This window comes from Rhinichthys klamathensis, unplaced genomic scaffold (genome assembly GCF_029890125.1).
Source record: "Rhinichthys klamathensis goyatoka isolate OS25496 unplaced genomic scaffold, OSU_Roscu_1.1 h1tg000430l_1, whole genome shotgun sequence".
Taxonomy (NCBI): Eukaryota; Metazoa; Chordata; class Actinopteri; order Cypriniformes; family Leuciscidae; genus Rhinichthys; species Rhinichthys klamathensis.
In genome coordinates this window covers 140-245835 of record NW_026606926.1, presented here as the reverse complement: position 1 = coordinate 245835, position 245696 = coordinate 140, and the positions used below count along the sequence as shown (strand labels likewise).

General features: G+C 40.0%; 1 protein-coding gene across 8 annotated transcripts; it reads right to left on the bottom strand.

Annotated features, from left to right (window-relative positions):
* Positions 1-44723: 44723 nt before the first annotated feature.
* On the bottom strand, positions 44724-243651 carry sox5 (SRY-box transcription factor 5). Of its 8 annotated transcripts, none has more exons than XM_056235812.1 (17): positions 243508-243651; positions 205390-205460; positions 159927-159986; positions 106741-106939; positions 100914-101148; positions 82778-82864; positions 79337-79509; positions 77902-77970; positions 69279-69405; positions 66931-67016; positions 60302-60451; positions 56045-56216; positions 53110-53282; positions 50186-50288; positions 49476-49652; positions 48003-48219; positions 44724-47709 (listed from the first exon to the last, which is right to left on the bottom strand). In XM_056235812.1, exons 4-17 carry the CDS (start codon positions 106936-106938, stop codon positions 47421-47423), a joined length of 2256 nt encoding a protein of 751 aa, XP_056091787.1. In that variant the 5' UTR covers position 106939; positions 159927-159986; positions 205390-205460; positions 243508-243651; the 3' UTR covers positions 44724-47420. The 8 variants fall into 8 exon arrangements, with proteins under 8 accessions (XP_056091787.1, XP_056091788.1, XP_056091789.1 ...); XM_056235813.1 differs by lacking the exon at positions 243508-243651 and adding an exon at positions 213216-213283; XM_056235814.1 differs by lacking the exon at positions 205390-205460.
* Positions 243652-245696: the final 2045 nt, after the last annotated feature.

Genomic DNA, 245696 nt, shown 5'->3' with positions numbered 1-245696 from the left:
TCATTGTTTAATGGAAGCTCTTGTCCAGGCTAATGTGTGTGTCTTCACAATGAGATGACTTTAATAGGCTGCAAGGCTGATCCGATGTTTTGAGGGTATTAATGAAGACGGTTTTGTTTATGGCCAGCAGCATTTATAGACATCACAAAATGGCTGGGTCAATGCTAAGTCATATTATCGTTCATGAATACTGAAAATCATTTAGGCAGGCAAGACACCACAGGTGAATTAGAGTAAAACATTTTACTTGAGATCACCATACTTACTCACTTGATTTATCACAGTATTAATACAACTGTTTCTCAAATGTATCGTTTATATATGAAGACAAGACATAATCTTATTAAATATGCACACATTTGCATGCATTTCCAGATCAGAAATTGGCCAGGTTCTACATTCTTGTTTCATTTTAAGACATAGTAAAGTTTTTTACTCCATCAATAAGTAAATACTATAAACAAAATTAATTTGATTTATTTTTTTAACTAAAAAGTTTTGTGTGCTATTGAAGGGGAGATTTCTGGCTCTTCCTGGCATGAGAAAAAATCCACTCAAGACTACAGACACAGTTAGATAAAGTGTAATAAAATATAAAATGTGTATTTTGGGTGTTTTCTTTAGACTTAAAGAAGACAAAATGGCCCAAAATCTCAAAATTGACCGGTGCAAAAAAAAAAAAAAAAAAAAAACAATGGTTTTGCCTGTAGTGTTTTGCCTTAAAACAGTATAACAGTTAAGTGTAAAGGCTTAAAACAAAAAAGTGTAAAGGCTTTCTGTAATCATTCACTTACCCTCATGTCAACATAATATATTATTTATTAATATATATATATAGGCCTATACATACAACGGTATGTTTTTTTTTCTTCCATACAATGAAAGCCAACAAACCCCATTTTTGGACCCCATTACTTGCACTGTATGGAAAAGGAAACAGTCTGAGACATTTTTAAAAGACCCTCTAGTCTTTAGGCAGGCTACAGGTTTGGAACAACATGATGGTGAGTAAATAATAACAGAAATTTCATTTTTTGTGTGAACTGTCCCTTAAAATGAATATGGTTTGATCCTATCCAGGTGCATTTGGACATTCTTTTCAAACCACTCTGTTAGAGTTATCCGTGATATGATATGTTCCCATTATAGAGGAGCAATTGTTGAAATAGATTCAGATTCAACTAAATAAGCCATTGTGTGATGAAAGATTGCAGGAGAAACATCTGTCAACAGCAGGCCGCTGCACTGTTTGTCTACAGATGTGGAACAGTTCCAGCTCAGATTTACAACAAAGAATGCATGCAATAGGCGGCGTAATGGCCAGATCAAAGCCTCAAATTGAGGAGCTAAAGATCGAGAATCAGATTAACGACTCTCGCACAATACCGACAGCTGTTCGTAACGCGGGGAGCTAAAGATATTCCCTCAGATTAACAGCGATGACAATGCCAGCAGCTGCTGCTAGAGCGGATAATAACAATAGACTAAAAAGATGGAGAAAAACATGTGCTATCATGACAAAGGGGTTGACAGACTCAAACGCTTTACATCCCACAATCCCCGAGGATCAAACGGGCTTTGTATCAGAGCTCCGCTCGGCACTTAACTCTACGAGAGGGCTCCAAAACTAATCTCGTCTTTTTTTTTTCACTGAGCAAATCCTGACTGTGATAGTGTTGTTACAGGCCTGCTGTCTGCGGAACAAAAATGATGGTGTGAACGCAATTGTCAGCGCTCAAAACAGGAGCAAATCAGCCTCTGACAATGTCAGTGTTCCGTTAAGCACTCTCGACAATGGGAGGCTGCCTGTGTGGCCCGCATAAAGTCTCCATTGATAGAATTACTGTCATCATTAATGGTTACGTCAATTCATAACACACTCGCATTGTAGGCCTACTGTACAGAACATACGAAGCATTACGAACACGATATGTGTAGCGCTTGATAGACTTGGCCAAGTCTTTTCATTTCTGTAACGTCATCAGACCAACTTGTTTTCTTCAATTGTCTTCTACACTGGAAAAAAAAAAATTGGTGTAGGGTTTACTGGACATTCCATAGACAAAATGATTTTTATACTGTACAAACTGTATATTCTATCCCCTAAACCTAATCACAACCCTCACAGAAAACTTTCTGCATTTTTACATTTAAAAAACAACAACATTTACTATGATTTACAAGTTGTTTTCCTCATGGTGACATTTAGGACCACACACTTTCCAGTCTGAGACACTTTCTATCCCTAAATCTATAACCCTCACAAAAGCCTTTTGTCGTTTTTATATTTTCATTAAAATATAAACTATTTCTGACTAGTCTTTTCTTCCCTATTGTGACGTATATCTGAGTGAAACTGCTTTTTGAACAAGGAAAATATGTAGGGCAAGACTTGATTTTGTTCATCTGGAATCAATTGAATGGTTGTGGTTTGCTATAGCTGTGATGTCATGTGAGTGTCCCGCCCTCGCATCATCAGAGAAGATAATTGTTTTGATTTCATGGTGACACATCATGTATCCCAATTAAGTAATTTTATTAGATATAGGTTATTTCAGATTTTACTGTCCTTCTGTAGGATAATCTGACCCACACACACTATAATGTGAGACAAATATCACTTTTTCCCGACACTCCACCTCCAAATGCTCCGTATTCATGATTGCACACCAGAAATCATGTGTTCGACCGTCAGTTTCCTAATGTTCCTAATGACATTACCTTTGGGGTCAGAGGTCATCAGAGACTGGTCTATGAGGTGATGATAATGTTGTGCAGTGGGTCATTGATTATGATCAAGCATGCTTCCCATCAGCTTCTTACTAAGGCTCAATTTGAAAACATTTGATTGTGTGTTTTTTTGCTGTTTGTGTATTTTCAACTCTAGAGAAGCCTGGAGTCATTTGTATTGCTGTCTGTAAAGGGCATGTTTTTTGTTGTTGATGATGATTAATCTTTGTCTAAAATCAGCATACCTTTCAAATTCAGAAATGTAGGGTAAAACTGTATGATATAGAATGCTATTACATGACTTAATTTAAAAGCAGACTATAGCTTATAAATCTAATAATGTAATGGATGCCAAAGAATGTGTCTCTGCGCCACAAGAAATGTCCAACAGATGGCAGCAGTGTGCTTTCCATGGCCAATAGTTAAAAGGGCCTCTTTATAAACTGTACATGAGATTATAAAAATGCTCTGTGTTATATGACTTTCAGCTACAGTAACTGCAAGATCTGCAGTTCCTTATGTCTTATTAGTCATGTTGAACTGAACATCTGGATAGCAGTAGAACTAAGGTGAGTTTCTTCTATATAATGATGATAGTGCAAAAATAAAATCTATATGAGTGTGTTTTAAAGTAAAACATATAAGCAGTTGACATGACAGTATCCTGCAGTGTGTAGTGCAGATTACTTCTTTTGTTCATGCAGTTTTTAAGACCTCGTAAAATTGAGAAAATAAATGCAATATTGGTCATTTTAATACTTTAAATATCATTTATAATTTATAACTATATACACTGTGATATAAAAATATCAACCCTATGATATTTGTCAATTGCTTTTCAGTTTTTTCATTCTTTTGGAGGTAATTAAAATACTATCCAAGCTTTTAATTATTTTGTAAAAGACTGTACTAAATGATGGGGTAAACACTTGAGAACATGTTGAATATCTGTATATTTACATAAACCAATTTTATAATTAAAATGTATTAATCAAACTGTTTTGAATCATTTTTGCATTTAATCAAATGGTTGTAAACGGGAGATTATCATGCATACCTTTTATCTGTTATTCAGAATGTGTTTTCATACTCTTATGGAAAATATCATTTATGACATTTTCATAATAATATATAATTAAGCCATATAAAAGGGACATATTTGCATTTTCCTCACTCCATGTATTTTAACACATTAAATGAAGAATGAAGTCATTCTTCTAGCAGAGAAACACTGCTTTATTATTACAGCGGTGTGTTTAGTCTCTGTAGGTGAAAGTGACGGAGCTTTTCGGAGGTGTTACAGTACGGCCTGTGTGCTTCACGAGTCAGTGGGACAATAGGTCATCTGTGCCCCACACAAGAGGGCGGAGACGCCATTGCCAGGGAGACTAAAGCTCCTCACCTGATTGGCTAAATTGGGGTTTTGAATCGTTTACTTTGGACCGACTCTGTTTGTAGGATTTTGTTCTCAATTAAATGTGGAATGCAGAGTTTTTTGGGGGGAGCCTGTGTGTATATGTGCCCTTTCTTTTTATTCATAGGCAAATATAAAGGTCTCTTTAAAGAGGTCTGAGTGAGGGAGAGTGATGTCACCTAATCCGAAGTTAGCATGTATGAAACTGCCTTTTTAGTGCTCGGATTAGGGATGTCAAAGTGTTTTTGCTATATACACTAGAGCCACTTTATCACGTTTCAAATCTTAGAACAACATTGAGGTTTTTTTTCTTTTTTTCTTCCTCAGATCAAACTAAAACTTTAGAAATGCAGGATGCCTATTCGTGTACTATTGAAGTAGAGTTTGTGCGGGTTTGAACATAAAAAAGTGCATTTAACGCAGGGGACATATAAGCTTTAATGAACCTACATTAGAACAAACACTCCTCCACAACTTTGAAATGTGTCTCTCCAGCCTTCAGACGCATGAACATAAAAGGCTGACCAATCTTAAACGACACAAAGGCAAGCTTTATTCTGAGCATATAAATCAGGCTGATCTAAAATAATTAATATGTCCTTGAGAAAAACAAAGGGCCCTCACAAAGCGAGAGAGACGGAGCTATAGAGATAGGAAAGATGGGTGATAATTGTTTTCAAGTCCTAGGCTATCTGTAAACGAGTTTGTTGTGCTGAAAACACTGTGTTTCCTGTCTTTTATTCAGCTCCCAGTTTTTTATTTTATTTCTTTCTATTCCTTGCCTTTGTTTCTTGTCATCCCAGCTCTCATATTTAGAGCTCTCCCTGGCTTTCATGAAGCTCCCACTGCAAATTCTTTTGTGTACCAGGCTTTTAACATCTTTGCCCGGCTATTTATTTCGTCTCTCTGCTTTCACCCCAGACTTTGAATCTGTGCAACAGAAGACATTTTACCTCCGCTTTTATTGGTGATTAGGCGATGTCCTCCCTCACCCCCGTGACCCCTGTGAGATGCATCAGGATCACAGAGTAAACAAGCATAGAAGGGCCTCAGTGCAGCACGCATAGAGATGGTTTGTGCTCACTATTTCTTCCCATGTCTCCGTGCAAATATTCTGAAATGAAACAATCTGCAGTTTTTGCTGTAACATCAAAGGGAAAGTTCCCATATCAAATGCTTTTTCATGAAGATGTATACACACACACACACACACACACATACATATATATATATATATATATATATATAATTGACATACATCGAATTAATAGATATTAACTGTGCCAGTCAAATGTTTAGATTCACTTGACTAATTTTATGTTTCTCATGACCTGTAAAACTTTCTCATATAACTGTTTATACTTAAATGGTTCACATTGTTTGTTGATTAATCTGAATCGATTTTACGAAGTACAATTTTAATTCCTTTAATACATATATAGAAAGAAAGGCAAGGGCCCAGCATATATGTGCATTCCTTTAATGGATCACTACGACTACACTGTTAAAAAAAAAAAAAAAAAAAAAAAAAGTAGCTGCCTTAAATTTTTAAGTACAATCAACTTGGATGTTTAAGTAATTTCAACTTAAATTACATTAAACTGACTTTAAAAATGAGTTGAATCTTGCATCAAAAACAAGTTGAAAATTGCTTAACTTATTTTGATGGGTTGTCAATATTTATTAATCATATATTTTTTTACAGTGATGATAATTATGATGAAGAAGAAATATAAGTTGTTTTATTTGTGTATTTGGTCACATTATAACTTGCACACTTACATTTGTTTTATTTAATATTTTCAATGACTTGACTATTATTTTAAAACATGCATGTGAACCAAAAATGAGTACTTCTTTTAACTTCATTCGTAAGGCCAAAAATATCAATGTAGGACTGCTGTAATTGTCACAAAAGGAAAGAAGCCATTTGAAAAAAGAGTAACAAAGCTCCATTAGACCAGCAATCCTTTTTTTGAAATATAACACAGTTTTCATCCCCGCAGAGCCATAAATAAGTGCTCGCAGTAGTTATGTGGTGTGAAAAGATGGCCAAGCGGTCAAAAGAAAACAGGTGACTGCTTGACAACCTTCCACAAGAGACTGGCACATTTCTCTTTTAAAAATAACCAAGGTTGCTTTTTGCGGTCAACATTTCAATTGAAGCCAAGGCGTCCTCCCAAGTTTTTTAAATGCGGAGTCTGGGATGTGTTGCAAATCGTTTACAAAATGTTTCAGTGATCCAGGGTTCGCCATTAGTCTCAGTAAGGTCATGTGAGCTCTCATGTGGCCGGTCCTTCGGTTCCCCACCCCCACAATACACTCGTATTTTCCACAAAGTAGACTCAGGGGAACGAGGCTTCCCCAGACGCATCTCCAAACTTCACTCATTCTGTCAGATGAGTGCTGGTTATACATAGCCCTATTTGCATTGCAAGTTTCATTAAATCCCGGAGTGTCATTACAGTTCATATTCTTAATTATATCACAATTATCCCTCAGGGAACTTTGTGGAGGCCACTTCTCCCCACGATCTGTCCATATGGTGTTTAATTAAAAGTTTTCTTAAAGAGTAAATTGCATTCAATTCAATTAAAACTGTAATGTCATAGCCAAATAATGGGCTCAGCCAGTGAGGAGGAAAAAGGAATATCATTTCGCAATATTTGCAGCGAAAAAGTGCAGATCTTGCCCCCCCCCCCTTCTCTTTCTTTAAAAAAAAAAAAAGAAAGAGAAAGAAAGAAAGAAAAGAAAAAAAAAATCCCGGAACAAAATATGCAAGAGGCAAATATCACTAAAAACCTCCTACATGTTATCAGGCCTCAGGCACTGCACATTAACATTGCTGGAGCTATTTCTAGATTCCACTCTTGGATTTCATACCATGACAAATGAAGCGTTGGAGTTTGGAATTCCTATTTATCTGCAACGAACAGAGGCACCTCTTTGGGGGAGAAGAATGGAGGGTTTAAGAGCGAGAGACAAAAAAAATCCATTTTGCAGGATAAATAAAAAAATAAAAAAATAGATTGCGTTGTGTTTTGGAAGGTAAACCGGCGTGATTGCGTCTGGTGAGAGGGCGGCACGGTGCCGATGTCAAAACATTTCTATCGGGACAGCAATGCCAGACTGTTCTCTATGCACTGAGTTTAATAATGTGAGGGCAGATACAGTCCTGAGGGCAGAGTGGGTGACCACAGAACATCTTTAAATGGGGGGAATTACAGATTGTTTTTAAGAACACACGGCTCTAAACAACCATCTGCTGGGACTGAGGTGTCATCCTTTTTTTTTAATTTGTAAAAACCTCTAAATCGTCATGGAAAGTAGAAGATAAGTTCTCGTCTCCCTCCTCCTCTCTGCCGTTCTCTCATTTCTGAACAGTGGAGGCCCCTGAAGCATAAACAAAGCCCAGTGTATTTCCTCTGTGAGTGGAGGGAAATGGACTGCAGAATGTTGGCTCCCCGTGGCCCCGTGCTGACGGACCGCAGCCCTGTGTTTTCCCCCTCTGCCCACACGGCACACATGGGGCCAAAGACAGACCCTCACACACGAGCCGCTGCCACATCACTCCCACATCAATGGATTCAAGAGGCATAATCAGTTTCTGGGATCACGTGACCTGCATTGTTGATGTCAGCACACTGATCCGGGCATGTTATCTTAAAACTTTACAAAGCCATGCATAGACATGCTCACAAATTCACAGCGAAAGTAAAGAAAATTATATTTAATTCTATTTTGCATTGTTTAACGTAATGCGCGTTTATTACAATAAATAATAAACCCCCCCCCCCCCCCCCCCCATTATAAAATCAATAGCATTCTGAGTGAAAAGTAGAATTTTATAATGTCTATTTGGTATTTGGGTTGTCCCTCATTTACATGAATGACATCAGCACTTGAGCTGCATGAACTCCACAAGATTATGTGAAACCTAATGATCATGTTCTCCAGGATGATTTGAGATGATCTAAAGATGAACATCTGACTGTAAGTACAACAAAGTCGCATGATCAAAGTAAAAAAATAAATAAAAATGCTTATTTCATTACACTGTAAAAAGTGATCAGTTGACTTAACTCAAAAAAAGTGAGGAAACCCCTAAAAAATTAAGTAAATAAACTTCATGCATAATTGAAAAAAATAAGTTATGTGGAATTGTCAAGTTCACATAGCTTAATGTTTTTGAATAACACGTGTAATTAATTACGATTTCCTCACTTTTTTAAGTTGTCAACTGATCACTTTTTATAATGTAATGACCTAGAAATTGTTCAGAATCTGAAACATTTCTTACTCATTTTAAGTCAAAATATTTATTTTTATTTTTTACAGTCCTAAAGCTCTGTCTTTAATTCCAGGTTTAAATTAGATTTTGAATCTCAGATTTTCCCTACGGTCTTATGTATAATAATATTTTTTTTTAAATATATAATTTGCTTACTCTAATAAATGATTAATTATTGATTTTATTAATTTATTTACTAACAGCTAATTCACACCTTCACCACAGTTGTGACTGATAGTTACGAATCAGGATTTCTAATCCAAAAGGTTGTCGGTTCAGCACCAGTTGGGTTGATGCAGGGATGTCGCTCTAAATGTAGCTGCTGCTGTAGGTCTTATATGCAAATAAAGTACAAGTGACGGGGTGGTATGTGTTTGGGCCTGTGTGACAGAATCCCATCTCTGCAGCATCCTGTCCAGTTGTTTCCCAACCCTGTTCCTGGAGGCACACCAACAGTTCACATTTTGTCTCCCCTATTTCTCTGGTCTTGGAGTCTCTAACAAACTGATGAGTTGAATCAGGTGTGTTTGATTAGGAAGAGTTTGAAAATGTGTAGTGTTGGTGTGCCTCCAGGAACAGGGTTGGGAAACACTGGCCTGCAGGAGCACATACTCATCTATAACCGTATCCTGCAATTTCAAAATGGGAATCAATTACTCTTTGGTTTCGAAAAATGTCAGTTGTTCTTGACCTTTGACAACCCATTGTCCACAACAAAATTCGAAATCCCCATCAAATTTCCAGTTGTTTGTGATTTACTGGATTTTTTAAAATATTTTAGAGTTTGGAATAATTAGAAAAATGTATGTTCATAAAATGTATTAAAAATGCTAAAATTGTATTAATTTACATGACTGTTCCAGGTCTTGAAATCACATGTTTAAAAATAGGCTTCCTCATATATCCAGAGTTTCCTGAGAGGGGTTTTTGAGGGGGTGAATTAAATAACAAATATCTTGATTTTTAGTAGTTGCAATTTATTTCAATCAATGCTTGTTTTGTCTTATTTTAGGTCGTCTTGAGGCCCCCTAATGGGCCCCTGGCCTCCTGAGAACCACTGATTTAGCTTCATGATGTATTTCATATTACTTGATCTTTTTCCCCCCATAAAAGTTCTCATCCATTTTGAATGTTATTGTAATTTATACAATTCATGAATTACAAAATTTGTTGGCTAAAACAATCGTTTTATATTTTTATGTTGCAGATTTAGTTTTTCCATTAATTTTGTATCATAATTCTCTTATAGATTGCATTTTTTGCTGACAAGCTTCTTAATGCTCAGTGACAACTTACCCATGTGACAACATGCCCCACTTTTACCTAATAATATCTAGAAACTGCTGAGAAATATTCACTGGAGTAATTTACGTTCTCACTGGACTGAACGTTTATTTCATACTCAATTTCAGTGATCACCTGTGACCTGACACATTCACATTTAGGCTATCTATCCATTGCATTCAGTCTTCAGACGTCCTGATAATTGCTTCAAGGCTACATAAAGACTCATTTTAAGGTTCTTATCGAGTCCTCCCTATTGCCGCAGCACTAAGCTAAACAAGGCAGCCAAAGGCTCTTGAGATCCTAACATGTCACCGAACTTCTCATCTCCACGTAGGCTACTTTGCAAGCGAGCGATAACAGAGAGCTCGCGGGCACTATGATGAGGGGGGCGCGCGAGCGGTTGCGCGCAGATGTCTGCGAGCGCGGTCCACCCTTGAACTCCTCCGAAACTCGGAGAGGGACACATTCTTTACTTTTAATTGAGTGTCAAAAGTGGTCCACAGATTAACTCGGCTCCCATCACACAGATAAAGCAATGCTTCATTATTTGTTGGTATTTACGGAGTGTCATCGCTTCCCACTGGATGAAGGGATTAGAGTCCGAAAGCTAGCGGCTTAGCGTGACGCCGAGAACCCTTCCCAAAAAGCCATACGGAAGAACTCCACGTCCACCCCTCGCAAAAACAATCACAGAGATTCTCCACCCCTGATGACATCCCTTTCAACAGCCTCTTAGGGAGAGAAAGTTAAGGAAAGTGTATTTCACAGCGGGCATCAAATGAAGCCGAAGGGAAGATGAATATAATGGAACTGAAGATACGTTGAGAAACGGTGAGAACAGTTTCATGACATTAATGGAGAAACATTAATCAGGATCTGTTTCCTTGAGTTTTAAAAAAGTGAAGGTCACACTTTAGATTAGGGTGGTTACATCCTCACTAACTAACTATTAACTATGACTTTTGCCTCAATAAACTCCTAATTGCTGCTTATTAATAGGCTAGTTAGTTGTTGCGTTTAGGTATTGGGTAGGAATAAAGTAGAATAAGGCATTAATATGTGCTTTATAAGCCAATATTCTAGTAATATACATGCTAATAAGCAACTAGTTAATATTGAGAGTTGGACCCTAAACTAAAGTGTTACCAAAATGAAATATGTATTAAAAAAAAGAAAAGAAAAAGAAGCAGACCTCAAATTAATTGAATGAATAAATAAATAAACTCAGATATTCTCAGATATTTGGAGCCTACAAAAAAAAAAAAAAAATGTCTCTGTATTTTTTCCACTTCTACAACAGTCCAAGTAAGCAAATACTTTAAGAGTTTTGCACTGAATAAAGGAATACTCATTGACCTCTGATCTATGAGGCCCCAGTTAAAATAAATAGCCTTTGCTCTCTCTACTTTTCTGTATCAATCAATGAGGCATTAAGCTTTTTTTTCTCAGTCTTCCTTGTTTTTCTCAGGTGATTTTACTTCCAAATTAACTGCAGTGCTTTCAAAACAAAATAAGTCCGACCCAGATCAAAATTAAATGTGTTATGTGAAAAGAATGTGCTTCATTATACAGTGAAATTGAACTGTTTTTTGAAAATTAAGAGTCAGTTTCAATCGCTATGCTAATTGTTTTGAGAGCACTGACCTTAGTTTGGAGATTCAGTGGCCCTAAAAATTTGGACATTTAAAATGCATGAAATGTCTTTGAATTAAAACATAACAACTAAAAGAAGAAGAAAAAAAACAAACAAGTGGAATCCGTAAGCAAATGATGCTAGAGATTTACTCAGAGCTAATTTCACTTAATTGTGATTTTTTTTATAAAAATGTAACCACCAGAATGTTTAAATAATATGAACAGTATCACTAAGTCAGCCTCTGACAGTATAAATTAAAACCTAACAAAGATTTTTTGTTGCTATATTTCGTTAAAATAAATGCCACTTGGTCTCTAAATAGGCCAGTTAGAAGAAACTAATTCTTGATTTTTCCTTCATAGAATTGTCTCTGTGCCTCTTTCCTTGTTTTCCTGTACATTAGTATTTTTTTATCTCTCCTCTCCATCCTACAGTCTCCGCTTGCGTCTTCTTCACTCCATCTTTCTCTCGACGTTTCAGCATCTCTCTCTCTCTCTCTCTCGGCTGCTCTGTACTGCCAGTTTTGCTGACAGACAGCCATGTTCCGATGGCATCTGCCTGCTGCTCTACAGCTTGTGTGTGTGATCATCTGTCTCCAGCTTCTCAACTCTTCATCTCCTCTTCTTAGCGGGCCTCTTCTGAGCGCGTGCAGCTTGTGTGCCAGCTCCCAGCCTCCGTTAACTCCTATACCATCTTATGTACTGCCAAAGCAGATTGTGTTTGGAGGGCAAGCAATTAAGGGGTAGAAAAAAAAAACCTATAATGTAATTTTGGCTGCAATATTTACAGAAATGGTAAAGCTTAAGCGCAGAAACATGACAAAGTCAACACCGTGGAGAATAATGATTTAGAGCCCAGATTTAGAGGGAAGGGAGGCTGGCACATTCCTAATTACACAAGGCCAAATGTCAAGCCTGCTTGCTGTCAACGCATTTCGGTACCGTTTATTCTCCCGCCGCTTTTTTTTTTTTTCAAGCAATTTCAGCCATGTTTTATGAATCTCATTATAAGTCATTAAACTCTACTACACATTTCATGGGCTCTTCTCTTCGAGGCCTGGATGAGATGGAGTTTTTTTTTCCCCTTCGACGGGTGCCTGCGAGCGCCCGTGTCCGTTTAATGGAATGAGGAAGGGCGAGAAATGACCACCATTAATTCACCTCTGCTCAGGGGCACTGAGGCAGCAAACAGCGGTAAATGAATTAAGACACTCCACAACAAGACGTTTAGCCTGGAAGACGTGAAATTTCTCACTGTAATATCGCACTCAGAGCGTAATTCAGTGTGTAATATCATCAAGCCCTCATGCTCTCCTCTCGGGAACGATCACCTGGGACCTCGATTACTGAGAGATAATTAAATAAACCTGTGGGGCTTTTTTCCTCTTGTAAGAACTAAAACATTCTGCTTTGGTCATACGTGCGCTTTCGCTCTCCACCAAAATGATCTTCTTGCCTGGTATGTGCTCTTCTTTCTTTTCTCTCTGGTTCAGAGTTTGTAGGGAATTACTTTCACCGACAGACATTTGACTACCAGCATAAAGTCAAAGGTCGAGAACCGCTCACTTACACAGCAAAAGACCATCTGACTAACATATAAAGCGACCAATTATGTTTTTCACGTTTTAAGGCGGGTTTATTTGAAAAGGTAACACTTTACAATAGAGTTAAAGAGATAGTTCACCCAAAAATGAAAATTCCGTCATCATTTACTCTCCCTCAAGTTGTTCCAAACCTGTATGAATTTAATTCTGAACACAGAAGAAGATATTTTGAAGAATGTCAGTAACCAAACAGCTGACAGCACCCATTAACTTCCATTTTCCATACTATGGAGTCTGTGGGGCCTTCATACAGGTGTGGAACAACTTGAGGGTGGGTAAATGATGTCAGAATTTTCCAACACATTCTCATCCTTTGACGTCATATAGGTGACACCATATGACATTTCGTCGAAATCTTACGCACATGGCATCCTTTAGCGTCAATATAACACGCAATGTTATGGGTAGGTTTTGGTCTGGCGTAGGGTTACGGTTATGACGCCTTGGGTTCTGCGTCTCATATTGACACTAAAGGATGCCATGTGCGTCGGATTTAGACGAGCGTCACCTGTATGACGCCTTGGGTTCTGCGTCTCATATTGACGCTAAAGGATGCCATGTGCGTAAGATTTCGGCGAAATGTCAAAAGCGTCTCATGTATGACGCCTTGAGATGAGAACGGGCTGGAACTTTCATATTTGGGTGAACTATCCCTTTAAGTTTGTTAGTGTTAGATAATGCATTGGGTTTCAGTTACTTACAAAGAACAACACAGCAGTCATTAATAGGGTAGTGTAAATTTCTACATACTAATAGATTTTTAACATTTCAGATTGATAAATTAAATGTCATGATTCTGCCCTCGTGTCCTTGATTTTCTCTAGTCTTGAGGCAGGATCATGACAGAATCATGTTTTGTGTGCAAGCACATGGTCTTGTGTTTTGAGCCATGTGCTTGTGTTGTCTCGTTACGTTACCCCGCCCCCTTGTTATCCTCGTCTCGTCATTATTGTCTAGTCAGCTTCACCTGTCTTTGTCATTAGTGTTCCCCTATTTCATCCCCTTGTGTTTGCTGTCCTGTGCCGGTTCATTGTGTCACATTTTGTGAGAGTCTACCTGTGAGTACCTTGTCTTTGGAGAATGTCTTGATCTTGTATTTGCTGTTTTATAGTATAGTGTTTGTCTAGTGTTATCTAGTTTAGTTATCCCTCGTTTGTATTGCCTCTGTTTTGCCCCCTCGTGGGCTTTATTTTCCCCTGTTTTTCTGTTATAATAAACGTTGTGTAATTGTCTACCGTCTGCGCTTGGGTTCTTCTGCTATCATCATAACATTAAATACAGTATATTATACTCTCTCTATATATATACAATATATTTACCATTTATATCTAACACACAAACATACATTATTTATAAATTTTATAAAGAAATTATAAAATAATTTAACAATATATACATAATAAAATAAATTAAATTAGAAAAAATATTCAAATAATGGTACAGTAATCTTTGTTCACAGTTGTACAAAATATACTATAAAAATAGAGGAAAATATTTAACAATTATTAAATATATTGTTTTTAATCAACGTTTAAATATTTAAAATTAAATTTTAATAGTATGATCAGTAGATCTATTTTTATGTATTAAGAATTTATTTGAAATTTTACATATGTTTTAATATATTTTAATATATTTATAGCGATTAGAAATTATATCCATCTAAAATTAAGGACTAATTTCACAGAATCTACTGAATTTACAGGTGTGCTTGTATAAAGCTAAATATACAGGTGTGCTAGTCGATATATAGTTTTCTTAAAGTCTTTCATGCTGCTAACCTTGCAAATTCTTCCTCAAAACTATTAATTGTATCAAACCAGAACCTTTGTAATATTTCGTTTCAGGAGGACTCAGACCACTAGTGTGCTCTGGAAAAGTAAGAAAGATCAGACAATTTGAACTGAACAAGTGATTTCACCTGACTGACTGACTGTGTGCCTCAGAAAAGTTGGGAATAACCCCTCATCTTCTGTGCTTATGTGTGTAAGGATATGAGAGTTCGTGTGTGTGCACTGCACGTATGTCGTGTGTGTGTGTGTGTGTGTGACTAGGCCGTGCGGGGGCCTGTGCTTTGGCAGTGGCTGGGTGTTAGCAGCGCTGCAGATGGTGAGCGCTCAGCACTGAAGGTGAGAGGAGTGAAAGTGAGTGTGTATGTCTGTATGTGTGTGTGAGAGAGAGGGAAAGGTTGGCGAGGTGCACGTTGCCAGAGAGAGCAAGGAGGCGTCGGCGGCGCGTGATATTGATGCCGCGCTGTCACCTCGAACCCCGCCGGCACCCTGTGACTTGGCAAGGGGAAAAACTAGGCCTGTGTGGGCGCGAGACACAACGATCCACTCTGTTTGCGTGTGTGTGCGCGTGCTTGTGTGAGTGAGTGTCAAAATCACTTTTCACCTGTCTCCTGTGTGCGATTTGCCCCAAAAGGGGAAAAAACTCTAAAAACAACGCCTTTTATCAAAGTATTGAGCCTTTGCCCGGAAACCTATTTCGAGTACCAATTCACTGTATTAACGTCAGGCACATCAACACTGAGCAGAATCAAGAAAAGACATGGTGCTGAATGATATCATACTGCGGGGATATTGTTTACTTGATGTGAAGCAATTCACCAATCATTTGCCTGTCAAAAATGAAGTTTGTCCAGAAGTCGAGATGAAAGATGTTTAAAAGTTAATTTGGCCTTACAGCTGGAGTCAGTCGACGACCTCACAAGGGTGACTGGTCTGGACGGTGAGCACTGTGGGTGACGCAGGTATGTGTGATCTCAACTAAGAATGTATTGAAGTTGACTAGCCACCACGTTACCTGACCTTGAACGCTTGCTTAGGCATCATTTTTTATGGTTACAAGCACCACATTTGAAAGAGACCAGAATAAAGAGTAAACTAAGAATGACGATAGAAAACAGACTTTCAGGAGTTCAATGTCCTTCAAAATAAGAGCCAATGAAATTGAAAACATTTTAAATGTTGGTCTTGATAGCCAATCATCAAAGGGCTTAAAATTTAGGGGGAAGTGACCCTAGTGGCCCCGGTATACTCACGGCAAAGTTATTTTTCATTCTTAGCTTAAGGGTAAAACGTTTGAAATACCTTATAAACTGTTAGCGAAATTCCTAGCACTGCCCATGCTAATTAGAGGACCGTTTAGGTGAATATGTAAATATGTACTACATGCACACAACAAAAATTACAGCAGTGAGAAAACTCGGCACTCCAGACAAGTCATGTTGCATTTAGTTATATAGCACTTTATATAATAGATTGCTTTAAAGCTTTACAGTATTAAACATGAAAAATCAGTGTCAGTGTCAATTTCAATTAGATTTACAACTTCAATTTCTACTATAAAGCAGCTCTCCAGTGTGTTCACGTTTTTACTCGCAAACGAAACGTCTGACCTTGATTGACTGAACAGAAGAAATGAACTGGAGAAGATTGCCACATCACCGCCACTGGTTTTCCTATGGGCTAATTTAAAATGTAGTTTGAGTCATTTCTCATCAAATATTGTTTGCCATGTCGGATTCTTGGAAACTTCAGAAGCCCTCCTAAGAGTTTTCTAGGTTCTGGTAACAAAACTGGCTGAGTATTGATTAACAATCAAAATGCTATGATTTTAAAGCAATATTATGGATTTTATATCTGTAGTGAGCACAAGACACTGGCTGAGTGATGGTTACAAATATTGATGCAACAGAGAGAATGAATAAAACTGTTGATCTTCATATTAAATTAATATATTTAAGACTCGTCTTGAGCCTAAATAAGATTATTATAATGCTTCGGGCAATGAGGATTGTCTCATTGACCCCTATTGTTCCTAATAAGCCCACTAAGCTAAGAACTCTGTAAACCTTTTAAACGGCTTTAACTTAATTAATTGTGCTCGAAACATCATTTTAATTAATAAACTTTAACCACTTAGATGATTTTCATTGTGGGGACAAAATGGACACACTGGGAAAAATAATTGTATAGTCCACTCTAAAAAATAATGGTTCTTTAGATCGTTCCATGAAGAACATTTAACATCCATGGAACCTTTCCATTGATAAAAAAGGTTCTTTAGATGATTAAAATGTTCTTTACACTAAAAAAAAGGTTATTTTAAGAACTCTTCACTGAAAGGTTCTTTGGGGAACCCATAATTGTTCCTCTGTAGCATCTTCCCTTTTGGAACATCTATTTTTAAAGATTTGTCCAGTGTGATCAGCTGTTCTTTAATTATTTAGGTTGACAAATAAAACAGATTCCTTCGAGTTTATTGGCTCAGGTGGAGCATGTGTACTAGTCAAGACATGCTCCGCCTACTCTTACACACCTAAGCACTGTGATTGGACACACAAGATGAAAAAACTTCTCGCACGCTTCTCTCACTCCGGGTGCAGTGAGGAGTTCTAACAGCGCTTGACACCCGGCTCCACCTCTCTCACACTGGGACGGATGGTGTGGGAAACCCCCACAGGGCTCCAGTGAACACACACACACACACACACACAGGCCCTGCGTGTATGACACTAAGCCAGGCAGTGGAAAAGTCTTCACCTCTTTAACACAGGCTGGCAGGTGAAGCTAAGCTCTCCACTGCTACCCTGCTAGAGAAGCCAGCCTGCCAGCATGGCCTCCAATCAGGACTGTCAGAATAATAACAGGTTTTTCGCTCAGGGGATGCACTCGGTTGCACCCTGATAAACATACACTGTGAGATCTAGACAGTCTGCGGCTCTGCGCACAAATGCAAAGATGGACATGTTGAGAAGATAGGGCTACTGTCTATGATCTGCTCACGACCTATATAGGGAGCTGCCTTTTAAAGCAGTGTCAAGACTGTAACAAAAGCTCATTAGGGACTGATTAGAAGACGGCAAACTCCACATAACAGACAAAGAGCGCTCTGCACCGGAGACTCGATTCGTGATGAGTTTGATGTTAGCATGTTGCTAAGTAACAGCTTGATACTCTAATTAGTATAAGACAACATTGGGTAAAATAATCTATATTTTAAATTGAAAGCCAATCAGCTAATCTTCAATATGTTTGCCCTGAAACATTTGTTTTGGATTAATCTATTTTTAGTTTGTACACCCCCAAAAAATGCTGTTTTATAAGAGAAGTCTCAGACAATTTTGTGACTGGAAGGATTTGGTTTACGGCATTCTCATTCATTTCTATGGTATACACAAACAGCGATGGGCTGTAATGTGATTGGTTATCAAGGCACATGATCCAAGTTGGCCATTACTCTTTTGCAAATGGTAGAGCTCTGGACATTGCTATCTCCCAATAATAAGACCATCTCTGTTGATACTCAATCATATAAAAACATAATACAAACAGATATTGGACAAAAATAGAAATGAATAATGCACATACTGTAAAATAAATGGTAAATGCAACCATGAGTTTACAATCAACATTCACTTTTTCCACCATCTTGAATGCAATGTAAGTCGTTTATAAAAGCATCTGCCAGATCCATAAATGTAAGTTACCTTTTGAAACTGTCTTTGCATCGGGGACACGTGCATATTGACTTAAGGTACTGCCTAGACGGCTCACTCAATGGATCTTAGTGTAAACAGTGTGCAAACACTACAAAATGTAGCAGTTTAGTGTGTCAGGCAAACTTTAAACAAATAAGCTCAGTTCTGCACATGAAATTACACTAATGCGAGCGGCATGTAAAAGAATACAGATGTTTCAGCAGACAGAGACAGAGACAGTTGTGTTTGACGATGAATGGGAAAGTGGATGCCAAGCACAGGGTACATGGCCCTGAGGTTACAGGCTGCTTGGAGAAGGTGTCAGGTAGCCTACGTTTCTCACACACGCACACACGTGCTGCGCAGCCGGATAACAAATCACTGCCGGAAGGAGGTCTGTGAAGCTCCTCGGCTTCCCTAATAACATTTTAGGAGATGCTTAAGCTGGTAAATTAGCGAATCTGGACCGCAGAGATATTATTTATGCTTGTCTGCAGTGGAGAATAAGGAGGCTTGATGGGTAAATTGTGTTTAATTCTTGGAAAGGGCCGTTTTTCTCCACCACAGCATGATACGAGATTAATCCCTTGACAACCTTTGCGACGCACTTCAAATCGCTCGCAAATGTCAGCGATGCAGATTTGCAGTGGGAGAAATGCAGATGGAAGGAGCTCCGTCCACACAAATGCAAAACAATCTGATGTGATCTTATGTTCCTATGCATCATCCATGCATACATATATCACATGCAATGCACTTAGAGATGTCTAAAACGAAAAATAGAAGCATTTTCAGACTTTGGACCCCATTGTAGGCTACATCTTAAATATTTCAAAATCAGAAAAATAGACAAATTAGACAAAAGTGTCGCTAAATTCCATTTTTCCATTTCATTAAACTTACCCTTCCGATGCTGCATGTTTGATTAGCTGGATATAATTCGAGGGCGATTCTATACTATGATTTTGTCTGCATTATTAACGTTCAGATACTTTAATTATGAAGGGCAATCTCTGCCCTTGTCAAAAACAGTCTCGAACTGCTTTCCATTTGAAACAGGTTGTCAGAAACATGGAAATAATCTTATCCCGACACGGCAGGGGCGTTCCTTCGCTTACCCTTGTGTCTTTGGCAAAAGGGGATCCCCTATGCGCAAGGGCCTCTGCTCTGCCACCCCTCCCTCGTCTGTATTCAGCGCCTCAAGACATGGCTCACAGGTTGTGTGTGTGTGTATGAGAGAGAGAGAGAGACGCCTCTTGGTCCCAAGTCAAAGCCCGGAGCATCTGGATCACTTTCAGGGGACAGAATCTCCGCATGACCTGAGGAACCAGAGACATTCCAACTGTCAACACACATCCATCCTCTCCCCCCTTTCTCTCCATTAATTCTCTCATTCTCTCTTTCCCCTGCGTATGTTTTTCATCTCGAGCCGCTCCACAGCTGGGAGCTCTAGAGGGGAGCTGAACACAGACAGTAATTAGACTGTAAACACTTCCGGATATCAGAGGACTTTAAAGGGTCGAAAATCACCAAAACTAAGAATCTGAAACAAAAGGCACTGACTTCTGTTTGTTTTCTTTCTTTTCTTTGAAAGAAAGAAAAAAAACATTAAAATGTGACAGAGTTGAACACCAAAATAAATACATCCTCAAAACAAAGTTCTAATGTTGCAATATAAACCGAGAATTCAAAACAGAAAATGACAAGGCGGCTGTTTCCACGGAACAAGTAATATCTGATAATTACTGTTATTTGCAATATTTCAGACACACCAATTATGTCTGTCTAGATTTTTTTTGCATTTCTACTCTCAAAATAGCTGTATATGGACAGTGTGTATAAAAGACAGGCATAATTTTAATCATTAAAAATAATGCTTAGAGCTATTCTCCTCTTTTTTATTTCTTAATGTGTAGTTGGCTTTTTTAAAGTAAAAATGTACACATACAAGGAAAAACATTTATAGGTATTACAGCTTTATAATGTACAGTATGAACAATTAATATTCATTTTGAGATTTTCTAAAGATTACATTTAACAGTGTTATTAAACTATCATTGTTTTTAGAGATATACATTAATCGAATGTTAGATGACGGTAAAAATATGTGTTTCTCCCTACAATTAAATATCCAATATCGACCAATAAATATTCATAAATAAAATATCGTTTTAAAATTAATATTGACATGTTACAGATATTCTGTATACTTAATGGGTTGACAGGAGTGAAATACATTTTCTAACAGAGATTTCTCAGCTTCAAGAGTCTGGTCCCTGCAAAGACAATCATGTCATGATCCTTTCTTCCATATAAGAGCATTCAAACTTAATTCTCCTTTTCCAAATTCTTCAAGTTCATTTAATGTGACCTGTGATCTTTTATCAGAGCTGGAGTCTGGCTCGGCTCCTCGAACACATCTCTCAAACAATACAAGCATTCATGATGTTCTCAATGCAATCCCATTTCTTGTCAAAACAGGGGGAAAAATAGCGGGTTTGACTTGCATTTTTGGCTTAGAAGATATTTCTTTAAAAACATCATAATCCATAAGCCTATGAAACATGCAGGAATACTCTGTCCATGTGAGTATCTGCTCTCTCTGTCCATGACCTTGAAAAATAAAACTATGATTTGACTGTTTCACGCTTAATTCACCGAATTCTCTTGAGATATCAAATAATATTCAAGACAAAACCAACATTCCCCATGTCTGTGTGTACTGTGGCTCACTCAGGCAGTCAGGCACAGTAGTTTGTGGTGAACAGTGTCCCCTTGCTCTTATTAAAGGACTAACCGCAGGACTAACAGACACCGCTGGATGACCCCACATCTGTTCGACAGGCCCGCTCTGTGCGAACAACGCTCGGCGCTCAACAATTACACAACCCTGGGATTTATCTGGCCACGGTTAAATCCATGTCGCTCAAAATAACGTGTGTTCTCAATGCACTGTAATCCCCGGACACTGGCGCAAATCCTGTCGATCTCGTGGTCTCTGATGTCTTGTCTGACCCTTCTCATCTCACATGGCAAAGGCAACTAATGTGTCCCTCATGCAAATAACATTATGGATGTAAAAAACACCTACCCTTTCATCCCTGATGGACTTATTCTCCACGCCAGATGCTCCAACTTTGAAAGAATCAGTCATAATTGAAGCAGAGACATGCGATGGTTTTAGATCTTCTAGCCAACATGAAATCAAAATTTATCCTATTTACTCCCTTAATGCATGTTCCTGGTATTATTATGAGTAATTCATTGGTGCATGTTGTTCTAAAGAAAAAACTTTGCAATCTTTCATCAAAATGTACAACTTTCTTTTCTGCTGACTTCTCTTAAGCCTTATTAGATAATGTTAATTCATATATTTAGGCTTCATTTTACATCATTTTGCATTTGGTTTGGCTATGTAGGACCTTTTTCACAAACGGAATCAGTTCTGATGGTAAAATAGTCATATATGTTCTTGTTTAATATCCTGTTCACATGAAGCACATCATGGATGTAAAAAGGGTTGTGAACAGCAATTCACACTGACTTTTTTTTGTCAAACTAGGGTCCTGAGACCCCTGAATGGGTGCAAGGGGGTCCACATGAGCTTCCATGATTAATTTAAAAGTACATGTTGCTCTGTCAAAGTTTAGTTAACTTAATATTTATCACTACTGATTTTTATTTTGTAACTGTTTCCACGTTCTAAACACTGGTTGGAAATTCTGAGTTTAATCACAATTAAGTATTGTTTGGTTACAAATCATTTTAAATTATAAATGTTTCTCTGCAGGTTTCTATTATAATTGGTGGGAAAAAGATACAAAGTTATGTTTTATTACTTATTACATTTTGATTTGGTTTCAGTGCACATAGGCAACATAAAACCCAATTATTTAACTGTGGAAATCTACTGATAGGTCTTGAAAATACACATGAAAATATATAACGGCCTTTATGTTTCAGGAAAGGCATCCCTCAATAAAAAGTTCTTAATATGTGGGGATCCATGACATCATAAAAATTTAAAACACCTGATTTACAGGAGCATCAGGTCTATGTTTAGAAAATGTACCATTATTAATATTATTACTAAAGCACATACATCATGAACGCATTTATGCAATTATAAGGCTTTGAGGCTGTAAACCTTTACTTCTGAACGAGGGCACGTCTAAGAAGAAAAGTGAATATTAAACAAATTTCAGCTACAAAGTCAACAGCTGGCAATAGCGGTCACCACACTGAGGGCATGAGCAATGCTGCCCCAGAACATGCCAGTGGGGCCTCTCTCATTCTGGCAAATCAAAAAACAAATATTTGCCAGAAAAAAAAAAAAACAAACTCAAAAGTCTTCAAGCACAGAGCAAATGGTGACCGGGGCAAATTAAAGATGCGCTTCAGTGCACTGTCAGTGAAAGGGCAAATATGAGAGGGGGAAGGAGGTGCCTTTCTTTGGCTAGTGTGACAATTCCACATCCTGAAGAGGTCAGCAGTGGGCTTTTGGAGTCAAGGGGATTTATGGAGGTACAGGACAGAGCTGCATCAAGGGAAGTCCAGTAGTCTTTTTTCCCCCTTTCCAATTAGGCTATGGCATATATCTGAGTGAAACGGCTTCTCGAACAAGTAAAAAATGCGATTTTGTTGTGTAACTTGATTTTGTTTATCTGGAATTGATTGGATCGCTGTGGTTTGCTATAGCTGCGATCTCATGTGAGTGACAGACATATGTGACAGATTGTCCTGCCCTTGCGTCGTTGAACGTCATCAGAAAAGAAATGTTGTTACAAGATTAACAAGGGAGGGCACATCAATTAAAAAAATAAAATAAGCATATGCGATAAATAATTTCTAATAGGCTAAATACTGCAATATTCCTTTAAAAATAAGAATTCTTGGCGATTAACAGCACTTGGACTTTCTGGAAATGTCATCGTTTTGCCAGTAGGTGGCGATAATGGACTGAGTCACTGAATCATTAACTCAAACAATTCATTCAAAACACTGATTCATTCAGGAATGATACGCCACCACTGCATGTTGTTCGGAGACTCGCGACGGTTGATTGTGACCTAAATTTGCAAACTGGCAAAACTGTAAGTCACTCAATATTAACTTATTGCTTAATGAGGTATTAAAGCAATAGCCTACCACACGATAAAGAGTGCCGTTGGTGTGTATAATGTCCTTTACGTAGCACGAGACACTGGCCAACTTTACACCCGTGCTAATATTCGGAGCGACAGGACATTTGCTCGTGTGAAATTGCTTAATATTGCTGTCCTGCCATTGAAGGCAACGGGAATGCTAACTGATATATTTCTACAGGAATTCTAGACCTCATTAAGCTGCAGGTATAGCTGTCAGTCTGGCTGGAGTGGGAGAGACTATACACAGATGAGCGGTGGCAAGAAGATGCGTAAGTATGCACTTATGTGTGAGAGAGTAGGACGTCACGTTAGTCATTTCTTATCGTGTTCTTTTGTCCAGTTCCTCAACGAAAAAAACATAGAGTGTACATAGAGTGTGAAGTTTTAACGTCACGTCTTACCACGTGATGATTGCGTCGTTAACCTATTTAGGATGCACACTCATGTTGGGGTCTCTAGAGACCCCAGAGGCCCAGACAATAAAATGTTTTTATTTTATTTAACCTTCATAATGTATTTAAAAACAAAAACAAATTTAATATCGCTCACTTTATTAATGTTTTTACTCTACATGTGTGTATTGTTTGGTCTGCCATCAACTGGAGAACAAACACTTAAAATTAAAATAACCTGAAATTTCAACTTCAGGCAGTAGATGGCTTAAAGGTACACTGTGTAGTTTAAGTATTTTATTAGCTAAAATCAATGTATTTATTCATAAATATGTCCTCATTGGTGTAAAATTACCTCTGCCAATGATCTGACTTATCCTCGTAAGCGAAGAATTTCTTATCTTTAATTACATGGGAGGGGTAAGTCCATGGAAGCTTCCATGTCGTTCCGCCATCTTGAAAAACTATAATGGCAGAGAGGGACAAAAAGCACTAGCCTACCTAAACTCGTTTCCATTCAGAGCCAGCGTCACGTGACTGAAACCAGCTGAAACGGACAAGGAGATCAGTGAGAGGGACTTGTCACTGCCCCGGCAAATTTGAAAGGCTGCAGTGCACGGTACTTCATAATGCAGGATCAAACTTATGCCGAGCCACAGGAGAAGGAATCCTCGTCGCCAAAAAAGCAAAAAATTTCATTTAAAAGGAAACGTGACCAGCGAATTCAAAAACTGAGGGTAAATATCGGGATAGCTTTTCCCAGGTGGAAAGAGCTAATGAAGGAGAAAGACTTTGAAAGGGACGCTGAAGTTGCCTGCTTTCTTCTCGACAGGTACGTCAATGTTACGGTCTAATGGTGCGTTCACGTGCTATGGTAATTATGGTAAATACCAAAAGCCGACATGGAAAATGCACATGAACACCCCCTCATGTGGTATTTTCCACTGGGCAACTCGTAGAATATTTGATGCACGAGTTGCCGAGATGAGATTACCTTTGACCTTTTCAAAATGGCGGAGAGCAACGCAAGAGTTGTGAATGGTAAAAATATGTACTATTCATGATCTAGAAAATATACAGCATATTATTTACCGTTTGAGTTTTGATAAATCATTATCTTGCTGTAGCAGATGACTTAAGCAATCTAAAATAGTTTTTAGCTAAATAACAGGTCTGGATCTCCATCTTTTTACCACATTACGACAACAAAAGCACTTGAACGCAACACACTGGTAAATACCAGTTCACAAGTGGAAAATATCATATTTTCCATAGCACGGGAACGCACCATTAGTTACAAGCTTTTTTTCATTGCTTGGTTGTGTAATTCATTATATAGGCAGTAGGGGTGGGAATCTTTGGTCACCTCACGATCCGATTCCGATTCTGGGAGTCACGATCCGATTCCAGAACGATTCTTTATCTACCTTTCCCCCCCTTATTAATTCATTAGTTTACATAAGTAATTAAGTAGGCTACTTTTTAAAAAATAATTACAAATTAATTTGTTTTTATTATTAAAACAGTTGTATGTTAAGAATTTTAAACTAGTATAACTAATATAACAAATAATAAAGAGGAGCATAGAAAAATATAACAAACAACAAACAAAAAGTGCTTTCAGTAGCCTAGATTATTTGAACGTTTTCCATTCAAGAACTGTGAGTGATTTTTCTTATTCTTTACTGTTGTTTTTTACTATGACATCATAGACTGCGGGAGATCTATTAAGCTGCATTCACGCACGCATCTCTTTTGAAATAAAAGAAGTAATGCGGTGTGTCCTGTCCGTTTAATTCCCTTAAGACATAACTGGCTGTGTTTACGTTAATTTTGCACAAGTACATTAAACCACTACGCGGAGTCGCACAGCCGCATGCGCGAGCAGTCTCACAAACAAAGCGCGCGTCAGCATTTGAAATTGAAAGCAGCCTTCTGTTAGTGAGGTTAATATTTTAAATATACAAGTCCACTGCATTCCAAACCACATAAATGACGAATTCGTAGAGCATTTGTAAGGAAAATACCGACGGGCGAGACAGCACACTTCAAGTGTAACATCAAAGAAAGCGCGCGTCTCTCACAGCGTATCCTGTGCAATGAAGCCTGTGAATGTAATTCGCTTCAACCTTTCCGAACTTTATGAAAGATTATTTTACGGAAGGTTCGAGTGGTGTATGTGTGTGAGGAATTGGAAGCAAGCAGAATACGGCTGTTTCTAAAGCAAACTCAACGTCATCGCACATCTGGTTAAAAACTAAGCTCAGAATTGATTCTGGAATTCTCAGAATCGACCCAGAATCGTTGGAGAGAGAATGGCGATGCATCGATGGATCGATTTTTTTCTCCCACCCCTAATAGGCAGCATAACAGTAGAACATGTATAGTTAAACTCGATGAAGTGCTATTGGAAGACATGTTGTCAAAGCTTCTTGGTACATAACGGCTACCGTAGTTGCAACACGCATTTAAAAAAGCAAGGCGCTAGAGAGCACTATTCGTTTGAATGCAAAATATAATTTCACCGCTAGATGGGAGAAATTCCTACACAGTGTAAGCATTACTCAATGGCTCATTTGCCATTTCCTCATTGGTATACATATTTTCACAAGTTATTTTTATTAGACATTCTAAAATAATTATTATAACAATAAAAATTACTTTTTAAAGTTTAGCATTTTTTTGTACTGAAGTATTATTTTGCGCAATTATAACATTATTACAGTCAAACCTGAACATAGTGTTTTATGTGTGTATGTTGTGTGTGTTTGCATTTGTTCTCCATCGTGGATTTGTTGAGGTATCGGCCCTTCATTTTGTGTGTTTTCTCTGCATTGTAAGTAACTGAATTTGTTTTGACAAGTTATGTCTTCTGGCAAGACGCAGGAATTCATTCATCGGTGCATTGTGTATTTTCTAGCCGTTGAGCGAACTTCAGTTGTACACTCGTTATTGTGGGATTGAATGAGTGCACTCGATAACGTCCACTATGATTTTGGACACCACTACAAATGGCAGTGCCCAATTAAGGTTGTAGGGGGCAATTTTGGACTCTGTGAGGGTGGTGTTTTTTGGTGTGAGGGTGAGACAACAGCTGTTTCTCAATATGTGTTCTTGTCTTTACTTGTGTTCTTGTGGACTTGTGAAACATCATAAGTTGCTGACCAAGTACTGTTCAAATTCAAAGTTCACATATAGCCAAGAACAGTTCAGATCCTGGATGTGTTCTTGATCCGCACCTTTTATCAAGGATGCATTGAGAGGTGACTTGTGCGGACTTGAGACAGTTAGGTATCCCAGAATGCATTTCACACTAACCAGCAAGCGTCAATAGGAAATATTGAAACGGAATATTGAATAGACGGCAGGGTTTTATTTTAGCGCACCTCCTCTCCATCCCTTGCTCATAGCAGACTGACGGTTGGAGGGGAGTGGTTAAAGATAGATATTCTACCCAAGCCGTCAAACTGACATCATCAGAGAAGGAACGCCATTCCAGAATGGAAGCAAATTTTTTGATTTTGATTAAAGATTACCACGACAAACAATTTTTTTTAATGTGTATTAACTTGCACGGATTAATTGTTCTCCACAAGACTGTAATGTGCGCTAACAAAGTAAATGGGTTCAATTTTGATTTTCATGACGACTTTAAAATTTAATGGCCAAATGTATCTTTATAAAAGTTTAAAATGTTGTTGCAGAATATATAAATATTGTTCATATATTTAGATATTGATTATTAATCGCTCAAACCCCGTCGGTCTTGCACGTTTGCCATGTTAGTAGTTTTTTAAACACTTTCTATTAGTGTTTGTTGTTCTGAACTGAATCTTCCTCCAAAGAGTTACGCTGGTTTTCTATTGTTATTTATTTAAAGCTAAAATATGTAATTTTTTCGCCTCAAGGGGTCGCTAACCTCTTACAATAACAAAGGTGTAGATTGATGACACAGTAAATGAGCGTGGAATCATGAAACTTGTCATCATGCCAATGGATCTAACGTTAACCCTCTGGGGTCGGCTATCGTGCCGGCGATACCAGCTCGTTTTTTTTTCTTATCAGTGCAAAAGAGACTCAAAATACTCTGTTGATTTTGATCTTACATATAAGTGTTACACATCATTCAAAACTGTTAAAATGTCTTCTTTTATTTGTGTACACTCATAATAAAAACAAAATGTTACGTTTCTCGTAAAATAAAGAAAATAAACATGATGCGCGTTCTGCCGTCTCTCTAAATGTGAAGTTCATTCTGAAACGCGACAGAAAATGACCTGTAACTCGGCGAATGTTTTTCACACAGACTTGAAACGTATGTTTTTACAAAGCTTGGAGTCTCTATTTTTTAAGGATGTAAATTATATCAAAAACATATATACTCTAAGTAATCCGTATGAAAGCAACGACATGTACAGTTTCTCAAACGCTTCCTAATTAACTCTAATGTGACCACACCCACGCGTGCTCGAGCGATTCACATGCAAATGATCCATGTGGAGGAATGCAAAACTGTTAACGCCCTCTTCACCTCGGAACAAATAAGAGACTTCAGTAACTTTTCATCGAGTTTGGAAGACTGTGTTTGTGCTGTGCTGTTTACCTTGGATTTACCTCAGAAGAATTAGAAGAACGTGATTTGAAGATGAGAAAGATTTTTGAGGTAAGACATTCACTCATAATAGTAAGCATGTTTTTGTTATATAAACTTTACATTATAGCAACTAGTCAAACTGGTGCCATACTAAAATGTACGTTAAGAAATGAGATTGGAGTAAAAATGAAGCCTAATGCTACATTTATATACTGTACATGTGCAAAACGCACCAAACATTAGGCTTCATGTTTTTTCTCCAATCTCATTTCATAACATCATAACGAATGGAAACATTTGAAGTAACATATGTTAATCCATATATTTTTCTCTAGTGTAGTGTTTCTGCAGTGTTAATTTTTAACGATTTATAAGCCGCCAGCTATAGGCTATTGTTATTATTTTATGCAGCCATATGCCTACAAGGCACAACATACCTGGTGTTAATTTTATATATATATATATATATATATATATATATATATATATATATATATATATATATATATATATATATATATATATATATAGTACATTTTTACATTTTAACCAGAAAAATCTAAAATGTATTTCCAAAATCGTGCCTTCTATAGTTTATCTTGATATCAGCATGTTCACAGTTGTTTCAGTTTTTTATTTATTTATTTATTTTTTACAGGGACCAGATGCCCCACTGATACGCGTCCTTCTGACTTAAACATTCACATGAGACATGAACATGGTAAAATGAAAAATCAAACACCTTGGAGATGACAGGTATGTACTATGTTTCAGGAATGGCACAAAGGTGTGTGACTGTTCAAGTTGATTAAAGCTGCTGTCCGTAACTTTAAGTTAAAAATAATCCAAAATAATTATATTAAAAAAAAACATATTCTGCCAATGGTCAAAACTATCTGCTTGCCATAGCTAGATTCAAAACGGTTAGCTTGTAATAATGATTTTAATTCCAGTGGTACTGGTGGGTTTCCGCGGGAAATTCGAGCATGTCTTTGCGTCATTACGTCACACCCGTACACATAAAGAAGGAGTTTCGGCTAGCCGGCTATACTGCGCGTGACGAGATGTTTAGATGTATAGGCTTTTCTCGCAGCACTTTACATGATTAAACTTATGGCATCCAGAAAGATCCAAACAACAATCATCAGTGTCAACTGGAGATTCAGCAGTTATAAAACCCAAAAAGACTTCGTACTTCGGATTTAAGGTGGCTAGAGAAAGAGAAAGAAACCGTCTCATGCGAACACAAGGATTTAAACATCGGCGGGGCTTTTGAAAAGTGCGTGAACTCCGTGTTTTGAAGGGGTTCAAAACGGAAGAAGAGACGGCCTTTTTCTGCTGAACAAGTAAGACATTTCAATAGTTCAATCGTGTAACAGTACGTTTTCTTAATTCACACAGTTATGGAGTTTCCTTTGTTGTGCCTTTCTCGTTTTGCTATTATGGAGAATATGAATTCTGAACTACACAGGTAACCATAAAACACATTAAATTTAACATTAGTCACGCAATGCTGATGTTGTTAACATGAACAATTTGAGAACAAAGTAGGCTATAATTTGCACGGTTGCTGTAAATCGCGTTGATTAAATCTAACGAAGCTTATCATGTCGAATGCTTTTTCCCCCTTAGTTGGTCAGAACAAAAATGGATTTTACTTACTTGTTCAGAAGATATTTTCTTATGAATGTATGTTGGTCAAACTTTCAAAAAGTGAATCTGTGATTCTGTATGACAGTATCCACACAGCGCTGTGACTGACAGCAGCACTCGCCTCAAAGCACTGTGTTCATCCGCGCTGTTTCATGCCGATTTACAACCCACGTAAAGATGATAATTCCGCGAATCACTGCAGTTACAGATTTCGAACAGAGAGATGGCGACAAAGAGGAAAAGCTACGGACTGCAGCTTTAAGTGTGTTCAATGATATGCTTTTTTGTCCTTTGTTGTGTATCTTTGGATTCTGTTGTGTTGTAAATAAATCCAAACAATCAAAAAGCCATTCTTTTTTAAATTCACTCCTCATTCTTCCTCATAATGATAGGGCCTGATAGCACCTAATAGGGCCATTATGGAAGGGTCTTTGTCTTTCTCAGATGTGAAACATTCAATATTAATGGGTGGTTCACGCCTCTTCACATAAAGCTTTCTTACACAAAACATGTCTTAGAAATTTTAAATCAATATATTGTTTTATCTGAATGAGTATGGAGGATGATTTTCACATAGTTTTGGAGCAAATATTCTAGGCTACGTGATACAATTTTCAAAAGTCTTGTGAAGAAATTATCAGTATGGGTTTCATGACCTTATTTCAGTGACAATTTTTTTTTTCACAAACCACGCATAAACATCATTATCTTAAAACTCCAAACTTTTACATGCATGCTGCTGACATATTATTGTAGCAGAGTTTGTTCTGAATACAGTGTAATAAGACTGTATCAATGAAAATGTCACAAGTAACAGAAATAAGCTCAAATGTCAGACCATGTCAGAACACCTCCAGGGCCCAGAAAACATCTCAGACCCCAGAGGGTTAAACATACAGTAGATGGACATTAACTGTTTTGGCTGAGTCTTGCATCACTTAAGTAGTTCATCTGTACTTCAAACATACTTGCATTTCTCTATTCCACTGCCTTGCGTCTCGCATTTTTAAACGCGAAAATGTGTTCTGTGTGAATCACCTCTCATCTAGTGACAATGACAAGAGTGATATCCAGGACTGCAGCCTTGCTTTTAATCACACATTTGTTTATTCTGATGAGTGGCCGACTGCCCCCCCTTCCTTTGTGCGTTAACATGCAGCACTGTTCCCGTAAGCTTTTAGAGATTTGTTTATTTGTGTTGCGGCTCGTTTTGCAGCTTGCGAGTGACCCCACCCAGTTTTCACAAGAGCTCCTGACAGCAGGCCTGCTTAGCAGCTCCCCTCTCAATTAACATACTATTAGCATAATATTAGCATGTGTGGATTCGGGTGTTAATGGCTGGAGAAAAATGCTTCAAAAATCAATTTGATAAATTACAAATGGAGGCCAGCGGGTGCAAACGGTCTCCTCACATACCGCTTAGTCAAGCTGTTCTCTGGATAAAGCACAAACACAGTCAAACTGGTGGTACAAAATGTTAAGCGCTGTATCAAGAACTTTTAAAACTGCTGAAATTTGAGAGTTTTTTTTTATCATATTTGTGCGAAAATTACACGAACAAACAGAATCAACAGCACAAAGAGCTTTTCGTAACTCTGAGCTTATATAGTTTCGTGTATGCAGTCATTTTCTCTTGCAGTATAAAGTCTGGCCCCTATTCTGGCTTAATCTTTTAGCCTAGGAAAAGACATTTTGACATAGTAAAATGACCAAGCAGAGTTTGTGTTTACTTGTCATGATCATGTTGGTGTGGGACACCATAATAAAGCAACATTCAATAAATTTAAATAATGCAGCAATCTTTATTAAAGGGGTCCTATTATGCATTTTTCACATTTTCTTTACTGTATAACATCACAACATTTATTTCCATTAAGAGGTGCATCAGTTTTTGGTCAAGATCTTGTATTGACAATGCAAGAGTCCAACACTCTGTAAAGTCCTCCAGCACATCCCAAAGACTTTCAATGAATTTAAGGTCTGTACTCAAAGGTGCGAATTCATGTGTGAAAATGATTATTCATGCTCCCTCCCAACCAGTCTTTCACAATTTGAGCCTGATGAATCTTGACATTTGTCATCCTGGAATATGACCATGATGTGTCTTCCTACATGATTGTTTAAGAGATGAAAAGCTACAAACTCCATCAATTAGGGTTAGAAGAACTGTTGCCAAACATATAACATGCTAGAAACATAATCACTGAATCATAGACTCTTAAAGTCCATGTAAAGTCAAAATTAAGTATGTGTTCTGAGTTTGTCACACCACAGAAAAATGTGTTATTAGCCACCCAGCCAAATTTGAATGATAAAAAAAGCAGCCAAGTAAATAAAATAAGCTATCAAAATATTATTCTCAAGTATTCTCTGCTCAAACGCTGGTAGGCCGTGAGACAGAGGGTTGATTGGTACCATTTTGAGGGATTAAACCGCATGGTGATTTTTGTGTAGGTATATGACCCTGTATTTGAAAAATGTGTGATAGCATTAGATTCAAGGTAGTTTTTGGTTACGGAGGACGATTTTCAAACATATGTCAAGAAAAAGGATAAATGAATTTATCTTTAAATAAATTTAAAATTTAATAAATTTTTTATAAAATTTTATAATTTTTTTTTATACATTTTGTTTTAATAAATTTTGTAAATTATAAAAGGATAAATTTCTCTCTCTTGTAGTCACTGAACACCTTACCTTGAGGTAGGATGATATAAGTGTTGATTTCTAATGAAAGCTACCATGGATCGGATGCTATCACACATTTTCCAACACTAGAGATGTGTACCTTCATGAAAATCAAAAAGAAATTTAATCCCTCAAAATGGTACCGGTAGCCCAAATTTGGGGTCCCGTCTCATGGCCTATGGGGGCGTGTCTGCTGGCTGCGCTGAAACCACGCCCACTTGCGGGAAACCAGCCGACGGTGATATTAGGCGATACTGCTTTCAGGACGGGAGATAGTCGGTTCGGCCCCATTCACCAGTAACAGCGGATTATCAGTGAAATCCCAGTTCCTTATGAGAGTTTATAAAAATATCCTGTGTAAAATGATCACTACAGAGGTGGGTGTTGGTGGTGATCCTCAGCTCTCCATCAAGGTGGCTCTTCACAAAATTAATCCACCTCTTCTTAATATGGTAATTTTTCGGAAATTTTCGGAAGGACACCGATCTGTTTTGTAAGTGATCCCATCCACGTAATACGCATTTCCGTGACGAAGGCATAGCTAACTACTAGCAAACTGTAGGCTGTCGTAACTAATAGTACTACTGACAGATCACGATTGAGAGGCGAACTGATGCGAATGTGCTCTATTGTTAGGGGAGGGGGCAGCCTCAGTGGTTACAGTGCGTCATCGACAGTAGGGGAGGGGCCAGCCTCAGTGGTTACAGTGCGTCATCGACAGTAGGGACGGGGCCAGGAGCTCAGTGGCTCCAGTGCGTCATCGACAGTAGGGGCGGGGCCAGGAGCTCAGTGGCTCCAGTGCGTCATCGACAGTAGGGGCGGGGCCAGGAGCTCAGTGGCTCCAGTGCGTCATCGACAGTAGGGACGGGGCCAGGAGCTCAGTGGCTCCAGTGCGTCATCGACAGTAGGGATGGGGCCAGGAGCTCAGTGGCTCCAGTGCGTCATCGACAGTAGGGACGGGGCCAGGAGCTCAGTGGCTCCAGTGCGTCATCGACAGTAGGGGCGGGGCCAGGAGCTCAGTGGCTCCAGTGCGTCATCGACAGTAGGGACGGGGCCAGGAGCTCAGTGGCTCCAGTGCGTCATCGACAGTAGGGGCGGGGCCAGGAGCTCAGTGGCTCCAGTGCGTCATCGACAGTAGGGGCGGGGCCAGGAGCTCAGTGGCTCCAGTGCGTCATCGACAGTAGGGACGGGGCCAGGAGCTCAGTGGCTCCAGTGCGTCATCGACAGTAGGGACGGGGCCAGGAGCTCAGTGGCTCCAGTGCGTCATCGACAGTAGGGACGGGGCCAGGAGCTCAGTGGCTCCAGTGCGTCATCGACAGTAGGGGCGGGGCCAGGAGCTCAGTGGCTCCAGTGCGTCATCGACAGTAGGGGCGGGGCCAGAAGCTCAGTGGCTCCAGTGCGTCATCGACAGTAGGGACGGGGCCAGGAGCTCAGTGGCTCCAGTGCGTCATCGACAGTAGGGACGGGGCCAGGAGCTCAGTGGCTCCAGTGCGTCATCGACAGTAGGGGCGGGGCCAGGAGCTCAGTGGCTCCAGTGCGTCATCGACAGTAGGGACGGGGCCAGGAGCTCAGTGGCTCCAGTGCGTCATCGACAGTAGGGGCGGGGCCAGGAGCTCAGTGGCTCCAGTGCGTCATCGACAGTAGGGACGGGGCCAGGAGCTCAGTGGCTCCAGTGCGTCATCGACAGTAGGGGCGGGGCCAGGAGCTCAGTGGCTCCAGTGCGTCATCGACAGTAGGGACAGGGCCAGTGCCCGGTTGCATAAAGCACCTTAAGTGTAATTTTCCCTTAAAGTCGCCCTTATGTTTCCCTTAAACCTAAGGGTGTTGCAGAAAAATACCCTTAAGTGTTACTTAACGTTTTTTTTAAGTGAAACGTCATAAACACTTAGAATTTCCCTTAAATGCTGTTTTTTCACTTAAGTAATCGTTAAGTGTTGCATAAAACCCCTTAACGGTAATTTCCCTAAGTATAACTTAAGGTTTGGAAATCGTAACCTTAAGAGTAACGCGGACAAAAATAAGACGACATGGCTGAATTTATGAAACCAGCTGAAGATCATAGGGAATAGGAAGAACCCTTTGGACCAATTTAGCCATGAAAAATTGTTGCAAGAATGCCGATTTGATCGCCGCGCAATATTTGACATCGCTATCAAACTAGACGGCTGTCTGTCTGTCATTACACGCGACTCGCATGTAAACTATCACAACGTTAAGTCAGTGCGCGCACGGAGAGTGTGTGGCCGACAAAAAATTTACAGGAGAACGAGCTGATTCTGTGTTTTAAAAGGAATCATGACAGAAGAAAACAGGTATGCTATGGAAATATACTCAGCTGTATTTCGAGACACAGAGCCAGAAGTGCATTCACAAAACCTAAACAAATGCCAAAGCATGAGACGCGGTGTTGCGTGATAGCGTCACTGGACTGACACGTGATATTCCGACATGTTAGTGTTTTGCGTATCTATGGCAACAACAGACTTTTATAACGTGAATCCAGGATCGCTGTCGTGAAACACTTAAATGTTTCCCTTACCTAAGAGAACCGTTTAAGAGATTATATGCAACACCCTTAAGTTGTTCTCTTAGGTAAGGGTAAATCGCCCCTTAAGTATCATACTTAAGGGAAAAACTTAAGGTGCTTTATGCAACCGGGCACTGGAGCTCAGTGGCTCCAGTGCGTCATCGACAGTAGGGGCGGGGCCAGGAGCTCAGTGGCTCCAGTGCGTCATCGACAGTAGGGACGGGGCCAGGAGCTCAGTGGCTCCAGTGCGTCATCGACAATAGGGGCGGGGCCAGGAGCTCAGTGGCTCCAGTGCGTCATCGACAGTAGGGGCGGGGCCAGGAGCTCAGTGGCTCCAGTGCGTCATCGGCAGTAGGGACGGGGCCAGGAGCTCAGTGGCTCCAGTGCGTCATCGACAGTAGGGACGGGGCCAGGAGCTCAGTGGCTCCAGTGCGTCATCGACAATAGGGGCGGGGCTAGGAGCTCAGTGGCTCCAGTGCGTCATCGACAGTAGGGACGGGGCCAGGAGCTCAGTGGCTCCAGTGCGTCATCGACAGTAGGGGCGGGGCCAGGAGCTCAGTGGCTCCAGTGCGTCATCGACAGTAGGGACGGGGCCAGGAGCTCAGTGGCTCCAGTGCGTCATCGACAGTAGGGGCGGGGCCAGGAGCTCAGTGGCTCCAGTGCGTCATCGACAGTAGGGACGGGGCCAGGAGCTCAGTGGCTCCAGTGCGTCATCGACAGTAGGGGCGGGGCCAGGAGCTCAGTGGCTCCAGTGCGTCATCGACAGTAGGGACGGGGCCAGGAGCTCAGTGGCTCCAGTGCGTCATCGACAGTAGGGGCGGGGCCAGGAGCTCAGTGGCTCCAGTGCGTCATCGACAGTAGGGACGGGGCCAGGAGCTCAGTGGCTCCAGTGCGTCATCGACAGTAGGGGCGGGGCCAGGAGCTCAGTGGCTCCAGTGCGTCATCGACAGTAGGGACGGGGCCAGGAGCTCAGTGGCTCCAGTGCGTCATCGACAGTAGGGGCGGGGCCAGGAGCTCAGTGGCTCCAGTGCGTCATCGACAGTAGGGACGGGGCCAGGAGCTCAGTGGCTCCAGTGCGTCATCGACAGTAGGGGCGGGGCCAGGAGCTCAGTGGCTCCAGTGCGTCATCGACAGTAGGGGCGGGGCCAGGAGCTCAGTGGCTCCAGTGCATCATCGACAGTAGGGACGGGGCCAGGAGCTCAGTGGCTCCAGTGCGTCATCGACAGTAGGGGCGGGGCCAGGAGCTCAGAGGCTCCAGTGCGTCATCGACAGTAGGGACGGGGCCAGGAGCTCAGTGGCTCCAGTGCGTCATCGACAGTAGGGGCGGGGCCAGGAGCTCAGTGGCTCCAGTGCGTCATCGACAGTAGGGACGGGGCCAGGAGCTCAGTGGCTCCAGTGCGTCATCGACAGTAGGGACGGGGCCAGGAGCTCAGTGGCTCAAGTGCGTCATCGAGCCACCGTTTTAGCCCCGCCCAAAAAATCCTGAACACAGCAATGGTGAAAAATTGTTTAACGGTCTAACTCCCGTGAGACAGAGGTTTTTTTTTTAGACTTGCCTTTACAGGGACTTTCAGCATTTGCCTATTTCAATCCAAATAGTGTACAGTCCATGAAGTGTATTTTTAATATAATTTGTTTGGAGTTTTATAGGCTGTGATACTATGGACTGTGGGTGTGCCATCTCAGGCTGAGACTATCTGACATAAGACCTGAGATAAGAACTGGCAAATTCACAAAACAGAGAGATGCAAGGCAGTCAGACGTCTCTCAAAGACAAAATATGATTTCATATGAATGAACATTAATGGGGGGTGGAGTAGGCCAGCTGTTGATGAAGTCACTGAATGAGAACAAACGTAATGTGTCGTCTGTAAGGGGAAATATGTGTCAGAACTGATTGGACAGCAGCCTTAGGCTGTGCTGTTCCTCTCAATGCCATGCCTGTCTCTCACCTACTGCTAAACTGAAGCAAAACAGCAGAATAAACCATATACAGCTGTGCTTGCAGGTCTAGCAATCCCCAGACCACACACACACTGAATTCTCAATCTTTGACAGGCTAAGAAAGAAAACATTTTCATACACATTGTTCATATAAAGGTGCACTCAGTAATTTTTTCCTTATTAAAAACTCTTTCTTTTACACAAAGAAATTAATATTACTAAAATTAATTAATAATACTAAAAAATAGAATATAAAATCACATTCACTCACATGAGATGTCCAGTCTTATCAGTAGCCTAATTAAAGCTGTTTTATTTTACACCAGGGGTCTTCAACCTCTTTGTGAGCGTGGGTTACCTCAATGGATAAAATAATCTAGAGGGCTACTTTTGTTATACTCAAAAATATTTATTATAAATATAACACGGTGGTGCTTTTTTACTTTACTTTTAATCACCATCATATGTAAAATAATAAAATTACCTTGATATCCTGTTCTGACAAGGATTTAAAAATTATTTTTTTATTCAACACAAATTGTAAATTTTATAATTTTCACTCTTCTCACTGGATCACACAGCTCTGTTTAATAATGGTCTCGTGATCGACATCAGCCCACACTTGAACGCAGCTGCTTTGGGCACGCTCGCTGTTTATTGGGCCGAGCTGATAAATGCTCCGCGCTGTGCAGTTCAAACAAGCTCCGTTACGCTTTTGGAGCGTTTGCCATTTGATGTTTCTCATATGCAACGCAAATGACAGCGTGTAATCAAAGAGGGTTGGGTAACTTTGTAGTAGCAGCAGCGCGAAAAAGGTAGCAAAACAACAACCACCTCAACATGGGCTGGTTTGCAATACAGATGTTGTCTTATTTACAACATGACAATGTGTAGCCGTCGCCCTGGACTACTGCATCTAATGAGGCAACGGCAGAAACATAGGAGGCTGGTATGTGTGGCTTAAGCCCCGTTCAGACTACAAGCGACTTTGTCGCTGCATGTCGCCAGTGGCTGGCGATGAGGTCGCTAGTGGGAGTTCCCACTACTGGTTGCCTTTATGAATGACATCCAATGATGTGGAGAAGGATCATACGCGCTCCGCTCCTATTGGTTGTCGCTCCCGAAAGTCGCTCTCCATTTGCATAAAGTTAAACAGATCTCAACTTTGTCGCGTCGCCAGACACGCCCCATCCGGTCACCAACGGTCGCTGTCGCACGTGTCGCCGGAAATCGCCAGCTCCCCATTGAAATGAATGGTATCGTGTCGCTTTGTCGCTTGTAGTGTGAACGGGGCTTTAAAGCTGCGTTCACACTACACATGACACGATACCATTCATTTTCAATGGTGAGCGGGCGACTTCCGGCGACCGTTGGCGACTGGATGGGGCGTGTCTGACGACGCGACAAAGTTGAGATCTGTTTAACTTTATGCAAATGCAGAGCAACTTTCGGTAGCGACAACCAATAGGAGTGAAGTCAGTGGAGCGCGTTACTCTTCAGTGCTGAGTCTGACCCATAGATATAAACACTAGATGTCGCCTTGGCTACGGCAGTTCATTGGAACGAATGCGTCAATAGAGCCGCCATCTTGAAACAGGGGAACCCCTCATCAGCGTCAATGTAGGAAAAGGTCTAACGGAAATAAAATCACCATAAATCGTCATGAATGCGATTTTCTAGTTGTTTTGGTTCGTTCCAACGGTCAGACATGCATTTATTATAGAGTCCAGAGAAATTTAAAAAAAATTACAAAATTTCACAATCTTGTGAAATGTAATCCCTTGCTGTCTGGTTTTTAGATTTCGTTCGTGTAAACATCCATACGCAGCACAAAAGTCCGGCATCATCCATGAATTCAGCGTTACCTAGCTACTTCCTATAACAAGACACCTGTTCCAAGATGGCGGCGGTTTTGACGCATGTTTAGAACCGCAAAGCGACATCTAGTGTTTATATCTATGAGTCTGACCGAGGCAAGTTGAACGAGAAGGTCGTTTTTTGCAGTCAGAAACTGTCCTATTATTTATGATATATCTCCGTGTACATACAGTGGTATTCACCGTACTGACTCCGCGCCTGAATGGTTTCGGGAACCCAGATAGACCGGTATTTGCCCGTTTTCTGCAGTTAAATAGCCGCGATGGCAAAGAGCACTCACTATTTCTCATTCATCTTTAATATTATGCATTTTATGTACTGATTCCATTTATATTTAGACTTTTCCTTCCGAAATATTTGTTTGTAGCGGCAAGAAAACGTATTTGTTGTCTAACATAGAGTAACATCCGTGAATGTCACTCACAAACATTACTAGGCAACCAGTAGTGGGAACGCCCTCCAGCGCAGCCACTGGCGACCTGCAGCCACAAAGTCGCTTGTAGTGTGAACGCAGCTTTATTCTGCGCTGTCGCCTCCGCCATTTTCAAAACATGATGTATATATTGTCATTTTCTTTTCGACCAGCACTTTGCAACAACACAAACTTGTTTCCATAGCAACTTTCAGCATGTTTCCTATAACAACGTCTGGTGTTTAAGTTTTATGTGGCGTGAGAAAGTCACATAAACCACGCAAAATCCGATCGGAGCAGTCAGACTGAAACGGATTTCCAGAAATGCGATTAGAATAGGATTTCAATCCACATGTGAATGTAGCTCGAAACAGATTTGTGGTTTTTGGCCGTTCACACTTGCTATATCTGATCGGGTTTCAATCGGATATGCACAAAAATCGGATTTGGACTGACAGGTCTTTTGGGAAGTCGACAGTTGGACATATTCTATCTAAAATGATTTTAAACAGCACTTTAATAAATAATTTATTATTATTATACATTAATATTAATAGAGAAATGATGCAATATTAGTACTTTAAAAAATGTGGCATATTGTATGGCCATATATAAAAAAAGTGGTTTAGTGGTAGAAGTGTTTAAAATGATGAAAAACCTTTAAAAATTTGGATTTTTTTTAATTCGTCTGTTACTCCAATGTTCAGAAACATACAAATACAGCCTCAAACATACAATGAGGGTAAAAAAGGGGAAAAGAAATACAATCATGTCATGCAGGAAAGCAAATATACATAGTAGGGGGAATCAGGAGAGGTTATTAACATCTGCATAAAGTAATTTGACTTTTGATGTGTATCACAAGTGAGTTTCTTGAGTGGGAGTAATGCAGATATTTGAGAACAGGTGTTTAGCATGAGTCTCAAACATCCGATAGATAACAGATACAATTCCAAAGAGAAACAAAATGGCAAGATCTTGTAAGCAGTTATGTATTTTGGTCCAAAAAGGGATGTTTTTATCACAATACCAAAAGCAGTGAAGAAATGTGGTGAACATTTACAGAACCTAAATTTCATACTCTACCTCAACTACTACCTTCACTACTGTTCAAAAGTTTGGGGTAGGATAAAAAAAAATGAAAGGATTTAGAAAGGATGCATTAAACTGATAAAAAAATGACAGTGAATATCAAAAGATTTGTAATTTCAAATAATTGCTGTTCTTTTAAACTTCTCATTCATCAAAAATTTTTCCACAAAAATATTAAGCAGCACAACTGTTTTCAACACAATAAGAAATGTTTCTTAAGCATCTTCTTTGGCTGCTGAAAATTCAGCTTTGCTATCACAAAAATAAATTACATTTTACAATATATGAAAATAGACAGGTTATTTGAAATTGTAACATTTCACAAAATTAAAATTTTTGTTCAATTAAATGCAGCCTTGTTGAGCATAAGAGACTTCAAAAACATAAAAAATGTTTTACCAACCCCAAACTTTTGAAGGGTAATGTCATGTAGTTTATTTGTTTAGGTTTTTGTCATATTTGAGTGGGTATGTAGTTGTGTATGGTGGTTGGTGATTTTGTTTGGTTAGGCTTATATTTAGTGCTTAACCTGTTGTCTAACATTTGCTCTGGTGGCAGTCATAAGTATTTGGCCCCTGTGATGTTGAATGGCATGCGTGTTAACATTTCGCCTTTGTAGTGCAAGTGCAGATGCGTTTGGCTTTGGTCGCGCTAAGGTGTCTTTTGCGTACACATTTGTCTGTCATTGGTAATGTGTGTGTGATTGTGTGTGTGTTGGAGTTCTGAGTACTCTCTAATCCCCCCTCTTCATGAATACATTAGCGGAGTGTCTTAAACTCAGCTTAGCTGGCGGCTCTGGAGGCACATCACATCCTATTACCTACTTTAAATCATTAATGTGACATCGTTTTCACTCAATCTCCAAACACCCACGCTTCAAATCTGCACATTTCACTGAGCTGTCGCAGAAGCTCTGGAACTCACACACACACACACACACACACACACACACAGACATATGCATCATGTACGCAGACATGGTAACTGTAAAAATACATAAGCTAGCATGAGCTTACATACATGTAAAAACAGTAAATACACACTCTGAATTATGCAAATTACTTCCCTCAGATGATGTTGTTGCCTTATGAAAGCATCTTGCCCTCTTTTTTTTCCCGACACTCAGCAAAGACTGATATGTAGACAGCAGGAAAGATACCTCAACGAATCAAGATGTTTCTTTTCTGTACTTTGCCTCATACTGAGCGCGCACACTCTTACAAAACACTCTATTCAGTATTAGCTACAGGCAAAAAATCAAATATTTACAGTGCCAGGAGCTACGCTACTTCACTTAAAGACTTAAAGACTCAATTTTCCAGCCCACTTTCCACTGTGTTTATACGAAAATTTGGAGTACTTAACTCCCTCTCAGACAAACACTCAAGACAGCAGCAGAGACCCACCAGAGAGGAAACTCATTACAGGGCCAGAAAAGACAAGAGCTCTGAACCCACCAGCTTTTACAAAAGCATTAACATTAACTATCACATTTCATTACATAAAGTTTGTGATTTCCGAAAGATAACCTTACCTTCATCCATTTTCCTTTCAGTTGTTTCCATTCCACCATGCGTGTTGTGGTTAATTAGATCATTAGTTTCATTGGATGTGAGATCCATTATGCTCTCTACATCTGGCCTTCTGATTGGTGGTAAAATTGGGTTTCCTGCTTTTGAATAACATACTATAAGTACCCTAGTAAAACTACTATTAAAAGTTAGATGTGGCTTTTTAAGCAGCCTTGATTTGGGAAGCTTTTCATTTATTTTCTCCAGAGGCATTTCAGACATTTCTCTTCAGAGTTAGAAGCCATGAAACTAAGTCAAATAGATTCACAGCATTATAAGACTTGATTTGAAGCAAAAAAGTGTTTGAAAATGGGAAAAAAGACATTTCCTTTTTTATAAGGGAATGAACTTTGCCATCCCATTAAGCAGTGACATATTAGAATCAGAAATGATAGTACAACAACAATATAAAAATAAAAAGCATATTGGAAAACGTTCAAGACTCAATAATGCCTGTATAATCATAATGCCACTTTCTACCCATAGTGGGTAATGTAGTAATTTACTTAAAAAAAAAAAAAAAAGTTTTTTTGTGGAGAAAATTAATACGATTTTTGAGGGCAGCACCAGAACCTTGTTATTTTGACTAAAATCTAATCCAGACATACATCCACATAAAAGTGGTATTTTTATTGCTCTGGATGCTGTAATTGTATGATAACACTGGGCAATTTTTTGATTTGTGTCACAAATATTATTTCTAATTGAAATGAGTGCTTTAGAAAGTCTGGTATGAAAGTATTTTCAAATGATGGAACATCTTTGACCACCTACTTGAGGGGGAGTGATCAAGACAAACCCTTAAGATTTGTTAACAATATTGTTTAATTCATGAACACTCTTCTACAAATATTTGTAATCTCAGCAGGTGTCCAGTGTGACGTAGATCATTCCAGACTCATGCAGTGACGTTCAGCGCTGGGAGTTCCCTTTGTTTGGCCTAAAAATCTTGGGATTGCTTCATATGTTGGCACATGTATAAGAGTAGACAGATTATTTAGTGTGCAGTGTGGTGTTTTTTTTGGCAGTTCTGGACTGTCATCTAACAGTGCTAGAGTTTAATTATGGAGTTGGTGAGTTGGAGTAGGGCAGAAAAAGAAGCCACAGACACAGTAGAGATACAGAACACGTTGCTGTTTTTATTTGAGCCTTGACTGGCAGTAATACTGAAAAACGTCAACTTAGAACAGATGGTGGTAACCCACAGCTTGCTTTTTTTTCTTTTTTCCATAAGAGTACAGTAACTCTTGCTTTTATTGTGGCATGAATAACATCAATAAAAGAGAAAGAAATATACAACTTATATTACACTGTGTTATGAACAAAATATAAATCTATAACTCTATGCTATATTTACATAATTATCTTTCTTGATTTTCAAGTTGAAATGGTAAGTTAAGTACTTTTTGTTTGTTGTCATTTAACATTGTTTTGAGCTCCACACGTGACTTTGATTGTCTTATCAATTATTGTTCGTAATACAGGCCATCATCAGAGTATGTGTTCACAGACCATGCCGAAAAAGAATTAGTGACCTTGTATGTTAAACCTCCAGCATACGTGTCCCTATCGATTGATATGATTGTGGGAATTACTTGCAAGTGAAAGCATGGTCACACCAGATGGCAGCTATTCTGCGATTGTGACTTTCGTTATCTGACAAGGTGTGATTGTGATGTCACTATAGTGAGCTTGATTGACAGATGGAGACAGTGTGGAGCTAAAACAATTCTGGAGATAAAAACATCTAATATGGCCGTTCAGTGGAGCTTCACTGGAATCAGATCACCATTTTAGAAAGGTCATGTCTTCTGATTAAAAGGAATAGTCACCTGCCACTATGTCTTTTAAAACCTGTTTCACTTTTTTTTTCTTTTGTGAAACACAAAAGATGTTTAGCAGAATGTCCAAGCCGCTCTTTTGCAGTGGTGACCATGGTGTTCAAGCAAGATTTTCAGTGAATAAGGACTTCAAGTCGGTTTCTTTTACAAAGATATTATATGGCTTCAGCAGACTAAGGAATATAGTACAGTTTTATGTACCACTTTTTATGGTGATTTTTCTTTTTCTTTTCAGAGCCCCTGGTCCCCATCTACTCTCATTGTTTGGAAGAGAGCAGCTCGGAGCATCTGCTAAACGTCTCCTATTGTGTTCTACAGAAGTAAGTCATACAGGTTTTTGGCAAAATTTCATTTTTGGGCTGAACCATCCTTTCAAGGGTTAGTTGTTGTGTACTGTAACCCTGAACTGTAATTTGACACGATAGGTAAACAAATGTATTCATCTAAACCAATGATGTTCCAATGAAACATAAGGGAGAGGATGACAAATATCAGTAAACAAGATCCACGCGCTCTTTCTGTTCAATAACAATTGGGGTATAATATAGCTGTTTTCTTTATCTTCAGTAAAAGTAAAAGAGAATTAACAGATAGGAAACTTCACATTATACATAAACCATTACAAATAAAAATATCATGTTCTTCTTATTATGTTCGTCTCCGAGTGTCCAGAGTCCTAGTGCTTTAAGAAATGTGTTTGGAGTTCATGAATGATGCACGGAGGAGAAAAAGAAAATGAAAAAAAGAGAAATGTCTCTTTTCCTTCATATCAGCAGTTCACCGTGACCACTTTTTCAGAGATATACCAGCGTCAGAACAAGGATTAATTCAACAAAAAAAACGAGAACAAATAAAAAAAGGAAAACAAAAAACAGAATATTGAACATAATAATTAGATCTAAATACCTACCCAGCTAAATATAATGCTTTATCAAGCGCAGTTTCCATACGATCATAAAAAAAAAACCAACTGGAGGAAAATAATAAATTATACTGTACATAACTTACTAAACTTAGGAAATGCTGCCTATTCTTATAATTAATGTTAATAATATTATTACACTAGAGGCAGTTTTAATGAAAATAAAATACAGTATTTGCAAATACGAACTAAAACATTGACATGCAGAGTCTGAAACGGCTCCTCCCAACCTCGACAGCAGAGTGACGTTGACATGGAGGCAGAACATAAATACAAACAACAGAGCAGACGGGACTGGACCTCTTCGAACCGAATAGACTAGACAAAGACAAGCACGCAAAATGCGATCGGTCATCACTTGGCTAGCGCTGCAGGTGTCAGAGTACCTCAAGTAAAAATCTCAAGTAGGCCAGAAAAGTCTTAATATGTTTTTAGTTCTATGTGTGAAATCGTAATATATATTTTGATATGTGTTTGCGAGTTGACAGCTTTTGGGTAGATGTTTAATGGTTGGAGTCTGGCTGCTGTTCACCTAACAGCTTGTGTCTCTCTCTCATCCAGCTGCCCGCTTATGCCCACACCAGGCCAGAGAGAGGCTGGCAGAGTAGTTACAGTTAGGGCAGCCGTCAATCAAACGCTGTCTTCGTGCCAAAAGCAGCCACACAGGTGCAGTAAGATGGAGTGGGTCAGTCAGAGCCACACAGAGAGTGGATGACTGATGGCACGGCTCGGAGACTCCTCTGCACTGATAAACGGAGTGATAGATGGAAAAAAGTGTGGGAATTAAAGCGAAGAGAGAGACAACACAAACCCCTGCGGAGGAGGAGAGATGTGAGATATATTAAGGGGCGCTGATTGAAACGCACACTCGTGCTTGTCTTGTGCGGAGATCCCTGGTTTCTCTCAGAGCTGTCCTTTGAAAACAGAGTGCTGAGCACTGGGGCTTGTGGGAACTCTATTCTCCTCCTTCAATACGCCATTCAGGCACAGACTCTTCTCTAGAGAGCTTTTCTCTCCGCATCCCCTCTTTTCCTTTCGGAATGAGGAGCAATGTTCCCTGTACCCAGATATGACAAAAACAGGTTGTTCAGGGAGACAAAGAGAAGGACAGGAAAAAAATGAAAGGGCAAAAAAGAAAGAAGGTAAGATAGGAGGAAAAAGCGAACAAACAAATGAACAAGGAATGATCGGATGTAAAGAAAAATAAAGAAATTATAAATGCAGTGTAATTATTAAATGTTTGGTTTCCTTCCTCAAGGATCTGGCAGCTAGCATGAATCGTACGTATTGAATATTATAGGTTTTTTTGTTGTTAATGTTCACATGACCAGCACATCAACTGTCTACATGTACTAAAAATTAACTTAAAACCTAGCAAAAGGCGCATTCATCCACAAACATAAAGAAATGTGCACGCGTACAATAATTCTGCTCGAGGCTTCACTCTCCATGTCAGCTGTTCACCAAACACAAAGTTTGTGCTATCTCATAAAGTTTGTCTCCACACATGAGAGACGTCAACATCCAAAGTTCCCACAGAAGAGGAGAAAGGAACAGTAAAAGCGTGTCAAGAGGAAAAGATGTGAGGAAGGAGGGATTGTCTGTCATCCAGCGGTGTCCAAACTCCTGAGTGAAGGGACGCGAATCCTCCCTTCCCATCCTTTCGTCCAAAAGAAAAGACATCTTTGAGTGAGAGCACATGGGCGTGAGGATGATAGAAAGAGATTCAGCTAACAGCACGCCGAAGAGAAAAAAAAAAAAGGAAATGTTTGTCATTTTACTCCTGTCAGGTGCTTTACGGTGAAGAGGAAAATAAATGTCTTTTTTCTCTATTAAAACTGTAGCACAAAAACAACAAAATCACATTCACAAGCCACTTGTTGGCACTGTGTACCTGAGTGAGAATATTATAGAACCAAGAAAAAAAAAGCGGTTTAAAAGTGTCTCTTTAGAAACAAACAGGTCCACCATTTTAAAGTGTCTATGACGGGTCGACTGACAGGTCCTTAGTAATAAATGTCTTGATAACAAACCGGTCAAGCGTCATTTTTCCTATGTAGTCATAGCTTACTCGTGATTCAATAAGAACTTGCCGCAGTACGTTCGCTCAGCGGGAGTCAGGGCAAGTGTTACACTTCATTCACAAGACCCTCCTTTTCATGTAACAGTCATTTTGATTGACAGGTCCTGTGCTTTGCTGTGGATATCAGGCTTGGCTCTGGAGGAGTCCTGATTGGACGGTGTATGGGGGCGGAATGAAGTTTGCTTGCGTGAGATGTCAAGTGACAGGTGAGATGGCTGTGATTGGCAGGTTTACTGAGTGATGTGATTCTCACTGTCACTGCCATAGTCATCGTCTTCGTAGTCAAAGTCATCGTAGGCGTCGCCGTTGCCGTCATCCATTCGGAGCTCCTCCTCCTTCACACGAGGCCCCTCCCCTTTGTGTGTGCGGTATGAGGGCTGGCTGGTGGGCGGGACTGGTTCGGGGCTACTTGACATGCTCGAGTGCTCAGAGGGCAACTGTGGAGAGGGCATTCCCGCCATAGAGAGCGCACCCGGGTACACTACGCCCGCTGAGGACAAGGGTAACTGGGTCTGCTGCCTGTAGTACAATAAACACACAACCTGTTAGTGGGGCCTGGGTGAAAACCCTAGTCTGATTGTTGTATATAGTGAAATAATGAAAAAGTGAGGGGTTGAAAAATTTGACTGTTTGGTGATGTCACCCAAAAGGAAAGTCGTTTCATAGGTGGTGCATGTGCACGGTTCATGAATTCACTGATGAATCGTTAACAGTAAGATCAGGAATGTGTTACACAAAATTGATCAGGGTCAATTTGATTCCATGTTGACTTGAAAAGAATACATTAGTAAAACTTATTTAATGAAACTCACCCTACGGTGAAGTACTGGCGCATCTCCTGTCTGCGGTTGCGCATGATGGCCTTATATTCACCAATGCGCAATTTCTTTCCATCCACCAGGCAGGTGCGTTTGGGCCGTGGTTTGTATTTGTAGTCTGGGTATTTCTCTAGGTGCTGCTTACTAAGACGGGCCTGTTCTTCATAGTATGGCTGCTTTTCCAGGTTGGTCATGGCCTTCCAACGAGAACCTGCAAGAAAAACAAGGTGTTCAGAGAACCTCACATGCATGCATAGTTATGATTCAGACAGAAAGTCAGGGATAGCTGCTACAAACAAACATTTTTTAATGGTTGCATTTTTGAGCTTCCCTATGCAAATGTCCCCTAAAGAAAACGTACTAGAGCAAAGTCAGGTGAACTCAAACAGCCAAATTATACAGGGCTTTTTAAGACAGAGTAGTTGACTAATCATTCAGGCAACCCAGTAACGATTCGATTTTTAAAATATGTAATTTTGCACATCTCTAATACACTCACACTTTAGTATGGTTTTTAACTGCCTATCGGTGAGCCTTAAAAACGGGTACTTTGCACCAAGAGAGGGTTTTTGTTTGGTCTAATGAGTACCTTTGAGTGGAACTGATGTCAGACAGAGAAGAATAGAGTGTGCTCTTTGCCCTCCAAAGCGCGCACACACACGACATTATTCCAGGTGACAGCGGGTTAAGTGGGCCACTAACACACTCCATCTAATTATCAGAGCTCAACAGGCGTACCTGTGGCCTGTGTCTCTCTTTCTCATTAACGGAGGCATGTGAACACATACACATTTACACACTGGGGCACACGCCACTGTCCCAAAAACTGCAGTAAATGTGTGTTCAGGGTGTTATGCATGCGTGTATGTGAGTCTGTGTTGAATTTACACAGTCCTACTGTATGTTTAATGGGGAAAAGCTGTCACCACTGGCCCTGACATGCACCCAGTGCTGTAAAGGGGGAACTCCTTCTGTTAACAATTGAGAGAGCGGGGCCTTATTAAAACCAGATTTTCCGGCGTTATAAAACGCTTAGGAGCTCTTTAAAATGTCAAACACAATCCCAGAGGTCTGGAGAAAATGTCAGACAGACTGGAGAGCTGGTTTAATGCATAATGAATTATATCATCATTGTTGGAGTCGGCCCTCTAGAGCGATTCATTAGGCGGTGGTTACACAATGCAGTGCGGGAGAGGGCTGTGTGTGTGTGTGTTGAGGAGGAAGAACAGAGGGGATTCTCTGTCGCGGGCTGCATAGTTCTTCCCGAAGGAGCCAGCCTTTAAACCCCACCCACATTTAATGTACCCACAAATCTCAGCCAATAAGGGAATACAGTGTATGGTGAATCAAAGTTGGATGAAAAATAAATCTTCAGTCAAAAACTGCGCAGCTGAAAACAAGAGACGGAGCTAGTAAACTTGAAGTGGTTAGATAAGTGGTTGGAGAGATTTAGTGGCACTGTCTCACCGAGAATCTTGCTGATGTTTGAGTTATGCATGTCAGGGAAGGCCTGAAGGATCTTCCTCCTCTCGTCTTTAGCCCAGACCATAAAGGCGTTCATGGGCCTCTTGATGTGCGGTTCGCTGCTGCCGCCACGCCCTCGAGCCTCCCTGAAGATCCGGGAGTCCGACACACTCGGGCTTCCTGGAGAAGGAACGCGGGTGGACAAACATGCTCATATGTACAATGCACATAAAATAAGATATAAATGTTGGCTGTGATTAATTGAAAAAAAACAAAAAAATAAAAAAATAAAAAAAACAGGTAGCATCATCCACCAAGATTACAATTAAGATTATAGGGAAGTAAATAGGGTCCATTTTTATTTCACTTTACTTTAATATGTCTTTAAAGTCACAATGTTACAGAAGTAGTGACACATGTTATTCTGTATGACGTATATTCAGGTGCATCCAAAAGAAAAAAAATTAGGACAGGGTGGGGTTTATGCAGACAAAATAATTGAAGTCCTGCATATGTCACCAGAGAGGAAACGTTTCACCAGAAGATTGAGCTACATTAATTGTATTATTAAAAAATATGGTAAAAAAAAAAACATGCATGGATGAATTGAAACATAAAATCCATTTCATGCCAACTTTAAACTGAACTTTTTGATTACACAATAACATAAATTGAGAGAGGAATTTATGATGGGTGTAAAAAAAAGATCTTACCATCTGAATCTCCACTGATGCCAAAGTCCATCATTGCGTGAGTGAACTTGCTCTCTTCAGACTGTTTTAAATGCTGGCTTAGGCTCTCAAGAGCAGCTTTATCCTGTACACACAATATACAAACCAATCCATTTAAATTCATTCTTGACAAATTAACAGATGAAATTTGCATAAACACAGATGAACTGATGAATCAAGTGCATGGAAAGAGAATCAGAAGAAAAAAAAATTAAAATGGGAGTTAATGTTTATCCATCAAATATGAGTAGTCTGGATGCCACCTGCAATCTATTTACACTTATTCTTCCCCTCTCTTTCTCACTCTATCTCGGTCTCTCTCGCTTAGCCCTGAGGTCAATGCATTAGAGAGCACGAGCGCTCTAGAGATGAGAGCGGGGCTGGACCGCACAGCCTCCTGGGTATTTATTACACCCAATAAAAAGAGATTTACTATGCATTTACATGGCTAATGTAGCTGGGCTGCATATTTCAACACAACACCCCCTGCTCTCTCTAAACATGCACCCCCCCCCACGGAGCTGCATCTGGGGCTTAATTAGTCAATTAGACTCCATCCTGAATCCACGCTACGTTTAAAACACACTCGCAGACAGAGTCCTCACCATTAGAGAGTGACCTGGGCCTTCTGCGACTCTGTAATGAAATGCATTACACCATTTTGCAGCCATCGAGATTTAATTGTTCAGACTGAGTTAGTGAGTGGGGTTTAAATGAATGTGTAATGGAGAGAGAATCTCTCCCCAGAGAGACAAAGAGAGAGACTGAGAGAGATGATCAGGTTTGATAATGTGACAACATACAAACTTCAGCTTTATACACAAGAAGGTTTGTAATATTGGGAAAAGCTATCCGTTAACACTCCTGTTCATCTCAACTGCAAGAATAATTACTATTTTAAGAGCCCTCAAAAAATAAATTGGTAAAAAAAAAATCTACTACACTATAATGAAATATTAGCCTTGTATACGTATGTTGCTTGCACAATTTATATTTTGACAGAATACATAGTTAATTTTGATTGGCTGTCAATGGAGAAAGATGCTTTTAAGCTGGAGTAGTTACAACATGTACCATAACTGGGCCTAAACCTTGCTTGGATCGACGCTAAAACTCTTTCATCTCATAGGCGATTGACCTTGCTCATCTCCCACAATCCATTTATCTTAGTGTGACACAAAAGGGTTTAGGAACAACGCAGGGTTTGACCGCACCATGTGTTCCTGGGGAATAAGTTCAAAGAGCGCAGCGCACTCTCTCAGAGAGTTGAGGTTAATACATAGAGGGACAGTAATTGTCTAAAATCAGGAGATAATGGGCTGAAGAGGAAAACAAACATCAGATGGGCTGGCTGATGTGGACCTCAGTCACGTAACAGAAAAAAAATGTGCCACTTTACCATGTGGCATTTCAGCACAAACCACCGCAATACAGTTTAAAGATTTAAAACATTTAGTTAAGAGGCTTTTAGTCTATGTCCATTATCTTTAAAGCCAACTATATGCTAGTGTACTTCTAAAGACAAAAATACACATTTAAAAATTACATTACTTACTTATTTCTGTTCTAAGGAAATGGACAAAAAATATTGATGAACCATCCTGCACTACAGATTTTTGTCTAATCAGATACTCTCTAGAATGAGTATGCCCAGCCCCTAACTCCCCTGCAAAGAAAGGTCCTTTAATGAATTGAAATTTCCTTTTTAAATCTGAAATTGATCAGATACAGGAGAAAGAACTTTGCTTGCAACAACATCACTCAGATGAACTCCAACATCCACTTTTCTTTAAGACTGAGATCATTGATAATACTCTTTCTTGACGTGTGCTGCCCTCACATTGACCACAACCAATCCGCCCTTTTCTCAGCATTTGAATGTGTGGCGTCAAAAATAATCCCTCTGTACTGAAAACGTGTGCAAAAGTGCAGCGTGGATGACAGTTATGTGTGTGTGTGTGAGAATGTAAAGCTGTGGTCAGGGTAAAGTGCAGCTGATCTGTGGTAAATCATAATAAGGATAGAGTGCTTGGGAGATGTGGATTATTCCTAATGCACCTTCATTAACCTAGTAACAATCAGCACAGCCACTAAGCCTACCCAAGGGAAGAAGAAAAAAAAAAACGTCAGTGCAGTGTTAGCATGTGGGTGCTACACTGAAGTTGAGATCAACGGACCCATAAACGTGCTTTTGTTAAGCATTTACCTACTGTGTATTTGGAGATGTTGATACGAGTTTACACACAAAGGTTTATGAAATAAACCAAATCTCTGTGTGGCGGAGAAAATCAGGAAGCAAGGACACCTGTGTATATACAAGCGTCTTCCTCTGCTGGTGTGCACAATCACATCATTAGAGGTGGACGAGGCAAAAGTGTCCATAATTTAATGCTTGTTTACTGACAAACTCTGCTTTTTGAAGCATTTGTATGCAAATTCCACAGAAAGCGAGTGTTTTTTATTATCTGCGGTCGAAGGCGTTTCCTGTGCTGTGGCTCGTGGACCAGCTGACTCCAGTGTGTTTAGCAAACAAGCCCAATTTAGCCGTGTAGCCGAGGAGTCACTCCAGTCACTTCACATTAGCATCAGCTACGCCATTAAAATTAGCGTCCTGTTCACTGCGCCCTGCCTGCCCTCAGCCTGCCTCCCAGACGTCGCCATCGTGTACAACAAAAGAGCTTTCAGATCTTAGTCACCTCTACTCCCCCTCTTCACAAGAACAGCTTTGGGAAATCACTTTGTTCAGAGATAAACACTTCTGTTGTAATTAACGCATCTGTTTGTGAATTAAACTTCATTTGCACTTTTCATTGGTGATGAGCAAGATAGGGGTCTGCAGACTTTTTTTCAGTCGCAAGCTAGAAGATTGAGTGAGTGTGTAAATGCAAGACTAGAGTAAAACAAACCTTTTCTGAGCGTCCATTGTTGAGGCTCAGGCTGTTGACTGCCGCTACTTTGGCGTCCAGCACCTGCTGCTCTCTCTTTAGCTGCTCCTTCATCTGTCTGGCCTCCTGGAAAGCTTTGGTCACGGCCTCATGGTCGTTCAGGTAGCCGCCGGAGGTGATAGACGACAGCAGGTCTGAAAGAATGACAGGTGTGAGGGAGACAGATCAAAGGCGTATGACTAAGACAACAGACAGGTAAAGCATAAATGTGTCTTGATATAAAGCAGTCGTTTCCAAATGGTTCCTGTATTTACCAAATCGAAAAATGTTACCCTAATTTTGCATATTGTTGGGCACAAGTATTTCATTATATTGTCAATTTCAATGTTTGATTTGGAACATTTTTGGTACTTGCCTGACATAAAACATTTTTGGTTTAATGTATCGACTTAAAGTGAAGTCACCCAACACTAAAACACTGCTGGCACTCCGGGCATCACACATTAGCACCGAGCGTGCTGTGAGGTCACCTATCAGCATTTGTGTTAATATTACCATACACACACACACTGACCATTTGACTGTCACCTCTGTGACTCAGCCTGCCTATGGCACAACTAGCTCTTAACATTCACTCAAAGCAAACAGAAAAAAAGAAGTGTGGAAGATAAATATTGACTTCTCAGGCATATGAGCGGTTAGTTCAAGCAGCTAACATTAGGGTCTGTCAGCTACTTTAAACATGAAGTGCTAGAATAATGAAAACTGGTTGGAGATCAGTGTTTGTCTAATGCCTGTGTACATAACATGATCATGTGAAGCTGAAAATAAAATCTCTATTCTAATTTACAGCAGAAGCTGTCATCAGATACCTGTCGCTGACGCACACACTCAGACACAAGCTCTGTTCTGAAACCCAGTGAGCTTGCCTCGCTGTCTATTGCCTAAATTGTTTTTCTGTGCCTGTTGCAATGCATTTTGTGATTGCTTTTCTCGAATTAAAGTGTTTACATTTTGCCTTTGCCTTAAAAAAGTTGCCTCTGTAGGCAGCCCACTAGCTTTTGGACAGAGCAACACTCTCTTTCACACAGACGAAGGATAAGAAATCCAGTTGAAAACAGATGCTGAAGCCTGATGAAAATCTCACAAATCCGCATTTTTACATTCAGAGATTTGCTAAAAAGTGCCATTTGTCTCATATCTCTCTCTGTCTACCATTCTGTAGGCTTTTATTCAGACCAAAGCTCATGGAAATCTTAAAAGTGGGAAAAAAAAAACCCAGTAGAGATTACTTATATTAAAGCCATAAGCAGTCTAATTTGGCCCATTCCGCAACATCTGCCTCCGAGCATATCAAAGATGTTTCCAACCATCTTTTCATGGCTATTATTTGTATTATTCTCAGCAGCTTAACCGCCCAAGCCGTTAGCTGCATCTGTTGGCTAGTGCATGTGTGTGTGTGTGTGTGTGGTGGAGCATTATCTCACCAGGATAGATCTAACAAAGACCTGTGCTAGATTATGAGTATTTATCTGGCCTAATCCGGTCGCTAATGCTGGATAGGATGGATTAAATGCTTTCATTTGAAATGATGGAGGAGAGAACTCTTTTTTAAAAAGTCATATCTCTGGAATCTGCTAAAATGGTCACAAGTCAAAGGATGAGTGGAAGCCTGCACACTTCCTGACAGTCAATTTAATTGGGGGTCAAAAAAATGTCTGAGGTGTTAATTAAGAGCACCGACCCCACTAAAGAGAGATGGTTATGAGATGTACTTGCATTTAAAATGACTTATTTAAAGTAGAGATGTATATCAGTTTAATAACCCAAAAAATAAACAGTATATCACACTTTACATTACAGTGACCTGGAAAGTAGAACTTTCTTTTCGGCCTCTGAGAAAAAGCAAGGGAGAGTGATGGCCTTAGAGGACACAGCATTTGACAGCCCTTGTTGTGTTTCTGTGCTGACAGTGACACAAAAAGAAAGGGACACATGGGGTCGGGCATGCTGGAAAGTCTCAGGACAGATGTCACTTAACAAGGTCAAAAAGATGAGAGAGGTGGAGAACATGGATGATGGAAAGATGAGAGAATTGCACAAAAAAAGTCGTCCAAAGATCAGGCAAGTTTAAATATAAATACTCATCCAGGTAAACACACATACACCTCGGAACAGCATGTTAAGTGGGGCTCCGAATACGTCTTTGACATATTTACAATACTTCCTGACCCCTTAAAGATGTGCACCAGATGGAATAATCAAGGGACATACGGCACTCTCAATCTCTAGATCTAAAAGAGCCTCTCACTACGACATGTTCTAAAGGATTTCAGTGAAAACTTTACTTCCTAATCCATTTTTCAGAACAAAAAACATCTGGGCAGCAAATCCACTAATCTGCTATTAAATCCCAGGATTTGTTGAAAAACACAGCGATTACAGGGAAGTAGTCTGAAATGGCTAACTGTTGTAAAGGGAGTGATGCATGGGGAGGGGAGAATATTGCTTTATTGTGTTATTAATGTATGTTGTTTGTGCTGTGGGTGGTAACAGAGTTGTATAAGAGGCTTGTCTAATCTCAGCGCCTGTCAGAAAGGCTTGTGTTGCTCTATTCAGCACCTCTAAACAACAGAAATAAACGCCGCTAAACCTTCCCATCCGCTGTCTCCCTCTCTTTCGCTTCCAAACACAGCTGCTTAACAAGCTCTCCCCCTCCATTTAGACTAATAAATGTTTGACAATGTGCCCTTCAGGCAAAATTTAATTCTGCAAACCTAAAAATGTAACATCAATTACCGTCTCATACAAGAGTCTGTGCCAGCAAAAAAACATATCCTGGGAGTAGGAAATGCTCTTGAGAGATACATTCAGGGCAATATGTAATAACATTAAGCCGGTTATACTGCCATTTATGTGTTTATTGAATTGCAGTGAACTGTGGAGGTGCGGGTACCTATGGAGCTGAGTCTGGACGGCGGTCCTCCGATGCTGGAGTGGGCGCTGTGCTTCAGGGACCCGGGGCCCAGCTTCAGGGTGGGGACCTGTGGGGAAGCGGGGGAGGTGGGTGACTTGCTCTCGGATGCCTTAGGCTTGGACGACAGATTCAAGGGCTGAGCGCCCTCGTCCTGCAAAAAAGCAACACGTTTGGCCCGGTGTGATTTTTCTCCTCAGAGACTTGGGACCCAATCAAAACTCCCAGCAGGGGGTCAAATCAGCTGACTGCATGCCGAAAAAGGACGTTTTCAGCAAATGCGGCCAGACCACAAGGAAAGGTAAAAGTAATTGTGGTTGCGCAGGCCAGTTGAAAAACTTGCCGATATTGGATTGACTTTGCGCACTGCCATGGCGTAATCAACATGCAGCACACCCATGCTCAATCAAACAAGAGAACAGGGACAAAGCGAGCATACCATGTAAAGAAACATGCTTAGGTGAGAAGATTCACACACATTTACCAAACATGTTGCGCATTGAGAAGAAAACAAAGCACATACAAGCATACACACATACACAGAATGGCCAAGTATTCTATAAATATAAGCATGATTATTTGACACACATTATGGCTTCAAATATGTTCACAGATGTCAATTAGGCTCAATTAGATAATAATCAAATAACCCTGAATAACCCTTTTGTGATGGTGGACATCTATCCATACAGTGCAAATGAATGCTACCAAGATATCAACCATGCTGACATCATAATCACATCAGAGAAGGCACCATAAGGGGTAATTAGATCTCAGAATGACAGATGCTGCCCCGTACACAGCATCAGAACATTGCAACGAAGGCCTAAACTTGCCATCAAGACCTTTCTTTTCTTAACAGCTTCATAGCTCAATACCAGAACTACATCAGAAGTTTGCGCACTCAGGCAATTCTCCAGGATCAAATGACCTTGCCAGCCCTCGTCTAAGCCATAGCTGTCGATCATCTTCGCCTGGCAGAGGGACTCTCAGGTCACTATTGGGCTCCCACTGCAGTGGGATCTCATATGTGCTAACATGGGGATTGCAGCTTCTGTACCAACACCTGTTTCTAGAGCCTTCCCATCTCTGATGAATGGCCAGAAACAAAAGCACTTGCAGCAGCCATAGAGGACCACCACATCTCACAGAGCTACAGTGTCTCTCCTGGTCTTGCCTCCGCAGTAGTACGAGCAGACATTCGCTGTTTCAAAGGCAGTAGGCAGCGAGTCAGCAAGCTAGGTTTTGGAACAGAGCTTCTGAGGTCTGGAGAGCTTGATTAAGACCTTTCCCTCACCGCCCGTGCTGTGATGGGCCGTAACAGGATTGTCCTCATTAGCGCTGTTCTCAATGGAAGGGGAACCAGTGGGATGTGGACTCCATCATAAGGGAGGCACACAAAAGACCCTACTCAATGAGAACACTAAGACGTGATTGAGGAGAATACTGTATCATGACCCATATTGTGTCGGGTGTGTAGCGACGCTGCATTGAAGAGGAAAACTGAATATTTATGACAGATAATGCCTGCCTCCCGCCCCGATGGTGGATTGTTCTTCGAGAAGCAAATCCTTGGGTGGGATGTTAGCCAAAGAGAAGGAAGCTGGTGAGAGGAGAACTAATGAAGACTGGCAAAGCTGTGTAAGAGAAGGAAGGCTAGCTTTAAGATCTGTCATACATGTTATAATAGGGAATAAGCTTAAATCTCATCTAAAATGACATATTTTTAAAAAAAATATTTTCAAATTTAAATTATTTTAAGTTTTAATCGCTGTATACATACACACACACACACACACACACACACACACACACACACACACACACACATATATATATATATATATATATATATATATATATATATTAGGGCTGTCAGTTAAACGCATTATTAACGGCGTTAACGCAAACCCATTTTAACGGCGTCAATTAACAGTCTTTTTGGCCTAGCAAACTTTGTAGTTTTTTTCACATGCTTTTGCACCAGGATGCGGCATGCGCTATGAAACCCATTCATTTCAATGCCTTGTGCCGCGCGAGGACGTTTTGTTGCTTCGTCGACCAAAGCGCAAGCGGATCTAGCTAGACCGGAAACAAAACAACAGGCACGCCACACACACTTGTTTAGGCTTGCGAGCCGGCCAAATAGTAGGTTAACGTTACCGTTTTGAGTAGATGACGAGCGCGAGACGCCGAAATGGATGCCAATAAGATTCTGAATGGAAAGTTTACTTTTAAAAAGTTGCCAAATGGCATTGACAAGACCAAAGTGATCTGTGTGTTTTGTCGTTGTGAACTGAGCTATCATCATCGCAGCACGTCCAGTCTGAAATACCACTTGATGGCCAAGCACACACACACAGCTGATGCTAATTCTCCGCCCCCTCGACAATATCAGGACCTTGTCAGTATTTCTTTCACCCTTTTATTGATGGACAGTGTTACATTGTGTGAGAGATTATTTGCTCCAAGTGAGGAATGTTAGTGTGAAATTGAACACAGTATATGCCAATGTTGTTTTCAATAAAAAACATTTGCACAAAGCAAGCCGATCCACTTTTCCATGTTGATAAGAGCATTAAAATGAGAAAAATAATGGTACAAAAAGAAATCAAGAGACATTTAGAATAGATAAAAATGTGCGATTAATTGCGATTAATCACGAGTTAACTAAGACATTAATGCGATTAATCACGATTAAATATTTTAATCGTTTGACAGCACTAATATATATATAAAACATTGCTTGCACAATGTCTTACTGTCCACCAAGTAGTTGTGTGATCTCTTTTGAATTTTGCATGAATGTATACATCCTTCAAATATCCTGCTGATAGTACAGTCTACTTTAGAGACTGTAAAGAAACCAGAGACACTCCCACGAGATAGAAGTGTTCAAGCCCATTGTGACCAACACATGGCCAGCACCTTCAGGAGGAATCTCAAAGCCAACTGTGGCAGCACTGAGCTTGAGTGAAGGAATAGTGTGGATGTGTAAATCTGAGTAGGTCACAGAGTGAAAACCGTGATATGAGTCTGTGATGCACCTGAGTTGTGAGGCCTCCCCCAGGGTAAAGCACTTAAGCTCTGTACGCCTCAGTCCAACCAGCTGTCCGACACACGCCACACATCTCAAAATGAGAGGAAGAGTGGCAACTACCCCAGGGCAGCAAGCTTGAAATATACATGCCTTCCCCTTCATGATGGCAAAAAGCTTGCAGACATGGAGAGAACAAAGGAGAGACCCATGATTGAGGGAAGATTTGAAGAGAGAAAGAGGAGGCAGAGAAGGAGAAAGGGAGGGCTCTGAATCAACTTTTAGATACTTGACGGGGAATATGAGAGAGAAAGATATATTTAAGAAAAATATCATTTTCTCATGTCTCAGTGGCTGCGGAGGCCTAGCAGGTGCAGGTGGCACTGCCAATTATCTGTATTATCCCGATCCCTCTTCTTTATCTCCATGTATTTGGTCATGTGACAACAAAGGACCACATGTTTGAGGAAAACGGCCTTCATTAGCCTTTGACACAATGAGCTGCAGGAGGCCAGACACAGTCGATGGCGACCGCCAAAGCTTCACTGAGATTGACGGAGGGAAACGTATCCTGAGCTCTTCCTCTTATGCAACAGGCATGTGGTTGAGCTCCAGGTCTGTTCTCTTCCCTCTCCAAATAGGCATCGGGCTCAGCCGTGGCTCAAGGCCGGAGTGAGAGCGGGCAACAGGCCTTCACACATGTGTATCCAGCCCTGGCCGCCCCACGGTCCAGCTATTGTACTGCTGAGCGGGACAGAATGGGCTTGCAGGGGTGTCCGGGCGTCTAGAATGACCAGCCCAGCAGGAGGGATGAGAGGCCAGACAGGCTGCTTTTATTTCTGCCCTGCCTGATATTCACGGAGCTTTATTCCGCTCCGATAGCTCTGGCCTCCTGTTGCCACACTGGCCAAAGGGAAAGATACCTGTTATGAGACTTATACTCTATCAGAAAAAGGCACAAAGCAGTGGTGGTAGCTAGACCTTGGGTTCAAGGACCAAGGACCTTCAGAAGCTGGCATAAAAAAGCACTTGAAATGCAACAATGTAGTGAGGCATGGCGAATTGAGGGCATTGTGCCAGCTTGCAAGAGTTATGGGTTTTCAACCTAAAGAACATCAAAACCAGTACATAAAAAGACTATTAGCTCTGGATGGAAAATGTACACAGGTGTTCCAGCCGAATTTGCATCCACAAACACATACCTTGGGCTTTGGTGGTGGGGTGCTTCTGTTTTTCTCGCTCTGGCCGCTGGTGGGCGAGTGTGTTCCGGTTGCCAGGTTGGCCTGAGGCACTGTGCTGTGTTTGGCCCCCGGAGACACCTGCATGGCAGCTAACTGAGCTGCATACAACTGCTGCAAAGAGACAGAGAGAGAGAGAGAGAGAAGGGACAGAAGAGTGGATGAAGAAGAGAGAAAGGTCCATGAATAAATGAATACACAGAACGCACAAAAAAACAAAACAGGCTAAAAAGCTGGTTTGGCCATTAGTGGAGAGGGCTGATGGTTGTTTATGTGTGAGGGGACAGAGCTGTCACTTTATGTTCCACCATCCGGCCTCAAGGGGCTACGCTAACAGCTAGCAGACGCCTGAGTGAGACATGTCCCCGCCAAGGTGCATCCTGGGAAAAAACGCACTCACCATAAGGGTCATATTCACTAAGGAAAGAAAAGACTGAAAAAGGGCCTCTCAAGGTGAAAAACTGGTGGATGTGTTTATGTAAAGAGAGAAGTTGTGAATTTCTCTGCCACTGAGAGTGGAAACAAATGCCGGACCCCCTATTGATTCTTTTACTCTTGCTTAAGAATGCACACCAGGACAGAAGGACCCATGAGAAAACACTCTTAAAACTCAAAAAACACATCTGCCAGCATGATTCAATGAAATGCAGCATACTGCCATTTGACAGAATAAATCAAAATTTTGCTCCTTTTTATTTCTATCGTTTCAAATGTATTAAATGACAGATTGATATATTGGCTGATCTTTTGTGATTAAAGTAACCATGAACACTTGGCCAATAGTTTCATCAGTAAAAAAATATATCAGCTTCATTAACAGTAAATGAACATTTTGAACATGTCAACATTTTTTAAATCAAACATAGTAAAATAAATTAGCAGTATATAAAAGCTTGTACAAGCAGTACATTTAAGTATTTAAATATAAGTATTTAAGTTCGTTTCCTAATTATATTGTATTTATTTCTAACACTTAAATACTATGAATACTATAAATAATTGCGTTATGTATATCTACATGCATATATCAATATTATATTGGCTATATCAGTTCTCTAGATATTGTCATCTGCATAACCAATGGAACAAACCTGTATCAGTCAACCACAAGCAATAACATCTCCCAACTGTTAAATGCGGAGCTCAGGGATGTGCTCTTCTACACAGTGTATTTGTGGACCAGAGCAAATGTTTCTGCGGTAACAGGCAGACAGTACAGTGGCTGGACATTGCGTAAAACAGATTCCCGGAATGGGAATTTGGGCAATTCCTGCAACAAGTACGTTTGTGCAGCTTTCATGTGCAATTTTGAGGACTTTGAGAAAAGCAAAGAATGAATTTAAGAGAGGGAGCTTTTTATTGTATTTGTGGGAAAATATGAGGAACCAAATCTGTGTTTACAGTAGCTGCAGAGACGGGCTGTTTTTTAAATTGTATTTTTCTCTTTAAGGTTTGGAAGGCAATGGCTGTTTGTGAGTAAAACTTCCGTCCTTCTGTTCGTCTCTGGCTGCCAGCCACCAGCAGGAAACAAAGACTGGTTTATGCAAATGTTCATGGCAGTTCTATCTCTCTCTTTCTCTCTCGCTCTCTCTCAACCTCAACAGCACATTCTCCACAATCTTCTGTCGGCTGTATCTGCTAGAATTAAATATTTCTATCAGATGAGAACACAGAGATTAACGCACCATCATGCTGAGACATATCTCCACACAGAACATCTCTATCCACTCACACGGGCTTTTATCTGCCTAAATTTGCACCGCAGAGAGCTAATAAAGTTAATAAGTACAGATTTTTTTTGTTTAAAAAGGTACACTGCTATATTAACTGTATGCATAAAAGTAGAGGTGCACTGAATAAAAAAAAATTCTCTGGTATATATTTAATTATATTTATGCTATTGCCAACCGATATGATGACCAATATTAAATCTACACTATTTTGCCTGTTTCAAACAAAATGGCACTAGTTACGGCTGATAAAAATATGATCACTGATATATTGTGCATCCCTAATAAAAGTACCTACTGTATACACTGCTATTTGTAATATTTGATTCTGATCGGCTTTCCACAGCTAAACTGTACAATCGACTGTTGTACTATGAAATTCATTTAATGTAGCTCTTGTGTCACTCTTTTTTCTAACATAAAATAATTTCAGCTCAAATCTATACTTTATGTGGTAAGTAATGAGCGGGATATTGTGTATATACAGCACCTCAACGCACACACACATTTCTCTTGGATTTTTTGATCAGGAGGTGACCTCAGTGTGTGAGCTGTAGTCCACACAGGGGAGCAGGACATGAAATAAAGCTCTTGTTGGTCATTTCTGTTCAATTACTCCCACCATGGCCCCTGGTTGTGTGTGTGTCTGAGCGTGACATACGGCCCCTGTCGGAGCTTGCCCTGTCTGTGTGTGTGTGTGCGTGAGAGGGCGAGATGCTCTGTGTCCGGTCCACTGCATCAGACTGCTTTATTTTCTTTCTGAATTGAGTTCTATTACAGGGCCAGCTCTTGTCAGTCACAACCACTAGACCGACACACACTTCCCTTCCAACAGGGGCTGCCACTGAACACGCTCAAAGCGCTGCCACCCCGCCGTCAACGTGAGCAAACAGGAAGTGACAGCACAATGCCCCTCGAGTGCCCACGGGCTCACGTATGCACACGCAGCGAGAATGGGGGATGAAGGGGTGGCTGATCTCAAAAGTGGGGATGTAACAGAGGAATTTAAATGTCAGCCTTACACAAACACACACACAGAGGTGCTGAATGGGGGAGGGTGTATATCTGTGAGGGATTTGATAGGACTCTTGACTCCTTCAGTCAAGCTGCGTCCTTTTGAACTGTTAAAGCTTCTCCCCTTGCTTCTCTCACTCTCTCTCTCTTTGCTAATCCCCACAGGAGTCTTAGGCCAGCTCTAATTCTCTAACCACAAGTCTGTGTGTGTGTGTGTGTGTGTGTTTAAGGCAACAAAGGTAAGAAAACGCATACCGCCAACACAGAAGGCGAACACACAAGAAAGATCCTAATGCCAGTCGGTAATGCTGCAGGCCTGTCTGATCTAGTGGGTCAAATGTGACTCCATTAAGCAGTGTGTGTGTGTGTGTTTCTACGTGTCTATATGCAGGATGACGAGAGGAGATAGATTGGCATTTGCGCTTTAACTCGTAAGGCTGATTGGAGAGTATTAGTGTTGGTGACACATGTTTTAACAAAGCCACCACCCCATCCTCGCTAAGTCCCCGTCCCCTCCCTGAGCACAGGACGACGGGCTGCTGTCAGCGCTATCCAGCGGAGTGAATCTGTGTGTCTTTATGTGGCTGAGCAGACATCTCTCGCTCTCCAGTAATCCCCTGCTTTACTCAGATTATGAGCTTCTTTTCCCATCTTGCTTTGTTGTCAAAATGGAAGCAGTTCGGAGTGATCCTCTAAGCTATTGTCATTTTGGTCACCGCTGGCTATTGTGCGTCTCATGCTTTTTCCATTGTAGTCAATTCTTCCTATTCTTGTTATTTTTTTTGCGCTAAACTAAACACTGGCTGTCGAATTTGTGCTATTTTGATTAGTGCGCCAGGCAGGATGAACTTTGACATGAGTTGCGTCTGACTGAAGCCGCTGCCAAGAAATCTCCCTCTTCAGTGTCAATTAGAGCTAAAAGCTTGTGTTTACAAAAAATACAAAAGCTAAATGAAAATCTATTGTGAGGTGGGATAATTTTTTTCTTTTCTGCTTAATTATTTTTTTTCGGATTGTCAAGGAAGAGACTCAGTACTCTGTCCAGGTTTTAGGTCCGCTAGTGGGAAGCTTTGAGGCAAAATAACATTCTCATTGTGTGATACACTGGGAATGTTATGTAAGCTTATTATGTTGTGGAGCAGATAGGGCAAGCTGGACAGGATCAATCCAGCCATGCTATCTATTAACAGTGTCACTGACCTCATCGTCCTCGGACAATGCCACCAGATCACTATCTGAAAGGAATTCACAGCGCTTATCATCGTGCGTACACATGCAAGTGGCGTCAAAAAAATAAATCACTGGGGGTTTGAACTACAAATGGAAATGCATGTACTATTTTTTACGGCTGATATAAGGCATTAAATACAGTCTCCCTTCTCGCTTTCTCTCTCTCGTTCTCCTGTGTGCTGCAGTAATCCGGTGCAATATGGTCCAACATCTGCCTCTACATATGATGGCTGACCTCCTCCATTGACCCACTTTATACCTCTTCAGTATGCCGCTCACAGCTCATACCGTTCTATTACTCCCCTCCTTTTCTTATTTTTCTCTTTATCTCTCTCTCTCCACTTTCCAACAAAGTCATAGTCACTGTCCCTCAGCTTCTGTGTGTGTGGTTTTGGTGGGTTACGCAGGTTAATTTAGCTGGTTATGGAATATTAGGCCAGTGTGAACTGTGGCCGCAGTTGTGAAAAGTGGTTTTGTGGCCAGGTTTAAAGACTGCTGCAGTGACTAATGGCAAACACCTTTAAGATAGTGACCCCTAGTGCAATGACTCCCTCTCACTCACACATGCACACACACTTAGAGGACTTGTTTAATGGCCGGTGTGTAGGTGAGCAGTCTCATACAGCTGTGACTTCATCCGTCTGGGATCTACAAGTCTGTTTGTGTGTTGAAATATAACTTGAAGAGAATTGTTATACAAAATTTATTTCTCTGAAAACTTTGGACATGCACACTACACAGGACGCAAGCGCCTAATTACAATGTGTTCAAATTAAAGTTACAATAATGCGCTACAAATTACAATCAGCAAAGCTGTCTACACTTCTGCACCGCAACTTCATACACTTTATTTTCCTGTTGAAAATGTATTGTACTTATATATAGAAACACACTTAAATAAGCATTCCTCTAGTTCAGTAGAGCATGGTGCTAGCAATGCAAAGGTCTTGGGTGTGATTCCCAGGGAATGCATAAACTGATCAAATCTATACCATAAATGCAATGTATGTCGCTTTGAATAAAAGCATCGGTCAAATGCATAAATGTAAATAGTAGGTCTTCTGCCTACTAAATTAAATCATCATTAGATTTCTATATGTATTATACAAACAACAACAACAACAACAAAAAAATCACATTTTAAATATAGTATAGTTGAGAGGACATAAAGTGCATTGAGAAGAGGGGCAAGGAATTGCAAGCCAGATTCAGCACATCAGGTTGAGTGCACAAACTACTAAACCACGGCTTGTGGAGTGACCAAGGCAAATATTTTGGGCCTCTCATCGTGTTGTGGGGTCTGAAGATGAGACGCGCAAATGCGCAGATTGTCCCAGAGGAAATCCAACGTGCTTCTGTCTGAGACATCTGTATTTAGGTTAGCCTTAGTAAATCATTTTCTTTGTGACAAAGCCCTAATCTCTCTCTCTCTCTCTCTCTCTCTCTCTCTCTCTCTCTCTCTCTCTCTCTGAGTGTGTGTGTTGCAAGGGAGATTTGAGGATGGAATGAGAGAACAGTGGCATTGGAAGTTGTTGTTGTTTTTTCTCCAGTTGTTTTTCTGGTAAAATCCAATTGCGGCTGACAAAGCTGTTCAATCTGGGATTTTTTTGTATCTTAACACGAAGGAACATATGGAGACAAGCTCAGAAGCTGATAAAATCAGACAGGACAAGATTCTTGCAGTAAGCCAGTCATACGGAGAACAGAGGGGTGAGTGCACAGACACAGAGGGTTTTAAAAAAAACAGAAAAAAATATCCTGTTTTATTACCTGTTATCCAGAGGGCACCTGGGAATACCACCTGTTTCTGTGTGAGTGTGTATGTGTGAGAGCCATTTATACCTCTTGCATATGCTTAAACTGTGATACAGATGTGCAGGTGCATATCCTTACATTTGTGCACGTAAGTGCAATGCCCTGTTAAAATTCACTCTAATGTGCATCTAATGTTTGGCTAATGGTGGCAGGGTGAATTTGGCCTCTTAGGCAGTCACTTTAATTGGTAAGAGGTAAAAGAGAGGAAGGGCCGGACCCGTGTGGGTCCCCAGGTAAATGCATCTCAAACAGCCAGGCTCTTAACCTGGTGCCAAGGGAATCAGAGGCAGTCCGTTAATACTTTTCTTCTCCTTCCAGAGACCAAACTAGGGAGGAAAAGGAAAAAGGACAGACGTGGAGACGCATGTTTACTGCATTTTCAGTTTCAGAGCAGCACAGTGAGGCTGCATTAGGGTTTGACTCTATTCAGACAGCCCATAATATCTTTTTGTGTTTGCTCTCTGTTCAGTGTCCCTCTGTGCTCTGTCCCCCTTAAAACAGTTTCTATGGTACCCTTCGCTCCACAGTGAACAATATCAGCACCCCAGAGCCAGCAGTGCGGCATTCTCTTTCTGGGCTCTGGCCCCTCACAAAGGCCCATTTCTATGGCAACTTGCAGTTGGCATGAGGAAAAGAGTTGGGTAGAACAGTGGGCATTGTTGTTCTCTATCGGGATCACAAAACAAAAAAGGGGGGAAAAAAACTAGGGAAGAAAAAGAGATTTTGTTTGAGAGGTTGGGAAAAATGGACTGAATCTCCACAGCAAAAGGACACACACAAACAAATCCACAAGATGGACGTTACCTGCAGCTGAAGAGGGCCGAGGCCAGGCGTTGCCGCAGCAGCGGCTGCCATAGTTGTGGGGATCAGCTGTAGAGGGTAAGGGTCACCTGAGGAAAAGAGCATTATGGGTATGTCAGATGCTTTAGATTTTTTTTTTCACACATCACCCATCCCTTTCGTCTTCCAACACTTCTGCACAGGGTCTGGGCCCCATCCCCCTCTCCTCTCCTTCGATGGCGCGACAGATTCACTGCTTTCTCTTCTGTCGGTAAAGACCTCCATTGTGAAGTCCCCCCCTCCATTCTAATGAAAGGCTGATTGTGTGGCTGCAGCTCTAATACCCCGAGCACAATAGCAGTTGAAGGCTAAGGCATGATAAGGAGAGGACGGTAATTAACGAGGTAACGTCAGCGCCCCGTCTCCTCGGGCCCCGCACAAGAGCCTCTACGTTGGAGAGATGAATCAGAACACGTGGAGTGAATAGCGAGAGTTATTAGCGTCCACCTGCAGATATGGGATTTATAATTACATGACCGGGAGGTAAAGGTCAGTCCAGTTCGGCTAGAGGAGGTAGGGGGGTTATTAGCGTTGCGCTGAAAAGGCCTGTGACATGAGAAACCACGAGTGTGCTCTCAAATCGGTTCTGCAGTTTTTTGAGTGCAAAGCATGATGAACAATGGAATGATGTCGGCCAAAAACCAAAAAAGGAGGAGAGGTTGGATACAAGCGCTCTGAGGAAGAACAGAGGAGAGAAAGTCTCAATGTCCAGATAGATGGCCTTTGAAATATATCATATAAAAGTGACACCATCATTCTGTTATTCTAAAAGAATCAGCGATTTATGGAGTGCATGTCTGGTCATGTTTTGAAGCCAGCATAAATGTGCCCTTCGCCTATGATATCCCGCCATTCTGTGCATGCAGTAAGGCAGAATTGGAATGGCATCTGATGGAAGTAAATTAATAAATGTAATTTTTTTATTAAAAAGACACATTATCGCTTTAGTACAACTGAAATGAAATTTTTAATGTGCACGTAAATGCACTTGTTGATAAGGCAGCAGCCTTCACATTTGGATACAGCCCGGGACTCTAGAGTATCTGTTAAAGGGGTTTGTAGAGGAAGTCGGACCTTGTCTCAGTAAGCAATAAACCAGACGCTCCTATCAGTCAGTCCAAAACATTTTTCCCATACACTTACACCCCACCCCCACCCCAAAAAAATAAAATGCTCATCTGCTTAGTTAAAGATTGCCCTGGACCCAATTCAAGGATGTATTCTGGGGAGATGTGTGTGTTTTGTCTTTTTTTCTTGTCTTTCTCTCAGTCCCTAAACAAATACAAATATTCCAGCTATTTTATGTCTCTCCTGGGTACAGCTGTAACAAAAGAGCAAAACTAAGAAAAGCAAACATGTTGCTGTTGGCGAGAAGGCAGTATCTTCAGACTGACTGGAAGAGCTCCGTGGCCTGGCTCCGGGGAGCAATGGGTGGGAACCAGCGTCCCCTTAGTCCAGACCCTGCGACCAGAGGGATTTCATCCCCCTTTTTTTCCTTTCCGGTTTTGAGGGTTCAAACGACGGCTTCCTCCCCCGTGAGCAAGCACTGTAATGGTAACTAAATGACATGCGTAATTGAAATTTTGGGCAGGGTTTGATGGTGCTGCTGGCTGTAATTGAAATAGAGGGTTTATGGTTAGGAGGGAGGGAGGCCGTTGGGAGGAGGAAGAGGGTGGGGGGACTTGTTTGGGAAACTGTGAAGCGCAGTGGGCGGAGCTGGAGATGCGTACCGGTCCGTCTCACAAGGGAGATGTGCGTTTATGAGTGTGCGAGTGTGTGATCTATGCAATGTTTGTGTGCACGCGTACAGTTGAAGAGGAGTCGGAGGCGTGTGCGAGGCGTACTGGACGCGTGTTCTGGCGGCCACTCGTGTTAATATGAAGAAACCTGGGGCAGGTCACTCTACCCCCCCGTGAGAGCGCGAGCGTTCTGCTGCTGCGCTGCTGGCACTTGCCGCCTCGTTTCTCGCGGTAAACAACACATTGCTTCACAGTTGGACTGCTACGGCCAAAAACACAAACCCCAGAGGAAGTTTTCTTTTTTTTCCTGTTCCTACTTTTGAACAAGAAATACAGAGACACAAAAGCAAGCGAGTTTGTCTAGTCTGAGAGTCTGTCATGTGCGGGAGATGATGGGCATCAGTGGTGTTGGCTGATCTTAATAACACACCAGACAGGAAGGAGATGCTGCCCAACATTGGGTTGAAGACTCCGCTTTCAGCAATCTGGTTTGAAATCTCTAGTGTGAACAATAAACTAGACTGAAGTCTTTAATTTAACAACCCATCACTGAAATGCTGCTTTAATACTCACTGCAGCCCGGTTTGTAGTTGAACCCTGGAGGAAGTAGAAATCCTTGTTGTGCTGCAGCGGCCGCCAGAGTTCTCTGATCTGGAGGAAACACAGGTATCATCAGCGGAGGCAACTGACCCTGGACCTGCTGAAGAGATAGAGAGAGACAACAATTATGTTGTTAGTCATGAACAAAGAGTCTTGCCATAATACTGTAGGTCAACTATGAAGAAATCTTTTCAACCAAAGTCCTAGCCTCAGCTTTAAACCGCCCACAGTTTGATCACTGACCATCTGAGGCCATTTTGGACATAAATTGGTCCAAATCTATTGGATATTTTCTTCACCTACATGGATTATAAAGGCAGGATAAGGATAAGGAATGAGTGAGGAATAAGTGGATGAGGAATAAGTGGATAAGGAATAAGCTGCAAGGTAGACCACACTTTGGCGACCTACACACTGCAGCTAAATTCGGTTGTCAATTCACCTTTTAGTGCTCAATCCGTTTCAGTACACACACAGTTTAGTAATTTACGGGAATGACAAACACATTCTACAACCAAATTAACTCATGAAAGTTAAGTAGTAGTGACAACCGCATTAACAAAAATTATGCACAGTCTGAACGGAATCAAACTGAACAACTAGTTGTTAATGACGTCAATGAGAGATATGAGAGATGACAGACGAGAGATACATCTCCGATGCAGTTTCGGGAGAGATTTATGTGTTGCATACACACGGAATGATAATTTAGGGGACTCAGTCCCACATTTAATTGAGGTTGTCACTCCTGAAACTTAACAGTGTGTACCTTTATGTCTGGCTACACTATGCACCTCTCTAGCCAGTTTATTACTCGGGTGATTTCAAATACTGTGCTTGTCCAGCAACTGTCACCTGAGGACAAGTGAGATATGGAAGGGTGGCTTTTGGGATAGTTGGTCCTCTTGACTTATTGTCACATAAAGGAGATTCTTCACGATCTGGCAACAGCTGGCCTCCATTTCTGCAGAGCACCATGCTCGGCACCTCGCCACACCACTTCACAAGGTTTCCAGGATTAAAAAAGGGAGGAAAGAGGAAAAAAAAAAACAAGCCAGAGACTTTGGCAAAGGGAGAGTCTTGAGACACACAGGCCCAAATAAGAAGAGGACAGATGGTTCCACTGACGAGAAAAACACAAAGGCTCCAAAAGTGACAATCCTCTATATATGAAAGTGACATGCTCTAAGAGTAAAGGAGGCAGTTTATCACAGTCGCATTTTAAGATAAACAGAGGTTAAACTTTTATTTTTCTCCCCTTCTATCTCTTAAGTCTCAGTAGCATGTCTGAGGGTTTTTGAATTCCAACCACTGAGCAATCATTCCTTCATTTTGGTTAACCACAAACAGCAGGCCTTCTGTTCCCAGATCAGGAGGCAGTGGCGTTTTATAGTTGCGTTACGACAGGACCTCCCACGGGCTGGTGCAGCTCTAACTTCCAGTCCTAATTGGACATATGCTCCTCTGGTTTTGCCTGCGTCTTCTCAGTGTGAGCTAAGGCTCTGTGGACACAATAGCATGTGCTAGCCAACGCGCATGCGTGTGTTTGTTCTCCAGTGGTTTTGAGCATGGAGTGTTTTTGTGGCAAATTACAATCACACGCTCTTCTCTTAAACGCATAGACATGTAAGCAAGTGTGTGTGGGAGCATATGGAATTAAAGGCTCGTGGATCTCCTCAAAGCGTTCGAACACACCGTCATGCTGTTCTCTATTCAATCAACGTAGTAAATAGCATTACCCACGCAGAGTAGGTGAGGCTGATATTGACATTTTCAGGCCAGTTAATGCAGTTTGATGCATCCAGTTGACATGTATCATGAAGTAGAGAACAAAAGGACTGTACTTTACAGTTTCTTTCAAAGGAGATTTAAATTTGAAGGCATTGAACAGTTAGCATCGCTTGCAAAACGTCTCTTGCATTGGCTGGGGACAGGAACACATGACGTTGAAACAAAGTGGACTCAGGGTTAGGGAGAATATTCTTGAACTGGAACAACGTGCCTCAACTGTAGGGATTGGATTGGTCCCCGCTAAACTAGTAATAGTTTAGGGAAAACCTTGTTTGAGGGGCTGCAACACCCCATCACACCCAAACACAAATAAAGGACTTCCCTTATTGTCTTTGTCATGACTCACTATTAAAACTGTTGAATATTCCAGAAAACTTATGACAAAAGTGTCAACTCCAGCTGCAAGCTCTATAAAGGTTTATTAATCAGACAACAGCTGGCGGTGGAATTTCATTCTGGCTCTTTGAACTCTCTGGTAGGAAGAATGGCTTACTTGAAAAGTTTTTAAAAACTTTGAGAAAGCAGAAGAGTCTGTCAGATAATTGGGTCGGAAATGGGTTTCAGAACCGACATCTAAAAACAATATGATACTTCTGGTTTTCAAATGAAACAAAAATACTCTCTTGTGAATGGTCCTATTGACCAGCTCCACAATAAAGACAGTTAAGATAAATTATGTGTTTGTTTTATTTGTACTATTTAACTATTTATAAATTGATAATATAAATATAAACCTACAGCAAATACAACTAGAATCTTAAAACCCCTCTAATTACCCATTCGAAAAATAGATGGCGGACAAGGAAAAAAGGATAACAAGAGCGTGGCTAACTTTGCAACTTTCTTAGTTTATAAGAAAAGAGCGAGATATTGAGAGTGAAAGAGCAAGGAAAAAATGTTGAAAGAAACAAATGGAAAGGGAAAAAGTGGAAAGTTGGCACAAAACTGAGTCAGAGCCTCTCGCCAGGCGGCACAGCTTGAACCTAAAGCTTTTTGAACATAATGAAGATGTGCAGATAATTAACATATGCAGTGTGAACAGGTTTGCTGGCACGGAGGAGAGAAAAACTCTAAGGTAGAGCTATTATTAGGGAGTAATTTGCTCTAAGAAGTAAATGAGTGAAACAATAGCTGCCAGCATTGACAATATGGCACACATCTGAGAATGTGTGCAAGAACGGTGGTTAAGAACGAGTCCCACCGCTAAAATCTGTTTCCAGCCATATGCTCCGGCAATTAAAGGCAGGCCTCAGTGACCTCGCACTGAAGAGGGGACACATAGCCATATAACTAATAATTAATTTGCGCTTGGATAGCAGCGTTAGCACACACGCACTATACTTGCAGACTGGCACTTAATATTAGCCCCGTGGACGTGGGCATAGGCCATTAACTTTTACAGAGTGCCTGCGACGACTGCCAGTCTGGTGCAGGCATCAGTGCGACAGGACTGTCCCTGGTGAATAAGATTGAGATTGCGCACACGCTCAAACAAACACGTGCAGACAGTCAGCTTTTGCATTGTACTTCCTGCTTCTTTTTATTAAGTGTGTTGGCTTATTATATACCTGGCTAAACATTGATGGCTAAAAAAGGAAGCTGCCAATGTTATCTCACATTCACGAGAGTGTTACTTCACAACAATTGTGAGGCGTCACCTTAGGGTGTGTTATCAGGGACCTAATAGAGCGCAACAGTTACTGTCTCTGCTGTTTCAGCAGCTTTGGTGTTTTAAAAAAATTTTTTTTTGTATTGTTCCAATTAATTTCCTCCATTGGGATTTCAGCCAAACCAACAAACTCTGAGATGAGTGACAACATTATAATCTTAAGTTTTTAAATACCTTTTTTACAAATTAGAGTAAAAGACAAGTGTCTTTTACGAGGCAATGAATTATGCATGCCATGAAGCACTTCAATCCAAAAACTTGGAAATATTGAATTATAATGATGATTGATTATAATGATTGATTATATTTATAAATGTACAATATTTTGAAAGTTCCTTTTTGCAAATAATTCTTGCAATAAAGTTACCTGAGGATGTTGGGAGTGTACTTCATACTTCACTTCTTTTTCGCTGTTCTCTTTTCCATGGTAACAACAACTTATCTGATAGCTGATAGGATTATGGGCAGTGCTTTTATAGACCAGGAATTTTGGAATTAAACATGATTTATTTTTTAATCAAGCTAAAAATCACACTGACTTGTGGCCACACAATCATATTATTAATCTCGCCTCTCACACTAGGTTTATCGTTATACATTACCCTTAAAAATCAAATACTCAATGGAAAATAATTACAGTCGGAAACAGCCTGTTGCGCTATATAAGGGGGAAACGGGTGGGGTTTGAAGTCTAGACCAATAAAGAGTTGCTTCAAGGTCACATGGCTTCACCCCTAATGCTTGATCTCTCTTCTCCATGCCTGATCGCGGTTTCCAGACAAACGTGGCATTTTCAAACCCCACCAAAACAACAACCCTGCTCTTTCCAATCACTAACGCATGTCCATTTTCTCACTTATGTTCTTCGTTCTTTTTTTTCAAGTATGCCTCTCATTTTTTTCCAGCGAACGGTCCTTTTCCGTGAGCCAAGGGCACCTTTGGCTGATTAGCGGCTAATGAAATTGAGTGGCGAGCCTGTGTCTGCACAGCCAGCCTTTTATTAGGCCCCCATTAGGTGTGAGTGCAGGAGGTGCGTCAGCCGCCCGCTGTAGGTGGGCATAACGCAGGGCCCATCTGCTCCTCTGCCTGTGTGTCCTTCCTCAAATAGCTCCCATTAGCTGCCAACCACCGGGCTGAGAGAAGCCTTCCCCACACACTCAAACACATGAAGACACGCATACACGGGCACACACCAGGCTGTTATATGCTTCTCAGGGCCAGTCGCTTAGGTAACACACAGTTGTTCTGTGGTTGGAGAGGAAGTAGAGGTGGAAATGGACACGTATAACACTTTGTATCTGTTAATTTCTCTCCTTTCGGCTTCCTTGTTGAGCACATAGCACTTTGGAGAATTTTCTCTGCATGCCTACTTTTAAGGTTGAACTTCCTTCATCATTCTCCGTCTTGTTCAATGTCCTGTTGATCCTGTGGCAATCCTTTACTTACAAATAAGAGTTGAATGAGCATGTTAGACAAATCTGTCTGGCACATTATTCTCCCTGTCTCTCCCTCGCTGTTTTCTAGGGAAACTGAACAGGTATACAATCCGAATATGCACACAGACACAAATATTCCTTATTTTCTGTCCACTGCTGCTTCCTGGGGAGGTATACAGGGTTACCTTTTCTTCATATGTGTCTAATTAAGTCCAATCATCTGCTGTAAAACTTATACCATGTCAAAATGTCATTGTAAAGCTGGAGTCAAAGTCTACTTACAGATGGCACAAGAACTTACGAACGTAACTTTTAGGATAAACAACTGATAGTGCTAATTGAGCAGAAATGACATCACTTTAAGAACTCTGAAATGCCACCTGAAATATCCTTAATAATAAAAAGCGAGTGCTCATATCAATCGGGAACATGTGTTGGGAGAATCCCCCCGATCCCCATCATCATCATCCGCAGTGCTGCGCAAAGCCCAGTTCACACAACCAGTGCGGCCACTTCATGCAGGAAAAACACCAATTACATTCATTTAGGTATAATGAGACAAATTAAACAATTACACAGCCAATTGGGTTAGCTGCTCCTGTACACAGGACCTGGTCTAACTGTGATGAGCTAACGCTCATGTTGTTTTTTGTTCCTCCTCAACCGTTTTCTTTTTAACTCTCATTCCGTGGGAAAATGAATTTACTATCTCAAGGAGGCACTGACGCATGGCAAATGAGTCTGATTGAGTTATGAAGCAATCATGCCGTGTTTGACATGTATAAGGTACTGCCATGGAAGCTCTTTATTAGGTTAGATTTCCTGAAATGTAGGTTGACTCTAATATGTGTTTTATAAGCAGCCTGTCGTATTTCTGTCGCCACCGTGTCTAAAGACTTAAACTAGTTAGTTAGCTAAAACATGCGACAGCAGTGCTCGTTTCGTTATCTGTGGCTAATGCCTTTGTGCTAAATGACTGTCGTTCTACGTCAAATTAGTCTGCAAAAAAAAAGCTCATCATGGGAGGTCTGGCTACTTGCGTTAACTGCCACTTTGACAGCGGAGGAGCCTCATCCCAGCCCCTGCGCTGGGTAGCGGAAATTTTCTAACACCAGCGCGATGCCCCGCAGAGCCGGAGTAGGTTTGCTGAAAGGAGGCTGCTAATGAGAGAAAAGCGAACAGACAGCGGGAAAGTGTTAAGAGTACAGCGGAGCTCAGGAGGAGGTTGTACCAGTGGGCAGCTCCCAGTCACAGCGCCCACAGGCCTTTCTCAACATTAAACCTCTCGTTAAGCATGGAAATGCATTATATGTATCCTGCATTTCATGCCTCATGCTTCTCGGCAGGAGGATTCTTTCATCCAAAAGAGCCTGTCTTCCTGGTTTGATAACCGTCAGGGGTCCTGAGTTGAGACACAGCTTTAATAAGAATGAAAGAGTGTGTATGCATGTTACCCCCAAGAGCCTAAAGAAGTGGCCCCACACTGTGAGGTATATACGTGTTAACTGTGTGTGCATATTTCAGGAGAGAACTAACTCTTCAAGGAGTTTTAAATGTGCTACAGGAACAGACTTTGGTTGAAAAGTCCATGTAGGTTCTACAGGAATTTCGCTGTAAAGTCAAAGTGAAACAGCATTAGCAATCCATTTGACTTAAGTTTTACTTCAGTAAAACTGATTATTTGACGAGGATAAGGATTGAATTGCAAAAAAAAATATGATGTCAAAGTGAAGTCAAAGAGAAGATGATAAGCCAAAAAGGAGAATTATATAAAAAAAATTGTTGTTTCCAATGACAAGTATTGAATAATTGTTCAAAGTAAGATCAGGAAAGGTAAATAGGGTCAATTGTATTGTATTAAAAAGGTAAATAGGGTCAATATTTATTTCGTGTTGACTTTAAACCTTATTTTCCTTCTTTTGGACATGGAATCTGTCTCTTGACCTCAGTAACGTCATGTAATAAACTCTAAATGTACTCTAAAAGTTCAGGACTGCTATATTTGTCTCTGACGCATGCGTTTGCTCAGAGTATGTTAGCGGCCTTTGTGTTAGACACAAGTCAAATGTGTGTTTTTCAGGAGGTGATTTAGGGCTAATATATGATTGGCCCATAACAAGGGTCTCCTCCTCTCGCCCCCCTCCTCCGCCTCCGTGTTGACTGTGAGAAACTATTGTTCCACTAGGCTGAATGGAGAAGTGCTTGTTTGGGAAAAGGTTGCAAAGTCATGGGAAAAAGAAGCTTTGTTTCTGTGAGCGACGAGCGGGGCTAGAAAAACCCAAGCGGACGTGTTTTGGGGACTGACGCACACATAGCTGCTACTAACACACATAAGGACATGAGCTGATGCGGATTTTGAAATAGACACAGATAAGTCTCACATCCACATGTTCAGGCTAAGCTGTGTAGTATGAACATACTACACACAAGCAAACACAGCTGCAACACACACACAGGCACTAAAAGAGAATGGCAGGGGTCCAGCGGACGGCAGTGATCTCTCTCTCTCTCTCTCTCTCTCTCTCTCTCTCTCTCTCTCTCTCTCTCTCTCTCTCTCTCTCTCTCTCTCTCTCTCTCTCTGTGTGTGTGTGTGTGTGTGTGAATAGTCTCAGTGTGATGTGGCTTCCTGGCCAAAACTGCCGGAGTCCCTCTCAAGGCTAAGTCTCATTTTATCAACCAAATTAGAATCATCTCATCTCCTCTTGCACACAAAGCCTTTATTCGCTTCACACCTGCACACACAAAGCAGGCCAGTGTCTCTCTGCCCCATGTATAAGTCAGCTGGGACAAACCCATCAAATAGTGTCTCTGTTTAGTTTTCCACATGCTTCTTTACCAGCCATCAGGACATTACCTACACATTTATTTAAAAGATCATATGATCATACCAACAAGTTGATTTGCATGAGCTGATATGATTGAATACACACTCTTTTCCAAAACATACAGCGCTGCTTGTCCACTACCTATATAGGTAGCATATTAACCAAAATGGAGCCTGTTAAGTGATTTGAAAATGCTCTTCATAGGCAGCTACTTTGAGGACCACACAAATAGCTAGCAGCTGACATGCTATAACCTAAAAGCTTTGTTCAAAATCTTTGAAAAACATTCATTCACAGACTGTCTATGTTATTCGAAGTGCATGGGAGAATTGTTTCCAAATGTTAACATTGCTAAGCTAACTGCATGATAATCTATAAAAATATGCAGCATGCACACATTTGGGGGAACAGTCTTTTCTTAATTAGTGTTTTTTTAATTATTTTTTTTAATATTAGACCTTTTTTGTGAAAGTTTCAAATAAATATAATTATATTTATAATCAACGTTTCTTAAATCCTTCAGTAATCTTGGACAAATTTTTTCACCTGAGCTTATCATAATGCATTCTGGATTGAGAGGTGTTGCTTCCTACCCTTTGGACCAACCTTCGTCTTCATTTGTGTAGCTACATTTTGATTGCTCTAGAAAAAGGACTATGAGAATGGACTCTGGATACCAGTGCTGATGCATGTCTGTGATTGGGAGGTTGATTGCTGATTGGTGGACTAGAATGTTTGATTGTCACGAAACCCCGCGGCCATGGTGACAAGTGACACGCACTGCGACATCTCACAAACATAACTGTTCAAAAGCATAAACGCGAAACATATATACAAGTCTACAAGTGGACATGCACATATATATAAAGACTCACCTGGATCTGTTGCTGCAGGAGGTTGATTTTGTGTTGTTGCTGCAGAAGTTGCTGCTGTTGTCGTGCAATCTGCGGATAGAACATGTCAAACTGTCACATACGTCAAACTCTTTTCCAACAAGAGAGGACATTATTTGTTCAGAGGGGGGGTCACATGCATGTAAGGTGACTGTAAACTGTGTTTGAAGCTCTTGAGTATGCTTTTGTATTTCATACATATTTACCAAGGAGTGGCGCCCAGTCCTGGAGCGTTGTGTGTGTGTGTGTGTACAGGGGTGTGTTAGTGTATGTGTTAATACAGATCTGTTTTCTTTTGTAAAACTGAGCTCCCCAGAAGCAACTATGCACACAACAAAGCTAAAGCACACACTTCTATATGCAAACACCTTTGGTCTCCTGCCTGCGTGCTGGAGGGGACCTAAACACTACACACATACTTATAGGGGGAAGGAGACACAGAAGGTTTCTTTGTGAATGTGGTTCAAAGTAAAGAACGTTAGAATGTTAGTTACACACCCATACCTCTCCTCCTCCACATTCACTCACTGATAGCACTGTTCTGTACTATTTAAATGTCCAAAACAGTGGCATAATCAGACATGATAGGAAGGAATGGGTCATTAATTTACTAGTTATCCAATATATTGTTACTGAGGCTGACTAGCTTATCTTTCTCTAATTAGTTTTTGTTTTAATCATTTTACGGTGGTGCTCTAATTAACATCCTGACAGTGTTGGAAAAACCCCGTCAAAAAACGTATATTTTGAAATGTATCCCCTTTAAAGCAACATCAGCCATATTTTTTTTTTTTACAACCTATAAAAATTTGTCTCAAGACTCCTGCATTCTGTTCCATTAAGTTGTGCTTCATCTAGCCGTTTATGAATACAAAAAAGCATCTTATGTTAATGGCCCCTAAGAAACAAATGATCAGGGTCAAGAGAACCTGGAACCAGCCTAATATACAGGGCTTCCTTAACCCATCAAGTAGTCAATTTAGAAAATATATTATGAGAAGTTAAAGCATCAGGCATTTTCCTGTCTTTTCTAAGAGCAGAATGCTTTGCAAAGTGACAAAATTACAGCCTATCGGAACAATATAATTGATTAATATACAGCTAAGTGGTTCAGGATTTTTGACCAATGAGATTTCATTGGGTACAACACCAAGCTTTATTGCATTATTTGCCTGGTTAGGACCTGCATTAGACGACCAGGCCAATTCAACCACACAACATTTTTTGAGGACATATTGTGTAAAATAAGTGTTTATTTGATATAAACATTTATATTTAATTTTCATGTTATCATTAAACATTTATATCAACAATATAGTAGCCTATCCTGCTCTTATCACCTATTATTGTCTTCAGTCTTTGGAAAATGTGCATAATTGATGAAACACATGACGAAACATGGTGAAAAAGTGCTAACCTGGTCCTGTTGCTGTTTCGCCAACTCCATTTGCTGGCGCTGTTTTTCAATTTGCGAAGCGGCTAGTTTCTTCTGCTCCTCATGGGCGGCCAGTAGCTGCTCTCTGAGACTGCTGAGCTGCGTGATCATCCCCATCAGCTGGCGCTCTTTCTCCGCCAGGCTGTCCGGGGTGCCTGCAGGGGTTAAAGGGCACAGGCCACAGGTCAAAGAGCTAGGCGAGGAAGCCTTGCACCCAGATGTGCTCCTCCTGAGATGTGCTATCGCCCTGGTGTTTACCTAGCCGTCGCTACACATTTAGCATGAGCTGACCTCCGACCTCGGCTAAAGATGAGAACGCTCTGACATACGATCAGCCCCAGAGCAGACGGCAAGAAGGGAAGACTAAATCACTCGACAGGATGTCGTTGCACTGCGGTATTACCCCAGACTACCACCAATCAAACCGAGTGTGTGTTTGTGTGTGCTAAACCCCTAAAGCGTTCAAATGTCCAAATGAGCACGTCTGTTAATGAGTTCATGTGTGTGCAATTGTGCGTCTGAGGTCATATATCTGCGTTAAAACACACACACACAGACACACGTCTGCACAGCCCACAATCCCCCATTGTTCTCGGCCTCTACCTTCTGAGGGGCCACATTCCTCACCAGGGAAAAACAGATGATGAAGAAAGCTAGAGAAAGAAGGGAGTCATAGCAGCTGACCTGACCCTTTGCCCTGGCAGGAAGGTGAGAGTAGGCTCCATTTGTAACCCCTTCACAAACACACACACACACACAGACTCAACAATGCACAATAAAGGCAACTGTCACAGGCGGCCAGTTGGAAAAATAAACCTGCAGCTCCCCTTAACAGCTCCCAGACTGGGCTTTCACAAGAGGGTGTGCATCCGAGCCGGCATGGGACAAGGGAAGGCCTTGTGTGAAAACTGACAAGTCTTCCAGAGAAAAAAGCGATCAAAGTGATCTTTATTTCTCGCTTTCATTCCGAGACCCTGTTGCTCATACCAGGGATGGTTTATCTAGATTTTATTTTTTTATTTTTTTTATATTCAATTGAAATATTTACTTAAATACTTTTAAACTGTGGGGGTTAAAAAGAGATTAATATAGATTAAGCATCAAACGAGTCATACATTTTACAATATTGTTTTCTAACAAAAATGTGTGCATGAATTCATAGCTTTTACGGAAATATAATAAAATATAACAAACCCTAATATTAAACAACAAATATACATTTATTTTTCTGATGCATATAAATCTATAATTTCTTGTTTATTTCTTGTTTCCCTGGGAAAAAAATCCTCACCTTGTCAGAACACATTATATAGCAAGTTAAAAAATAGTTTAAAACGCATCTCGAGACTCGTGCACTCTGTCCAGCTGTTTTTTACTGGAAGGACGAATCCTAAAGAATCCAACGAGAACGCATCTGATCAATGTTGGTGGACATGCCCCATAAACCAACAGGCTTTCTTAAGACAACTATACAAGATGAATGTCTTGAATGTAGCTTTGCACGTCCCTAACTCGGTAAGACTGTCAGTAAGACTGGGGCGGCAGTGGCTCAGTGGTTCATGTAGATTGTCTACAAACCGGAAGGTTGGTGGTTCAATCCCCCGTTCCACCAGACCAAGTGTCGAGGTGTCCATGAGCAAGACACCTAACCCCAGCTGCTCCCGACGAGCTGGATGGGGCCTTGCATGGCTGATACCGCCGTCGGTGAATGAGTGAGTGAATGGGTGAAAGCGCCATTGGGTGGCCATTGGGTCTGTGAAAGCGCTATAATAGTAAGATTCACTCATTAAAATGTGACTGAACCTCTGACACAATATACTCTGGATGCCCTAAGACTAGAGTTGACAGAAAGTGTTTATACACACACATAAGAAAATACACCAGCCTCATCAATCACAACCGAAGGCTTTTTACCTCGGCTACTGAAAGTCCAGCTTTGGATCAATAAGTGGTTTCCTCTCTCTCTAAACATCCTAGGGCTGCCTTTACTGCCTTGCCTCATGTCACAAACCACAGTAATTAACCAATTTGTAACAATGTAATACCTGTCAAGCAGCTCTCACTGCTAATTAATGACTGGGCTTAAAAGACAAATCCCTAAAGCAGCACAGTACTGTGTTACATGAGGGAGAGAAGGAGAGAAAGAGCTTAGCCCGAGGCTCTTATTGTCCATTAACACTTTTCTTTTCATCTTTTCTTCTATCTTTCTCTCTCATTCTGTCTCTTTCGCTTAGTAATTATCTCCTATGTGGTTAACACAGGCTGTTCTTTACTGTGCAATTTATTTAGTTGACTTTTTAAAGTACAATTCTCTTACACAGTATCTGTTCTATAAAATTCATAGACTGGTCAATACAGTGCTTCAGCTGTGCGATAATACATTATATAATTCCATAATATATCACCATTCTACTATCAACCATCGTTTCATTTCAGGGAATATATCTGCTAGTGGCAAAATAGCATGCGATGAATTTGCTTTATACAATACCATTTTTATGAACGTTTCTCTGCTTAATACTTTTTTCTATTGTTTTATAAAAGAAACTAGAAGCAATTTCAGCTGTTTTACTAACTTCCACTGTTTTGCAAACTTCACACTCTTGCCAAAACCCAATTCCCAAAGACTTGTAAGCAAACCCGAACGTGAACATAAAAAATTATTCACAGACTGAGAGTGTTCCTGATTCGCTAAAACATGATAGAACCTTGCTTACAGCACCCCATTTAAAATGATTTTTATAAATTTGTGTGCCCATTTCTGATCTTGAAGGTTACGCACACACAGCGAGATGACAGTTGCGAGGGACCTCTCCAACCGTTAGTCATCGGTGGTCATGGCAGGGATGCTCTCTTGCTAAAATGTCATCACAGTGGGGTTACGGCACCGACGGCTTGATCAATGGTGTTCCCTTTTCTGCTCCAGGAGCGTGAACAAGCTTCGTTTGATTAAATATTTCTGAGCTTAATGAAGTACATTTACTCCAGAGTTAGCCTTGCACACCACTAGCGCGAGGAAGGCTTGTTAAAGTGACAGAGGAGTGTGTTCTCGCTACGGCTGAGCGACCTAACAGGATGTATCATTAACCGTGCTAACATGAGCAAGGCTGTTGCTTAGCAAGTCATCCCGGCAGATCATTAACCGGGGCAGGCGAAGAGGCTAGCGCTAGGTGGATTAGCATACCTGAGCTCTCGGAACGCTTGAAGATGTCTAAGGTGACATTTGATACGTACAATTATAAGTATGATTATAGGTTCAATTCAAAACTAGAACTGCAAAACCAGCTCTTCTGACCCAATCGCCGATTGGAATAGCGAAAGGTGTTGTTGCTCTAAAAAGAGATACAACAGATATATCAATGGCCGAAAACGGACATGCATACTCTCAGAGGTCAAATGAAGACTCAAAGTCTTTCGTTTTACCTTTGATCTCCCCAAAGTTGCCAGAACCCATGGCCAATAGCTTGTCCTTCCAGTCCTTAGACAACAGCCTTTCAATACTGGGGGCCTCTGGAGGGGAGGGAGAGACAGAAAGAGAGAGAATTACCACAGGCAGGCAACATCACAATATAGCTCATTTAAAGTCCATTTGCTGTAATAAAGGCCCGTCTCTCTAATGGCACCAACAGTAGGGCAGGAGGAAGAAAGGATGGAGAGAGAGAAGGAGAGAGAAAGACAGAGAGAGAGAGAGAGAGAGAGAGAGAGAGAGAGAGAGAGAGAGAGAGAGAGAGAGAGAGAGAGAGAGAGAGAGTTGAGCGGCTTCCTCACCTGCTGTTAGCCAATCATTAGCCCTATGCTCCAGCTAACACAAAGAGGCTCTTAATGCACTGGGTACAATGGACACATTATCGAGGCTGTGCGCTTTGTTTTCCTAATACACCCCGCGGACCCGCTAACCCCTCCACCCCACACGCTAATTACTAACCTGCCAAGGACGGACGTCTCAAACAAGAGAGAGAGAGGAAAATTACAACAACTCTCAACACCCCCCCCCCCCCTCCCCCCCTCCTCCCCCCCTTCTTTATGCCTCTCTAACACAAATACATGCGTACACCAGTACCAGCATTACCATCACAACAATTAACCGCGATATGAAACAAAACAAGAGGAAGAGAGCGACACAAAGAGTGAAAGAGAAACAAGGTGTGTGTTTGTGGTAAATGACAGCATCAGTCAGTATTTTAGCTGGCTGCGAAACTACACACACACACACACAGAGACACACACACCAACTTTAGATTCAGTTGTGATTTCCTTTACGTTTCATTTTTATCCCATTTGTCATTCTACATTTATTTATTTACTTATTTTTATTTAGCCTTTATTTAACAAGGAGATAACCTCACTGAGATTAAAATATCTTTTACTGGAGTGTCCTGGCCAAGATAGTCGCTCAAAGAGTAACTGTTACATCCTGTTTCTCAAAGAGTAAAGCATGATGCTTGCAATGGCAAGGTCATGGTTAAATTCCATATCATTTTATATGTTAAATCATGTCTAAAAACACCTTTTTCCTCATTCAGACTCATTTAAATCTTAATCACTAAGCCCTTCGGAATATGAAAACTCACATCTCCAAAAGCAAAAACACACACACGAACTTTGCATTCAATTATGATTTTCTTTTCCTTTCCATTTAATTTTCATTCTTTCTTTTTGTAATTCTACATCCTGTAGCTCAGATAGTAAAGCATGACGCTTACAATTTGAAGGTCATGGGTTTGTTTCCATATTATTTTTATACAATAAATCGTGTCTTGAAAAACATCTCATTTAAATCTTAATCACTAAACCCTTCGGAAAATTAAAATTCACATCTCCAAAAGCAAAAATACACACACATACACAGTTAAATACTTTTCCACCAAAGTAAAGACACCAGGTGGCACCATTACCAATTCAGCTGGAGTTAATACACTGAGAACTAACCTCTGTCTTTGCGACTGATAAACTGTACAGGCCCCAGGTGGGCGGCACACACACTTACACTCAAAGACTTGCCAAATAGAAGAAGACTTGCCAAATATTTCATGTCTGATTAGTGCTCAAACGTCCTCAGTGGCATGTCTGCAATTTAAAGTTTGTCGCATTCTTGCCTCTTGAGTATTTCTGAATATCCTTTGTGTTCCTGGTCTCGTCTCTGGACTTCAAAGTTTGACACTTTCAGGCCTGTAACAGACGTCTTTGGTTTATGGACGCACTGCCTCACAGTTCAGCCAATCACCTTCACTGCTGCTGTTTCTACTGACAGCTGTCTCACTGTCACCCCAACAGGTGTTATTAGCCCTCGGCTCTCTCTCTCTCCTCTATTCTGGCATCTGTGCGTAACAATGACAGAGGCTTTTAAGCCCAAGAGCTTTGACAAGCGAAAGGTTTCAACAAATGGCCACTCCATCTATCCCCCCTGCCTGCTCTCTCTCTCCATGTATAGTATAGTACTTTCTCCCTCTCTCTCACCACGGCACCATAATAGTTATTATTTTTATTTATTAACATGGCTGCTATTGTCCCTGCTGACAGCTCCTTCACTTTAACTATTAATAAAAATAGAAAGCCCTCTTTTATGTGACAGCCCGCAGCGGGGATCTGTGCAATCGTTTACTGCAAAATGGACAGAAAAGGAAGCAGATATGCTGATGTATCTGTCTTTCGTGGCAGCTCCCCTGTCTTGATCTCGTTCTTCAACCCCTCTCATGGTTTGGGAAGAAAAGGACTGTTGCGGCGCCCCTTTTCTGCGGGCCTTTGATAGAATCACCTTTCAGTTCAGCCTGTGATGTTGCTTTTAGTTTTTTCAATATGAAAAACAACATATGCTGGACTTTTAAATGCTAAAATAAGGACTTTAACCTGCCACTTATTCGTGTACTAATAATACAGACTCTTATTTAAATGTAGTGAACTAAAAATCACAAATGAGATCTCTTTAATATCTCAGTTGTTTTGATATATTGAGATTAAATGGATTGAGGCTTTAAATTAATTGAGAATTTTGTCCTGCATCTCAAATTTTAAAAAATGGCCAACTAATTTCAAATGTCTCCCCTACAGCTTCAAAAGTCTCACACTATGCTCAGAATTCTGAAATGAAAGTCAGATATTTTAATATGAACTCAAACATTTCTCATCTAATATTTACAAAGACCAAATCTAACCATATTGTAATAGCTCTATACACTTACTGCATGCTCAAATTGGTCTCATTTGTATCTCATTGATATCTCTCAAGGAAATTTAAAAGAAACGTATGAGAAAAATGTAACACTTAAAATAAAACCCATGTGAAAACTCCAAGTCTGAATGAGAAAACTTTGAACTATAAAATGTTCTATAAAGATAAAAGATAAGCTGCAATTTAAAACCCATATTTGCTATGTGAATAGGTTATCGACATTCAAAATATGTGCATAAGAGAGAGAAACAGAAGTGAGAGAGGGCAGAAACTTTGCGACTGGTCCCATTATTTCCAATACAGCAGCACAGCTTGTATGCATTAGTGTAAAGAGGTCTTGTTTGTGGCAGCTGGGTGGAACCCTATGCGCCCTTACAAGGTGGGGAGCACATTTTTGGTGGGACCAGCACTGCCTGAGGGGTACAGCAGAAAGAGAACAGTGGAAAAACACAGAGCAAGGGTGTGTTTGAGAGAAGGAGTGTTTGTGCCAAAATGTGTCAATTAGAAATAACCTGATTGAGAGAGAATGTTCGTTAAAAGATATAAAGCGAGAAAGTATTATTTCTTTCTAATGTTCCTATTTGAAATATTGTTTCTAAGCAGCTTTAAAAAAAATGTTCCAAAAATAGTGAGCAAATTAAAGGTAGTGGTGAGGGGAAAAATAAATAAAATAGTATATATAAAATAGTATTAGCATAAATATGTGTATATTAATAAGGAAGGAGCAATTCACACACACACACACACACACACATATATATATATATATTCTATGGACCCCCTAGCACCCATTCCCCATGGGGTCCCTTGATCAGATTTTGAGAACACCTTGACCATCAACCTGAACTGTCCTTATACTCATCCACCTCTATTTGTGTCTTGAACAGGATGTTCGGCAGACAGATCTGACAAACAAGTGAGTCAGTTGCACACACTCATCTGTAAACTGAATATGAGATCACAAACTCACCCACCACCACACCAACCATGCCAAAATGGGAGAGGAGAAGTTAATCTGACAATAATAGGTGAATTATGGGGCATTATTAAAGTTCACTGGCTCCAGAGGACTCCAGCAGCTGGCAGAGCCAAAGCCAAGATGTCCAGCCACCTGGCCCAAAAGCGTGGAAGAACCACTCAAGATGTGCCACCAGCGAGTGCACTTTCATTCTTCACACACCATGGTCCAACTTGGTCTGGGCTCTGTACTTCACAAATAATTTCATCACCCACTCTGTGTTTCTCTATGCCTCGCCGTTGCGGTGCTATTTTTTGCCCAAACGTTCTGACTCAGCCCGGCCAACTCCATTTTTCCAATTATCTCATATTTGCAAAGCCAATGAGATGTTTTGTTCGGAAAAGAAAGAGGGGGCGGGGGTTGGTTTTGGAGGAGTGGAGAGAAGCGGGGAGACGGTGGGGGAATGAGACAAGGAGAGCCAGGCCCACAGTGGACAACAAAAGGGCCAGTGTCCCAGCGCCAGCTTCACGCGGGTGGGGAGGGCTCACAGGAAAGGCCCTGGCTCGGGCCCGGCCCAGCACACAGCACCAGAACAGGCTCCACATTGACTGCTCTTGGCAGAAAGCAACACGCTGCAGCAGCTCCCAGTCGCCACAGAGGTCAGGATTGAATAACCAATTATACAAGCACCCAGCTAGTTTATCTAAGGTTGGACAGAAAGGACCGTCACACACTTTGAGTTCAGTGCCGTATATATGTCCATCACGAGACGCGCACACACAGGAGTCCAGCTGCGCTTAGATCTTTGTAAGGAGTAAACACAAACACACAAAGATGGGTTTCAATCACAAAACTAGTAATTAATTACAGCCTTTGTGACTAAAACACTATAATCAATGAATGCAGTCCAGATCAGTAGTCATTTAGGGTGTCATGTTTAAAAAAAGTTCATGAGATTTTAAAGAGCAAACGGCAGAAGTTTGATACAGAAACAAACACACTGTGCAAACTCTGCTCCTGAATTCCCCCGTCAAATGAAAAGATGATTATAATCACCCTTGATGATCAATTTATGTACGGCTGTTATTTGCCCAGAGACCATGTTGAAAATTCTTTCTAAAGGACGTTCAAACATCAGCAGTCGCTCGTGTTTTCTCCCGGCACGGCAGACACTGTGAGACTGTGAAACGCACAGAGCAAGAAAAAAAGAGGAAAAAAAAAAAACATCGGACCAAATCTCTCATCAAAAGCCGCCATTCAAGCTAAAAGTCCCAATTATGTGTGCTGATGGAGGAAAAGGCAATGCTTAGCAACACTCTGTACAAACATTCTCGCACACAGAGAATGTCTTCTTTCTTGTTTTTGCTCAAAAAACGTTCCTGTCTTAGAGAGGTGACAAGCAGAAAGGAAAAAAGGGAAACGTGGAAGGACGGGGCGCGATGGAGTGAGATAAGGTGAGAGTTTAGAGTTTGTGTGAAGTCGTAACGTGTAAAACGTGTGGAGTCAACGGAAAGAGCAGAGCTGAAGTTAAAGGTTACACACCCTTTACCTTCAAGAGCGGTCACCAGGGTAACAGGCACAATTTTCTAATACAAAATAAAAAAATAAAAAAACCTTGCCTGAAAAAAAACCCCTATTTGTTCTCCATCTGTACAGTTTTTTTTTTTTTTGGACAGTACTAAACATAGTTTAACAAACAATTTACAGAAATGAATGCAGTATTTTATTGAACTTTATAGAATGTTTTAGAAATGTGGAATATGTGAAAAACTTGTGTAAACTACATTTGCGTAGTGTGATATAAAGTCCCACAAGCACTACAAAGTGTGCTCTTCAGCTCTAGTCCTTAGTTAGATGATGATAAATCAATTTTCCATAAATTAATGGAAAATAATTCCCAACTTAAATTGCAGGGTGAGATTTACAAATTGAAAAAGTCGTTTATCTCTGACGGAATTGTGCCCTTCACATATCTGCAATCCTTCTCTGACAGATGGTGTTGTGGGTGCTTATGTCCAATTTGATTTGAACCAAAACTCCCGCCAAATTTATTCTGGCACCTCTTGCGCGGTGCCAAATTTACACTGCCAGATTGAAATAACTGCGTGGAGGGCATGACATTGTGAAGAAGAATGTGAGCAAAACCATCACGACGTGTGAGAAAGTCTGAGAAAATTAAGACATTCTCTGAGGACGTCCAAGACTTCAAATCTGGCTGGCATACATCTGAGTATCAGCCACGCTACTGATACGCACACACACAAGCACGCACAAATATATGCAATTGTACATACATATAGAAATTAATTAATGTGCACACATGCAGTCATAACACACGCCTTTTTATAATGTGGCTTACCGTTGAGTTTTGCTTTTAAGTGAATTAGCATGAACAGAGTAACAGAAAAGAATTACATATAATGTTTGCAGACACTTAGGTCTGAAATATAATATGCAGTGAGGCTTATGTTTTGCATCTATGGGAATGTACTTTGTATAATTGATGTTTATGATAATTTAAAGAGGTAAAATTACCTTTTCCCCCTGTATTATTAGGAAAAGGCAGATTGTGCTAAACATTCTGCTAAATATCTCCTTTTGTGTTCGACTGAAGAAAGAAAGTCATATGGGTTCGAAATAACATGACACAATAACACTAAATTTTCATTTTCGAGTGAACTATTCTCATCTGCGCAACAACCAGATTCCGACAAGAGCGTAATTTCTCGTGCCGCGGTATGTCAGAAGAAAGGGTTAAGCTGGGCTCAGGGCTCCCCTCTCCTCTGAGCACACACATTTCTCTTGTCAAAGGCATCCTGTTAAAGTAGGCCAGGGCATATTTGTGCTTCCTCCGTGTGCTCTATAATGGAAAATGACACTTTCAATCTGTCTCGTGGCAATAACCCCTCTTCAGCGTGTCTCGCGCGCAGCCCAGTCAGCAGAGAGCTGTCATAGCCCCGGGGCCCTGCCGCCACCCGCTTTCATTACATCACTTTAAAATGACAACAAAAGAATACAACGTGTTCGTCCAAGTCTCTGATGCATTAACTGCGGGACAAAAAAAAAAGCTTTGGACTGAGGCAACCCACACACACACGCATACGGTTGCAAACACTTGCTATCACAAAGTCCGCATCACACGACCCATGGACTGGAATGTAATCGAAAATAAATAAATAAGTAACTAAATAAATATATATAAAATTTGTCAAAGCGCACGGAAGAGGCCGCGGTGTCTGTTAAAATCACAATTGCTGTATGTCACGTTGAAGTGTACTGTGGCTTTCAGAAAGCAGCTGTCACGGGCCTGTCACACACACAGGCAAACTATGCTGACATGATAATGCTGCTTTGCATTTTGGAGGAAAAAAAAACAAACAAAAACCACTCAGAAGTCTCCATTTTAAACTTGTCATAACAAATGAAAAATGAAAACAGTTATTACCCATATTACAATTTGCTTCCTCTTTACATTGTTTTTCATTTCTTTCACATTCACGGACGCAGCTTTTTTTCCTGACGGAGGCATGGACAGACGCTTATCAATAAGCAAAATGGCTCCATCTGACCTGTGCAAGCAGGAAGTAGGGAATCTAAAGACATGTTTTTTCCCTAACACAGTCTGGATTTACACTGGATGTAATTGTTGCTGTTGTCTCTGTGTGCCTGGGGCAGTTAAAATGCTTGCTGCAAGAATGGCCGGCATTGTGTGGGCTCCACTGCTCCCAGATACTGGTAGCCATGTGAGAGCCATTAGGTGATTGTTTACAGCTCTAAGAAGCTGCCCATGCCCAGCAAAGCCAACAGACCCCTTCACCCACCATCTGACTAGACACATCCCTCAACTTCTTTCTCTTCATCTGTAGGACAGGAAGAGGGGAGGTGGACAGGGTGGGGGATGCGGTAAATGCTTTCAAGTTAAAACTTTGATTGCTTGATAAGGTTGGTCATGGGAAAAACTCCCCACTTATAAGCTATATTGCATTTCCATTGGTTAGTCACCAGCAGGGGTACAGGACGGCAAAAACGGCCCGTTTCATCTTAATTCGTTTATTTAAACCCTTACTGTGCGAGTCTGTACAGTGCACTCATAATAATGTTAACATATTAAATGCACTGGAACGCGGCACTTTAGAGGTCCTCAAATATAGTCATCAGATAAAAATATTAAGTGTGCACACTATCCCAGTTCCCAGTATCGTTCAAACAGAAACACACTGTAATGCAGTGATTCCCAACCAGGGGTACGTGCACCCCCAGGAAGTAGAATATAATATAAGTTACAAAAGCAACAATGACGGATTACTTAAGCATTACTATAGGCCTGTGGTAAGACAAAAACAAAAAAGGTTGGGAAAGACTAAAGTAATGCACAAAAAGAAGTATGAAGAGATTTATCTGTGTAAACAACAGAGGGGTGGGGGCTAAATCCACGACCTCGCTCTGTTCTCCCGCTGCTGTGTGCACACTGGGGTCCAAAGTCCCCGAAACGTCATAAGCCTGTAAGCAAATATAACAAACACATGACAAACTATACATTCTATTGTGCAAGAGTGCTTATTTCTGTTCTGCATTCCATTTATCTCTGAGAGAACAGCCTTACGAGAAGATTAGAAAGTGGCCTGCCCCTCTGAAAGAGAATTCATCACTTAAAAACGGGGGGGGGACGAATGTATTCCCTCTTGACTGGCATTGCATAAAAAAGGGAAGGCAGGTCAAAAACTAAACAGCCTAAGTTTCTGAACACTCCCTCGATCAACCATTTATCATCCACCAGTAATTAACCCACTGCATTTTTCTCTGCTCTTGGCAATAAAAAGAAGTAAACAGATATTTAAATGTGCGAGAAACATTTGCCAGAATGTGTAACCTGTATCTGAATGAGGGGTATGTGAATCCAGATGAAAGAAAAGGAGGTTGAAAAAGGTCCAACTGAATGACAGGAACAACACTCTGAAACAGCACCTCTGAGCTGAGGAGGGGCGAGAAGAGGTGAAGGGGAGAGGAAGAGGAGGTTTAGCTTTTAAATGGCAATAATTAAAAATATATAGTGTGGAAAGATAAGGAAACAGGTGATGTATGAGAATTTGTGTGGTTTACTAAGATAGATATAGTCAGGGGACAAAATTGTCCCTAAACATTTGGCAAAAATGTGCACCTAAAAAGTAAAAATGATTAATAAATAAATGTAAATGTAAATAAATAAAAATACATTTACATAAATAAATACATTTATAAATTTAAATCTAAAAAGTTTAAGGTTTACATTTGTCTATAGTAATTACAATGGCCTTTCTTCAAAATAATAAAAGTCTCTGTCATTTAGATAAATATATAAACCTCATCAGGCTATAACCTGTGTTAAGTTCTTTATATCATAAACAATGTTTTAACATTCAATTTCAAATTTCTTTTGACTATGCTGATGTGCCGAGGCATTTCCTTTGTGCGTATGCATCTGTGTATGTACGTGTGTGTGCAAATCGCTTTGTGGCCGTGACAATGGGCCAGGGAACAGACGGTGAGAGTGTGTGTATGTCATCGGCGACTGCCGTAGACTGGCGGAGTGTGTCAGATCCAGCCTAAAATGACTAGCAGCTGGGGGTGACAGTTGTTTTAACAGCTGAGCTGACAGGATTAATTCAAATGCACTGAAATCAAAAAGCGGAGAACACCTGTTCAGTCTTCCAGCGGTCCCCACGTCCAGGCAGGGGATCAGGCTCGGGCGTGCAGCCAGGCTAGAGCTCTCTCTCCCTGAGAAGTACGGTGGGTGCACCGCCACCATGGGACATGAGAAGGGGTGAAGGGAGGGGGAAAAAGAAGAAAAGAAAACAGTGGCAGAATAGGAAGGAGTCCAAGAGCAAAGGAAGGCAGAGAGAGACACTGGAAGGGAAAGAGGGAGGATTGGGATCCGCCTAGCTTGTTTCTGAACATCTGGCTCAAATAAAGGGCCTATTTTCTGGCAGGCCGAAGGGTGCTGACCTAGGACCGCAGAGACAGATTGCTTCATTTCAAAGTGCGATGCCTGACCGCAGGACTGCTGGGGTTAATTCTGAGCTTCCCCCTCGTGTTCAAAGACCCCCTACCGGAGCTTCATTCACTCGCTGGTGTCCACTACCGGTCTTCAGTCTCGTACACTCAAATCCAGGAAGTGGAGCAACTGTAAGGAGTGTGTAGTATGTGATGGAGAGTCATTAATAGACTGTGTTGTGTTTACAATCAACAATGGAAGATCTTTCTTTGCAATCACATTAAATTCGGCATAAAATGTTGAGCGTAAACCCTGTCCTTCTGCTGAATATTAAGATTTCATAGGTCATGTGATATTTGCCTACACAACGCTGAAACAACTACTAACTCCTAACTTAAACCCTTTTGAATAGCACTAGTAGCACATCCTGATATATAACTTTACTGTTTGTCATTATCAGATCCATTTACAATATTTCTGAACTTAAGTCTGAACTTTTCTTGACAGGTGACTGCGTGATTGAATTAACCAATGAAATTGGCTGGACGTGGGATTTGTGCTTAACTGGTTTGGGGAAAACAATCAGGCAAATATAACATTTCCAGGTTAATGAGCAAGTCATTGGAAGGTAACTCTATCGCCTCCTTGAGCACTGCTAAGAGGCTCAAGTGTACTCAACAGGACTGTGCACTTGCAATGTTTTAGCCAATAAAGTTTGAATACTTGTTTCTGGGCTAAAATCAAACTTTAACAGAAAAATATCCCAACAAACTGACTTCTGTGTTTACCTTTTTCCCGAAGACTTATGTGCGTCTGTTTTTACATGCTCTACATGTTGTGTGGGTGAGCAAGTGTGTACGCAGCTCCAGACATTTGGCCTGTGCACATCCACTGTTTGTTCTTATCTACTCCAACCCAAGCAAATACACCAAAATCCGCTTTGTAATTTACTTTACATATCCCTTTTTAACCCTGCTGAGGCTCAAGTGAGTGTGTCTGTGTGTTAGAAAAGAAGAGAATGGACTTGGATTTAGATTTACAGGGGTGCGTAATGGATATGTGGAAGGGATTTGCGAGTTGGTGCAAGCCATGTGAAAGGCCTCTAATGCCACATCAAAATAACCAACAACCACTGACCCACAATTACCCATAATGCAACAGTACGCCAAAGCCTAGTGGTCCAACCATATGCACATGCCTGCTATTGCTATATTTCCTCTTGCCTTGACTCCCTTTACAGAAATCACACACACACATACGGTTTCAAAAACGTCACCAGTGTGATTGGGAAAAAAAAGTGCTGTGATGGAGATTCAGAAAGCTCTCTATCTACTAAAGCATGATCAAAGAGAGGGGTGAGTGATATTTTATAGAGCTCGCTCAGTTTTTAAAAGTTGCAATGAATATTCATGGGATATTGTATTCCATTATTTAGCATTAGCTTCAAAAATGCCAACACACACAAAATAAAATTAGCATGTTAATAGATATGGGTGTGCTCTGCAAATTAACATAAGAATCACGCAACTGCTCAACGTCTGAGAGCTTTATAACTAAACAAACGGTGAAGAACTCACTTTATTTGTGCGAACTGATTATTTTTCAGGGGGCTGCCTCTCCATACTGATTGTGTATGCACTGGCATACAGAGAAGTTCTTAAACATCTCATGAAATCCGTCATCATCTACACGTCTCCATAAGGAATATTCATATTATGCAATTCACAGGCACATCATTAAATCCAGCAAGGCAAACGAAGCTGCTAATATATGGATTCCTCATGTTCAAACCCTGCATTCAGCCATCACGGCTCAGGAAAATTTCCAATTCATGCACGTCAATGATGGCTGTGTGCAACTGTCCAAGTCTTGAGCCACAATGGTGTGGCTATGGAACAGTCAGCTCTATAATGGCCCTGCTATGGAGCCACAGTCTAATTCATGAACCTCCGGCTTTTGTGCCTTTCTTAATGCCACACCAGGAGGTCAATAACAAAACTTTAGACACACAATCACAATCGCACACACACACACAGACACACACACACATAAGTAATGCACAAAGACGTCCATCTCAAAGTCTCTAATCCGATGCCCACACTTAAAGTAAAAAAAGACCACAGCGCTGTTATGCCAAAGGCTCTAAGTGTGTGTGTGTGTGTGTGTCTCCTCAGTCAGCTTTTCCCATCCCGTAAGCGGCATTCAGCTCTAATATCACCCATCCAGTGAGAAGGCTCATCCCTATTGATTGTCTTGTGCAAGGCAGCAGAAGAATACAAACTGAAAGGCAGACCCAAACAATTCAATACAACTGACTTGAATGTGCCTTTCATACGCTGGAACAATGGCTCGCTCACAATAGGGCCCCGTTAACTCTAATGTGTTCAGCTGTTTTGCCAACCTCAAAGAAAAGTACACTGACTTGGATTCAGCCGGAGACAAATTAACAGGCATGCAATCGTCTACTCAGGGAAAAAAAGGAGGCATCTTGTGCTTTTCCCAGTAAAGACTGACGGCGTTACTAAGAAAAATCTGTAGCGCTATAATGGCTGCGAGAATAGCTGGTGTTTTGTTGCGCTAGATTCTGTAAACAGATAGAAACTTTATTCAGAAGGCATCTGTTTGTCTATCAGTTTGGATTGCATCATTTTTAAACAGATATGCCCAGAGAAAAAGATTTATTGCTCTTTGAGAGCTCAATTATCAACTTTGTCAGCAATTGTCTCAGAAACATCTGAGTCAGAGTACAGTAAGAGTACTGAGGTATTATTTCATTTGTCATTATTCATTCTTATGGGTGGGTTTAAAGTCGGGCTGTCAAAATTATAAGATTAATCAACATTTATCAGGTACTAAAAGTAAGTAAAAATAGAGCAATAGAAAGAGAGAAATCAAGGGAAACAGCTTTAGATTTATAATGGTTTATTAACCAATACATTTCTTTAGGTTACAACTCTGACGACAATCTCTCTCTTTCAATAACCTCTACAAATCCATATTTTGGTTTTGTGTAGTTCTCTATTCTCTCTTTTTCTGTCCTCGGTCTCTAACTCAGCCCTCGTTTTTCAGAGCACGAGGGGAAGATAATGACAAACGACTCCAGTGAAAACCTTCCTCCTAATGTTAATTTATACATCAAGCTAATTACTACCAAATGCTGGAAATTGCACATTGAAGTTGTTCTCTCCCACTCTCTCACTCTTCGCTCACAGACGCTCTCAGTGCTCGTAGCATGCCCTCCTCGCCTTCTATGTGCCTGTATTTGTCTGTATATGGCTGCATATAGAAGTCCTTTGGTTTTTTTTTTCTTGTTCGATCTGTTCGATCTGTTCGATGCTAAAGAACCTACAACTGTGCATACCTGTGTTTATGTGTGTGTGCAAGCATATATGTGTATTTGGGGTCCAATTATAGTATGTGTGTGTGTGTGTGTGTGTGTGTGTGTGTGTGTGTGTGTGTGTGTGTGTGTGTGAGAAAGCACTCCACAGCAGCAGTCATATTGCAGATTAGCAGACCCTGGGGAGATTTAGACAGAGATGCACTGCTGAACTGCTTCAGAGCTCTTCTACCGCTTTCGTCTTCATGGAAGAGTGTATCCGCCCTTCTTATTCTCTCTCATTGAGGGGTATGAATGCGTGAGCCCTTGGCTAACAATGACAGGGCCTAAGTGCTGTCTTATAAAATGCCCCAGTGCCTCCGAACACCCCCCTCATGCACGTCTCACAAAAGAGAGTGTGAGAGTGTGTGCGGTGCAACCTCGCTCTGATCTTAAAACACCATTTGACGTGCCCTACAGTTCAGTGTCATGCTATAAAACAGTGCAGTCGCACAACTTACGGCCCACTGTGCATTAAAAGCCACCTCCAGTCTGACCCCAGACCGGTGGAGGCAGCGTAAGATAATAGAGGCATCCGGGCAGCAGCTGACCCCAGGACGGGCTTTGAAGCCAGAGCATCCCACAGAGAGAGAAGCAAGGAGAGGGACTCAATTAGTCAAGTCTAAATTGAACCATCAATCTCAGCTCACTCCATGGCCATCCGGTACGAGGGGGCCAGCACTCGTAAACAAGACCACGCTGTTACTTCAAGAGGGCTGTGCGGCATCTGAGGTGGTGAACTTTATGAGAAAAGAGAGGAGAGTTGAGTCTGATACCTCATTTGTCTCATGTATGTGGAATATTTTATCCATTAGGCCAACAAAAACAAAACATGAAGAATAAATCTTCACATTTCTGATACTGTAATCACTTCCGCTGTTACAAATATTACAAAACACTAAATTGTAAATACAAATAAATGTAAAAATAATTACATTATATTATGAAATAATAAAATAATATTGTAAAATATTAAAAACAATATATTAAATTACAAAACAATTAGAATATATATATATATTCTCTTCTCCCCATTGCAAAATAATGCAAAATGCAAACGTTTCACAGCCATTAAATAATATTTACGACTGGAAAATGTTCTTAATTTACCCGCAGTTAACAGGTATGGCAAAAATAACTTTATGGACTCTGGATGAGAGTTACTGATGAGAGGAGTGATCTATTTTGTGTGTAAAAGCACACAGGGTGGGGAGACTCAAAGAGAGGCACAGGAAGGTGAATGAGACCATTGTCTGTAAAGGGCTGTGTGACGTATGCTTAGCTTGAGAACTGTGTGTGTGTGTGTGTAAGGTTCAGTGCTAAGGGAACCAACCAAAGCTCGGCCCAGACCATGAATCAAGCTCAGCCCAGCGCCAAGGCTGACAAACACACACACTCGCACACACACAAACGCGTGGACACTCGGGAGACCCTGAACATCTGTGCCCCACATAACACAGACTGCCAAGCACTAGTGAGGACTACATCTCCTCCACAGAGAGCTGGGGGAAGAGGAGGAGGAGTGCGATCATACCATCAAAGAAGAAAGCGTCTCAAAGATTTGGAGTAGTTCAAGATGAGGATGAAGTTCATTTGCAGTATAGCATTCTGATTGCAGTCAGTCTTTAAGAGTGTGTTGTGTGTGGATGACACAGGAAGTGCTCTGTGAGTGTGTGTTTGCTGTCCAGACCCCTGAGAGAGACACTGTGCTCCCTCTGAACCCCTGACAGCCCTTCTGCCCTCTTTCCATTACTAAAGCTAATAACACACACACACACTCCAGCACGCCGCTGCCTGACACTGACACACCACACACACAGGCTGCTGGAAACTGTTCTTGCTGCAGTTCTGAAATATATTGCTACACATATAGTGAGAGATAAGAAGAGGCCTGGAAGGATTTTTTTTTATTTTCAAGCTACAAACATGTGCTGAATATTTTCTTTTTTAAATAAAATGTTGTGTAAAATAAATGTTCATTAGTCATTAATTCAATGGTCATTAATTCACCAAATTGAGTTAATCTTTTCTGCTATATATTATCATATATTATGATATTTTGATGATCATGAATGATCATAAATTAATATTTCTAATTATAATCATCATCATATATTAATATATAATGCCAGCCTGCTTTCTAGATATAAACCCATTTTGGCCGACCGATTGTTTTCCCACTTGCAACAATGTATAAATCTGTGAATGCGAGCAGTAACAGGTTGATACGGAAACTGCTTTAAGATGTGCAGTATCATTGAGGCCAGTCGATTAGGGACAGACTCGGACGTGCGTTTATAAAGGCCAAATGCTCTGCTCTTGGTCAAACACACATGCGCGCACGCGCACACACACACACTCGCCTGACCCAGTATAAGTTTGGCTGGTATCTCATCTTAACAAACAACTCAGCTCGGGCTGTTTATCTGAGGGGAAGTGGAGCAGCGAGGGGGGGACAGGTGAGCATACGGCTCGCTAACGCGCTGACTAACACACTCCCGATTTCACACAGGGAGTGAGATGCATGTGGCCCCCTCTCAGTATTCTCTTACTGCTTTCTGACCCATTTCCTTTCTACTTTCCCTTCACAAGCCAGCGCTACGTTTCCACCACACCGAGCGACTTTCGATGAATGTGCATGTATATGCGAGCATGTGATTGATCCGTCTAGAAGCAGTGTATGGGAAAGAGAGGGAGACAGAGAGAGAGAGAGAGAGAGAGAGAGAGAGAGAGAGAGAGAGAGAGAGAGAGAGAGAGAGAGAGAGAGAGAGAGAGAGAGAGAATGGTAATAATACGACCCTTTCATAATGATTAAAGCATTCATTAATTTTTCATCATAACCTGCCGTTTGCAGCTAATGGTCTTTGTGAGGTACACAAGCAAACAATGGACAGGCGAGTTGAAAAGGGATTTTTATCAGGCTATGAGAGGCCTGGCTCAATGCACTGCCCACCTCCCCCTCTTTATTTTTCTCTTTTCTTTTCTGCTTCTTTTTCTCCATGTCCATGCTTCTTGAGGGATTGGGGCTTCTTTTGTTTGCACATTTCATTTGAACAGAATGTAGAGAGATAATGCGCTACTGTAGTCTCTTGCTAATGGACTGTCTGTTTTGCTTGCTTGCTTTTTCTCAAGTTCTGTAAGTATCCTTCCTATATTTTTCCTGGCCTCCTGTATACGGCAGCTGTTGAATTTCACGGCCAGACTCTTGGTATGACCTTACGGCTTTCTCAAATGTAACTATTTTTTCTGACGTAACTATTAAAATCAAATGTAAATGAAGCAAAATCCTGCTTGGTTTTTATAGAACAGGATGATGTTCACACAAATGAGCAGAATCAGTGCCAGCAAAACTCCAATGCCTGTCATTTTGCAAAGTCTTACACGAATGTTTTGTCTATCATGATGCTTTTTATATACCAATATCATGTTTAAATCCATTCTGAAGATTTTTCCCCAAATCAGAGCTGAAAATAAAATAACATATAATATAATTGTAGAAATTTTCTGCAAAACCGCAGACCTGAATGGAAGTCAGTGGAGCGAAATCTAGTGACACCTCAGTTTAAGACAAAGCATGGAGTAACGCAACAGTTGTAAGACACCTCCGCACTCCCGTACATACAGAAAAGAGAGTGCGCTAAAGCCTGCTGTATGTAAATACTATGCGAGTGCTAAATCAGTGAATGCTAGCTTTGTTTGCCTGCATTCTTCACATGGTTGACAGCAGGATCAGCTTTAAGTAGCCTTCAGTGTGCACGGGTGAAGAAAACAATTCTCACTGTACAATCACACATCCATCCATCCATTCATTCATCTACCTACCGACATCCATTCATCCATCCATATATCCATCCATCCATCCGTCCAGTGTCAGTATTTTCACATGTTTATTTGCACACACATTGGCTAATTCACATAGGGAGCAGGTTCTGATTATTCATGAGGAACTGGCCTCTAATTACAGAGCGAGTGTAATGTGATGTAAGAGACAGAGAGAGAGATCCTGTGGAAGGAGCTGAGAGCCGTTCTCTCAGTAATCAGTCTGAAATGAATATGCAAAGTGTGGCACACAATGGCTCCGAACAGCTGATCCCTGCCTGCTTAAACAAAGGCCTGACTTTATCAACAGCTCTCATTAAGCAGAATTTGTTAGTCAGGAATGATGGGTAGATAGATGGAAGAAAGAATGTGTGCATGCGAGCTGAAGGAGAGGAAGAAAGACCGAGTGAGAGATGCTCGCCACGAAATCCTTCACACTTTCAGTCGGTTTCACATTGTAATTTCATCACAATAAGACATACACGTGTGCCAATGTCCTCTGACTGTCTAATACAGTGAACTTTTTCCACCGACAGGGTGCCAGTGCTGATTTCGGAAACCGGTGCCCAATCTGGATCTATTCCATGTGCTGTTTCCACACAGAAAAACTGGTTCTGAAGGGAAAAAAACGGGCTGCGCAATGGCTCCTAAAACCTGCTGGTCTCCAACCAGGAAGTTTAAAAAACAACAACAACTCAAAGCTAGATAGCTCCCAATAATCAAAGAAACTCTCTACACTGGAAAAAAGTCTGATGTGACGATGCTAAACATCTTTTAAATTAATTAAAATATTTAATTAAATTGATTGCTATGAATTTTATTTAACAATATATTAAGTAATTAATTAATAATCAATTAATTCTTCAAATTACAAATTACTACTTTATTCAAAAGTATTTATAAATGAATTGCAATTACTTTTATAAATAAATAAAGTAAAAAAAAAGTTTTTTCTTTCTTTCCATGGTATCAAAAGTATGTATAAATCTTTATAAAATAAATCTTTCATTTCTTTCCATGGCATCAAAAGCAGCTTGTGATAAAGATGCTAAATTAAATGAGTTGGTGTTAATATATGTTCTCAAAATACGCAAACAACCACCATAATATGACATGTTCATTAGTGGAGAGGTTATATTGTTGTTCAGCTCTCAAGATTTTGTAAACCAGGTGAGAATTTAGGTGAAACAAGGTTTCAGGACAGCTTTTTCTATGCGAACGTCACACCCATGTGTCAAAGCGTGTATTCAATTCTCCATCACTCACCTTCTGGCTCATTCTTGATGAGTTCCTCCATCTTGCGCTGTTTGAGCGTGTCGACCACATCGGCCAGGCTGCCCTTGCGTCTCTCTGGGGTGCCCAGAGCTGAAGCGGAGCTGGGTTCGCTGCCCGGCCGCATGGACCCCTCCTCCTGCTGCTGATGCTGCTGCTTACTGGGTGAGGTAGACGAGTTGTGCTGGGGGTAGGGGCTCAGGGCCAGGCCTTTACAGCCATCCTGATCCTGACAAAGAGACGGAGAGAGAGACAGGGTGTTAAACAAAGCAATAAGCAGGCCTTCACTAATTATTTCGTCCTCTTCCTGAGTGTTGAGGCATGTTTAGGTTTACTTTCATCCTCATCTGCCCATCTGTACTGTAGAAAGTCTCTCTCTCTCTGCCTCTGTCGGTCTGAAGTCTCTTTAGACAAAATCATTAGTGCAAAAAGTTTCAGTCATTTCACCATCACAGGAACTGTCTCTTCTTCTGAGAAGGGAAGTTTTTCTACTTTGAATCAGCTCCAAACACACAAGAACATCCAAGTTTTTCAACCGCATTTTTTTCTTCTGTTCTTGACCAACATGACAGCTGCAATATCAATCACCATCTTCAGTGTTTCATGCATTGATCTTCTGTCCAAATATATAACAGTTCCCATCTTATGGTTTCTTATGTAACGTGGCTCAGAATTAAGCTTGTACACTATTAAAATGAAACTGTGCAGTTGTTGCCTTAAGGGGCTATTTCTACCTGATCTGAGCCATAAAAATGACTTTTATTGGGATATATTTTTTATACAAATGACAAGACATTTTTACAGTGAAACTTTCATAGATGCAATGGCATAAATCACTAATGCTTATATAAAAATTGTGTATATGCACACAACATTATATAATATATTGTAAATATACATATATAAAGTGTATATATACACAATATTATTACATATTTATTTTTATCATTGGTGTTTTTTTGCTTATGTATTTATATGCACACAAATCAGGTAAATTGAGAAAATGACAGATGTGGAGATTTATGATGATGAATTATCACACACACACAGTTATTTTCACCCAGCTCCGGATCCCCTTTATAAAGTTTAATTACAAAACAAGTCAGGTATTTGGAGCCAAGGTCAACAGTCCAAGTCCGTTAATCAGGGTTAATCTTTGGTTAATCCTCATCTATTATCTACCTTACCACCAGTGTGACTGACAGCAGCCTCAGCCAATCAGGCAATAGCATAATCCCACTGACGTGTTTGGATCCAGTGACCAGATTTACACCTCAACAATCAACATCAGCTCCTCCGTGCCACCTGCATCAGTCATGCAAAGCGAAATATCGTCAGTCCAAACTCAAGTTCAGAGGATTGAATAAAGTTCTATCACCTGCTTAGATTTTAATAATGACATCTGTTTTTAATCATTAACTCCGAGAGTGAACAGAGAGCAGCAGATGGTTCATTTACTAGAGCTTAATGCAACACGAATTACACAAGACTTTCAGAAGACACAGAACAGTGGCAAATACAGTTTTACTTAGAGACTTAAATGATCTGATTTGGTATTTATTTATATCTAATCAAAAAAACTATAAAACATGGAAAAAGTAGCAATAGATATACGTTTAATAGTAGTAGTATTTATTTATTTATTTATTTAATTTCAGTCACGAATACTAGAAATTTATGAATATGCTGGTTTTTAACAATGTTTTTCTTCAATTTATTTATTAATTATGTTCATAAAGTTATTAAATTAATAAATGTTGTCACTTAATTAATATCAGCTATTTATATGCTTTATTTTTAATAACATCAGCCACTTTCTTTTGCACATAACAGAAAAATAAACAAACATCATATTCAGATACATACAGTTGTCAACACTCCATATATCCAGATATACTGAATATAATCACACAGATTGACTCGTCACAATCCATCATCATCATGATGATAATAATAATTACTGTAGAACTAATTAAACTGAAACACTTTCACTCGCTACGAACGCATACCGAGAGACATTTCACAATGATACTCATTCACAAACAGACTGATGACTGGCAGGCTTAAAAGATCTTAACAGGCTTTTATGATACACGGAAAATATGACAGCTTGCATACTGATTTCCTCCCATTTCCGTAATCTGTCTGCAAAAAACCCTGCATGTTTTTCCCGACACTCCCCTTCGTTTCATCCCTCTCTTCCCCATCGGCTTCAGTCAGGGTAGTTGAACTGTGATTAGGAGACTGTTGTCATAAATGACCAAAGCGGTGCGAGATCACCCCGTCATTCGCAAACAAAACTGCCAACTCGCTGTTAAAGAACTAACAGAGAAGAAAGATGGAAAGAAGAGGGGAGGACGAGAGCGAGAAAGGCAGAGAGTGGGAGCGAGTGGCAGAATGGCAGGCGTTTCTCTCTGCCTGCTTTAGTGTGGCATGCATCTTAAAACACGGTCACACCTGTCACTTCCAATCTATCTAATCCACTGCATACTTCAAACCGCAGCTCGCGTCTTTCTCCAGAGATGTCTAGAAAACAATTCGAATAGAAGGTGATATGGCGTCGGAGGAAACTGTATTCCTTCGCTTTTTAAAGTCTTCGGCCGTGACACTAAGTCTCGGACAGATGAAGCATCATTCTTAAAGAAGCAGAAGAGCTAATGGCTTATGTGTTGCTTTCTTTCCCCTATCTTTAAATATAAGGCACACTGAGTAACAGGTCTACTGTAGGGTTGATATTCAGGTTAATTCCCCGTTTTGTCCTTCGTCTCGTTGCTTACGTGTGTGCGTCTGATTTTACGCCGCAATTGAATAAGTGTGCAAAGCTCTGTGCTTGTGAGTATATGTATTTATATGCATTTCTGATGTGCCGTTCTGTGCGGTGTGGGCGGTTCTGCTTTTAGTTGTGCAGATGTCAATTCTTCGTGGAAAGGCTGAAACTGCGCCTCTCTCCACGACCCTCTCTTCATCCTTGAACCACGGCAGCATGGCGACAGAATTAAACAACTTTTGTCCTCTTAAGCTCGTGTGTGAAAGAAGCACATTTAAAACACACTTCAACTCCTGCCAAAAAAGCAAAATGCCTTCTTTCCCCCTCTAGTTTTTTCCTCTCGTCTTCTCCCTTCAACACAGATGCCAGCATTCCTCCAAATGCCACCTCTTTTCTCCCATCTTAAAAAAAAAAAAATGTTTGTCCTTCCTGTACTCCGCAGGATTCCAACCTGTTTCCCTTAGAGCATTTCTCTCATTCGTTCTCTCTCCCTAAATAAAGCACGCTTCCATATGCTAACTTAAATCCAGTTATTTTACAGACACAGGTAGCGTCTAGCTAATGAGTCTAACTCGATACATGGCCGTGTGATTCTCTGGCTTGCGATTACCACGCGCTACTAACCCTCTAGTAACCCTGGTACTAACCCTCTATGCTTGCTATCAGTTAAACTGTCAAGAGTCCCGCTGCTGAAACACACACGCTCGAGTTGGACATCTCTCCTCTCCTGCAGTGCTGACACCTCGTCTGTTGTCTTAAGCCTGTGTTGCTGATCTCTACCGTGTTTGTGCAATCCGCTCACCTCTAAACCTGGCTCAACCGAGCTATTGTCAGCCCTGATCCTGCCGTGAACACACACACGCACGCGGATGAAGACTTACAAGTGCTTAAAAAAACCATACATTGTCTCGTCCCTGTCCTTCTGTAGTAGGGAATTTACATGAGATTATGCCATATAAAAAGGCTTAAATTAATAGATTTGTATGAAACTTCAAAATTAATGTATTCTCAGATTTGTAGTTTTTGTTTGTTTGCCAAAAAAACACATGAAAAATACAAGAAATGCATCTCTAGTTCAATTTTACTAATTCATATAATTTATCTGATTATAATAAGTGTATATATATATATATATATATATATATATATATATATATATATATATATATAGGCCTATATATACATACACACATACATACACACATACATACATAACATATTAAATAAAATATATAAAAAAATATAAAAGTTAGAAGTATAAAAACAAATTAAATTAGCTTTTAATGATGTTTTGGAAAACAAAGGATTAATTGATTTACTTTATAAAAAAGTACATTTAAAAAAAAGTAATTTTTAAGAAGAGTCCAGGCTGATGAGTATTTTGTTGTTTTTGACATTGAAAGGTTGTATTTGACACATCCAAGTACAAATCTTAGCGTGAAACACACATATAAACACGTCTTCTCTTAATGCCTCTCATCATTAACTGGACAAAAGGGAGAGTAATTAACACCTCGCTATTATCACCCGCGTGTAAAGCTCTTTCCACCTTTCAGGTTTCAAAGCCTTCTACTTTCCGCCTGTAAAAAACTGGCAGGAGTTTACAGACTGCCATGGACGCGCACCGCCGCACCAACTTCTATTGTAGCAGGTACCGCGCGCTTCAGCCCGCTGACCCCATCGCCACGAACACGCGCCTCCCTCCTTCTCTCTCTCTCTCTCAGGATGAAGAGGTCAGTGGAGTCTGAAGCGCGTGTGCGCCGCTGCCGTGTTAATTTACAATGACAAGATAAAGCGGTAATCTTCCGCTGCGCGCTACCCAGGGACTCGCCGAGTCGATTTACACTTCCCTATCACTTTATACAATTGCCGTGACAAAGCCCCTCCGAGTCCCCACTCGTGTAAATCTCTCTCTCACTCAACACTTCTGCCAGTCAGCGTGGATCGGCTCAGGGAAACTTAATGTCTCACACATGCCAGCCTGCTTTCCCCAAAATCCACCCGTGCTTGAGACGGATACGCTTTATTAATCCACATCAAATACAGTGTGCCTGCTTTTTCATGCCACGTCTGTCATGTCAGCGCGAGAGACAGATACAGCAGTCTAGTCTTTCAGATAAAACAACAATTACAACTACTGCACTGCAGCTGATACTGATAATTATTCACATTACGATTAGGCTAAAAAGAATAACAATCAATTGTATGGACTCCCCTTTAATGGATTAGGGTCACAGGTGTAGTGTTGTACCCCTAAACGGTACGATTTCCCCTCAGTAGTAGTTTTACTGCAAGCGACTTTAAGTGAGAGAACTGACAGTCATAAAAAGCACACACTGCGCTGGCAGTCGAGTGTGTAAAGTGAGAACGAAGGAAACGCTTGAGTGAGAAAGCTAGAGGACTTTGCAGTTTTGGAACCGTTTCTCACAATAAACCAGAGTCCAGCGTGCCCTGTAATCACAGTTAATTGCAGAATTAGCTTACTGTTAAGTTCCTTAAGTACTGATTCATTGTTTTACAGCCAAATTGATTCCCAAAGCCGGTGGCGACACAAGTTTATCAAGAGAGAGAGAGAGAGAGAGAGAGAGATAGTGGAGTCGGGGGAAAAGGTCACAGAAGAGATACTACAGCTCATGTGCGTGTTAACGTGAGGACGTGCGATCTGGGTTACAGGGTCCACCTTGCTTATTTGTCATCTTATGGCTTTAAACAAACAGCACATGAATGTCATACAGTCTATAACCTCCATGACTACACTGACCCATCATGAACTCACACTCCGCAATAACAGATGAACAGTCAAGCATTTGATTCATTTTGGCCACATTCAAAAAGACGACTTGTCTTGCTGCCTATGACATCATTGGAGCGTGACGGGCATTTCCACACCAAAAGTGTGAGCAAGAGACAATGGGAGGGATTCATCCTGAGACAAGTTGTAAGGGATGGAGTCAATCAAATGCATATTAATCAACTGGGAGGGGCTAATAGCGTCTTCATCCAATCGTATGAGAGGGGTTTGAGCGTATAGACGCCTCCTGGGGGGCGACTCACCATGTTCGCGTGTAGTGTTGGGGGGCTGTCGAGTAGTCGAGGAGATCGCGGGGACACTTTGCTGCAGTACGAACTCAGGGGCAAGTGAATGACAGCATGTCCGTCAACCTCTTCATCCTCCAATCGCTGTCTGCTTGTCGCCATGACTACCTCTCCATCTGTTCCCCCATATGGAGAGGCTGGTCGCTTGGAAGACATCCTGGAAAAATGAGAAAGGAAAAGTGACTGAGGCATTCAGGAAAGACATGGCAGAGACAGAGACGTGGCTGTTGTTTAATTGTGAGTGACATATACGGGAGCATTTCACGCACACACACCTGACACACACACTACTCGCATAATGACAGCCATCAACGCCATAGCTTTGTCCACATCCATCCCTCCATCAAAGACACGTCCCACCTACACTATCACAGAGCCATTTACTGTAGCAGCGGCGCACACAATGTGTTTAGCTAGCCTGTTTGATGTAAAGACTCGAGCGGCCCATTAAAGAAAAGTGCAGCCAGCCCAGCGCACATCAAATATCACGTTAGCCAAGAACACAGACAGACAATGTTGTGTGCGTGAGCGTGTGTGCCACAGTAGATGTTAATGACAGTGTATATGGTGTTGACAATGCCAGAGAAAATAGGCCTTGATGACGGTCTGTGTTCCTCTGATACCGTCAGGAAGAAAAAGCATTTATTAAATGAACTCTCTCTCCCACAATGCATGGTGAGGAAAAATGAATATGCTCTCGTAATAAGATTTCATCTGGCTTACGGCATTGCCTAAGTGCTTACATAGACGCGCTTCTCAGCCTTGGAGCTAGTGTTACTATGGCCCTGGGGAATAAGTACCACTCTTTTAAAAGAAAAGGACAGACAAGGATAAAGGGAGATGGAGAGAAGTACTTTTATTTGGCTTGCCTTGTAGTCTGCAACTAAAAGAATTGGCAAACAAATTTTATTTGACGGCAGTGTCGTAGTAACTTTGCTTTTCTCCATAAGCTGTTTTATAAGCAAAGTTATGGAAGCCCTTTTCTTTTCATTCATATATATATATATATATATATATATATATATACACACACACACTTCCCATAATTGCAACGTTATCTCTCACAATTGTCACTATTCCTCATAATTGTGACTTTTTTCATAATTATGATATACCTCACAACTGTAATTTTATTTTTCATTGCAACTATATTTTTTACAATGTGTCCTTACATCTCACAATTTCGACTACTGCACATAAGTGCAACTTTATATATCACAATTCTATTCTTTGTTTCTCTCACAATTGCAACCATGACTCGTAATTTTATGACTCATAACTTCATAAGATCTCATAATTATTTATTTCTCATAACTGTGACCTTATTTCTCACAATTGTAACCTTTTTTCACAATGTGACTATATCTCATAAACTTGATTTTATAACTGACTTTATAGCTCACTTTTATACATTTCTTATTTATAGCTCACTTTTATATATTTCTTATATTACACTATCTCATAATTACTCATTTTATTTTATGCTCTGAGGTGGAAACTGAAACTCACATACGTACACAATGGAGTTACTTTTTTCGCTCCAATATCCTTCATAAACTAGCATCCACAGTCTCAGTACGGTCCAGTTTGCGTGTGCTGAAACTGAATGGTATTCTCATAGACCTGGTCTGACTCAGACGCCACATCTGGCGGAGCTCCTGGGCGCTGCTAAGGTTTCTCTTTCTCTCATTTACTGCTTATTTGGTTTAGATTAGCTGTAAAGACAAACACCATATAATGTTTCTAACTGTCTGGACGGGATAGAAAACTACTCACCTCAATCAAACCTAAGACTGGCAGCTATGAAAACGATGAAGATGTGCTCAAGACAGTCTTGACTGTACAGGTGAGATTTAAATGATACCCTTTGATGCAGAGTCTGACAGCAACTGCTCTGTCATAACAAATTCTGTAACACAGGTGTATTATATGTACGAATGTGAGACTAGAGACTATATCGGTGTTAATTTGGCTGTATGAATGTGAACGTGTGTGTGTGTGGGGTACGTTGGCTGTATGCTGGTTCACACTGGGGCAGTAAAAGCAGTCAGTGCAGCTGTATAAACTGCAGTTGGGCCGTCAGAGCCGCACGGCCTGTCTGCCCCTCCACCAGCACTCTGTTTACTCTACCTCCAGACACTCACACACACTGGGCCCTTTTGTTTCACTCTGACACACACACCTCTGTGCCGCTCTCTAACACACCAACCCCCAATACACACATCAGGACCAACAAAGACACACACACACGACCCTCATCTAAACGTAGGCAATCGAGAAACGGTTGTTATTAGAACCAGCAAATTGCTTGTCACATCCAACTCGAACCGAGAACTGTTGTTTTACTAACTGTTTAGTTAAGGCTTGTGAGACTTACAGTAAATTAGCGTAATGAGTAGCTGGAAAGCTAGTAGGAACACATCAGTGATTTGTTGTAAAAAATACTTTACTTAAAAGAAGAATATTAAAATGTGTTTAAAAAAAAAGAAGCAATTTGTGTTCAGTATATAATTTTTTAAAAGATTAAAAAATACTTCCTTAAAAATGTTAATGGAACCGGAATCATTTAGTGGAATCTGTTTCAGAACCAGAAATTCTTATATTTTCCCATTCTCAGTGCAATATTCCTTGCATAAATACTCAGGTGAGTGTTATAAAATAGCTTCAACATTTATTTTCAACTAATTCCCAGCTGTTTCCTATCCGTGCGCTACTTTGGACACGTCTGCATCTCTTTTGCGCTCTTCCACGTCTCGTGCACGTCTTTCCTTTTGCCTCTCTCTTCCGTACTTCCTTGCCGGCCCACTGACAGAAGCTTTTCACAGCTCCTCTTGTGCAATAAAATGTCTATTTTCCTGCGAGCCTTTGAAGTATAATTACTATACAATTCTGCTCCCCGGGTGAGCAGGTTATAGCCACTATTTCATTTAAAGTTGGCAGACCTGTCATGGTGGAGAGTCTACATGAAACATTTAAAGCTTGTCGAGATGTTGGGATTAAAAAAGAGAGGGTTTTATTAAGCAGATAAATTGGCAGAAAAGCTGGTCTCCAAGGTCATAATTAGCAACCATTAGCATAATTTCACTCCATCCTTCTGTGGTTCCAATAAAGGCCAGCCTGCCAAACACACAGAGCCTGTCCGCTGACACACACACACTTGCTAACACAACACACGCACAAAGAACAGTCTCTGAAGCTTCCTTGCAGGCTAGTCGTGTCTGCTTAATTTGCATTGTAAACTTTAACAGCAGTCTTCGCTCATTATCTGGTGGATTAATAACTTTATTGCCATTCATTTTCACAAGGCTAAGAACTATGTTATTCATAAATAGCCTTGAATATCAAAGCCGAACGTGCTGATACGGGTGAGGTGACTAAACACATATGTAGAAACACAAATGATGTCAGTATAATCTCCAAACATTAGTATTATTCAGTTCGGGGTGTATTATCAAAGAAAATGCCATCACTTTTTCATATCTCATGAACTTTAGCATTCGCACCCAGTCCCATCGCAATTGAACTGTAGGTTTAGAGGCTAACTTTGATGGCTAATTGTTAAAAGCTAATGGCCGCCCCACCGGTGTGGCACTCGACCCCCTCCCGCCGGCTGCGTACGTTAAACCCAGATTAAAGGCACACTTTCCCTATGAGCTTAGACACAGATTGAGCGCTTTCCTAAGTCCCTCTCATATCACATGTACATTTCTCCGCAGACGTTAATCGTCCAAAATACAGGGTCCATTAAACAGCGGAGTGGAGCTGCACTTTAAATACTGAATCTAGGAGCTTTACCTAATCACCATCAGCAGTGGTTAACACTCCAGAAGTGCCTCTAATGACAGGACATAATTTAGAGGCTAAACGTGTCACATACGCACACACTTGGATGTGCGTGGCCCACAGAAAAACTTGCACGATGATGCTTTGCGGATGTCGCATGCATGCCTACGATAAAAAGCATTCCGATATCAGAGAATGGTTGAAAAAGTCATGATAGACACCTACTGTTGTTTTTATATAATGCGAATAATAAAGGATTATTTGACCTAATAACTGAAGCCTTTAAGCAAAACTTTGCATATGAATAGCATTTGATTTATCTTAAAATATATTTTATTTATTTACATACATTTATTTATTAATAAACATTTTGAGAATCATTTATTACTAAATATTAATTAAATGTTTTACTTTTATATTTGAGGACATTCCTGGGCATTCCCCAAGGAAGTTTTTGTCAGATTTAGGGGGCATTTATATCTTCCAAGTAAATCAACAAACACTGCCAATATTTCTTTTTTAATGAGGCATTATACTCTCTTTTAAAAAGAAATTTATAAAAAAAAACATCATTACACCGGGTGAAGGTAAATTCCTGTGTAATATAACTATTTCGTTAGGAAGGTCAGCTCTTCTTTGTTATCAGACTGTGGGAATGAAACGAAGTGTGTCCAAAAGTTCAGACAATCACCCCGTTCAGCACAGATAACAACAGCAATGCCTTCGGTAGGAAACTGAGAATACCTCACAATCCACTCAGACATTAGGAGATGTGCTCATCCCTTTTTTACTCTTTATCTTCTGCTCCCAGGACGATAAGTCGCAGATAGTCCCGTCAGGACGTCCCCCTTTGCACAATCAACCATTTGTGCCCAACTCTCTCTGTTTTGAACAGTCTTTTAAGTATATTACTTTACAGCTATTTATAGCTCTCTCAATTTTTCTCTCTGTGGGAATGTAGCGGCCGGCAGCAGGGAGGAAGCGAAGAGCGAGTCAAGAGAGAGCGACTCCGCTGAAGTAAATTCATCCGTAGTGCAAACTTTTGAGGGCTCTTCATCATTCATGTTGTAATCACTAATCACAGTGTTCGCCACTGCTGTGAGGGCACTTGGATTTTCTGCGGGTTAATTTTCCAGAACATCATCTAAAGATCACGTTTCCACTCATCAATGCTTGAAAAAATATGACAAAGAAGTGCATATACTTTTAACGACGTTCGATCTCAGTAACACTAAAGTGGTAAAAAGACACATTCACCTGAAGTAAAATCTGACAAAAATATACTAATAGGATCTGTACTAGATGGTACTTTAACCAAAAAAATATCTCATTACTTTATTAGAGATTTAAGCATCACAAATCTATCACAAAAAAACTTTTTTTTTTGGTTTACAATGTCTTTAAGATAGCCGATAGCTAGCTAAATGCGCTAACAAAGATTTGGTCCCCCCTTAAAGTCACTAAATAATCATTTCACAAATACGTACGTGTCTGTACATACACACACATTATTCACACACGTACTCAGGGAAAACACAAAGCTGCCTCTGTTTCCCCCTCTGACGCGAAGGCTGCAGGGCCACCCCAATTTCCTGTCCAGCATCGCCACAAAAGGCAAGAACACAGAGCCTAATGTCACTGTCAGCCATTACTGTTTAGGCATGGAGGTGAATTCACACACACACACAATCAAAAGTCATATGAGCAAAGCAAAAACAACCCGTTTGCACGCACAAACGCACAATAAGCAATGGTGAGCGTTTGCCGCTGGGTGGACACAAGGCACCAGAGCGTCGTGCCCACAGCGCCAAGGCAACTGCTGCATCAACACACATATACAGGGAGGGGGGGGGGGGGTTGCCAGTATTTTAGTCATCGCTTCATCTGTCTGCATAGTTTCCTGTCATCTCTCATCTCTAATTATTTATTTCTCTGGACTGACTCATGTTTTCACTGACATTTTACATATTTCACACACACACACACACACACGCAACACACACACCACACAAACACTTGAAACTTCTATGAAAACTTTCTCAGCCTCTGCTTGCCTTCTTTTAGAGTGAGTGAGGGTTTGTGAATATGATGTCCCCGTCAAATGATTATCCATCGTGTTTTGCTCCCAGAAGCCCCGGCTGCTGTGAAAACGTGCTGGTACAATTTACAACTTACATTCATATAGGCCTGTACAACAACAAACTATGTCTAAAAGATGTACGCAACAAACGTACTTGCATGTACAAAGCTGTTATTATACAGCTTGAAGGAACGGATACAAACGAAAGCATTTAGCTAAGCAGTCCATTGATGTTTATTATCCTTCCAATGATGCAATTGTTTGGGCCCTCACCTCTGACCTTGTTGTCATACGGTTTCTGTGTTATTATCCTCTCGGTCTTGATAAATAAGACTTTAACCTAAATGGCAAAACTCAGTTCCCCTCTATCTCAGAGGATGTCTCGACTGTCAGCTGATCGCACAGGGGAGGTCTGGGAAGACTTCTGAAGGGGGGAGGAGGAAACACTTCAGCATTCTTCTATGCTGATCCTCCTTTTTTTTCATGGAGACACGGTTATCAAGCCGCTGCGAGAGCTCATAACACGGACTACACAATGGAGCCAGTCTGCAATGAATGACCCAGAGAGAAGATCCAGAACCTCCATCAATCAGACAGAACACACACACACACACGCGTCTGGTTTACTATCTTTGTAAGGACTCTCCATTCGTGATGGTTTTTATACTGTACAAACTGCATATTCGATTCCCTTACACTTACTATACCTCTAAACCTACCCATCACAGAAAACTTTATGCATTTTTACCTTTTCAAAAAAACTCATTCTGTATGATTTACAAGCTTGTTTCCTCATGGGGACCTCAATTTTTTTTTCTTCAACTACATAATGCCACACTTTGCGTATTCTACAAAGCAGCTTGCTTGCTATAATGTGTGTTTAAGTGACAGAGGTAAAGGCAGGCTGGTGGTTTAATCAGTTTCATCTTTGACTTGAATGATTAAAAAATTGAAGTGCATCAGCCACATTTGTCACCAGCAAGTTCAATCACACACGCTTAGTGGTGAACCAACCCACAGTGTTTTCTCTGTATCTTTACCAGGAAGAATTGACTGACCCAGAGACAGACAGAGAGAGAGAGAGAGAGAGAGAGAGAGAGAGAGAGAGAGAGAGAGAGAGAGAGAGAGAGAGAGAGAGAGAGAGAGAGAGAGAGAGAGAGAGAGAGAGAGAGACATGTAACACAACTATCCATTAAAGGAGGGAGACAAATGGAGAAGTGTTAAAGTCCCCTATCCCCCTCCCTCACTCACTCACTCGCTCGCTTTCTCTCTCTCTTTGAGGAATGTGACAGTTTGGCCATAGAATATCCTCTGTGCTCCTCCAAGAAAACTAAACTCACCCAAACTACCACACCAATAATAATAATAATAATAATAATAATAACAACAATACAGTTATTATATCATAATATTTTAATATAATATTTCTTTAATATATTTAAGATATAGCAAAATTTCATAGAATTAGTTTATTTATAGTACAGATAACTTGCACTTAATAACTTAAAACACTTAATCCTGTATCTTTAGATGTCAAATATATAAAATAAACAATACCAAACAGGAAATATTCTTAATGAATAAATATTAATATAATGTATTATTAAAACTTTTTTTGTTAGAAAACCTCATCCATCTTAAATTGCACTAGTGTTCTAAAAACTAAATAAAATCTAGGTTAATCTTAATTTAATAATTTAAGCATTCATAATCGTGCTCTTGGATGTCAACATACGAACAAAAATGATAAATCACATAAGCATAAACATCATTATTTCCTCCTTTTTAGGTCTCATAATATTTTCTCATATAAAATCAGTTTTTTATCTGAACAAATTGAAAATAAAAAAAGACTTACAGTGTTTTAGAAACAGTCAGCATCAGAACAGAAGAGACACACGCACACACAGCCACACATACACTCTACTCTACACGGACAAATGCTGCGCTTTCGCTCCCGTCCACACACAGACACACACACACACAGAGACACACACAGTCTCATGCTCTTTAACCACTGACAGCCAGCATTACTGGAAAGTAGAGTTTAACCATCCTTTTCTTCTAAGTCATTGTAATCCCTGCATTTATCACTATACATTCTGCTTTCCTATGTAATCCTTTAAATGTTTAATTCCTCATAGTTGTTGTTATCTTTTTCTTCCCCCTCTCCTCCTCATCCTCCCCCCAGAGAGAGCGTGATGATTTATTAAAAACACATTTTCCTGACATATAAATGTGTTCTTAATTCAGGGATAAAACCCCAGAGTTTATCGCTGAACAAAAGATTAGTTTCATCTGGTAAAACAGTGCAGTGCTCTAATGCAATAAAAAAAAGTGTGTGTGTGTGTGTGAGTGTGTTGGGGGGTGAAGCTCGCATTAAAACGGAGTATTATGGATAATCTTCCCTATGGAGCTTTAAAGTCAAACCTTCTTTATTCGGCAGCAAAGCCACTTTTGTTGACATATTAAAGTGGGTGAGAACATTTCCCACCTCGGACCACCACAACAGAAGGCCAACGCAGACATCTGGCCACAATAAAACAACAAAAACAGAGATTAAAACAACATGGACAAATGGGAAAAAGACTGCATGTCTTTGCAAAGCAAGAAAGTTTTACAAAAGAACCTGTACAAAAACCTCCCCTGACTTTTGGTTGCCAAGCGTGTTACTCAGAGATGCAACATGAGCAAGAAAGAAAGGTTGTGTGCCAGGGAAACACTGACGGGAGATCACCGATCCTTATCAAACACCATCTAACACACACACACACACACATAGAGGAAGATAGACATATAGTGTACAAGCATGCCAAAAGAGCACGTAACCTGTTAGACCAGACTAGAGATATTTACAACTTAGTTTCAAAGTGGGATATGAAGAAGACAGTCCCAGCGTTCCATGCTCACTGAGTGCGTCTATAAAACAAACATCTCACAGTCACGCTGAACTTTCTTCTCTTTTCTAAACCACAGACACGTTCACACACAGCAAGCCCTAAACATGCCACAGAAACAAACAAAGTAGCCTGTTTGTTAGACTAACACACACACACTTTCTCCTGCTTATCAGCCTGTCCCTCGCTCTCTCCTCCCGGCACGGCTTGGTAAAGTGAATGTCTCATGCGTCAGTGTGAACGTACCTGTTAAACTCCTGAGGAAGCTCAGGCTCAGTAAGCATGCTGAAACAAGGGGTCTGAGATGCAGGAGTCCTTCCACGACAACATACGCGTCCAACACCCAGGGACCTCCGAGAACACACACACACATACACGCTGCCTGGTGCTCCTCTAACCTCTCGCAAAACCAAAGACTGTTTCTGTTTCTCTCTGCTGCACACACACACTCACACGCTGAACCTCGCACTCCCTCCTCTCTCTCTCTCTCACACACTCACTCACTCACTCTCCACCCCTCTTCTATGGCTCTAAGCTGCTAGATCGCCTCTTAAAGGGCCAGAGCATGACATGGTGTAGCGCGGAGCGCAGCTTCACACTCACACATACATACACACACACACACACACACACGCAGCAGCACTGCCCCCTTCCTTCAGCCACAGTGTCCCTCTGTTGTGCTTCTGATCAAATGCACACACTTATGATCAAACGCATACACACACAAGCACACGCACATACTTTGCTCATCTAAACGGGGCTGTACAATATCATAGGCTTCTGTTGTTTTTTATAAAACAATATGAATTTCTACACTTACCCTAAGTGTAAAATGAAAATTTTTCAGTTTTAGAATAAAAAATATTTATGTATTTGACACATTTTTGAGTCATTTTTCCATTTTAGGATGTCTGCAAAGTTTAGCAAAATTACCTCACTTTTTGGGGCTGTTTTGCCTTAAAACAAAACAAAAATGTTAAAATAAAATAAGAAAATATTAAGGCGGCGTGAACCATTTTTAGGTTCACCTAGGTGAAACCCTTTTTAGGTTCAATTCTGGCAAATCGAGATGAATGGCAAAAAGTTGCCCATTAATCCTGAATTCACCCTCAATGCTGAGCTTAAGCACGTCAACCACACACAAACACATCTGAGTTTAAGCGAGCTGGATGCTTTGTGTTTTCACAGTGTAACTAACATACTGCCCCTGTTACTCTTTATTACAGAGAATGAGAGAGTGAGAGAGAAAGTTAGACAGAGGGAGAGAGAAGGAACTATTCTTCTAAACGGAGGAAAGCACGTCTGACAGATTGAAATACAGCAGCAAGACTTCAACGGTGAACTTTAAACAGAGTGTCAGTTTTTCTCAACCTCCTCACAAACACTGCAGTCAACCTTCTGTACATACTGCAGACACATTTAGTGTACGTCTGTGAAGTTACACACAGACATGCAGGAAATAAGATTAGTGTGTGTATATATATATATATATATATACACATATACACACACAAATCATCTTATTTCCTTTACGTCTCCTGAAGTCACGGTAATATTTACAACACAATTGTCTTTGCATTGGCATTTAATTTATGATAAGCATGAAAAAAAAATCATGTAATGTTTGGTAGATAATCCAATTTATTGAGCAAGTTAGTGAACTTAGAATAGCACTGTGCCCTGGCCTCTCCAGCACACACAGAAATAATGTTGTTAGGGCATTGTGGTAACATTATTTGTGCATTTTCCTGTTGATCACTGAGGAAATTGTTAGCAGCATGACAATGTTCAAGGCACACACCGACCCAGCCTGACCCTGCTAAAATTGTATGCTTGCAGAACGGCCCTACAAAGAACTCCAGTGGTTTTGTGTGTGTATATACTGTATATCCACACAAACACACATAAGTTTATGAAAGTCTTCACACAATCCCTCCTTCAGTGTAAGTCTGTAGGAATAAATCCACCAATCATGCAGAAATCGTCTGATTGTTTAGAAACAGCACAATTCTAGTCAATAAGTCACACAATTTCAAATATGTCTGTAGGACAAACTGTGCCGGACAATATTGGCAAATTTTAATACTAGGGTACAAGGGTTTGTTTCAATTCCTAACTCCAAATATGAGCAATAGTACTAGTCATGCTTGATTTAGAAAGCACTAATACAAAGTGGTGACAGAAGACAGGATACTGTAGAGATGTTTCAAAGGTAAAAGAACGCAGTGAATAAAATGCACACACACACACACCAGCATAAGCGGCAAATTAATTAGCTTCTCTCAGGTAGCAATTATCTGTAGTTAAACATTTTAACGATCTTTCGAGTCAAGGCTGCAAGGTGATGGAGAAATAGATGAAAATGAAAAAAAAAAAAGAGTTGAAATAACATCAACAACAGCCAGTGAGACAAAGACAGAGTAGAAAATCCATCAGAACAGGAATAAAGAGCAGTTCCAAACAGTTTCATCCACTTTTAAAGCTGCTATTGATGAAAATGGCTTTTTAAGAGAACAGGAGCGTGAATGGAGAAGGCAGGTGCTTTCAAGGTTCAAACTCTCCAGATGGGCTGATTCGTTCAATTCCGACAAATCTACAAACTTCACTTTTCTAACCACAGGCTTTTATGTGAGAATTATACTGCACAGCACACATATGCTCACGCAGGTATTTGCATACATGCAAAGAAAGAAAAAAAAATGCTACAAATGTAAAGAAACGCATGCATGTGTGCTCCGTCTTTATCACAAATACATGCATCCAGAAAACGCACATATGAAAACACACAATAGGTCCCTTCAGCAGATGTGTAGTGTCCAAGCCCCCTCACAGCTGTGCTGCATTAGAGGCCCCGAGTACTGAGGGTCTGACACAGACAGGCAGTAAACAATTCCCTTACACCGTTACAGACACACACCGCTAGAATTCAGCTATTACCCCCTAAGAGGCAAAATCAGGGAAGTTCTTCAGCTTACTAAAGCCCAACAGTATTTATATCCTTCACAATATCAAACACATCAAAATAATGTAGTTCAAAATCAAACATTTTTGCACATATTATTTACTTCATTTTGTTCCAAACCCATATGACTTTACTTCTTCGATGAAAAACAAAAGAAGATATTTTGAGAAATGTGCAGGTCACTCTGAGTTGTTAATGGACACAAAATCACAATAAAAGTTGTTTATACAATGTGTCTGAAAATGTTTTAAGTCTTTGAAGGCATATGACACCTTTAGTTGCTAAAAATATTGGCATCCACCCAATTCACACTTAATTGTTCTTTTGAGAATGTTCTTTTAATGAATTGCTTCATCCGGTCTAAATGATTCATTCACAAATTGGATTTTACTACTTTAACAGAATGAAGCCAGTGAAAAGCATTGAATAAAACTGCCAAATCTGTGAAATTCACAACTGGTTGGCTTGTCATATGGATAACTTTTCTTTTGAGCTTGAAAACTCCAGTCCCCATTCACTTTCACTGTAAAGAAAAGAGAGGGCAGCACATTCCTAAACATTTCTCCTTTTTGTGTTCCACAGAAGGAAGAAAGTCATGCAGGTTTGAAATGACATGAGGGTAGAGTTAATGATGACAGCATTTTAATTTTAATCCTTTCTGGATCTCTACGGTTGCCCATCTCTCATTCTCTTCCTTTCTTTCTCTCTTTGGCTTGTGTGAGGCGTGTGACAAGGTTGTGAAGTGTGTTTATCTGGACTGAGAGAGGAAATCTCTGTCTGATGGCTGAGTGGCAGACGAGAGAAGCTATTAAGATAGAGTCCTTATCTTCCCTCCTCAGCAGAAGACCGGCTTTACACACACACTGAAAAATCTGTCTGTTGTGCTCTGCTGCTGTCAGTTATCTTACAATGGTAAATATCAACATATCACAAAATACACAACAACTGCTATTACATGTTTTACACTTTTACTGGTCTGTAAAGCGCTCTGGGGTTGTAATAATGGTTTTCCTCTGTTTCACCCACTAGGCTGTCTATATTGCCCGTTTGTAGTCGTGAATGACCTGCCAACCAGTTTTAAACCTGCACAGATTCGTGTTACACAAACAGCAACAACAAATGTTGGGTGAACGATCCCTTTTTCTTCACCTTGGGTCCACAAAAAAAATCATATATATTCAATTTTATTTACACTGCCATTGAAAAGTTTAGATTCTGTAAGATTTTTTTCTGTAACAAAAAAAAAAAAAAAAAAAAAAAGTAGAGGAATTGCCCAATGCATCTGTTTTATTCTGTCTATTTCGTTTTTATTTTGAAAGAAGTCTCTTATGCTCACCAAATCATTTATTTCATAAAAACAGCAATACTGTGAACTATTATTACAAATTAAAACAACTGTTTTCTATTTTAAAATGTAGTAGCTATTCCTCTTATGGCAAACCTGAATTTTCAACAGCCGTGACTCCGGTCTTCAGTCACATGATCCTTCAGAAATCATTCTGATATGCTGATTTGGAGCTCAAGAATCATTTCTTATTATTTTCAATGTTGTAAATGGTTGAACATTCAAAAGAACAGATTTTATTGGAAAAAATAAAACTTTTGTAACATTATAAATGTCTTTACTGCCACTTTTTTGATCTATTCAGCATTACAGAAGATAATAATGTTGATGTTATTAATTAAAGTTGCTCTCTCTGAAAGTCCAGTGAGATGTGCGTCTTTTGAAGCTCCCAGTAGGGGAAGAAAATTCACAACCTGGAGGGCAAAATTATGCTTCATTTCACTTTCACTTTCACATTTCACAAGAGACATACAACCTCACATGACTCAGGTACTACAAAATGCATTACAACAAAGACGTCGCACCACTACAACCATGAACCGACAGTCAAGAACCAGTCTACTGGATTACAGGTATACTCACAAGACAGTTGTTGTGTTTCACTTCACATAACAAGGCTGAAACAAGCTCTAACAGACTAAACTACTTTGCAGTACCAGGCTTGGGAAAGAATAGTGTGAATGAAAGAGAGAGAGTGGAGAGAGGAAAGAAACACCAAGTGTCTTCGCGCCATTAGAGCCGCGATGGAGCACTCCATGAGCTCAAATAATGACGAACGATAATGCCCCCCTGGAACTCATCCATCCATCCTTTCTCTCAATACCTTCATCCGTACCTTGCTCTGTTCATCTACTCTTCCTATCACTAAACTGCTGTGTTAGACTCAACCTACTTTCTTTTTGAAAGAAATTAATACTTTTATTTAGCAAGGATGCATTAAATTGACAATAAAGACATTTCTAATGTCACAAAAGATGAACTTTCTATTCATCAAAGAATCCTGAAAAACTATATATTATGGTTTCCACAAAAAATATTAAGCAGCACAACTGTTTTCAACATTGATAATTAGAAATGTTTCTGGAGCACCAAATCAGCATATTAGACACATTTCTGTTGGATCATGTGACACTGAAGACTGGAGAAATGGCTGCTGAAAACTCAGGTTTGCCATCACATAAATAAATTACATTTTAAAATATATTCAAATAGAAAACGTTTTGGTCAAATACATCATTGGTGAGCATGAGAAACATACACACACAATGGGGAAATTCATATTTCTTTCTCTCTTCCAAACAAACACATGAAGCTTATTAGTGCTAAACCGATGTACTTCGGTTACACAAGCCTGATACCTCATAAACTGGCTACAATGTCAAATTTTCTGGGTTATTTTTTTTACCCAGACTGCTGGGCATTTTGTCGGGTTATTTTCAAAGTGTTTGGTAGTTATGTGTAACCCATTGCTGACTCATTTTTACAGCTTAGTTCCTATTAAATGATCTGGGGAGAAAGCCTTGCATTAAAGTATGCCAAGTACATCAAACTCTTCCCAAAAGCCCAGACACTTCTAAATTTAAGTGTCAGTCCCGAGTTCTTCATGTGACAGAGTTTGCCGAGAGAATATACCTGGCAGTTCTCTCCAGGAAACTCAAGAGCACATGCTTCTAAACTGCTTCGGCACTTCTGTGCCTGCGGATCTGCGTCGACACAGAACAGGCAGGAAAGAGAAAGGAAAACAAGGGAGGGAGAAAGCAGCATTGAGATGATTCTCCACAGTGGCTTTGTGCAGCTCCTCTAAAAGTCCATCTGCGAGAAGCTCTCAGATCTCCAGCCTGCAGCTACAACACCTCCTCATCCTCCGCCTGCCTCCACGCCTCTACTGATGCTGCCACCGCAATCGCCTTTTAACGGTGAATAAAGCGAAGACCAAAGCTCTACTGCAAGATGAAAATAGAGTTTATTGTTTAAAAAGTCAATTGTGTCTACCTGAGAAACGACCTGGAGCAAAAATTCAGGGGTTTTAGTTTAGAGATGTTGTTGAGATCTCCTCAGGAACTTCAGGAGGAGACAACATGTACAGAAGCCTGTAATTGCAACTGTAGCTGAATCACTTCAACCAAAATTGACCAATTTTGCAACAGAGACACTGAATTGAATCAACATTGAACTGACTTGAGCTGAATAATGACAGTATTGTCTTTTGTAGAGTTCTGTGAATTTGTCTCATATTTAGCCCTATTCGGACGGGACTAGTTTTCTAAACGACGTTTGAGTTACAATTCTTATCATTCGACGCCTGTGATTTCATGTACCGATTCGGACGGGACCAACATCTCCGTGTTTATTACAGAACTGGGAGTGTGTGTTTTCTAGACGTGGCTGTTACAGAATTTTATGTGCTGTGTCTGCGTCATGTATTTTAATTTATTAATTATTTGTTTATATTATTTTAATTTATCATAAAAAAATAAACATTTAAGTAAACTTCACAAGTATCTTACTCTTTCCTGACACTGATTTTAAAATGGGCAGTCTTCGCAGTTTCCACAATTTGGCTCCATTTATTAATTGCATGTGTTATATTATCATCGGATACCATCCATATTGAAACGAAATAAAAGCAAGCCGAAGATTGGTCCGCAAACGGTAGCTCAGCTAGGTCAAAAACACACGAGGAGAAGCATTAGGATAACACAATATCAGCAATCACAGACATTCGCATTAGGACGGGATTAGATTTCTCAGAGAAACGTTGAGTTTGCCAAAAAACAGTATGGTAATTTGGAATATTAACAGAGGTTGCGTGAGAAAAACACATACTTGGCACATTCTGACGTGACTAAGATAGCAAAGCACGTCTTCGAAACACAAATTTCTCTAACGACCCCCTGAAAAACTAGTACCGTCCGAATAGGGCTTTTAATTGATGTTTGCATCAGTGATTCTGTTCTTTCCCCGTTTATTACTGTGAAGTTGCTTTGAAACTTTTTCAATTGTATGAAGCACTATATAAATAAAAGTGACTTGACAAACTATATTTCTCATAATTGCAACTTTATTTCTTACAAAAAAACTCTGAGGTGAAAACAAGCTACCATACATGTGAGACTAAAGTCTTTCTCCCGGGATACAAATCTGAGAAGCAGGAGATTTCAATTGCTCTCCGTGTCATTTTACTGCCATCTAGGAAAAGCAATGTCGATATCAAAGGGATCTCATTTGTAATTTTTCTTTCCTCTGGGGAGAGAAAGTTAAGGTACGGCGGTGGCGTTCCTGTTTGTTCTGGGGAACTGTAATGTTTGCAATGACTGCTTTTGAGGAAGCCGATAAGCCATTGAGGGAGAGCGAGAAGGCAGAGAGAGACAGCAGGAGTTCCGAGGGGAACTGCAAACAGATCTTTCTCTTAATCCTGTTCACCTGGAGGCACATCCTCTCTCTCTCTCAGCTTTTCCTCTGCCGCCCAGACTCCTCTCCCTCTCTTTCTGCATAATCCTCCAGCCATGTTTCCTCTCTGTGCCATGGGCGTCCCCGTCCATCCTGGACCCCGCTGCCAGAACACCCATTCTACCCCTCATGCTCTCGCCGCCAAACACTCCACTCTGCCCACCACGGTCCTGTCAACTCCTGAGGACTACAAGCTCAAAGCCCTACACCACCTCAACTTTTCAGCCAAACACCTGACACTGCTGACCCTCAGAGCGGCAAATCTCCTAGACTACCTAACAAACACATACGGCCAACACTTACCATGCCAAACTGTCAGACATGGTGCCATGTAATCTCATCCAAACATCCTAGATCCTTCCTACACACACACACACACACTTAAACCTGCCAAACATCCAAGACTTTTCCCCATTCCCAGATTGCCAAATACCCTCAAATACTGCCATCCAGCACTAACTTCCTCAGGGAGGGTTCTGGGAATGCAAAGGAGGAAAGTGGAAAAAAAGAATAGAGAGGAGAAAAGAAAAGAAAGGAAAACAAAAAAACAGAAGAGGCAATGTTTTTACAATGGAATGATTAGAATGTGATCAGTATTTTTATTTTATTTGAATTTTTTTATTTTTATTTGTTTATTTAAAAAGGGACAATGTACACTGATCAACATTCAGAACAAATGTAAGTGTACCCGAGTTAGCCACAGGCTAGTTTTCATCGGCATTCCCATTGCCAGATGTTATTTGGCATCCTAAAATAGTAAACTGTTATAATGCAATACAATTATTTATACAATAAACAAAAAGTAAAAAATTAGACTGTGTTAAAATCACAAATGATCGAGTAAACAAGATGAGCAGATACAATCTAAAACAAAAAATAATAATAAAAAAATTAGATGATAATAGGTGATACAGTTATTGTTGGTGGATGGGACCAGCGTCGGTGTTGACAGTGTTGATTTTCAATAAGCCATTTCTTAACATTAATCTTAAATGGGTAATAGGATGGGGACACTCTAATTAATGGTGGTACTGAGTTCCATTGATGTGATGCTGTGAATGAAAAGACGGCCTGACTGAATGCATTTATTTTTTTGTGGAATTGTGCAGTCCCTCCTAGTTGCACCTCTTGTAACTCTGTTTGCATTCAATTTAAAATTGATAAGGCCAAACAAAGGAGGAGGAGATAAACTGTGCATGATCTTATAAACTAAGCAGACATTTCTGTATTTTATGAGGTTTTCCCAACTAAGCAGTTTATACTTCTTTAGGATATGGCAATGATGGTAACGAAATGGCTTTTTTATCTAGAATTTTAAGTGCTTGTTTGTATAATGATTTGAGTGGTTTTAAGGCCGTAGAGTGTGCGTTAGACCAACTTATCAAACAGTAGGTAATGTGGGAGAGAACCAATGAGTGGAAATATACCTTAGCTGCCTCAGTTGGAGGTTTCTGATATACCTGAAATTAGCCAAACTGAACTTTACTTTATTACAGACCTTCTTTATGTCGGTTTTGAAGGCAAGAAGTGCAGTCCTAAATACTTGTATTCTGAGACAACTTTTAATCTGTGTCCTGAAATGGAAATGTCTTGTTCTGCGTCTATGTGGGAGCCTTTGGAAAGAAACATACAAACTGTTTTTGAAACATTCAGTTGCAAACAACATTGATTTGATACGATTGACCAACTCTGAAGAAAAATTTAAATTCAGTAATTTATACAATAGGATGTTATGATTAACCGTGTCAAATGCTTTCTTTAAGTCAAGGAACACCGCCCCTACTACCCCGCCTATATTCAGTGATGCCTTGACTTTTTCTATGAAGTAACATGTAGCTGTTTCTGTCGATTAATTAGCCCTGAATCCAAACTGCATTGGGTGCAGTGGAAAGGAGCTATTGTTGAGATAGTCAAGGATTTGTTTGTTAATCAGTTTTTCAGATATTTTCGATACTATAGGTACAACACTGATGGGCCTGTAGTTGGAAGTCAGTAGAGGGTCACCGCCTTTGAATATAGGGGCCACGACAGCAGGCTTCCATGAATTAGGAAACCTTCCTTGAGCCAGTGAAATATTGATTATGTGTGTTAGCGGAGTAACTATTGAAGAGTTAATCTCTTTCAAAGTACGTTCATCATGGCACAACATAATAGAATTGTACACCCACACGGCTATATAAATGAGGATATTGCAAAGCTAGTTTTGAATACTGTAACCTTACCCTAACCCACACCTAACAGAAAACTTTCTATATTTTTACATATTTACAAAACAACAAAAAAAAAATTTCATTATACTTTATTAACACTTATACTTTATATATATAATATAATATAATATATATATATATATATATATACAGTGGGGGAAATAAGTATTTGACCCCTTGCTGATTTTGCAGGTTTGCCCACTTACAAAGAATGCAACGATCTATAATTTTAATAATATGTACATTCTAACAGTGAAAGACAGAATCCCAAAGAAAATTCCAGAAAATCACATCATATGAATTTATAAAAATTGATAACCATCTGATAAGGAAAAACAAGTATATGACCCCCTACCAAACAGCAAGTATTCTGGCTCCTACAAGCCAGTTAGTCTTTCTTTAAGACACAGCCCCAATCCCAACCAATTATCTACATCAAATACACCTGCCTCACCTCGTTACCTGTATAAATGACACCTGTCAACACCCAAACAACCAGCATCCAACATCACCACCATGGGCAAGACCAAAGAGCTTTCTACGAACATCAGGGACAAGATTGTTGATCTGCATAAGGCTGGGATGGGCTACAAGAGAATCGGAAAGCAACTTGGAGAGAAAAGATCAACTGTAGGTGCAGTTATCAGGAAATGGAAGAAGCACCACACCACCGCCAACCTCCCTCGGTCTGGGCCTCCACACAAGATCTCGCCTCGTGGGGTGTCCCTGATCATGCGAACGGTGAGGAATCATCCCAAAACCACAAGGGGGGAACTGATGAATCAACTGAAGGCAGCTGGGACCACAGTTACAAAAGAAACGGTTGGTAACACACTACGCCGTCATGGATTGAAATCCTGCAGCGCACGCAAGGTCCCCCTGCTCAAGAAGAAACATGTACAGGCCCGCATGAAGTTCGCCATTCACCACCTGGACGACTCAGAAGAGGCCTGGAAGAAGGTGATGTGGTCAGATGAGACCAAAATAGAACTTTTTGGCCTCAACTCAACTCGTCGTGTTTGGAGGGCAAAGAACACCGAGTACAACCCAAAGAACACCATCCCCACCGTCAAGCATGGTGGTGGCAACATCATGCTTTGGGGGTGCTTTTCAGCCAAGGGGACGGGACAACTCCATCGTATTGAGGGGAGGATGGACGGGGCCATGTATCGTGGAATTCTGGACCAACATCTCCTTCCCTCAGTGAGAGAGCTGAAGATGGGTCGAGGATGGGTGTTTCAGCACGACAACGACCCTAAGCACACCGCCAAAGCAACAAAAGAGTGGCTGAAGAAGCACATCAAGGTTCTGGAGTGGCCTAGCCAGTCTCCAGACCTGAATCCAATTGAAAATCTTTGGAGGGAGCTTAAAATTTGAGTTGCCAGGCGACAACCTCGGAACCTGAAAGATTTGGAGGCTGTCTGCAGGGAGGAGTGGGCCAACATCCCTGCCGAAATGTGCACAAACCTTGTCACCAACTATAAAAAGCGTTTGACATCTGTGCTGGCCAATAAGGGCTTTTCTACAAAATATTAACATGCTGTTTGTCCAGGGGGTCAAATACTTGTTTTTCCTCATCAGATGGTTATCAATTTAAATAAATTCATATGATGTGATTTTCTGGAATTTTCTTTGGGATTCTGTCTTTCACTGTTAGAATGTACATATGATTAAAATTATAGATCGTTGCATTCTTTGTAAGTGGGCAAACCTGCAAAATCAGCAAGGGGTCAAATACTTATTTCCCCCACTGTATATATATATATATATATATATACATATACATATATATATACACACACACACTTAAAGGAGGTTTTGGGATATTTTGGCAGGTTTATCTCACTTTTGTGAACAGATGTATCCCCAAAACATGGTAAAGTAGGTACACACAAACAATAGATATGTTAAAAGACTGGCCAATTAAGAGTATAGCAAACAAATGTCTCTGACAATAAAAAAAATTAAAATAAAATAATTTTTTTTATTATTTAATATTAAATAAACAAAATATAATATAAAATAAAATAATGTACTAAATAAATATTTATATAATATAAAAAGTTAATTAAATTATAATTGTAGCATTTGGTACGCAAATAATTAAAGAATATAACGAACAAATGCCCAAGGCAAAATAATAAATAAATAAATAAATAATAAATAAATAAATAAAATGTTGTATAATTAAATATTGAAAAAATACAATTTAGTTATAGAATTTAATTATCACCATTGAGATGATAAAAGTCCCAAGTATTAGCCAATTAATTGGCCTGACCCCTATTTTGGTCAAATACATTTGACCTTATAAAGTATAAACTTTAACTTAAAATATCTACTCATATATAGGAAATACGATTATGGTGGTATAGATAGGGCTCATACATGCAGAGAGTGGATGTATTATGTGCTTGTGTACGTTTGTGTGTTATGTCCATTTCCTGTGATCCCCCTCTGGCACACAGATGGTTAAGCCCACCCAGCACAGTGCAGAGGGCGGGGGAGGGGCACGCACACAGGGCACAGGCTACAGATGGCACAGAGGGCATCGCCAAGCAGACTGCATGGCACGAGGAGGGGAGGGGACCGTGTGTGTGTCTGTGTGTGTTTGGGGTAGACAATACCCTGATATACTCCCCATCACCCTTAACCCCCACCTCCCCCTTCCAAAAAAGCATCTCATTAGCATCTATACCTAGGTACGGGTCTCTGAGGGTAAGGGTTCACTCCGTTTCTTCTGCATCTTTTATACTGCTTGTATTTTTCATTCTTTATCTCTCTCCCATGTCACTTCCCTGTCATTGTAGGATCTGCTTCCGATACCATGCACTCTTTGATATTCAACAATGACTAATTCCCATCTGTTCTCTGATCTCCACGGACACCCTGTTCATAATTACACACACTTTTGATTGTTTCATTAGGATACAAGTCTGTTCTATTAAGTGCCATGATATGCAAGTGACAAAGTATTATTAGAAAAAAAAAAAAAAAAATCTACTTTAGTTCACCCAAAAATTAAATTTGTCATTTTTCCATTACCATCATGTTGTTTCAAACCTTTATGACTTTCAAATGTGGAACATGAAAGGTGTTGAAATGTTAAATAATATGCTGGTTGCTCTTTTCCAAGCTATTACAAAGAACGTGTACTGGAGCTTTCAAGCTCAAAAAGCCGCAAAGCACCATGAAAGTATGATAAAATTGCTCCATAAGACTCAATTACTATATTTCAAGTCTTCGGAAGTCAGACTGCACAATAGATTTGTGTGAATTTTAAGTCATTTGATCTTCTCTTGAGCTTTTAACTTTGCTGTTAACTGCTGTGACAGGCTCACTGCATCAATGAGTTGAACTCAACAACCAGATCAGTTCGACCTGTGAACAAATCATTAAGCTGTTGTCAACTGGATCAACTGAATCAGTGAAAAGAATCAACTCAAAAGACTTTTATCACCATACCTCCCACATCATCATGAACGTGCCAGTAAGAGCTAGGTCAGATATTCAGATTTTCAGTGAATATCAGTCTGGTTCTCACACAAGGCTCGAATGACTTACAGTATGAAGACTTGGTGTGTAGCACTTCATTTTATTTATTCATTTTTTTGTCATTTTGGAGCCAGTCCCTATTCACTTTCATTGTACTGAAAAGAGCCGGCAGCACATTCTTAAGTATTCTTATTAAACAAAATAATATATGTTTGGAACAACATGAGGCCGAGTAAAAAAAAAAAAAGAAGCAAAAAAAGACAGAATTTGCATTGATTTAGGTTCGTAGGTTATTAAGGAGTCATGACTCAAGCAGTAGAATTTAAAGCAGTGTGAAACACGCCAGTCCAGCTCCTATTTCTTTTTCTTTTCCTTTAAGTGTATATGTAACAGAGAGGCCATGTGTTTGGCAGGAAAATGCCACGTGGGCAGGAGTCAAACAATAGCTTGCTCACACAGGTGACATCATGTCATAAACGCTGCCATTAAGAGAGCGGGGCCATGGCTGGGTTGCCATGACGGTAAGCAGACCATAGAGAGGACGTGGCACGATAGCCCCCACTGCTCCTGCCAAAACAAGGCATAATCATCAGGTGTAGTCACAAAAACACACACGCACGCACAGCTCTATCTGGTCAAGTGCATGGTGAAAGCCATCTTGGCTCCAAATTCCAACATTTCGGTTGGCTTCCATATGTAAACTCAAACCACAGCAATTTTCTACACAAAACACCCTCATTTCCTCTGTGAAGACACAAGACACTCTACATTCAAATCAAGCATCTATTTTGGAGAGAGTGAAGGAGTGAAGGAATAAACAGGTGGGTGAACAAATGATTGAGTGAATATGAATAATCAGCGATGCTTCAATAATGAGGATATTTCCTGTCAGCTTTCAGTGGCTGAAGAACAGATGTACAACACGCAGCAGATGTGTGCAGTTGGAGACACATCTGAAAGTTCATCTCGACAGAGGTCCTTAAAAAAACACTTTCTGTTCATATATTGTTTTTTGCATTTCTCCTTTTTTGTTTTGTTGTTTATTTGTTCATCACGCCTTGCTGCACCGCGCCAGAACTGGCCAGAGGGAAAAAAAACGGTGGAAATCTTTGGCACTCCACAAATCTTTGAAGCGATTTGGAGAGAGATGACTTACGAAAATTACGAGCGTATCGTCAGACTCCGTTTTGAATGCACATGAAACACAACAGGGGAAATTTTCCTCAAAGTATGCAGAAACACACAAAAACACACCCCCGCACTAACAAACCCACATACACGAACTAGCCTTACCCTCATTTGTTGTACTTCAGGTTGAAACTGGAAGAATTTACAAAAACAGTTACATTTATAAATTGTCCAAAGTAAAAAGTAATGAACATTTATTATTTTTGTATGAACTATCATTCAAAAGTTTGGGGTTGGTAAGATAAAAGTAAAAAAAAAAGTATCTTATGCTCACCAAGACTGCACTTATCTGATCAAAAATACAGAAATAACAGTAACATTGTGAAATGTTACTACAATTTAAAAGAACTGTTTTATATTTAATATATTTTTTGGGGAACACTTTAGAATACTGTCATCTAAATAACTACACAGAAACAAATGAGTAACGCAATATTAACATTCTAATTACTACTATTACAGTAACTAACAATAAACTCTGATTAACGAATTAAGTAACAGCGCTCAGTTGAATGAGGTAGTTCACTATTAGCTAATCAGTAACTACTATTTTTTTCATACCTCCCAGAGGACTACTAAGAACTACTATATCCCGGTTTATAATTAATGAGAGTAATGCACAATGTATAATTAATTCTAAGCAAAGATCTTTATAACCTACTAGTAATGACTTGAGTATTACCAAATCCTTCAGAAGGAATTGCTGGAATTGGATCAGTATTCTAAAATGAAGATCATGGTAACCGACTAATGATGCAAGTGTTACTACTTCCTTCTAAAGGAATTACTAAAAATGTATATTAGTAAAATTGAAGATCATGGCGACCAACTAGTAATGACTCAAGTCAAGTGTCAACTCTTTATGAAGGATTTGGTAATACTTGAGTCATTACTACTGGGTTACAATGATCTTTACTTTAGAATAATGTACAGTCACCTGGTCAAAAAAGAAGCTTGATCATCCTGTCTGGGTTTATTTTTGCAATAACAACAGGCTGATTGTACATTATGCCTGCCTTCACTCATTTAGAAACACATGTTTTTATCAATGGCATAAAGTTGTCAGACCAACAGACTGTCAACAATATCCAAACACAAATAAATAAATGTATTTTGCTACATTTCTCTAAATTAGAATAGAGAACAGAAGTTTGAAGAGTTCCATCTTTGGAGGGTACAATGGGCATGGCTTTGTCAAGATGCTGTAAAGTCCCAGATCACATGGATTGTGAACACACTCACACGCACACACACACACACACACACACACACACACACACACACACACACACACACACACACACACACACACACACACACACACACACACACACACACACACACACACACACACACACACACACACACACACACACACACACGTACAGTGGTGTCTTTGTAAGTGAGGGCTGTGTGAGTATGATCTCTATGGATCTCCATTGTGGTGCCCATGGGAGCAGATGTCACTGGCATTCTTTCAATTGTCTCTCTCTCTCTCTGTTCAGAGTGCAAAGTGAACACCAGATGGAGAGACAGCGTTTTGTGCTCCAACTCTAACTGCTCATCACAATGAACACTTACATGTGATATGAGAGGCTTATTTTCTTCCTCTTTTTCCATCTCTCTTTTCTTCCCAATCACAAAGAAAACAAAATTTTTTTTTTTTTTTTTTTTACTGTTAAAAACCTTCTCCCTTCCACTGTACAAGCTCACAGCTCACTGACTCTGCGGTTAGTGTTTGGAGGGGTGTCCCTAGCTGGGTCTACAGTCAGGCGGGTGTATCATTTCATTAAGTGCTTTTCAGCCCAGAGGAGGATTTGGGAAAAATCTTCAGGCTTGAAGTGACAAGGTCACAACCTCTGGTAACCTCGGCCTGTCACAGCACACATTCTCCTGCCTTTCAATCAACACGCAACTAAGGATGGACGGATGTACCAGAGTACTCAATCATAGCAGCAATGATCAGATCAGTCAAACATACTGTATATGCATACAGTATAGACAAAATTATTTTTAATGTGCATATGTACACTAAATACTCAAGTAGTAGTATGTGCTGAGTACCCGAGTCATCAGATGATTTACCAGCCGAGTGATCGAGTAATCAAATAATTTACCAGTCAAGTGGTCGGATTGTTTAACTGTTGAGTATTTGGATGATTTATATCTGTCGAGTTTGGCAGTAGTCAAATGATTTACCTGTCAAGAGGTCGAATAATCTATCTGTTAAGTTCTCAAATAGTCCGAGGATTTACATGTCGAGTATGCAAGTAGTTAGATGATGTATACCTATCGAGTGGTGAGATGCTTTATCGGTCAAGTTGTCGAGTAATTAGGTGATTTACCTGTAGAGAAGTCAATTATTTACTTGTCAAATAGTTGGGTAATAGTACTTGAGTAGTTAGAGCATCCGTCGAGTAGACAAAAACAATCACAATGTCCATCCCTAATACACACACTTTAAAGACTTTAAAAGTCACAGAGTCTGAAAAATCACAGGGACATCAAGAAGCAAGTAACTGAGTAGTAAATATATGAGGGGATGAAGATTTAGAGAAGGAGTGGATGGCAAGGGGGCCCAAAATAGGAGGGCAACAGAGAAGGTTAGACAGAATTGGGCATTGTTAACGCAAGAGCACCACGTTCTGTTGATCCGAACTGATCCAAAGAAACAAAACCACATTGTTCCTCGCAGATGGAAGCGAGTGTCGTCAAGGTAACCAGATTAATCTCCCCTTTCTGTGCTTCCTCCGGTGGAGAGTGCTAATCGGCGGGCTTCTTTCACGCTAAAGCTAGCCTCAAAGCCCGGCCTCTAACTAGCCCTCTAATTAGCCGCAATTACAATGAAGACAACATGATGAGATAATACAAATTTGCAAAATAATGACATACCACGACAAAATATTCCTCCTACTAAGCAGCGGGTTTGTTCTCGCTCCCTCTCTCCCTTTCTCCTCGGAGCCACAATGAGCCGGGGCCCTCCTAAAGCTGCCCGGCAGGATGGTGCTGCATTATCAGACACAGAGACTCATTGTCAGCCTGCTGTTTTCTTCAATCACCAGTCCATTGTCTGGCATCTTAAATAAAAACGACTCGAATACAAGCACACATAATGATCCCCTTCTCACCAGCATACAGAGCAGTGCGGACAGCACTACACATCAAACGCGCACTCGCACACACACTGGCCCTGATGGACTCGGGCCCCGAAACACACAGCAAAGGTGTTTCACAACACAATTAGTGTGAGAGAAAGCAGGATAGAGCTTGTGGGGGAGAAAAAAAAATGATTGAGAGAACAAAAGAGAAGGAACAAATGAAGGAGAGAGAGAGTGAAATGAAGGAGAAGCAAATGAAATGGGTGTGTATACAAAAGAATGATAGGAGAAGCAGACCGGAAAAAGGAGGGAGGAATGAATAAAGGAAGGAAGGAAGGAAATAAGTCCATAGAACAGAGATGAGTGACGGAACAGCCCGTTTTGTTTTCATCTGGTTAGATCAAATTAAACAGCCCTCAGTCAGCTAGATAACATGCACTTATGTCATCAAACAAGACAGATGCAAAGAGAATGACTGATAGGAAATAACAGACTGAGAGAGGGTGTAAAAACAGACGCAGATAGAAAGGTATGAAGGAGGGTTCAGATACGAGGCTGTCATTTTGAACCCACAAATAAGATGATCCCGTTCTGAGGAATCCCATTAATATAGATGCAACAACAGCAACCATTCTTGAATTTAATCTGTAGTAATTAACTCACGCAGTAAATGTGTTAAATTGCATTTAATTGAACTAGCACGTTAACTTTGACAGCCCTAAAATCATATGTATATTTATGTATTTAAGGATCACTTCACATAGGTACAGATGGGGTCTGACTTGTTTTGAGATTCACACACCACACGCTTCCTATAGAAAAACAAAACAACTACGCTAATGATAACATAATGCCTTAAGTTATTTAAAAGTCCAAATCAGCCCACATTGTTACCCTCAGCAGACCTGTTAAATGATTTCACAGACTGTCACACTGCATCTCTCTCAAGCAAATGAAGACGGCTGTACGTGATTGGACGAGCCATTTTCAATCTCCAATCACTAAGCACTACTCCTGATTTACAACACACTTTCTGACCTAAAGCCCTGATCAAAGTTCGGCATGTACGTGACACTGTGCGCTATAGAGACGAGAGCAGCCTATGCAAAGACTTTATCCTTAGAAGCGGTTATGAAAAAGCATCAAAAAGACCCCCATCAGAGACAGACAGCCTCACTGCACTGTTTGAAGTCTATTCCTTGTCATTAACCCAACCTGCATTCATTAACACAAACACAGTGGCTGTACTCAAAAGACGCCGCTCCCCTGATTCCTTTTTCCCCTGTTGTTTTTCCTGATACACCTTATTAGGGATTGCACTTCTCAAACCAAATAATTATTTCAGAGTCATTAAAAAAAAGAAGGAAAGTTAAATGACATTGGAACACTGGAGATTTGCTCTCCTTCTTAAACGGAGATATTTTCCCTTTGCTTTTGTGTAAACAAGTTCAGCACGTAATGAGCAGAAATGAATAAAAGCCGAGACACCTGAACTAGAGCAGACCAGAAATTAATCTCAGCATTTCTGCAAGCTAATTATTTATCATTGTTATAAAACCCAATAGACATTAACTTCTAAAGATACATATTTCTAAGCAGACTGATATTCATTATGTCAGGCATATAAAAGTTTCATATTTAATTTACATATTTAGTCCAAGCTTGTGGACATTCTGAAATCTTATCTGTCCATGATTGACTAATATTTCTACCAGAGATCTGTAATTTTCAAATGACCAATACAATACTAAATGTATTTTTCTTTTATTTAGTGTAACACTCAGTTTCTGTAAAGACATACCTTACAAGTCTTAGCTACAAACAAGATGTTGAACATTTCTGTTATTGCAGAAAAAAAAAAAAATACTGTACAGTTCACTAAATACACATGTACTGCAGTTGACAATGCCACACTTGTCACACTTCATGGGGTAAGTTGACACAATGAATGAAGCCTACCATAAATAGCCTAGAGTAGGATTTTCAGCTAAATTTAATCAGAAACATTAATGAAAAATGTAAAATATCACGAATAAAAATATGAAAACATTGTTTTGGGCAACCAATTTAGTCACAACAAAAATGTGACAACTTGTCTATTTACCCAACCAAAAATATTATTCATATCCACTTCATTTTTACAGTGTACATCCGTTACCTCAGGAACCGCGTGTTACAACAAGAACTGCAATGCCAAGGAAAAGGCCAAAAGAATCATATGATAAATTAAGTAAAGAAAAAAGAAAAGAGAAACTGAGGGAAGTATTTGTCCCTCAGAGTTAAGAGTGTGGAAACATTTGTCAGCAGTCATATGTCAGATGTTAATCTCTGAGTATCTGTCATCGTGTATCTTCATTTTTGTCAATCTTTCCCCATGAAGTTCTTGAACAGCAGCATGTAAGTCATTTCACAGGTGCTCAGTTGGTTTGAGATTGACTGGGCCACTCCAAGACATTAACCATTCTGGTTTCAAGCCACTCCAGTCTGACTACTGCCGTGTGATACAGGTCATTGCACTGTTGGAATCTGAATCATCTTCCAGGACCAGGCACTCGCCCGCATTTCAGCACGCTTTTCTCCAGGGCTTATCTGGACTAAGCTCCATCCATTTTCCCCCTCTATCCTTATGAGTTTTCCCGTTTCCAGAAGGATCCCCAAAGTATCCACCATGTTTCACTGCAGGGATGCTGCATGCTGCCTGAGGCTCAAACATGTTGATATTATCAGGTCATAGAAAATATCTGCAAAATGAAGTTGTTACACCCCTATGGGCAAACTTCACCCTAGAAGTGATATGAGTTCCTTTAACAAAGGTCTATTTTTGCAATCTTTCTGTCAGATTGATGAATTGAACTTGCCATTGCTAATGCACAGATTTCTGTACTGAATATACATATATATATACACTCACCGGCCACTTTATTAGGTACACCTGTCCAACTGCTCGTTAACACTTAATTTCTAAGCAGCCAATCACATGGCGGCAACTCAGTGCATTTAGGCATGTAGACATGGTCAAGACAATCTCCTGCAGTTCAAACCGAGCATCAGTATGGGGAAGAAAGGTGATTTGAGTGACTTTGAACGTGGCATGATTGTTGGTGCCAGAAGGGCTGGTCTGAGTATTTCAGAAACTGCTAATCTACTGGGATTTTCACGCACAACCATCTCTAGGGTTTACAGAGAATGGTCCGAAAAAGAAAAAACATCCAGTGAGCGGCAGTTCTGTGGGCGGAAATGCCTTGTTGATGCCAGAGGTCAGAAGAGAATGGCCAGACTGGTTCGAGCTGATAGAAGGGCAACAGTGACTCAAATAACCACCCGTTACAACCAAGAAGGGGCAGAAGAGCATCTCTGAACGCACAGTACGTCGAACTTTGAGGCAGATGGGCTACAACAGCAGAAGACCCCACCGGGTACCACTCATCTCCACTACAAATAGGAAAAAGAGGCTACAATTTGCAAGAGCTCACCAAAATTGGACAGTTGAAGACTGGAAAAATGTTGCCTGGTCTGATGAGTCTCGATTTCTGTTGAGACATTCAGATGGTAGAGTCAGAATTTGGCGTAAACAGAATGAGAACATGGATCCATCATGCCTTGTTACCACTGAGCAGGCTGGTGGTGGTGGTGTAATGGTGTGGGGGATGTTTTCTTGGCACACTTTAGGCCCCTTAGTGCCAATTGGGCATCGTTTAAATGCCACGGCCTACCTGAGCATTGTTTCTGACCATGTCCATCCCTTTATGGCCACCATGTACCCATCCTCTGATGGCTACTTCCAGCAGGATAATGCACCATGGCACAAAGCTCGAATCATTTCATATTGGTTTTCTTGAACATGACAATGAGTTCACTGTACTAAAATGGCCTCCACAGTCACCAGATCTCAATCCAATAGAGCATCTTTGGGATGTGGTGGAACGGGAGATTCGCATCATGGATGTGCAGCCGACAAATCTGCGGCAACTGTGTGATGCCATCATGTCAATATGGACCAAACTCCCTGAGGAATGCTTCCAGCACCTTGTTGAATCTATGCCACGAAGAATTGAGGCAGTTCTGAAGGCAAAAGGGGGTCCAACCCGTTACTAGCATGGGGTACCTAATAAAGTGGCCGGTGAGTGTATATATATATATATATATATATATATATATATACACACACACAAACAAACACTAACTATGCATAAAAATGTAACTAAATTACAAAAAAGGAAAAAAAATGGCAATTTATGATATGAAAATGTAATTTTAAAATGGTCCTTAAAAATATATTTGTCATTGTTATGTTCAAGTTAGTTTCTGTTTTCAAGTTAGTTTCTGTTTTTGTTTTCATTTGTCACGTGTCTTCCTTGTTCAGATTCCCGCCACTCGTTGGTCTCCTTGGTTGCGGTCATTATTAGTTTTTTGTTTTAGCTGTGTTTGATTAATTATCTTGTTTGAGTTTGTTATCTATATGGTAGGCCTACCTTCTCCTGCACTCATTGTCCGGTCACGTTTATGCATATGTGTGTTATTCTGCTACCTGTTTGGATCGCTACCCATTTGGATTATAAGTAAACTTTGTGTTGGAACCTTACTCTTCTGTGTCTTCGTCTTGCCTGCCTGCACACACCGTAACAATATTACAATAATTATATATAGAAAAGTATTTTATATTGTTGTGGTATTACTACAACAAAATGTATGCAATAAAAAAATATTTAGTATGGAAAATTGTGAATATACACTATGTATATGTAAAGTACAGTAAAAAATATCAAAATAAATCAGAATCAAAATAATAAAATAAATAAATGAATAAAACTGTAAACAAATGTTTTGAATAAACTAAATATATGTGTGTGTGGAGGGAGGGGTTACCTTTAATAGGCCCTATGTGTACATATGCATGTATGTCTTTGTGTAAGAGGGAACGACAGAGACGGAGAGAGAGGAGAAACGGGGGATGTGGGTTAATATGTGTGACTTGGTGACTGAGGATCATTACGAGATGAAAGGAATGATGTGCAGGGCCCATAATGAGACTGCAGTGTGATTAATACTGACACTGTGAGCTGTCTCTAATTACTCTAATTCAATCAGCCCTGTTCTACACACATTCACACACACAGATAACACACTTACATAAGTGCACATCTACAATATCCTCTTGTCTCTCTCAAATACAGATGTACACTCTTAGACAGAGGCTGCTGCAGCTTGTTTGTTTTAAATGGGAGCTGAAGCTTCTGGAATGACCTTGACGGGCTGCGCAGAGACGCAGTCAACCATTTGAAACGGCATCCAAACGGTTAGTGAAAGAGAACAGAACTACAAATATAAAGTTCACAAACCTCCCTAGAGTTGCTTTCGCAGAGAGGAAGTTATTCTACAAGCAGAGGTCCAGATATACGAGTGTGTGTGTGTGTGTGTGTGTGTGTGATAGCATTGGGAAACCCTGGTGTGGTGTGTGAGCGTCTTCCTTGACTCGCTGGTGAAAAATCACTGTGTTTCTTTGAAGAGAAATCTCCCTCCTGTCGTAATTAGCTGCGCTGCTTGACTGACGACCTCGTTAACGAGTGGCATCATGCGATTCAATTTCTCCATTTTTTTGTGCAAGAATCTGAAAGGATGTTGCTGCTAATTATCATAATTAAGACAGCTGATTTGTTCGCTTGTACACGGGGAAGGATGGCTTTAATTAACCAAACGGTTCTGGAGTAGATTTGGACTCGACACTGTTTACTCTGTGCTGTTTACACGACGAACGAGTCTGATAAAATGGTTTAAGTGTTTTTCTGCTCTCTCACTCCCACTGAAATGCAAACATGCAGACACATGAGTTAAAGGATAATCCGTATTTGCTAAAAAACAGATACAAAGATAAATTCCCTGTCATTTTGTGGCCCCCGACTGAGTTGATTGATAAAAATCAGCAAGTCTTAAGGAATTTTGCCATCTTAAAAACAAGAAGGAAACAATTCATCCTGTTTCTTAAAGGGACGATACAACCAAAAAAAAAAAAAAAAGGGTCTTAATAAAAAAAAAAAAAGGATTATTTAATCGTCCTCATTACATGATCACCTTTCGCTCTTGCATGTAATCAGTTGTAACGGGGAAAATTTAGCTTCAGAAGACTTGAATTATACCACACCAATCATATGGACTTTCTTTATGGTGCTTTTATGGTGTTGCTTTGTACTTTTTTGAGCCTTATTGCCCTTGGTCGCAATATGCTTTACTTTTTTTGAAAAGAGTAGCATGGAAAATATTTCAAAGCATCTCTTTTTATGTTTCACTGAAGAAAAAACTCACACAGGTTGGAATGACATGAGGATGGAGTAATTTTTCTTTTATCAAGTTTAAATAAAAGTTTTAGTAATTTAGTTTTGTGCTATATTTGGTTTTATTCTATTTAGCTTTTTATTTAAATTTTAGTCATTTTAGAAGTTCAACAAACTTATTTTATTTCAGTTAGTTTAACTTTTTCTATCGAATATTTATATTTTATTTTATTTAAGCTTTATTTCAATTAACGAAAATGATTTGTAATAGTTTTAGTTGACAACAACTAAACAACAACTTTTTTCCAAAAGTATCAATAATGGAAATATCTCGGAAATATCTTTCCATATCAATAAGAAGCAACAACATTGCTTCTTATTGATATTTTTGTGTGCAGTTTAACCAGAACATTTTTATGACAACACAACAGCTTAGTTGGGGTTCCAATGTATATAAAGTGGCAAAGTTGGCCTGTATATATACAGTAGACATGCATACGTGTGTGTTCAAGGTGAGAACAGTTAGTAAGTGGGACGAGAAGCTTTAGACATTACCGGGTGAAAGGCTCTTTGTTGGACAGAGAAGAGGAAAGGGGTAGAGATGAAGGGGGGTTAGTCGAGGAGGATAATGCACTTCATTGTGTTTTGTGGAGGAATGTGCAGAGGTATGGTTCAAATCAATGCCCTGCACACTGCCATTGTCCCGCCCTTGCAGCCCCTCGCTACCTTGGCGACCCCCTGCCGGAATTAGCATGCTCCGCCCCTGAGCCTGCACTTGAAGGAAGAAAGCGATTAAACTGGACCTGAGGGTAATCTCTCCGGTTTGTGTGTGTGACTGTGTGCTAGAGTGTGCGAGGCTCGATGTATAACAAGGAGCAGACGTAAGATGGGGCCCAGCTCTAGTCTGCCATGACTTGGCCTTAATTAGAAGAGACACAAACGGTGGGGTAGTAAATTAGTACTGTAACCGTGCACAAGTCACTCCAAACCAGACGCACACACAACGCAGTCATCAGAGAAGGACTTCGGGGTCAAAGGCCACTGACTAAAAGACGAAAAAATGTCACAGGGGGCCCACAGTCGAACCTTAAAACAGACGGAGACACAATACACACATTCAGCTGTATCTGATCTATATCTATTCCCTGCCCTCTTTCCTAAATACCAGCTTTCACACACCAGGGCCAGAAGAATTCATTTATAAGTGCAGCCTAGGCCGCTGTGAGAGAGTTTCAGGGAAGTTATGTGTTATCATACTTACATTTGTTGATCTTGTATTTTTTATATTCAACATCAACATAATATTATGCAATGGTATTGATCCACTGAATAATTCTACAAATAAACCTAAAAACTAACCAGTCACATGACTTGAGGCGAAGTTAGATGATTTCCATCAACTAGGAATTTATTGGTAAAAAGGTCAATAAAATGATGCTTTTTTAAATTTAAAAATATTAATTCAAAATGACATTAAAAATGCAATTAATACAACGACTGGAATATATCTCTTCTATAAAGAGCATGCTTTTTATTTCTGATTTACAAATTTATTTTGCCTTTTTTTCCCATAAATATCCTGTCTTGATATCAGAAAGAAGAAAAAAAGGTCTAAATAAAAGAATGAAATTATTCAAAAGAAAACATGATTAAGTACTTTGGAATAATCTTTAATTATAATTTCTCTGAAAAATAAACTGCTCATTAATATTTAAGTAACTTTTGTCCACCAAATCAAAACCATATGGTCGACAAACATGCAGGGGGAAAAAAAGGGTAAAAAGAGACAATAACAGAGAGGACCATAGTTTCTATGCATGTTTTCTATACCAAATAAAAAAATATCCACCATGTCGTAATTGCATCCACCATGCAAGCATGCATGTTTTTATGCACATTTTGGAAATTTTATTCAGATGTGGCTCTCTTAAAATTGTATGTAATATCTCAAATTTAAAAAAAGATGTGGAAGCAAGCAAGAATGTGAGTCTTTAAAAATAAAACCTTACTGTTGAGCCCTGGACACACATCTCTCTCTCCCCTCTCTCCCTCTCTCTCCCTCTCTCTCTCCTCTCTCCTCTCTCTCCTCTCTCCCTCTCTCCCTCTCTCTCTCTCTCTCTCTCTCTCTCCTCTCTCTCTCTCTCTCTCTCTCTCTCTCTCTCTCTCTCTCTCTCTCTCTCTCTCTCTCTCTCTCTCTCACACACACAACACACAACACACACCCTGTCTGTGTGACGTGTGAGGTATCTGAATGTGTGTAAGTGGTGAGGTTGAAGGGAATGCAGGATTGACTATATTTAATTAGTGTCAGTAGATGTGTCCCGCTGGAGATCACTAATTAGAGTTTTACATGCTGATGTAATTACCTGAGAGTGCTGAATATGTTTCATTTAATACAGCCCTCCCATTTCTAAACAGCCGTTCCGCACAGGTTAACATGCTCAACCTGTCTGTTTCTGAATACAGGGCCCTTTGATGTGGCTCCTTTGAGAGGCACTCAGCTGTGTCTAGCCACACGGCCTTGTAGAACAGCACAATATTGAGGCCAGCCTTGTACAAACAAGACACTGTGGTACGGACGCATAACTGAGAACACATCCTGACTGTATACAGGCCCATCTTTGTGACAGACTGGAAGGGCCTACAGCGCAGCTCCGCAAGGAGGCCCATCTCAGTCCCTCAGATAAAGAACCCTCATCCTCAACTCCACAAGAGGATTTATCTTGATCTCTAAATGTTTAAAGTGATGTTAAAGTCACTTTCAAACCAAGCAGCATGGCAAATCCATGTGACCAACATGAACCATTTACGGAATCTGTGTGGGGAAAGCTTTCATCCTCACATGAAATTTGTAATTGAGTGGATTCCTATTGAAATGACTGGATTTTGCCTGCGAAACACTAAATGTGACTGCACCTTAAGCGATTAACGTCTAAAATTCTGGTCTGTTTATCACATAAAGCTATTGAGTGGCCTCAGAAGACTCATATGTACTTTATCTACTTTTATTTATTTATTTTTTTAAGTTTGACAGCGCCTCGTCACCATATTCTTTCCCTGTATGGAGCATAGCATAAACATTAATCAAAACAACTACTTCTAAAAGAAGAAAGTCAAACGAGACATTATGGTGAGAAAATGATGAGAGAATTTAAATTTAAGTAAACTATGCATCTACATCTCATAACAGGCTTCTTAGCAATGGCTTTAGTGTGCAGGAGGGACTCATTTTCTGAGACATAAATATTCAATTGAGACTGTTTTGTATGCGAGCACGACACCTGCATGCAATTCTGTTAATCTGCTTGGTGACAATGGCAATTGTGAAAGACTCCTTATGCATACAATTGAATTGAACCGAAATTGGAACGCCTTCCATTCGCAATGAGGATTTGGCGGCAAACCAAGCGAATCCCACACAGAAGAAAGTTTAGTGCTGAGACACCAGCCACAACTTGACATCTCACACCAGTCTGCCATTATTGCAGCACTTTTCACAGCGGTTGTGGGCCCTCGCGGCTCGTCGCTCGCTCAGACCACAGCAGTGCCCCGGCCCCTAACAGACACGGCGCGGCCATGCGGCGTAATTTAAAGGTTCGTTTTAATTGATTTCTTCCCAGAGAACATGTTTTCCGCCTCAATACAACCCTTTCTTTTCCTTGGCGTAACACACTCTCCGACTGGTTTTTGTTGTGTGCGTTTTCCCCCCTTCCTTCTCCCCCCCTCTTTCTTCCAGTTCAGTCGAAAGTGCATTAGCTTCCAAACAGAGTAATGCCGGTTCGATTGTAAATCGATTGTACTCACCTCCCGAACAGCCCCTCTGCTTGAGGGGAAGAAAGGCTAAAGGGAGGGAGAAGTGTTTGTAAACAGTGCCATGGCAACTGCTGCCTCTCTGACATCAGAGCAGAACCCCCGAAGAATGTCTAGTGTTCTTTATTATATATCAACTTATTTTTTTATTTCTCACACAAACACAAATAGAAACAATACAAAACATACATTCACTTAAAAAGACACACATCCACACGCATAAACGCTTGCATTAATACACACATTCACATAGCAAAACGTGGAAACAGAGATAAATATCCACTATACAAAATGTTCTACACCACTACATACTGTACAGCTAAACTAGGGCATTTTATGAAGAAAATGTCTGTGCACTTTATGTGCACTCACCAACATGATAGGGTGTTGTGTAAGGTTGTCAGTGTGTTAATATATGGTTGCTAAGTGGTTTTTTTAGCATGTTGCTAGGGTGTTTGCTTGCTGGTTCAATTCAAAAGAGCACAATCCAGTGTTATGAAAAAAATGGCAAAAACTGAAAGTAAAAAAAGTAGAACTAAGACATTTTTGTGACTCCAAAGCTAACTGAAATAAAATACAATTTATTTTAGTGTACATTGTATATTATAAAACTGAACCTGTCTGCATTAAACATGAAAATGCAGATTAAATAAAATAAATAATATTTGTATTAAATAATACAATTAAATAATAATTAAATTAATTAATTCAAGTTAACTTTGGCAGCCCTAAAATATTAAACTAAATATTAAACACTATTAAAGCTCCAGTCCGTTACTTTTTTGGGTTAAAAATTATTCAAAATAAATTATATAACCAGTCAGTGTTCAAAACGATCTGCTTGCCTTAGCTCGATTCAAAACGGTAAGCTTGTAATAATGTTTTTAACTCCAGTGGTACTGGTGGATTTCCGTGGGAGATTCGAGCATGTCTTTGCGTCATTACGTCACATCTGTACACATAAAGAAGGAGTCTCGGCTAGTAGGCTATGTTGCGAGTGAGGATGTTGGAGGTGGAGATTTTTAGCCTTTTCTCACAGCACTTGATATAATTAAACGTATTAATTTGATGGCGGATCCATCACCAGCGACAACTGGAGATTCACCCGTTGTAAAATGCAAAAGACTTTGGACTGAGAGTTTGGAAAAAGAGACTGCAACCGGGCCCATGCGAAAACAAGGATAAATAATCGATCGTTAGATTTAATCAGCGTGATTTACTGCAATGTGTGAGGTACAACTCACAAAGTTGATAATTCCGCGAATGACTGCAATTGCAAATTTCGAACAGAGATGGCGACAAAGAGGAAAACTGCGGACTGCAGCTTTAAACAAACTAAAATAAACAACTAAAACTGAAACTAGAAAAATAAAAGCCAACAATTACAAAGGGGTAACTACCAAAAAATGGTTGAAAACTGTAATAACACTGGCCCGAAACAATTCGATATGATATTCTGGGACTTTGAAATTCATATGATCACCCAAGTAAAAAAAACACACCTCGCACTATTCGCACCTCGCATTATTTGATGACTCTTAATGTCCATACAACAAATTCTGTGGTACGTTTAATACAGAGGACTATGGATGTGTTCATATGAACTTTAGGTTTATAGGACCTAAAGTGTCTAGTGTGACTGTATCGTTAATGGACAGGGAAAGGTACCGCGTCTGTCTCACAAACTACAATGTCCAATTCTCAGACTGCACAAACAAGCCATAAAAATACCAGAGTGACACGCAAAATCCCCCCACACCCCCGCCCTATACCCCTCTCTCTCTCTCGTCTCTTTGTTACAAAGAATGCTATTCAGTACCCAGTGACTTCTCTTACACGGCAGAGGCCATCTTAATGAACAATAGCCTGCATGGAAACAAAAGGCAGATTATTAAGTTGGGAGATGAAGGGGGAGGCATGTGAGAACGAGAGAAAGTGACAGAGTGAGAGCGAGAGAGAGAGAAACGTGGCAGTTTCTATGGCCAGCTACACATCTGGTGGCCATGTGTGGCGTTGAGTGCTAATGATGGTCTTCCTGAACTCTCCACAATTAGCCGTGGCCCAGAGAGAGCGTCTCTCCACGGCCCAGCGGAGGAGGGGGGTGGCAGGGCTGCCGCCACTGTCCGTCTCTGGCCTTCAAAGAGCGGACACTTCCATTTCCACCATCAGTGGCTCAAAACTAACTAACAACCCATAAAAGTCTTTAACAGTCCTCTGCAGTGCTTTGAACAGACAACTAGTCATGATTCAAGCAGCCAGTGAAAAGTAGTAAGTAATAAAAAGTTTTAAAAGATGACAAAAAACATTCCTCGCAACACGAGGAAGATTATGGCATCCGCGCGCACGGACCCGCTCTTTGGTTCTCGCTCAAAAGAAACCAATATCCAATACACCGAAGGCAACAGGTCCGCTATGAGCGCGGATGAAGATGTTAATTTGTCAACATTACAAAAAGCATCGAGTCAATTTGTCTGGGTCTGTGTTCCAAATAACCGCGGTGAACTCGCTTGTGCGCTCGCAGGCACCTGGATTCTTGAAGGGGCGACAACTGGTCAAGGTTTCCATCCATTTCATTCAGGATGACACTCAATACAATTTCAGCAGTTTTGTATAAAAGTGTGGGAGGCTTTCTTCTCAGGAGATTGGCTCCAGATTTGAAACCATCATGGTGATACAAATAGAAGATGGAGAATAAAGCAAAGCAAACGAGACAGAAAGGGGCAGGGGTTGGGGACGCTGCGAGAGAAAGAAGATGATAGATGGAGAAATGGTGAGAACTTTAACCTGTTCATCAAACTGCACTGCAGAACATGATGCTTTTATCAAAGATTCCATTGATTTACGGTGGGCTCCGAGTCTGAGAACACAACAAAAATCTAACAGAATAAACAGAAATTTTGTGAACATTCAAACAATAAGCACAGTGATCATGTGGCTCATTCGCACAGACATTCGAATGAAGCATAAGATCCTCTTTGGATCATTCTCAAATCACGTGGAATATATGACAGTATTTCTTTTCAAAAGTAGGTTTAGAAGTTCTCAAACTACATACAGTGTGCAGTTCCTGTCAGCATACACACCTTAGATTCCTGGCCCACGTATGTTTGTGTGCGTGTCTCTAAGTGTCTGAGAGCCACGGGAAACGAATGGGAAACGACTCCACCATTCAGTCATTTTCACTTTCCGTCTCTCGTTCTCCATTTTTTAGAGTGACTGCGCACAGAGGGAACAGCGTGAGATCAATACGGCTGAACTTCAGCCTTCGATCTCCTCAGTGCCATACCGTTACCACGGAGACAGCAGCTCTGGTCCCCAAGCAGCGGCAACCACTGGAGTGAACAGCTACTTGTCCAGTGAGCGAGGGATTGTGCAGTTACTTTGCACTCTAGGTGCCCAAATCTTAAGGGCTTTAAATACGGCATCAATAGGGGTAAGAATACTACTGTATGCTAACAACCTTCTGATGTGTTAACGGAGCTAAATTCATCTTTTATGAGTTCCTGTGGGAATTCCAACCTTTCAGCATTGAGGGTTTCCTCTGAGTAGACCCTCTAGTCTCACAAAGCTAGACTTTAGATAATTGCAGTGAAGTCTGGTTTACTTTGCAGCTCATTTGGGTAAAATACTGCCTACATAAGCAGGAAAAGATCTATGTAAAGTGAACATCCACAGTTTGTTTCTACCCTGATGAACATTAAGACCAAAGCAGTCAAAAGATGCATCTACTACAGTACCTAACGTCCAATGTATTGCCCATTCAATATTCCTTTTGATATTCATACTATTATTATTATTATTATTATTTGATCAAGATACGAGTAAAAAATGTAACGAGCATTCAAGAACAGAACAGTCCTGTTCACAGGCCCGGCTCGACAATGAGCGTAATTTGATTAGTGACATCTTCACTGTCATCTTGGTGTGGAGATCAAATTTTCAAGCCAAATGACCGCAGCGGAGCATCCACTTCCTCTGCTGCCATGGCGACGAGCTGCCACGGTGACATGGAAATATGGGAGCATCACAACAGATTATTGACACAGTTTGTAGAGCAAATTTACTTTTCAACCTTTTTAATAGGACTTATCAGATTTAAAAATGCATTTTAAATGCTTTTAAAAAAAAAGTTGTTATGGTCAGGAATAGTTTACAGGTGATAAAAAACTGGTCCCATAGCATGTGCAACGCGCACACACGTCTACACGTGCATGTGTATATCCTTTGAGTGTATTTACAGCACTTACAATTAGGTAATAGAATTCAAACATAATCACATGCTAAAATAAGCTACTTAGGCTAAAATGCGAAAGAAATGCATTATGATACAGATTCTTCGCAAACCACAATAAATCTCTCATAATGGCTGTGTTTCAGTGGGTCAAGTTTTGCTGACATTGTGCTGAAAGGGAGAGTAAAACCTGAAATCAGCTTAATTAAACTAATAAATTAAATGAAAATTAATGCAATGAACTAATGGAATGTCTTAGTGAAAACCTAAAACGATTTGTGAGGGTTCGGTTTAGGGTTAGGAGCAGGATTAGGTGATAGAAAATATCATTAGCTCAATACAAGTCAATAGAAAGTCTATGACAGGAAAATAAACAATATGAGAGAGACAACGGTGTTGTGAACTTTGCACTTTAGGGCCTGTCAAGGACAGACAGACTCAATCGATGACTTTTCTATTTCAGTCCACACACAAACCACATAGTTACACACTAGTTTGTGAACACACAAACAATTTCTGCTCATTTCAGCCTCACAATTTCAGGATAAAAGAGCCGGAGTCACAGGACAGCTACTGAGTGTCTAGCGCACACGCTTGCACGCATGCACGGTAAATGTGTATATATATATATATATATATATATATATATATATATATACATATACACTACCGTTCAAAAGTTTGGGGTCAGTGAGAATTTTATTTTTATTTTTTGGAGGAAAGAAATCAATACTTTTATTTATCAAGGAATAATTAATTTGATCGAAAGTGACAGTAAAGACATTTATAATGTTACAAAAGTCTTTTGAACTTCCTATTCATCAAAGAATCCTAAAAAAAAAAAAAAAAAAAAAAAAACTGTACAACTGACAGACCAACAACTGTTTCAACATTGATAATAATAATAAATGTTTCTTGAGCATCAAATCCTCATATTATACTGATTTGTGAAGGATCATTTGACACTGAAGACACTGACACTGGTGATGCTGAAAATTCAGCTTTGATCACAGGAATAAATTACACTTTACTATATATTCACACAGAAAACAGCTGATTTACACTGGAATAATATTTAATATTATAACTGATTTTTGTTGTATTTTTAATCAAATAAGCGCAGCCATGGTTAGCAGAAGAGAATTCTTTTAAAAGTATTTAAAATCGTACCGACCCCAAACTTTTGAACGGTAGTGTATATATATTGTGTGTGTGTGTGTGTGTGTGTATATATATATATACACTATATAGACACACATACACATAAATATACATGCTAAACTAGAATTAAAGACAAAACAAGGTTCTATATAAGGATAAATGTCTTGAATAATTGCATAATACTTTCATGTTTAATAGGTTTTTAATGATAAAGTATGTTTACGAGCTGTTTAATTTATAAAATAAAATGTAAAACAATGAATTAAAACAAAAATAATTCTAACTAAATCCATACAATGATCTCATGATGGGAACCCCTATAGGGTTCTATACTGTATGACGTGCCTGTTAGAACCCTTTGAAAATCCCAGTGCTGTTAAATACTAGCACTCTTGGAAAGCCGCTCAACCAATAAAATTCATGGGCAAGAACTAACTGTCATACAAAAACAACAACAATAATAACAACAACAACAACAGACGTCTAGGTGTGTCCTCATTTAAATAGCTAGGCAAAGTGCGTGTGTGAAAAGTGCCACTGCTCTCATTAAAGCAGAATGCAGGACAACCACTACAGCAAGTGACAGTTGAAGAGGGAATCATGTTCTTGATAAACATTACAGAGATAGAGAAAAGCACAAGGCAAGACAGAGACAAAGTGACTGTGAGTCTAAACGTGTGTATGTGTGTGTGTGACCATGGTGATGGAACTGTAGATCCTCTTTGCTCTGGCACTAAAACAACCATCTGCTGAAGCTTTGTTTTTCAGACCTGCGACAACAACGAACCAGCTGTACACGTCTGCGGGCATGTGTGCCCGTGCCTGCGTGTGCGCGTGCAATATGAGCGAGGCGGAAAACAAGAACGGGAGCAGAAGAAATGAAAGAGACGAACACCTGTGAGCTGCCAACACGATTCACGGTGCGAGTCACCTCTCGGTAATGAATACATTAGGAATGGAGTAGCGCATCCCAGTCCACCAGAGGACTCTGAAATGACCGGTTAGCGGTCCCTCACACCGCATCCGACGTGCTCCTCGATTCAACCTGGTTGCCGTTTATTCCTCTCCGACATAACGGGTAACAAAAGCAAATTTAACCTTGAAGAATAAACAGCACCAGTTTGTATGTGGGCCGATCTTAAAAAGGCAATTAATCATGATGGATGGTGCTTTAATCTGCGCGCAAAAATAATTGTCTTGTTGTTTCATCTTCCGTCTTCATTATATCTAAAACTCTGCGAGGACAGAATGACAGAGAGGTGAAGTTATCAAGGAGAAGTGCTCTTTTACTGTTCAGACATACTGTTTGGTTTGTATTTTACTAAACTATGCTGTTAATATGGGGGAAAAATATCTTTGTGACATTTGAATTGGTCTATTGAAACCTGATGTATCAAAACAGGGAATTAATACCGTGATTGAAAGAAAATGAACTCGGAAAACATTTTATTTAAAAGAGAAGGGAAAGTACAAACTCATTTCAATCTATTCAATATCAAGGGACCCTTAAGGGAGTTAATAATATATTTTTGAGTAGTATATAACTCCAGGGCTCAAAGTTCATACTTTCTTCACAATGGGTCTGTTTACAGATTTCTATGAGTGACTCTAGAAGGTCATTCAGCACATTGGGCATCATTTCTAAAGCCTGTGTTTGAATAGTATGACTTTCACAAAGTTGCTAATGGAAAAGTTTGAGCAACATTGAGTGACACCCGGCGTTTGTTGCTTTGGTTCTCTGGATATTTCAGACGTCTTACAATAGAAAAAGGCAGGTCAGCTCAAGTCCCCGCTCTGTGTCTCTTGTCTAAAGACAATGAAGGTCACATAAGGGCACATTCAAGCATCTGACATGCTCACAGCACCTGATAGAAAACTTAAGAGTCAACTCGATGAAAGAAACTGAGAAAGTAGCAGAAAGGCCATCTCTGATGTCTTAAACTCAGGACTGAGATAATGGTAAGATGCAAGATTCAGACAATTTCTAAAGCACTGATGAAGGCGAATGAAACATCACTGCTCAGTAACACCCGGACAGGTGGTTTATTGAACAGCAGTACGTTCTATAGATTTGTATCAAGATGCAACGGATTTCCAAGTGAATCAAGATGGAAAAGTAAGACAAGACTTGATACTATCTATCGGAAATTTATTGGATTATGAAAATTGGTTGAAGGGGTTGAAAATTAAGAGGGCTTGGTGACGTAAGCCAAAAAGGAAAGGTCGTTTAGAGGTGAAACAAGTTATTACATTTTGAAGGTTTGTGAAGACTTTAAAGATTGTTTCTCTTTAGAATAACGGTAACAATATTTCGATAGTCCACTTTAGATATTTTACTAACTATAAGTAATTTTACAACTACATGTCAACTTCTAGTCATTACAGTCTTAGTAGATTGTTTGCTTAATATCTGCTAACACTTTACTTTGATGGTCCCCCAACAGACATTATACTGACTGTAAGCAACTGCAACTACCTGTACATGCGTCAACTTATTCTACTAACACCTAACCCTAACCTATTAGTCTACTATTACTCTAATGAGAGTTACTAAAATACTTTGTAGTTGCAAAGTTACTTGTAGTTAGTAAAATGTCTAAAGTGGACCATTGAAATAAAGTATAACTGCAATAACATTCAGCAATGAATCGTTTATAAAAGGACCAAAACTTTAAGACAACCAAAGGATGGAAATGAAACTTTTTGGTGGGATTTGACAGCCCCCTCTTGTCAGCTGAGGTGGGTTGCACCCACAGAATTTGTGATGAAAGGGGCGTCTACACTAAAAACTGTCCCGTCACATACAAAGACCTCAGTCAGATCCCGGAAAGAAGGAGAGAGAAAGCAAGGCAAAAAAATGGAAGAATGATGCGTATTGGAGCCCAGATGGGAGGATGAAGTGGCTAAGTAGAGGTAGAGAGAGAGAAAGAAAGAAAAAAAGAGATAAAAAGAAGAATGCATCTCCTGTTCTTCATGGACCGCCTCCAAGAATAAACAGGAAATGCAGCTGCGTTTGGACACCACACCCCCCCCAAAAAAACCCCGCATTCCTAACGGTCTTCCATCATTCTCTATCCATACGTCTCAACTTATTCCGGCTCAAAGATGTGGAAAAGGGAAATGAATAGAGAAGTTCTTCGAAACATCTTCCACCCCATTCCCCAGGACTCATTCTTCACTCTGTAATGTGGTCTGATAGTTAGAAATCTGGACACGCAGTTGCGTTATTTGACTAATCCCTCTTTCTTGAGAGCAAGAAGAGGAGAATGGTGGCTTTGTGGCTGCAGACAATGTGGCAAAAAGAACTATACAGTACCAAATTGAGGTCGCCCAGAGACAATGGTTGTCCTTCAGCTTATATTCACAGACATCCCACAACTCTATCAAAAGTGTTTCTCCCCGTAAAGACTTTTGTATTTCTATCTTACATGGCAACAATAGGAGCAAAACTCCTGAACAGAACCTGTCTCACTTCTTCTGACATGGTGGCTAGAGTTCTGGAATTGAAATCCGGGAGCAGACTCTGGGTCAGTGGGGAACCCACAGTTCTTTTTGACACCTGCTTACTTACAGAAAATACACTAAAGCGCTTGGTTACAGATAGATATCAAACACAAACTTCAATTTATCCTGGTTTAGTCCCACACAGAGGAACCACATGACTTTATTCTGCACCTGATGTTAATCTGCTCTGATGGAGTGCTGCTCTTCATTTGAAGCATATTAGCTGCCCTCTTGGACACAAAGTCCAAACAAAACATGCATATGCATGCGGTCAGACCAATAGAGGGATTATGTCCATGAATACATTAGGGCTGGGACAGCATTTCTGCATACCAATGTGGACAGCTGACGTGCCCCTTGTCAAAGTGTCTGAGCTTCGCATGAATGTATACATCTGGACGGCCACATCATGTGATCTTATTATACTTCTAATTAGATCACGTCTATAATAGTAGGAAAGATCGTTTGTTGGTTATTTTCCCACACTATTCATACAGTAGCAATCACTCGCTTTTCTTGGCTATAACAAAGAAAAGAGAAAATCATTTAGAGTAAAAAGATGTGGTGACACAATAGAGAACAGAAAAACAGATAATAATGTGAGAGATTTACAGGAAGTGCAGGTGGCCGGCAATTCATACTAAAAATATTGGAGAAACACCTAAATGCCTTCACAACATTATATTATATTAAAATTTAAAATATGTAGAAAATTGTAAAATAAAATAACAGCATTTCTAATTTTACAACAACAACAACAATTATTATTATCATCATCATTAAAATGACATACAAATTCTAAATCTGTTATATAATTGTATATATTAATATAACAATTTATGTAAATGCAAATGAATATTTTAATTTAATACTGTAATAAATACACAAATAATAAATTGATAAACAATAATATATGTAATTTTTAATAGCTACTAGCTTTGATCTGCTAAAACTCAAAATTCTAAATTTTCTCAACTATTAAGAGTACAGTAGCATATAGATGACCTCAAAGCTACCAGAAATGGACAAAAAGCCACAAAACTAAGTACTCTGACCTATCCTTCTCCTTAAAAAAAAAAAAAAAAACATTCAAAGACCTCATAGTCAGCATGACAGCTCCTATGATGCTACATCAAGCTGAAATGCAATCCCACAATCCACTGGGCCATGTGCTAACCACGCAGGCAAATCTCCCTCTCATAGGTGAGCTGACCCCTCTGTGAGGAGATGAATGTGGGGTGTGTTCGCCCTCCTCTGTGGAGCTGAACTGTGCTTCTGCGCTAATAGAGATCTAAGCTCAGGACACACAGGTGATTACCTACACTCTCAGAGGTCATGCCGGGGTCATGAGCATAGCGACACAACGCTGTCAGACAGACTAGCCGGGTAGCTTTGTAATTACCCATGAGGCTACAGCAGTGGCGGAGATGCTGCGTTGAGGGATGTTGAAAGCAGCATCCAGCGACCTCTCTGATTGGGGTTAACAAGGGGCTGATTTGCATATAGGGAGTGGTTTGATTAGTAGTTTTGTGTGCATGCTCAGATTCTTGGAAACAAGAGGGCGTCAGTGAAATAAACCAGCAATTGTGAAATTGTGTCTGGTAGCATTGTGTCAGGTCTAGGCTTTGAGGAGGCCATTTAAGTTCTTTATACACAGGGGCATTGACCCTGACAGAAAAGACCCTTCCAAAACTACAAAACTGAAGCTTGTTGCCCTTTGAGTGCAACAAAAAGACTGCAATCTAATTTGTAACCGTTTTAAAGGGGACCTATTATGCAAACTTCACTTTTACACTGTTTTTGAACATAACTATGTGTCCGCAGTGTGTGTACACAATCACCCTATTATGGTAAAAATGGATCTACTCCATTTGTTATTTTCCCCATAAATCAGAAATGGACGGTGTCTCAAAATGATCCATTCAGGAATGCATCCATTGTGATGTCACAGTGGGACAGGCCCCGCCCATGGCTGGCCACAGAATCTGGCCTATTAGCTTAGCTCCTCCCCTGATTGAGCTGTACACAGTCAGCCATGTTTATCTCCTCGCTAGAGCATTTAATAGAAGCATTCAAGAAATGTATTCTTATTAAAGCTACTAAGGTTATTCAGTCAAGAGCAGTGAGGGATTTTCTGTTTTTCTTTTGTTGTTCAATTCACATTAACAGCATAGACAACAGCAGGTACTGTATATTAGGCTGCTGCCGTTTTAATACAGATCTAATAAAGACATGTGATTTTTTCCCCAGCTGTTTACGTTCACAGACATAACCAACTAAACATTGTGTGCATTTCACAGTTTAAGCACCATAAGACCCGAAAGAGTACGCAATGTGACAACAGGCTTTCTGTGCGTGTACGTCGGCTGTGTTTACTAAGAAAACCGCTTATTAGTAGTTTAAACTGATTTGGCTCTAAAACATGCAAATTATAAACTTTCATGACGCCAAAGAACTGTAGTCACGTGAGCTGAACCGCGATACAGCTTTTAATAAATAAACAAACTGTTTTGTTTGTTGTTGGCAGAGTATCTGAGGCACAAGCTCCGCCCTCTTCTGGATAGGGAGCAGCAGCTCATTTGCATTTGCACTTAAAACAGCATGTTTTTGCTTTAATCCAAAAAGGGGCATTTACAGCATGGTATAATAAATGATCAGTGGGGTTAATTTGAACTGAAACTTAGATACAATCTGAGGACACCTGAGATTTTTTTAAAAGAGGCATAATAGGTCCCCTTTAAAATCTGATTAGAAATGCGATTTGAAATCTAAGATAAAACCTGTATCAAAATCTAGGACAGTATCTACAATAAGGGAGGAGTATGATCTTGTAGTTGATGCAGCTGGACTGAGATTAGTGTAAAGTGGTCACTAACATGACAAACACAAACTGAGTTTCAGTCTAGTAGTGAGTGGTGGAATTAGAAAAGTAATGCATAACTTTCCTCAACGAGCTTGACTATTTGAGATGTCATTCATGTCTGTAACACAAATGGATGCTCTACATTGTTGTCTGATCAGCATGACAGCATTATTTGTCATTGTCAATCAAAAACAGAGTGATGGTATGTTGCCCAACTCCTTACTCTAGATGAATAAATGTTTTATCCTCTCCATCTACAGACAGAGGGCAGTCAGAGCAGCTCTGAGTGCTTATGAGAGCTCAACTTGTTATCTCAGAGTGAGCAAGTCACGGAGAGTGAAAGACAATGGAGCCATCAGCTAACACACTCTGACAAGCCACCCTTCAGAAGGGTTAATAGACTCCAACCTAGTGTTTTAAAGTGTGTGTGTGACAGAAAGAGATTGAGAGAGCGAGAGAGACACGGTCATCAAAACGGACATCTTATGAACTGACACCTGCATTTCATCACTACAAACACACACACGCACACACCCTAATGTATTATTCACTGCGGTGACCACTAGGGCGGCATTCCCCTGGCAGTCCCCAACCGCAGGGATGAGAGGATTAAACATTTAAAAGCGCATGACAAAATGGAACAGAATGAATAAATAAACTGAAATGGCCCCTGGATGCACAGTCAGCATGTGCCACGCGCATACACCTATCCATGCCACACAACTACAGTGCTGAAACTAAAGTGACCCATAATGTCATACCGATAGCAACAGAAACAACAGCTATAACAGTTTTTCTCTCTTTTCAAAATGCAATAGGGTAAAGTATGTGTGATCATTATTTAGCTATGAGACCTAGTGGTGTGGTCAAGCTTTGCTGTGAATACTAAATGGCAGATGACCTTGAATGGGGCAGACCTGCTAGCAATTCATGTTCATCAGACAGGGCTGAGACCTCACCCATAACTGTGTTCGAAACGTCCATTTCATCTTCCACCAATCACGTACTTCTCTGAAGGGAACCAATTAGACTGAACATGTGGCTATCTTACATAGACGTGTTACAAGAGTGCTTAAGAGACAATAAAATATTTGAACCAGGCAAATGTTTACAGTAGGGATGCACCAACATTAAAATTCTGACTACAAGCTGATGATTATTCATGTTAAGGCCAAGAACTGAAAAATGGCCAATGTTAAAATTCTACTTTATTTTGTCTAAATAAATATAGTATAAAACAATAAATCATTTTAAATGCTACAAATACATTTTCATAGTTAAGTGAGAATTACGTGGCAGCAAAGGCCATCTATAAAAAAAAAAAAAGTTAAATATGAGCAAGCACAATTAAATAGCCAATATTGACCTTTACCAACCAAACAAACAAAACACATGCATATATACATAAATATTGGCTGATTGATTGTGGATCCCTTTTTTGCAGTGGTTCTCAACTGGTGGGTTGTGACCCAAAAATAAGCCGCAGGACTGTTAGGGTCACAGATAATGGGGTGGGGTGGGGAGTATGCTAAATACAATTAATACAATAAAATACAAGAGAATGTATTTACCATGTATTTTTGTTGCTGGCGACAAAAGCTGTGTGTCCAATCGAACTCTACACATTATTTATGCAAATTCCACTGTCAAGAAACCAGCCAAATTAAGAAGAGTCCAACACAAATAGGTTGTGTGACATTCCTGAATAGAGAAAACTGGAATATTAAAAGGTTTCAGTGTTTGATTTTAAGAAAATGTTTACAATTTTTGTAAAGTTCTGGGTTTCCACTTGACACCTGATGGGGAATCTGGGTCCTGAAGCAAAACCAGTGGACAACTACTGCTTTATGGCATCTTCTATACGTTTTGTGTGCAGTTTCAGTAGGTGTGTAGGAGTCTGTTATTTGGATGGGTGTAGTTGTGTGTTAGCTTTCAGCGTGTGTGTATGTTGATCCGTAGGTGTGTGTTTGTGGGTGTATGTAATTGCGTGTCTTTGTGTCTGTGTGTGCGTGTGGGTGTGCGTCCATAATTGTGTGTGTCCTCCTTATCTGTTCTCCTCTCCTTTAGTTCATTGGCAGACTAGCTGAGCTCAAACTGTTCAGCTGCGACTGGTCCAAGCCCAGTAATTACAGCTTGTCAGAAAGAATTAATTTTCTCATTTCTCATAAAGATGTGTAAAAATTACCATGTTATTATACACCGACACTCTCCAGAGGCACACACCAAATTTAATTTAGAATTCTTCCCGCACATTAAATTAAATCCATAAATAAGAGTTTAGGCATTGGTAGGGAAGCATATGTTCGTTAGGCCAAGCAGGCTGCTTGGGCCTGCGCTAATGTCTATTGTAATGTTTTAATAGCTTGTGCCTTCTAAGCACCAATAAATTTATATGATCACAACAGGCGACGTCGAGCGCACGGCCAATTAGGAGTGCCGACGCCGCCACTGCTGCTGCTGCCCTCAGGAGGAAAGAGAGGTGGGAAAACTGGAGGAGAGAGAGAAACAGACAGACACAACTGGCTATCTGGATCTCTTATACATTTAAAAAAAAAAATGTAAATATATATACATACATTTCAAGTTTTTGATATGATGTTTTGGAGATGGATGGATGGATGGATGGATGGATGGATGGATGGATGGATGGATGGATGGATGGATGGATGGATGGATGGATGGATGGATGGATGGATGGATGGATGGATGGATGGATGGATGGATGGATGGACGGACGGACGGACGGACGGACGGACGGACGGACGGACGGACGGACGGACGGACGGACGGACGGACGGACGGACGGACGGACGGACGGACGGACGGACGGACGGACGGACGGACGGACGGACGGACGGACGGACGGACGGACGGATGGACGGACGGATGGACGGACGGATGGACAGACTAGGGTGAGGTAGAGGCATATGAAAAATTTACAAAATTGGAACATGCTTTGTTCAAAATGCTCTATGAAATCTCCCCTCTTTTTCATATTATTGAATATTTTAGGCAAATTTAAGTATGCTTATAGCTAACAACTATAGTGTAGCTAAAAGAGTTTAACTAAGTTTAAATCCATTCAACATACTTCCCAAAATTACCACAGAAAAAAAAACCTATATGGGCCTATATGTCATCAAAATAAAATCATTAAAATCCTTTTGGCAGGTATATGCTCTATCCCAGAAAACAAAAGTCAAGCAGCTTGATAAAAGTTTGCAGTTGTCAACTGAACAATGTTTTGTAAGTGCTTAGAGGCTCCAGAGTCATTAGGGACTGGGGACAGAGCCATGATTTCTGGATCAGAGCGCATCATGTCATCGTCTATATCAGGCATCTACAAATGAAACGCAACATCAATCAGACAACTATTTATAGTGCAGATAAAAGACAAATCTAACACTAATAAACGTGTTTGTTGCCTGCCCAAACTCCATGTACTTTACAGGGATGCCCACAGAGAAAAATAAAGAGATACAGTGAGGAGGTGGAGACAGTAAAAGAGACACACAGAAAGAGGGAGAGGATGGTTGGTTGGAGATGAAGGCATAGGAATGGTGGATCTCGCTGCGAGGGGGCACAGGATGGCGGTCTCCCACTGGCATGCCGCATAGACAGTAGGAAGTCATACGCAGACTCACACACAGTGGGCAGTGCCACAGTCAGAAAGACGGAAATAGACAGAACTCACACATACCGCCAACTGAGTCTCATAGGCTTCATGAAATATGACTACAAGCTGCGAGACAGCGGCCACTCTGACACACTCAAGCCCGTCTGTGATACGGTCCCACACACACAGACATGTATGGCACACATACATGACAAAGACGCCCACCAACAGCCCCAAACACAGATGAACAGACACACAGCCCCTTCTCCAGAATCCATTCGCGCACACGCACACACACACACACAAGCAAAACCAGCCCCCTGATGGCGCTCATAGGTGAGTTGAAGTGTGTGAACGCTGGGGCTGAGGAACATATGTTGTCCAAAGAGCCAGGAGGCAACGTCTATTACATGATCAGAGCTTTCAGAGTTCATTACTGAATTATGTGTGCCACCATAAAAGCATTTGGACACACACCACACTTCTTTAACGTGTAGTCGAGAAATACAGATATATATTTTTTCCTGCTTCCTGAAAGCAAATACAGTGTATAAATGGCTATTTGTACAGTATATCTTCAAAATTTCTATACATCAAGTCATGTGTGACGTATTTTTCTCTCTTTTTTTTCCTTTTGCATGTTTGGATGGCAGTATATAAGAAAATAAGAAAAATAACTTATAAAAACATATAAAACTGTATATAGTTATAAAACATTTAAATTAATTTATAACATTTAGTTAACTGATATTTGTCTTAAATACAATTTAATACTGATTAAATAGTATATTTAAGGAACAGTAAGATTTTACTAATACAATGAACTGCAAAAATGTACATTTATTTTTACTTTACATTTTTTGTCTGCCATGGACAAGTGGCACAGGGCGACAAGGTGAATAATACATTTTTAAGAATCAGTCAGTGGTAAAACCTACATAGATTATCAACCACCCTTAATAACGGTGGTTACGGCCATTTACTATGTGTCCAAATACATTTGGAACACTGTACACCCTCACATCAGCAGACAATCACAAGACGACACCAAATATTACTGCTTTGCTTTAGTTGTCAAAGAGTAACAGGCTATGAGGATACATAATGTCTGTAACAATGACCAAAAAATGAAAGCACTGGGAACGTTTATAAGAGCCTTTTGCAGATGCAAATATTACATACCAGTCAGTTGTGTTGAGGCTTCTTGTGGTGAAAAGGTTTTGTTCTTGTATCTGCTTCTACCTGAACAAATCGAACACAAAAAGAACAAGTTAGAAACTTCACCCAGGCTCTCCAGCCCTCTCAACACTGAACATTTCTCTGCTTGAAGAGGTTTGTTTGATGGTGGAACAAAAGTATTAAACTTTGTTCTGCCAAGCTGAGTGTTGCCTTGAAACTATACTTTTGCTTTGTTTTAACTTCTCCCCCAACAGGAGAACTTCTGCACCTCAAAGACGGACATTGTGTAGACTTTTCTGTCCATAAACAACTTGAAACACTCATAATCCACTTCACAGAACTTATCATTGCATCTGTAAATTGTACAGTACTTAAAATGTCACGTCTAGAGTTTATGAGTGTAAGCATGCAGAATAGAGAGGATTCTCTCAGCTTTATCAGAACTCTTGGCAAGCTCTGATTCTCCTCAACAAACCCGGCGCTAAGTCTTATATCATCCTTCTTAGAACTAAATTGGTAAACCATGTCATTTGTGAGTAGTTTTGGAAGATTTAGACCACTGTCCCCTTGCTAACAGATCAAACCAGATGAGATTTAGGAGACACAGTTGTATATGTATTCACTGGAACATTGCAGGGACGTGCTGGAGAGACATGGTTGTATAGTCTAAGAGAACATTGGGACCTTTCATTACATGAGCTGAGCCTCATTGTAAGTTTCTAATCTTGCACGCTCCCGTATATAATCCGCAGAGAAAACTTGGATGTCATCATCCAAGTTTAGCGTGCAGCGTGAAGTCCTCAGTGAGGTGGAAATGGAACATGATTGAACGGCTAAACCTCGGATGAACATACATGGAACTCTTTTAGGTCGGTCACGTAACCAAGATTCTTGCGAATTGGGGCCAGTGGTTCTCCGATCGCTAAGATGCGTCGGACCACCCTGGTGCTATACCCGAGGGGGGAGGGTTTACACTCAGAGGATTGTGGAGATGTCTGTACAACACATATAGATGAATTTGAGCCCACAATAGAACAATAGACAGCAGGATTCGAGATAATTCTCAACACTGTAACTATGTGTGGTTGTGTCTGTATGATGGGTGTGACTATACTACACTGGACTAAACTATAAACGCAACACTTTTGTTTTTGCCCCCATTTTTCATGAGCGGAACTCAAAGATCTAAGACTTTTTCTATGTACACAAAAGGCCTATTTCTCTCAAATATTGTTCACAAATCTGTCTAAATCTGTGTTAGTGAGCACTTCTTGTTTGCCGAGATAATCCATCCACCGCACAGCATGATTATTGCACAGGTGTGCTTTAGGCTGGCCACAATAAAAGGCCACTCGAGAATGTGCATTTTTACTCTATGGGGGGTGGGGTGGGGGGGGGGGGTTGTTGGGGGGACCAAAAAACAGTCAGTATCTGGTGTGACCACCATTTGCCTCACGCAGTGCAACACATGTCCTTCGCATAGAGTTGATCAGGTTGTTGATTGTGGCCTGTGGAATGTTGGCCCACACCTCTTGTGAAGTGTGTGAAGTTGCTGGATATTGGCAGAACCTGGAACACGCTGTCGTATACGCTGATCCAGAGCATCCCAAACATGCTCAATGGGTTACACGTCCGGTGAGTATGCTGGCCATGCAAGAACTGGGATGTTTTCAGCTTCCAGGAATTGTGTACAGATCCTTGCAATATGGGGCCGTTCATTATCATGCTGCAACATGAGGTGATGGTCGTGGATGAATGGCACAACAATGGGCCTCAGGATCTCGTCACGTTATCTCTGTGCATTCAAAAAGCCATCAATAAAATGCACCTGTGGTCATTGTCCATAACATACGCCTGCCCATACCATAACCCCACCGCCACCATGGGCCACTCGATCCACAACGTTGACATCAGCAAACCGCTCACCCACACGACGCCATACACGCTGTCTGCCATCTGACCTGTACTGTGAAAACCGGGATTCATCCGTGAAGAGAACACCTCTCCAAAGTGCCAGACGCCATCGAATGTGAGCATTTGCCCACTCAAGTCGGTTACGACAACAAACTGCAGTCAGGTCGAGACCCCGATGAGGACGACGAGCATGAAGATGAGCTTCCCCGAGACGGTTTCTAACTTACGACATCTGTGGCATTGCTGTGTGATAAAACTGCACATTTTAGAGTAGCCATTTGTGGCCAGCCTAAGGCACACCTGTGCAATAATCATGCTGTCTAATCAGCATCTTGATATGCCACACCTGTGAGGTGGATGGATTATCTCGGCAAAGGAGAAGTGCTCACTAACACAGATTTAGGTAAATTAGTGAAAAATATTTGAGAGAAATAGGCCTTTTCTGTACATAGAAAAAGTCTTAGATCTTTGAGTTCAGCTCATGAAAAATGGGGGCAAAAACAAAAGTGCTGCGTTTATAATTTTGTTCAGTGTATATAAGCATTAAAATTACCTTAGAAGGTTTTTAGGATCATAAATGAATTTATAATATATTCAAATAATATAATTATAAATATAGTCATTATAAATGTTCATATGTATATATATATATGAACATTTATAATGACTATATTTATTATTATATGATTTTAATATATTATAAATGAATATACACTCACCGGCCACTTTATTAGGTACACCTGTCCAACTGCTCGTTAACACTTAATTTCTAAGCAGCCAATCACATGGCGGCAACTCAGTGCATTTAGGCATGTAGACATGGTCAAGACAATCTCCTGCAGTTCAAACCGAGCATCAGTATGGGGAAGAAAGGTGATTTGAGTGACTTTGAACGTGGCATGATTGTTGGTGCCAGAAGGGCTGGTCTGAGTATTTCAGAAACTGCTAATCTACTGGGATTTTCACGCACAACCATCTCTAGGGTTTACAGAGAATGGTCCGAAAAAGAAAAAACATCCAGTGAGCGGCAGTTCTGTGGGCGGAAATGCCTTGTTGATGCCAGAGGTCAGAGGAGAATGGCCAGACTGGTTCGAGCTGATAGAAGGGCAACAGTGACTGAAATAACCACTCGTTACAACCGAGGTATGCAGCAAAGCATTTGTGAAGCCACAACACGCACAACCTTGAGGCGGATGGGCTACAACAGCAGAAGACTCCACCGGGTACCACTCATCTCCACTACAAATAGGAAAAAGAGGCTACAATTTGCAAGAGCTCACCAAAATTGAACAGTTGAAGACTGGAAAAATGTTGCCTGGTCTGATGAGTCTCGATTTCTGTTGAGACATTCAGATGTTAGAGTCAGAATTTGGCGTAAACAGAATGAGAACATGGAACCATCATGCCTTGTTACCACTGTGCAGGCTGGTGGTGGTGGTGTAATGGTGTGGGGGATGTTTTCCTGGCACACTTTAGGCCCCTTAGTGCCAATTGGGCATCGTTTAAATGCCACGGCCTACCTGAGCATTGTTTCTGACCATGTCCATCCCTTTATGGCCACCATGTACCCATCCTCTGATGGCTACTTCCACCATGTCACAAAGCTCTAATCATTTCAAATTGGTTTCTTGAACATGACAATGAGTTCACTGTACTAAAATGGCCTCCACAGTCACCAGATCTCAACCCAATAGAGCATCTTTGGGATGTGGTGGAACGGGAGATTCGCATCATGGATGTGCAGCCGACAAATCTGCGGCAACTGTGTGATGCCATCATGTCAATATGGACCAAACTCCCTGAGGAATGCTTCCAGCACCTTGTTGAATCTATGCCACGAAGAATTGAGGCAGTTCTGAAGGCAAAAGGGGGTCCAACCCGTTACTAGCATGGGGTACCTAATAAAGTGGCCGGTGAGTGTATATATATATATATATACACATACACACACATATATATATACACAAATTAATTAAAAATAGCCAATTACTTTAGTAGGCAAAAGAAAATTATGTGTAGGCCTACATGTATAATATGACTAATGGGCTCTATGCACGGCGTTATTTCCGGTGAAGGTCTAAGGATGCTGGATTACTTCCGCCGATCGTAGAGTCCAATGCTATACCGAGAATTTATATTGGTTTTTATACTCTATTGCTATACTAAAGAAACGTTAGTCACAAAAACAGACAAAACAGACACCCCTCATTTTGTTTATGCTTCTTTGTTTATTATATTAAATAAACATAACTATATATAAAATTACATCTAAACGTATTAAAGTTTCGTTTCAAAGACGAGAGGACAGTACATTTTGAAGACTCTGCCATAATCCCGTTTTCCTCAGTTTTCCTCCGCTTTAAATCTCCCCAACCGGAAACGCAAGAGCATCCTTGCATCAAACGCGGAAGTTATGCGTGCATATAGCCCATTACATGCTATATTATAAGCATTATCATCACAGAAGATTTTTAAGATAAGAAACTAATTCAGAGAAGTGTGTCCAAACTTTTGGCTGGTAGTGTAAATATGTGGATGAGTACATTAGACACAAACTAGATATAATGGCTGTGCTTGGAGCTAGGTAGGAGTGTGTGCATGTTTGCTTATCTGTGTGTATGTGTATATCTATCCTACAAACGTGTGAGTGTCAGTGCAGGGCCCCTGCTTAAAGCACGGTCTTATTTACTCCTGTCAGCCCATAAAGCCAGCCTGAGTGCCACGCTGATTGAAATCCCCTTTTGTGTGCTAGTCTTCAGTGATGTGGCTTTTCTCTCGGCCTCGTCTCATGATGGAAGCCTGTACTGTTAATCTGAGAGTGTCCACTGAAAGGACGAAATGAGTTCCTGGGCTGAATGCACTCTTTAACTCATCTGTCTTGGTCTATTCAGACGTGGGGCGTGAGAGCTGGCGGCTAACACCTCCACAACAATACACGACAAAGCAATGCAAACCTTCCTTACACAAACTACTCTGTCTCTAGGAGACTCCTTTTTCCCACATTATCTTACTCACAAAATAGTGATAAGTAACATTATTTAATAAACCATTAATTAGAGCATATTTCTGTATTACAAGGGTGAAATAATAAGGTACTGTACAGGTACAAGAATAAGGTAACCCTAAAGGAAAACTGTTTGCACTTTTCCTTTCTGACAGTGTACTGAAATTAATGTATCATGGTACATAAATATATATATATATATATATATATATATATAGTATTTTTTTAAGTGCATACTTGATATAAAGGTTTTGGTCAAGCATCAACAGTATATGAGCCTCAAATGGCTCTTAATTATATTGATAACTTTACATTTTCAAGAAGGTTTTTTGGTGAAACTGGTCTTTTAGTTCTATATGACTTTTATAGGAGTATCTGGAAGTAGGAGTATCTGCTTTTTAAGTTAGCATACAGTTACTTCAGTGTTAAAATGCTTCTCTGAATTAAAAAAAATACATTAATTGCAGTAAAAATGGTTAAGGTCAATTTTCAAAAGGAAGCTGCCTTGTTGAAGTCATGGACTAGCTAAAAAAATACATAAACAGCAGTAAAAACGATTAAGCTCAATTTTCAATAGGAAACTCCCTTGTCGAAGTCATGGACCAGCATTTAGCACATGTGCTTCAACGTAGCGCTTTAGTGCTCATAATTTTCTGTCACTGCTACGGTTACATTTCTGTAGCATGTGTGTTAACTGCTAAGCTTTATCATCATCAACTTACATCCCAAATTTCATGTATGACAATTTAGATATGATACAATACAAAATTCAGATTAGCGAACATCCAGTACAAATGATTAGCAAAATTAGCTCAAAGTCCGACTAGAAACCTGGTCAAGCTCAGAAGCCATGCGTATCGATGGACTCCATTAGAGACAGAAGAAGAATAATATCTCATTGTTGTTGGGGTGGAATTCCCCTCTGAAGAGAGATAAGTCGGGTCCTTTGTTCTCTGGCCTGTGTGACAGAACGCTTTAATGCAGTCATAGAAAATGGGTACTATGTCAGGCTGCAAAGCAAAGTAGGCCTGTGGTCTGTTTATTTGTTGAAATTGAAGGATGGAAAGATGAAGGAATTGAGTTGAAGACAGATAGAGATCATACGACTGTTGTCTTACATAAGGTCCAGAATGGTTGTGTGAAACAGAGCATGATGGCTCTTCCACGCAGATAAAGAGATCAGGAAACATGACAGGAGAATGGTTGTACTAAGCGGCACTAAACAGTTTTGCTATTTGGACAAAGTCATCCATTAAAGGTGCTAATTACTTGAAGGACTGTTTGCTGGACTAAATAAGGGGGTTTCCTTGTTCACATAGCTATTTTAATCACTGGAGGTCAACGGTTGCTGTACAGTACAGTAACTCTGGTTGTTAGACGGGCTGTGTATATGGCTTTAGAGTTTGAAAATCGGATCACAAACTACAAATATTGGCTATTAAATGAAGATGTTGTTCTATTTTGACAATTTATCAGTTTTCTCAAAAGGTCCCTTTTCAGGCTAAACTAAAACTGGACCTCTAGACCAGTTCTAAAACTCTTTGACTTCACGGTCTTCAAAAAGTTTGACAAAATTATTTACAGCCCTATGCCTTTTCCATAGAGCAATGTTTTAAATGTAACATTTTAAATGTAAAATGTATATTCATTTTTGAAAATGCCCATGATTTGATTAATTTTCATTATTTTTCCTGGTCTAAAAATCACACCTTTTTTTTTCTTCTTCACACTTTACAGTACATCCAAGTTTTCCAAGACTGCAAGAATCCTGTTTTTGAGGGAGTAAATAAAAATGAGAAATATCTTTATTTTTAACTGTTTTAACTCATGCTTATTTTGCCCTAATAATTAATTAATAAGTAATCTTGAGGCCCCTTTGAAAGTTTCCTATGGCCCCCTAGTGGGCCCCAGCCCCTTGGTTGAGAACCACTGCTCTACACTATCATGCCATAAACTTATATAACTAAGTTCTTAAAAACGTCTTCTCTTAGGCCCAATAATAAATTAGAATGTTGGTTCAGTGTTATTGCAGGCAATATTTGAAACTCTACATAATGAAAAAAAGTTCATCTGCGTGAAACTAGTATACACAAGATCAGTGTTTTCATACAATTAAGTTGTTTCCTGCTATGCAGGTCACATGCAGGAAATGAATGGGGAGGGAATCAAAGAGACATGGAGGAGGAAAATGAGAGATCTCTCTTCTGACTCGGTGTGACTGTGAGGTTAGACTCTGGAGTGAGCAACACAAAGAGATTAACTTATTTAGATCTGTTACCTACTCTAATGGCTTTTTGTACTACTAATTACAGCCATCTGCGTTCTCTCTGAAGACTTTGTCACACAAAACTAATAAAAGTCATCTGGCGCACAAAATTAGAGAACAGAACTATACAGAGAGGAAGATAAACTCAAAGACACTAGTACACACACATCATGCAGCTGGACATATGACTGGGCATGCATTCCCTGTTGAATCACATGCTTACTGACTGACCGACAAACACGCATAATGCAGATTTTCAAAGTTAATTTATAGACTGTGATGGACAGTGGAAAAGATGAATTGCAGTACAGGGGGAAGATTTTGTTTTTTGAAACCATTAAATCAGAAATTACAATTTACATTTTAGTTAAAAAAAACTAATGATATATACGGTATATACACTCACCGGCCACTTTATTAGGTACACCTGTCCAACTGCTCGTTAACACTTAATTTCTAAGCAGCCAATCACATGGCGGCAACTCAGTGCATTTAGGCATGTAGACATGGTCAAGAAAATTTTCCTGCAGTTCAAACCGAGCATCAGTATGGGGAAGAAAGGTGATTTGAGTGACTTTGAACGTGGCATGATTGTTGGTGCCAGAAGGGCTGGTCTGAGTATTTCAGAAACTGCTAATCTACTGGGATTTTCACGCACAACCATCTCTAGGGTTTACAGAGAATGGTCCGAAAAAGAAAAAACATCCAGTGAGCGGCAGTTCTGTGGGCGGAAATGCCTTGTTGATGCCAGAGGTCAGAGGAGAATGGCCAGACTGGTTCGAGCTGATAGAAGGGCAACAGTGACTGAAATAACCACTCGTTACAACCGAGGTATGCAGCAAAGCATTTGTGAAGCCACAACACGCACAACCTTGAGGCGGATGGGCTACAACAGCAGAAGACTCCACCGGGTACCACTCATCTCCACTACAAATAGGAAAAAGAGGCTACAATTTGCAAGAGCTCACCAAAATTGAACAGTTGAAGACTGGAAAAATGTTGCCTGGTCTGATGAGTCTCGATTTCTGTTGAGACATTCAGATGTTAGAGTCAGAATTTGGCGTAAACAGAATGAGAACATGGAACCATCATGCCTTGTTACCACTGTGCAGGCTGGTGGTGGTGGTGTAATGGTGTGGGGGATGTTTTCCTGGCACACTTTAGGCCCCTTAGTGCCAATTGGGCATCGTTTAAATGCCACGGCCTACCTGAGCATTGTTTCTGACCATGTCCATCCCTTTATGGCCACCATGTACCCATCCTCTGATGGCTACTTCCACCATGTCACAAAGCTCTAATCATTTCAAATTGGTTTCTTGAACATGACAATGAGTTCACTGTACTAAAATGGCCTCCACAGTCACCAGATCTCAACCCAATAGAGCATCTTTGGGATGTGGTGGAACGGGAGATTCGCATCATGGATGTGCAGCCGACAAATCTGCGGCAACTGTGTGATGCCATCATGTCAATATGGACCAAACTCCCTGAGGAATGCTTCCAGCACCTTGTTGAATCTATGCCACGAAGAATTGAGGCAGTTCTGAAGGCAAAAGGGGGTCCAACCCGTTACTAGCATGGGGTACCTAATAAAGTGGCCGGTGAGTGTATATTTATAACAATACTTATTATGTTCATGTTGCATTGCAAAACACTTTTTCTGCAGTTGAGGTGGACAGGTTTGGTGGTATGGTTAGGTTTAGGGCCGGATTAAAGGGTAAGGAGTGGCCAAAATAATATAACCCAGCACTACCAGAGATGCAAAGTTTTTATAGAGTAAGAAGGAATCTATACATTATGAATGTTGTCTACATAGAACACTAAACTCATTTCAATAAAGCAAGAAAAAAAAAGATATTTCCATGGATGTACAAATTTACACACTGAGCAGGAAATGTTTCACTCAAAAAGTCAGAGAAAACACTACGGTCACGCACAGAGAAAAAAAAAAAGAAATGGAGAGAGTGAACTCACAGGAGTTTGGGTTGACTGGCAACAGCTGAGTGTGTGAACATCGGCAAGGGTTCAGGTTGAATAGGGCGGTGTTAGTCAGGACAGAGGGGGAGAGCTGTAATGGGGGCAGCAAAACAGCTGTGAGGTGGGGAGAAGGGGGTGTCGGAAAGCACGTCAAGCCAACCAATGATCTTGCTTTATTAAATTAATAAAGCTCATCTCAGCACGCCTGAACACACCAGCAGAATGACACCAAATCTCACTGTTTTAATCACATTACATACGGGCCAGCTCATTAGCCGCACAGGCTACTGGGTTCATATGCAGTGCACACGGTTACAAACACTCACACACACATCACCAAGTGCTAATGGCTACCGTTTGCATGTTACTCCTGCCCTCTACACAGATGTGCTTTTACCGAGATGCTATCATTTTTTAATAATTGATCGTGTTTTGTGACTTTGAGTGATTTTTCAGGCTCATCCTTCTGTCCCGGACACTCTGGAAAAAGGCACGAACACACTCTGTATGCGTACGGTAAGGGTCACACCTGCGTTCAGAAGTCAGCGCTGCCCAGGAGATAAATGACATTCGCTGAGTTTTCCTGGACGGACTTCCTGTAAAATGAGCCTCATCTCCTCTCATTCCTGTACAAAGAGGTCTATTTGAATAAATGTTACACAACCAATCTACCCTGCGGGGTTCAAGCAATGGTGTTTGTCCATCAGTGCGGTTTTGTGCGGTCCCTATGAATAAATATTTCCCTTTTGAAAGTCATTTTCTCAGAATGGGAGTGAAAATGTACCTAGACAATACAATCCAACATACCAACGGTTTTACATATGATAAATAAATAAAAATGCTGAAATGGGTAAAGGTGACCAAACACTGGGACAAACCATCTTCTGTTTGAAGCTTCTGTCTTATCACAACAAAATGGTGTGAAACAGATTTGATGACTTTTATTGTATGGACAAAAACATTTTATTCAAATATTATTTCTCAAAATATTCAAAAAATGTCTATTATTTATTTTTACGGAGCCCCTAAAGGGAACTTTTCAGAAATAAGAAAATTTACTGACTTTCGCATGCACACGTGAAAGGTTTTTCTGGAATCTTTAGCGTGCTTACGTGTTACAATTACTGGTTTATGTATACTACAAACTATTTTCTTTGTGGTCACTGCTTATTTTAGTATGTAGTCATGTAATGTAACAGCATGTATGCACATGAATTGATAGAGAGATTTGGCTTACGTTAGAGCAGTACTTCTAATATCAAGGCCTTATGTCCTTTGTGGCAAGAAGGGCGGGCTCAGAGCTGTGGGAACGGACCGAGTGCTAAGGGCCTGCGTGTCACACTGGTCTGGAGTCCCACGGAGGAACTCGGGAAGGATAAAAGGAGGAGTGATGACATTGAAGGACGAGAGAGGACCAGGCCTAGACTTTATGTTGTGTTTTATTATGTTTATACACGGCAGTCGTCTGTGAGGGGCTGCCGCTTTATTTTCGTTTTGTTGTTTGTATATTTGGTGATTAAAGTTAAGTTGAACATTCGCTGGTTCCTGCCTCATTCTTCCCTGAGCTTGAACCTTGTTACATCCTCTTTAGCACAAATCCTGTGGCGGCTGTGAAACCGTGCCGAGAAATGGGCCGATGGCGCAATCCGATGGAGCTCAAGGGTCCATAAAAAAAAGACCGTACAGTAAAACAGCTAAAAATGTGGCTTTTGTTAGGGCAGTACGTACTATTTCATGGCCTTATGTCTGCTTTAACATCCTTGCATCCTCTGCAATAGGCTGATGTCAAAATCTACAGCTCAGTGTGCATTGTCCTATATGCCACTTTTTTAACTGGTACAGTAAAAAAGTGCTCCAAATGTTTATTTTGTTAGGGCCGTATATTTATATTGTTTCATATAAAACTTTAACAGCCAATTTAGAAATATTGGTACAGTAAAATGTGTCGAAAAGTCGAGATCAATCACAAGATCAATTCACCCTTTATTAAACCACTTTGTTGGATTTAACATTTCCTTAAAGGTGGCGGAGAAATGCTAAATCCATTCATTAATTTCTCACAGAGCTTATTGCGAGCAGTGCCACAGAGGACTTTAGGTAGCTTCACGTTATATAAAGGGGAGGCTCATGCATCAATAAGTGACAAACGAATGGATTCAGTCTTGAACTAGACGAACTGCTCTAACGAAATTACTCGACTCAAATCTGTTTTTATACAGTTGCAGAATTACTTGAACACTAATCAATAGTGTGATATTAATTATATTTTATTGACTACAGATGCTGGAGACACAAAAAAGCCTTACTGCTTTTAGACTTGAGCTCGGCTTTTGACTTCGTACATCACAGGATTCTTTTATCTCGGCTGGAACATTCTATTAGTATCACGGGTATGGTACTTAAATGGTTCCAGTCTTTCCTGTCTAATAGAAGTATATGTTTGTTTAGGTGTTGTTCACTCATCCTCGGCGGCTCACCTGTGGTGTACCCCAGGTATCGATTCTGGCACCCCTACTATTCTCATTATACATGCTACCTCTGGGAGTGTACCATTGCTATGCAGACGAAACCCAACTCTACATACCTATAAAACACAAAGATAATTTTGTATTTAATAGATTGGAAGCCTGTCTTCACAAACTCAAACTGTGGCTCACTAACAATTTTATGCAACTTAACGACGATAAAACCCAAATTATCTAGTTTGGGCCAAAATAGCACTCTGATGAAAACTCTATCGATCTAGGCACCCTTACGCCATACCTTATCTCTGACGTTAAAGACTTGGGATTTTACCTAAATAGTAGTCTTAAATTAGACAAACAAATTAATGCCATACTGTAGTTAGCGCTAGCTTTTACCATCCTCGCCGGTTAGCCAAAATCAAACCCTTTTTAAGCAGGAATAGTTTTGAAACTGTTATCCACACTTTTATTTCAACACGACTCAATTACTGTAATTCATTGCAAGTCGGGTTACCTCCCTCCTCCATCTATCGTCTCCAAATGGTCCAAAATGCGGCTGCCCGTCTGCTCACGGAGAGCCGCAAATGAGATCATATCACACCAATTCTACGCTCTCTGCACTGGTTGCCAGTCCGATTCCGACCTGTTAAAAAGTTAGCTGAATTCAAATCCATGTTAAAGACACATCTTTTCTCATGTACTTTTAATCTTTTGTAATTTTTATGCGTTTCTTGCTCTTATTTTACTACTTCTTGAAATTGAATTGAATTTATGAACCATTGAACTTTGAGGCAGCTCATTGTGCATTGTCTCATATGCTATTGCGCCATCAACCTATTTCTACCCAGTCTTTATACTAGAGGTACTGCCATAACAAAATCTGCATATTTTACTGTACCACTATTTTTGAATCGGCCGATCAATTGAAGCGAAGCGGCGTGAAAAGCATGTGAACGTATCAACTATCTGCTTTACTACTAGTTATAGCACAAAATAAACTTGAATGAACATCAGAATGAATGTTGAAAGATACAGAACAACTTACTGAATCGTGAAATTTGTGTCAATACCCAGCCCTATTCAGAACATCTTTTTTTCCATTTGATGAACAATAAAAACAATCACAGCCAAACAGAATCCACCTGACTTTGATGACAGAACTGCAGCATCCTCTTATAATGAACACAGCATAATCGTCCATTGGTGTGGACGATAATATTTATTACGTTTACAGATATTGTTCTTGGTGTGCACAGGCCGTTACTTAGCTCATTTCAGGATTCACTGTAATTCATTTTCCAGTCATTGCTTCACACTGAAATCTAAAAGCTGAGATGTTTATGCTATGTTTAGTGGCCTCAGATCAAAAGCATAGTGAGTTCATGTGTTAGTAATGAGAAGAATAACACCCTGCTTTTGTCCACTCTTCACAAAGAACACAATAATGACACTGAAATAAACTGTGTCAGTGAACCGAGATGTAGCTGACATAAATAGCCGATGTGAGAAAGCAAAGGAAGTTCGAAACAGAGAGACAGGACGGCAGCACTATGATAGGGATCCATTAAGATCAGACCATCAGAACGCACTCAAGGGTCACAGACTTTTGCTATATCATTAACCAAACAACTAAAATTACCCATTCACTGTGTGCATACTGAAAACCCACACAGACACACACACACAAGGGCCCTGAACTGTCACTGTGTCGTTTACAGAAACACCATAATTAAACATCTCAAAAACAAAGCACATACTCTGTAATTACTCCCTCAACTGCTACACACCAAACCACAGGAGTCAGAAACATGCTTTTGTGGACCACAATAAGTGTTTGAGTGTATGTTGTCATTAATACACTTATGCATGTTTTTACCTCATGTATCTCTCTAAACATACTTTTATATACCCAACAGCTAATCAAAAATGATCTTTGATTTTCTGAAGTGCAAAGCGGGAATAGTTAGCTAGTTACATTCAGCAGTTAACCCCTGCATTGCTGTGCAATATCCCATCCCTCTAGAGACATATCCTTGTGGACAACAAAGTGATCTCACAAGCTTAGGCCCTGTTTAAACCCGGTATTAAGAATCGTTTTCGTCAACCTGATCACAAGTGGACGATGTGATCTGATCGACCAAAATGCATCTCAATACCAAGTGTAAACAGAGCCAAAGACAACTTTTTGTGGGTACTGTAAAAAGATTAGAAAGTATACAAAAATCATAACAGTGACTAATTATAAAGATAACTATAAAGATAACTATACGCGCTGCTGTTACGTCGTCTGCCGCTTTAAAGGCAGGGTAGGTAGAAATCCCCAAAAATACTTTTTTTCCAAATTTGTTTAAACTGTCTTTATATATCAATGCATAATTAAAATGTAAGTAATCTGGAAATGAAATTATAAAAATCGAGTGTCTGTAGTCCTCTCAGGACTGCAATAAACACAGCTCATTATTCCAATAACTCCCACGCCCTCCCTTCTCGGCTCCTTCCAAAGCCACGCCCACAAAACACATTAACGCGCGATCCCGGCCGTTCGCTCCGCTGGAAGAGTCGGACGCGTTTACCAGCGCCGAGCAGAGAGGAGCGCAGTGCATGTAGTGACATCATGTCAGAATCACAAGTAATAAAATAACTAACTTTATCAATATGAATATAAACAATTAACATGGCTGTTAGTACACACTATCAAGCTCGCATATTGATACTGGTAAAGTTTAAAATATTTTACTAGCTCGTAACCGAATCAAACTCAATATAAGGCAAAGCTATAAATGGCTTCATAGATACACGTTTGCCGTTACTATCAGTTACACTGCATGAAGGTGAATTTGTAAGATTCATAACATATACAGGTGTTTTGCATGTAAGAGCTTCCACGATGAAAGCACTGTTGGCTCTGATGTATTGTTTACAGATAAACTGAGTAACATACACTCAAACACCTTCTCACAACTGCATTGCAGACACCAGATAATATAACACACACACACAACATATATTGTATAACACATACAGATACAACATAAAGACATAGGTAAACATATGTAGAGCATATAACAACAAACCAAACGTGAAAAAACGGAGCAGGTAGAGTTCACGGTGAACATAGGAACAAAGTTTTGGCAGAGGGTAAAGCTAGGTATAAAAATAGATCCCCTAAACTTTTTTACCTAAAGTTAGATTTGGCGAAATTAAACAAAACAGCTTTCAACTGCAGATAGGCCTATTGATTATTTATCGTCTCAACCCTGGCTCACTTACAGTAACGTTATAACAGTCGACACCAAAGTTACACTGTCATAGCTAAGCCAGTGTAACGTTAGTTATGCTACGTAACGTTAGGTAGCTGTATTAGGTAGCTACGTGTGCTAGTGATACATGCTTCATGAAAAAATAAATGCCATCAAAATGAAAACAGCGAGATTACCTGTCCAGCAGAAATAATGCCATCATGGAGTCACTTTTCAGCCCCTTGAGATCCCTCAGTTGTCGCCACCGCTGGAAAGCCACGCCGATATTGACTCTCGTATGATTTCTTGATTTATCCAAAGACTTTTTGTTCATAGCCTTCAAATACTGTCTTCCTTTTTTTAACTTGTTTGACTTCGCTGCCTGTATATGCAGGTACTGAGAATTTTGACTGTTCTTTCTCTGCCACAATTGTTATTACTAGCTTCCGCGCCTCTTCAAACGGGTGCGCGCATTTGGGCTGCTCCTGTATCAGCAGAGGTGGTATCCATGGTAGCGAGGGAGAGTGACAGTCGCCCCAGCCAATATTTTCTTTCGTCCCGAATGGAATAATGAGCTGTGTTTATTGCAGTCCTGAGAGGACTACAGACACTCGATTTTTATAATTTCTTTTCCAGATTACTTACATTTTAATTATGCATTGATATATAAAGACAGTTTAAACAAATTTGGAAAAAAGTATTTTTGAGGATTTTTACCTACCCTGCCTTTAAATGCCTAATGTGGTTTTCCCTATTCTCATAGAATTACAACGATTATTAGGGGGTCATATGATGCTATTTTCAAAACTTATTATTTTGTTTATTGGGTGTAATATAACAGGTTAACATGCTTTAAATGTTCAAATTCATGATTGCACAGTGAAACGCACTAACTTCTATAAAGCCCCTCCTTCTGAAAAGCTCAGAGTGCTCTGATTGGCCAGCTGACCCAGTGCGTTGTGATTGGCAAACCACTTCAAACTTGTGCCGGAAATGTAAAGCCCCTCACCAAAAACTTTCTTCGGGTTGATTTCCCCCAAAAGTACAATTTCAGAGATGGAGAAAATCGCATTGGGCTATTTTGGGGCTACTTTTGACTGGCCATTGAGCTACTCTCTCTTCATACATAGTTATCCTTGATGCGAATGGGCCTTAAATTCTGAAAATGTGTTATTATTATTTTTTTTAAATCATACATCACATTATACTACAGAAACTAATAATGACTAAAAATCAACCAATCCCTTTTTCTTTGTGTCATTACAAAACCTCACAAAATCTGCATGTGAAAATTCCCCCCTCAATTGAAATCCCAGATTGTGCGAATTCCTGTTTAAATTACTCTACGTCTACTTGAGATAGTCGAGAAACTGCCATTGAGATGAATGGGAATGCTAACAGATAGCATTTTTGACTAGCACCTCTTCTTCGTCTTCCAGCAAATACTTTTTTTTACATCACATAATTAACATTCAAATCAATCTGATATACATTTTATAATAAGTCTCCCCCAACTCTTTGCATTGCTTCTACATCCCTGCAAAAGTCGCTGTTGTAGGGCACTACGTTTGTATGTTTGTGTGTTAGCATGTGAGATTTATCTATTGATTACGGCCGACAGTGAATCCCCACTGGCTGTTAAGTGCGTGCGGATTTCTATGTGTGTTATGTTGCTTGTTTTTGGGGCCCCCTTCTGTCTCCTCTCGTGAGGGAAAATCTCTGAATATGACAGGACATGAGGAGACTGGACCATGGCAAAGGACACATACTGTGTGGGGAGGACAGACACGCATGTAAATAACAAACAAACGTTCGTGCACACACACACAACATCTGCGTCTGTTGGCATCCGGGTCTGTCCTGTGTCCGTCAGAGTGTGTGTGATTCTCAGAGACACATTTGTGTCAGCATGATCACAGAGTCTGCTTTTGTGTCTGTGGTCTCTCAGGAACACACACTGAGCTAACATTATTCTCTGATTTCTGTAGCTTCTGAGGCTTTACACACTTAAATCAACATGAAACGGCATTCACAACTCATTTTACTTGTGTAACTCGAGGTATTTCTGAGTAAAACAGGGTGTTTATTCAGAGAAAGAAGGTGGGACTTGATTTTATCTATCTGGAATTATATTTAAATTTGTCTATACTAGACAGAGGTTTCTAAGTGGCAGAAAAACAACTCAAAGAATCAGCAGTGTTTCTGTGAAATATTGTTGTGTCTCATTAATGACGGCTCGTATGAAGGACAACTCCTTTCTGCCTTCCATCATTGCTAATGACCACTTCTGTACCCTTATCACCCTTTATGCAATCTCACTTGCTGTTAATTGAATGACAATTAATGGCCTACTTCCCTTATCAGCTTCATGAGGGGGTTCTCATTAACCATGTTAATGAACTGACCAGTTCCTTATCAGCCACAGTTCAGCTAGCGGCTAACAGCTAATGGCTAATTGTCAACAGCTATGCTGCATCTGAGGGCTACATGATAATTTTGCTTGACTAGGAGTTATACTGGGGTCAATGCTGAGGTCAATGTAAATCGAGTACCATGTACCAACAGCAGTACCATGATGGAGTCAGGGTGTTGATTCAAGTCCAGTCTACATCATTTCCCCTCTTTTTCCTTTACTACATTTCTTTCATCTCTTTCTTGTTAAGGCCCAGCTAGTCATAGCTTAAACTGGTCAACCTGGTTTTAAATGAATATTAATAAACACAATTTTAAATTGTTTATATATGTTGTCTACGTAATATACATACATAATATACATAATTTTAAAGATTAATTAATAGCAATCAAAATGTATTACTAAAATTATACAATATATTACTTTACTAATGATTAAATTATTATATGTAGCATACATATATAACCCATTAGGACTACAATGACCACTAGTAACCAGCCTGAATCAGCTGAAAACCAGCCATAACTATATGTTTTTTCACCAGAATGTCAAAAACCATCAGGTTTATTATCTAATACGGACCATATCTCTGAACAGACATTAAGCTATTCCACGCAGCAAGGATCTAAACCTTACACCCCCCATCCATTAATATAGTAACCCTGACCGAAGGCTTTCTGTCACACAATAAAATCCATTAGTTTCACCTTCATACAAACCAGCTTTACAATCAAACTGTTTGTTCAGAGGCCATTTCTGGTCATACCCATGGGAGGAACTACAGTGCAGTCTATGTGTGGATGAAGAAACAAAGCTTTTCAAATGAAAGAGAGCTCAGGGGAATAAATAAGGTTACAATCTCCTTATGATACTAGAAGTAATAACACACATCCTTAAAATAAATAATTGTGAAGACACACAAATATACAAACACAGAAGGCACAAAGAAAAGCACCTTGACACACGTGCACACACACACAAATTTACAAATGTGTCTCTAGTGCCTGAGATCTCGCCGGTATAAACTTGTTTTTATCTGACACAGTTGCTTCCGTTCATCTGTGGTGTGGATGTGTCAATACACAATCGCCTGTGTCTTTTGTTCACAGGAAGACTTCCCCATTTATCAACTCTCTCTTTCTTTCTCTCTTATTCTCGCTCCCTCTGCCCCTCACTTCCTCTTTCTGAAGGGTCTAGAAACCTGTACATTACTCTACTTTCATCAGGTCACTACATTCTTTTGGCAGAGAAAAGTGGACTTCACCATATATTTACTTTCTTTTTTTCACATAGACCAGTATGACATAAATACCATGATAAACTACAAATCCCATGTAAAATTCTCTGAAACGCAAGGATTGTGGGCTGTCAATTCACAGACCCTGGCACCAGAAACATACACACATCATGCACATAGTGAAATGACCAACAAATATGAGCTAGACCATGTAGTGAAAAATCCTCTCTAACCCTCTCAACATCCAACAGGCAGTGCTGACTTATGAGTGAAGACAATCGTCTCATTGGCTGTGAACAAACTATGTCGATTTTTTTGTAAATACAGTCATCATTTCCTGAATTTTAAGTGAATTTGGTCGTAGAATGTGTTTATCACTGCTTTAAACATCCAAACTGTGTAGACAAAATAAAAGGCAAAATATACTGTGCAATACAAAACAATCATGTTCGGACAATGAAAACGTGCACAGTTAAAACATACTAAATATAAGCACAAAAGTGTTTTCCTGGGTTCCGTGTAAATTCTTCAGTGATCCAATACAAGCAGCCACTGTGAGACGGAGAAACAGGTCACATTCTTTCATTCCTCCACGTTGCCTGGTCAATATACCCACATAAGAGCGAGTGAGAAGACAAAGAAAACTAAAGGTATTGATTTGATGTCACAGTCAATTAGTGAGGAAAGAGCAGGGAAACATCCCTCAGATCTATGGGAGGAAAATAAAGAGCATTTTCTTTTAGGTGAAAGGCTTTTTTTTTTTAAATGTATATACATTTTATTTTACATTTAAGACGGAATGGGAAATATTTGCTTTGATCCAGACACGGCTGAGAAGTAAAATGTGGCGTCAATGGAACAAAGAGAGTTTTATTGGTAAATGACTAAATTGCTGACTTAGGAACTGAATCAATATAATCTGAGCAACACTATACAGTATTTCATCTCTTCACTCTCTTTTGCATTAATACTCTCTAAAGTCACACATTTACAGAGCAAAGGTGACAAGAACGCCTTGTGGCAACAAACACATCACTTCTATGCCGGTGGCAAGAATAGCAACTCCAAATAAATACTATTAGCATGAAAGTAAACAAAGTTTTGTGGCTTTTAGTCCACATGTGCATGTCTTTATGCTTATTGCACTTCTAAACGCAAAAAAAAAAAAAAAGTCTCTTTACCAGATCAAGGCTTTTAAAATTCAAATTCTCTCTTCAGGGAAAACAGAGCAAAAATATTGATGACTCATCCTGCACTACACAGAATTGTGTCTAATCACATTCTCTCTAGAATGAGAATATCACGGTCACTAATTGAGCAATGAACAGGGGTAACCAATAAGCGCCACTATTTTCATTCAGCCCGTCTGATATTTTTTACGCAGTGGTCTGAACAGACAAATTACATATAAAAATCAGATTTTCTTTTTGTTCCAAACATTCATGTTGGTGTGAACAGGCGTCAAAAAATATTGGCTTTTTATTTTTTTTAAAAGGGACAATTCCTTCAAAATATTTCCTGCTCAGACTTCCTGTTTAAACAGGAAATACATGAACATAGAAAAAAAAAGTAAAGCGATTTCATGAGGACTTTAATCCCGGACAATTTGCAATAAGTAACGTAATGTGGGCAGTACTGGCATGAAAGTCAAAACAAGATGGAAGAGGGACTGATTGCAGATGCATTAAGTTATATGACAATTGAGAACATCTAAAATGCAAATTAATAAACCGTAAATTGCCTTTCTGTGAACTATCTGTAATGTAAAAGTCCATTACACAGGTTGATTTCATAAAGCATTTGAGATGGCAGTGAAACAATGAAGACAAATGGTCCTGCGCTCTCATCACAAGTATGAGTAGTGCTTTGGGGATGGGGGGGACGCCACCGCTGAATTCATGTATGATTGTAAGAGCAACAGATCTTGCTGGAGACTGAATCAATCTGCTTCCCTGCCACAGGGACACCTCAGCTTAATTATAACAGACACACGCTCACACAGACAGCGAGAGAGAGAGAGAGAGAGAGAGAGAGAGAGAGAGAGAGAGAGAGAGAGAGAGAGAGAGAGAGAGAGAGAGAGAGAGAGAGAGAGAGAGAGAGAGAGAGAGAGAGAGAGAGAGAGAGAGAGAGAGAGAGAGAGAGAGAGAGAGAGAGATGGAAGGATAAGTGGGACTGATATGGAGTGGGGTGACATAATAAAGAAGAACAGATGCTAAACTGCTCTGTGGTCCTTCTCTGTGGGTCAGAGTCGTGAAAAAAGCAGTAACAGGTTAAATATGACAAGCATTAGGGGGGTTCACAGAGCTGGGCTTGAAATAGACTTAGTGTGGAAGGAGTGGTCATTACAGTAAATGAGTCAGACAGATGTACGTCGGTACACGACCTGCTATGATCGGTTAAGTACGTGCATGCAAATCTACGTGCATCCGTCAGCATATCGATGTGTTTGAGGGGTCCAGGGGTAGGGGGAAGATACTGTTATTTTACAGAAAGGACACGGCATGTCAGAGCGCATTAGGCGAGGGTGGCGTGGGCTAAGCGCTGTCCCTCTGACAGGCAGCACAGGAGACATGGCATAATGAGGCAGGGCAGGGGCGCCTCTCTCCAGCCCGCGCCACTCAATTACCCAGCAGGCTTTTAGTGCCAGCGCGCTCCACTACAGCTAAATTACCCAAGGCCCTGTCTCCACTTAGAGCCCAGCCACTGTTTGAGCGGGTGGCTTTGTGACTGCCCGCACACACACTGGCTACTAAAAGGGTAATAAGGTCATTTGAATGCCGGAGCCATTAGGCTAATGCCACTCAAACGAACAAGTGTAAGGACGGAGAGAGCAAGACTGTGAGAGCAGACGAAAAAAGGCCGCTCTATCAGATCTAAGCGGGTCTTCTGTCCAGTTTTGTCAAGCGTCGGGATTTCAATGAGCTGCGTTTAAATTGCAGGGGTAAATAATCGTGCCGGTTAAGCTCTCGATGGAGCTAGGCTAACAATGCTAGGGCTGCTGTTGACATCTGAGTGAATGATTGGCGCAGCTGTGGTTAGCTTGCACATGCATACACAGCCCCGGTCTCTGTCCATCACAGGAGGCCCTTAGCTAGAGACTTTGGCCAGCACTATTTAGTTCTGTTTATCACAGGGTAAACAGATCCGACACAAGCCAGAAGAGCTCACGTGTGATTCGGCTAATACCAAAAACACACAGGGTCTAATAACTAAACAGTAGTGCCACATTAGAGTACGATATTCCAGTGTAAAAACCTGTGGCTTATTCACTTTAAGAACCTGCCATTTTACAGATGCTAAATCCGTTACTCCATTTATATTAACATATTTAATTATTCTTATTAATTTTTTTTATATTATTTATTTATTTAAAAATTATGTCATTAATTAAGCATTATTTATTTGAAAATGATTTAAAATTAAGAGATTTGCGTACATTTTGTATTATCATGGCAGCACTTCAAATGATGGAGAAGAGCATTACAATTGGTATATGTCCATACATGAAAGTGAATCAGACTATAAAACAAGCTTGTGTAAATATGTGATGCCATCAGCGAGCGAAAATTGTTCTTTGTAATTTCTCCCCACTGTTCCCCATTGAGACATCAAGGCTGAAATCCTCCTCAAAAGACATCCCCACTTTATAAGGCACTGAGACGAAGGAGCACGCAGTTTAGGCAAGTAGCAGAGTGTATGTGACTTATCTACTCAAAGCTGAGTTCTGGCAGAAACTGTGAGGACAAGCCAATATATTGTGTCATAACAGCATTTTGACCTGATTCAAGCACTCACAGAATGACTCAAACAGCTCATGGAAGTAGGTAGCAGACAGAGAAAATGATTACAGAGAGTCAGTGGTCTCTCCACAGAATTCACCCCCAGTGGAATCCGACCCCTGGCCTCAGATGACAGGATCAGATCAAATGGAAGGCGTAAATAGATTACTGGGGGGGGGGGGTTAGATTATTTTACTGCTTTTTAGCAGTCTTTGGAAACATAGAAGTGTTATGATTCTTTATGCACAACCAGATAAGTACACAGGTTGAAAAGGCATATTGGATGAGCAGTTCTAGTTTTAAAGGGGTGATGAGAGAGAAGGATAGACTATATCATTCCTAAACAGAAAAATTGGCCAAACCTTGTGTTGTTTCTAACTGTGTAGCACCTACAGCTTTGCAGATCCCAACATTGGTCACTAAGCATTCCAGTCTGATCTTAACACATGCATACTTCTTTGTGGTCCTTTAATATAATACAGGCTGTTATTGAAGAATGGGGCAGCATATGATATGAATGATGCATGATATGACCCCTTGAAGTCATTCAAAAGTGAATATTGTATACCGTTCAAGCTGTAGCGCAACAGAAAACACTATGGATTGGACTCTTTGTGCACTACAGCATGTTGTTGTGTGCATCTCTCTCTTAAGTGTGACACTGTGTGTGTGTAATAAGAGCTGTTAATTAAGTGGCTGTAGCTCTGTGCTCCTGGCTGGGAATGGATCAAACACAGGCGCTGGCCAGCGGGCTCCCCACCGCCACAGATGAAATGCACTGCAGACTTTAAAGACTTCCTGTCATTAGCCTAGACCCCGTCCACTGACTCGCTCCCTCGCTCACAGACCAGACCTCCTCCGTTCCGCCACAACAATGAGCACTGTCATAGCTCTGAAGAAAAAAAAACCCTGCAGTAACAAAAGAGCTGGCCTTTTACCACACACAGAGAGGGAGAGAGAGCGAGAACAAAAGTGAATGGTTTAATTAATATCCAAATGCTCTGGCTCCACCTGGGTTGCATTAGCAGACCCTGGGCTTTTCGTACACACACTTAGCGGCCACCTGACTGGACGTCTTTGCGGTAAGTGTGTGTGAAGGATAGCTGAGGATCAAAGAGCATATTATTCTGCTCCATGTCTCTTTCCCCGTCTGAAACACTCACGGCCAATAATAACAGAGGATCGGTGTCCTTGTGCTTGTTACCCAGTGACAATGAGACCAACCCCGGGCCAAGCTAGTCAATTATTTACCAACTCCTCATGCTAGGATACTTTAAAGCTCTGATATTGAAAACTTTCCACCCATTCCTGTTTTAATGTGGTTTAATGTCCCTGTTACATGGAAACTGATCCACGTTTTGTAAGTCGAGCACAGTCTCTGTCGCTGTCAATTCGGGTCTGTGTCAAACCGGCTGGCGAGATTCTGTTTCTCACCCTTACGCTTCACGTTAACACTTTGTGTCCATGCTTGACAGATCTTGTGCAGAGGCGACGAGGCTTTGAAAACAAAAGATGCTACGAAACAAGACAATTGGCGGTGCTATTCTTGACAGGCGTAGGAATGCTAATTAATCTGATTAGAATGAGACGATTAAACTCATGATGGGGGTTCATATTGCCAAGCGCTCCGGTCCTGGCATGCGCCGGCAGAGCGATCGACCCAGATGAAACGCAAACTGACGTTTGGCGAGCAAAGCGGGGCTTTGAGTCTTACTCTCTCATTCGACAGCTACATTAAAAAGATGCTTTGTTGTTTACTGATGGTATTTGGGTTTAATACCTTCTCTTAAACTGTCGATAGCCCTCCCTTCCTCTCGCTCTGCTGGGTATGTGCTAAGTATCTCGCGGTGCCCACCATGAACACGCTCATTTGTCCGTAGTCCGCACTGAGAGGCCTATGTACATAAAAGGCACGTAGAAGCAAGCAGACCACCCACTGGATATAATCAACGATGCTTTCCACTGCACCCCCTCGGTCTGCTCTCGAGAGCTGGGGCGCCTGTGCCGACCAGCGACCCGAATGGGGGCCACGGGTCATCCATCAGCAGAGCCTACAGCACGGGAGACTCGCATATGCCACACATCAGTCATTGTGTGTGTCCCCTCAGACAGTCACACATGGATGGAAGACGCTTTTACATGCATAAGTACTTGCACACTGACTAGAGGTCTGCACAGGCCTATATCTGAGACCCTGAACATTATTTGCACATTTTAAAATCCAACGGGACCCAGAAACACTCACTCTTTTTACTGAGCAAGGCTGCTGTAATGGCTGCTGAAAATTCCGCTTTGCCATCAAAGGAATACATAACATTTTAAAATAAATTAAAATAGAAAACAGTTCTTATAATTTGTAATACTTTTTAGCAATATTATAGTTTTTACTGTATTTTTTAAATAAATGCAGCCTTGGTGAGCTTAAGAAACTTCTTTCAAACACATTAAAACAATTTAATGTTTCCAAACTTTTGACAGGTGCACGCATACACACACACCATCCCAAAGTTAAATGTGAAACACTGATGCAAACGTGGCCTAAATATATAAGCACATATTTCGTTGGACTACCACTCAAGGCCTGCGAACATAAACTGTATATGTACAGTTGATCCGTTTTCCTCTCTCTTTCCTTCAGTCTGTTCTTGATTGTTCACTTGTCCTCCAAATCGATGCATATTACTGCTCTCCTATAGTGAGTGCATTATAACACACTGTGGCTGGTCTATAGTCTCTGACAATTCAGCTCTCTCTCTCACACTGAGCAGCAGGAAGAGCTTTCATTAAAACCTTGCCAACTACTCCAAGTACAGAGCGCGACGCTGTTATTCCGGGCATATCTGCCCAGCTTGCAGGAAGCCGCAACCAGAAAGGTCAAGAACAAAAAGAGATGGGACAATCTCTAGAGAATAGTTAAATAAAGACAATATGAAGAGAGAGAGAGCAAGATAAAGACGCTTATGTACACAAATGATTGGGCATCTCAGGGTCTTCCATTGTGGCCGACGTATACAGATGTGCCGTGTATTTGTTTGCTCCTCAAACAGCCTGTCGTGTGCGATCCATGTCCTTGGTTGAGAAGTGTCCATTGTGATGCTGTAATAGGGCTCAGCTGGCAACATTGATAATATGCTTACAATCATCACATCCGTCAAAATAAGACGGCCTGTTTGGAGCATTCTCGCCTCGGAGAGATGCGAGGGGGCCGAGCATCATAGCCTGTGAAAAGCTGAGAAAAGAACTCAATTATAGGTAGGAGCAAAGTCCAAGTCCAGCCTAGATTCACTGGCCCACTGAGCTCATTGTTTTTTCCAAAATATCCAATAGCATCTAGGTATTCCAGAAAGCAAGCATATCTTACCATCAAACACACCCTGAACTCTTGGTTGATTTACCCAAACCTTGCTTCCTATTCAGTGGCTGTACTATCATTTTTCAATCTTTTCGTTTAATAATTTTTAAATCACTGTGAAGAACTATATTGTTTGTTTAATGCTAATTATATAATAAAAAGAAAGATTGGTTAAACTAAATAACAGTCTGTGCTTGCAAAGATTTGCGGTGTAATGGATAAGACCTTGTGCATGGTGACTGCGTTTATTCAGGTTTTAATCATAAAACTGGCGTAGAATACCATAACCCAGCCATGATCTTTCTCGCTGGTGCACCATGGGAGTTAGAACAATCTGGAATCAATGAGGATCAGCTCTCACACAATCAGTTCAAGGCTAGTTCTAGCTATTCATGAGAACCTATCAGACAACAGCTCTACAAGAAACAGGGGGGAAAAAAATGGAGAATAAGAGTGAATAATGACCAGCAGGTTGAAATACAGAGGTATATGTCCTTTTCCTGATTTCAAAACGGAACAAATGGCTTTTCACATTTAGTTAATTAGCCGTCATGGTTAATCGTGAGAAATCGGTGTTTCTTCAACTTTGAGCCCTGTGGAATTAAAAACTCTTTTAAAACACTCATGTCTTCATGAACATTACCACCACAGTGTCATTTACACACTTGTGATGAAAATGATGGTGATAAATTAACTTCTTGATATACATTTTTGGAATAAAATAAATTAAACTGAAAAAAAAAAACTTTTTTTGTCTTAAGACTAATTTGACATTTTATGTATCCTAAATACACACAATTAACATTTTCACAAGGCAAAAAAAAAAAAACTTTTGCAGTGAACTTTGGGATAGTCGTAATTTTTGAAAAGATTATATAAATCATTTTCAACAATAAATATTGAAATTGTTTATTTCTCTCTTAATTTAAAATAAATTATTAAAATAATTTTTCTTTATTTTAATAATATAAGATTGCTAATCATTTTAATAAAGATCAACCCTTGGTACACAAGTCCGATCTTGTTTTCTTTCCATGTAACATGCTATTCATAATCCTGGGTTAACTTCACTTCAGTTAACGTATTTGCTGTCACTGTTCAACATTTTCCCATCAAACACTATGAAACAGCATGAACGATTTTGTGGATCAAAAAACCACATGAATATTTAATGAGGTAAGCACAGAGGAACTTTTTGATTGGTTAACATCCAGTAACATGTGGCTAATCAGCTCACTGATAAGATTCTAGTAACACATTGTTTCACATTGTACACCTTTGGCTTCTTAGTTTGAAGTTGGTACCACAAAAGCATCAGTAAACCTGCTTCATGATGCAGAGCTAAAAGTTACAAATGTGATACTCGATGTTTAAAAGTATGTTAATGCACAGTGTAAAAACTTTAATATGAAACATACATAAAATCGAGAGCAATAGTATCCAGGGTAATGTCGGCATACCACCATGTAGGAAGAACCACATCCAACAGAAGTAACTGTTGACACAAGAGGAAGCTGTCTGAAAGGGATGTCCAGGGTAATAACCCGGATTGTATCCAAAAAACATGAAACCACAGCAGCCCAACTCACTGCAGAATTAAATGCACACCTTGACTCTCCCGTTTCCACCAAAACTGCTTATCGGGAGATCCAGAGAGTCAATATTCATGGTCGGGCTGCTATAGCCAAATCTTTGGTCACTTGTGCCAATGCCATGTGTCAGTTTCATTGGTGCCAACAGTGCAAATCTTTGGCTGTGGACAATGTGAAACATGTACTGTTCTCTGATGAGTCCACCTGCACTATCTTTCCCACATCCGTGAGAGTTACGGTGTGGAGAAGCCCCAAAGAGGCTTAACACATGGACTGTTGCCAGTGATGTTTTGGGCTGTGCTTATTGGGCGCATCATGCCAAGGACTACCGAACCTTTCAAGTGGACCATGTGCACCTAATGGTTCAAACATTGTACCCTGAAGGGGGTACCATGTATCAGTATGATAATGCACAATTACACACAGCAAGACTTGTGACAGAATGGTTTGAAGAACATGAAAGTAAAGTTTAACATCTCCCATGGCCTGCACAGTCACCAGATCTAAATATTTGTTGAGCCTCTTTGTGGTATTTAGAAGGAGAAAGTCAGAAAAAGTGTTCTTCCACCAGCATCAGATAGTGACTTGGCCACTGTTCTGGAAGAGGAATGGCTCAAAATCCCTCTGGCCACTGTGAAGGACTTCTCAAGATGAATTGATGCTGTATTGGCCGCAAAAGGAGGCCCTACACCATACTATTCAATTATTGTGGTCTAAAACCAGGCGTTCCAGTTTCATTGTCCAATCCCTGTGTATATATGTATGTGAAAAAAGACAGCAACGACCTAATGCACCAGTCAACACAATTTCTAAGATGAAAGAAAAAAATGTCTTTTCTAAGATGAAAGAAAAAAAATGTCAGAAGTTTAAAAGGGGGGAAAAAAAAGAGATTCTTGTGTTTACCAAGATGTTGAGATGAGGAGCAAAAACAAAATAGACTGAGTCTGAAAGACTTGTAATTAAAAAAGTGTCCATATGTAGAACAGGAGTGATTATCTTGTTTGTCTGCTTGTAGTTTCAAGAACAAGACCAGACAAGCAGTTTAGCAGTCAATCTCCAGTGCTTGTTTGAATTGAAAAGCAAAAACACATTGATTTTAGAGACAGAGATTTAGAAATTGTTGACCCGGTTAACACCGGGAAGGGTATTAAAACTGAGAAGATTGGGTTTATCTGACGTCAAGATACATCTGAATAACATAAATACAAGCGTTTCAGAGAACAAGTTCTCTTTCTGTGCTTGAGCTTGCATTCGGTGGCCCAAAAAAGTAGTTAGACAGACACAATGTCTAATTGTCATAAAATACTTTTTGGTGTCACTGTTTGTTAATGCAATAGCTAATCTGTGTATACATGCAGTCTTTCACCTCTGAAAACCAGCATCTGTGCTGCCATGTTAGCCTCTATAAATCACTTGACTTTCTTTGCGTAACACCCTATTTTTGTCACTTTTCTATTTTAAAAGGTGGACGGCTGTTTTTCTTCTTCACCATTAGCAATAGTCAACAGTAAATGGTTACCTTCCAAAGCCCCTGATTTCACAGTCTTTATGTGTCTGCGGCGTCATGCCACGAAAATGAAGCCCTTTTCTCTTTGCTCCGTACAGCATGACATATTCCCTCTGCTTCCTACCACGAGAAACACTTTGCTGCATATTTCCAATCTGTCACGGTAACGCATGTGACACGAATGACGGAAATTACAATCTTTCAGTTAAATGTAGCCATCCATCAAAAGACACTTTACATACACATGCAAGAGACTTATGATTGTTGTTTGCATTTGAATTATTAATATGTAGACTACATTGACACAGTCTATTAAAGTAAAGAAATACGAAAATGTCATTTCATTAAATCTGAATTAAAAAGAATCTATTGAATGAAAGTCCTAAATATATCAGAAAGCTATCAAATTGTTGTGCAAGATTTGTTTTCTCTGTTTTGTTTTTGCCAGTTTCATAAATCTATTGGGTGTCATCTTTTACAGTTGATTGTACAGTACGTCAAATGAGTGGGATGATGATACAGTAAACGGTCAAAATGTACTGCATCTGCTCAGATTCTAAAGTGTGCAAACAGTGGACACTTGCTGTCCATTAAGGCCACTGCAGCTGAGATGGCAACATTTAGAAGTTAATGTCTAAAAATCGTTTTGCTAAAGGTACTAAGAAAGTTCTTTCTCAGGGTTAAATTGTACTTGTTTGACAACACAGACACATTGTTCATTTTCCAAGGAATGTTTTGCATAAAGAAAATAAAGTATATGGCACATATAGGACCATTATATGGAATAAATAAATCACCCACCCACAAAAAGTAAGTTCTCAAATCACATTCAGTACATATGGAAGTACAGGAATCTGGATGTAGCCGATGCCAACTAGTCACGGTGTGGCTGTAAATCGGCGTCAGTGTAAATGCCTCATTATGGGTTTGCACCTAGGCCGCCTCATTCACATGCAAGTTTATAAAGTTTGTGTTGAGCTCTTATCTGCATGCAACAGATGGTTTAAGTCTGTTTGATCTACCTTAAAACCACCTGTAAAGTGAGTGATAAGGTGCGTTGGGAAAAAAACTCAAAAAAACGTTTTGGTCTTACTGAGGATGAGGGCCCTTTCATTCGCCAAGGTTTAGGTAAAAGCAAAGCAGGTTGAATTTTTTGGTCACAAAAACATTAAGCTTTAGCACAAACTACTAAACTGCAAAAAAGGCATCCTATCTCTCTCTCCATCTGCCTCTCCCTCACTCCTTTTCCTCATTATCCTTCACTTCATCAGATTCTCTTCGTTCACTCTCTCTCACTTTCGTCTTCATAACAGGACATTTGCTCTCACTTACAGGCGGCAGTGCACTTCCTCTCAAGGGCAAGAGAGGTGTGAGAGAATGAAGTGCTCAGAATGAGAGAGAGAGGACCGAAAGCATAGAGCATGCTGTTAGCACCCTGTGTCATGGTTTGTCTCCCCTTAGGCTTAATTTAGGCTTCTCACACATGCACATGTTCAGATATTAGTAGCACATAGACTAAAATAAGACACTTTTATCCTCCATAAGTCCAAGGGTGACAACACACAGGTACAGCTCTACTGATGACCACATGACTCCCTCTTATCTGAGTGGCTGTGTGGGGCATATGGGGAAGATATTGCACAGACGTCGCACAGACGTTGCGTGGACGTTGCTGAATGAGTTCCCTTGTCATGGTGTTGTTATACAGCGTGATAACAGCATGACAGTTCGCACACTCACTGTGTTTATTAATGAGGCCCTCTTGAACAGGCCCTTATGACCTGCTGACACACAGACACGCAGTTTCCAATAATCTTCATGGGATAATATTGTCAAACTTATTATACTGATGGGTAACTTTCGAAGATGGCTGTTTGTGTCCTCAGACTTTTTTCTATACCAAAATACACTTACGTCAAGAAAAAAATCAGTATGAAACTGCATTTGGAACGCATTTCACCAGCGAACTGTCAAGAGTGAAACCGAATATACTGAAATAATTTCAAATAAGACTTCTTTTACAAGTTTGCACACTTAAATTTCAATGGTATCAAATTAAAATCTGCCTTGCAACATATGGAACTGAAGTGAGTAAATCAGGACCAATTATGTTAACACTGATTACAATTAAAAGTTGACTAATGATAAGATTTTACAAAAGCAACATTACTTACAACAGTTGCTAAAAATAATGCAATAATAATACAATGAGACAAGACAGGAAGTCATTTAAGAGTTATTACTATGTAATAACTACAAGTTATTACTGTTTTTATTTGGATGAAGGATTATGACTTTTTTCTTTCTTTTTTGGATTTTTTTTTTTTTTTTTTTTAGTAAGCTTTCCTGCTTTACATTTTGTTTTAATGTTGACAAATTAAATCTGAAAATGTTTTTCGCATTTTCTAAGCTGAATAGCAAATCCAGAAAGGATTTTAAAATCAGAGATGTCAATTCCTCAATTCTGAGTAAATCTGCTGAGCATAATGGGGACTTCACATATGTTGTATGAATATTATAAAGAGTTGCATCTTTCCTAAAACTGTGCAAACTATAAAGCTCAAAGCTACATTTAGAGACAGCTTTCATCACATCAAAATTCACCTAGAAGATATGGCCCTCATGACCACATTTATTTCTAGTCACTCACAACCCACTGTGATGATACGACATCAAGGAGCGCATGTCCTCTTCAGCTGTGTCAGTGCACAACTGGTTCAAGTGTGCAGGGTAACAGAGGGATGATCTGTATGATAAACATAGTTTGTAGGTGCTCGAAAATGCTTTGTACACATCCACGCAAGCAAACACACACAAAGGCATCAGGAAGGAGTCAAACAACTCCCTCGATCAGATTCTCTCATCATATTCTGTGATTCTCTCCTCTCTAAAGAGGCCTTCAAATAGGCCCATCACAACTCCATAACCATCTAGCTCCCCGTCATCACAAACACAATCAAACACACACACTTCTCAAAAATATCTTCATTCATAGTTTAGCCCACTCCTTATATGCACACCATGGAAAAGGGCACATAAATGTCCAGAGTGGCACTGGCCCACCCAGATTGATGGCTGGTCTTCCCAAAGTTATCCAACCAATAATTAATTAATTAATTAATACAATAAAGAAATCAATTGTCAATTTATTAGTTCAATGCATCACTTCTCAATTGAAATCAATTTATGTCTACTCAAGACATATTGAAATCTGTTTATTTAATTAATGTCTGAAAGTGTAGTTAAATATAATACAAACACATTCAAATTATTTTTCAAATAAAGAAATACACACTTAAAACTAAAAGTTTTAAACAAATTATATTTAATACATTTTGAAATTAAACTTACATTTTTTTTAAATAACTGGAATTTAACTCAAAATGGATAGAAAAGTAATTTGTAAATGTCCTATAAAACAATTTAAAATGTAGAATTTAAAATAATTTAGCAATGTATTTCTTCTTACTTTTCTTTTTACGTTTTAAAACAAGAATTATGTAATGTTTTAAATGTCTGTTTATTTGTCAGTTTAAAAAGTAATTTACTTATTTTTTTCTTCTTTTTTTTATGTGACACTAGTCCCCCATAAACGAGCAGTTAAGCAATAATTTGCAACATTTATTCATGCTCTAGCACCACAGACATCACAGTATGCATATATTAATGCATATATTAATTAATAAAGTTAATCTCGCTTCTCTAAGAGGGTTTTACCATGCAAACTAAAAGCTAAAGCACAGCAAGAGGTCAAGACATTAATTAGAGCACTGCTGTTAACAAACAAATACATATATAAATATTTAAGAAAAACTATTATAAATTATTGAGTATGTTTACATTTACGTTGCATATCTGGGCCTTTTTACACCCTGGTCACGTCATGTGTTTTTATTGATTGGATTGCTGTCTGATTTGTTAAAACGGTTCCATTTACACTTGGCCTCCGCAAAACAAATATAAATCCGATCCTCAATTCCGATGCGTGTTGCAGTAGCGCCGTCATATCTGCGATATATATTTACATATGTGGTTTCAACAACCAGATAAATTTACACTTGTCCAGTTCCGTCTGGAATTAATCTCAGACCACCTCCTGAAGTGGTTTGAGCGATCGGAGTCAAATCTGTCTCGAAAGTGTTTCGGAGAGCATTTACACCTGGTCTTTTCACGATCGTATAGCTATCCAATCAGAGAAAATGCATGAAGTGACCACGTGTAAATAGTCCCTCTGATGTGATGGAACTTAAAATAACCTATACTAATATTATTTTAAAGTATATATATATATATATATATATATATATATATACACTCACCGGCCACTTTATTAGGTTCACCTGTCCAACTGCTCGTTAACACTTAATTTCTAAGCAGCCAATCACATGGCGGCAACTCAGTGCATTTAGGCATGTAGACATGGTCAAGACAATCTCCTGCAGTTCAAACCGAGCATCAGTATGGGGAAGAAAGTTGATTTGAGTGACTTTGAACGTGGCATGATTGTTGGTGCCAGAAGGGCTGGTCTGAGTATTTCAGAAACTGCTAATCTACTGGGATTTTCACGCACAACCATCTCTAGGGTTTACAGAGAATGGTCCGAAAAAGAAAAAACATCCAGTGAGCGGCAGTTCTGTGGGCGGAAATGCCTTGTTGATGCCAGAGGTCAGAGGAGAATGGCCAGACTGGTTCGAGCTGATAGAAGGGCAACAGTGACTGAAATAACCACTCGTTACAACCGAGGTGGGCAGAAGAGCATCTCTGAACGCACAGTACGTCGAACTTTGAGGCAGATGGGCTACAACAGCAGAAGACCCCACCGGGTACCACTCATCTCCACTACAAATAGGAAAAAGAGGCTACAATTTGCAAGAGCTCACCAAAATTGAACAGTTGAAGACTGGAAAAATGTTGCCTGGTCTGATGAGTCTCGATTTCTGTTGAGACATTCAGATGTTAGAGTCAGAATTTGGCGTAAACAGAATGAGAACATGGAACCATCATGCCTTGTTACCACTGTGCAGGCTGGTGGTGGTGGTGTAATGGTGTGGGGGATGTTTTCCTGGCACACTTTAGGCCCCTTAGTGCCAATTGGGCATCGTTTAAATGCCACGGCCTACCTGAGCATTGTTTCTGACCATGTCCATCCCTTTATGGCCACCATGTACCCATCCTCTGATGGCTACTTCCACCATGTCACAAAGCTCTAATCATTTCAAATTGGTTTCTTGAACATGACAATGAGTTCACTGTACTAAAATGGCCTCCACAGTCACCAGATCTCAACCCAATAGAGCATCTTTGGGATGTGGTGGAACGGGAGATTCGCATCATGGATGTGCAGCCGACAAATCTGCGGCAACTGTGTGATGCCATCATGTCAATATGGACCAAACTCCCTGAGGAATGCTTCCAGCACCTTGTTGAATCTATGCCACGAAGAATTGAGGCAGTTCTGAAGGCAAAAGGGGGTCCAACCCGTTACTAGCATGGGGTACCTAATAAAGTGGCCGGTGAGTGTATATATATGTGGCCGGTGAGTGTATATATATGTTGACAGTGTATTCATGAGAGAAAAGTAAAGTAAAACCTGAATTTATCCATTATATGGATTGATTGGATTATAAAATTGGGCACTCTTACACTCTAACACTGTCAGACTAGGCTATCAACATGATCGGCACACCAGGTCTTGGAACAGCGTTAATGTTTCATAAAAGCAAAGGAAACGAGCACACTTCATAATATTCATGACATTTTAAAAAGTATACACAGAATAGAAATACTAAGATCCACCCTCTTTTTTCTGGCCTCACTAGTGATGCACACAAACCATACGCAGTCATACAGTAGGTTGTGTTGCTGGCCAGGTTGCTGGACAATGTGAATTCCGTCTCCTCTGTGTGTGTGGTGTGTGTGTGTGTGTTCTCTAGTGAGCAGATCCAGTGGGGGCCGAGCAGAGGGGCGGAGTCAGGACGACCATCAAAAGGTCCATCCACAGTGGAGCTCATTAATGCCTTTACTATTCTCACTCAATCTTATGGGCCAAATCATTCCCGAAAACCTCCGTTACCATACTGTCTCTCTCTAACACACACTTTTAAAAAAGACATGTCAGAAGTAAACAAAGCCTGCGTCTGAGCACTAATTAAATAGATGAGCTGTATTAACATAACCTGAATGCCCTGGCCAATTCCTCCCCCCTGTATTCCATTCTAACACATACACACACACGCACATGCACACACACACCCTTAATTTTTTTTTTGTTATGATCCGACCAGCGAGCGCCAATTGTTGGCCGTTGTAATTACCATTAGACCACGGCGGCTGGCTCTTTGATATGGTAATAAGCTACAGCCCCCCCTCCTCTCCAATCGCCGCCTCCCCCCCGACACGCACTCTTCTCTTGTCTGACAATCTACCGAACATGAATTTCAAACAGCCTCCTCAGCACCTGACAAACGGGGCTGAGCTCCGCTGATGACCCACAATGCACTAAGGCACAGGGGGCCACCGAAGGGAGGTGAGCGGAGGACAACGCAGGCGGGTGACATGGATGACGTTTTAGGAGGGGGATAAAGACATGTTCAAATGACAGGTTTACAGCTTCTGGATTGGATAGGTTGTGTTGGAGCGATAGAAGGGTCAAAACTACGCTGTCAAATCCAGACCGTCTTCGCACCTCAGCTGACGGCTGAGTATTTTCAGCTAAATTGCACATCACTTAACATAAATTTTGGGCCGCTGTGATCTTGTTTTTGACTGTAAAGAATGGTTTAAAGTGCGACACAATGAATGTCCCCGATGATGCCATTGATATAAAATGACTGCCTACTTTGTTAAAGGATGATGAATCTATAAAATATAAAAAAAAGTTGGGCTTAGTTAGTAAGATTTTTTTTAATTATTTTTGAAATTAGTCTCTCATGCTCACCAAGGCTGCATTTATTTGATCAACAATACAGTAAAAACAGTGATATTATGCAATAATCTTACCATTTAAATCAACTTCTGTTTTCACATTTTTTTTAATTTAATTTGTTTCTGTAATGGCAAAGCTGAATTTTCAGCATCATTACTCCAGTCACATGTCACATGATCTAATATGCTGATTTGGTGCTCAACAAACATTTATTATTATTATCAATGTTGAAAACAGTTGTTCTGCTTAATTTTCTTTTTTAAACAGTGATGTATTTTTTTCAGTGAATAGAAAGTTTAAAAGAACAGCATGTATTTTATATAGAAATAATTTATAATAATGTGAAAGTCTGTCAACTTTTGATCAATTCAATGAATTCTTGCTGAATAAAAATATTCATTTATTTAAAATAATAATACAAAATTACTAACACCAAACTTATGAACGATACTGTAGGTATAAATTTAAAAAGGCAGATATGAACGATACTGCAGGTATACATTTAAAAAAGCAGATATTGGCTGACAACCAGTTCAGTATTGCATCCCTAAAACCAGACGATAAAATTGCGTGTGCTTAACCTTGCCCATTGATGATTGATGAGGTGTTCTTGGATGTTACTTACTGTCGCATGCCAAAGAAAAGCTGGGGTCTCTATTACATAACAAATCACTTAAATGTCTCAAGTACCTCCTTCCATGTAAACCAATTTTATGCCCCCCAGGCAATCTAAGCTTAGAAGCATAGAAAGCTTAGAAAAGTCATAGTACAACTCTTCTCAAGATGCCACATGATTTGCAGTGTCATTAATGTTTCATATAAGGTTTGTTCCAAAATTTTTAATCGGAGCAAAAGTTTGCTAAAAATGAGATTCTGATCTAATAAACTTTTTAGCTCATGCTGCACAAAACAAACAGCCATGTAGGAGCGAATGGCTAGCCCTTACTCACATATACACAAACAAACAAACACACACGGCAGAGGGAGGCAGGGCAGATCAGAGGGGAGTCCAGATGGACGGAGAGAGCCTCAGTGTCCCCACACCCTCACATGTCATATGTTGTCCCATCTGTACCATCACGGCACGGCCCCCCAACCCCAGGGACGCACACTCTGGCGTATACACACACATGAATTCCATATCTCTCACTCTATGTCTCCTGGGTATGACAAAAACCAAACTTCCTGCACCCATTGTGTTCACATGTGATGATTAGAATCCAGGATGCGTATACATCTCTCTAGCGTGTGTGCGGACACGTTACTCTGGCTGTTAGGGACCTTTAGCGAGGATATCACCTCTGCCCTTCACTTCCAGCTCTCGGCCTATTTAACACTCCGCTCGAGCTCTCCACGCCACGCCGCTCTATTAAATATGCTCTTTGATACGGGCACACTCTCTGCAAATGTACGCCGCACTACTTAGAGGTTAATTCCTTTTCAGCTATTCAATTGTTGATGAGAGCTCTCAATATGTTCGGTTTCAGAGCTCAGAAGCGAAAGTGAAGAGAGTCATCGACCAACACAACTAAAACAACTAAATTAAAACAAACGTTCCTAGGCACAAAACACCTGTGTAATTTTCAATGATATGCCTAAGAAGAGGATTTTTTTTTTAAAGGTGCAGTGCATAGTTACTCTAAGATGTCTGTTAGCTTGAGGCTTTCTATATGTTAGTGCAGTTAGTGTTAGTGTTTTAGCAGTCTTTCTCCTCTGTTACAAACAGTTACAATTGAAGACACATGCACAACAAACTTTTGTCCAATCAAATGCTCTCTAGAATAAGAATGTCTCCCAAAAAATAAGAATGTTCCTCCCCCTACCTGCAACTGAAGCAATTCATGTACAGGGAGGGCTATGATATAAACTACCGACAATTGGCTATTTAAAATACAAAACGTAAATGTACATCAACACAAAACAAAAGCAATTTCTACACGTTCCAAAGTTTTTTTATGAAAGAAAATTGTACTTGTATACAGAAATAATGCATTAAATTGAACTAAAGTGAGAGTAAAGACATGTAAGAATATATTTCTATTTTCAATAAATGTTAAAAATAGATGCTAAATAATTGTTAACAATAATAATCTATTTTAAATAAAATTTTTTTTTTTTTTTTTTTTTACTTTAACTCTTAATCAATGAATCCAAAAAAAAAAAAAAAAAAAATGCATCACAGTTAAAAGCAGCACAACTGTTTTCAACAGATAATAATAAGAAATATTTCTAGGGCACCAAATCAGCACATCCAAAAGATTTCTGAAAGATCATGTGACTGGAGACTGGAGTAACGGCTGCTGAAAATTCAGCTTTACTGTTACAGTGAATAAATATGAATAAATTACATTTTGAAAACTAATAATATAGTAATGATTGTTTTTATTGTAATATTTCACAATATAAATGTTTTCAAAAACATAAAAAAATCTAACCAACCCCAAATGTTTTAACGGTAGTGTAATGCTCAAGTTCTCTATTGAGAGACCATTTTCCCATTAGATTAAAGTTCAACTTCAGTCCCGGGTTTAAGAAAGCCTATTACATTTAATAATTATGTTTAATAAAACGTAAATGGACACAACTCAAGCTTTTCACCATTTATGCCTCAACTACAAGCTATTACATGTTTATTTGCACAGCCATAAGCAGCGTTCAAATGCATGGCACCGACACAAGTTCTGGTTGCTTTGCTGAGAACACAAGACCTGCGAGATGAAAGGGAAACAGATTCTGGGGGAGAATTCCAGGAGGCACTCAGGAGTTTACTTCTAAATGATCCGCAAGCTTGTAACAATACCTCCCACTAACGGAGGTGTTTTGTTGGTTTTAATCTACCTAATTGGCCAGGGTTCAGCATTACCGTCGAAAAGCCAAGAATAATGCTACTACCTGTTCTCCTCCTCTCCTTCTGTTCATCTCAAGGAGAAGAAAACCCAAAGGACCAGACATTACTTTAACCCACAGGAGGGGAAGAATCCTAGAGGGGGCAAGAGAACGAGAGAGAGAGAGAGAGAGAGAGAGAGAGAGAGAGAGAGAGAGAGAGAGAGAGAGAGAGAGAGAGAGAGAGAGAGAGAGAGAGAGAGAGAGAGAGAGAGAGAGAGAGAGAGAGAGAGGAGGGGGGGGGGGGGGGGTTCTCTCTCACCTGAGATGAATAGAGCAGGTGATGTTTATGTATGATTCTCATTATTTAAAGCTATTGCATTGAAGGAGATCACATGATCTGCCTGATTTGCAGAGGGAAGCACTTGAAAACAAATCAATCTGTGGAATGAGGCAGGATCCTGGAGACTGATCTTAAAGGGTCCGTTCACCCCAAAAATGAATATTCTGTATTTCATGCCATTCCAAAAATGTAGGACTTTCTTTGTTCTGTGGAACATAAAAATATGTTTTGAAAAGTGTCCATGCTGCTCTTTTACATAAAAGGGCAATAAATGGGAATAATGCCTTTATAATAATAATGCTTTTGCATCTTTTTCAAAGCTTAAAGTATTATTAAATTGCTCAACATATACTGTTCAAATGTTTGGGGCCAGTAAGATTTTTTGTTGTTGTTGTTGTTGTTGTTGTTGCTGCTTCAGAACCAAATCAACCTATTAGAATAAAACTGGGTACTATGTTTTGTGTGAAATCACCAACACTGCTCTCCAAAACATTTGATGGGCATTAAAAACAGGTTATGCCGCATTAAATGTTGTAGTTACATTATTCATAACCATTACTGTGGAAATAAAAGGAGGCTTGTTATCGCTGTATGACTGAGCATTGATTTAGTGTATTTGGATACTAGATCGCTGGAGAGTCAGGTCATTGAAAAATCTCTCGCTTGGACTATTCCTCCATTTCTCCAGAGGCCTCTCTCGTCCTCTTCTGCCCTGTTCTAACACTCGGTGAACTGAAGCAATTACAAGCCCTGACGGCAAGCCCACATCATATGGAATTGGATTGTATGTAGACGAGCTTTTGGTTGTTTATATGGAAATGCGATTGCCGTGTTGATTAGGGAGCTCCGTCCCTGCCCACGCCCTTCATCGCGGCGTCTCGCAGGGGACGCCGCAACCTACAAGACACACAAACGCATCGATGTAATTCACTCAAGAGCCTCATTTTTCATAATGAGTGTGTCTTTATGTGGCCTCTGCTGTTTTCACACACTGTGAGCAGTAATGACTGCGTATACATTCACAGGCGCGTTTGCCGCAATTAGCCCGACGGCCGCTCGAGTGAGGGAGTTCAGGTACTGAAGAGAGCCGGAGTGGGGCAGGTCTACTGGGAGGGAGACTCGGGGAATACGGTGGCACTGGGCATATTGAGAGAGACACTCAGGAGGGAATTTGGGAGAGGAGTGTGGGACAATCTGTCGCCTGATGACAGATGATGTGTTTCACTGAATAGTGCACTGAGAGAGAAGGATTTTTTGAAATATACCGATAGCCAGTAGGGTTGCACTAACTAGTCGATTAATTCTGTGTTTACTAGTTGTGAACTACATAACTAGTTGTGGACTACATGACTCCAGTGGCACTATATGGTGACAACAGTACAAAAAATAAAAGGTAGCACTTCATATCAGTCAATGCATTGATCATGAACTAACAATGAACAACTCTATAACAATTTATTAAGCTTGATTAATTTCTACATTCATAATTGTATATTAATAATGTTCAATGTTAGTTATGTATTTTGAACAAACATGAATTAAGTATGAACAATCGCATACTTATAGGTTAACATTAACCCAAATAATAATAAATGCTGTAAAAAAAGTTTATTGTTAGTTCATGATACCTACAGTAATTGATTAACTAATATTAAGAAATCGAACCTTACTGTAGTATAACTACAAACAAATTCCTGTCCACAAACTGCATCATAATGTATCTGAGATTTGTTTTGCATAAATTGTAAGGACCAAATATATTTGGACGTGAATTTGAATCCAAAAAAGGACCATGCAGCTAGGGTTGTGGACATCTGTGATATTCTGAGTTCATTTACAGTGCTCACAGAAGTCAAAATTCACATGAACAACCCGTTGGGGGCTTACTCATGTGAATTTTTACTTCGACTGAGTGTTTGATATAGTAAAATATTATGATATTTTACCCCACAGCACTTTTATATTATTCTAAAAAGCAAGAATTAATATTTCTTTTAATATTTAACATTAAAATATTTTAATAAGTTTCACTCTCATATTTTTGGGAAAAATGGACCACTCTCTCCAAGTCTCTGAAAAGGGGCAACATACTGTGACATTATTAGTTTAAACACACAATTATTTCTTAAAATATTTTAATAAGTTTCACTCTCATATTTTTGGGAAAAATGGACCACTCTCTCCAAGTCTCTGAAAAGGGGCAACATACTGTGACATTATTAGTTTAACACACAATTATTTCTATCTAATCCAAGTCTCAACTCTGAGAGAGTTAAGAATGTAACGGTGTAAAGTACTGATGCAGTGTAGACTAATCAGAAGTCTCTTATGCCCACAAAGGCTGCAATACTTTAATCAAAATACAGTAAAACAGTAGTATTGTTAAAATTTTACAATTTAAAATAACAGTTTTCTATTTTAATAGATTTAAAATGTAAATCGATGATGGCAAAGCTGAATTTTCAGCATCGTTACTCCAGTCTTCAGTATCACATGAATCTTCATAAATCATTCTAATATGATGATTTGGTTCTTAAGAAACATTTCCTGAAAGAATGTTGAAAAACTGTCAAGTTTTTGAACAACGTAATGCATCCTTGCTGAATAAAAGTATTAATTTCTTTTTTTTTTTTTAAAGAAAGAAAGAAATCAAATATCGTCCCTAAGGCAGACAGACACTAAAGTGACTGGACAGTATAGGACATTTGTATGAATTAACTCATAATGAAATTTTGCAATACAGAAATGCTAGCTTTTGTGATCTGCATCAACTGATGCTGTATTTTGAATCACTTACATAGGTTAAACACTTTTCTAGATGACCAGAAATAGTAGTCATAATATCCAGCATCATCTCTCCAGTTAGAGAAGGCCACGGTCAAAACCCCAGCTCCATGTGCTCTTTAAAATGCCAAGCACAGTTTGCTCCCATTTCTAGGTGTGTATTTACATTGGAGACTACGGCAGAGTAAACAGGTGCTTTGTTAGAGAGCACCAGAGGCCTGATGTGCTGTACACACACTAACAGTTGTACTTCTCAGCTCTAACATCGGTTCAGCCACGTCCTCTATCATGCCTGTATTTGTTTACAGAGCAAGACAAGGGTCCCTGTAGCGATCAGCCTGCAGGGAAACCAAGGAGTCCCGGTGTTTGGAGTGCATGCAGGTGTCTTGTAAGAGTTAACGGGATACACACGTACACAAACGGATGCATACGGTGCATTCTTCAGACAGCGACTTTCACTTTACGGATAAACACACACATGCTTTCAGCTGTGTTTTCCAATAAAGGAAAGAGGACGTTGCATCATGAGTGGAGGCCAAAGAGGTCACAACATCTAAAACAACTTTACAGCCCTACAACTTCCCTCTGCACTACATGATTTCCTGTCTGTGTGGGCTAACTGCAGGCGGAACTTCCTTTAGATGTGTACTGAGAGGATAACAGGTCAGAGGTCACACAAGCATACTTGTCCGTGCCCCACACACAGCTTGTGATCCAAATGCTTGAACACATTTGAACAACAATATTTCACTGTTTGTTCTGCACAAAGGAAACTATAGTCACAGAAACACAAACCTTTATGAAGAGGCTGGTGACCTTTCAGCCCAGCCAGGACGTTGTTCAATGCACAAATATCCGATCATGATCATGAGAATTCAAATTTCTTTAAGAAATGTAGCATGTAAACATACTGTAACTTTCAGAACTCAAACTCAGAAAATCCTTTTAATGCTTACATGCAAGTTCTAAACCTGAGTATGCTTATTAAGCTGACAATGCATACGGCCATGTAAACATGTTAACCCGTTTTCCTTTATCAAAATAAGGTCATAAAAGGCTTAAGCATAAACCGAACGTCACAGCTAGATTTTTGCCCCTTAGCCTGATTTCTTCTGGCATGTAAACATATCAACCTGCGTTCTGTTGGCTTATTGAAGTGTGCATGTGTGATATGTGACAGGAAAGCATCCTTACTGCGGATTTAAGCGCATTATTATTATTATTATAATTATATAGAAATACTACAACTATAACTACTAACAATAATAATAATAATAATAGCTATTATTACTATTATTGTTACTATATATATTTTTTTCCACATAAAATCTAAAAATACATAGAGACCCTAACTTTTAAAGTTCTTTGCAGGTGAACGCAAAGTTTCACAGGGGAAAGCAAAGGTTTTGCGATTGAATGCTACATTTCTCAGGGATGTTTTGCGAGTGAACGTAAAGTTTCTCGGGAAAAGAAAAAGTTTTTGATTATATATTTTTTTCTCCCATCTCATATTTGTCCCACCACCATGTCCCTTTAGGGGCGCCGTAGAGTTCCAGCAGTTTACATCTGTCAAGCACTATTATTCAGCTATTTATATAGGAGTCTTGGGTGCGCTCGACCTGTAATTTTCACGTCTAGTGCCCCTAGAGGCCACAAGCGCCGCAGCATTGTCGCAAAAGTCAACAAACAGTCAACCGGTCAACCTCCCGTGTCTTTATGTCTGTGCAGACGGCATCTGATTTGTATGTTGGAGAAAGTTAATCGATTCACTACTGACCAAAATAATAATATAAATATAAGATTAATAATATAAATCCTATAAAGAAAACAAATTGAATAAAAGTAGCATACGCAGAAAACAATGTCTGATCAGGTAAGTCGCATTGACAAGGGTTGCCCAATCCTGCTCCTGCCGATCGTCTGTCCTGCACAGTTCATCTCCAACCCTAATCAAACACACCTGAAGCAAACAATTAACGTCTTCAGGATCTCTTTGCAATGGGTTGGAGATGAAATCGAGTAGTCGGGAAATCGTGTAACAAAACTGATATAACTCACTACATATTTCCTTTATTTGTAGTCTTCAGTTTGTTTTTCCTTTTACACAAATACAAACATATATGAGCTGAAAGGAAAAAAAAACATTTACATTTACATTTGTATACGGCAGTATGTTGTGACTTATATTAGTTTTGTTACACAAATTCGCAGTAAATATTACATACACTTTTATGCCGATGTTTATTTTAAACTCTCCCTTTTTCTTTTTTTGGTCTCCTCTGACAAAATCTTTGCTTTCTTCGCTTTCTTCCGAGTAGCTGTTGATTCAGCCATGACGACAACATACAGACTCCGGCAATCAAACGCGAGTTGAGCTCTCACGCTAGAATTTGAGGAAGTTGGGGTGGTGGGGGAAGTGACGTATGGCGTAAAGCGGTCGAATTTTGTAGTTCTTTTTGTGCTCGGGTTCCTACCCGAAACCCGAAGTTACATAGTGCTGGTAAAAGCGATACAGACACCTTCAGGCTTCGGCAGACGTGTCATTCAACCTATTGTAAGTCGATGTACCATCTCAATGGGTTTTGGTAATATATTATAAAGGTTGAAAAGTTCCACAGTGTGCCTTTAAAGGCACAGCAGCAAAACACAGGACACCTTAATTCTAAAAGTCAGAAGGAGGGTGAAAAAGTAATGTAAAACTATAACATAAAAATTATGACTGTTTCCAAAGCAACAAAAACTTTCAGCATTATAAGAAGTAAAGAGAAAAGAAATAATCATAATAATAAAAAGATAATATAATTTATGATATGACCCCCTTTAAAGGCTCACACACATTCTCCGAGCCTCAAGCTTGGCTATCTTTCCTGGACAGTGTCAACAGAAAACCCATATGTCATTTAATACGAAGGTCTGTGAAGCATGCATTTGAGTGTATTTGACAGGAAAGAAAAAAAAAAACAATCTGATTTTAGGAGTGTGGCTGTTTCCAGTTGACTGCATCAGCAGCTGAGTAGCTCTGCAGTGACCCGTGTGTGTGTGTGTGTGTGTGTGTGTGTGTGTATTTATGTGTGTGTGGACAGGGTACAGGCTGCCCTCAGAGAAACGGTCATGGGGCAACTCTCAGCTGCCCTGTATTGTTGCTGCAAATACACAAAGCACATAGCCTGTCCCTCCAGCTGGCCCTGTGCCCCCTCCCTGTGGCCCTGTCCTCTCTTTCTGTATCTCATTCTTTCAGTCTTTCTGCTTCTCTTGCTCTCCGTTTGTTCTGATAACTGTGACCCTGCTCTCTGTATCATCACTCCACCTCCTCCCACTGAAAAAAGCCAACCAGCTCACTTTTTTCTCTTTGGGAACATACAAAAAACGGCCATATTTTGAAAGAGAAAATCGCATGTAGCCGTAAACTAAAATAAATGGACGCAAACAGGTTAACCTGATTGTCCAAATAATTTTGCCAACCAGTGATGCATTATTGTCCAGCATTTACATGGCCTTTTGCTCTCTATCCCAAATGTGAAGGTCCAAACTGGGCACTTAGTTCTTTCTTACGGTGCTACAATTGGCTGATGGCTTTTCTGCAAGGCTGGAATGGGGCATTTCATTGGCTGAATGTTATAGTGTAGCCATGGAAACTACTAGACCATGATAACAATGATTAGAGGTGTCATGATGACAACAATACGGCACAGAGCGATAATGAGTCTTTGATAAGCACATCGCAGCCATTGTGAAGCAGTAATTGATTTGTTTACCAATACAACAGACTTTGCTTGTTTTGGCCGACAACAATGGGGTGTCCTTGCACAAAAACGGGGGAAGAAAAAGAGTAAAAATAGGACTGACCTACAAAGGATGTGAAAGAGATGAGTGCTGCTCGTCTTCAGACCACAAACCCATTGGTGAGCAACTGAACCCTGGGGATGAGAAACAGAGCCAAGGAGAGAGGTGAATTAAGAAAGAGAAAAGGAGGAAGGCATCAAGTTAAAAGTTAAATCCAATATGTCTGTCTTTTTCTTCAATGAAACACAAAAGGAGCAATTTTTAGAATGCTGCTCTTTTCCATACAATGAAAGTGGATGGTGACCACAGATTTCAAGCAGAATTTTCACAAAATAATGTCTTAAATGTCAGTATTCTGCACACAAATTTATCAGATGACTTACTTAAATACAATAAAATAATCATATTGACCACTTTTACCAAGTTATGGTGTTTTTTTTCTTCCTTTTAGGAGATTAACAGCCTCTATTTTCCATTCACTACCTTTGTATGGACAGCAGCATGAACATACAATCTTCTTTTGTGTTCTACGGAAGAAAGTCACACAAGTAATTATTTTTTTTATTTTTTTTAAATATCAGAAAATGGTGAGAATTTTCATTTTTAGGTGACCTACCCCTTTATTTTTTTGTTTTTTTTTAAATATTAAACAGCGGTCCAGAAACAAACTCAAACAGATTGACAGAGACCCTTTCCACAGGTGGGAAAGGGAAGTCTACAGCATGTGCACACACACAAACACACGTATGTGTTTGGGGGGTTGAAAGCATGTGCATGTGTTCACCTGCGTGTTAAGAGCTCTGTTCTAATCTTTATGGTAATAAACTCTGCCGGCTACTTGGCTGCCGGCGCTGCAGATCAGGCTTTAATAGAAAGTAAATGTGTTTGCGGAGAAAGGGGAAGAGTCACTTGAAATGGGAGTAATGTATTCCTTATTGAGTTGTGTGTGTGTGTGTGTGTGTGTGGTGCCACTGGGTCAAGTGAAGCTAGGTGATGCTTATGAGCCTCTCAACTAGTAGCAATCACACAAACACAGGACTTTTAACCTGACACACAATGTGTCATTCAGATTGAATATTTATATTAATTAATGTTTGCTTAGGTAAGCTTTGCCAATACAATTGAATTGATCATACATAGCAGAGTCTTTTTTTCTTTTCTTTATGCTACGGCAAGAATGATACCTCAAATTATTTTTTGAGGACAGGTGTGCTATTACTTTTGTTCAGACTTGACATCCAGCCAAAGCACCTTACCATTATGGTGGCGAATTTTGCACGGTCAACATTTTTGAATTTTCGCTGATGAAATCCAGTCAATTTAAAAGGAATCCACATGATTAGGAATGTCAAGTGAGGGCAAAAGATTTCCCCATGAAGATTTTGCAACAGGTTCCAGTTGGTCACGTTGATTTGCCGCGTTGACCAAAAGAAAGCTGCTTGGTTTACAAGAGACTTCTGTGTAAGCTGTGCTTCATAAATCACTACACTATCGACAACAGACAATGGACCGTTTTTAGCCTATGATGGTACAGTAATGGTAAGTAATAACTTGGTACTTTGATATAACATCATTACATTTTTTATGTGGTTTACTATTTTTCCATTTTAATCACTGTTTTTAATTATTATTTTTAAAAACTTGTTTTTTTTATATATAATACTAATCATTCATTTTAAGCGTCCCTTCGGTGTGGCAAATAATTATTTTAAACAACATATATTCAGTCATCTCTCAATTAATACAATTTTATGAAAAACTGCATGCATAATAATTAATATTTAGAGTTGTCAAATAGCCATATGTTTAGAACTGATTGAATTGGTTCAAATACCATATTCATATTTCACGGTATTTACATGCCACTCTACAAAAAAAATGTACCATGCCCAAAAACAACACAGTAATACCAATACTTTAAGTTTTAAAGGTTCTGATAGTCAGTTACACCTCTTCCCAGTCTCTCTCTGCCTTATCTCGCGGTCATATAAACCTCACTTAGACACACAAACAACATCAAGCACATGCACACAAGATGCTCTCTATTACACACCCTCGTGATTCACACAAAGCAAACGTACACAAGACAAATTGCACAAAGTCTTAACCAGCAAACTGGGCTCCATTCACTCCAGTTTTAAAAGGTCACCACTTTCTCTGGCTAAGCGCCCTGTGTCTATTGATAATTTTATGCATAAACAAATGGCAAATTTGTGCCACATAAATATGTATTAGCAATTAATAATGTCCTGTGTCTGTGGCGATGCCAGGTGCATGCGAAATCAGCACGGGCACTCTGCAGAGCTGGTGCTTTTGTTTTCCTCCAGCTCTCTCAGGGTTGCCACAATAGGCGCACAATAGATGCACAATGGGCACCCGTAACAGGGCACCATGCCCCTGAGACAACGCCAGGCTCCCTGAATGAGCCACCATCACCTGGGCAGAGCCAAAACAATGCGGGCATCACCAGACAGCTACGGGGGTATTATTGAATTAGCAGCCGCATTGTGATTAAGGGTTTAGAGGGGCATTTAGTGGTTTTGCTTTTTAAATAATGATGAATTTGACGACTGAGGCAGCCAGGGATATGCCAGATGCACGCATGTGTGCGTTTGAAGGAGAGATTGAATTTTAAAATACACGGGCACATGCACACACACACCTGTTTCTTCATGAGAAACACCTGGAAGCTGTCTGTTCGGTTTTTACCTTGGTGTCACAGAGATCTCTATGTCAGTGTGAGCGGTAACGTGCACGCACAGACACGGCTACACAAATAAACAGATCTGATTTCTTGGGCAGGATTGTTCACGACATCGCAATGCCATTATTGTCTCACACAGACAGAGATGAGGGACAAGACGGACAGAAAGCACAGCTCCTCTGCCACTCTAGTGTTTAATAGGATCAGATAAACACAATGGCTTTAATAAAGTGACCAGCTAACATCATACTGAAATTAAGAGAGAGAGAGAGAGAGAGAGAATTAAAGGGTAGAATGGGGGATTGTGAAAGCATTTGTATCAGACATAGCGGATGACAGAGGGGCTTATTTAGGGAAAGAAGAGGATTACCAGCCGCCAGCCTGCAGTTGTGCTCCTCTTCGACTCTCTATAATCACTGTGATCATAAGATCAGCACAATTCAGCTCCGCTAATAATGCACACACACACATCTGCCTATTCATTTCAGCTCTAATGCAATAATAGCCCTGAAACATCTGGTAATGAAACTCGCTGGAATCAAGATGGGCGGATTTGCCGACATCTGTCCCTCCGCTGGCTCCAACCTGCTCTGGTTCTTCAGGCTTAAAGGCAACATGAAATGAAAATTGACCCTATTTACTGTTTTAACGCACATTACTGGTCTTATTGTGCACAATTAATCAGTGCATGTTATTCTGAAGAAAACTAAATGTATTGTTATTTTATCTTTAGATGTCATATCCTCTCACTCTGAAACAACATTATTTTTCCAATGACATCACCTAGGCCACACAGGCTATTGTATAATGTTAAAGTCAACATGAAACACTTTTCCAAACCCATTTTAGTTCTGTAATCTGATGCATTTCTGGAGGAAAACAGGATATTCAACTAGAAAAAAAAAAATGTAGGGCAGAAATTTAACCATTAGGAAATAATTGGATTTTGATAATACGCCATTAAAAACCAGGAGCCAGATTCATGCCAACAAACACACACAATGCAACCAAAAGCTAGACGGCTGGAGTGCCCCAGACCTTCAGGGTTCAGTTACCTGAGTACCTCCACCCCCTTCTCATCTCTCTCCCCTCTTCCCCTGGAGTCCTTTAGGCCGCGAGGGCGACTTCCTGTCCCACTCCCCGGGGTTCATAGTAGGGAAAGGAGGAATGACACAGCCCATGAAAGAGCCATTGTTCATCGAGGTGGTCCCGGTACTGTCTGAGGGGAGGTGGCTAATCACAAGGCGGGCCACAACGGAGGGGTAAATATTTATCTGCTGGGATGTAAACGACGGATCATGTAATTTAGCAACAGGCCGTTCCTTCCTGCATGGTGATGATGTTTAGTCTTGAGTAGGAGAGGGAAGGGGTGTTAGTCAGTTTGATCAGAACCTGCCTATCTCAGACACAGAAGCGGTTGGTTATCACTGATGCATCTTCACACTAAAACTGAAGTGTATAGGTGGCTAAAGTTAAAGTTGTTTTCAACTAGAAATATTTTCAGGATGTTTTTCAAATTTTTTTTCACTATTAACATTTTAAAACTGGTAGGAACATCCTATGGTACAACTTGGTGGATAATTTGTCTTTTGGTGGCGTTTAATTCATACTGCCATTACTGGATGTTTAGAAATTTAAGTGTCAGAAATTTGTTACAAGTTACACGGTGAAAAACTGTCAATTGTGTAACATCGCATTATATTTAATCTTACAGTTAAATATTGTCAAATTTATGTTTTTTGCAAACAAAAACTACGAATTACCATATAATTTTGTGGAAAAACAGTAAAAAGACATTCCCAAAAGTCCCTGACACACACACATATACATATATATATATAAATATTAGTAATATAAATGTGCACTATTTACCTCTACTATTTAATCTCCTGGTAAGATTATAGGCCATGTTTTATGGATGGACCACTAACGATATACTGTGATTATAATTGATCTTAGCATTAATTAATAATAAAACATTCTTTCCACCCACACACACAGCAAGAAAAACAAAACAAAATCTTACAAAACACTTGCCACACACTCGTTGACTTCCTGTTGCTGTGTTTGTGCTCCCATCATTCGCAACTTGACTCTGGTGAACCAGCAGGCCAAGGACACAAACCACGCCAGACCACAATTTCTCCTCCTCAAAGATCAACTGATACTTCTAGATTTTTAGATTTGACCATGCAAACTTCACTGTGGTATTCTGGGTGGTTGCTTGAATGAAGGTTATCTTAAAAATGAAGGTTCTTTATTGGCATTGATGGTTCAATAAAATAACCTTTAACATCAATGGAACCTTTTTCATTGGACAAATAGTTCTTTATAGTGGAAAAGGTTTCTTAGATTATTACAATGTTCCTCAAACTTAGAAAAAAAAAAAAAATTTAAGAACTATTTCACAGAAAGTTTCTTTAGGGAACCCAAAATAGTTCTTCTATTGCAACGCTAAGAAAATTCCATTTTGGAACCTTTATTTTTAAGAGTGTACAATAATCTAGATGGGTCAGATCCCTCATTCAATGCAAGTCAATGGGATATTTTTTGAAGATTGCATTGCACACCAGGGAAAAAACGCCAGATTTTCATCAGACTTTAAAAGGTAGTAGTAGCACAATTGGTGTGAGACAAACAGCACCCAGTCTTCACACGGATGACAGCTGTCGTTTTAGATGTCATGAGGCTCAATCACAGGGTGAAAGAACTCCAACACTTAAAAAGTGTCTGTGACAAGCTCAATTAAATTGAAGCCACGATCATCCTCATGTCTGCATTCATCTTTCGGTCAAGATCTTTATTCTGTATATATATTTCACTTCCTTTCTGTTGAAATAGTTTATCCTCTTACTATATATTCTCTCTCTATCAGTCTCATCTCCTTGTCTGCCATTTCTCTTCTTTTCTAACTTCATTTTCTCACTCTTGCCTCCTCCTCACCTCTACTTCTCCTTCCTTTCTCTGTTCCTTTATCTTCTCATCATCTCCATTCTTCCTCCTTTTCTGTAACAAAAAAAAAAATAGGTTCTTCCCATTCTGTCACTCTTGTTTTTTTCCTACTCTCCTGCCTGTGTGATGGTGCATGTGAGTACAGTGCTCATGTTTAGGACTTTCCGTGGGTTGACAGCCGTTTAATGCTGTGAACTGTAGCCAGGATTCAGGATGTTTTTTTTTACCCACAGTCTCAGTCAAACACAGACACTCTGACACAAATGTAGCAATTTTACATACTATAGGCTTAATATACACCACTATTCAAAAGTTTAGGGTCGAAAAAATTGTTGGTACTGTAGGGTTGTGTTGGTATTGTAGGTATAAACCCAAAAACAAAAAAACAACAACAACAACAACATGGAGAGGTTTGCAATACAGATGTCTTATTCAAAACATGACAATGTGTAGCCGTCGCCCTGGACTACTGCATCTTATGAGGCAGAAACATGGTATGTGTGGCTTTATTCTGCGCTGTTGCCTCCGCCAGTTTCAAAACATGTCTCCGTTATATTGTCATTTTCTTCTCGTCCAGCACTTCGTCCACAACACAAGTCTGACGTTTAAGTTTTACGTGGCGTGAGAAAGTCACAAACCACGCAAAGTCCGATCAGAGCAGTCAGACTGAAACGGATTTCCAGAAATGCGATTTGAACAGGATTTCAAACCACATATAAATGTAACTCGAAACAGATTAGTAAAAATCGAATTTGTGATTTTGGGCCCTTCACACTTGGTAAATCTGATCGAATTTAAATCGATATGCACAAAAATCGGATTTGGACTGACTGTGAACGTAGCCTTATTTTAATTTTATTTTTGAAGTCTCTTATGCTCACCAATCCAGCATTTATTTTAATTCATACTGATTAAGCAATGTTGTCCCCACAGTATAAGTCAAGCTAAGAGATGTAAACCCACACAAAGAGTCAAATAAAGATCAGAAACTTGTGAAAACAGCGATGGCAAACACAAACACGGCTGGAATGTGGTGTTCAGAGTTGTTCAGGAAGCTTTACAATGCTGCTTATTGTGCTGAATTTAAGTAGCAGATGTTGTTATTGATGTCATAATGAGATAAAAGGTTCCAAATGACTCTCTCTAAGGAATAAAAAAAGCTAAATATAATTTGAATCGACATAAAGAAATTAGACATTCCTGACCTTACAAAACCAGAGGACGAAAGTACATCTCTGCCCCATGTACACAAACACACATGCAGGGAATATGAGGTCTGTGTGCTGAAGTGACCTTTATCCAGGGTCATAAAAATTGTCAAAATGTCCAAAAGAATTATATTTTATATCGAACATTATCTATATATATATATAAAAAAAAAGTACTCGCCAAGCACCAAATGAGAGTAAAAATCAGCGTTGGCCAGTATATGAAACGGTATCACTCGCCAGTTGGCGGCTAACATTTGTATGAATTCTATCAATGCATGAACGTGAACAAACGTAAACAAATGTGTACAAATGTGAACGACGCTCAGAACAGTTGAGGGGCCAGCGCTGCGTTGTCGTAAAAGATTATGCCTTGACAATTTTTTATATTCAAGTGCAAGAAGATGCGAAAGTTACTCATTTTGTTACTCGCACGCTGTGTGGAAAGTTTTGTGTGCACAAACATTCGAACCACATGCCCAAACAGCCTCGTCTCAGACAGCGCATGAATACTTAACTGAGCTCTCTTTCACATCTTCTTGCACTTGAGCGGACAAATTCACAAAATAACATAAAAAAATTATTACATTTCTGTACCTGAAAACTACTGTCAGTTTTTGCAAAAACAGTTTCAGGGCCAGTACATTTTCTTAAGTTACCGACCATTGGCAGGTGTGGCAAAAAGTTAGTTTTAGGCCCTGTATAATTCAAAGAGGTTTGAATAAGGGTTACATTCAGGGGTTAGGGGATAGAAAGCCTAGTATAACCACAATAAAAGTCCATGTAAAGTCCCCACCACTCTATGTATGTATGTGCACTTGTGTGAAAGAAAACAAGAGACAACTGTAAGACTTTGACCTTAAACAACGTTAAGCAAGACCTACAACAAGGTGTGGAGGACACAAGTGTGTGTGTATGTTTGAGTTTTACTGTGGAGCCTGGACAGAAATCTGGCACAATGGCCCCGTCAGAAATAGCCAGCTGATATGTTGTTTGTGGTCATGACCTGCGGTAGGTCCTTTTACCTGCTGGGATCTCCTCCCACCCTGTCTGAGTCCCTCTATAGAGGCTGCGGCTCTTAGGTCCCTGGTAGAGAAAAGAACAGACAGACAGAGACTCTGATCAATACCAGTGCCTCCTCTTTGTGGCTGAAATCAAAACCTTTTGAGGTGAATATTTCTCTTTTTGAAAGACGTGGTGACGTCAATAGATTCAGGTAACTGACTCGCGATGTGGAGGAGAATGCTTGAGAGAATGAAAGCAAGAGAGGTTTTCATGCACTTGGACTGGTTTATGGATTTCTTTTCTTTTAACGGTGTATGACCCTCAAAGAGTCCAAAATGCTACTTAGACCAATTCAAATCTACTCATAACACAGCCAACCAAGTATGAGAAATTATCACTACTTAGTTTTATGAGCAGTAGGCCAGCAATAAATCTGCAGGCGTGATTTTTTATTTATTTATTTATTATTTCTGCTCAGGCATTATTGTATAGATTAAACAAAATACAGTTTGATCTACACTCCTTTCAAAAGTTTGGGGTATGGAAGTGGTTTAAGAATTTTTTTTAATACTTTTATTTAGCAAGGATGCATTAAATTGATCAAAAAAGACATATAATAAATGTTACAAATATATTATTTAAATTAAATGCTGGTCTTTTGAACTTTCGATCCATCAAAGAATCAAGACTCAATATGCATCACAAGAATTTCCACATAAATAAAAATTAAGCAGCACAAGGGTTTTCAACATCGCTAATAAGAAATGTTTTTTGGGGCAGCAAATCAGCATATTAGAATGATTTCTGGAGTATATGACACTGAAGACTGGAGTTATGATGCTGAAAATTCAGCTTTGCCAACACAGGAATAAATCACAATTTAAAATATATTTAAATAGAAAACAGCTATTTTAAATTGTAAAAATATTTCACAATATTACTATTTACTATTTTTATTGTATTTTGATCAAATAAATGCAGCCTGAGCATAAGAGACGCATTTAAAAAAAAATCTTACAGACTTGAAACTTTGTGAACCTTGAAAACAGTAGTGTAAAAAAAGAGAGACCGGATTGAAAGAATGGATTTAAATATGCTCAAATAAATCATAAATATATAACACATATGGCTTTATAGATTTTATCACAAATTCTGTGTGGGCCTGCTTATAGTACATTTATTAGAGGGTCAATCCCACTGGAGAAACCTGGAAAAAGTCTCTTGAAACAAGGACACGACGACACTACCCCAAAAACTCCCTACACTCTCCATGTTGAATCTCAGTCTCTCCATTATTTGATCTAGGCTGTTTGCAGGTGTCTCTCGTGTTTAACCACTGGAGTATAAGGTAGGTTGGACAAGAACAAACATTTCAGCGGTGCCGAATCCCACCGACCCCTCCTCTCCCTAAGACTCATTTTAATTCCATCTCAGCATGGTAACAAACACTCGTTAAAGCAGATTAATTCCACAAGAGGATTACGCTCCATATTAGATAATGAAAGAGAGAGAGCGAGGGAAAGAAAGAGAAAATAATCACGTAAAGGGATAGATGGTGTGCATTTGATCCTGGGGAACAGAGAGCTAATCCAGGTGTAACACATGTAGATGAGTGTGTGAGAGAGAAAGCACACAGTGGTATTAGGAACAGCTGGCGTCGGTTTAGCCTCTTTGTCTTCATTGACATTGGGAGGACGACAACAACAACACTGCCCCATAAAATGGGAAGTCTGATGACAGTTGCTGCTATTGACACACTGCTTTTAGATGTGCGTGTATGAGAGGCTGTGACTCACAGCTTGCACGGTGTTGCACTGTTAATGTCGTGGCGGTTCTGGCACATCTGGGCTATTTTCTCCAGTATGTGTCTGAAGATAGTGTGAAAAATCTCAGGCAGGGAAAGTGAGTATAGGCCCTTGTGAGATCAGTTCCTCAGGTTAGAGGGCCATTTTTCAAATGCCAGTGGCTTATCTCGACTGTCACAGGCTAAACGTGTCCGTTTGTGACATTACAAGAACAAGTGTAAGTCTCCAGAGTTCAGCTTCGCAGTCAATTCGGTCCCCACATTCACAACGCTGTGATGTGTAACACAAAGCTTGGGCCGTTTCAAAAGGGGGAAAAGTCCATCTGTAAATCAATTATGGCATTAAGCTGGAAGCTAAAAGTAAAAGAATGCAAAGACTGAGTTTGTACATGTAAACATGAGCCAGTTCCATAAGACGGCTTAATTTTATAAGTATGTTTACAATCCAGATAGCTATCAAAAATCAGCTTAAATAAATGTGTCAATGCAAGAAAACAGCAGGGTTTGTTTTTATTTTTTTTATCTGCATGTCAAAATGTGCACAATGTGACAATTCTGATAAACGGAATTACAGGCAAAAATGTAGGAGGGTCAGTTGGTTTTGCTTAAACAGTCTTTCATAATTTAAAAATAAAACATTTTAAGATACACTACCGTTCAGTTTGGGGTTGGTAAGATTTGATGTTTTTCAAAGAAGTCTCTTATGCTCACTAAAGCTGTATTTACTTGATCAAAAACACAGTAAAAACAGTGATATTGTGAAATATTACAGATTAAAATATCAGTTTACTATTAGAATATATTTTAATTTTTTGTTTATTCATGCGATGGCAAAGCTGACTTTTCAGCAATCATTACTCCAGTCTTCAGTGTCACATGATCCTTCAGAAATCATTCTAATATGCTGATTTCTTCTTATTATCGATTTTGAAAACAGTCGTGCTGCTTAATTTTTTTGAGGAAACTGTGATACTTAAAAATAATAATTCAAGATTCTTTGATAAATAGAATGTTCAAATAAACAGCAATTATTTGAAATTGAAATCTTTAACATTTTAATTAAGCAATAAGGTACAAGAGGCTGTGCTGTATCGTGAATTAGTCACGGCTGAAGGGCATTGTTAGGCACGACGCGAAGCGGAGTGCCTGCATCCCCTTCAGCCGTGACTTATTCACGATACAGCACTAGCCAGGAGTACCTTATTGCTTTTATAAAACGGTTACCACACAATACAAATATTAAAGGGATAGTTCACTTTGAAATAAATTTTTGATATGTTTTAGCTTACCTCAAGGCCATCCAAGATGTAGGTGTCTTTGTTTCCGCAGAAGTTTCAATTTTGATATTTTTAGGTCAAACCGTTCTTGTCTGTCAGTCATATAATGCAGGTCTATAGTTACCACCTCAAAGAGCATGCACAGAGAAGTCCAAATTAAACATGATTTAATGACTCGTAAATGTAAGTACACATTGATGGCCTAAGACACGAAACGAGCGGTTTGTGTGAGAAAACGAACAGTATTTATATCATTTTTACCTCTTGTAACGCATAGACCGAAGCGCCCGCGCCCTCAGATCACTTGGACGTGACTGTGGTTACAAGAGGTAAATACGATATAAATACTGTTCGTTTTCTCACACAAACCGCTCGTTTCGTGTCTTAGGCCATCAATGTGTACTTACATTTACGAGTCATTAAATCATGTTTAATTTGGACTTCTCTGTGCATGCTCTTTGAGGCGGTGACCATAGACCTGCATTATATGACTGACAGACAAGAACGGTTTGACCTAAAAATATCAAAATTGAAATTACTGCAGAAACAAAGACACCTACATCTTGGATGCCCTTGAGGTAAGCTAAAACATATCAAAAATGTGTTTCAAAGTGAACTATCCCTTTAAAGTAAAAAAATATGTATTAGTGCAACTTTCATGAAGTAAAATCACTAAACGCCTTCCTTCCGCTAGAAAAAAAAAGGTAGAAAAATAGAAAAAACTTAGGAACTGTTCTCAAACTTTGTTTCATTTTTTTTTACAACACAATATGTGATAGTTCATTTTCCATTTATTCCGTTATTTTTTCTCTGCACTTATAAATAAAAAAAACCTTACTAAATAGTTACATAGACAAAAACACAAGGGCACATATTTTGATAGGTCTTTAATCTATTTTATTAATGTTATAAATTTAGTTGCTAGAATGCTGCCTAACAAGATAAAAAAAATTTCATTGTTGTTTATTTAAATTTATTTGAACATCTCCGTTTATTGTGCATGCATTAAATATTTGTTTCATTTCATCGGCTCCACTGTGGTGATATTCGACGCGGTTCTCTTTAGTTGGGGCTCAGCAGTGTTATGTTGATACAGGTGGTTGCTAAAGGTGTTGCCCAGTGATAAATAGAAGCGTTGGGTGAAGCGGTCATAGCCGTGTTTTATCGTGAATAAAGCACAGCTATTGACCAATCAGAATCAAGTATTGAAACTAACCATTTTATAAATGTCTTTACGGTTACTTTTGATCAAATGCATAATTTCTAAATATTATAAAAAAATTCTCTCTTTTTTTTTAAGCCCAGGAATTGGCTTGAGTGTAAAACAGGGATGTTACTTCTCGGAATGTTGACTAACTGGTATAAGACAGTGTATGTAAATGTCAATGTCAAGAGGACACAAAAATACACAATACAAAGTCTGAGTTCATTTACTCAGGAATAGGCCGCCACGCCTCTTTAAATCCCACCCACCTCAGCAGAAAAACATACAAAGCATAAGTAATCAAATAAAGACCTCCTGCCTCTTGTCAAACCCCATTCCTAGATGAGTGAGGGAATGCACAAGCCAGGCAGAAATAATCAAATCAAGAAGGCGGCCTATCCGGCACAAATGGAAAGTTTCCTGTCACACGAAGTTAGCTTTCCATCATGTCTGTCAGATTTCACGGTTTGAGAGAGAGGCTCCGGGACTAAATCCCTGATTCACTTACAGAGGAAACCGTACATCCTGATTGTGTTTTCTATATTACGGTAAAAAGCCATTCATTCTGTATCACCTTAGTTCCTTATTCATAAACTAAACAGGAACAGGTTGGAAAAACAAAAGGAAAAAGACTAAAACGTCATCTTAGACATCTGTTTTGTGCAGAAGCTCATTTCCAGATTTTTCCCGAAAGGCATTAAAGAGCTAGTGAATTTTGGTCACCATTTACCATGCCCATGTGTTATCCGAAACCCGTATGACTTACTTTCTTCTGTGGGACACGACAAAAATTTTTTTACAATGAAAGTGAATGGTGACTCAGGTTTTCAAGCAAGATTTTCAGTGAATAATGAAGATTTTTGTCTGCTCCACACATAAAGCTAACATACAGCTTCAGATGCTTTGGAATTTGGTTCACAAGTCTGGACTTTATGATACATTTATGGTGTCATTTTTGATGCTCGACAATTCTGGTCACCATCCACTTTCATTTCATTGTCAGAAAAAGAGTAGCATAAAATGTTCTTCAAAAATTCTCTTTTTGTGTTTGACAGAAGAAAGTCAAATGGGTGTGGGACATCATGCGTGTAAGTAAATGACAGATTATAATTTTTTGAGTGAACCGTACCTTTAAACACAGTCGTTTGCACAGCAGACTGTGCTAACATCGACATATGTGACCGAATCCAGACAAATGTTCATTCCACATTGCACAAACTCTGGAAGAAAGATATGCTGTCAAGACACAGAGAGAGAGAGAGAGAGAGAGATTCTGAGCATGCTGAGAAAATGTAGCGGTAACTAATTGTTATCATTACGCATGTTTGAAAAGTGTTTTCAAACAAGTAATCAAAGTCTGCCACTGTAATTAGCAGACACAGCAGTGAGTGTGTTTCCCTCCACTGTTCTTTTCAAACTGAAAGGCATTAGATATATCAGATCCTTTTCCCCAATGGAACAAAACCTGTACACTGCGTGCATTGTGAGGGAGAGACAGCTTGACTGAAAACAAACTGACACAAACCATTTGAAGCAGAAAAGAAACACAACAACCTGTCAAGAGCAAAATGCCTCTAATTTTTCTGTCATCTGCCAGCAGTTTAACAAGAGAGGAGCGTTTCTACCCCCTCAATTTTCCCCCTGGCCATTTACACACACTGAGAACCAAACAAGAGGATGGGAGGGGAAGAAATCTGCTCGTTTTCTTTCTCTCTCTCTCTCTCTTTCTTTCCTCTCCCCTATATTTTTCACTTTCCTCCTATTCATCTCATCCTTTTCATTCTTTACATTTTCTTTTCCATCAACTCACCACGACACCATCATTGGGAGCTCGTGGAGTTTGTCGGTGTAGAATTATCCCAGTGACTTGAATCTTTTGATTCTGTTCTCGATAAAGATCCACTTAGATTCTTTCACTGATTCATTTCTGTAGCTTACACTAGATGCCCACAAACAAACCTTTCACTGAATCATTTACTTAACATGGTGATGCAATCTTTGGGCCTAATTTTATGTTAAAATTGCATATAAAATTTCAGCCAGATATCTGTCACACATACATAAATGAAACAAGTAAGATTTCTAATAGTACAGATAAACTGAATGTTTTAAATACAATAACCAGGTTTGTATATGTATCATTACCAAATCCAATTAGCTACAGTCTCATACATTAACTTACTGAGTATACTGCATGTTCCACAGCTATCTTAACCATTCATACTTTTAACTGAATAAATGTAATTGTTTTCACAATCAACAGATTTATGCTGATTCTAAGCAATTTGAATAAATGCTTTTTGAAGTTTTTTGAGTGCAGAAATCCTACCCGTTTCATTTATGTACTACTGAAAAATATGCATCACATTAAGTTTATTAGTTTGTTTATTAAGCCTGTGTGATCCAAATGAATGGAAATTCATGCAATTTGAATACAGAAATCTTAAATTTAGACTTAAATATTTTTTTGAGTGCAGATTTTTTGAGCGTTCAATAGCGTCGTTCATGAAGCAAGTCTTGTTGTCCCTTAAAGGTGCAATAGGTGATTCTCTACAGAAATGTTTTGTTATATTCTGATAGCAATCACTAGCAGTCTTAATGTATTTTAATAAATATATATCGTCTGTGAAAGGCGTAGGACCATAAAATGTTCGTTCAATCATTGCATTCGAAAAAATGTGCCATGTGTTCCCCGTCAGTCAACGTGTGTTCGCATACACTGTGCAGCCTGTTCACGCACACATCATAAGCGCGTTTCACGTACGCTATGCAGACAGAGCGAGAATGGCAGGCAAACAGACAAGTGGCAAATATCTACATTTCAGGTTTGACAGTACAGTTCTATATACCGCTGACTTTTCCCTATGCAGATAATTCGACAGATAGTGTCGACTGCTGCTATGTCCTAGTATAATCGCATATGAATAAAGCTGAAATACAGTGGATATCCTTTATGTCAACAGGTCAACTTGTTAACTGGAGTCATTTCACAATCACATAGTAATGTATGCAAGCAAGTGCTTCTGTTTCTCCCCTCACTGTACTATAAAGTTCTCTCACCGGTGAATGACACATGATATAATCCAATAACGTTGTCTCTGGTCGTTTCGCTTCTGTTCAGGTCTGTGCGCGTTCATGTGTTTTGGAGGGCGATTTGCAGGGAGGATGGGATCGTATGCTTTCAATGCTCGAAGGCTAAAGTTAGCTTTTCCCAGATCACATACTGCACCTTTAATAAAATTTCGCATGTCTGCAGACCTAATAAAAGACGTGAGAAATTTTACTAATTGAAATAAAACACAAATATTAGGTGAAAAACTTTCTTTCTTTTTTTTTACTTTTAAAATTTGTAATATTACCTTGGCAACAAACTGAAATAATTTTAAGTTGAAGTACTAAAATTACTAAAACAAAAATTATAGCTGAATACAAATATAAAGAAGTTTTTTTTTTAAATGACAAAAGCGCACAATTTTTTTTTACTAAAACTTAAAATACAAAAATAAATATAATATTATTAAATACTATAATAATATATTAATAATAATAAAAAAACACCGCTCATATGATAGCAAATAAATAGTTTTCCTCGATTTGGTTAAAGACAAACAAACAACATTCTTCACTTTCATTCAGTTGCTGTGCAGATTCTCATTCATGTTTCATTTGTTGAAAAACAAGATCTCATTCAATGATTCTCTGATTCCCGTTCTGACTCAAAACACTGATGTTCAGTGAAGAGAGTATTTGTTCAGTTCACCCGATCAAATTATTCTTTACACACTTGACTATTTGTTCACAATATACTTTGAAACGTTTCACAAGGGAGAGACTTCAGAACCAAAAAGATTTGAGTCAGAGCATAAGACTTCATTCAAAACCACTGATTTGTCGGAAGGGTTGCCGTGATCCCGAGGGTGTAGAGGTCTGCTTGTGAGGCAGGTTAGACATCGGGCCCTGTGTTTACGTTCCAGGGGAACAGAAACACTAATGTGGAGGTCTTCTGACTGCACCAGAGACAGTGTTTATGTTAAGGCTGTTGCTCGTCTTTCTAAAGCACATTACACTGACTGTTGCTGTCAGCTTGTGTTACTTTGCCTCTTTAGTGGCGCAGGAATTGGCTCCGACAGCCAAGCAGGGCGGATGAAATATTTAACTCTGCACCGTTAAAGGCACAACTCCGCCTTTGTCCTGTGAACTAGCCTTTTGTAACATTAGCATTGAGACAATGAGACCTTATGCTGAGGAGATGATGGTGAGCAAAAAGTCTGTGTGTGTATCTGTCTGTCTAGCCACAGACTTGAATGCAAGTAAAAGCAATAGTTCAACAAAAAAATTAGCATTGTTGTTCCGAACCTGTATGACTTACTGTACTTTCTTATGTAACTCAAAAGAACATATTTAGCAGAATATTTACGCTGCTCTTTTCAATTCAATAAAATCAATGTCCAGAGGCTGTCAAGCTACACAAAGGTTAAAAAAGCACCATGAAAGTGGGTCATATACTACTGTATTGCAAATAGCACTCAAATTTTTATCAAGCAAGCAAAAAGGTTTACAAGGTACAGGCCATTGGTTACTACATGCTGTTGTTGTATGGAAACAAGTTGCATGGACATCTAATTTTGTTTGCTATAGAGTTTGAAATTACATGGAGATTAAACAACAGATTTTTAATTTTTAAATATGTGATGGCCTGTACGGTCTGTTTTTCTCTAAAATGTAGAAATCAAACAAGGCCACTTCCCCAACCTTAGGCCGCATGTCCACCAAAACATTTATAGTCAGCTGAAAATGCCAGCACTTTTCTGAAAACGCCTTGCTGCGGGTGCTTGAGAGCACTTCGGCAGCGCAGCATTTTTCTTCCTTCCAGTTGAGGTGCGTTGGATGCTATGATATGGAATATCCATGGAAGTATTACTAGTATCTGATTTCGCAGACAGTGCGTTTCGGAGTATAAAATGACGATACAATGTAAAGTATTTTCTCTGGCTCTTGTTTTAAATGATTGTGTTCCGTAGTTGTGCTTCTTGTTGTATCTGTTGCAGGAAGTTTTGGGTTGCTGTTGCAACAGACGATTGAGCTCGGTCCGAATGAAATTTCGATCGGATTAAAAAGGGGTGTTTAATTCCTTTTGTAATCCGATCGAGAGAACATGTAAACACTTGATGGGATTGAAAACCGAAACTGAAGTTGAAATAGCGTCATGACGCATGACGCGCGGAACGAGCAGTTCTTCCTGTTGAATAAAGTGTCATATAAATGAGTGTCTGTCCTGTAATTCTAAAATTCTCCTTTCACTCCACGTCTGTGAAGTGGAGCAGAACAACGTCCCACCAGTCCTTGTTTCGGATTCTCCTCCACAGACGACTGATTTTGGGTGCGCGAAGGGGCATTTTTACTGCGTGATAAATATAAGCAGCACGACACAACGGTTCATATTGTCTACAAATATTAAATATTAAGTCTGCTGTTTAAAACAAATAAAGAACCAATGTAGGAGAATGGTTATTATGTGCAAACAGCAGGGAACTCTGTATATTTGTGCAGTGTGCGCATGTCAAAAAATATATTCCGATTTGCAGCTTGTGACATATAAACGCGCACATCAACCCGATCACATGTTTAGCGTTCATGTAAACACTACGTTCGGATTCATCAATCGGAGTGAATTCAGTCCGATTGAAACAAAAGTTGTGCATGTAAACGTAGCCAGTGATGAGTGCTGCGTTTTACCCAAAGTTGAACATTCTTCAACTATCGGAGACAAAAGAAAAAGCTGCGAAATAAACTAGCAGCGCCTCGTCAAAAATAGGGCTGTGTGATAAAGCGCATTTCGAATTTGATTTCGGCTTCCAACGATAATGAAAACAAGATAATCAAGTTAAGACGGCAGCGGCACGCTTTCATTCTAAGCCAAAATTAACATCCAAATCAGCCGAATAAGTGAGCATTGTAAAATACAGTCTACTGTTGCTTAACTGCGGGACGTGCTTGATATTAAACAGTGTTATTAAAAGCACATTAAGCCACGAAAGAGACGCTGTTCCCTAGGCGGCCTCTTGTGTGCGCGCTCCGAGACATGGTGGAACGCGAATAAGCAGATACAAGCCTAAACGGTCAAATAGCCTACACACAAATGTATCCTCGTAAACACAGTCGGTTATGTCTTAGGTGAATGTAAACACTGAGAAAGAGTACGTGTGTAACGGTTTATTGGGTCTGTGCAGCTCTTAAAGTGACAGCAGCCACATGAGTGCAAGAAAAGACAGATGAAATCACGGACTGCTCTTGAATTAATAACTTGTTTTAAAAAAGGATTAGTCTATACCGTATTTAATGTATACAGCAGTGTTATTTTATATTTGATTACTTGATTCAATTTCTGTTGTAGGCTATTACCTATCTGAATACCACTGTTAGTACATCTTCCTGAAAAACCTAAAGCACTGTTGATTTAATTTGTATTTTTGTTCTGCTGTATTTTTTGTCAGTTTTGTTTGTTAATTTATTCATTTCTTTGTTCTTATTTTATTGTTGACTTTTTACTTGTCTTGCTTTGAGGACTTTTTACTTACATTAATTAACCTAGTATTAGTTTTTGCTGAAGTGTCGATAATTGTGAAATTTCCCTGACATTTAAAATGACTTATATCATGAAATAAGACTTTGATCATATCACCCACTAACAATTGTGTTAAATAATTGTGATTTCAATATTGACCAAAATAAACGTGATTATGATTTTTGCCATAATAGAGCAGCCCTATGAAAAAAAATACACTAGCCTCAGGGGGGGTGGGGGGGTGGGGTCCACCACACTTTGGTGGACACACAGCTTTAAACACTGTTACAAAGTTCACAACTGGCACAGTCAACCCTGAAGCCTCTGAAACACTCGCTTTTAGCTACAGCTTATCTACACTTCTGAGAAACTTCCCTTTTTCTTTTTTATACATGTGCAAGATACCACACAGTGCAAATAAGATTAGATTTCTTTCTTTAAGTGTTCATATTGCTTTAAGCCTTGACATAAACATTGATGTTTTGCAAGTACTGTATGTAGGGGTGAATTCAAGTTAATTGGGAAACTTTTCCCCATGTCATATCAATGGTAAAAAAGCGTCCCAATCAATCTGAATTCACTCTATGTGAAGATGTGGAGATGTGAAAGCACTTTCAGGTGTTGTATTGACAGTGTTGTATTATCACGTGACTCGGCTCGAGAAACAGAATGCCAACCAACATGACCATTGTTTAAAAGGTTAAGAGGGAAAAGTAACTAAACATCACTGGGATTCAGCACTGGGATTCTGGGCAGTTGCAATGTTTGGATAAGTTGATGTTCTTTGTATCTAGTTAATTCAAACGGTCCAAAAGTCAAATCTGGAATTTTTTCCCCATTTAAACCTGAACAAAAAAAAATAGCATTTTGAACATTTTTAAACATAAAAAGCGTAAGCTATTTCAGATTCTGCACTACGTGTGTATGTAACACGTGAGTTCCTAAGATTACAAAATGACTTTTGTTTTATAAATTTAACTTTTTACTCAAATAGTTATGCTGATAATACAATTTATAATGGCCAAAATTATAGAAGACAATTTAATATAAAATTTGGAACTCAACTCACTGCATTAAAAACATATGCTTTAGGTGGACATGACTAGAGAGAGAGAGAGAGAGAGAGAGAGAGAGAGAGAGAGAGAGAGAGAGAGAGAGAGAGAGAGAGAGAGAGAGAGAGAGAGAGAGAGAGAGAGAGAGAGAGAGAGAGAGAGAGAGAGAGAGAGAGAGAGAGAGAGAGAGAGAGAGAGAGAGAGAGAGCAAAATGGAAGAGTTATACCAATACAAGTGGCATAACATGCAAGTGCGTTGCATCTAAAGCTCTGGTATGGCTCATGAGCAGCATGAAAACACACTTAACACCTTATATAGGGCAGATTCACCTGCTGCTCCTATAACACGTTGGCAGGATTACAGCAAATCATAAATTAGAGGAGAAATCTCAGTGATCCAGGAAAACAGGAGTCTAAGTCAGACTGCTCCGATTCTGTCACTATAGCACACAGGTTAGCAAGAACAACAGAGTTGTGCTCAGCCAAAGTGCTCACACCAGCTTCATCTGTCCAAAATATAATACCGGCTGGCTACAGTCCCTTCTCGATAATAAATAGCATACAAATGCAACACACATACCCTCCAAAACTAATGTGGATGACAGCGCTGGTTACCCTTAATGAGGTTACCCTTAATGAGTAATTGATTTCTCATTAATGAGTCATCAACAGTCGTGGGTTACGTTCGTTTGGGCTTGTTAGTGGTTGGCACCCATAGCACAAAAACTATGACCGCTTTATCATTAGTGAGTGATGTTGTTTATCTGCCTGTGTCTGAAATCGCCCCCTATACCCTTAAATAGGGCACTGTTTGAGGGGACAGCCATTTGTAGCATGTCGGAAACCATAGAGGACCATCGAGTGCACTCATTCAATCCCACAATGCACCGCAATAACGAGAATACAACTGATGTACACTCAACGGCTAGAGAATACCCATAGTGCACTGTCGCATCGAATGAATTGCCGCATCTGACCAGAAGATGGCGCCCGCAGCTGAATTTTCCATCCATTCATTTTCCAAATCGCTGGTCCAATGTGGGTACAACGTAATGTCATTCAGGTATAAATTCCTTTTTAATAGATTATTCAATTGTTTAATGTTTATATTAATCCATGACAGGTTTCGAGATAAATCTTTTCATTACTACTGGAGCTGGCAGTTTGCTAATTGTCAAATGATTTTTAAACAGCAAGCACAAATGCGCCGAATTCACTCACTCGTTTTTATTTACTCCAAGTAAATTATATTAGTGGACTAATGTAGGGAATTTGTGAATGAGGGTAAAGTAGGCTATTTTGAACATAGCCTCTGTCTGTCAATGCTATGGTAATCGCTGCTGTGTTTTTTTGAATGAGCGCTGTGGTGTCCGAAGCATGTAACGGTGTTTTCACACCTGGCTCCAGCCCATGGTTACTACATGCTACATGCCCTTTCAAAGAAATGTCATATGTAGACTGCATGATGTGCGTATGCCCCACCACTCAAAACCAAGGGTCGCTTATTTTGGGCATGTTTTTCAGACCAGGTTGCTTATTTTTCTAGTGAAACTTGGCAACACTGGTCATCAATATGTAATTAACAGAAGGGCAAGGTGTTAAATGTTGGTACTGTATAGTTAATAGGCAATGTTTATTCTAATTTTTGTTCTTGTTGTGCAAAACTTTCTACTGGGCAAACCTACTGGTCACCATAGCAGAGACACATATATGCATATTTGGACATGGGCTCTGTGGGCATCCGTATGAGTTGATAGCCAGAAGGCCAGAAAGAAAGAACCACAAAGCGATAGATAGCCAGAATAGGCAGAACAAAAGATAGTCAGACAAATAGAACAATACATGGATGGACGGACAAATGGACTGATTTCAGGTTTTGCTGTATTCACTGCAAACAGCATCAGTGGACCAAAACACTTATGATTTGCCCTGAGTTAATAATACTGTATGGAGTATGCTGGGGTCAATGCTTAGCCGTATGCATTTGTGTTCAAGTGTATCTCTATAGATGGGTCAGCTGTGCTCCTGTGACAGCTTCCATCCTGTCTCCTTAACCTTCCTGGACCAGCTCCGTGGCAGCTCTGAGGTTTAATCAATGCAATGGAAGTGACATTTAGGGCCAAATCAAATTAGGTGGAAATGGAGGCAAACGGCAGGACTACATTAAGTGCCGCCTGTATTAACACACAGGTCAGACACAGGATCCATCGCCACATGTTGGCCACCCGCCCATTTACGACACCCTGTACCAGAGAATATGCATCACGATTAAGACGCTCACTGACCCAGGACGCATATAGCACAATGCCTAGAGCGAGATCTGCAGGAGTGATGGCGAACAAACACATGCATAGGAAACTGTCCATATACAGTATTGTTTCATAAAGGCTATTCACACATACAGTCAGTATTTGGGATTGACAAGCACATTATAATTTTTTTAGCCCAATGAAAATATTTTGTAACATTTAAATAATATACATCTAAAATATTTTAAATACCTTTTAAAAGTATTTTAATATTTGTTAAGTATATTTCTTTTAATAATATAAAATTATGTTTTAAATAAATTTAAAGATTGAAATAATTAATCAGAAGAAAATAGACATTGATCCACAACTATGTATTATCTAACTCTTTATGGGGGTTGAATAATTAGCAAAATAACTTTATTGTGAAATTGATGGTTACTATATAAAAGTACTTATAAATTGTCATACAGCCCTACGTAGTTTAAGTATAACCGTAGTTGTACTGTAAAACAGGAGTGATCACCATATTCTGCGTCAACCTGTGACTGAACATCCTGTAAAACATTAGAAAGAAAGAACAGGTGACTTTAACCAAGCAATGAGGAATTACAGGATCGAGCATGTGCTCTCTTTCTCTCTCACACACACACAACGAGAGATGTTCTCTTTTTCATAGTTTTTCTTTGTGTCTCACTTCAAAATCCACATGCAGGGCCAAAATACATGAAATATTCATAAAGCGTATAAAAGAGTGCTATCAAACATTCTGATTGTTCAGTGTCTGTCTCATGGGCATAAAAAAAGATCACTGGGTCAGGTCAGACTCGTAAAATAAATCACGTATGACGGGAAGAAAGCAGCCTGTAAACGTCCGACTCATTCTCAATTTGCCTGATTGAAAACGGCCTGTCAGACCAAATGCTGACATGCCAAATGGAATGAAAAAAATAATAGAAAAAAAAATTCACATAGGCTTCTGGTGGGCTACAAGAGAAAACGAAGAAGTTGAATGAACAGAAACAGAAGTAGTCTGAAAGTCCGGCTCAAGGGTACCAGACCCTCAGGCCCAAACTCGTGCTTAGGATTGAGTGTCTCACTTTGAAGGAATGCATGTCAAACTTCCTTCAGTCTTTCTCACTGCTAAAGAAATCCCACTGCATCCAATTGCAGAGAGACGGGAGGGTGTAGTGAGCGATAGAGTGGGGATGTAGGTAAGCAATGCTGCTGCAGAGATACATATGTCTGCATCCTAAGGTAACAAGTAGAACTGCATGCCGTACTGACAGCTGTCAGTGTAACCTGTCTCAGATTCTCGTTACACACACGGCATGTCAATTAGAAGCCAGTTTGACCTGAGCAAGACTGATTAGATGCCTCATGTTTGCACCCTGAATGTCAGTTTGACCTAAACCTACTTCTGAAGAGATAACACGCCTGCTTCACTCACCTAAGCAAACAACAGCCATCAAGTTCAACATCTAGTTTGTACTAGTGGTCGACCGTTGTAGGTTTTTTTCCGTTTGCTGATGTTCAGGAGAGAATGGTGGCCGATTGCTGATATACAGTGCATGTATGATATGTGTTAAAACAATTTCACCACTTTAACCACATATCTTCTCTCTGAAACACTGACCGCCAAATTGATGTCAGCAAACCTAAATGCTAAAAAATTATTTATGGGCAGAGGCATATCTTTCAGGTAGTGAGGACATTTTGTGAATAAAAAAAAATAAAAAATTTGAAAATGCGATACTGTGAATTCTTTTGTGAACAAATTTATTGTTATATAATTGATAAACAGTTTTTTATTTATTCTGTTATTTTCTGTAGAAAAACAGACATTGTTTTTTTTATCTGTTATGTTGTATAAAGGATAATACTGTTTATTCTGTTATACTTTGTTAGTGAATACATTTCCAGTCATCTGATTTGATGAAACGCTAAAATCCGTTTTAAAAGTACAGTTATTTTCACTTTGCTTATGTGTGCTGCGTTCCAGACAGAATATGTGTGCCACCATTATGTTCAGTTAAGCTTTAGCTTCTTTTTTATGGACTTTTAGTTTGTTTCTCTTCTGTTACCCGTTTCCTTTGTTCTAGTTTCCCGCAACTAAACAGTCGTCAAGGATATTCATTTAATGAGCACACCTGTCTGTATTCTGTTCATTATCTATTTTCTGGTATTGTTTGTGCTTGCACGCTGTCTTGCATCATTGTGGATTGCATGAGTATACTTTGTGTTAATAAACACACTTCTATCTCAATCTTCTTCATCATCATTGGACTAACATGTGACAGAATACCAGACCCTTAAAACTCATCAACTTAGCCAGTAAGAAGCTTTCTATCTTTAAGTTCTCCTACAGATCCAACTTTGATGATGAGACCATCAAGTCTTTTTATTGGATGGTGGTGAACTTTTACAGTCCCCTTGACTTACCAGACATGGGAAAAGGAACCTGGAGAAAGGGGATCCTCTGTTGTCTGCAGTGCGCATACCCACTGCTGATGGAAGCGTTGTCGACCACTGCAGAGCCTGAGTACTTGCCCATGGAAGGAAAGGAGCCTGAGCCCACCGCAGAACTGGAGACCGTACTGACGCCCACCACAGACCCTGAGCCTAGGATGCTGGTCCTGCCCAGCTCCAAGACTTCAAGACTTGTGGATAAAAAGTCCACCCTGCCTCCCTATCCCACCTCCTCTGCCCATATCAGTCGCTCCTTCAGCCCGCCTTCACTGACGCCATTCAGTCCCTCAGCTCCACTGTTGGAACTAGACTAAGTTGGCTCCACCTCGGATCTTCTGGACACCAGCTCTACCTTGGAGTGTTGATTTCCTGGCTTCGCTTCGGGCAGCCATTCCCGTAATTTAACCTCGGCCCATCGACCAGACGTCTCCACCTGGGATCGTTGTCCTCACGGCTCCACCGGGCTCCCTCGTCCCTCTGGCTCCACCTTGGTCAGATGTCACTTTGCCTGCGCCGCGGACTTGGGCCTCTCGCTGTGCTTCGTCCCTCCACCTCTTTGGCTCTGTCGGGCTCCGCCTTCACTTTGGATCCGCTTTGGTCCTCGGTCCTCTCAGCTCCATTGCTGGGGATCGGGCCGCTAACTCCACTCTGGGTCCTCCCACCATCGATTCTGCCTAGGGATGCTCATATTGACCGTTTAACCGTTAACCGAAAGTAAAAAAATTGACCGATTAATACTATCAGTTAAACGGTTTAAGTTATTATTATTTTTTTTTTTTATTTATTTAGTTTGCTGCGTGGTTAAAAAAAATACTATATAGCCTATATTTGTAAACTCACTGGGCGCGTCGACACGCGCAACCGCACGTGCCTAGAGACATATTTCACTGAGCAAGCAAAATGAAGCGAGCGAGCGAAAAGAAGTAGCCTACTGTGTGGGACCATCTCGACAGAAAGGGCGACGAAGTTACTTGCAAAATATGCTACGCGGTATTAAAATACAGCAGTAGTTACAAGTTAAATGCAAATATATCTTGCGAAGCAAACATCCACAAGCAAATGAAAGTCGCTTCACGAAGCTGGCCATTCTAGCGAGACGTTATCTCTGTATTCCCGGGACATCTGTGCCATCGGATCATGTGTTTTCGGCCGCGGGTCGAACTCAACAGGCTGCGCTCCAGACTAACCCCACATCATGTAGACATGTTACTTTTTTAAATAAAAACTAGACAATATGTGGATTGAGGTAGGCCTGCTATTTTTATTTGACGAAAAAACTTAGTCTGGAGGGGGAAAATTGCATTTTTTTCAAAGCTTCAAACGGATTCAGTGTTTTCTTTTTGTCATCTTAATTTGTTAACTATTTAAGAAATAAAATAAAGAAAAAACATAAAATAGGCCTACACTATTTTATGTTTTTTTTTTATTCTGTTGTCACTGTCAAGTGCGTGAAAATTGAATGTGAATCCAGGTTCTGTTGTTGATCTGCTCTGCTGTTTGCACGTTAAAATAAACCTGTGGGGGGAAAAACGGGTCACAGACACTCAATTTTATTTTTATTTAAATTAATAGGCTATTATAATCTTATCAGTTAACGGTTAATAATCGGATAACGAGTGTCGGTTGTCGGTCGGGAAAATTAACCGAAATGAGCATCCCTAATTCTGCCATGGACCTATTTACCACCTGTGCTCTGGGCTTCCACCCGTGTCATCCTGCCATCGCCTCCTCCCTGGTTTCTTCCACCGTCAGCTCCTCCAGGGGTCATTCCGCTGTCTGCTCCACCCCAGTTCCTCCTTAATAGTTCTGGTTCTTCGCCAGCCCCTCGTCGGTCTCCAGAGCCCCGACCCTCCCTATCCCTCTGTCGATCTGTTACGATGCGAGGCTGCACCTTTCTGGAGGGGGGCATTCTGTTCCCATTATGCTCAGTTTAGCTTTAGTTTCTCTTTAATGGACTTTTAGTTTGTTTCTCTTATGTTATCCGTTTCCTTTGTTCTAGTTTCCCGCCACTAATCAGTTGTCATGGATATTTATTTAATGAGCACACCTGTCTGTATTTTGTTCATTATCTCTATGCATTTAAGTTCCTCCTTGGATTCAGTTTGCACGCGGTCTCCCATCATTGTAGATTACTGGAGCTTATTTTGTTTTAATAAAAACACTTCTATCTGATTTTTCATCGTCATTGGACTTAAACGTGACAATGTGAGGTATGAAGTGGTAGCAGAGCTGGCAGAGAGGATTTGATTTGTCTGTAAATTTTCATATATACAAAACATACACGTATATTTTTTTAAATTTGACAATGGTAGATAACACTTGGGTTCTCAAAATGGTTGAATATCACTAGTTTGTACTTTCATTGAACACTAGACACAATCCAATACAATAAACATCCCAGCTGGTGATGAAGCCATGTTTAACAGGGAAGATCCCTTGAGCACAGCCGGGGCAATTTAATTCACAGAGGGCTGAGTTCAATGACCACAATGTCAGAAATAAATTCACTTTCTCAAGCAAAGAGCTCTTTTGTTCCACTCGAACAGTACAGAGGGCACCAGAGAAAATGCGTAAGATAAAGACTCTCTCATAATAGATAAGGTTCCTTTGACAGAAGCCTCAGAGAAGCAGATTCGCCCTTGGCCCAAACGCCCTTTAATGAAAGCCTGTATTATGTCTGCATGAAGTCTCTTAAGGACAGAAGAGCAGGACTATAAGGAGCAGCAGGCCCCACAGGCACCACCTGAGGATGAGGTCACATCCACATTTACCCACAATCCCCAGCTGCAGGACACTGGGTGGGAGCGCAACGAGCAGTGGCCTTTCTGAAAACGACAGAATGCGGGGCGGGTGTGTTTGGTGGGGGCACGGGGAACAATACAACAAAGGAGAGAGAAAGAAAAAGGAAAAAGAGAAAGGTATGAGCAGACAAAAGTAAGAGCATTCATTAAAAGCCATCAGATTGTCTTCCTGTCCTATCAGCCAGCATCAAAACCATCCGCAATCTAGAGGGGAACTACAAAGTGGATCCTGGGGCCTACAGAAGTGAGGTTTTGATCAGACTAATTAAAAGCCATTTTGTTTTAAACAAACAGACACAACTCTAATTGGCTCTTTTCCATAAGAAAGGGAAGATGTTGAAAGTGAGAGAACGCACAGGGAAGATCAGAGGGACGCTCTCAGGCAGAGGGGCTCTCACACACACACACACACACGTTTGATGAAACCACAGAGACAAAGAACAGGCACAAACACACACTCGTATTGGCAAATACTCCAAGTATTATATCTATAACAGCTAAAAGAATGTATGATCAAACTTTATGGAATAGCACATTATGTGCTTCATAAGCTACAGAGAATTCCCTTACAGTGCAAGACAAAGCTGATCACATAATTTCCAAGGGGTTTCACATTTACACTATGTCACAGAACAAAGGCTTGGTTCTATAAAGCTGAAGTGCGCAAGTTTTTGCTGTGTTAAAATATTTCCTCCATTAATGCAGCTTAATATGCAGATAGGACTATAAGAAAGACATTCATGGACTGATATCAAAGCATTTCTCTGTTTGTTTAAACATCCTGACCAATCCCAATATAGAAACGTTGGCATCATTTTTTCAATCATTTTCTCAATTTCACTTGGTGAAGCAAGTGGAACAGAATTTACACACTTCAGTTTTAAAGGGAAGAAGGTCTTTGGGTCAACAAAAAATATAGGAGTATCAACAATTTAAAAAAGGCCACAAAAAAAGAGAGGAAAATGTTTAAATTTAGCTCAACAAATTTTTATTTTTAAATTAATTATTTTTTTCTTATTTGTAATATACAGTACTATTTATATTAATATATGTATTAATATATTTTACTTTTTTTTTTTTCAAGGTACAAAGTATTTTTTACAAACATAAATAAATAGATACAAAAATAAAATAGCTTATATAATAATAAAAATATAACATGTACACCACATTACACTTACAGTCTGAACTTTGCCATAGAAAAGTCAAAATATATGTAATATATTGAGGTACTTATACTGAACTTGAAGAATTTCATTATTATTTTTAAAAAAAATTCCTTCAGAACAATTGTATCATCTTGACGTTCTTGACTTTATGCCCCCTAAACAAAAACAAAAAAAGATCCATGCATATAAATAAATATATAAATAAAGCAATATATCATTGACCCCCTTTGCTATTGTTTTTGGATGCACTGGGTTCAGAGAGCAAAACTGTAACCAAGCATTGTGCAAAGTGGGAACAGCGAGTGCTTTTGCACACTTGGAGGACTTTCAGGGTAAACTGTAGGTCATCCTTTTACACTGACCTAAGACCAGTGTAGCACATCCGAATCCTGACCGGAATCATTTAACATCAATGGCAGCGATGGTCTCAGACCAGTGTTCACGAGACACTCGCTATCAGATCTAAACCAGAGCTCGACCACTGCAACCGGCCAATGAGTATAGATCCGAAACACTCTCTTGGGACCTGAACGATGGCATACACACTCACAGAAGCACACACACACAGAGCAAAATAAACAGAACGACCCCCACGGGCATGTGAAAAATAAGCAAGGTTTCACAAAATACCAAAGTAGGTCATTGATTTATTGAGTGCAAAAATCCATAGTATTTTTCCCCTTTTCTCTGGTCTCCAATCTTCCCATAAAGTAGAAAGACGGGATCATAAACACGAGGAAAAAAGTCACTTGCACACAAAGAGATGACATTACATTAGCCACAGCTTCTCATATCCATGTAACAATGTTCAGTTATCTATATGATAATGGAAGGCGTCTGAAACCAAACAATATGAAGACACACACAATCATGTGGACATAAAAGCCCAAAGCCTTGAGACTAAATCATGTGCGCTGCAATCTGCTCAATAGATGCCTCACGACTTTGTTTGTTTGCTTGTTCTGGGTTGGAAGACAATAAACGCCTCTCGACAAAGACAGCCGTTCTCATTTGTGCGCTGGCTGAGACATCAGTTCATGGATTGTGAGATTCAGTCACATTGATATGTATACGGTCACATGGGAAGGACAATAACGGCCTCAAAACAGTAAAAACAAAGTATGCACTGAAGATACAGATCTATATTTACCTACGGCCTCTATATGCAAATGGTTGTGTGAAATCAACCTGGCATGTTGTTCTCTTGTCGTCACTGGAATTCAAAATCAACAATGGTGTTCTGGAATATGCGTTTTCATAAGAGAGAGAAAATCCAATTTTCATGGCACAAACACCTAATTGGAGTGGATTATTTGTGCCCTATTTGGCAGCGAGACAATAAAATGATGAATTCTTTGCTTTTAAAGTCTACATGTATCTTTGTCAAAAGTGTTAGGCCTGAGGCTTTTTAAGGTAGAAGTGTGGGAGGCAAATGCACACATTTCAAGACAAGAGACCACGGATAGAAGAATAAATGAAGACAACACAAAAAAAAGGATAAACAACAGGAGATGAAGATGAAGAGGTGGTTGACAAAGAAATGCAGTGATGAAATATCAAACTTATTTTTACAACATTTCCTCAAACATCATTTGTTTAAAGTCCTAAAATGATATTTGCACCAATTGCCAAACTAAAGAAAGTTGAGACTGTTGATGTCACAAAAGGAACAATTGAGCAAAAGGCCATTTAAATTCATGAATAATTACCCATATAAACATATAGAGATGCACAATACAGTGTTCAGCCACAACATTAAACCCACTGACCACTGTGTAGTGAATAACATGGATTATATCATTGCAATGGCACCTGCCAAAGGGTGGGGTATATTAGGCAACAAGAATAGTCAGTTCTTTAATTTCATGTGTTGGAAGCAGGAAAAATGGGCAAGCGAAAAGATCCTAGTGACTTTGACAAAGGCCAAATAATGGCTAGATGACTGGGTCAGAACATCTCCAAAACGGTAAGTCTTGTGGGGTGTTCCCATCATGCAGTGTTTAGTACCTACCAAAAGGGGTGCAAGAAGGGACAAGGGGTGAACTGACGTCAGGGTCATGGTTACTGATGCACGTGGGGAGTAGAGCTACTGTAGCTCAACTTAATGTGGCTCATGATCGAAAGGTGTCAGACCACACAGTGCATCGCAGTTTGCTGTGTATGGGGCTTCGTAGCAGCAGATGGTAAGAGAGCCAATGATAACCCCCGTCCAGCACCGAAAGCACGTACAATGGGCACATGAGCATCAGAACTGGACCATGGAGCAATGGAAGAAGGCTGCCAGGTCTGATGAATCACAATTTATTAAAAAAATCAGGTGGATGGTCGGTGCGTGTGCATTTTTTATCTTCAGGATGCAATATGGGAAGGCCAGTAGCCTTAGCATATCAGCTACCGGTAGTTTTTTTTAAATATCAATACATCCCTACAAACCTTTCGGTATAAATTGCACAGATGATTCATGCACAATAAGACCAGGAACGATTTTGATATTAAAGGCATATATATATATATACACTCACCGGCCACTTTATTAGGTACACCTGTCCAACTGCTCGTTAACACTTAATTTCTAAGCAGCCAATCACATGGTGGCAACTCAGTGCATTTAGGCATGTAGACATGGTCAAGACAATCTCCTGCAGTTCAAACCGAGCATCAGTATGGGGAAGAAAGTTGATTTGAGTGACTTTGAACGTGGCATGATTGTTGGTGCCAGAAGGGCTGGTCTGAGTATTTCAGAAACTGCTAATCTACTGGGATTTTCACGCACAACCATCTCTAGGGTTTACAGAGAATGGTCCGAAAAAGAAAAAACATCCAGTGAGCGGCAGTTCTGTGGGCGGAAATGCCTTGTTGATGCCAGAGGTCAGAGGAGAATGGCCAGACTGGTTCGAGCTGATAGAAGGGCAACAGTGACTGAAATAACCACTCGTTACAACCGAGGAATGCAGCAAAGCATTTGTGAAGCCACAACACGCACAACCTTGAGGCGGATGGGCTACAACAGCAGAAGACTCCACCGGGTACCACTCATCTCCACTACAAATAGGAAAAAGAGGCTACAATTTGCAAGAGCTCACCAAAATTGAACAGTTGAAGACTGGAAAAATGTTGCCTGGTCTGATGAGTCTCAAATTCTGTTGAGACATTCAGATGTTAGAGTCAGAATTTGGCGTAAACAGAATGAGAACATGGAACCATCATGCCTTGTTACCACTGTGCAGGCTGGTGGTGGTGGTGTAATGGTGTGGGGGATGTTTTCCTGGCACACTTTAGGCCCCTTAGTGCCAATTGGGCATCGTTTAAATGCCACGGCCTACCTGAGCATTGTTTCTGACCATGTCCATCCCTTTATGGCCACCATGTACCCATCCTCTGATGGCTACTTCCACCATGTCACAAAGCTCTAATCATTTCAAATTGGTTTCTTGAACATGACAATGAGTTCACTGTACTAAAATGGCCTCCACAGTCACCAGATCTCAACCCAATAGAGCATCTTTGGGATGTGGTGGAACGGGAGATTCGCATCATGGATGTGCAGCCGACAAATCTGCGGCAACTGTGTGATGCCATCATGTCAATATGGACCAAAGTCCCTGAGGAATGCTTCCAGCACCTTGTTGAATCTATGCCACGAAGAATTGAGGCAGTTCTGAAGGCAAAAGGGGGTCCAACCCGTTACTAGCATGGGGTACCTAATAAAGTGGCCGGTGAGTGTATATATATATATATATGTCCACACAGAGCCAAAGAGAAGGTTCAGAGCGCAGGGTCAGATAGATCACAAAGCATCTTCAACAGACAGGGGACACCATGATCCTCACCCTCCCTCACCATGATCACAGTGCAGGACACCCCCAGCACTAGGGATCTAATCAGCAACTTTCTCATCCATACGAAGCAAACAGAACTATACCGTTCCTCCCTGTATCTTCATTCCTCTCCGCCCTGTCCGTGGCTTTCTTTCAGACTAGATTCAGGTCAACAGCAACAAACACAGAGAGTGTCCTTTCATCAGGCATTGTTTGGCTTGTGTCTTTCACACTAGGGAAACACAATCAGCGGGTAAGAAGAAAGACAAGGGAGACAGAGAGAGACCACAAAGGGAGCTGATTTTTCTCTTGGCTCATAAAATGTATTATTAATCCAATTTTTTACATGGGCCCTTAAATTTGGCTCAACGGGGGGGGGGGGGGGGGGGGGGGGACTGGATTGAGCAAATTAATGAGGTAAACGTAATGATCTGAGATGATCAAAGGCAATCGGTGTTGAGCAAGTACAGGCCACCAATTAAGAAAATAAGCTCAGGAACGGACTTAAATATGCACCACGGCAAACGATGAAAGACAGGGTCGGCGGGAACGTACTAATTTCCCTAAACGAAATTGTTGAGTTATGCGGCGAGATGACTCAGAGTGTGGTGGTTAAGGACAGGGATTAGAGGAGGAATGCAGAAACCTTGAAATCCAACAAGACCACGAGAACAATCGGTTTTGAAAAAGAAACAATGAGATGAGTTGCTATTCATCAAACTCTTTTGAGCAAAACGCTGGAGTGTCGCAAATCTGACACCACAAAACAGAGGTGAAATGAATAAACGAATAGATCAATTAATTGAACCAAATCTTTGTGAAATTTTAAAAATGTTCCTGGCCTTTGTGATAAAGAGCATCAACTCTTGACGTACATTCAGGAACACTTGCATTCAAACGACAAATGCTCGTCATTATTATTCAGCGTGATAAAAGCATACCCTCTCATTTATCCTTGATTGATCAAAGTGTCAAGGCAACTCAGCCCTCACACACATCCACTTTCAACAGTGGACCTTTCAAATGTTTCTGTGTGATAGAGGGGCACTGTCACCAAACACTGTCCATCGCAAACATTTTAATAAAAGCTAGCTGTCATCCTCCAACACATACTGATTCACATGGAGTTTACTTATGATGACCAATCAGATGACAAACAGTCTTGCATAGCCAGATTGAAAGGGCATATGGTCTGGTCGACATTACTCCCATTCACTTAGACAGGAAGAGACCATCTGACCGACATGTAAAGTAACCAACCATAGTTTGTTTTGTGTGCCTTTCAAGGGCAGGTTTATCTACAATAGAAAACAATAGAAAAATGATGCATGTCCTGAAGTAAAAAGCACAATTTCACAGACATAACAAAACATAAGAACAGTTGGAGAAAGGCTTCATTTATTAATAATTGATAAGTACATTTACAGTATGTGGGCAGAAGAAGAGGTTCTCACACTTTCTTCCTGATTTCAAAATTTTGACACACAAAAACAAAAATGTACATCAATTTTGTAACTCTGAAATTAGTGAGACATATTGTAAGCTATTCAAGTTTCTAATAATAATAATATACTTAAAAGATAATAATAATATATACTTAGACCAGGAGTCTATTAATCCATTATTATTTTGAACAACTTTGTAAGTTGTCCTCTAGTCAAAAAAAAAAAAAAAAAATGCCCCACATAATGCTGTCAAAGGGATGAATTACTGGATTAAAAGCATTTGAATTTCCAATTTAAATTTTTTTTTTTTTTTTTAATAAATAAATAAATACTTAAATTCAGCAAGGATGCATTATATAAATAAAAATGACAGTAAAGACATTTGTAGTTACAAACTTTTTTATTTCTATATCATGATAATAAAGACTGGAGTAATGGCTGCTAAAATAAATTACATTTTAAAAGCAGTTCTTTTCGATCGTAAATTTTCTGTCACAAAATTACTATTTTTAATGCATTTTTGATTCCCTGAACATATTTCACAGACTTTTCCAGCTTTCTGGATATTTGCATGTCCCAGAATAGCTCATTTATTCAGAAGGGCTGAGAGAGGGCAGGGGAGGGGACACGAAGCTGACCTGCCACACAACTAGAACTGCCAGGAATGGTCCTCAGATCCCGTCCAACTAACTCAAACACTGGACCACACTAGAAAGAGTTTAGCAAGCACTAAGAACCAATAAGCACACGGCACAGATGCAAGCATATCCAATCAGAGAGACCCGTACGAGCCCCCAAACTGGAGCAGGGAGCACGAGCATCATGTGCAGCTGTGCAGATGCCCGGCCTAAAGCCACCAGAGCAATGGCCCGAACACATGGCCAGGGCTTCACTTCTGGGCTGCCTGCACAATCTGAGCCCAGAAACTCAGTTACTTTGTTTTTTTCCACCCCTCATGATAATGACTACCTGTCCCAGATTCTGTGGTTATGAGAAGAATCACATCGGTTGTATGTCAAAACACAATAACAATGCGCTTTGCAGACAGTTCACCAGAGAAGAGCAGCGGGGAGAGATATCTCTCAATTTGCCAACAATTAAATATTTTATGGTTTCGTAAAGAAACTTAGTGTCTTTCATCCATTCTAATCCTGACCTCAAAATTGGGGTATTTTGGTTCCCAATCTATTTCTGCCGTTCTATAAGCCAGCTTCTGCATGGTTAAGTAGAGACAATGTTAAGACAAGCCTTTTAAGCCCATTAGCCTTATAATTCATATGTCTTGGCAAATGTTATTCAGCGTAGTCCAAGATCTGCTAGCACTATCTTCCTGCTGGCTTGTTGGAGCAGGAAAGAGGGAGAAAGAGAGTAAGAAAGAGAGGAGGGAGGAAGTGCAAGCTTTTCGTTCATGGTGAAGAGAGAGAGAGAGAGAGAGAGAGAGAGAGAGAGAGAGAGAGAGAGAGAGAGAGAGAGAGAGAGAGAAATAGAAAAGGAAAAGTATGTTCTAGCAGGCCGCCACATGTCGAAGAATTTGTTTACTGTTTCCTGTCCTGTGATCAACACAGTTCAAACGGACAACAGAGGAGATATGGTAGGCGAAAAGGATTCTGATCTGTTCTTCTGTTCCTGAGGGTCAACGTACCTTTAAAGGGACAGTTCACCCAAAGAAATGAAAATTTAAATAATTTACTCACCCTCATGTCATTGCAAACCCCTTTTATTTTATTTATTTTGCAGAATACAAAAGGAGATTTTTTTTTGTGTAATTAACGACCTAATGCTAAGACTTAAATGATTCAGGTCACTTTTATAACACTTTAAGGGGCCACTTACACGTCACGTTTTTGCTTTTAAAAACGTACGATGCAAGGCAGTGGAACGAAAAAAACGCAAGGTGTAGAGACGGGTTTTTTAAAAGCTGAATTTCTTGTAACTTGAGTCCTGCATTTTGTTTCATGCGCGAGATTCTGAAAAAGATGTAATATGTGAGTGCAACAGTCAAACGTGTTCAACTAGTGCATGTTTTCAAATATAAGCGATGGAAAAGCAGCACAGTGGAATGAAAAAAATGAATACTGTGGGAATGGACACAGTTTCCAGTCCCCATGTAATGTAATGGAATGGAAAAGAGCAGCAGAGCACATCTTTCAAAACTTCTCTTTTTGAGTTCTACGGAAGAAGGAAAGTTATGTTGGTAATGAAATAATGTAGAGTAAAGGACAGTATAACCTGCCTTACGAAAATTAACTTGATGACGAGATTAAAAAAAAAAAAACAGAAAATGAAATCCAGGCACTTAAGAAATTTTATTGAGTTACACTCAGTCACACGGCCATGATTTATTTCTTTTTTTTTCTTTTGAGAGTCAGTTTAGAAGTGGCCTCGGGGATAAGGACTATATCTGGTCTATAATCCAGCTGTGCCGGAGCGATGTATTCACAGAACCGGTTAAGAGATAATCTGAAGAGCAATGTGAATTTATTTATCTGAATGACAAGAGTAAATGAGAGAAAGAGAGAGAGAGAGAGAGAGAGAGAGAGAGAGAGAGAGAGAGAGAGAGAGAGAGAGAGAGAGAGAGAGAGAGAGAGAGAGAGAGAGAGAGAGAGAGAGAGAGAGAGAGAGAGGAGGGAGGGAGGGAGAGAGAGAGAGAGAGAGAGAGAGAGAGAGAGAGAGAGAGAGAGAGAGAGAGAGAGAGAGAGCATGTGCACAGTAATTTTTCTCTCCCTCCCTGCAATCGGAAACCAATCCCTGATTCTGCGTGGAGATATGGAGAAACTCTGCGACCAACACGGCTTAAAATAACTCTTACGACATGATATTTAAAAAAAAATAATAATAATTGTTTCCATTTTTTCAATGGAAGTTTCTGTTGGAGTTCTGGTATTAAAAACAGCAACATCCAAGATATAATGTCTGGTTATCAGAGAAGGATTCAATTCAAAACAAAGTCAATGGGTTCTGAATGAAGAAACAAAAACTGTCTCTTACAAGAGCCTGACAATGGAGAAAAAAAATAATAATAAAAAAAAACAGTCATTATGCAAATTATGAGGCAGGTCTTTGTGGGTAATAGCCAAAACTCACTCTGTGTAAAGTGTTAATAAAACATTTGGCAAAAATGGAACAGCCTTTGTGCTTTCAACATGACCCCACTAAAAAGAGAAAATAAATTCTGACAAAACAAAAAGCATGATGGATTTCCATCAGACTTCATTGGAACTTGTTTCTCTTTTGCTTGTTAAACCCTTGTCTTTCTATTACATTACATTTCATTCCTATAATAAATTATAGAAATCACACTAGTTGATTATATGACTACTTTATCACAACGTTCATGAATTTGTGAACGCTGAAATCAATCACCAGCGTATTAAAGTCTACCCAGTAATATATGACTTACTTGAGCAAATTACTTCTCTCCTCTCAACATAAGTCAGCGTTAATATTTCATAAGATTTATGTGTGAACTCAACAGCTGGATTTTATGATGGAGTTCACTGTGATCTGTTATACAGCAGTAAGATCCATTAAAATGTTTAAAAATCATACCTTTTCTGTGCAAGTCATATTTGGGAGTGCAAAAATATGAAGTCAAGTTTTAGAAGTTTTAGAAGTCAAACAATATTCATCTCTTATTTAAATGTCAAAGTGCCTCTTATGTAAAATTAAGAAAATTATATTTCCCAAATTATGATTAAGTGCTTTTCAAACCAACAATTCAGGGATGCGTTTGCAATGATGTGCTATTTTTCCATACACCAATTAACAGAAGAAACCGCAACTTACTTTTCAATATATGTGAAATTTTACTATACCGTAAATACTATATAATTACTATAAAGAAAGTTTACTATTTCTGTTCATAAGTAGTTTAATTTTTCAACAGAGCGATTAAACTTTTTTTATTCTGTCCTACAACTATATTTTAGCTTTACAACTTTATAAATATATTATTTAAGTTTACTTTTAAATTATTCTTTTTTTTTTACATTGTCTCCAAAAATAAGGCACATTTCACTAACTCTTCAAAGATGTGTAAGAGACTAATTTAAAGTTGGGGTGAAAGAATAGCAAGGATATTAGCCATCTGTGCACATTTTCAGCACAACAGCTAAATGAAAATGTATATATAAATCTGTTAAGAGCTGGTGAGGATATAGTGAAACTGGCAGCATTTGGAGTGAGATCTGCAGCGGTTTGAGGCAGGAATGATCGAGACTCGAGTTGCTGATGATTGGAGGGGAACACGCTCTAATCCCAGCTGGATTACTCTGACTATGGAATAGGGAAAGATCGCAATAGCGGTCTGAGAGAGGGGAAGATCGCGGAGCTCCTGCCCGTTAACGGCGCTCAACGACATACAGTCACGCGAGCCGAGGCTCCGCGCGCTCTCATACTGACCACATAAACACACGCACATATTACAACTTTAAGTTCAATGCGGTCTCGAATCACTCACCTAATGTTGTTTACGGCTTCGTCCACGTGTCTCGAAGGAAAACGACCCTCCGGGAGAGGTAAACAGGGTCGGGATGTTTTATTTGCGCTGGTCTCTCAAGGACGAGGTGAAATCCCAGGGCTGGTCACACACAAACAACAACGCCAGAGCAAATTACAAAAGGCAAAGACTTGGGGGAGGAGAAGTCAATTTGTTTCGTGTCCTAAACAACAGGCTCTGAGCCAAGAGTGGTTACCTTAACGCCAATGCTCGGCTGAGCAAAGCAAATGTGTCAAAACTGGACCATTTAAATCCAAAACACTGGGCTTGGCTAAAGCGCTACATGCAGTTCAAAGCAGTTAGTGTGCGCGCGCTACCTGAGGCGCATCGCGAGCTACAGGCGACAGCACACGACGTCAGTACTTCTCTGAATATAATTCTCGTTCACAAGTTTTCGTTCAGGTAATGTCAAATATGTCCTGCTAAACGTAGACTAAATCGTAGGCTATCCCGCACGCAAAGACTGCAGTTGGGAATGTCTAATTTTGAGTGAGCGCAGAGTTCAATTTGGACACTTTCTTATTAATTTACAATTGTAGCTGCTCTTGAACGCCTCTTCACTGGGGTCTAATCAGCGCGAGCCCCCTCAGGTGCCTTATATTAAGGCGCAAATGTCAATAACCGTCATGTCATCTTCCCTCGCGAGCAACACTAACTTGTCTACGCGTGAACCTCTAAATTCTGGCTAAAATGACTGTCAGAAGTGTGTGTAAATGCTTTATACATAACCTGTGTGCCGGTGGCGCAGGGATGCGCACAGGTGTTCATCGCGCGCCCGTCATGAGCTCGTGCACTAGCAGTTTCCCCACATGCGACCTGTTTTAATTTACCTGTCAAGTCACGAGCCAGGGCATCTCTATTACACACAACACGCTAGTGTTTTCAAAATGTTTTGGACTGTGCTTAAAATGTGCGTAGCCTATAAACAAATATTATGCTGATAGTAGCTATTTATATTGATTTATAGCCGAATTTATGTAATAGTGGGCTATACATAAAATGCTACTTATTCAATTTAATAGGAACCAAAACTAGCCATTTTCTGAAATGGCCATGAACTCAGACAGAGACAAGGCATTTGCTTTATGCATTTTTGATTCGTAAAATGAAATTTGCAACCGATTTGATTTCATCTAGTCTATCCAAACATCCGTGGATTATTCAATAAGATCTGCATTTAATGGAATTTATTATTTGAGTGAAACATTAAATTTCATGGAGCTTTTGTTCAGGTTTATTCAATGATTAAAAAATGATATATTAGCCTACTTTGTCTTATTTATGGAGTTAAAATAGACGCTTCCCCAAATGATTTTCAACCTTTGTGTCTGCCTTTCAAACTAGAGCTGCTTCCAGACCAGTGGTTTATCAAAGAACAAGAGTTGGACGATTAGACGCGTAGAAGTTTGTTTGACGTATTCTGGCAGAAGTTTGACGCGCGCATCAAGTAGCCAACGCGTGCACGCGCATATTCAGGTTCCTCTGCGCGCGCCACCGAACATGCACAGTCCTAACTAAGCATACAAGTTTGAATGGGCTTTTCTCTCCTGTAATAAAATAGCCTACATAAGATACGTGTATCCGACAATTACGTTAACTCTTGTTATTTCATTGATAGGCGTCGACTGTAATCGAGAGACCCACTTAAAAACAATTTCCCTCAAATTGCTATCAAACAACTTGAACCCGGACAGTTTAGCATACGAGCTTTTAAAAGTGGATAAACATTTATTTTGCGTAAGCTATTTACTTTTACGTTTAAGGCCAATATTGGCATTCAAAACATTTTAAGTATGTATGTCATAAAACAGACTGGTTGTTAATATGTTCCAATTGAAATGGCATTGACGTTATTGTTGTTAGAGGAAAGCCAAGGTTTAAAAAATAAAGCAAGCATAACTGAGGTATTTTCGTTATGTTGTGGGCTTCACAAACCAAGAATGAAGCTGCTTCTGGGGAAATTGGTTAAGGGCAATTATTCAGGGTGAGAACACGGCACAAGTCAAATAGCTAAAGCTCACAGTGATAAATTATAGCAGAATATTAAACAACCTAATGCTTAATCTTTACATAGTCCTTTGATGAGAGGAAAATTATAGCATTTTGATTTTTCTCTTGCCCCATTAATAAGCCATATCTAATCTACTGCA

Bases quoted from the DNA above. Each gene is read 5' to 3' on its own strand.
- sox5 (XM_056235810.1), bottom strand. From the start codon at position 115,826: ATGCTTACTGAGCCTGAGCTTCCTCAGGAGTTTAACAG. The intron at 56,217-60,301 runs GTATGTGTTTGT...GCTTTTTTGCAG, and splicing joins CCCCACCACCAAAGCCCAAG to GACGAGGGCGCTCAGCCCTT. The intron at 48,220-49,475 runs GTGAGACAGTGC...TTTTTCTTGCAG, and splicing joins AAACATCAGCAAGATTCTCG to GTTCTCGTTGGAAGGCCATG.